The 288,358-nt window shown below is 41.0% G+C and overlaps 2 protein-coding genes, 1 long non-coding RNA gene and 1 pseudogene across 7 annotated transcripts; 2 read left to right on the top strand and 2 right to left on the bottom strand.

The window, feature by feature from the left end:
- Nucleotides 1-17,661: 17,661 nt before the first annotated feature.
- On the bottom strand, nucleotides 17,662-148,763 carry LRRC8C (leucine rich repeat containing 8 VRAC subunit C). Of its 3 annotated transcripts, XM_045584363.1 has the most exons (4): nucleotides 97,031-97,241; nucleotides 71,719-71,815; nucleotides 51,922-52,063; nucleotides 17,662-20,117 (listed from the first exon to the last, which is right to left on the bottom strand). In XM_045584363.1, the coding sequence occupies exons 3-4, from the start codon at nucleotides 52,057-52,059 to the stop codon at nucleotides 17,844-17,846; spliced, it is 2,412 nt and encodes an 803-aa protein (XP_045440319.1). In that variant the 5' UTR covers nucleotides 52,060-52,063; nucleotides 71,719-71,815; nucleotides 97,031-97,241; the 3' UTR covers nucleotides 17,662-17,843. The 3 variants fall into 3 exon arrangements, with proteins under 3 accessions (XP_045440319.1, XP_045440320.1, XP_036301208.1); XM_045584364.1 differs by lacking the exons at nucleotides 71,719-71,815; nucleotides 97,031-97,241 and adding an exon at nucleotides 148,643-148,763; XM_036445315.2 differs by lacking the exons at nucleotides 51,922-52,063; nucleotides 71,719-71,815; nucleotides 97,031-97,241 and adding an exon at nucleotides 51,745-51,915.
- On the top strand, nucleotides 54,862-68,935 carry LOC123652697. The gene is made up of 3 exons (XR_006742164.1): nucleotides 54,862-54,871; nucleotides 55,660-55,663; nucleotides 68,851-68,935. It is a non-coding gene; the product is annotated as an uncharacterized LOC123652697 (long non-coding RNA).
- Nucleotides 138,209-215,297, bottom strand: LRRC8B (leucine rich repeat containing 8 VRAC subunit B). Of its 3 annotated transcripts, XM_045584361.1 has the most exons (6): nucleotides 215,121-215,297; nucleotides 191,219-191,278; nucleotides 172,667-172,721; nucleotides 161,184-161,284; nucleotides 148,643-150,810; nucleotides 138,209-141,722 (listed from the first exon to the last, which is right to left on the bottom strand). In XM_045584361.1, exons 5-6 carry the CDS (start codon nucleotides 150,779-150,781, stop codon nucleotides 141,450-141,452), a joined length of 2,412 nt encoding a protein of 803 aa, XP_045440317.1. In that variant the 5' UTR covers nucleotides 150,782-150,810; nucleotides 161,184-161,284; nucleotides 172,667-172,721; nucleotides 191,219-191,278; nucleotides 215,121-215,297; the 3' UTR covers nucleotides 138,209-141,449. The 3 variants fall into 3 exon arrangements, with proteins under 3 accessions (XP_045440317.1, XP_036304224.1, XP_045440318.1); XM_036448331.2 differs by lacking the exon at nucleotides 191,219-191,278; XM_045584362.1 differs by lacking the exons at nucleotides 161,184-161,284; nucleotides 191,219-191,278; nucleotides 215,121-215,297 and having other exon boundaries at nucleotides 172,667-172,727.
- Nucleotides 215,298-271,944: 56,647 nt separating this feature from the next.
- On the top strand, nucleotides 271,945-282,613 carry LOC118724012 (annotated as a pseudogene).
- Nucleotides 282,614-288,358: the final 5,745 nt, after the last annotated feature.

Genomic DNA, 288,358 nt, shown 5'->3' on the forward strand with positions numbered 1-288,358 from the left:
CAAGAACTGAAAGCATATCAAAATAAGTATTTAAGGGCCAACATATTTATTTTAGGAATAGTACAGTTATTAACTGCAATAAAGTAATGGAATATATGGGCATGCTGGATGAGCTGCCTCCCAGAAGTTAGTTACAACTACAATGCTATAAACTCTTTCTTGTTAGAGATATAGACACACTCCCTGTTCCTTCAACAAATATAATAATTTGTTGAACAATTACCAACCAGATCTTCTTAATAATTCTCACCCCAAATAAAAGCCTATAAAAGTTTATGTTGTCCTTAGTCTTCCAGAATCTCCCTGAGGAGAGACAGCATGTTGCTAGCAGAAAGAGCATTTGTGAGCACCAGGTCCAGGATACTTTTACCTTTTAAATTAAAAAAAAAAAATCACAGTATATATATTTTTTATAGAAGAATAAAGTTAAACACTAATATGTATAAAGAATTATGGATTCAGTCCCTGGTCAAGGTGTGTGAGGGAGGTGGGGTTGATATATGTTTCTTACATCAATGTTTCTCTCTCTCTTAAAAAAAAAAAACAATAAAAAAAGAATAAAGGAGAATGCACTCATAACCCTATCACCAAATGACAACCTCTGTTGCATTTGGTGTGTAACTCTCCCATTTTTCTATACAAATATATCCTATATAATAAAGATGTAGTATGCAATGGTTGTTATACCGTGAAGCAGAATGACCGAATGCATAACAACCGAATCACAGATCAGCAGGAGGGTGTGGCAGTGAGCTACAAGTGGGTGGCAGAAAGCTACAGGAGGGGGCAGAGCAGCAAGCTATGGGAGGTGTGGGGGGAGCTACAAGAGGGTGGGGCAGCAGGTGAAGAGCTACTGGAGGGCTGCAGTGAGCCAATGGTGAGCTACTGGTGCACAGATTTGTGCACAGGGAGATATATATATATTCTATCTATTAAAAGAGTAATATGCAAATTGGCCATCACTCCAAACACACAAGATGGCTGCACCATGTGGTCAAAGATGGCTGCCCCCTTGTGGAAACAAGATGGCCACCACAAGATGGCCAGCAGTGGAGGGCAGTTGGGAGAGCCAGGCCTGCAAGGGAGGGCAGTTCGGGGTGACCAGGCAAGCAGGAGAGGGAAGTTGGGGGCAACTGGACTTGCAGGAAAGGGTAGTTGGGGGAGGGGGCCCAGGCCTGCAGGAAAAGGCAGTTAGGGGCAATCAGTATGGCAGGGAAGCAGTTAGGCACCAATTAGTCTGGCAGGGGAGTGGTTAGGGTGTGATAAGGCTGGCAGGCAGAAGCGATTAGGGGCAATCAGGAATGCAGGCAGGTGAGCAGTTAGGAGCCAGCAGTCTTGGACTGTGAGAGGAATGTCCAACTGCCCATTTAGGCCCGATCCTACTGGGACATGAACTTCACTTCCAGGTTGTGTTACCTGGTCCCTCTTGACAGCCAATGTGAGGGCAGTCTCAAGCTCAGAGGGGCAGTGCTTGCTTGATGTCTGAAGGTGGTTGGAAGAGTGAGGGGGTCCTTGGGTCTAGTCAGGGTGAACTCGGGGGACAGAAATGCTCTCACCATATTGAGCTCGCTGAGGTCCTGCCAGAATCTGAGCCTCACCCTGGGGGAGGCTGGGAGTGCAAAATGCATTAAGAAATGGTACCATCAGGGGGAGGGTTGGTCCTGGCTTTTCAGACTGTGCTTTTCCCAGCAGGCCCATCAAAGCCCTTGGCTTTGAGATCAAAGGGGTCCTGTTGAGTGCTGTTCATAGGAAACACCGAGTGCCATTCTCCCCGCAGGCAGGACAGGGCTCCGTGCTATAAAAAAAAAGGAAAGGGGAAGGGAAGTTCTGTGACAGGAAAGCCCCACCTTTCCTACAGGGACAGAAAAAGAGCAAGAGGTCAGACAGGGACACTTGGCTGAGCCAAGCGACATCCTCCTCCACACCTTCTGGTCTGAACCAAGCGGCCCCGTGACTCAAGCAGGCAGCCTGGGCCCACCCAGGAGCAGGCTTCAGAGAGGAGGCAGATACACACCACGGACATCCTCCTGGGCCCAGAGACCCTGGCTCCTCCAAATGAGCACCCCGGCCCCACAAGGGGCAGGGCCAGAGGGAGGAGGGGAGGTTGGCCCTGAGGAGAACACTCAGAACTCTGTTTAATTGAGTGGTTTCTTTTATGACTTTTCAGACTCTGCACGGGGCAAATTTCCCACAATCAGCTGGACTATTAAAAAAAAAAAAATGGCAGCAAAGCAAAGAAAGAAACCAGGGTGTTTAAAAAAGAGGGAGAGGCAGGCACAAAGGAGAAAGAGCCTGCTGGATGGCTGCCCCGGACCTCCTCACGCCAAGGACAAGTTAAAGCAGCACCCTCATGTCTGTGAGTCCCTTTCTGCGTGGCCAAGGCTGCTCTGGGCATTGCCAACCCGCCTACTCTGGCCTTCTCTCTGCAGCCTTTGGTTTTCTGGCAAGACCGGATGCGGGTTTGTGTGTGTGTGTGTGTGTGTGTGTGTGTGTGTGTGTGTGTTCTCCTTTCTTTTTACAAGGATTTGAAAACAGAAAGGAAGGTCATAAACAAGCTCTTTAAGATGATCTGGGCTTTGCATGTAACTGAGGATGGGTTTGAATTCCCTCCCGTCCCCATGGCCTGAAGGATAAACGAAAGAGCTCTCTGGGGTGGGTGGCACGTACAGGACACCCTCAAGCTGACCCAAGATGCCTTTCCATCTTCACTCCCATTAAAGGGCCCCTGCTTCTTCCCTGACCCAAGCCCTCCAATGACACTACGTGGTCACTCGGGCCTCGGTGCTCATTCCCCACAGCCCCTTCGTTTCGGCCTGGGGTTCACCTGCACCAGGACTCAGCTCAGGTTCACCTCCTGAAACCCTGCCCACCGCCAGGTGAATCCAACCAAAGCTTCCCTTGTGCTCCTGTGTGGACAGGCCTCTGGGTGTACCTACTGAATAAACACATGGCTGTCTTTTCCTGTTAGATGATGAGCGGTTCAAACACACAGACCCTATTCATTTTAGTTCCTCAACACCTGGAACCGCGTCTGCTACCTGGAATGTGCTCAGAAAACGCTGGCTGGTGGAGAAAGCACTTGCCATCCCACTCATCCCGCTTCCCAACGGTAAATGCTCCCCGCGACTCCCTCGGGATGCTGCCCCTCCTCCTGGCAAAGGGATACGCTTACTGCCTGTAAAGCAATGCCAAGCACATTCTCAGTGTTCCATAAACGCTGTCTTCAGAAACATGTGCAATATACTGTGGGCTGCATTTTAAATGATCCAGAGCTCACTCACAGTCATCATGATACTAACAAATTACTTTTTCTTCGTTTTTATGCTTCAATTATGATTGACATTCAATATCCTGTCCGTTTCAGGTGTACAGCACAGTGGCTACACATTTACATAACTCATAAAGTGATCCGCTGGGTAAGTCTTGCACCCACCTGGCACCCTGTACACATAACTATTGCAGTGTTATTGACTTATTCCCTAAGTTGTACTTTACATCCCTGTGACTATTTTGTAATTGCAATTTGTATTTCTCCATCCCTTCACCTTGTTCACCCAGCTCCCTCCTCTCCTCTGGTCTGTCAGCCATCGGTTTGTTCTCTGTGTCCATGAGTTTACTGGTAAACTTCTTGAGTGCAAGCACTGAGCGAGGCACTGTCATGTACATCACACCACCGCCCCTCACAGCAGCCTGTTGGATGGGCATTCCCAGACATTTTATAGACAAGGAGACTCTGACTGAAGGAGCTAAGTGACTCATTACACAACGCACATCTGGCCAGTGGCAGAGTGGGGACACACACGCTGGTTTGAATGCAGATGCTCTGAGGCAGCCGGAGCTTGGGCACTGGCCCTGGGTGCCTGTATCTCCAGAGACCATGCGGCAGCATTTGAAGTTTGAGGGAAAGGGAACAAGCCATCCTTCCTTAACCCCACCCCCTTCTCCTCACAGCCCCACTGACGGCTTCCCAACATAGCTAAGCGTCTACTTGGCTGACTGAATGTATTATTCCATTGTCACTTTATTTTACTTTCTTGCTGTCAACTCATAGGTTATATCCTCGAGACCTTGCAAATAGCTCTGACTGTGGAGAGGATGCAGGCAAACTTTGCCTTGATCAGAACCAGGACTGCTGATAAACAAGAAACTTAGAGTTTAGTGAGGACAGAATTGGGGTGGTGCCAGCATTAGAATACTTAATGCTTTAGTACTTCCTGGGAAGTTGCCAAAATCTGGATGTCTTTAACATAAGCAGAGACCGGAGAGTTTACATTAACCTTCCCCAGGTTGTACATCAGGTGTGTGGAAAGTGAGGATCTGAATTCACTCTGGATTCCATGCCTGGGCTGGACACGCAGGTCAGGCCTGGGTTGTGGTGGGTCTTGAAAGGCAGGCAGAGGTGCACAGGCTATGTTGAAAAGACAAGGGCAGGTTTCTGAGCACAGGCACAATAAAATCCAAGGTATACAAGTTACCCGTTGGAGAACTGGCCTAGCAATGGAAAGAGGCAGAAGTGACGGTGGAAAGATGAGGCTTGTGGGGAGACCATGTAAGCTAGGCGGCTGTTGCCTTTATAGTACCATTTCCCCGAAAATAAGACAGTGTCTTATATTAATTTTTGCTTCCAAAGATGCGCTAGGTCTTATTTTCAGGGGATATCTTATTTTTCTATGAAGAAGAATACAGTATACATTTATTGTTAAATGAAAATAAAGGAAATTTATTACCTGTATACGGTACGGTAGTACAGTAGTTGTCAACACAAACCAGACAAACTGTGAATCCTACAGTATCAAGAATATTTATTCAATGACAATCATGTCATCATCTTCTGGAACATCATCATAACAATCCAATTCCTGAATTTCCTGGTGAATTTCTTGTGACTCCATTTCTTTTAGAATCAGTGGACCAAACCTCTCATGTTTAGCCTAGGGGGGCCTTATTTTCGGGGGGATGCCTTATATTTCACTCAGAAGGAAACCTGTAAGTAGGTCTTATTTTCGGAGGATGTCTTATTTTTGGGGAAACACAGTAGCTATGCTTAGATGAAGTTTCCTCTCAGCACATTAAACTTGACATGACAGAAAAGTGGGCCTGGCCAGAAGACAGCTGGCGGTGAGAGGTAGAGGAGTGTAATTAGAGGTAGAGACCCGGGGGTTACTATAGAAAGGCTGCAGACTTCGCTCTGAAAATAAACGAGTCACCAAGGCTGGAGTGGGGACAAGGGAGGACAGAGGGCTGAGGAGGACACGTGCAGATTTGGCATTTGCCGAGGGGAAAGGTGGGGAATTTGGAAGAAGACAGGAGGAATAGGCAGAGAAATGCAGCTCAGAGCGACAGACAGCTTGCAACGAACAGGCTGATGAAACAACAGCAGACACCAGCATTCCTCTCAGGGATGGAAATGTGTTGAGAAAAACTTTGATAAGCTGCCAGGGGGAAAGAGTGAGAGTGAGGAGGCGGAGAGCAGAGCCCAGGAGATGAGAGAGGGAGTTACACTGCCCTGCACTGGGAGTGAGGAATTGGAGATGGAGGCTTGGAACAGGGCTGGGAGAGGCAAGGGGGTGGGTGGCTGGGCAACTCTGGGGCTGAAGGGCTTGTACTATCATATATGGGTTCTTAAAAAGGCCTGCATGGAAATCGTGAATGCTTGGCTGTCTCTCCAAACCTTCCTTAAGGCTCTAACAGGCACAAAAGCCTGGTGTGAGTGTTGGGGAAATCAAGGAACAGAGTGGAATCGCCTTTCAGCTATAGACAGGTACTGAATAGTGAGGTGATGAGTGGAAGATGTTTCTTAGAAACAGAATTTCAGAACCAACAGCCTGCCGCCTGAAATCATGAGCACACCAGAAGTCAGGAAAGCTTGGGGAGGGTACTGGACTCCCAAAGGGCATGGGATGGGGGTGTGGCCAATGCCACTTACATCTTAAGAGACACCCAGACTCCAGCTGACATCTGTGGTAAAACCTTCTGACGAAAGACGTGCTATTAAATCCTTACTCTTTCTGAATGAGCTTAATATGTGGGTGGATTTTGTAAGAGTAAACACGGGGGAGGGGAGCCCTCAATAAATGGGTTTGAAGATTTATGAGGCTGGAGGGAGAACCCCAATCCTAATGCAGCATTACACAGATTCAGTTCATATGAGCCTCCCTAGGGCAGGCTGCCCAGCTGCAAGTCATTCATTTAAACCTTTCTGGTCCCTTTGTTTGTGAGTAATTGTTTCCTAGAAAACTTTTCCCAACCCCACAACGTTCCTCCTGAGCTAGAAGGATGGGACCTACCAGAGAGGCTGCCGCAAAGCCAGGGGTTGGAGGCTTCTGAGACCTGCTCTTGCTGTCTCTCTTCCAGTCACAGAGGGTGGTGAGGCTGGGGAGGGGGCAGGGAGCTGTGGTCTGGGCAGACCCTGAGCCTGGATTAGAACAGAAGCCGAGAGACCTGGCTAAGGGCCCCCCCCCCCCCCCCCCCCGCAACTCCCCAGGTCTCTTGACTTTCCACCTCAGACACGGATGAGACCTTTTCTCTTATTAGTTTACTAGAGGCCTGATGCACGAAATACGTGCAAGGGAGCTCAGCCCTCCCAGTCCCTTGCAGCCAGGCTGGCCCTCGCAATCCCGGCTTCGTCTGGACGGTCGTTCTGCTGTTCGGTCTAATTAGCACATTAGCTCTTTATTTTTTAGGATGTGAGTCACAGACCAAGTTGTGTGCAGGAATGTGTCCACATGCGTCTCTGAGCAACTCGGGAAATTTTGGCTGACATCGGGAGAAGCATAACACAGGCGAATAAAATCTGTGAAAGCACTAGTTTGAACCCTGTCAAAAAGTTGATGATTTTGCAAAGGCGATTCAGTAAAACAAAACGATGGCTTTCTTCCAGTTATTTCATAATAGAAGTTCTGCAAAACTCTCCAAGCTTGTCCAAGGAAATTAAAAACAAAAAAAAATTTAAAACATAGGTGGAAAAAAACACACAAACTACTAGCTTTTTCAATTTTTTAGCTTTCTACAATAATTATTGGATATGCTAACAGATTGTGTGAAATTTATGTATTACTTGGCCTCCGTGAATCCAGTCTATCTTTTTAAAAAAAATTAAATCTTTATTGTTGAAAGTATTACATGTGTCCTCTTCTTCACCCCCCGTTAGCCCTTTCTAGCCCATCCCTGCCGCCCACCACAGGCCTTCACCACCCTATTGTCTGTGTCCATATATGCATACAAGTTCTTTGGTTGCTCTCCAGCCACCCACCTCCACCTCTCCTCCGAGAATCCACAGGGATCCTGTGTTTCTCACCTACAATTGCTAGTAAATATTAAAGAATCAGAGAGAGATGCTGCCCAATGGTTGAAGAGGTTGGTGTGGATTGTGTGACAGATTGTCCTTTCCACAGATGACTGCAACAATATTTGTTCCACAGGTTTTTCTTACGAGGCAGCATTGGCCCTCCTCCCATTACAAGGTGAGGTCTGTGTCCTCTCTCCTCCAGCCCTGAACTGCATAAGATTTATGACTGCTTCAACAAATTGAGTGTGATGTATGTGACTTTCAAAGCTAGGTCAAAAGGTCTCCGTATGCAGGAATAGTTGCTTTGAAACTGTAAATTACCGTGTAAAACCTCTGACTCTGGAAACCGCCCTGCTGTCAGAAAGCCGGGGCTGTACAGAGACGTCCAGCTGAGGATCCAGCCGACAGCTGGGAACAAACGCCGACACAGGAGTAAAGATGCCTGCAGATGGTTTGAGCTCCCAGCCATGGAGTCTTCCCCACTGAGGTTCTCAGACTTTGTGCAGCAGACATAGATGATGAGCTGTCTGTGTGGTGTCCTGTCTAATTCCTTACCCACCGATGCTGAGAGTATAATGAAAGAGCTTCACCTTACTAAGTTTTGGGATCGTTTGTCACATGGCAATTGTCATTGGAACAGATAGGAGCCCTATGCAGTCCCTGAGTCCGCCTGAGATACTTCATTGGAGAGGTAGAGCTCCCTGGACTCTATTTGAAAACCTCTGGACTAGCCAATATTCCAGGGCTAAAAAGTCTGCGTTTCTAATTAACCTGGAATGCAATAGTTCATCAAAAAAGAGAAGTACCTTACCTAGTGTTATGGATTGAATTGTATCCCCCCACAAAAATGTTGAAGTACTAACCCCAATGTCTGTGCATCCTTATTTGGAAACTGGAGGCCCGGTGCACAAAACTTGTGAATTTGATGGTGGGGAAGCCTAGGTCCCAGGTGCAGGAGGGAAGCTGGTGTTGGCAGCAAGAAGGAAGGCCTACTCTTCCATGAATTTTCGTCCATTGGGCCTCTAGTATAGGATAAGGTCTTTGCAATTATCAAGTTAAGATGAGGTCATTAGGGTGGGCCCTAGTCCGATATGACTATGTACTTATAAAATGGGGAAGTTTGGACTCAGAGATAGACACACACAGGAAGAATGCCATATGAACATGAAGACAGAGATCTGGGGTGATGCACCTACAAGCCAAGAATCACCTAGGATTGCCAACAAGCCGACAAAAGACAGGAGAGTGTCCTGGAACAGATTCTCCCCCAGCCCTCAGAAGAAATGAATCCCACTGACATCTTGCTCTAGAACCGAGACAATACATTTGTTTGTTCTGTTTGTAAGTCAGCATTGTGTGGTACATTGCTATAGAAGCCCCAGGAGAATAATATATCCAGAAACCAATTTGGACAGGAACAATGGTCCTTCACAGTTTCAAGACCCTCAGTGAATAGTGTTAGATCTCCTGACTGATCAGCGGTATTGTTTCAGGGATCATTTTGTATGTGTAACAAGAGGAAGCACTTTAGTGAAATATAAACTAGAGGCCTGGTGCACAAAAATTCGTGCATTCGGGGGTGAGGGAGATGGTTCCTCAGTCCGGCCTGCACCCTCTCACAAACTGAAATCCCTCAGTTAGGGTCCCTAGGCCTGGCCTGAGATTAGGGCCTATCGGGGCTTTCCTTCCCCAGGCTGCAGGCAGCTGGCCCCACTCCTGCCGCTGCCACTGCTTATCATCTGTGCAGTGCTATCCCCACTCCCCTGCCACTGATGGCCTCCCTCAGCAAATGACAGTCTGGGTGCAATGGCTTGGGCCTCCTTCTTTCTTTGATTGGGGGTGGGGCCAGCCCAGCGTTGGCTGTCTGCCTATCTGATCTCCCCTAACCACTTGCCTGCCTACCACCTGATCACCCCTAACCCCTCTGCCTGCCTGCCTGATTGTGTAGGAGTAGGGCCAGCACTGACTTCCAGTTGGTCAGCCTCCAGTCGTTACTGGTCGTTACAACCCAGGGTTTTAATATATATTAGCATATGGGTTGGTTTCTGCATTTATTAGGTCTCCAACTCTGAGAGATATGGTAAGCCTAAAATAACCATAGTACCCTAAACACATAGGCAAGTAGACAGTTTTAGAGAAATTCTAAAGAAGTCTTAAAATTCTTTAAAAAGTCTTATGGATCTTAATGTAAGAGCCAAAATTGTGTTTGGATGGGCAGAACTAAATATAGAAGGAGCATTTCTATGAATATCCAATACTGTATGGTTCCTGTTTTAATCAATTCAAATAAAACAGATAAACTGTAAATCCTTTATTGCTTGGCTTATTTAAAGCATTATATAGTTCCAGATAAAATTTTATGTAATTCCCCCTCCCCCCCGTCCAATATACGTAAAAAAATGTTTATGAGCCTAAGGATTTTGAAACAACCCAGAATGCCACTCTGTCTTACCATTGTTTACTATGGTAAAGTCAGTGCTATTAAGAATGGCATTATCAGCCCTAGCTGGTTTGGCTCAGTGGATAGAGTGTTGGCCTGCAGACTGGAGTGTCCCAGGTTTGATTCCAGTCAAGGGCACATACCTCGGTTGCAGACTCCTCCCTGGCCCGGGCCCTGGTTGGGGCATGTATAGGAGGCAAACAATCCATGTGTTTCTCTCACATTGATATTTCTGTCTTTCCCTCTCTCTTCCACTCTCTCTAAAAATCAATGGAAAAAAATATCTTCGGGTGAGGATTAAAAAAAAGTATGCCGTTAACCTAAGGTTTTGAGATCAACTTTCAGACATTTTTAAAAAATATATATTTATTGATTTTGTACAGAGAGGAAGGGAGAGAGAGATAGAGAGTTAGAAACATCGATGAGAGAGAGTCATCGATCAGCTGCCTCCTGCACACCTCCTACTGGAGATATGCCCGCAACCAAGGTACATGCCCTTGACCGGAATCGAACCCGGGACCCTTCAGTCCCCAAGCTGACGCTTTATCCATTGAGCCAAACCAGTCTTGGCAACTTTCAGACATTTTTGATGCAACTTCTAGATCAGATTTATAATTAAAGCCCTCAAAAGTCACTAGAAGTTTCTTTTTAAGAAAACTTTTATTTTTCTATTTATATATTTTAGCAGTTTTATATTCAGTGATTTAGGGAAAGCTATCTAAAAACAGTTGTCTAGCCAAACCGGTTTGGCTCAATGGATAGAGCGTCAGCTTGGGGACTGAAAGGTTCCAGGTTTGATTCCGGTCAAGGGCATGTACCTTGGTTGCGGGCATATCCCCAGTAGGGGGTGTGCAAGAGGCAGCTGATCAATGACTCTCTCTCATCGATGTTTCTAACTCTCTATCTCTCTCCCTTCCTCTCTGTACAAAATCAATAAAATATATTTAAAAAAATAAATAAAAAATAAAAAATAAAAACAGTTGTCTAGCTGATTTGCCATACTGTGATTTGTTTGTTTTAACATTGTTGTTGGTAGAATCCGAAGGGCAAAGCAGCCTGAATTTTAGGAAGTGTACTGAGCATCTTTTTCCAGGAGGCTCCCAGGTCAGTGCAGGGTCCAGAACTAGTTTCTCCAGAAAGTGCCACCATGGCGTGTAGATCATTTCAAGTTAAAAACAATGAAAGCCTAACAAACGGAAGAAGTTCTCTGTTTTGTCTTTACCCCCACCCCTCCTTGCCTGCCTAAAAAATCCAAATAGGAAAAGCTGCTTCAGGAAGGGAGCCTTGGCTATTCCCCTCAGCGAGTACGAGTTTAACGTGGAGGGTAGAGAGGACCCAGCAAGGTCGGTGTGCTAGACTCCCCTTGGCGTCCCATTGTCTTCAGTTGGCCAAATAAAAAAATGTCCACTTGTTTGCTCTTTCTCATCTACCTGTGAATCGCCTGGCTCCTTTTGAAATTCCAGACTCCTCCCTCCCTCTCATTAGTCCAGAATGGCATGCCAGCCTCAACTCTCCACTAAGTCCTTGGGTCTCACAGTCTTATGGAACCCCTGTATGTACATACATAATTAATTTGGTCATTTTCTTGTTAATCTGTCTCATGTCAATTTGATTATTAGTCCAGCCAGAGGGTTTAGAAGGGTAGAAGGAAAATTACTTTTCTGTCCCCACACTTCCATTTCCTCCTCCTCTCAATAAACAAGTCTCATGTAATGTAAATCAGGTATGTAATTCCGCGGCATTCTTTGTATTTCCCATTTGACACAGGTGATCTGGACTTGACAAAATATTTATGTAGCTAAATGGTTAGACTGAGTAGTTCGGGTTGAAGCTAAATCTCCAGCTTTCAGTTACATAAGCATGAACTTATTTTAAACATTTTCTTATTAAACAAAGGCTGTCAACATCCTGTCTTTGTTTCTGGGTGCATAGAACAACTAAATCTGTTAGCGTGCTGACCTTGTTAAGGCTCTTAAGGCTTGGAAAGTGACTACCCAGAAAGTCTGAGTCACACCACCAAAAGCTGGGACCTGGGGAGAGTTAAGAAAAAAAATCTTGAATAAATAGTAAGTCCTGAATAAAGTCTCCCTTAACATTTTAACAAATGTCAGGATGATTTTTTCTTTAACACCACTTAGAGATCATTGATGTACATGCGCTTTCAGGTTTTTGCTGATTGGCTATGCTACAAAGTATTTTTCATAAAGCAATTTCAATCACTAAGAATTGTAATTTATACATATAACTCAATAGGCACAAACAGAACTCAACAGCTATTGCATAAATTTGTGGACATTTAGTATTCAAACCTATAATGAGTATGCCTTAATGTTTTGCATTGGTTTTAATTATTATTTGATTAAACTAACATGATATGTTTAAAGCTGTCCAAATGTTACTTGGAGTATTATTTTAACAAAATTATTCCACATAGTTTATGTAAAATTATAAGGGAACCCCAAGAATCTTTGCATATCAAATAGAAGAAATGTTATGTTTTCTTAATCAAAATCACTGCTGGGAAGTTGATTTTTAAGAACAACTATGGAAGAGAGATAAAATGAAAAACTTACATGTTGCCTCTTTGTGTCACTTTTCCTAAGAATTTGCCTGAGACCACTAAGAAGATTGAACAAAAACACTTTTTAAAAAATGATGGTCTAGATGTAACTTTGAAATGAAATTAATTCCTTAAAGAATTAAAGAAACTGAGGAGAAAGTCCACCTTCCACTTATTCCCAAACTTTATAATTATTATAGAAGAATCCATGAATCACAGTAATGAGAAAGGCCAATTTGTTTAGATGTTTGGTGTGAACATCTTTGCTTAATGCTGTCTTTTATGCAAAATATTCAAACTCTGAAAACATTCTATCTCTAAGGCATACTGATCATTTTTTGCACCTTGCTTTGTTCAAATGTGTTCACATATGAAATCTAAAGTGTAACCTGTATTCAAAGATTTACATATATTGTATTTCTCAGTTCTTGTCCAAAATTTCTCTAGAACTCTCACCACCATGCCTTCCAACTGTCTGATGCACACATTCAAGGTCCCTTTTGCCACACTCAGTCATTCATCTTAGTAGTCCTTTTTCAAAGGACTATCAATTGCTTATCAGTAAAATAACCAAGTCACAAGTGACTATAGAAAAATATGCACTTTTAGTTTCAAAAGTTACCAATCAAACTTTTTTGTATAAGTGGCACAAGTGTTCTTATAAAAGGCTTTCCTACCCCTGGAGCTTATGCGGCTAATCAGGGGAGTCCTCCTAGCTGTGCAGAACCATTCTGATCCCTTTAATTAACCACAATCATTACCAAGTATTTACAGAAAGCTGGGCTGGCTGGATAGCAATTGTACAATCTGATCTGGCAAATGTACAGAAATTGCACTCCAGATTACATATTATGGCACTAATTACCCAAACGAAACTCCAGGGGCACCTTGGTTAGATGCAGTACAGTGAATTAAGGAAGGAAATAATTAGTCACAATTGCAGAAACTGGCTAAACACAAAGTGAAAGAATGCATGCAGCCCATTTCCTGCAGAGTACAGGGAGCCTTAGTAACAGAATATGCAAAAACACAACAGCAATGCAAAAGGTAAACAGGAGTTCTTCAAACGAGTAAGAAAGGGACAAATCCCAATTTTAAATTACAAAAATGACTTTATTTAAGTTATTTTCTGTTCCTATGTACTACATAGCCAAATAACATTAAGACATTTTACCATGAAATTTGCACGATGACAAATCAACTTTCAAGCATTTTCTTGACAGTTTTAGAGGTTTTGCCAGCATTTGACACAATCTGAACACAGATAGACAGTGAGAGAAAACATAAGGCAAAGGGAAAACTGAGTGAGCACGTAAGGCGTTGGATTTCAAACCTAGTAAAATAGTCATTAAAGAGACAGAATCAGGTGAGGGGGAGAGAGGGGAAATGGTAATTAGCAGAAAGCAAATTTATATCACATTAAAAAACCATGCATGATAACCGTTTTTAATATGGTCAAGAAATTAAGTTCAAATGTATATATCCTTTCTCAAGGTCTTCTAATTTAAAAAAATTTCCTTGGGGGTGGGAGATCCTTTTCCTTCTACCCCAAATAAACTTAGGGATTGACCTATGTCAGTGACTGGCTTGGGAAAATGAAGTTAAGAATGGACCCCTAATTTGAAATCGTATTAGCAGTGTTTCACTGAAGCGTAAACCTGAAAAACCAGTGGCAGGTCTGGTTGAGACAGTCCATATTTTCTTACAACGTGTTTGAACAAACAAGGAAAGGTGAGAAAAGCATAGAGCTTCGAGACATCTCCTTCACTAACAACTGTGTTGTTTTGCTAATTTAGGGTTAGTGTGGAACCTTGCCCTGAGTTATTGAGATCCTACCCAAATGTGAATTGTCTGAATAACATGATCACATTTAGTATTGATAGGAGAATGTGAACTGAATCTTAACTTAGTCTCTAAACACAAATTGAAATTATATTAAAATTTATTTATTCATTACTAAGTACTACTGACAGTTTGCATAAAGATGGATCATAAATGCTATTTAAGTAAACATGTCATTACTCTTGATCAGTTATGAAATTAGAGAGTAAAATAAACTACTTAAAAATGAACTTTGATTACAGTAGAATGAGAAAAATAAGAGCAAAACTCCTCTTGGGGGAAATGGCACTAAGAGATGTGAAGATTTTGTCTTCTCTTCCTTAATATCAGAGATCATATTGCAGGAACTTAAACTTTCCTCATCCCAAGTAACTCAAGGCCTTGAGAGACAGATGAGTCACCTCTAAATGGACAAAATACTGCCGAAACCAGTTTGGCTCAATAGATAGAGCGTCGGCCTGTGGACTGAAAGGTCCCGGGTTCGATTCCGGTCAAGGGCATGTACCTTGGTTGCAGGCACATCCCCAGTGGGGGGGGTGCAAGCAGCAGCTGATCGACGATTCTCTCTCATCGATGTTTCTAACTCTCTGTCCCTCTCACTTCCTCTCTGTAAAAAATCAATTAAAAATATATTTAAAAAAATGAACAAAATACTGACAGCAGGCATATTTCCCATACCTTTATGAAAAAGCAGGATGCCATGTTAACTGTTAGAACTCACTACAGCTAGTTAGCTATATGGGGAATGTGTGACAGGGAAAAAGGTAGGTGGACAATAAAAAATTGTAAATAACTGATTTTACTGTATCAAGAATCTTAATATTAAAGGTGTGGTTAAAAACAAATGAAATGAAAACCCAACACATTAGTTTCTGAGGTGAGAGCTTAGGGGAGTTTCATTGGGATATACTTAATAAGCTTAGTTTCAACCAGCTTAACCATTAAAACAGACCAAAAAGAGTAGCTGTTATGGGCTTCAAGCACCCAAAGGAGTTATGAGTATATATGGTGCTTTTATATTTATATAAGCAGTTTCCCATGGATCCTATAGAAGTTCTCTATTTATTTATTTTTAGCAAGAACACTTATAAAATATGGGAAAAGATTAGGTAAACATCCCCTTTATATGAAGTTGATCTGTTAAAGGACTTTAGAAAAGTGAGCAGTTCAGTTACCTGAGTTTCTCATTTAAAGGCTAAATAGTAATTGAATGCTTTTTCACTTAAGAATGTGAACAAAAATCTATAATATTAAAATGAGCCAGTGTTAGAAAATTTCGATTCAAGATAAGAGTTTGAGAATTTTGAATTTTTATAAAAGCTAATAGAAACATCTGTGAATTCTCCTTTTTAGTGAAAACAGAAAGACATGGAACTATGCTGATTTATTGGATGTTATTTAGAACTTAGGTGTAGGGTCAGCCTGCAGACTCATTAAGAAAGCAAATCAAGTTCTTTTGGAATTCTGAGCAAATTGTTACAAGTGATAAAATAATTACTATTGACTTACTTCAGTTATGAACCCATGTGAGATTATGAGTTAACACCAGATAAAGACTTGAGCATAAATATGATTTTGAACCTGAATAGATCCCTTTTGAAGATATAGAAAATAACCATAAGTTTTATACAGAAAAATAGTGCACCCAGTGTTTTAACAGTAGCTCTTGAAGTTTACCTTTCAAGGGGGTATTTTTGTCATGCTCAGCTGTGGACAATCTTCCAGATTTTTGTTTTGTTTGTCTTGTTGTTTAAAACAGGCCTATGTTTCTAAATACAGCACATTAATATGAGAGATTATGTGGATTATTTTGTGCAGCAGCACATTGTTCATAATCAGGATCCTAACAATATCCTGGAATTGAGTATTTTACCCTACAAGAAATATAGCCATGTTACTATTTTAAGCCTATTGTTTCAATTACAGGTCGAAACAAATCTGATGTATAAATCACCATTCTAACCCTTTGACATAGAGCAGAGATGTGAAGCACTTTGGTCTGCAGGATTAGATTATTAAGTAAATGGGAAGCATCTTTCCCCAATTCTTCACCCCATGCTATACTGCAACATTAAAAACATGACTGAGGCACACGTGTCTCTCGAGTAGTACCCAAGGTTGTGTTTCTCATGACTCAAAGCAGCACTGAGCAAAGTCACCAGGATCCAGGGGCAAATTTTAAAAGCAGCATTTTGAAACCCCAACGCATTTTCCCACTTTCTCTCATTGTTAAGCCACAGAACTTGTGTAGAGGAGACGAGGGCTTGGCAAATAGTCCAGGTGATTTGGTAAATAGAACAAAATTCCATCATCGGTAGTACTGTCCTGGATTGTGGGCACGGATAGTGTTTTCATTTTCTGTTCCATACAGTTTTACAGCGAAAAATTTTGCCCAAGACTTAGAAAATGTTGGGTTTTTAAGTACAAAGACATGAAAGCTCTACTTGGTCATCAGGCAAAACTGCTAAGTGATATCCACTTAGCAATTTCAGAAAAATGTAACAGAACCATTCTACAGGGTATACTTATTTTAAGCCAAAGAGAACATAGAGGTTCCTGTGCTCGAATCACTAGCATCACAGCAAGAGCAGCCTTGAGGGGAATTGATTATATATATAAATATGTGGGTTATTTTGTGCAGCAGGCAGAATTTGAATAGATTCCACCGCCACGCTGCCCGGAGGAACCAGTGGGCTTGACTGGCGTGCACCAGTTCTTTAACAGAATGCGTTAGTAGTGAAATATTTTTCCATCTGATGTGTCTACATATCAAGATATCAAAGATGATTTAATTACTCAAAAAACCAGGCTTCTAATTCTATGATTTTTAAATTTAATTACCTGTTTTAATGAAAATAAATTAAGGTTGCTCACCAGTACTACTTAGCTATATTGAGATTAATGGGAGGCGGGGGTGGGGGTGGGTGGGAGGGGGGGGGGAAAGGAGCCTCTGTATTTAGCTTTTCAATATTTTTAAATGTCGGTAAAAATGGAAATTGATTAAATTATAAATGATGAATTCAAGCATGCCAACTATGGGAAATTATTGTATTTACTCACTTAAAAAAAATCCTTGTCTAAGGATAACTTTAATTGTCAGGTATATGAAATAACGCAATTTAGGGTTCTCTTGGAGGTGGGGGGCAAATTGAAAGATAATGTGTCAATGCACTTATGTGAATTTAAATTCCAGAAAAGAGTGTTTTATAGAATGAAGGGCTCGGTCAATGGAGAAGGCAGCTGGTATGAAAATAACTAGCACAGATTCCTTGGTGTACACACAATGACAGCAAGAGCAAGGAATCGTACAGGTGTAAACAAGCTAACAATGACCTTGGCAAAATATCTTCATCTATTTAAAAAAACACCCCAAAGCATGCAACTTAAAAATTCTTTCCCTTTCACAAGAATTAACTGAACAACAACAACAACAACAAAACAAAAACAAAAAACAGATGGAACCATCAGTTTCTGTTAGTAAAAAACAATAATAGGTACATTAGGTTCCAAGACAAATAAAACTTTAAAATATTAATATTGAAAAAATACAATTACATTTTTATTAAAAAATACACACTCCTGACTTGATCTTTGTGTACATTTTGTTTTGTGTGAAAAAAAAAAAAAAACCTGGAAAAGCATTAACACTACCTAATTATTTATACTGTTATTTGGTAGAAGCATGTTTCAGTCAAACTTTAAACAAAAATAAGTTATTCTGTTTTCATTTGCTCCCGGACATCAGAAGGCAGGGTTTCAAACAGGGCATCTTCCACAACTAAACCAGCTCTCTTCAGAGCCCGGCAGTCCCCTAGCTCGGGAGGGAGGGTTTCAAAGTGATTGCCTTTAAGATCTAAGTAGGAAAGGAACAGTAAATTCCCAATTTTTGGTGAGAGTACTGATAGGCTGTTTTTCCCGATCTTCAGAGTCTTAAGTTTCTTGCAGAAGTAGAGTTCGTCGGGAAGGTTCTCCACTTTGTTACAAGTGATGGAAAAATACTGTAAACTTTGCAGGACCCCGATCTCAGGGGGGATGAAACGAATGTCGTTGTAGGACAAGTCCAAGTATCGGATCTTGTTGCATAGGAAGAGGTGGGAAGGCAGCACCTCGATTTTGTTGTGGCTGAAGGACAGACGCTCCAGGCTGGTGAGTTTCTTTATATGCTCCGGGATGTAGGTGATGCTGTTATGCCACAGTTTTAGCACCGTCAGCTTCCTCAGGTGCTGGAAGCTGACGATCTCCTCGATGGATTTCAGATTATTCTCCTTGAGGTCCAGCTCCTGGAGGCTGAGCAGGCTGAACACAGCATGGGGAATGCGCTCCAGGTCACAGTGCACCAGCTCCAGCTCCGTCAGGTTGGTCATCTTCTTCAGATTGTTGAGCATCACCAGCTTGGTGCCGTCGTTATGGATGCACATCTTCTGGAGATGGCTGGACACGTCGACCACTGCCTGAGGGATTTTGGAAAGGTTGCTTTTGATAGAGAGGATTTTAAGGCTTTTGAGGTCCCTCAGGGACTCCAGGGCGACATTTTTGGAAATATCGTGACTTAGGGAGCCGACCAGGTAGAGTTCTTCCAGGTTCCGGAGTCCGTACATCCAGGGGGGCAGCTCCCTCATGTCATCAAACTTGACGCTCAGGACCTTGATGTTTTCCCGCAAGAAGGACAGCGCCGCGCAGTGGATTTTGACCGAGCACTGGTGGAGGGAGAGCTCTTGGAGATTTTCCAGCTGAGCCACGGTGGCCGGTATCATCACGTTCTTGATGATCTCGAGCTTCAGCGACTGCAGCTCTGTGATCTCAAACACGGTGTCTGGGAGGCCGGAGAGCATGATGAGAGGCAACTCCAGGCGGTTATGGGCGTTCGTCTGCAGCTTCTGCCTCAGCTTGTCGGGAGTCCACTCGTTATTCAAGTTCAGCTGCTTTAACTTGTTTTCACTCACTTCGGACAGGAACACTGCGAATCGCTTGGAATACAGAGGGTCATACTGATCTATCATATGAAGCATAAAGGCAAAGTCGTTTTTCACGTCCGGGATATCATCGATTCCAGTCTCCTGCCGGACATACTCAAAGGAGTACTCCTTCAGGGAGCGGTAGAACAGCCAGTACAAGGTGTAAAGGCACGTCAGCCCGTAGATGCTTACGAAGCACAGGTAGCAAAAGGAGAGTTTTGAGAACAAGTGTGCCATGGTATGGTTGCAAGAGAAGTTCCTATACCCAGTCATGTCCTGGATGTCAACATTACAGTCCACGGTAAACTGGACCTTGGACACCAGGGCGCTGTTGTAGGCAATGATGATCAGGAATTTTATAACCTTAAGTACAGTCTGGCGAACATACATGGCATATAGTATATCACCTTCTTCCACGTGCAGCCTGAACTTCTTCACCTTCTCAAACAAGGCCTTCGCCTGCTCCCCTTCCTTCTTATCCAGGGCCCCCGCAGTGGATTTGTCAACCACAAACTTCTCAGGAATTGACTTTAACGACTGAGAGTTGACCAGGGTGCCTTCCGGGCCAGCCTGGACGGTGTTGGACCTGCTCACGTTGTTCTTCCTGTTATCCTTCTCTTCCGAGTCCTCCCCGGACACTTCCGATAGAGCCCGTGTGGTCCAGGGAGAGTCGAAACACTTCCCCAGGATGGAGATGAAATGCTCTATTTTGGAGCTGGAACCAGGGAACTTGAACCAAAAGTTGCTGCACAGCATGAAGATAAGGGTGTGGATGAGGACGAGGTAAGGGAAGTACTTGGCATACCAGTGGAGGGCTCGCTCATAGCACATCTGGTTTATGAAGCTGTACTGCTGGAGGTCCAGGTCTGTCTTCAGGCCTTTCATTTCCACAGTGACTGGGCTAGTCGAAGATGGGTTAGGTGGAGGCAGGGGGGTGGTTCCGGCAACTGCTTGAGAGACATTCAAAACGGAAGAGTGGTTCTCAGACGGCTGAACTCTTTTCGGCAGGCAAATGATCTTGTCTTGCATGACCTGAAACACAGAAATAATATTTTCAAATTATATTATTCAAAGAGCTTTCATAATATCATTAGTGCAAGGAAAGCAGCAATAACATCCAATAAATGTCCATTTCCTTTGTCTGGAGAATACAATGTCCAATTCCAGCACAACATTTTATTCTTAACCCACATGTTGGAAAAATGAAAATTTATGACTTTGTTAATCACGTCTAAGTTATGACATAAAACACCGCAGTTTTGTTGACACAGAATGATTCACAACAAAATAAATCTTTAAATAACTGTCATGTATTTTTAAAATGTTGCATTTTCTCTCTCTCGTTGGAGCCTGGGAGAACCAATCATTGGTCTGGGAAGTACATCCCTTTATCAGGCTCTGTCTTGAGCTGGATGGCTCCCAAAATTTAGATTCGCTTGGGTATGAGAAGTGAAAGGACTGAAAGGAAAAATATGGAAGAAATGTCTTTCTCATTTCCTCTTCTCTTTCTAACCATATCTTGGACGACATGCATAGATGAAAGTGAATGGCCTTAATGGAATGGGAATTTCCCAAGCTTTTATAAAAACCATATCTTCAAAGAGAGGAGAAAGAATATACAGGTGTTCAAGAGTGAAATAAGTATGTTTAATCTTGCTCGCTTTTCAGACAAAGTATTACATTGAGAACGTCTCTCCCTCTAAAAATACTGCGATTTGTTGAAAAGAATATTAAGCCAGCCTAAAAATGTCTAGCAGTCTCATAAGATTGCACTTTGGGTAAAAGAGAATGTATCCTTTGTGAAGATTAGGTAGTATGAGGCAGAACACAGTTGGAATCAATCTGGAGGAGTCATCTCCAGAGAGAAACACATGGAACTTGGACTGAACAATAAACAAACAGTTCAGAGGAGTAATAACCAAGGAACTGACAGCAATAATATATGGAATTAATAATGCAAGGAAAGTCTATTTGTACCTTAAAATATCAAATGACTAGAAATCCACAGTGTTCAGTAATTCTGCAACAGCAAATGTTTAGTAATTTGGCAACAGCTAAGTCCTTTATATCGACGAGAGAAGTAGAAGCTGAATCCACTGCAAAGCGGACTGCTATGGCCACAAACTGGTGACATGGGAGATACGGCCCACCAGACAGAATTATAAGGTTTGACAATGCGGTGCGGCATCCAGCACGGTAGAGTGCCTGGCACACAGAAGACCAGTTTAATTTGCTGAGAAAGTGAATGGACCCAGAACTGACACCAGCCCTTCCAGTTCAGAGCTGCCATGGGTCTGTGTGTGGACCACATCTCTTCTAGATAAGGGTGGTGATTATAGTAAGGCAGCAGCAAGCTTATATTGTAGTTCACATGCAACTGACTTACTTTAAAAATGTCATGGGTATTAATTCTTTTAATTGTCACTGTAACCTGACGAGGCAGGCACTCTTATTATTCCCATTTCACAGGAGACCAAAACGCAGCAAGGTTAAGTCACTTGCTCATGTCATCTAGCCCAGGCCACCAGGACCCAAAGCCTACATTTTTATTTTAAAGAATTTCTAGGATTAAACCAAAGGATCCCAATCTGATAGTGACTTACAAATTACCTTATATGAATTATTCCTGTTTTTTTGTTTTTGTTTTTTTTTGAAAAGCTTAAATTTTCTCATATCCTAAGCATGTAACAATGTAAAAAGAGAGGTTAGAGGAAGGGGGTGGGCAAGTTTCACCACTGGATTTATAAAAGCTCTGTCCTAGAATGTAAAGCAGGGGCCAATACTTACATAAATCAAAAGAACAACAAAGGTAATGGCATTCAGAGGATTCAGTGGCTACAGATGTGTGAGGATTGAACAGAGGTCTTCATAGAATATCATCACTTGCCCATGTTAGAGAAAAAAATGCCCATTCAGTATACCTATGTCTATTCATAGGTATATCCCTAAAGTACTGCCAATCTCTATGTCAAATATTAGAAAAGCTTAATTCTTTTCCCTTTAAGGTAAATATAAATAAAACTTTTAATTTTTATCTGATATCTCAATGGAGTATCCTTCACTTATCTTGGGGTCAAGCACTATGCCATGGAATCCCAGGGACAGGAAACAGTAGGAGAAAGCCTAAACAAATGCCAGATGATCTTGGAGGAATATAAAAGAGAACGAGTAAGAAAGTCGGTGTTTGTGTCATGTTCTGAATGTTTTCCTATTCGTGGTCTCAGTAATCACGTCGACAATCTGTGGAGTGGGCAGAGGTGGGGGCCTGAGACCAGCAGGGAAAAGGGATTGTTTCCCTGCGCTCCTTCTCCGAGGGGGACACCTTTGAGCTAGCAGGCTGTTATGTCATTGCTAGTGGTGTGATGAAAATACAGAAGAATCGGTGTGAAGCAGTTAGAAGGTAAAAAGGCAGGCACCTTCCCAAGGTGCTAAATCCCTGCCAGGCAACCAGGCAGACCCATTACTGACCCCCGCCCAGCCCTTTCCCAGGCTGCTCCTAATGACGGGAGGTGATAAACCTCTGCACCTTGGTTGGGTAGGTTTCAGGTTATGCACTGCACCAGAGTGCCCAGCTAAGGGGCACCTCACGTGGCTATGGCCACACAATAGGGGTCCTTTTATTTATTCTGAACAAAGCACCTGAGCAGTGCCTCTGCCATGCTAGGGAGGCAGGTCACATCCTCCCCTTTCTGCAGAAGAAATCGACCGAGGTGCAGAGAACTTGGGTAACATACTTGCCCAAGTTCACACAGCTAGAAAATTATAAAGCAGGAATTTAAACCCACCTTTTCCACAACCTACTGTCTTTCTACCACTCCACAAAATCTCCCCAACTCACCAAGCTTCTGCTAGGACTGTGGTCAGCAAACTACGGCTTGCGAGTGACATGAGGCTCTTTGGCCCCTAGAGTGTGGCTCTTCCACAAAATATCATGGCCTGGGCGAGTCTATTTTGAAGAAGTGTTGTTAGAAGTAGTTTAGGTTTTAAAAATTTGGCTCTCAAGAGAAATTTTAATCATGTACTGTTGATATTTGGCTCTGTTGACTAATGAGTTTGCCGACCACTGTGCTAGGATGCCTTTATAGAGAATGGCCTAGGGTAGGAGGGTAATTAATACATAGACAGTCTCCAGAAACTCCTTTCAGCCTCTGACATCTATTTATCTTTCAATCTTCTCAAAGATATAAATTTTAAAATGTGTCTACTTAAATCCCAGAAGGGTAAAGACAATGGCCTATTTTCCAGAAGCTGTTAAATTCCGAGAACTTAGAACAGAGTAGAAAAATATACTGGGCTTGAGTCAGGAAGAACAATAACTGCTTGTGCTGCAATAGGAGAATTCAGCAGAGACACAGCTCAGAGTAGACTTTGCAAGGAAGGTGGTGGCAAGCTGTCTAAACCAAAACTATGACAAGGAACAGGGCAGGTTATAGAGCTCATCAATAAAGAGTGTGGAGATCTAAATGGTAATAATTAAAAAAGAGAGAAACTTATCCTGCATGATTAATGGAAACTGTATTTCTGAACACTACAACTTTGAGAACTGGGAGAAGGATCAGCATTTTCAAAATCATGAGTAAAAAGAAGGACGATTAAAAAAAAAAAAAAAAAAAAAGTAAGCCAGACAGGATTCTTAAAAAAAAGAAAAAGAAAAAGAAAAAGCACCAGCTGGTGTGGCTCGGTAGTTGAGTGTCAACCCATGAACCAGGAGGTCAAGGTTTGATTCCTAGCCGAGGCACATGCCTGGGTTGCAGGCTCAATCTCCAGGGGGGGACATGCAGGAGGCAGCTGATCCACGTTTCTCTCTCTCATTGATGTTTTGCTCTCTCCCTCTTCTTTTCTCTCTAAAAAATCAGTTAAAAATATATTAAAAAAAAAAAAAAAAAAGAGGACACTTTGGTTATTAGCAGCTTCCATCTCACCTCCATGGACAGAATCCCTGCTGATTTTCATACCAGATGTTATGAGGGCTCCTGTTCTTGGCACTGTTGCTCCAGGGGGGGCAGCCTGGTATAGATGTCTGAACTGGGGTTGAGATCCCTTGCTCCTTGGGGGGTGGGGGGAGGGGACCTCTGAAGCTGAGATAACTCTCCAGACTCTCAACCACCACATGTGGGAGTGAGGCCAGCCAGTTTAACATCTCTGTCCCTCCTAACAGTCTTAATGTGGCTTCTTCGTTGCAACCTTAGTTATAGGACTTCTGCTCATCTAGTCTTCAGATGGTCATCCAGATTGATAGTCTTGTATTAATAATTTAGTTGTAATGTTGATGTGATGAAAGGAGGAGGGGAAGGCAGCTTCCTCTGACTCCTCCATCTTGGATCAAATCTCAGTGTCTTGTTTTGTTCAATGTCATTTCGTTATAACACTGATGAGATACTCTAGACTAAGAAAAAACAAGACAAAAATACTACACCTCATTGATGTTATTTTTTATAGAGATTAGACTACATTTGTAAATTAATTTATGAATAACATCTTTATGGTGTTGATTCTTCCTCTCCATGGTGTGGGTTTCCATTGGTTCACATCTAATTTTGTGTTTTTCAGGAGTGTTTTTATAACTTTCCTCACATAGATTTTTGGATATTTATTAAGTTATACTTAAATATATCTTTGCTATCATAAATCTATTTTTCTGAAAAAACATTTTAACAAAAGGTAGAGTCCTCTCTTCACCTTTCTGTACCCCCAACCTGATTCTTAGTAAGCCTTGATGAGTCTGTTGCATGTTCTTACAGATCTACACCTGTGCATTCACATGTGTATGATATAGAGATACATGGGACCTCACTATGTGTATTGTTCCTGCACCACAGAATGACAGCGTGGAGGCACTATGTAATTTATTAATCACATTCCCATGATGATGCGCATTTAGGCAATTTTTGTTCTGAAAGAAGTACGAGTCTCAAAAAATTACATGCTGATTTTACATGGCATCCAATAAAGTAGGACAGAAACCAGATCAGCGGTTGCCAGAGATTCACTGCAAAGGCTCAGCATCAAGGAATTCCTTGTGGTGCTGAGATTCTTTTTTTTTATGTTTATTTTTATTTTTATTTTATTTATTTATTTATTTATTTATTTATTTATTTATTTATTTAGTGGTGGTGGTTACAAGAATTGGCATGTTTTAAAACTCAAATATATATCTTGATTTGATAGAGTGCATTCTTATTTATTTTTTACTAATCCTCATCTGAGGATATTTTTTCCCCATTGTTTTTTAGAGAGAGTGGAAAGAGGGAAGGGGAAAGTGAGAGAGAGAAAGAGAACGAGAGAGAGAGAGAGAGAGAGAGAGAGAGAGAGAGAGAGAGAGAGAGAGAGAGAGAGACACAGACATATGAATTGGTTACCTCCTGCATGTGCCCTGACTGGTTCTGGGGATCAAACCTACAATCCAGATACATGCCCTTGACTGGAAATTGAACACATAACCCTTCAGTGCAAGGGCCAATGTTCTAACCACTGAGATCACTGGCCTGGATGATAAAGAGCACAGCATTCTTCTTTTTTAAATACATTTTTATTGATTTCAGAGAGAAAAGGAGAGGGAGAAAGAAATATCAATGACAAGAGAGAATCATTGGTCAAATACCTCCTGCATGCCTCCCACTAGAGATTGAGCCTGCAATCTTAGCATGTGCCCTGAGTAGAAATGGAACTATGACCTCTTAGTTCATAGGTCAATGCTCAACCACTGAGCCATGCTAGTCCTGCAGGAGAGCATTCTTAATGAGGGGAGAGCTAAATGCTAATATTAACAGTGATCCACCAGCTACTTTTTTGTTTTTTCATATTGTTCTTTAACTTTTTAGCTATTTTATTTTTAAAATTTCAAGTTAATCACCTCTTCCTCTTCACAAGTGAATTTAATCAATCACATTATTTTGCTCACTCATACTTATTTACTAATATTCAAATTTATTTCTGTATTTTTTATTTTTTCTAAATATCCTTTCTTCCTTCCTTATTCCTGCATTCTATTGCATTGATAACACTTTCTATATAAAATTTTTCACCTCAACTGGTTAGGAAAGTATAAACTGTCATTACTATAGTGTAGATTGTATTTCTATTAGTACATGCACGCTTAAAGGTTTTCTCTACAGCATCCCAAGCATGATTTAATTACACACTGAACTATCCAGAGTTTCTTTTAGCTTCTTTTGAAATACACTTTTTTTTGTATGATCATATTTGATTGTGATCATCTATATATTTATTAAATCATGTGCTCACCAGTTTTCTTAGGTCCTCATATTATTTCCCTGGGCTCATTTTCTTTTGGTTGAAATATATCCCTTGGTAATTCTTTTAATAAGGATTTGTGGGTAGAAAACTCACTTATGTTTGAACATGTCTATATAGTTTTCAATCTTAAATAATAGTTTAGTAAGTTATAAAATTCTCTGTTGATAGTAATTTGCCTTCAGCACTTTAAAACAGTTTTATTCAATTTTCTTCTGGCCTATATTTTTATCAAGGAGAAGCCTATCTGAGTTTCTTCTTTCGTGGGCAATCTATTTTTCTTGAAAGTAGCTTTAAATATCTTACTGTTAATCTCACATCTTTTACAGTTTCACTTTATTTTATGTGTATGTGAATTAACACTGCTCGATATCTGTAGTTAAGGACTTTGTACAATTTGGGAAAATTTTAGCAACGTCTCTTTAAATATTGCTTTATTTTTCTTTCATTGCCTGGCTTATTTCACTTAACATAATGCTCTCCAGGTCCATCCATGCTGCTTCAAATGGTAAAAGTTCCTTCTTTTTTTTATAGTAGTGTAAAACTTGTTTCATCATTTCTTCCATTTTTTTTCCTGCAATTCCTGTAAGACGCAGGCTAGAGCCTGTGATTGTCTTCCATGGGTGTGTGTGGTTTTAAATCCCTGTCATGTCTTATCTACCTCCTTTTTTATGTTATGTCTTCATCTCTTTGGCCATTGTAAATACACTGAGTGGCCAGATTATTATGATCTCTGAATGCATAATAATCTGGCCACTCAGTGTGTGTGTGTGTGTGTGTGTGTGTGTGTGTGTGTGTGTAGTAGAGGCCCAGTGCATGAATTCGTGCACGTGTGGTTCTGGCCAGCCTGGCCAGGGGGAGGGGACATGGGCAGTTGACTGGCCTGCCTGCTGGTTGAACTCCTGGTCGAGGGGACAATGTGCATATTAGCCTTTTATTATATAGGATATACACTGAGTGGCCAGACTATTATGTGTTCAGAGATCATAATAACCTGGCAACTCAGTGTATATCTATTTTAACTTCAATGTTTGTTTGAAAGCTTAGTTTCATTGTAAGGGAATCAAAGTTTCAAGTGCTAATTTTGTTGAGAGCCTTTCCTAGAATAGTTTTCTTCATGTGTTCTGGGCGTTGGGTTTGTTCTGAGAAGGAAACTGTTTTCCACCACCTCTCGCACATTCTTTTGTGGTTTCCTGCAACCAACCCCCAGTCCCCGAATCCACCAGTAGGTCTTATCATGGTATTTTGATGTTTCACTGTAATGTGAGGATCTCACGAATCCATTCCGAGAGTCCATGGCAGGCTGACTCAGTTCCTGGTTGGGAGGCACCCAGAGGCACAGCTTCCTCCAAGGCACCAGATCCAGCATCCAGTCAATCACCATTCTTCTCCACTTCCTTTTGGGAACGGGGCCTCTGGCTTCCAACAGTGACCAGGCTCCAGGCTCTTATCAAGCCCGAGCATTTTTAGTTCCCTTCACTGGCAGGAGCTAAGCCCTGGCTGCTACTGCCTCCTTTTGGATCAGAGCCCAGCAGTTGTTTAGCCCCACTCAGTATCTCACTTGTACTCGACAGAAATGTGCATCTTGTTTTTGAATCCATGCATGAATTTTTGTTCTCTCTCTATCCTTTTATCTATCATGGCTACATTCATTGAATGGAGGGAGTATTCTGAAGTATAACACTTGCTTTATCTGTCTTTCCTGGAAGACAGACTGTGGGTGTAGGTGTTTTCAATAAAAATTAGTCTCCGGACTCACATGGAAAGCCAGCATTCTGCGCTCTGTGGGTAGTGCCAAACAAGGTACACCTGCACTGCCCAAGGCCCCTCCCCACGAATGAGAGGCCCAAAGTCTTTACACATTCCCACTAGCAGCAGATGAAGTGCTACAACCTCCACAATGAAGTCCATTTCTGTTTCTCTATGGACAATCCCCCAACCATTATTTCCCCAGTTTAGACTTGAAATCATAATTATGACTATGTTACCACTGACAGAAGTGGGACAGTTTGCTGAGCATGATAACACAACTGGTGTTGTGATATGTTAACTTGTCATCTGGCGGTATTTTTCACATGGCGGCTTATTCTTTAGACAGTGCTTTCCTATTGTTATGGAGAGTGTGATAAAAACAGGAAGACTGGAGCCACAGAAAGGGCCGTTGGTCAATATAAAGGTGATTAATTTTATCATTTATCCCCTCTCCACTCCACAGACTCAAATACAGCTGGTGCCTGGTGGTTCTGCCCTATAGCTGACCATCCAGATTTGACCCCATTCTGATAACAAAACAAGTTATCTCCGCTGACCAAAGATTGACCTAGCAAAACAGATCGCAGAGCCCCGCTCCTCTGGATCTGTTCATCCTTACCAAGGACAGACTGTCCTTTATCAGCTAACACTTGGTGAATATCTACTATTTGCTAAGCATCACAAGAAAATCAAGGAGTCAGAACCAATGTTCACTATTCTGAAAGCACTTAAAATCTTGCTGGAGAGACATAAATGGCCACATGAAAAGTCCAACAGGACCGGTAACAAGGCAATACCTACACGACGTGAATAGTGTGGTCAGCACAGTAAGTGCTTGGGCTTGGGTGAGCAGGGAGGGCTTGGTGGAATAGGAGCAGCTTCCTTGGCCCCTCAAAACTACTGGGCTTGGACAGGTCACTGGGGAAGCGTAAGGTCAGAACCTTGTTGTTCCACAGACACAGCAAAGGTCTGCATGTAGGAAGAGCAAGGGAAACGATAAAAAAGGTGGGCTGTTGCTCTTCCTGTCTAAGGTAGACCCATTTTTCCTGGCAAAAGGGGTGGAGATATAAGGGAAGATAATTAATTTTCATGTCACTAGGTTACCAGTTAATGTACAATCTTAATCATGTATTCCCACAAATGAGGTGCTGGAGGACAAAGCCTCTATCCTCCAGAGGCGTGAGAGTTACCCTTATCAGTGCAAAATTAACCCTGAAGATGCAAAGGCCAACTATGTTCTGAAAATATTTTAAGAGCCGGCCGCCGGCTGCCCCAGGCGGCTGCGTGGCACAGCTCCCAGCCCCGTGTGCCGTGTGGGTGCTATGGCCCCCCCCACTCCGGCTGGCCGGGGTGTAAGAGAGGCCCAGGGCCCAGGGACTCGATGGGAGGCTCTGCCAAACCCCCAACGTGTTTGTGTGACAGGAGCGGAGACTCCGCCTGGAAGTGGCCACATACCAAATTCCTTCTAACCGCTCGGCTGGGGGATGCTGTTCCTGCAGAAGAAAGGGCCTGAGCAGGAGGGGCCACTGGAGAGCAGCCCTTCCCTGTCCCCCTCCTGTGACCGAGGAGGAGCGGGTGCCCTTTCCCCATGCCCAGTTCTGAGGACCTGCAGAGCTCACTTACAAGTGCCAGAAGCCAGGCCTCTCGGAGCCCTACAAGCAAGAGGCCAAGCTCACGCTCTGAGCCACTAGCAACGTCCGTAACCTCCCCAGATGCTGTTCTTTCCCCTGGAACAGTGCAAACTCCCCCTCCCCACCTCCCCAATTACTCCAACTCATAGTTTCATCTGTGAGTGGCAGTAACACTAGCTGACCCCAGGCCGCTGTGAGAGCCACGCGGCCCACAGGTGAGATGATGCTAACGAGACAGAGGGAGGAGGCCGGCTGTGTACCTGCCTTCTGGCATTCCCAGACCCTCACTTCATGAACATGGACATGGCGGCCAGGCAGGAGGGAGGGGCAGGCAGGAGGAGGGGATCCAGCAAGGACAACCTCGAGGCTCAGCAGGTGCAGGAGCTCCCCACACCAGGCTCCCTGCTCAGCCACCCCGGAATGCTCAGCTGGCCTTCCCCAGTCACCCCCGAAACAGGCACCGGTTACTGAGGGAGTTAACTCCATGGAGACCTGAAGGCTGATGGCAGAACCTGCCCACGGGGCACTGGGCAGAGCACCATGTTCGGACTTGGTACACTCCAGGAACACAGCCCCGAAGAACGGGCCCCACCGGCTCCAGCGTGGCTCCCTGCTCAGTCTTCTCCCGCTTCGGGGCCTCTGCCAGTTCCAGAGCCTTCCCCAGCCCCCCTTCTCCCCGATCCCCCTGCAGCAGTGAGGCTGGAGGCAGGGACTGGGGAGAGGCCAGGGTCTCGGAGGCCAAAGCCGGGTCCGGAGTCTGGGGTACCAAGGAGGAGGAAGGGATTTCAAAGTCCAGGGCTTCTGAGCCTTGGGGAGGAGCTGGAGGCTGCGAGTCTGAAGGGGAGGCTGGGGTGCTGGCCAGGGGTTGAGGATCCAGCAGGGGTGCGAGGGCCAAGTCTCAGGATGGAGACTCTGGAGCCTTTGGGACTGACTGGCTGTGGATGGGAAAGAGCTAAGGGAATTGCTCTCCTGCTGTCCCCTCCTCGAGGAACATTCTGTCCCCAAAACACACTCTGACTTACTGCTTGTCGTGTGCCAGGCCCTATTCCAAGGACTTTATACCTATAACTCACTAAGTCGTCACAATAATTTTCTTTTCACTAAAAATAACCTCCCAATGACATAAAACAATGGCCTATATCCTACAGGAATGTCATTGTCAAAAAGGGCCAAAAAGGCAGAGAAACTGTTCCAGGAGAAAGAAGACCAAAGCGACAACTCAGCCGTGAGGGTGCTGACAGGGCGCGGGGAGGTTCTGCCCGTCACAGTCTTGTGAGCTTGTGACACGGGTTCAGTGTAACATTCCCCCAACGTCATAACTGCACCGTGTGCTGCACACGCCACGGCCCCCCGGCTCTGAGGCAGTGCACACTGGGATAGTGAGGGGTAAAGGCGTGGTGTGTGCAACCTGCTCACAAATGATTCGGACAGTACAGTGTGGTGTGTGTGTGTGTGTGTGTGTGTGTGTGTGTGTGTGTGGAGAAACAATGATAGAGGAAATTTTCCTTTAAAAGTAACCCTTTTTATCCCAAGTCAAATTTATAAAAAGTATTCCTTTACTAACTTTTGGTCGAGAATATGTTTGTATATTTTCAGAAAACAACTCCAAGACCATGTGGATTCCTGCAACAGAGAGGAATTGACAGGAGTGCTCCGGCCATGAAGACAGAAGAGAATCAGTCCAGAGATGGAAGGTGCTGACATCACCTTGCCATACTAGCAGACAGCAGCTGTGCGGCGCTGAAGGATGCCCAGGACCAAACCAGAGATGGTCGTACTTGCATCACCACCATTTGTCTACCATCCAGAACTGAAATATCATTGCTGACATGTACAGATAAGGAACTTTGTTTGACATTGAAATTGGGACTCAAAATAACTGTTGGTTGGCCCAGAAAGAAACTCACTACAGACTAATTCATTTGCCTCTCAGCATAACCATTATGGCTTGTCTCATTTTCGGTTCTTATAAGTGTATTTCTAGTATCACATGATCTCATGCATCTAGGGGAAATAATGAACAACACAAACTGATTAACAAAAACAGACCCAGCGACAGGGAAGCATCGATCAGACTGTCAAAACTCAGAGGGAAGGTAGGGGAGTGTGGAGAAAAGAGGGAGAGATCAACCAAAGGATTTGTATGCATGCATATAAGCCTAACCAGTGGTTATGAACAACAGGGAGATGGGGGAATACGTGGGGAGGGGTATGGACTGGGGGATAAGGACAATTATGTGATACCATAATCAATAAAGAAATTTAAAAAAATAAAAGTAACCCTCTTTGAGGAACTGGAGGTAGATGGGAACTTTATACTTTTTGCTTAATTTTACTGTGAACTTACAACTCTGAAAAAAAGTAATAACCCTTTCCTATTCCAAAAGCAGAATCTGTACATTAGATGGTAAAACAAACAAACAAACAAACAAACCCCCAAAAAACAGAAAAGCAAAAAAAAAAAACCAAAACTTAAAAATGACCTTATTATATGTCCCATTATATATATATATGTTTTTGGTTTCTTTATTTCCCCCAAAATAAAATATCCTACATGCCATTTTGAAAAAAAAAGAAAAAGAAAAAGTAAGTCCAAAAAATATCTTGGTGAGCAAGAAAAGGAACTGAGAAGGCAGAGAAGATGGTTCCAGAGGAGAGAACATCTTCATGCTTTCATTTCCAGTAAGTGTCTTATCCTTAGTCTTACTCTTCTCCAATCCAATCCCTGGATACTGGAGGGCCATCGCCACTGGGGCACAAAAACACTTCCATGGGCAACACAGACACTGCCTCACTCTCTCCAGCACAGCCAGGTCCTTGTCGAGATGGCAAAGCATAACTACAAGGGCGTGGCCCTGTCATTTCCTGCCCACTGTGCACATGTTCTCTTCCTTGTTAATGACATTTAAAACGTATACAATCAACAGGAAGCAACACTCTGTGTATGGACAAAGATTAGGTCCAGATAGTAAAGAGAGAGAGAAAAAAAAGGTCTAAAGCAAATTTGAAAGTGTTTATTAATAGATCCAAGGGCTGCCGTTTTTATTGGTTGCTCATTTCTCCAAGAGCAACAGAAAAAGGAGAAGAAAAATCATAGCCTGCAGCTCTGAGGCATGGAGTTGATGTTCTTAAAAAAATATCTAAGGGATTGGAGGGATGAGCTGATTAAAACTTGAATTTCTGAAGTTATGCATTCTCTCCGCGGTAAGATATAACAGCAGTACACTTGCTATAGGGTTCATCTGTACATGATTAAACACCAAACATGAAGCACATCTTTTCGAGTTAAGCATTGGCAGAAATTTCCGTGCTTGAGGACCATTAAATGCCACATGATCACATAATTTCTTGAGTCATTACTATACAGAACAAGAATATATAGTTAAAACTGGACCAGATTCTTTCCCTCTATCAGAGCACCTAAGAAAACATAGTGTAAAGTTACTTGTTTTTCTTATCATTTTACTTCCTAGACCTTTAAACTTCTTAAAAGTAGGCTTCATTCTTCTTGACATTGCCTAGCACAAACTATGTACAATAAATGAATACTGTGCCCCACCAACTCAAAGGAAACAAAGCACAACAATAGCCAGTACACACATTTTAAAATCAGGTGCCAGGGGACATCTGGAAATATTTGCCTGCTAGCTACTTTCCTCTGAGATGAAACAATTCATTTCACACATCCTCCAAATGGGCAAGTGATGTCAGCTTTAGTGATTCCTAAAGCCAGAGGAAAGTGCTGACTCATTTAAGGAACACAAATGGTGCCAGATTTCGGAGGCACTGCCCATTTATTCCTAAGTAAAAAACCATCACATCTACATTAGGATAATGCCTACATTTTGATATTTCCATAAAGGCAATTCTGCTATCTCTGTAAATATAGAAAATCTGAGTTTTCCATGGGTAAAGATCACTATACATATTCTGTATGTTAATTAAAAAAATAAACATATATTTTTATTGATTTCAGAGAGGAAGGGAGAGGAGTGAGAGATAGAAACATCACTGATGAGAGAGAATCATTGATTGGCTGCCTCCTGCCCGACTCTCACTGGAGATCCAGCCTGCAACCTGGGCCTGTGCCCTGATAGGGAATTAAACTATGATCTCCTACTTCATAGGTTGATGTTCAACCACTGAGCCACAACTGAGTTAATTTTTTAAACCTCTGAGAGCCCGAGACTTTCCAGCCATCAAAGATGCTTTCATGCCCTGGCAGGTTTTGCTCAGTGGATGGAGCGAGCCTGAGAACTGAAAGGTTCCAGGTTCGATTCTGGTCAAGGGCATATACCTTGGTGTTTCTCTCTCATCGATGTTTCTGACTCTCTATCTCCCTCCCTTCCTGTCTGTAAAAAAAAAAAATCAATAAAATATATATTTTTAAAAGACTGCTTTCATTTCTGTAGTTGCATCATAGTTGTATTTGCTTCCTTTATTTTATTTATTTATTTTTTAGAAAAGCTGCTCCATAACACAAAAGCAATTAGGAAAAAAAATGAGGGAGTGAATCCAATTCAAAACTGCATTTATTTTGCTTCATAGCAGTTTTCCATAAGCCAAGTAGACTAGTGAATTACCTGACCCATGACAATCTAAGATTTAAGTGCAAAGCACTCATTTCAAAATCAATATCATGTGAGAAAATTCAGTGGACATAAAAGAACTATGGATAAACATTAGGAACATACAATTTATGATTCATGAGACAACTTGTTTCAGTTGTTTGAAAATTTTGAAGTATTTATAATTATGCTCTTGAGATAATGAAGGAAAAACTCTTTTGGAATAAATTATCAGGAATTGAACTCTTAGTTCTGTACTCAACTGACTAAAATTGGGATACCTGCAGTTCACTGACAGATTAGTAGTGAGTAGGAGGAAGATTAAAAAAAAAAATTGGGAGAGTCTAAACAGAAACATAAATCCTTTGGACTATCCACACACAATGCCAAAAGCACAAAGTTAGAGAATTCTAAACATTGAAAGAATCCAAATAACAACAACAACAATACATGACTGGACTGAAAGGATATTTAAAAAAATGATTATTTATTTTAGCAATTTACTATAAAAATCAAGAGTAATTTGCTATAGTACTCAGAAATGAATCATGTCAACTTCCAGGCTGTGGTCCAATCTATGTGAAGGAATAGATGGTATCATTTATGAGAGAGAATGAGCTGTACCTTGTGACATCATGGAAGGAGTGCAGGTAAGACAAGAGTCATTACAATTCTTAGTCAATTAGATGTGTTGGATGGTAGGACAGTTTAATTTTTCAGTCATTGTGGAAGTTAAGCTATCTGGACTCCAGAAATACCATTAATTGGATTGAAAAAGGTCCCACACATTCCAGGCAAATAGATCTTTTACCATATAGAGTGAATTTCAGATATGGATTTTTCCTTTTACCTGACTCACCTCTGGTTAGAACTCAACACTATTCTTTGTTCCTCCTTCTTTCTTTCTAGAAGAAGGTGGGCCGGTAGAAATGGTAATGTCAAAGGAAAAGTACTGAACCTTGGTGTTCACAGAGGTTAAAGTTTAGAGTTCAAGTGGCTGAGGCTTTCTGTTGAACTCTCTCTTTAGAGTTTCTCTTGGGAGTCATCAATGTGAAGTTCCTCTTATTCCTGGAAGCTGGTGTGATATGTTGGGTCTGAAGCTGCCTCTTAGAAGTGGATCATGCCCTGTAAGAACAGCTCAGACAAGCTCTACTCTTGAACTTAGGGACAGTCAATAATCAATCTCCTCCTCTCCTGTCTTTTCTCTTTCCCCTCCTCCCTCTGACTCTTCCTTGGCAGAGATTCAAGTGTGAGGGGGGTTAGTGGGGGAAGGATGAGGAGGAGGCTCCTTCTGGTCCAGGTCACACAGGCCTTCAGTGCTTACCTGAGGTCTGGCTGAGTCACCAGAAGACTGATAGCAAACTCTGGGGCCAGAGCTTAGCTGTCATTAAATGTTCTTTTGCCTGGTCTTGTCCTCTGTCTATACAGCTCCTACAGATTCCTCTGGGAGAAGGAAGCAGGTAGCGATGGAAAAACTGGGGCATCTGGTCCTTTATCTTAGGCTTCTCTCAATCTGTTTGCCAGAGAAGCAACTAATCAAAATTAGGCCAATACTGGGAATGCCCCAAATGAGGACAAGACATTTGAAGTCTATATAGTTAAAGAGACTCAAAGTCATACTTTGCCATCATATTTTTCACAATAAATCTGTAAATGGAAATCCCTATCCTGCTCATTTAATGAAACTGAAGCTCAGGAGAAATTCATGTGTTTTACCTAGAATCATATCAGAGAGTCCATGTTTTCTGTGTGAAGTTTTGTAGAAAAAAATTTAGCTTTTCACTTTAAACTTATTTGATCTAACTGAATTTATAAAAAACAAATTTTGTATTTCCATATGAGGTCTTTTACAAGGTAAAATGATGATGTACTTGATGGTGCATTAGTTAGACAAAAAAATTGTGGCTTATAGTGCAGAAGTTTTAAAAATCTAAAATTAAGTGACTAATCAATATAATCATGCACAAAGTAATCTAGAAGGGCATGTTTTTTGATCATGCATTATGTATTTTCTGAGTTCAGTATTTAACACTTATATTTTAAAAGTTAATATCAATATCCCAAAACATAAGCTAACATACTTGAATTTAAGGTTACATACCCCTAGTTTTAGATATCAATGCGAAGAATCTCACCAGCTCTGAAGGACTGCCTTACCTTGAGTATGGAGATGTCAGCTCAATTTATAAAATAGCTTACCCTAACACTGCCAATAAGCATAGTTTACTTCTTAGGAAAGCTAATGTTTTGAATTTGCTATTACATGATGAAAAGTCACTGGGTACATTGAAAAGCTTTTGTTCCTTTATTCCTAGAAATAGCAAGTGCTATTACAGCAAAGAAATTGAAAGTCTTTATTTAATAGAAACTTCCAAATGGACATCTATTAAATTTTACTTTGCCTCATTGGTCTTATTATTTTAAAAAATAAGTTTTTATTCTTTATAATACACCATATTATTACCCCTCGCCCCCCCCCCCCCTTGAGGAATATAATTTAAGCCACCCTATACAGAATATAGAGAAAATTGATTTCCCCAGATAGACTTAACTGTTCTTCCTCCTTTGCAGCCATTACAATATCTGGTCATTACAATATGATCACACACACACACACACACACACACACACACACACACACACTGCAGCAATTATCTTATGTTTTAGAAGAATATACCCAGTGACTTTTCATCATTTTGCTCCTCCAACTATTTCTTAAGCTCCTTTGAAACATAGATGAAACCTTAAGTTATTTTGTATTCCCCATATTGCCTAACACAGTGCTGGGAACCTAGTCAAATTCAAAAAATATGCACTGATTAATTCACAGTTAAGCATAACACCTCTCCCTAACGCAGATATATACAAAAGAAGCTAGAGAGTAATCTCTTAAAAATGTTATAAAAGAATTTTTCACATTAAATGGGAACTTCATTCAATGTAAATTCTAAATTCTCTTCCACTTTTGAAATTATTATTTTTATATTTTAAAAGAAATGTAACTAGCACAGGACTACAACCTTTATGGATTAGAATAAACGAATATCATGTAAATATCAAGATTACTAAAAAAACCACTAAACTTAAATACATTTTTTAAAATCCCTTAAAGACTGAAGTATATGAAATAGTTGATAAACATAACCAAGCCCTCAAAAGTTCACTTGAAAGTTTGTTTAGAATGAAGGAAGCATTTTCCCCACAAAAACAACATGGAGGTTTTCAGATTGTCAGGGCAGCTCATAGAGGCCAATCCCAGGTACAAAGTCAAGCACTAATGCTGTTATAGGACATTTTTCACCATTCCTGACGTGGTTTGCTTTAGGATGCTGGCGATATGCTTCACACAGCATCCCTGTGAAAGGGCAGTCAGCGGGTAAGGGCAACTTGCTTCTCATCACGGCAGTCAACTAAAATTTTATTATAAAACAACTACATATGGCCAAAACATAACAAATTCTCAGTTCTGTAACATATAGGATGGGGCAACAGTAGGTTTGTAGTTGTGAGTACACAAAACAGAGTTTATTCTTGTGTTATTAATTATAAATTATTGTATTATTTGCCATATGAACAACTGTAAACCTACTTTTGCTTCACCCCGTATACTCTCATGGGTTTTACTGAGAAAACTCTATGACTTGATTTATGAGGTGCCTCAATTTTAAGTTTCTTTGTTAAAACAGCATGATTTCTTTTTCTATACTAATTCTAGCTATTATTTCCCAACATATAAGGACATATAACCATCTATAAATCTGAATTTATCTCTTATTAACACATTATGACAGTACACCCTCAAAGGGTTTTTCCTCCAAGTTTACTGCACAAACATAAGGCCCTGTCTCATTTCTTTGGCACTGGATTTATGCTAATTATTCTAAGGATGATGATCTGCAGAAGGCCACGGTTAATCAAAGAAAAATCATTTTGCTACTGGCTGCTTTTTAGAACTTCGTAATTACCTCACATAAAACTTTCCTCCATCCGTTTATAATGCACTTTTAAACTGCTGGAGCACATTAATTCACTCAACACATTTGTTGGGTGCATGTTTGGTCTAAGACAAGCAGACAAATAGAGATGAACCAGACATAAATCCTGCCTCTTGGCAGCTTAAAGTCCTGTAGTGGCAATGATATATGCTCTTAACATTTTCTGCCACACTGCGGCCAATTAAGTGTCAACAAAGAGGTAATGCTAATTGCTTTGGCAGTCCACAGGTCCCAGGTTCCAAACACTGTAGGATTAAGTCTTTTGTCCTAACTCTGTCAAGTCATAATATTGAAAGCTGGAAGCTTAACTCTAAGACGCCTGGCATTTGTGGAAGCACGAATGGCTCCAAAGCATTAGTGGTGATACTCCATTTGGGTCAATGATGCTGTCAAGCCTAACAAAGTAGACTCAAGCAAGAAAACACTGAAAGGGGCCACTCTCCCCGTGTTCCTTCTGTACCTGCCACACTGGCCTCTTCTGTTTCCTTTGGCTGGAATGTTGTTTCTCCAGGTACCCACAGACCCACCCCCACTCAAGTCCTTTAGTTCTGCTCAAATATCACCTCTTCCAAGAGAACTTCCTTAACCACCCTATTTAAAGTAGGACCTCTGTCACTCTCTCCCTTACGTGACTTTATTTTTCTCAGAGCACTTATATCTGACACTAGAGGCCCTCAACGGGGTGTCCCTCAGCTCAGCCTTTACCCTCTCCAATCTGGGACTCCTTGAGGGATGTCTAACCACCCGTTTAGGCCTGATCCCGATGGGACATCCTTCTCACATTCCAAGACTGCTAGCTCCCAACTGCTCGCCTGTCTGCCTTCCTGATTGCCCCTAACCACTTCTGCCTCCCAGCCTGATCATCCTCTAACCACTCCCCTGCCAACCTGATTGATGTCTAACTACTTCCCTGGCAGCCTGTTTGCCCCCAACTTCCCTCCTCTGCCAGCCTGGTCACCCTTAACTGCCCTCCCTTGCAGACCTGGTCCCTCTCAACTGCCCTCCCCTGAAGATCTGGTCCCTCTCAACTGCCCTCCCTTGCAGGCCTTCCAACTGCCCTCCCCTGCTGGCCATCTTGTGGTGGCCATCTTGTGTCCACAAAGGGACATTATCTTTGACCACATGGAGGCAGCCATATTGTTTGTCGGAATGATGGTCAATCTGCATATTACTCTTTTATTAGATAGGATAGAGGTCTGATGCATGGGTGGGGGCCAGCTGGTTTGCCCTTAAGTGTGTCCTGGATCAGGGTGGGGGTTCACTTGGGGCATGGGGCAGCCTGAACGAGGGGCCTGTGGTGGTTTGTAGGCCAGCCACTCCCCCTGTTGACCCAAGCAGAGGCCCTGGTATCTGGAATTTATTTACCTTCTACAATTGAAACTTTGTAGCCTGGAGCGAAGCCAAGCCTTCTGCTTGTTCCATAGCTGCCACCATTTCTGTTTGGATTCACTTACCTTCTATAATTAAAACTTTGTAGCCTTGAGTGGAGGCCTGGGCCTGCCAGGGTGTGTGGACAGCTTGGCTTCCTCTGTTGCTGGGGAAACCCAAGCCTCCCTCCTGCTCTCTGTGGCTATAGCCATCTTGGTTGGGTTTATTTGCATACTCACTCTGATTGGCTGGTGGGTGTGGCTGGTGGACATGGCTTATGAGTGCAGCGGAGTAATGCATATTACTCTTTTATTAGGTGGGATTGTAGTTGGTTATTTTTTTGGCAGGATCTTGCCGTTTTTATCATGGCTTAACTGCACTGCCAAGAACTAGCTTATCTAATAAAAGAGTAATATGCAAATTGACTATTACTCCATGTGGCCAAAGATGTCTGCCTCCATGTGGACACAAGATGGCCACAACAGTGGCTGGCAAAGGAGAGCAGTTGTGGGCAGTTGTGGGTGACCAGGCTGGCAAAGGAGGGCAGTTGGGGGAGACCAGGCCAGCAAGGGAGGGAAGTTGGGGGAGACTAGGCCTGCAGGGAAGGGCAGTTGGTGGGGGGGCAGGCCTGTAGGGGAGAGCAGTTGGGGGGGGACCAGGCCTGCAGGGAAGGACAGTTGGGGAGGGGGGATCCAGGCCTGCAAGAGAGGGCAGTTAGGGATGACCAGGCCTGCAGGGGAGGGCAATTGGGGGGGGGCAGGCCTGAAAGGGAGGGCAGTTAGGGGCAACCAGACTAGCAGGGGAGGGCAGTTAGGGCAATTGGCCTGGCTGGGGAGCAGTTAGGCATCGATCAAATTGGCAGGGGAGTGGTTTGGAGGTGATCAGGCTAGCAGGCAGAAGCAATTAGGGGCAATCAGGCAGAGGCAGGTAAGGGGCTGGGAGCCAGCAGTCCTGGATTGTGAGAGGGATGTCCAACTGCCCACCAGGATGGGGCCTAAATGCATGGTCAAACATCCCTCAAGACTGAAGAGGGTGCAGGCTCGGCTGAGGGACCCCCCCCCCCTCCCTGTGCATGAATTTTGTGCACTGGGCCTCTAGTTTATTACATGTAAAGAACAAATAAATATGGTTCTCATGACACATGAATTCTCCTTGCAGCCTCCCCTTCATCAGGGTCTTCGGTCTCTGAAAGGGCATCTCCAGTAACAGCCCTTTAGATACCTGTTGTCTGTTCTCATGTTCTCAACTTTAGGCTAAGAATACCTTCACCCAGGCCTCATATAAGGGTCTTTGGTCTCTTTTCTACTGCTCACAATGACTTTGGTTATGGTGTAAAATACTCAAAAATGCACACAGTAATTCAAAGGTATCAGCCCCCTTCTAAGGCCATTAGATGGTTACTGTACATTAGCACATGGCAAAAATGTCTCATCTACACTTCCCTCTCACTTTATCCCACAGAACAAATTCTGGTGAGCTCCTATATGTGCCTGATATTGTTCTTGTTTCTAGGGATACAGGAGTAAATCCTATTGATAAAAGCTTGGTCTTATGGAGTTTATATCAATTAGAGGTAATTTGCCAACAAATTTTGGTTTTTGAAACAAAAGGATGAGATACCTTAAAGCTAATGATTTTCCACAATTATGAAATTTAGAGTTAAGTTTCTCTCTTATGAAACACAAAAGTAGAAATTTAGAAGTTTATAGTTGAAGAAATGAATAGGATTTAGATGGAACATCTGACTCAGAGTCTGTAAACAAAACTTGAAGAAATTAGTTTATATAGTCAGGGTGGTGTGTGTGTGTGTGTGTGTGTGTGTGTGTGTGTGTGTGTGGTAGAGACAGGAGAGCTCAGGGATGGAGGGTTGAATTATCCATGTTACTCAATGTATAGTATAATATCAGTTCCTTTCTCCCTCTCCTTTTTTCCTCCCCTTCCCTCCTTTCTTGTCTCCTCCCCTTTCATTTCATCCAACTCCTTATGCCATTCCCTACCACCACAAGTGAGCACTCTTCAGATAAATTTTGATATGATTATAAGATTACTCAAAAAATAAAATCTGAATTTAGTAAACATTGCTTTTAATTCATAATATAATTTATGGGGATTGAACATCTTTATAATATGAAGTCTGTGCCAACCAAGGATATAAAATATCTTTCCACTTATCCAAATTGTTTTGTATGTCACTTATTAGATATTTTAAAAGTTTTCTATGGAGTTCTTATGTATTCTTGGTTAGCTTAATATCTAGATACTTAATAGTTTTTATTGCTATTTTGAATGGTATCTTATTTTTTGTTACATATCTCTTAGTTGTTATGTATTTTTCTCATTGGGAGTATTTTATTTCATATTTTGAAAAGTGGATACAAAACAAAAACACTGAATTAATTTTGTTTTTGTTATATAAAAAACTAGGTATTCCAAACAGTAGGCATTACAAAATAAACAGAAAAATGCAGGCGTTTATAAAGGAAAGCAGTAGTGTAGGGGAAGAAGGAACAGCACTCTTTATGTTAAAGAGAAGACTCAAGACATAACCTAGAAACTTCTCTGCTTTGCAATAAAAATGTTGTCCTGATATTGGCCGAGTCCTTACCACAGGGCCCTTTGTATGGTGGCTGAGAGGAGCCAGATGTTCTCAGTGAAAAGAGAAAGAGAGGACTGTGAGAGGAACTGCGTGAGGGCAGAGGAGGAAGAGTGGATCTGTTTGCCTGATAAGGTTAGGCGGTTGGGGAGCACCACCAAGTCCAGAGCCCAGATTTGAAATACAAGATCATCTCGTCCATATCACAGCAAACCCACTTAACAGAGACCTTTAAACACAGGTTTCGGTGATTTACACCCACGGATCAACAACAGAGAGTAAATATATGGTAAATCTCACTTGCTTCTTACAGGAAAAACCCAGGACTCTGTCAGTCATTTGTTGAGGGCAAAGATGTATTATTCATCAATAGGCAATATGATCAGTACCATCCATATCAGTGAGATCAAAGGAAATGCTCCTCATCCACTGACTGGCATTGGGTGGCATCAGCTGATCTAAGAAAGGCATTTAGATTCATGCCCTGTGTTAAACCCAAGAGGGTGAGGTGGAAGGCACTCGTATATTATCCTTGCGGCCAGGCATGCACTGCACATTAAATTGTCACGGTGATAGATGACAAGAGGTAAAGTTCCGGGGAAGATGAAAAGTGTCAGTTTGAATAAACCTCCAAAGACTTCCTAACTAAGGCATATTTTTGTTTCTAGATGTAACAGGGATTTTGAGACTGTTTTTCTCTTAAAATATCCACCACTATCCCTACAGATGTGAGCGAGGCTGTTCTTTAAAATTACTTTTACCAACAAATGACTTTTGTTCATATTCTTCAAAGACCCAAGGAGAATGGTGGGTGACATGGTGGGTACGCAGATAGTCTAAAATAGAGGTGGTCTTCATTGTAAGGTTACCCATTAGTGCTATCAGCGATTTTATCCATATTCCGAATTTTACCTTTAACAATAGGCGAATCTAAGTAAGAATTTCTGAGCTTCGATCTCTAAATTGAGCTTGGGCAAAAGAGAAATATCTGCTAGAAATCCAGACAGTATGGGATAGAGAACGGGGAGGGAGACAGAAGCAAAAATTCAGGGCACATTATCAAAGTGAACTCCTCTGAAATCACTCTGGCGTCTCTCTTATTTACCAACTATACTTTCCAGTGAACTGTTTGTAAGCATTTTCTCCTGAAGGCCAATGCCATGGAGTTGGCGCTATTGGCTCTAAGTCAGAGAAGCAGAAGTTAACTTTAGCCAGTTGCTCCTGGTGACTGGGTTAAGTCTGCAGGGACTTTTTTAGGTGGTTTCAAGCCATTGAAATCATTCTCTCTACCTCCCTTCAACACACACACACACACACACACACACACACACACAGACACACACACAATTCAGAAAGCAGGAAATGTCTTTCCTGTGTAATAGTCACTGAGCAGTCCCCTAGGGCTTCCAGGGGGCTTGTATCTTCCAGTTCCTGTTTCTGGTTTCTAACTGCTAACTCTATATTTGGTAATGGCCTGTCTGTGGGCTGTTTTGGATTTGGTATTAATGAGATAACCTGAGTCACTAAGCAGAGATCTAAAGCAATCTTATTTTTCCAGGAGGCAACATGTTGACCTTTGAGGACTGGTCTATTTTATTAAGTGTGTTGAGTTTTTGAATAGTGTTGTTTATAGCACAGAGTTGGGTGTTTACACGATTGGTCCTTGAGGGTGTATGACTGTACGGGAATGGGATACTACACGCACTCTCCTGCTTTACAATGAGTTTATATTTGTTTCTCATGTGGGCAGATGTAATTTAAGCAGTGCTCTTTATAGAATCTGCTCTTATTCCATGGCAGCCTTGAAAACAGCTACTTGCTCAGAAATGAACAAATACTTGTCAGATGAGTGAGACAAGAGTGTGGATTCTAATTCTTTTACATCAGCGCAAGAAAAAAATCAACACTCTATTGGCAAATAATAACTTCCTCTTTCCCCCAGCATTTTCAAAGCTGAGTAGAGTTAAATCTTTATGAACATAATCTTTTAGGAGTAGACAGAGAGAATCAACTATTATTGCCATTGGAAGAAGTCATTTAGAATAGTGGTCGCCAGCCTTTCGGACCTCACACACCACCAGTGGTCCTCACAATCCATCAGTTGGTGATAACTTTAGAAAACAATCAAAAAGTTATCGGATTACTATTTTATCACCAACCTATGCTCTTCTTACCCTACCTTACATTTGATTTGTCTTCTTTTCAAACCCTAAGAATTGTTTTATAAATAAGATCAGAAACAATGATTGCATTTTTATTTTATGAAGGGAAAATCAAGTCATGAAAGCATATATTAACCACTAGAGGCCCACTGCACAGTGGTGTCCCCCAGCCTGGCCTGTACCCTCTCGTAATCCAGGAACCCTCAGGGGATGTTGGACTGCCAGTTTTGGCTCGATCCCCAAGGGATGTAGCAGTGCCCAAAGAGACAGGCTGCCAGGGAGGAGCCCAAGCCTAGCTGCTCCCGTGAACCTGGCCCCATTACACCTCCCATTGCCTTCTGGCTGAGCGGTGCTCCTGCTGTGGGAGCACACTGACCACCAGATGCACTGAGCGTCTGCCCTCTGGTGGTCAGTGTGCATCATAGCAACTGGTTGAGCGGTCAACTGGTCGTAATGGTCACTTAGGCTTTTATATAAATAGATTGTATTTATCACCTTGTAAACAGGAAAAGAATTTGAGCATCACAGAGAACCTTTATTTATGAAGTTATCAGTCATAAGTCAATTATCACAGTAGGGCTAAAATAAGAACTTAAATTTTCCAAGGGAACATTGATTTGTTAAATGGATACTGGTGGTTTTACTTCCTTTAGTAATTTGCAACATATTTCCTTTAAAAATATATATTTATATAGTTTGAAGTGAATAATCTTTTTTAAAAAATCTAGACTATCAAACAGAAAATTCACTTTTTATAACTTTCTATTTTCCATTTTAGTCATTTGCATTTGTTTTTATATTTAAAATCCTGTTTTACAAGCCCACAGTTGGCCACACAATCATTACAACTGTAGTAGTTCCATAATATTCCATAGTAGTGCACACAGGGGTGAAAGACATATGTGCTACAAAATCCTGAGATCTGAACCCTTGCTGCTTCCCTGTTGGCTCTGGGGCAAGTTATAGAACCTTTTATGCTTCAGAACTTTCTTCTACTTCCACAGGTTCATTCTGAGAACTAAAGCACACACAGGTTCTAGCACAGGTTCTTTACCAATGTCACTCAATGCAAGTGCTATCAGCACTCTGGATAGGACAGGATGTGTGAGGACATGCCTCTTAAATGCCATCTGTGCCAATTAAGGAGGGCTTTGTGACATGATCACACTACAGGGCTTTGAGACATGATTAAATGGACTTTTTCCTTCCATTCCTCTTTCTAAAATATATATTTAAGTCCGGCCAGCGTGGCTCAGTGGTGGAGTGTCAACCTATGAACCAGGAGGTCACGGTTCAATTTCTGGTCAGGGTTCATGCCCTGGCTGTGGGCTCAATCCTCAATGTGCGGTGTGCAGGAGAAAGTCAATCAGTGATTATCTCTCATCATCGATGCTTCTATCTCTCCCTCTTCCTCTCTGAAATCAATAAAAATATTTAAAAATAATAAACTCAAAATGGATACAGGACTTAAACATAAGAAGGGAAACCATAAAAATACTAGAGGCATCCACAGGCAGCAAAATCTCAGACATATGCCAAAAGAACTTCTTCACTGATACTGCCCCTAGGGCAATGGAAGCTAAAGAGAAAATAAACAAATGGGACTACATCAAAATAAAAAGCTTTTTTACAGCAAAAGAAACCATCCACAAAACAACCAGAAAGCCCACTGTTTGGGAGAACATATTTGCAAATGTTATCACTGATAAAGGTTTAATTTCCAACATCTATAGACAGCTTATACAACTAAGTAAAAGGAAAATGAACAATCCAATTAAAAAATAGGCAATGGACCTAAATAGAATATTTTCAAAAGAAGACAGAAGGAAAACCAGGAGGCACATGAAAACATGCTCAAAGTCACTAATTATCTTAGAGATGCAAATCAAAACAACAATGCGGTACCATCTCACACCTGTCAGAATGGCCAACATCAACAAATCAACAAATGACAAGTGTCGGCGAGGTTGCGGAGAAAAAGGAACCCTCATGCACTGCTGGTAGGAATGCAGACTGGTGCAACCACTGTGGAAGTCAGTATGGAGTTTCCTCAAAAAACTGAAAATGGAACTCCCATTTGACCCAGTAATCCCACTCCTAGGAATATATCCCAAGAAACTAGAAACACCAATCAGAAAGGATATATGCACCCCTATGTTCATAGCAGCACAATCTACAATAGCCAGGATTTGGAAACAGCCTAGGTGCCTGTCAGCAGAGGATTGGATCAAAAAACTTTGGTACATCTGCACAATGGAATACTATGCTGCCATAAAAAAGAAGGAATTCTCATCATTTGCAGCAACCTGGATAGAATTAGAGAACATCATGCTGAGTGAAATAAGCCAGTCAATGAAAGAGAAACACCACATGACCTCACTCATTTATGGATATTAAAGAACATTATAAACTGATGATCCAAAAGACAGATATAAAGACAATAAGCAGACTGTCAAATTATAGCGGGGAGGGTAGGGAGATCTGGGGAAGATAAGAGATCAACCGAAGGACTTATATACATGAATATAAGTACAACCAATGGACACAAAACTCTGGGGAGGGAGGGTATGTATGGGGGGGGCAATGTTAAAATATGTACACAGATAATAATTTAATAAAAAATATTTTTTAAAAAAAGAAATATGATTTGTAAAATATATATAATTAATTTTGTATACTCATTCTTTGAGACTAAGCTCTATTTTTACTTCTTCAAGTCTCTAACTCCCAGTAGCTGAGATGATAGCATCATTTAAAGTTCTAAAGGTGCTCATACACTGAATTACATTGCTTATGTATGTCTACGCTCTTTAGACTATTAGTAACCTCATGGCAGGGGCTATACGGTATTTCTCTGTCAGTGTCTACAGCCCCCACACAATGCTTGCTGTATCACTGGTGCCCAGAGATATGTTGAATAAATGGTCCACTCCATGAATTTGCTGAGCCTGGTAGTGTTCATATTCTGATGCAACATTCCTTTGGGGCATCTCACTCTCTTTTTTGAACCCTGGCATCTCAGGCTACATTTCCTGTACGCAGCCTGTACGTAGATCCAGGAAAGATGCTGAAATTGTGCTCAAATCCCCTTCTGCAGTCACATCTCCCAAACGAAGTTCATTACAGATATTTTCATAGATACATGCTCCCCTCTGTTTGTGCTCATTTCCCCCAAGTTCTCTTCTAGCTCTTAAAAGATTTCCTGTGAGGTTTCTCTTCTCTGCATTTCCTCCTGCCGTGGACTATGTACACAGAGAAGTGAACCTCGTGCTTATGGCAGTGCTGGGTGCTGGGCACAGTGACAAAGGAAGGGCAATGTGCAGTCTTCCTGCTGCTGTGTCACCTCCCTCTGTTTCCCGAACTGGCCATTCCAAATATTTGCCCCTTTCCTTGAGGATCCTACTCTACTCCCTTCATTGTTGCCATGTCCTGTCTTCCTTACCCTCAACCTCTCAGCACATGTGCCACTTTCTACTCCACAGAAGCCGTGAGGCATATACGTCCATCTCTCTCTGCCTCTCTCCTCCCTCTGCCCCAATAAAATGCACCTATACCCACCATCCCCATGTTGGTGGAAGATGCTCCCTCGAACAAGTCAAGGATGATCCTCCCACCTGGTTCCATCACCTCCTTCCTCCTGAGATAATCGCTCTTCACTTCCCTGATCTCCTGAGTCTTGTATCCAACTGCCTATTTAACATTTCTACTTGGGGAGCTAACACATTATCTCCAACTTAACATGCTTAGAACTTTTTCCAGTTGCTCAAGACCTAACCGCTGTTAAGAGTCATTTTTTATTTCTCTTTTTCTCTGATACCTCACATTCCATCTTTCAACAAATCCTAGTGACTTTCCTTTAAAATATGTCCAGATCCACTACTTTAATCCTGGTCCAAGCCATTTGCTTCATGTCTTGCCTGGTTTACTGTGGTGGCCTTCTAAATAATCCCCTGCTTCTGTCCTCTTCCCGCACTGTACTCTCAGCACTGAGAGGGATCTTGTTCAAACCTAAGTCACATACTCACATACCCTCTGCTCAGAATCCTCTAAACATGTCCCACCTCACTCAGGGCAAAGCCAAAAACTTTACCAAGACTCCAAGGCTTCTCCGGACTTCATTCTTCTGCTCCTCCACTCACGCACTCTTCCCTAGCACACTGGCCTCCTGGCTTTGCCCTCAAACGTCAGGGATGCCCCTGCTTCAGGCCTATAACACCACCTGGGGTCTTTCAGGTTCATCTCCACATCCAGACTTACAAGACAATCACAAACCTCCCTCAGCACCAGAATCACTTAGAAAGGATGGACTCACAACTTGCCGGCAAGGTGACGTCAGGCTTTCCCATTTGGGGGATCTCCTCACTGTCTGTACAATGGTCCATCCTGCTGCCCAGGAGCTAGGCTCTCTCCGAGCCTCTCCTTCCCAGATCATCCGAGGTGCAAAGAAAAGAGAACCACTGTAGGAAGAGTCTGGACTGATCCTCGCTTAAAAGCTTTATGTTCCAAAGGTTCTCATCTCTCTCATAACTCAATATATACCTCTCCCAGGTGTCAAAGGACATGCCTAGTTACTGGTGTCACTGCAATCACGTAAGTTCTATGCTATGGCTTTCTTTCTTTCTTTTTTTTTTTTTTAAATATATTTTATTGATTTTGTACAGAGAGGAAGGGAGAGAGATAGAAAGCCAGAAACATCGATGAGAGAGAGTCATCGATCAGCTGCCTCTTGCACACCCCCTACTGGGGATATGCCCGCAACCAAGGTACATGCCCTTGACCGGAATCGAACCCAGGTCCCTTCAGTCCCCAAGCTGACGCTCTATCCATTGAGCCAAACCGGTCTCGGCTATGCTATGGCTTTCTATCAGCCCAGATGCCATTGACCAATCAGCAGTCACTTACATCATAAACAATGTTGCCTAGTAACACTAACATTCTACCTTTCTCAGGTCTCCAGAGACACAGAGTTAGAAAGTTGAGAAAGTAAATGTCAAATTCTCTTGCGGAAGGGTCCTGTGTGAGCCCTCTGCCTATGTGTTCCTTGCTCTTGCTGTTCGCTCTGCCTGGAAGGCTCCTCCCCGGATATCTACCAGACCTGCGCCTGCACCTCCTGCAATTCCTTGGTCTAAGTCCCCTGCAGGCCAGCCTATTTGAGAATCTCTACTGCTGGGACCTCCTACAGTCAATGTATGTCCATTGCCCTTATTACCTTCTAACATATGTAATCTACTAATTGATTTTTCTTCTGTCCCCCCACTCCCCCATAGAATGTAAGCTCCCTAAGGTTGGGACATTAATTCTCCCCCCCCCCCACCTGTATTGATAATTCTTGGCTCCTAGAACAGTGCCTGGCACACAGTAGGTTCTTCAGCAACTATTTGTTTTATTTAGAGATGAATTTATGTCTTTCCTCTCTTTCAAATCTAGGTTTTCATTGCTCTTTTTTTTTTTTTTTTTTTTTTTGGAGAAAGAACAAATTTTTTCAGCTAACAAGTAAAAGGTAGCATAGTGTTAGGGATTAAGAACAGGGAATTTGGGCCCAAACTGTTTGGGTTTGAATAAGAGCTTTGCCACCCACCTTGGGAGGATGCCCAAAACTCTCTGTCCTTAGCTGTCTCATTTCTAAAAGGGGATAACAACGTCTTAGGATTGCCATGATGGATGGATGAGTTAAAATATATGTAGCATGTTCAGAATAATGCCTGACACAAAGGAAGCACTATGTGTTAACTAGAGTTAAAATCAGCTTTAAAAAGGCGCTTATTTTTTAAATAAAAGCACCACTTATACTTATTTTTCTCTCTTTCAAGCTCCTCTTCCTCTCAGCTGTTTTACCTGAAAGTCACATCTACCCCACAGCCTTTTTTTTTCTTTCAATTACAGTTTACATTCAATATTATTTTGTACTGGTTTCAGGTGTACAGCAGAGGGATTAGGCAACTGACAAAGTGTTCCTCCTGATATTTCAAGTACTCAACTGGCACTGTACATGGTTATTACAATATTATTGACAATATTTCCTATGCTGTAATCTACTTCCCCGTGACTATTCTGTAACTACCAAGTTGTATTTCTGGGTGAAAACGGTGAAGGGATTCTGAAGTACCTAGCCCACAGCCTTTAACTTCCACCCACCCATTCAAACTAAGATTTCTAATGGCCTAGTTGCTACTTTTCTCTCCATAGTCCATGAGCTAGTTGTATTGTCTGCCATCATTAACCACACCTGCCTTTGACTTCTGAGTCCCTCCTTTTGTTTCCACCCCTTCTTACAGCTGCTCCCTCTTAGTCTTCTTCAGATGCACCCTTTTAATGTTATTCCTAACATCTCACTTGCCAGTTTCCCTTGGGTGATTCTATTCGTGGGCATGGCTTCAATTCTCACACTGATGACACCCACTGAATTTCCCCAAGATGTTCCGTTCTTCTTCACATCCATGACTTAGAACTTCCCTTCCTCTTCCTGGCACCCTGTCCCACCTTCATCTCCCTCTCCCTAACTTCAGCTGGTTCTCCAAATTTTAATACAACCATCCCCCTTTCTCTTGATCCCAAGCCAAGCACTTCTCCTCTGCACTTCTTATTGCTTATGGATACATCTATTGTAGTATAACACAACCTTTTCTGATTGCCGGTTTATTTATTCAGTTTAACCCCCCAAATAAACACTCTCTCTCCCTCTCTCCCTCCCTCCCTCCCTCCCTCTTTGTGTGTGTGTGTGTGTGTGTGTGTGTGTGTGTGTGTATGTTACATACTAGAGGCCCAGTGCACAAAATTTGTGCACAGGTAAGGTACCTAGGCTTGGCTGGCAATCAGGGCCAATCGGAGCTTTCCGGCTGCTGTCAGGGGCCTTCCTTCATTCTATGCCAGCCCCTGGTGGTCAGCGCACGTCATAGTGAGCAATAGAACTGGTGTCCCAGTTGAACTCCCACAGAAACACTGCATGTTAGCCTTTTATATGCATAGATATTTCCTCACAGTAGGTATTTCCTGGCACATAGTAGGTATATAAAAACTACCTGGGTTCAATATATGAATACATAGCATCTATATAAAATAAATTTTGATTGGGCTATCTTTATTTAAAACATAAACAATGGGTAAAATTGGTAATATCCCATCAAAATGTTCTTCCAGAAAATATTATCAGGAGTTAGTGGAAGAGGTGAAGAAAAGCGTTTCATTTTGGCAATATAAATGGTGCTGTGACTATACATGCTGTATTTTACTATAAAGCCAAATTTAAAGATAAGGGACTTCCTTTAATGTTAGTGTCATCAAATACTCCCCTTACTTCTGTTTGGGCCCAGAGAAACCTTACTAGTAGCATATTTACCTTATTAGGAAAGTCCAGTAAATCAGGGATTCAGGCTCCCTGCCATGATTATGAACATCTTTTATAAGGATTGAAGAGCAACTCACATTTACTTGGTTAAAATCACACAACCAGCTCTTGTAAGGTTTCAATGACCATCTTGATGTGGCTCCATCTGACATGAGTCTGGGCACCTACCTGTAAAGTACATCCGAACACCCCAATCATCAGCATGGCCACGGAGAGGTAATCGGTGAACACATCCCACCACGGCTTCAGCACTCGGAAGGCAGGCTGCTGCTCAGAGAACTGCCGGAACTCTGTCACAGGAATCATGTTTCTGAGAAAGAAGAGAGTACTGGTGAATGCATTGATCTCCATGCACAACATACTCCATTGTTAACCACCTTCGATATGCTGCTTCAACCCTCCAGAAACAGTGACCGGAGTTACAATAGTAGTGATCGCAGCACATGGGTGTTTTCATAAGTCACTAACTAAAGTAAGGGGCCACACAGGAAAGAGACAAGTACCTTCACTCACTCCTGTCCAATTAGCTGGTTCCCTTTGGCTCCACATGGACCAGCCGGTCCATGGCCAGAGCAGTCTCAGAATCCATTATTTCCTGGATTCTCTCTTAAACAGAACAAAAGGGCACCAGGGGAAGCAGAGCCTAACCTTAGAGATATTTTTGCTATTAATCTTACTATTTTGGGTTGTTGTTTTAAACTATTTTGTAAGTATCATCTCAGCATTGGTTTGTGTTCATTCTCTACCGCACCCTATATGTATGTGAAGAATTTTGCTTGCTCCTTGGGGAAGGCAAACAATTTTGCCACATGGTCCTTGTAAGAGGGAAGATTTTCATTGACAGTGATGTTTGGGGTGGGGGGTGGGGAACTGGGGTGACCTTCATTTTGTTCAAAACCTCCCCCCCCCCTTTTTTTTTGGTCCTTGTTCTTTGACTTGATTTTTTTTCTATTTCTTTATATTTTACTGTGACTCAAATTTATCATTTATCTCTTCTGAGCAATCAGTTGATCCTGAAAACACTTATCTCTATCTAAATGACAGAAGATAAATGAATAGAAGGGCCTTGGCCACTCTGGGACAAGGGAAATCAGCTGCATCCTTTTCTCAATCTGTATTCCCTTTTCTCAGTCTGTATTCCCTTTTCTCAGCGCTCAGGCCCACTGCTTTTATTAAGATCCAGGACTTGAGGCTACTCATTCTGCTACTATGAGAAGGAATATTCTTTCCTTATCTTATGGCAATGAGAATGAATGGCCAAGGAGGACTAAAAAGGAAATTGCTCACCCTTTCGCCATCGTTGGATCCAATAATCTAGCTCACTACTACATCTTACCTGGTTGTTAAAGAGTCTAATTAAAAGCAGGGGAAAGGCTACATTTAGTGCTTATTCTCCCAAGCCTTCTTTGTTTCCCGGATCTCTCTTCCCTAATGCCGAATTAAAGGCTGTACAATAAACAGCTCAAAGAAAAGCCGCTGTTCTTTGAATTTACAGGTGGTTATCTTTGGAAACCATCACAATGTTATCCATTCTGTCTGGCTGCTTTATCTGACCTTTTCTTAAGCAGTAACATGTCTTCCTTTTGAATTTGTTTTTTAATACAGTGTTGAAAATCCAGCAGCTCTCACCCCTGACCTATCTATTTGGCTTCTGTGCAGCATTTGATATGACTTCCTTATTTTACCAAAACACAACTTTCTTAACTCCATTTTGTTACTAAACCTAGGCTGCAAACTATTTGAAGATAGAACCTATGTTATGCACATGCATTCTCAAAAACATGTTGTTGGAAAGCCAGACAAGCTAAATAAATGTATATGCTTAGGCCATTAAAATTCCATAATAGCTCAAAGTTTCATTTTTCTGACACTTCAAGACCTCTTTTCTCAATGAATCATTGCCATCTCACTGCCCCAAATGTTTTCAAGACATGGTTGCTCCAGCAGTAATCACAGACAGGCACTAACTCATCTTTATTTCCAAGCTTGCTTGAGAAGCTATTGTCTTCCACTTCACAACCCCATCACTCACTGCAACATCTGACGAACAAGAGGCCCTGAATACCGTCTGTTGAGTAAACAAATGAGTGAATTTGGATCCTTGTTCACGGAGCAATGCTTGTCCAAATCAGATCTGGGGTGGCCCTACTCTGCTGCAGTGACAGGTTCAGTACCTGTGCTGTAGTCTACCTTCTTTGATAGATTCAGTTGTTGTGTCCTTCATGATAGGTTCCTGACCATCTTGGAAGGATTTGGGTTTGTTCTTTGAAGTGGGGAGCAATTTCAGGAATAAAATGCATCTATTTAAAGGACACCAAGGGTCCTGAGTTCAATTCCTGGATCAGGGCATGCACCTGGGTTCCAGGTTCGATTCCCAGCCTGGTTGGGACTTTTGCGGGAGGCAATCAATCAATGTTTCTCTCACTTTCCCCCTCCACTCCTCCCTTCCACTCTTTCAAAAAATCAGTGGAAAAAATATCATTGGGTGAGAAATAACAAAAACAAAACAAAAAAAAACACAGAAACTTTTTGATCTCAGGATTCCTTCACATTCTAAAATAGACAGGATGCTCAAAGAGCATTTTCTAAAATATGGGCTGTACTTATCAACATTTGCCATATTAGAAGTTAAAACCAAGAAATTAAAAAAATATGTTAACTCATTTAAAAATAATAAAACCCATTTCATGTTAACATAAAATATATTATAAAATAATTATATCCTATAAAGCAAAAAATAAGAATGGGATTGCTTTACATTTTTGCAAATATCTAACAACTGGCTTACTAGAAGATCTAGTATCTGCTTCTGCATTCAATCTGTTGAAATATGTTGTCTTGATTAAAATTTATGAATCAGATACGTGTTTGGAGAACGGAGAAGTACCTTCATAGCCTTTTCATATAATTGTGGATATTCATTTTTTATAATATATTAAACTGATTTGATTAGCTGCAATATGGAATCTGAAAATTATCTACTTTTCAAGCTCCTGATATTAAAATTGATTCATCTATCTTGTACTTTGAATAGATCTTTTACCTACGCATGGTTTTATAACAATATGCATTGATCAACTGGAAAATATTAGATCACTGAGTTATGTAGCTCTTCCAAGTGTTGACAAATTATATTAAAAAATCACATTCATGCCCTGGCAGGTTTTGATCAATAGTTAGAATATCGGCCCATGGACCAAAGGGTTTGCAGGTTTGATTCCTGGTTAAGGGAACGTATCCTAGTTGTAGGTATGATCCCTGTTCCTGGTCAGGAGACAACCAATCGATGTTTCTCTCTCACATAGATGTTTTTCTCTTTCTTTTCCCTTACTGCCTCGACTCCACTCTCTTAGAAAAAAAATCAATAGAAAAAATATCATTGGATGAGGATTAAAAAAAAATCACATTCATTAATATCACCATTACTTTCATCAGAAACACTTTTAAGTAATGCAAAGCTGTCAAACTTATGGTGGTGAGTACAAGATTTCCAAAATTGTAATCACTTGAAAGTCTGAATTTCATTTTTGGCAGCAAATACAACCAATATATCAGTTGTTCTTTTTGAAGTGTCACTTTGTTCATTTTGAAAAAATGTCTTCCACATACTGAAGTCTGAATGATCATTTGTTTTATTCAAGTAAAAATGGTATAATATGATAAAGAAGCTAATTCAACTTTCAACTAAAATAAGGACTTTCTCTTGAGACACCCATTGTACTTTAAAAGGTAGCAGAAGTATTTTATATGTTCTTCTCCTTCACCACAGTGTATTAATACAATATGCAGCCAAGGCTTGAGAGATATTAAAATAATAAGTTTACTGCTTTAATGAGGACATTACATAAAACTGGCAATTTTTTTAAGTAGTGTGTGCAAATGAAGAATATAATCTCTATAGTACAGTCTGGTGCCTCTATTTTGATTCATCCTAAGATACCTCACCCACCATTGCTTTTGTACCACAGGTGAAAAAGGCAAAAGGCATCTTAGCATTAAAAAATAATTATGGCCCTTCCAGGGTGGTTTAGTTGGTTAGAGCATCATCCCATATACCAAAAAAAGTTGTGAGTTTGATTCCCAATCAGGGCACATACTTAGGTTGAGGGGAAAGAACTGATCGATGTTTCTTTCTCACATCAATCTTTCTTTCTCACATCAATCTTTCTTTCTCTCCCTTCCTCTCTAAAAATAAATATATCCTTAGATGAGTTTTAAAAATAATAATTATGACCTTGTGGACCCCCTAAAAAGGTTTAGGCTACTAGGGTTAGAGAACCACTAAGATAGAGGCTCATGTTCCTTTATCACTCTCCTTAAAAAATCCTGGGTACTCATTATAGTTGAGGTGCCTCAAGGTTTTGGCTGAATTGTCTTCACAGGCATCATTCTCTTAATATGGAAAATATTCTAAGAATCTAAGAAACTTAAGTGTTATCTATAGCTTCCAAATACTGGCACAACCTAGTTAAGGTAGACTATAAGATTTGTTAGAGAAACAGATGGTCAAAATGACATACTTTTAGTGTTATCAACTCAACTCTTAATGTATGTAACCTCTTTTGTGTGTGTGTGTGTGTGTGTTTATGGGCACCTTGTATGTACATGCTCATATATATATGTATGTATATATATATATATACACTACATATAAATGCAGTTAGATGTATAATATACACACAGATGTATAATGTACATACAGATTTTATTGTTTTAACATATCATAAAACTCAAAGTCAGTATCTAGCACAACAGCAGTAATCTTTGGAATAAGTTTTAATGCAAAAAAAAGGGGGGGTTTGAAATAAAAAATCAATAAAAAAATAAAAAACTGAAAAGAGGATGACAGACCTTTTGCTTTCTTAACTGAAAAATGTTTAGTATTCTTCTTACACAAATGTCAGCACCTCTGAAAGTCATACATTATAGTTATAGTTTTCTTTCATTATTGTTATAGTTTTCATGTGATTTGTACCATTTCAAGAACTAACATCTTAATCTGTAGCAGTCATTTCTGAATAAACTGCTGGGTTTAAATAGCTTTCCCCCCCCAGAAGCTCAATCAGCATAATTTTATTTTTACTAATTTTTTTTTGTTTTAGAAATGCAAATTATATATATATATATATATGTCTCCAACTTGTTATGTAAGATTTTAGTTTGTCTAAGTAAGTAATGTCTTTGGAAATATAGCATTTCAAGTTCAATCAAGAGATTCTGGTATTTTTTAATTAAAACATATAAAGTTTTAAATTTTTCTGCTCTGTGTCTTATTGCAGAAATCAATGTGCACTTCTTTTATTAAAAACATTTATTATCAAAAATCATTTTAATGGCTTTATTAGCCAAAAATCGTCCCCTCTCAAATTTATCATGTCATACAATCCTTTGTTAAAGAATATTGGTAAAGTAGTTGCAAACCCAGAGTTTCTTATTGTTCTCATCTATTTGGCTCTTCCTAAAACTATCTTCATTCCTCTCAGGAAAATTTTAGTATTATATTTTCCTGAACTAATGACACAGAACAAATTCTACTCTATTAACCCATGACTTGAAGAATATCAAACTTATTCTACTTTGATTCAAACTTGATTGTTACCATTGTTCCTCTACGGCTAGCAGGTGGATACAACTAACACAGGCTTTGCTCCAGATTTTTTCTGGCAACACCTTTGGAGAGTACAATCATACACGGTTCAAGGAAACAAGGGCCCATTCTTCATATCAGTAACATGATAAGTGGCTCCTTGAAAGCTAAATTAAACAATTCAGTAATTCCTGAGCATGTAAAATATGAATTCTACAGAATCCCTCCCCCTGACTACATATATTATTCATCTATGTGGATAAATCTAACACTCAATTTTCAGCCCTCACTTTTTTGCTCTGTCAGCAGCATTGGAACAATATGACCATATTTTTCTTTTTAAAAATTTTTTGGTTAATCCTTACCCAAAGGTATTTTTCTTTCTTTCTCTCTTTTAATTTTTTAATTAAATTATTGTCTTTGTACATATACCATTGGCCCCCACCACCCCTTCCCTCCCCCATACATGCCCTCTCTTCCCCGAAGATAATTTTCTATTGATTTTTAGGAGAGTGGAAGAGAGAGGGAAAGACAGAAACATGGACGTGGGGAAAACATATCAATTGGTTGCCTCCTGCACAAGCCCTGACCAGGACCTGGGCCAGGGAGGAGCCTGCAACCAAGGTACGAGCCCTTGACCAGAATCAAACCTGGACCCTTTGGTCTCCAAACTGATGCTCTAGCTACTGAGCCAAATTGGCTAGGGCATGACCATTTTTTACTTGATTTGCAGGACACCAGAGCCATTAAATTTTTCTTCTTCCTTGGCTGTTCCTTCTTTAACTTCTTTGCTGTTTCCTTTTCTTCTCCCTGACCTGTCTGTGGAGTGCCCAGTGCTTAGTCTTTGGGGTTTTCTTTTTCCTAACTCACTCATTCTCCTGGAGATACATCTAGTAACAATGCTTTAATTAGCATCTGTACTAAACACAAATTTATGCCAGTATTGACTCATGGAACCAGCTACCTACTTGACACCTCCATCGGAGAGCCACTAGACACATGAAATTAATTATGTCCCAAACCAACTCTAGTTCCATTCCCTTCTCCCCACCTCCCGTATGTCCACCAAAGCTCTCCTCTCAGAACTTTCCTATCACAGTTGATGGCAACTCTATCTTTCCAGTTGCCGAGGCCATATATCTTGGAGTCATCCCTGGCTCCGCTTTGTCTCTTACACCCCCAATCCAATCTGTCAACAAATACTTATTATATATTCCTTAATATGTTGTCTGTCTCCTCCGACAAGAATGTAAGTTTCATGAAGGCAAGGACTTTGTCAGTTGTGTTTTGTACAGCAATGTATCCCAACTACCTAGAAAATACTGCTTGGCATATGGTAGGCACTCAATATTTGCTGAATAAATTAGTTAGGATATAGTAATTATAATGAAGAAAAGGGGTGTAATTGCCTTTCATTTTAGAAATAATGACTGGAAAGGCAAAGTGTGCATCTGAGTAATGGCAGGGGAGGACAATCCTGCAGCACAGGGCCAGATTTTTTGCACATCTGAGGCCAGTATGGACAAAGAGTGCAAAAAAAGGAACAGGCCAGAAACGCCACGATTTATTTATGGTTCTTCTCTGTTGTACCCAAAGGCTCCATAAATCAAAATAAAGTCATCAGGATACACTCAATTATGAAACAACTGCTTTTCCTTTAGCTTGCACAGATGTAAATAAAAATCAGGAGGAAAAAGCTAAGTTTTCCAATTACATAAAAAAATGATATCTTTCTCTCTTGGGAGAGCATGACTATAGATTGCATTTTAACTCTGCAGCTGTGGTACAGGAGACAAACTATTTCTAGAAAAATCCACTGAAGAAGACATAATTATATGGCTCTATAGAAATATATTTAATTTAAAAGTTACAAGTGGGTTATAAAATTATAAAACCTGAAGGCACTTCAGAGATCATCCAGTCCACAGCTCTCATTTTAGGAGTGAGAAACCTGAGTCAAGAGAGATTAGGTGACTTGCCTAAGAGTCACAGGTAATGGTGAGTCCTGACTTCTAACCAAATCTTACTCTTCACTCTATTGTTCTTAGTTAATACAACATCACGCTGATCCAGATGTAACGAATCTATCATATACTAAGAAACAAATAGTTTAAATAGAATATCTCCCATACTCAATTTCACTTTTCATGTTCCTATTTGACAATATAAAAATTTTTTAAATAAAATGTTATAAATACATTTAAATGATTCTTGAGCTACAGTGCTCTTAGTAGTCCCATAAATGAGAACTTTAGACTCAGAAGGAATAGAATGAGGCAGGTTCAACTTGCAACCCAGTATATTTCTGTATTATCATCCCCTTCAATATTTCTATGATGTCATACATTACATTAGTGGCCCCGTCACATAATTTGGAAAATATTCAAATTGAGTTTATTTTCCTAAGGGGATTGGTGGTTGGGAGCCACATGACTCCTCTAGCAATTCTTATTCTCTCTCATAACAGGAAGGTATTATAATTCTTCCTCCTTATACTTTACACATATTTAAAGAAAAATCCTTTTAATCACTCTACTTCAAACCATCCATCTCAAGGGTTCTAGTTTGCATGATAGTTTCCACAGTTTTGTTTATCGTATTCATAAGCCTTTGAATCCACTAAAAATTTGGTACATATGATCAGCAGCCGATTATTCTCTCACAAGCATAGATTACCCTCATTTATTTATGCATGTGCTATAACTAATTATGAGTATAAGATATGTCAGGTACTGTGCTAGATTCTGGGAAAATGAAAGTGAACACAGCAGACAAAGTGCCTACCTCACTCACATGTATCCTCATAGGAGAATGTGCATTAAAGAGATTTCTATAAAAGCATTTTTTAAAATTTAAATTCTTATTGTTGTGACTGATCTTTGTAATGTGATTATTGTTTCCTGTGCCAATGGTGCACTTAAAGAGGTGTTTGTTTTTGTTTCACTGAGAACAGGGTTTATATCTTATTTATCTCTGCATTTTCTAGAATATGGCATAATGCTTTTGAATAGACCCTCAATAAATATTTGCTAAACTAAATTAGACCTAAACATGTACAGACACTCACAGATACACACACGCTATCATGCATTTTGTAGTAAAGGCCAGACTCTTCTGTTATGTCATTACTAGAGGTCTGGTGCACAGATTTGTGCACTGGTGGGGTCCCTCGGTCTGGCCTGCGGAGATCAAGCCAAAACTGGCTCTCCAACATCCCACGAGGGGTCCTGATATGCGAGGCTGAGGGACCCCAGGGGTGCACAATCGGGGCTGGGAGGAGGGACTGCAGAAGGGCTCCAGGGCATGTCTGGTCCATCTCATCCAGTCCCAATAAGCTGAACCCCAGCAGCAAGCTAACCTACCGGTCGGAGCGTCTTCCCCTGCTGGTCAGTGTGCGTCATAGTGACTGGCCGAACGACTGAACAGTCAGACAATTAGCATATGAAGCTTTTATTATATAGGATCCTGTTATAAACTTTGACACTATGATAAATAAAAGAGTGACTATTATTATATAGCTTCACATTATAAATAATGATTATTCAAAGAACATCCTCTACCAAAGAGAATGTTGGAGAAGAGAAACAGAGTCAGAAATAATTTATAATTTCAAAGTTAAGGTTCACTGGAATTTTAATGCACAATGTTCTGTCATTTGTTATAAACAGGATGTGTCAACCAATGACTTCTTAGTTCTCAGCTTGTACCCAATGGCTGATTTTTTTTACTCCCTTATCAGAGTAAAAAAATATTCTGTCACTTGTTTCTTACCCTATTAAGAAACAAGTGACAGAAAATAAGTACAAACATTAAAGTTTTGTCTGTAATATAATGGTTTGGAATACTTCATTTATACATCAGTATGACAATGATAATTGTTTAATACTTATTCCATATATTTTAAGTAAATTTAAATTCAGAAATCTTTTCTTTTCTGAAGTGAGGCTAACATGTAATCTAATAGTCTTTAAAAAACTGACCAGAAAAGATTATCACTAGTTACTCATTCCCTCCCTTATCTCTGTTATTCTGAATATACCTACAGCCTTTCTGAGAAATATGGCTTCAGGTCTCTCTGCATCCCACTGGTCTTCTCAGTCACCTCTTCATTCCACGTCGTCTCTATCTCCTTTAAATCAGGTACAGTTTTCCAGAAGGCAGAGTGTATACTTACCCACCCCTCCCCCATAGGATCCCAAATCCTTGAAAAGACTGTGTTTCCCCTCAAACTCTCAATATCAGCCAAATGTGATTTTGACAAGGTTTCAGTTCTTTTTATCAGTCTCAACATTAAAAAATGAAGCCTAGAATTTGTTTTTGTAGTTTGAAATGATTGTTTTTAAAGACTATGTCTTCTTCCAAAGGAAAAGAAGAGACTGAGGTTTATCTCCAATCCACTTTTCCCCTTGAGCAAAGAAAGCCCAATAGCTCTAAGCAGCAGGCACGTATGCATAGGACAGAAAATGCAAACCAAACAAGTTTGGAGAGTATGAGGAGGGCTCCTTTTTTCCTGATGCTGTAAGATCCAAAGAGAGAAAGGTGGAGAACACAGGAAAAGTCCTGCCCTTCAGGACATTCAAACTAATGTTTTTTGTTTATTTTTCACCCTGTGGAATGCAGAATAATCTGAAAAGGCAAGGGTCACCTTTTCGATCATATTGCTAGCTCCATGGCCTAAAATGCTCAATAGTTTGTTGAGTTAAATTCCAAATGATTCTATAGAGGGGAAGGGGGAGGAGTTGTCTTTTTTGGTTCCAACAGGAAGTTTGGTGTGTTTTATAAGTACCTTTTCACAAATACTGACAGACTGGTACTTAAAACACAGTCAACCAAACGTGTGTCAGGGAATTAAAGCAACTTGTTATCAAAACTTTCCCACTAAGCTGCTTGTTTTTAATGGGGTAAAAATTTTTAAATTTCCAACTACGCTAAATACAACAAGTAGGAAACAGTAAACATTGCTCAGGAAATAAGAGATTGGTGTTTAAAGTGAGAGATTCAAAGAGGAATGGATTTATAGTCTGATCGTTTTTATTGTCCTTTTTATCATTAAACTCATCTTTACTGGAACCTCCCATCTAAAATTTCCTTTTTAAGATCAGGGATCTTAAAAGGGTTCCTAATAGCAGAAAAACTAACTTCTGAGTAATTCTGTTTGGGGCTTTTCAAGAAGGTTCTCAGGAAGTCAGCTCATTGTCTTTCCCCCTGGATGTGCTCCGTCAAGTGATAGAAGAAAGATGTTTGGGTCTCAAGCCTCTAGGGAAGAAATAAAAACCCAGCTCTGCAGGAGGAAATCAGCAAGTCCCAAACTTTCACTGTCAGGATATTAAAACTGCTGCGAATGTACATGAGCATTAGAATATTTGGTTTCTGTCCATCCAACCAATAAATATTTAATTCAAGACTTTGTGCCTACAAGAAAAATATTTTTTTTGAGTTTGGCTCTAAATTAAACATATTGATTTAAAGGCCATCTTTTCCAAGTAAGACATTTTATGAGTTCCCTCTTCCAACTCTTATTTCTTACAGCAAAGCTAAATAAAATCTAATATGATGATATTCGATAGTTCTAGAGTCTCAGATCCTAGGATCTGAGGGAGGCATACAAGGCTCTAGGAGAGTAGGTCAAAGGCCACTTGCCTCTCCGACCTAGACTTTGACAAAAATCTAAACAGAAGAAATGCTTGGAATATATGAATCATTCATGAAAATACATCTGTTCTTGAAGTGATATATTTAGTGAAAAACAAAGGCAAAAACGATAGCAAAACAAAATAAAACATGAAACTAGGTGATAGACATTATATAATTGCAAAGATCAAGTGACGTGTGTGGCTCTCAAAGGTCACTAAAAGGAGATACAAGCAATAAATAGCAGGAACTTGTGGTGCTAGTACTGTAACTGGAATATTCTTTTAAACCCCACTTGCTTTGCTGATTCTGATACAACCTGCAGAGCTCAGCTTTACCACCACCTGCTCACCTGACCTCCATCCCTGACCTCCCTGACCAGGTCAAGTCCAACACCAAAGGCCCCCAAGTGGACTTCCCTTGATGGCTGGCCCCTGTCACAGACACCATTCTCCATTCATCTGTGTGGTGTTTGGGTTAATGTTAGTCTCCACTATTTTCCCAGCACCAAACAATCTTTGGCACATAATAGGTGCTTAATATTTATTCATCAAATAAATAAATAATGAATTAAAAACAAAGTTATGAGAACAGTGTAAGTGTGAGATCTCAGACTATTCATTTGAATACTTTGTCAGCAATTTGGAACAAGACCAAACTCAATACCATCTTTATAGACAAACTGCATAGTATTTTGAAACTATTTACTTGCCGTTGCTATTGTTAATCTTGGGGCCAGATAAAGTCTTCCTGAGAAAACGATCTCAAAGATATTGAGAACCCTGCCATATTTATGTTTAAAGTGGTTGAGAGGCCTAGAAAACAAGATACTGAAGCTGACCAATATACCAACTTGCATGGTGGCACTTGGTTATCTTAAGACAGTTTCAGAAGTGGTTTTGTCCAGTAACTTCATCAATTGGATGAAAAAGTGGATATTGGGATGCATAAAAGGAGCAAAACTAGTTCATGAATTGTTAAATTGGGAGGTTTTAAGTATTGATCACAAATCCTAAAAAGTAAAAAAAAAAAATTGTGTAGCCAAGATCACAGAAATTTACTTAAAATGTTAGCTTTAGTAGAAAAAACTAAGAAAGAAGCAAAAAGAAACTTATTTTTAAAAGTCAAACATTTCAAAACATTTGTTGGAAGTTCGGAAGTGGGATTTCGGAATGAGTGGATGATCTTTTGGGTGGCACAGGGTCGAGGGAAGAGAGAAGGTTTATGGAACAACTGTGGGATTTGTTTGTTTTTGGTTGTTGTTTAATGTTGATACTATTTTTCAGATGACCCATGTCAAAAACTTTTTTTTCCATGTTAAAAACTTAACAGACCAATGTTTTAGGGGCCTAAAAGATGGTTACACAGACATAAATTAAAATTGTTTAAGAACAAAATATATTTCCACTCAACAGAGAAATAGAAATTGGGAAGACATGTCGGTTCACTTCTACTCAAGTGTCCTTCGTTACAAACGGGGTCAGTGTCAGGATTCTTGTGGGAAAGAAGTGAGGTTTGGGGAAATGAGATGGAGAGAGCCATTCGACCTTAATTCACCCAGGGCTACTTCTGGAGGCTGAGAGAGGGATGAAGTATCATTGGAAATTTGCTACTCCAGGAGCACAATGTTTCCCAAGGATAAAAGCAGTGAATGACTGTGAAAATCCTTATCTCCCTAGCACCTACTGCAGTGCCGGGAAGCATTATCCATTCTTTCTCTGAGTACCAGAGTAGCTTTCATCTGCAAGGTATTAAGCTCAGTAATGTGGATATACAGTGAGTAAGAGAGACATAACCACTGTCCTATGGACCTCACATTCCGTTGGAAAGACAGGTAGTAAATGCTTACACAAAACCGTTTAATCAAAATTGTGTGATAGGTGTGAGGAAGCGGGAGTTTAGGATACTCTGGTAGTTAGTACTCTGAGGCGCCTGAGCTACTGGGGGTTAGAAGTGATGCTGCAGGGAAACATGAAGTACAGGTGGGAATGGCTACCTAGGGGCGGAGGCCAGGGCCAGGAGAACATTCCGGGCAAGGATGAAAGGTCTGCAGTGAAATGGTTTTTTTGTCCCCCTTCTGAGATGTATCATTTTGCCCTCCATCGCTCACTATAAATATTTTGTTTTTGTTTATTTTGAATGAGGGTGGACCTTGTATTTTCTGTCTCTGGAGACACAGGGTAGCCTGAGCTGGTCCCGATTCCGTGAGACCAAGGGAGCAGCAAGTTACATGTTCTCAGACTAAAATGGCAAAAAGCCACCAAGACTCCCCAAGAGTCTTTATCTAAGACATTTATGCAAATTTACCCTTAAGCAATCTTGTAGAAGCCTGTAGACCGAAACAGTTTTTCCTGCTGGTCTTAGGAAAAAAACAGTTTTCCGATGGTCTTAGGCTCTACAGCAGCAGTTCTCACCGGCTAGCAGGGTCGCCTAAGACCATCGGAAAACACAGATATTTACATGACGGTTCATAACAGTAGCAAAATTACAGTTATGAAAGTAGCAACGAAAATAATTTTATGGTTGGGGTCACCACAACATGAGGAACTGTATTAAAGTTCCTCAGCATTAGAAAGGTTGAGAACCACTGCTCTAGAACCTCAGTGGGCCAGTCACACCAGGGAGGGGGCTGCTCAGTAATTTCCTGGGATTGAACACAAGTGGCAACGATGAGGGCCAGACACTGCCGCTCTCCCTGCATCCGCCCAAAAGAAATCCCGCCTGCAGGGCAGATAGCACACTTATGTTCCAGTTCCTGCTTAGGAACAGACTTCTGAGGATAGTCAGTCTCTGGTTGGAGGATCGTCTCCTTTGGGCTATTTTTAACTTTTCTTCTTTGTTCCCTTTGATACATCCTTTTTTCTTCCTTTTATTTCTTCCTTCTGTCCTCCCCCTTTCCTTCCTCCCTCCTTTCATCATTTGTTATCCAATTACTACTATGCGTCAAGTATTAGAGATAAAATATAAATAAGAAGCTGTAGTCAAATATGTGGGGAACAGATCTGTAAACAAGGAGACTCAAAACCTGTTATCCCTTTTCTTTGCTCCTCAGCTCTTTGTACGGATTCAAACCCCAAGGGTTTGTGTGAGCCAGACCAGCATTAAAAAAGACACACGTCAAATGGCCATTTAACCCCTACAGGAAGTTTGTCAGAGATATAAAACCTAGCTGGAGATTGCATGGGATGAAATAAAAATGAAAACAAACAGCTATATTAACTTTTACAGTTTGAACTTAGAAACAGAATAGTTTGGGGTAAGATATTTTTTTATATAAATCCTCTGCTATATAAATTCTAATAACTTGCTATTCAAACCTTATTGGATAATAACAGGTACTATTAGCCTGGCCAGCGTGGCTCAGTGGATGAGTGTCGACCTATGAACCAGGAGGTCATACCCCACTGGAGCACATGTCTGGAGTGAGGGCTTGATCCTGAGCAGGGGCCATGCAGGAGACAGCATGGTCAATGATTCTTCCTCATCACTGATGTTTCTCTCTCTCTCTCTCCCTCTCCCATCCTCTCTGAAATCAATAAAAATATTTTTTTAAAAGACGTACTATTAGATATGCTATTTATTAAATTTTCCATCCATTATTTATTTATTTATTTATTTATTTATTTATTTATTTATTTTTTAAATATATTTTTATTGATTTTGTACAGAGAGGAAGGGAGAGAGATAGAGAGTTAGAAACATCGATGAGAGACAGTCATGGATCAGTTGCCTCTTGCACACCCCCTACTGTGGATATGCCCGCAACCAAGGCACATGCCCTTGATCGGAATCGAACCTGGGACCCTTCAGTCCCCAAGCCGACGCTCTATCCATTGAGCCAAACCGGTCTTGGCCCATTATTTATTTTTTAATTGACATACAATACTGCATTAGTTTTAGGTATATACTAATAATAATGATTTGATATATATGTATATATTGTGAAGTGATTACCACAATAAGTTTAGTTAACATCCATCACAATACATAGTTAAATCTGTTTTTCTTATGATCATGAGAACTTTTAAAATCTACTCTCTTAGCAACTTTGAAATATAGTACATTTAACTATAGTCACCATGCTGAACATTATATCTCTGGGATTTATTTATCTTAAAAATGGAAACTTGTACCTTTTGATCACTTTACCCATTTCACACCTGCTTCCTGCCTCTGGTAACTACCAGTCTGATCTCTATATCTATGAATTCAGTTTTTAAAAGAATTATTCTTAGGGTCCACATATACATGAAATCACATAGTATTTATCTTTCTTTGTCTCACTTATTTCGCTTACCACAAAGTTTCCATTTTGCATAAGGTCGATCCATGTTGTTGCAAATAGTAGGATTTCTGTCCTTTTATGGCTAAATTATATATATATATATATATATATATATATATATATATATATATATATAGTATGTATACATATTTATACATTTGTGTTATCTATTGATAAACACTCAGGTTGTTTCCATGTCTTGGCTACTGTAATAAAGCTGCAATGAACAAGGGGGTGCATGTATCTTTTTAAGTTAATGTTTTCGTTTCCTTTGGATAAATACACAGAAGCAGAATTTCTGGATCATATGGTAGTTTTAGTCTTTTGAGGAACCTCCATGCTGTTTTCCATAGTGGCTGAACCAACATACACACCCACCAACCTTTTCTCCACATCCTCCCCAACACTTACTATTTCTTTTATATATATATAATAAATATTCTAACAGGTATAAGGTGGTATTTCCTTGTGGTTTTGATTTGCATTTCCCTCATTAGCGATGCTGAGCACCTCTTCATGCACTTGTTGTCTATTTGTATGTCTTCTTTTGAAAAATGTCTATGTAGGTCCTCTGCCTGTTTTTGAAAGCAGATTAGTTTTTTTTTTCTATTAAGTTATATGAGTTCTTTATATTTTTTTGAATATTAACCCCTTAGCAGATATATTATTTATAGATATTTTCCCCATTCCATAGGTTGCCTTTTCTTCTTGCTAATGGCTTTGCTGCACAGAAGCTTTTCAGTTTGCTGTAGTCCCACTTATTTCTTTTTGGTCTTGTAAGCCTTTGATTTGGTGTTAAATGCAAAAAATACTGTTAAGACTGATGTCAAGAATCTGACACCTTATGTTTTCTTCTAGGAGTTTTATGAAAACTTCTAGGAGTTTTCAGGTCTTCAATTCCTCTTTAACTCATTTTGACTTAATTTTTGTGTATGGTAAGATAGTGGTCCCATTTCATTCTTTTGCATGTGGCTGTCCAGTTTTCCCAACACCATTTATTGAAAAGACAATCTCTTCCCCCATTGTTTGTTTATCCATTACTTCTTAAACTTTTTCCCCCCCCTGGTGAGAAGGTCCACAGCACTTTTTAAATCCTCAGTGGGATTTATAATCTCCCCAAATATGTAAATATATACCAACAGTACATCAGCTATTATGACTATAGAAAAGCAGAAAGCATCTGTGTAAAGTAGTTACTGGAATTAAATGAGAAAAAAAATCATAAGAACATGAGTGAGTCAGCAGGAGGGTATAAGAGCTTTAAAGGTATCGACTTCAAAGAAAAAATGAAATTATTTGGGTTGCCCTAGTAACACCAAGATAAAATGTGGAAATGAAAATGTGAGACTTGACATTTTAAAAAAACTTCTTTCAGCATAAGGTCTCTCACACCATGGAATGAGCTTTACCATGGTGACAGGAAAAACACACACATATAAACGGATTAAAGAAAAAAAATATCCAAGAGTGGAGAAGCACAGTAATAAGGATTAAGCTGAACTAATAAATACCCTGTATCTTTCTTTTCCTTAACTCACATTATTAAGTAGGGGGGAACAAAGTGTCTGCAGTGATCAAATTAGACTTTCTTCAGGGACATGTGATCATAAATGATTTAAAATGTTCAGTTCTTGTATTATTTCTACCCACTCACTTTCCCCCAAATGGTACAGAACTTCCACTCATTCTAGAGCTCTGGCTTTAGTAACAAGAAAAGGCAAAAGAAAAACAAATAAACATAAGGAATAGGTTATAATGTCTATGCTCAATCTCTACTTTTTTTGGAGGTGATAATCTCTCGTAATTAAGACCAAACCAGATATTCATATGAATGTAGCATTATAGCGGTTGAGGGCACAGCACTGAAGGCCAAGTGTCTCATTCTGAATCCTGGCTCTGCCATTTGTACGCTGGGTGACCATGAGCAGGTCCCTAAATCCTTCTCTTTCTTCATATTTAAAAGGGGGGAAAGGGTATAGCTTTTTTCACAGGGTTGTAAACTATGTAAGAGATAATTGTGGTAATCACTTATTACAGTACTGGGTAGGAAAGTAGCACTCAATATACTATCAATAAAGCTAATAATGAAACCTGATAAGTGTGGAATAGAGTTTACTATTAAGAGTAAGAATTCCTTGGTGTTTGCAGCCTCTAGTTCTAACTTGAGGCATCACACTAAAAAATAATCTTAACTAATAATAGACAAACATGTAAATTGGCCATACTTCCGCTATGCCCACAGCCAATCAGGAGTATGCAAATTAACCTGACAAAGATGATGGGTTAATTTACATATGCAGGCATGGAGCAGCCTGGAGGGACAGGACCCCTGCTATGAGAGGGGAGAGGGAGCAGAGGAGGAGCTCCAGGAGTGGTGCTCCAGCCAGGAGCGAGGACTTACAGGCTCCCGGGCGGCCTGGAGTGAAGCCAGAGGAAGGAAGCCCTATTCTTGCATGAATATCGTGCAATGGGACTCTAGTTATTTATAAAAACACAAGAAACAAACTTTGAAAGAAACATTTGTGTTAAATGGGAAAGGAAAAGTATAACCATGGACATTTAATATTATTGTGCCTCTTAAATGCCCGGCATTAAACATGTTATCTGTTGAGCTTTCTTTTTAACTTCCATGATAAAACCATGAGGTAGGTATTATCTTGGCTCTACAGTGAAGGGAAGGTGCAAAGAGAGACTAAGTAACTTCTCCAAGGTTACAAAGTCTGTGAATGACGCAGCAAAACTTCCCACTCAGGTATGACAGGTGCCAATGCCCAAGCCCATTCGACTTCATGAGATAAATTTATCATCTCTAACAACTTCCTTTGTTGGAAATTCAGCCTATCATCCATTGGTAAAAACATCTATTTGTGCAGCTTGCTATCTGAGGACTGAATTCAGGGCATATTTGCGATTTGCACAATCTAGCCTAAAATCTGGTGCTGGGAGAGAAGTCCAGTCTGAGGAAAGATTTCTTTAAAGGTTAGAAAGGACTCCGCCCTCTCTGTAAAGGAATTACTAGTATGGGACTTACTCTTCTAGAAAAACGGAATTTTACCGCAGCCACAGGGGGCCTTTATGCTGTACTCTTGATTACACCAATTTTTATTTTTATTTTTTTTGGTCTGGTGCTAATCCCTTGGGTGGAGAATGCAATCCCCAAATTCCACACAGTTCCAATCCTTCAGTGGGATAAGTGTGTGATTTCTAGGAACTCAGTGCAGCAAAGCAACAAGCACCCTCTGTACCGGGAATTTGAATACTGGGAAATGTACACCAAATTAAAATAGAAGGACAGCAACTACTCACTTCCTTTTCATTGTTCTTGTTCCAATTAATTTGGTCAAGACAATTATTAACCACCTCTTGTCCCTAGAAAATGACCAGAATCTCCCTTTCCTGGTGTTTCAGTGAAGTATTTTTGCTTTATCACAGATGGGCCCACAGAGAGGATGAGTTTTCCTTTAAAAACGATGGTTCAAATGTTCACTGCTTCCTAAAAATTATGACTCTGCATTTTGCTGTTCCCACTCAGGCCCCACAATGTTTCCAGAGGCAGGGAGTAGAAAATGCTCTAGATGAACTTATGGAAAAAATTCCCAAGGGTACCTAATGTCTCTGTCCAATCCATGGTGCCACAGCCTTCGTGCTACCAACTCATTTTTAAGACATATCCAAATGTATCGGACAACTCCGAAGTGCAGCTCTGTTAGAGGAATCTGACTTTGATGTGATTTCAACTGAGTTCCCCAGCCTCAGCTTTCTTCATATCATCAGAGACCACCTTGCAGATACTTCTGCTTCTGCCCTGCTTTCTATTTTACCTCAATTTCTTCATCCAAGTTTCCCAAATTCTTCCTTCTCCAGTCTTCCCCGATTTAAGGAACACATGATCTACCTGATGGATCGATGTGGAGTTTGAGACAGGGAGATGACACCAAGATTTCTGACTTAAAAATCAGAAAGGATGGAACTGCATTTCCTAAAGGGAAAGGGAAGCTACAGAGGAGCAGCTGTGGGGAGGGAGTGGGGAAGAGTTTCTCCAGAGACATGTTAATCCTGAGATGTCAGCCGTCCAGGTGGAAGGGCTCCATTAACAGCTGGATGTATTAGGCCAGCGTTGAAAGGTCTGGCCTGAAGACATACATTTGGGAATGATTATGGTATAGGAAGTAGTTAAAGCCACAGGACAGAATGGAGTCCCTTAGGAAGTATATGTATAGAGAAGAAAACTACCTAAGGACTAACAGCAAGCAAGGGTCATTTTCCAACCAGATGTGGGATTGGGTCACACTCTTGCTTCCTGCATTTTTCTGCACAAATGTGTTATCAGAAACACACTCTCTGATCATCATTTTTACAATATTAATACTAACTTGCTACCATCCCAGTGTTACCTTTTTCATCCTCCAAGTTATTTTTCTCAACAGCATTATCTTAACCGATATATTACACATGTGCTTACTTGTGTTTTGTTCTGTCTCCCGCCTTATAAGTTGAATTCCATTAGAAAAGGGGGCTTTGTTTTGTTCACTCTTATCTCCCGGTATGCAGAACAGTGCCTGGAACATAAGCAAACAAAAACAAAAAAAATACTCAATAGTTGCTGAATAAATGAATGAAAAATGAGTGCATAACTATTCTTAAATCCCCCACTGTGAAACATATATAACAGAAACATTTCTGTGGATACCAGAATTTAGAGTTAGGTGCATTTGGTTTTGGGGGAAAGAACCACTAGATTTCTTTTGCAACTCTGCACTTTTTCATAACACCTGCATGATGCTTAGGGATATAGTTGAGGCAAAGAAGGCGTAAAATGCCTCTTAGGAGATTTATGTGGAGGTTGAAAAGGGAAATTTTCCTTTGCCTTGTTCAGGGAGTTGGAAGAGGAAAGACAAGAATCAAAAGAGGAGTTCTCAGCCTGACTGATTTTGAACCTTGGGCTCCTTTGTAACATTAGCAATATCATGTTTTTACCTCCACTCTCACTGGCTGCCGCAGTGATGTTCTCCCGGCTATGGAATAAAAGAGAAGAACAAGCGTTTTCTAAGCAACAGCAGTGCAGTAGTGACCACTGATGATTGGGGTCAAGATACTCAATGGCAAATGATCAGCAACACACAAGTGCAGAAAAATGGGAAAGTGAAGACTGTGGGAAGTTATGGTGACTCAGAAGTGGAACAAATGAACAATATCGTCATTCTTAAAAAAAAAAATACACTGAACTTGTAGTATTCAAGAGCCAGAAAGGTAATCGTTTGCTGTAACAAGCATCATTTGGGCCCCTTACTAGACTCTGAGGCTCTATCTTTTAAGAGGAATAGGGAAAATCTAGGATACACATTTATTTAAAAGCAACAAATTATCTAAAATGTATCCAGATGGTAATCATTTCTGACTCATCTCCATTGCTATCCACCCTGGTCCATGTCATTATCTTTCAACTAATTATTATTGCAGTAGCCTCATAATTGGTCTCCTTGCTTCTACCATTGACTCATACAGTAAGTCTCAACTGAGCAGCCAGAATTATAAATTACCGAGTTTCTCTTTTGCTCAAAACCATTTCTCATTTAGAGGAAAAGTCAAAATCTGTACAAAAACCTCACAAGGCCCTTCAGACTTGGCACGCCCCCCACAACTCCAGTAACAGCGGCATAGCCTTCTTCACTCTTGCTTTGCTCCAGCCATGCTGGAACTTCTCGAACAATGGGCTCATCCCTTCCTCAGGGCTTTGCATTTCTAGTTCCTTGTCTGGAATTCCCCTCTTATTGATATCCATGTGGCCCAACCCCTGACCTTCTTCAGGACTTGCTGAAACTTACTCCAGATTCCAACTACCTTTTACCATCTCGGTCACTGTTACTCTGGTCCAAGCCTTCACCAGCCCTTGCTTGGATATTCCTGCAAAGCCGATGTAATATTACAACCCCACCCACAGATCCAGCACTCCATTTTTCCTGCCCTGCCTCATTTTTCTCTAGAGCAATTAGTATCTTTGAACATATTACATTTTTTAAAAACTGATCTTTATTGTTTAAAGTACTGCAGATGTCCTCTTTCCCTCCACTGAGCCCCTCCTCCCTGCGTCCATCCCTTTACCAGGCTTTTGCCCCATTATTATAGACAAGTGCTTTGGTTGATCTTTTCTTGCCTTCACCCCTTCCCTCTAAGAATCCTGTCTGTTGCATCCTTCTGTGTCCCTGGATCTTCTTCCCCTCTCCCTCGCCCTCCCCCCCCCCCCCCCCCCCCCCCCAGTTTATTCTGTTCTTTAGATTCCACATAAAAGTGAGATCATATGGTACTTGTCTTTCTGTGACTGGCTTGTTTCACTTAGCATAATACTCTCCAGGTACTTTCATGCTGTCTCAAAGGGTTAGATATCCCTTTTCACAGCTGCATAGTATTCTATTGTGTAAATGCATCACAGTGTGTATTTTTGTTTGTCTGTTTTTTGTTTTATCCATTCATCTACTGATGGGCACTCGGGCTTTTTCCAGATCTTAGCTATTATAAATAACACTGCTATGAATACAGGGGTGCATATATTCTTTCGGATTGGTGTTTTACAATAGGATTCTTAAGATATATTCCTAGAAGTGGGTCAAATGGCAGTTCTATTTTTAATTTTTTTGAGGCAACTCCACACTGTTTACAATAGTGGCTGTACCAATCTGCATTTCCACCAAGAGTTGTAAGGTTCCTTTCTTTCCACATCCTTACTGGCACTTGTCATTTGTTGACTTAAGTGATAATAGCCAATCTGGAAGGTGTGAGGTGATACCTCATTGTTGTTTTAATTTGCATCTCTCTGATGAATAGTGACATTGAGCATTTTTTCAGATGTCTCTTGGCCATTTCTATGAGCACTTTGGAGAAATGTCTAGGTACACTGACCATCTTTTTATTGGTTTGCTTATCTTCCTTTTGTTGTCTGAGTACTTTATATCTTTTGGAAATGAACCCCTTATCAGATGTATCATTTGCAAATACATTCTCCCATACAGTGGGTTCCCTTTTCATTTTGCTGATTTCTTTTGCTGTGCATAAGCTTTTTCTTTTTATGTAGTCCCGTTTTTTACTTTTTTCATAGTTAGTCTTGCCATAGGCATTTATCAGTAAAAATTTTGCTATGTGAGATGTCTGATATTTTGCTGGCTACATTTTCTTCAAGGATTTTTATAGTTTCATGATTTACATTTAGACTTTTATCAATTTTGAGTTTATTCTCATGTATAACATTAGTGGTTTAATTTCATTTTTTTAAACATGTATTTTCCAATTAACCCAACATTTATTGAAGAAACTACCTTTATGCTCTTACCTCTAATGTAAAATATTAATTATGAAGATAATGGCTTGGGTCAATTTTTGGGTTCTCTGTTCTGTTTCATTGATCTACATGCCTGTTCTTATGCCAGTACCAGGCTGTTCTGATTATGATGGCTTTGGAGTATAACTTGATATCTGGTATTGTGATCCCTCCAACTTTGTTTTTCTGTCTCAAGATTGCTGCAGCTATGTGGGGTACTTTTTTGGTTTCATATAAACTTTTGGAGTGTTTGTTCTAGATCTGCGAAATATGCTATTAATATATTAATGGGATTGTTTTAGGTAGTATGAACATTTTAATGATATAACAACAAATATTTTCAATGAAATTTTTAGTCAGAATCTTTATCATTATTTTTTTAAAATATGCTGGGTATTCTGGAAAATTTATATCATTTGGACAAACTTTGCCTTTGCTACAACATCGAGTAAATTTTCCATCATATGGTTTTTCATCAGAGAAATTTAGGGAAAGGCAAAATTGACATGCCAGTCATTCCACCACAACTGTGTTTGATAATTGCATCCTCATTTACCTCTTTTTCGCTATGAACTATAATGTAAATATCTGTGTTTTCCAATGGTTTTAGGCTCTATAGCAGCAGTTCTCCACCTGTGGGTTGTAACCCACAGGTGGAGAACTGCTAGCAGGGTCACCTAAGACCATCGGAAAACACAGATATTTACATTATGATTCATAACAGTAGCAAAATTACACTTATGAAGTAGCAACGAAAATAATTTTATGGTCGGGGGACACCACAACATGAGGAACAGTATTAAAGGGTGGCAGCATTAGAAAGGTTGAGAACCACTGGCCTAGAGGCTTCAGCTCCTAGCAGTGTGGTCATGGGCATCCACCTGTGGCCTAGGAGCACTGGGGCAGGGTCACTCCCCACAGCCTCCTCCTGTAGAGGACCTTGCAACTCCATCCTAATAGATATTTTAATTAGTATGCATAATACAGGTAACATTTCCGTGTAGAAACACAATCTATACAGAAATGTCACATAAATTGAGATAAGCAAAGGACACGTGTACGTCTAAGTGATGAATCGAGAGCATGGGAGTATATGGGCAGACTGACATACCAAGTATAGAATGCTACAAATTCCTATATAAAAATAGGCTTCAAACCGCTGCATGAGAGATTCAGGGTATACAGGAAGAACCTGATAAATGACTGAATAGAAGATTCTAAAACAAAACCTGTGGATTGGTCATGCTATAGTGATATGATAAAATAGGACAGTGAATTATGTTTTGAGGGTGAGAATTGCTCTCTGAAGGCATACTGCTAGGGAAGCAAGCTTCCTGCCCTCCAACAGAGTCTCTGCACAGAGTGTCAGTTTTAAATTACTTACTGAAATGGCAAAAAGTGACATGTGTTTCCAAAGGGAGAACACATGGGCTGATATTAAACTAGGAAATGCCAATTGGAAAACCAGTTGACAGAATCTGGGCTGAGCCAGTCTCTTGAAATGTATTAGAACAACTTGGAGGAAACAAAATGTGTGTAGGTAGAACGGAGATTCTCAATACTGGTTGCACGTTCGAATCAGCTGAAAATGCTTGGGTCCAGTTAAGTCAGACTGCCTGGGGTGAGGTTTGTTTTTAAAAGATTCCCAAGTAATTCCAACATGCAGGTGGGATTGACACATTTCCTTAGAAACATCTTATTTCCTCTTATTGTTATAAAAAACACATCAGATGAGGTCTTGAAGAAGAGTTTTATCTGGACCTCCCAATGTAGGGTTCACAAACTTAAAATGATTTTAGTATTGTACTTGATGGACTTATAGTTACAAAGTATAAGGAATAGGCTAATCATATCTTTAGTTAATATGTACCTCAGACCCCACCTCTCGTCTCCCCAGATCCACAGGCTCCCCCATGGGAAGAACACGCTACTAGGATAACATCTGAAAGGGTCTTAGACCATAACTCCAGTGTTCTATTTTGGAAGCCTGTGGCTGTGTACTTTCATATGCAGTCCAAGATCAACACTTTCCCTACCTGCTCTGTTCACTTCTTCACTCCCCTGCGTTATTTATATACTCATCGGTCTCCCCGCCCCGACCCTGAACTCTGCAGGGGCAGAGGCTGCCCTGCTCCTTCGAGCACTCCCAGCCTCTGGCCTAGCTGTCTGAATAGTAATGGTTTTATGTGACAAGGAGCTCCATAGGTATAGCAACGACTTACCCCTCCAGAATTTTCTGAATGTAGAAAATGCTCTGAACATTACAAGAGTAGTTCTGGAGGGGGTCCATTTTTATTTTTATAGGTGCTTTTCTGTAGTATAGCAATATTAATCTCACCTAGCAAAGATCTCCTTACAGATAAAGGGAAACCTCATCTCCATCACAAAGGGAGCTAAGGTTTACTCTCTACTTAGATGGTGTCAGTCACTTCACATGTATCCTATTATTTAACTTCTAAGCACCGACACCTAGGTTCTAGGCACTATTAACTTACTCTTACAAAAGAAATGGAAGCTTCAGAAGGTTAAATCTCCCACCTGGGGTTACACAGTGGCAAGCAGGTAATCTGTTTTAGAGCCAATTATTAGAAATCACTAAACCTAACATTTCATGGACAATAGTAAGAACAAAATTGAAAACTGAATTCTTGATTTAATTTAGGAATTAATGGGAAAGAGTATTTTTCCTTTACAGAGGATTTTTTAGGAATTGAGAGTGATATTATTCAAAATTTCCTATTAACTAATAATATCAAAGATGCTTTCTTTTAAATTTATATTATACTGAGAGTGTAATTACATTAGAGTTGTTTCCTTTTAAGTTTCTATACCGCCTCTTAACTGAAAGGGTCTTAGACCATAATTCCAGTGTTCTATTTTGGAAGCCTGCGGCTGTGTATTTTCATATGCAGTCTAAGATCAACACTTTCCCTACCTGCTCTGTTCACTTGGGTTTAAATATATTAGCTCTTCTCTTTGTCAATAACTTTAAAGAATTTAAAGGGGGAAAATCTCCTTCATCCAAGAGCTAAGTGAGAGTACAGAAACTCCATTTTCTTATTGGAAAAGTGCCCATTTTCAGCATACTATACATTCAAATTTTTAATTTATATTTTATAGTTTTTTACTTTATGATACATAGGTTCAACTTTTTATATCAAATAGTTTTAATTTTAGAAAAGTAATAAGGATTTCTGGTTCACAGGTGATTCCAATATAAAAACAGTGATGGTACTTTGGTATAATCTTTCTAAAAATGAGGACATAGCTGTCTATTTTTAAAATACTGTGTTTAAAATACTGCAGGCTTTTCCACTTCCATTAAATAAATGCCTTAGTTGGAGTACGAGATGTTAAGAGATGTGGAATGACTATTTTAAAATGTTATGGAGGTTAAATATTTTCTAACTCATTTTCAGATTGTATTCTAAAACAGGTTTCATTCCAGGTTTCCAAGCAAACACACCCAAATAAATTAATTAATATATCAGAGCCTTAGACTGGTTTCAAGTACTATACTTACACTGCTTATGATGTCACACAAGTAATTTTTATTCATTTTGAATATGTCAACAGGAAGAGGTCTGGCAGAAACATAAAAATTCTAAGCAAACTAATTCTGAGACTCAAGCAATTCCATCACCAGAAGCGTTAGTTAAACCAAACAGTAGCGCGGCCAAAGAACACCAAGGAACACCACTGTTTTCAAGATCTGCGGTTTCCTCTTATAAGGGACCTATTCTGCTCTGATTTGGACTTGGCACAAGGGGGCTTTTTGAAAGCATGGGGTATTTCAATTTAAAGACGCATCTCATTACAGCTGAGTAAATGTAGCGATGCTCTTGGTCACACACTTACATCCCCGGATCCTCTATAAATGCGTCTGCCGCTCAACATTAGCAACGCTCTTTACTGCCTCCCCTAAAACATTTTTGTCATTGTGTATAAAATTCTCAAAATGTGATATGGTCCTAGTGCATAGCTCCAGTTTGCGTCTGAAACAGTTTTCACTTCTGTTGAAGAACAGGTCCCCTGAACATTCTGCAGAAACAGATAATATCATCTTACTAAGCACCTTTCTGCTAAACCACAATGTCCACTGCTTACTGAGGCCACTATCACACATAACGACGGGATATGCTCCTACTTAGAGCATGGACATAATATTAATTGCTTAAAATTTTTTTTAAAGCCTTGGCCAGTTTGGCTCAGTGGATGGAGCGTTGAACTACAGACTGAAGGGTCCCGGGTTCGATTGTGGCTAAGGGCACATGCCTGGATTGTGGGCTCAATCCCCAGTGAGGGGTGTGCAGGAGGCAGCTGATCAATGATTCTCCCTCATCATTGATGTTTCTATCTCTCTCTCTCCCTTTCCCCTAATCTCTGAAATCAATAAAAATATATTTAATTTTTTTAAAGAATCCTCACCTAAGGATATGCATGTTGATTCTTTTAGAGAGGGAAAGGATGGATGGAGGGAGAGAGAGGGAGGGAGGTAGAAAGAGAGAGAAAGATCAATATGAGAGAGACATCAACTGGTTGCTTTCCATACATGCCCCAACCAGAGATCAAACCCTTACAGGGAATCGAACTGGCAATCTTTCAGTATATGGAATAACACTCCAATCAACTGAGCCACACTAGTCAGGGCTCATTGCATTTTATTACAAACTTCAAAAGTAATTTGTGCAAATTACCTTCTTTATGAAGTAATTACAGTTGTTTTGTACATCTGGAGTGATATGAAGTCCTTAGTCTAAAACACTATATGCCAAGTAAAATAAAAATACTCCTGTTATTACCTTATACCAATATGTATATATTACCTCATTGAACATCTAAACTCTTAAGTGTAGTCATAAGCAGCAACAGTAATCTAAAAAATAAAACTAGCACTAGCCAGTTTGCTCAGTGGATAGAGCATCGGCCTTGTGGACTAATGAGTCCTCCTAGGTTTGATTCCAGTCAAGGGCTCGTACCTCGGTTGTCGGCTCCTCCCTGGCCTGGGTCCTGTTTGGAATGTGTGCAGGAGGCAACCAATCAATGTATTTCTCTTTCTTTCCCTCTCTCTTCCACTCTCTCTAAAACATCAATGGAAAAATATCCTCAGGTGAGGATTAAATGTTTTTTTTTAAAAAAAAGTAAAAGTCATTTCTGCTCAGCATTTTGTTCAACATAAAGTGGTGGTTATAGTGCAAATTTTACAGCTGGAAAGACCTAGGTTTGAAATCCAGCTCTGTGCCAACCTCTTTGAATGATACACACTTAGAAAAGTGCCTGGCAATATATGACAATTGTCAAGTTCATTATGTATTTAAGAAAATATGAGCGAGGCTTCCCTTCTAGGAAGCTTCTGCATTCTGAAAAAAAAACACCATTTATTGTATGTTCTCTATATCTACTATTCTTGGAAAATGCCTAAAAGTACTCCCACATAAAGCTGTTTGGGGTCTTCAATAATTTCTGAAGACCCTGCCCTGGCCAGATAGCTCAGCTGGTTAGAATATTACCCCAATACACCAAGGTAGTGGGTTCAATCCCCAGTGAGCACACAGACCAGAAGTAACCAATGAATGCATAAATAAGTGGAACAACAAATTGATATTTTTCCTTTCTCTCTCTCTCAAATCAATAACTAGAAATTAAATAAAATAAAAAAGATTGCAAAAGTCCTGAAGCCTAAAATTTGGCCAATGGCTTCTCTACACTGCAGACAGAGTGATCCTTTGAAAACTCAAGTTAGATTATGAATCTCCCTTATTCAGAACCCTCTAACGGCTCCTCCTCTCTCAGAATAGAGGTGGACAAAACTCTTAATGAGCCTACAACACTGTCTAAATAATTCCTCCTCCTCCCCTAGGAACCTCCCCCCACACTGGCCTTCTTGCTGTTCCTCCACCACGCCAGGAGCATGCCTTTTTATTTGCTGTTCCCTCTGCCTGGCTCTCTTTTTCCTCAGATATAAATGGCTCCCTCTCCTTCTCCAGGTCTTTGCCTTATGAGCCATAGTTTTGTTTCCCTCTGCAGATAGTTAAATACGTGCACATATTTTTTCTGTTCTCCTCCTTATCTGTGTCACCTGTCTGTTTACCCTAACCCCTCTGTCACAGAGTCAGTCCCAGGGACCGCGGTTGGATTCTAATCTCAGAGGACAGCCCCTCTGGTGTGCACGGCATCCGGTTTGGTTTTGAGGGTTATCTGGCGAAACCTTTAGGTAAGATCAAACTTCATCCATGGCAGAGAGTAGGAACTCAATTGTAGCTTTAAAATCTGCCTGAGACCCAGCCTCTAGAAAAATTTGTAGAAAGGCTGATGGCTTGATGACAGAAAATTCTTCTTTTTAAATCCTTAGGCTATAGGTGAAACTTTTATCTCTTTCAGAAGAGATGTACAACCATTCTCCACATTCAGTTGGAGATCCCTTCATACCCCTGAAAGTAATTATGAAATCTCTCCTTGTCATCATCTGAACTGGAACATGCCAATGTGCTTTTCATTTGTCCCACACAGATTCAACTTTTCAGTGCTCTGATTCTCTTGGTGGTGGTCTTCTCTCTCTCCCCCAAGGTTTTCATCTCCCCGTTAGCTATGTAGCCTTAAAGTGTAAGAGTTAGTGTGGCATCAACAGATCCCTAGAGTCTGCTTTTCTGTTCTCACAATCCAGTGTACGCTTTTAAAATATACTAACAGGCTGCCTTACAAAAGAAAAACTGTCTCATATCTGTTTGTATAACTTTCAACTTCCTCCGAGAAAGAAATCAGTGTTCCTGATATAATCCTTAAATAATTGATTCTCATGAACCTTAATGACATTAACTGGGAAATTGGTTACCGCCCACACAGTTGACCAGCTGTCAAACAACCAAATGTTATTTTCTTTTGATGTCAAATCTAACATCTTTCTAACCAGTTTCTTTTCCTATGAAATGTTCTTACCAAGAGCAAATCGTTGAATTAGTCCACTAGAGAGTGTTTGCCTTACAGGAAATTTGTTATAAAACTTGGATACAGCACTGCTGTCAATGTTGTTTTATAATGCAGGATCAGTGAGCTTGTTCTATACAGGGAGAGAGAGTAAATATTTAGGCCTTACAGGTCACATCTGGTCTATGTGGCATAGTCTTTTACAAATATCTCAAACCCTTCAAAAAATGTGAAAGCCAATTTCAGCAAGTGGGCTCTACAAAAACAGGCTGCAGACCCAAACTACCTGGACCACATTTGGTCAATTGTAGTGTTTCTTGGAGGTCCAGTGGGGCTCACTCATCTCAAAAGGAACCGAGCTGTTCGGAGCCTCTGGGTCATGGAAGTTCAAGGCAGTTAGCTACTGAGATCCTTTGTGTATCTCTTCTAATCATGAATACTTTGTGATCTACGGTTATTTGAGTGTCAAAGTCTAATGGCCACCTGACAGGACTCTTGTTCTGTGAGGCTTACGATAACGATGACTTACCATCTAAGTTGAGAGCTTGGAGAGCAGTCTGGGCCCTAAAATTGAATAAACTTGGGGTTGGAGTTAAAACAGAACTCCTTTCCAGGAGGAGATTAAAGAGGTATTTTGATAATTGTGTGACATAAGGGATGCTCAGAAAGGAAAGTCAAGCACAGAACCCAAAGTTTCTGTCCCGTGTCTTATGTTTGAGAACTTCCATGGCCAGTGTTTTGTATTTGACACATTCCATGCGAAACGTTTGCTATATTACTGAGAAACAACCAAAGCCCTTAAAAGGAAAGTCAGGAATGAGAAAGTATGCATTGTTAAGAAAAAAAGGATCTAAATCTTGGAAATGAGGCCAAGGGAGGGCAGACTATTCTTTCATTGTAATACTGAAAAACTGTTTAGGGAAATATAACTTTCATTGACTTGTTAATTACTACTGGTTAAAGTTCAGACTTGTAGATTTTTGTCCAGTGTGTAAGAAAACCCAAAACATTATTTTTTTTTTCATTGTCCTGAAGGACATTGCTTAGTTTTGTATCTAAGCTCCCAATGTTATTCTAAGTCTCCCCCCCCGCCCCCAAATAATTCCTGGATGCTCTTTGAATCCACTCTGCCATTCTGCCAGCTCCTTCATCAAGGAGTTGAGTAAGTCTTTGACATGTTTATTTTGTATTTAAGAGTCATGCTTAACTTTCTGAAAATTATCCTTTTATAACGTTCACTAAAGTCTCTTTATTTTGTGCTTGCTTGCATTGAGTTTGTGTATATATTTGTATTTACATTACCCCAACAGTTAAAATAGCGTGTAGAAATTGGTTCAGAGGTTTTCTATTTACCTGTGTCTGACAGCGGTTATTTTTAGTGTTGTGCTTTTGTGGTGAGTGAGTTCTTGGGGCACCTATTAGACCTTCAGCTTCCTAGTGGCTTAGACACCTTTAATAACAAAGACTAAGTGGTCACAGGAATTTGTCCCTTGTGTGCTAGGAAAACACCTCCTTAAACAAATAGGCCTGGGTGTGAAAAGAAAAAGAGTTAAGAGAAATTTCTGCCAGGACTTGGCCTGACAGTGAATGAAAAGAGTAGTTCTAAGTAGACCAAAAACACATAGAGATCTACCATTTATCAAGATAATCCCTCCATCACCATCCCAAACAACAGAATAGTGTAAGAATGTTAATCAATTAAAAGTGTTTTACTTTTAAAGTTGCCTTTGCCTCTTTCCAGAGAGAAATTAATAAGACTCTAAATCCTCAAATAAATGGAGGTCACATATTCCAGGCAGAAGCTAATAAACACAAATATCTAGAATAAAAGAATATGAAAAAGTTATTGCCCCAGTGCTCATAACAAAAAGAGGGGGGAAATTTCACAAGAGCGGAATTTAAACTTAATGGGTGGTAGTCAGATCATTAAGGATAAGGAACCAAAAAATTTCTACCTGATCAGCCTTCATCTGCCCTTTCTAGAGTTCTTAACCAGAACTTTTAATCTAAAGTAATTTAATAGTGCTTTGATAGTACTTTGCAAACTACGGTTGAATTATATAAATCAATGTTCAATTGATATTTCTGATAATGAGGAATACTTAGACAAATTAAACTATTTTGTTCAATGTCTTAGCCTTGACTTTATTCTAGTTGTGGAGATGATATAAAAATTATACCTCATTTACATAAAAATGATAAAATCATAGATGCCATATGATCCAGCAATTTCACTTCTATACATACTTACCCAAAATAAATGAAAAAAATATATATCCACACAAAAATTTGTATCTGAATATTATTAGGGGCACTATTCCTCATAGCCCCAAAGTGGAAACAACCTAAATATCCACCAATTGATGAATGGATACAGAAAACATGTTATATCTACATAATGGAATTATTATCTAGCAGTGAAAAGGAATAGCATATTGACACATGGTATAACTTGATACATGGATGAACACTGAATATGTGTTAAGTAAAAGCAGCAAGTTACAAAAGTCACATATAATACCATTATGTGAAATGTCCAGAATAGACCATCTGTAGATTCAGAATATAGATTAGGGGCTGTCCAAAGTTTGAGCAAACTGGGAGATATGGTGAAGAGTGACAGCTAAGGGTACAGCCTTCTTTTTAAGGTGATAAAAATGTTTCAAAATTGGATTATGGTAATGATTATACAATTCTGTAATTACACTAAAAAGCATTTAATTGTATAATTTAAATAAATCAGTGTTATAGTATGTAAATTATATCTCAATAAAGCTGTTCATGCAAGACTAATCTGTTCTTTAATAGAATGTTATTTAATGGGAAGATACTAAATTCCTTATATTTGTCTAAGTCAGTACATTACTTTACACTAAAAATTTAAGTCTATAAGAGTTATAACTAGCCTGTTTCGTTAATGGTTATAAATTTTAGGCATTGCTGCAGTAATGTGAAACCATAAATGTCATAGCTATCTGATAAGTTTTTAATATGAACTGTAATACATTATTTTTAAGTGGTAATGTGCATTGTAATTCAAAATAATTAATTTTAAGACCTGGGACTAACATTAAAACTAAACAATTATAAGTAATCTTTGTCTAAATATGACCAAGTGATAGTTTAAAGCTATGTATCATATCTCTATACATAATTTTTTCTTTTTACTACTCAAATAATAAGACTAATTATTGTCACATCTGGGACAATATTAAAATTAAGTAATTATGAATAATCTTTGGCAAAATAATATCATGAGTTAAAGCTATGTATCATTTCTTTATAGATAAGTATATTCTTCAAATATTAAGACTATAATCATTATTTTATAACATACTTTATAAAATTAATGTTATCTTAAAAACTAAACTTTAACACTATTGTCACCCACCATTTTTAGCTTATGTGATTTATATAAAAAGTAACACATGCTGAGATAAAATTAAAACTTAAAGAGCTTATTAGAATAGATAACTTGGTCACTCAAAAATAATAGTTATTTCTGAGATGACCTTTTCTCAATATGAGGCTATAAAATTATTTTCCAGATGACACCCAGATATTCTACCCAGATGACAAAAGTTATTTTTCCTCAATCCAAATGTGTTCTTTCAGAAGGGACAATGAGCGTATTTCTTTTTGTGCTATTTTTTTGATATTTCAAATTTATATATAGCTGAAAGCAAAAAAACAAACAAACAAAAAAAACAGAATGAGATTCTTGGTCACTAGAAAAATTAAATTCTGATATTTCATCTGATTTATCTGTTACTAGTTACTATTTCAGCCACCAGTATGACCTTTCCTTATTACTGGGCATCTACATTGCTATGCAACAATATTTTAAATATTTTAAAATGTTGCTTTCTGTTCCAGATTTGGAGCATTAACAAAAGGAGCAGTTGTTTTTAAAAAATACATTTTATTGATTTTTTTACAGAGAGGAAGAGAGAGGGATAGAGAGCTGGAAACATCGATCAGAGAGAAACATTGATCAGCTGTCTCCTGCACACCTCCTACTGGTTATGTGCCTGCAACCACAAGGTACATGCCCTTGACTGGAATCGAACCTGGAACCTTTCAGTCCACAGACCGATGCTCTATCCACTGAGCCAAACCAGTTTCAGCAGGAGCAGTTTTTTTTAATATTAAAAACATGTTTAATACATACTAAATAGCCTCTAGGTAGCATCATATGTCTGCTCCCCTTACTATAAGCCAGGATGTGGCACTATCAAGTAAAAGGAATAAAGGAAATAATTAGTTTTAATTGACTTGCTCCTAGTAATTCCTTAAGTAGATCAACAGTAGGCTGTTCTGTTTATTGCAATCCATTTATGGGGAAAGATGTCAAGTTAAAAAACAGGTAAAATGTTAGTTATGTGATTATAGTATTAGATACTATAATCCAAGAGAAGTAAAATCATCTTTGCATTTGTGTACCAGGGCAGACTGAAATAGACTTACTTCTAAGATTTTGCTCGTAAATTTTAAGTAGCTGCATGCCAGTCAAAGATGATGGTGACACCTATTTTTAGTGGTGGTTTTGTAGATTCCTTAGGATGTGTGGGGTGTGTCGTTGTGTTGGCTCCAACTCCCAGTGACTCAATCAATGAATGATGTCCACACAGCCCTGCACAGCTCCTGTAGACAAATGCTTATAGCTTCTTTAATGGGAGTCAATCCATCTCCTATTTGGTTTTCCTCTTTGCTTGTTGCCTTCTATTTTTCCCAGCATTATTGCTTTTTCTAAAGAACACTGCCTTCTCATAATGTGCCCTAAGTAGCACAGCTTCAGTTTTGTCATGTTTGCCTCCAGAGAAGTTTCAGGCTTAATTTACTCTATGACGCACTTGTTTATTTTCCTGGTGGTCAATGGTTGAGGTCTCTTTCACCAGCATATTTCAAATGAATCAGTTCATTTTTCCTGTCAGCCTTCTCCACTGTCCTTAGGATGAGGAGTCCTAATTTCTAATCACAAGTTTGTAAAAAGAGATTTTTTTTTTTTTTTACTTCTTCCTTTCCAACATTTATGACTTTATCATTATTACTAGAGGCCGGCTGCATGAAATTCCTACACAGGTAGGGTCCCTAGGCTGGGCTGGCAATCAGGGCCAATCTGTGGGGTGACCTGCAGGTTGATCAGGGCCTCCACTAGCACCTGCCATGGCTTGCCTGGCAGCATCACAGCTGATTGGGGCCTGAGGGCTGGGACAACTCCTATGTTGAACATCTGCTCCCTGGTGGTAGCAACCAGTCATCCTGTAAGTCGTTCCATCATTTAGTCAATTTGCATATTAGGGTTTTATATAGATTTTTTTTCATCCTTACTGTACTGGCTAGCCTCATGTATAAGACTTGTCCATGGAAACCAGCTAAAGAGCCACCTAGTTAGCTGAAACAGTCGAGTTTAACTGTTGACCTTGAACCCACATTTTTATCTAGTCTGACAATACCTAACTATCCATTACTCTAATAAAATGCTCATAGTAAGAAAGAATTTTTAAACTGACCTATGAGAAACTTTTCTCTTTTATGTAAGGCTGGAATAAAACTTTAACATATGCTCTCCCAAAGTTTTTTCTAACAGTCAATTCAGTCTACTAGTTTTTACCATCATCTCCTTAGGAATTTTATTTTTGCCTTCATGGCATATAGTTAGCCTTTCTCTATCTTGTGTTTCATTTATTTATTCATTAAATAAATATTCACTGAGTCTTTCTTACATACTAGGTATTAATATAAATATTAGTGGTATGGAAATGAATATAACACCACAAACAAAAATCTAATATATTTGTATGGTTGGTTTACTCATTTTTCTTTAAATTATAACCCTCTACTTTCCTTAAATGAATTTCACTGCTTAGTTTTTACTTTCCTATAATTAATTTCATTTCATTTTTCCAAGCTCATTTCTAATCCTTGCTTCAACACCATGCTGCTCTCTCCACTACAGAGCCAGGATAGAAATACAAAATACATATTTTCTATTCTGCCACCAGATCCTTAGATAAAATGCTGAAAACTCAACTGAGATCCAAACTCTATACACACCTCGAGTTGCTAGCTCCTCAACTTTAACTACTTTCTGGTTATAGGGATCCATATAATTGTGCATTAACTAGAAAGTTGTGTGTGTAGGACAGTATTCCCTAACTTTGCTGGTAAGAACATTAAGGATAATGACCTTGCTAATGTCAGGGGAGATAATACAAATTAGCTTAACAGTGTTTTCCTAATGAAACTAACTACATATATATATATATATATATATATATATATATATATATATAGTATATATACAAGATGTTATTAGCTAAATAACGTTCTATAGCATTTTTCCACAAATGGGATTTATAGGTTATGTCTTTCCCATTTTTTCAAAAAGATATTTGAACCCGTTTCTAATTTTCATACATCTCTAAAGTATTTGAAAGAGACTAGATAGTAATTTTTATTGATTTTACAAGTTCTTTGTGTACATAAGGAGAGCTCAAAGGACCCATGAGTTTTCATATATTTAGCTTACTTAGTGACTTTTCCATAGGGTTTATTTTGATGTTCTGACTTCATCTTTCATATAATACTTGTTCCTCATTTCCAATCACATGTAGAAATATTTTTTGTTAGTCCTCACCCGAAGATATTTTTTCCACTAATTTTTTGAGAGAGTTGAGGAAAAGGAGAGGGAGGGAGGGAGGGAGGGAGGGAGGGAGGGAGGGAGGGAGGGAGGGAGGAAGAGAGAGAAAGAGAGAGAGATCAATATGAAAGAGACATATTGATTGATTGCCTCCTGCATTCATGCCCCGACCAGGTCTGGGAAGCAAGCCTGAAGCCCAGGTGTTTGTCCTTGACTAGAAATCAAACTCACAACACTTCTGGCAGGGCCAGCACTCTAACCACTGAGGACACTGGCCAGGGCTAGAAATATTTTTGTGTACATATTTCATGACTCTGTTGAGAAGGATAACTTCTAAATTACACTATCAAATTTCATTACCAGAATTAAAAACAATAGGAATGGAAAAGGATACAATCCAAGATGGTATGTTAGAAACATTACTGTAAAATATATCATTAATACTTAATCCAGGACTATTTCTTGAGTAGCAGTGTCCCAGGCACCATGAAGGTGCTGTGGATACAGACGTAAATAAACAGATATGGCCTATATGGCCTCTGCCCTCATGGATGTTCACTGAAGCTCTAAAAATCATACAGACAAAAGTGCTGAAAAACAAAGATACTTCTGAAGTTTGGGGGTAAAGGAAAGGGAAAAAGTCAATTTGGTTAAAATAAGACCTGGAGCACATGTGTCAAACACAAGGCCCGAGGGCCAAATCCGTCCCGCCAGGCCTTGCAATGTGGCCCGCACCGCGCTGTCATCACTGCACTCTGCTGCGTTTCCATCACAATGACAGTTTATGACTGTTCAGTAAACCATTCGGCCCGCGATTTAGGCTGGATTTTAGATTTTGGCCCCTTCTCTGATTGAGTTCGACACCCCTAACCTGGAGGATAAGAAGATGACTTGTTTTGGGTTAAGGGCAGAAGCAAGAGCCAATAGGTTCCACATGCTGAGAGAAGCCAGTATAGTATAAAGAAACCAAGCTCCCCTAACCCTACAGCACCCAGATTAGACATCTCCCCAGGGAACGGAAGCATGAACTGAAAATGAGAAAGTTAAGAATGACTTCTCTAAATAACTACTTGTTGCAAGCTGAAATCCCTTTGATAGGAGACATAGTGTTTCACGTTTATAAATAAGTAGCTTAAAATACAAATGCTCTAATAAGGACAAACTCATTTATATTTATATAATTGACCAGTCACATGAATGGCTAATATCAGAGTCTTCCCAGCATAACAAAAGTAAATAAAGGATGTTGAGCATTTAAAGTTTGGGAAAGGCTTTCCCATCCTGGAAAAATAAGAATGTGGGTAGACGAGGCTTGGGAAGATAACTTTGTGAATTTAATAATTTTGCCAAAGTGCAATCCAGACAACAAAAAGCCTTATATTTTTCTTTTACATAGGTATTTCAGTTTAAAAGTCAATAAATAGTGCATGGTTTTTTATAAGGCAAAGAAAAAGCAACCTAATTCCAGAGAATTTGTTCATTAATGTATTAAATGCATTCATACAAATATATGTGCGTGCATGTGTGTGTGTGTGTATTCTATTCTTCATGTATTTTAGTTCCATATGGCTCTTGCGTGAGTTTCTAACATAATACAGAATCATGCCACATCATGTCTTCTCAATAGGGGTGCAATCTTGCCCGTGTTGAAAATTGGTTCTGGGGAGCAGGGTAAAAAAGTCTTAAATAATGTTTGTAGTTACTAACATTAAAGGTGCAAAAAGGCCACATTACATAAGGAGATATATAGTGTACCTGTGACATAATTTATCTGAAATAGGCGTGGGGAGGGAGAGTAACGAGGAAAGGAAAGGGTGAGGAACGCTTTTCTAGGAGTGTCATTGTATTTTCTCTAAGTTTGCAAACCCTTGAAGCAGTTGTTTTGGTTTGGCCCCACGAACTTTCCTCTTGGCTCCACCTACCCACCCTTCTGGAGTGTGGGAATGGCTCTGCTTCTTCTGAGGCCTCAGAGGGGCTCTTTAAAGCACACAGAGTTCTCCTGGGTTCCTTTGATTCAAAATACTTCAGTCATCTGATCCGCGTCAGTTACTTCCCTAAGCTTTCAAACATGTTCCTTAAAATTAGTGTTTGAATTTTTTCAATTCTCCCTTTTCTTTTCTGAACTCCATTCAGTTTCTAAACCCACATTATCATTTCTCTACCAACTGCCATTCATAGTTAGATACACTGCAGACTACAGAACCATATTTTATTTATTTACATTTTTATTCATTTCAGAGAGGACAGGAGAGGGAGAGAGAGAAACATCAATGATGAGAGAGAATCATTGATTGGCTGCCTCTTGCAGGCCCCACACTGGGGACTGAGCCCGTAACCCAGGCATGTGTCCTTGACTGGAATCGAACCCGGGACCCTTCAGTCTACAGGCTGATGCTCTAGCCTAGGGGTGTCAAACTCAATCAGAGAAGGGGCCAAAATCTAAAATCCAGCCTAAATCGCGGGCCGAATGGTTTGCTGAACAGTCATAAACTGTCATTGTAATGGAAACGCAGCGGAGTGCAGTGATGACAGCGCGGTGCGGGCCACATTGCAAGGCCTGGCGGGACGGATTTGGCCCGCGGGCCTTGTGTTTGACACATGTGCTCTAGCCACTGATCCAAACAAGCTAGGGCCAGAACCGTATTTTATTTTTAAATATATTTTATTAATTTTTTATAGAGCGGAAGGGAGAGAGATAGAACGTCGATGAGAGAGAAACATTGACCAGCTGCCTCCTATACACCCCTACCGGGGATGTGCCCGCAACCAATGTACATGCCCCTGACCGGAATCGAACCTGGGACCTTTCAGTCCACAGACAGACGCTCTACCACTGAGCCAAACCGGTTTCAGCCAGAACCGTATTTTAAAAGGACACCCATCCAACACCAAAAATGATCTTAAATTCACTCCTAAAATTTATGATAGTGTGTTATACTTCTATGTAGATAGCTTGGGTTATTTGTTTAATACCTGATATTAGGAAAGACTTCAGTTATTCTTTTCCTCTTTAATGCTTAGAAATATTTCAATGTTTTTACCAAACTATTTTAACCAAAGTTCTGAAATTACCCTCTTGCCCTCCTGTGCCAGCCCTGGAATCAATGGGAGTATATTCATGTACTAGAAGTTCAAAGCCACACTAGTTTCTCTTGCTCACATTGACCGCATAGTCTCTTTCCTAATTCTATAGTCCAGCATTTAGTGATATCTAGCAGGCCACAGTCATATGTTAGTATAGTCATGCTTTGCTTTTACCTCTTCCTTTTTATTTTTTCTACCTCTCATATTTGGGGTGAGACTGTCTGGGTCTTTGTGCTAATTATCTCATGAAGGTCACTTTTGGCAGTAGCCAATACACGGCCATGATGAGTCTTATTTCCAAGCTAAGGGGTTTGAAATCCTCCTCTTAAGGCAAGTGTTCCTTTCCCTCAGATAAACCCAATTCCTAATGAAAGAAATCCGTCTGGACTGTTACCCCATCTAAAATGGCCAAACTACTCAAACACTGTGGGCATGCTAAATATCCCTGCAACTAAGGAGTTAATCATACCACCACAGGAATAATTTGTTAATGAAAACACACCCTCTTACATGGTACCTGGTGACCAAGGCTTTGTGTGAGGTGTGTGGTGGGGAGATCCCGGGTTTGTCATGGTGCTTTCCTATATATGCCTTCCCAGTTAATGGAATGCCAGCTAAACTGGTGGAGAAGGCTGGGATGAACAAATCTCAAAATAAAGAGGAAGGTGCTACTAACAATCATGTAATGGAGACAAATAATTTGGGTGTCTTTCCTAATTACTGTAAGAATCTGTCAGAATTTCTGACTCATCTTTCATTCAGGAAATAAAAAGCATGTAAGCTTTATATAAAGCAAACATTGCTAAGACACAGAAAAAATGGCCTGTCCGGTGTGGTTCAGTGGTTGACCTATGAACTGGTCAAGGTTTATCCTGGGTTGCAGGCTAGGTCCCCAGTAGGGGGTGAGCAGAAAGCAGCTGATGGATGATTCTCTCTCATAATTTTGTTGATGTTAATCTTCACTCAAGGATAATTTTTCCATTGAATTTTAGAGAGAGAGGAAGGAGTGGGAGAGACACAAAGAGAGAAACATTGATGTGAGAGAGACACATCAATTGGTTGCCTCCCACACATGCTCTGACCATGATTGGGGATCAAGGCTGCAATGGAGTTACCTGTCCTTGACTGGAATCAAACCTGGCACCCTTCAGTCTGTGGGCTGATGCTCTATCCACTGAGCCAAATCAGCTAAGGTTCTCTCTTATCATTGATGTTTCTCTCTCTCTCTTTCCTCCTTCCTCTCTCTGAAATCAATAAAAAAATTTAGTAAGAAAAAGAAATAGAAAAACATCCCTGACCTCAGAGAGATTACAATCTTCCATAGGATATTATTTGGACAAATAACTAAGAAAGTAAAAATAATATTATTTACAGCATCAGGGTACATGTCTGAATTATAAGTGAATGGACAAAAGATTTAAAATACGAGGTACATGAGCTCAGCTAGATGTAGCATTCAGGCTGAGCCTTGAATGAGATGCAGAATTTTAGTGGTCGAGGCTCAGTTAAGGTAAGGTGTGTGGTGGGGAGATCCTGGGTTTGTCATGGTGCCTTCTGTGAGTGATAAGCAAGGCTGAGAAATCAGGAGAGGCAGAAAACAGGAAAGTGTTTTTGCCAAAAAATACATTCCAACCAAAATGTGGCTGGTAAAGTTTTTAAAAATGTGCAGAGTGGAACAAAGGGAAAACTATGTGAGGTGAGTAAATACGTGTAAGTAAGGACTACAAAAAAAGGATGTGACTCAAAAGTTGAAGATGCTAAACACTGGATTAGAATTTTGTGTAGCCATATGAAAAATGAGTCACAGACGGCAGTGACTAATCACTATGTACATGCAAAATATACAAAAAGTGAAATATGGCAGAAATTTCAATTAGTGCTAGCCAGGATACAGAGTATTCATCCATCCTATTTACTAAGCACCTTCTAGGTGACAGCACCTGTCCTTTGTATGAATTGCTACATCTAATCAGAACAATGATCTCTCCAGGTAGGCTTTATGAACTCCATTACATACGAGGAAACCAGCTCAGAGAAACTGAATAATGTGAATCAGTTGGCACTCCTACTGTGCAGAGCCAGAGTTTGATACAGCTTTTCCTATCTTTTAAAAAATATATATATCTTTGTTGATTTCAGACAGAAAGGGAGGAGAGAGATAGAAATATCAATGATGAGAGAGAATAATTGATCAACTGCCTCCTGCATGCCCCCTACTGGGGATCAAGCCTGCAATTTGGGCATGTGCCCTGACCAGGAATCTAACCGTGACCTCCTGGTTCATAGATAACACTCAACCACACTGACCAGGCTCAGCTTTTCCTATAATGAGGTAGGCTCTTTACCCCATGCCAATCTAGGGTGATTTATATTTTAAGATAACTTAAATGAATTCAAGGATGCCTCTAGAGTAATTTTTACCCTTGTTGGCTGCAATATGCTTTCTTAAGTGATCCAGGGCTGGAGATACAGCCAGTCTTTGAAAGTGTGATATACGTAGCCCATGGCCACCACATTCCGTGAATGAGAATAGCTGATGAGCGGAAGTAAAATGTCCATTAGGTTCAGCTCTTTATTAGTCATTTACTAGAGATCAGTGGCAAGAACAGGAGTTTGGGAAACATGTGGCCCTGATTCCAAGTTTCAATTCTGCTACACACTAGTTACACAAAAAACTCTGGACAGGAGACTTTACTTCCTTGACCTCAGTTTTTTTCATACAGTCACAATACATTTATGTAGGGAGAAAAAGAGGGAGCTTTGGATGGTGGAAAAGTCCATTATTATGGCTAAAAGGGCTTGGCCTTCTTCAAGCATTAATGGTCTTGGGCAAGTCACAAACTCTAAGCCTTTTCCTCTGTGAAATGTGGATGGCATCATTTACCTAAAGGGTTTGCTGTAAGAGTCTGAGATAATGTATGTCATGTACTTAGAGCAGCTGACTATATTACAGTACTATATGACATCATTAACACAATATTTGGCAAAATACTTATAAGTTTCCACCCCCTTTATTTTAACTTGGGCTTCATTATAATGCTACTAGTGGCCAGGTGCATGTATTTGTGCACATTGAAACAAAATTAATTAGAAGAAATATTTTAATATCATTATTCACCCTTTCTCTATAATAGAAGTGTCAACCAAATTCACAATTGTCAATGACAGATGGAAACTCACATGTGCAATGGGTACCTGAGAGAGCTTTATATGTATCAAGCATATGCAAGTCAACTTAGCCTTTTATAGATATAGATTAAACTTGCTTAATTAAACCTACTTTCTAATTTAGCTAAACTTTTTGGAGCCCATTGAAGCACCCCAACTTCTCTTTCAGGTAACTGTCAGCAACATAGCAATAAATATCAACATGAAGTAAATTATTATTGTAGATCATGCAGGGAGAACAAAGGGTAAAATATTTAACTGCAGCAGTGTTTGACTATATTCTGCACAGTGAGAAAACCTGAAGTCATTTTCAAGGTCCACCACTTCTTCTTTTCAGTTGGGTCAAGTTTCTAAGCTTTCTAAATCTGTTTTCTGGCTAATGAAAATAAAATAGGATTCCACTAGTCTCCAATCTACATACTCCAGGACTTCTGTGGGGATCAAATGAGATGAGGCAGGGGAAAATGCTTCATAGACATTTGGTTACAGTGTAAAATGTTTCCACCTGGCTATAAAGCAACTCTTGTTCCTGGGTTGAAGAAACTGCAAGGAGGCTAGTCGCTAGGGAGAGGAAGCTGGGTGTTGCTATGTGACATCATTACCCAGACTGTCACTTGGCATACTAGCCATTTATATATATAGATTGGTAAGTATAACTGAAAAATACTATAGACTATTAAAAATCATAATTACAATTTGGTAAAAACTGGATACCGTAAAACTTAAAATATTGCTAACTTTGTATTCTTTTTAAACGATAAACTGATAAGCTTCATTTAAGTGGAAAATGATTCATTCTTTTCTCTTAAATTGTCTCTTACATTTTCTTCACTAAAAGCATTCCCTTCCTAAAAACACATTAAGTAAATTGAAGTGCTTAGTTGAGAAATAAGAAATTAGTACCATTAACAAAGGCTCGGAAAACTCTATTAATAAGGAAACTGTTACACATGCTGATATGATTGTTGTGTTCATGGGCCCCATCTGTGGTCAACATCTCTTCTGTGAACCTAAAAAAATATCCATCCTTGCAGCTACTGCCCACTTTCTCCCCAAAAGCAAGCCAACAACCTCTCCTAGAGAGTGTTTAAGTTAATGACTCCAAAGTAAAGCAAATCAGTTACACCCTTGCCCTTCCCTATTTAACCGAGTTACAGGAATGCAAACATCACAGATTCGTGGTATACATCTGTTATCTATGTCTATACATCCGACACAAGGCTTATGAATCTGAGCAAATTTTGTGCAGTTCAGCTTTCATTTTGGTTTTACACAAATAATTTTTAAAAGACAGAGAATGTATACACCGATAAAGCTCATTGATGCTGGCGATTTCAGTGCTGTGCTCATCGAGAGGGTGACCACCACGCTTCCTCCTCTAGCATCTAGTAGATGGCATTTGGAATGGCTTGTGTATGAAGCCTCGGTGCATACCTTAGGAAACTACTACAGCACGCCAGTCCCGAATGTGCATTTCCTACATCACAGGGGCCTTGTGAGGCGTGCGTGCGTGTGTGTGTGTGTGTGTGTGTGGGGTGTGTGTGTGTGTGTGTGTGTGTGTGTGTGTGTGTGTTTAAAAAACAGGGCTGCCATTTTCTTTACCTATTCCTCCCCCACCAGGCTTCGTTAAATGGGGTCATTCAAGCCTCCCTCTGCCAAATGCCAGCACTCCCATAAAGATGGATTTATTTTTTATTTTTTTATTTTTTACTTTAAAGGAAATAGGGACTTGAAAGTGTCTCCTAACTGGTTTGCTGGGAGTTTTAAGAATTTGAAACCAAGTGAAGTTTGGTCCTCACACTGAACTATCGGTCCTCGGACGTGGGCTGGGTGTCTGCGACCTGGAGGAACTGGGATGTGATGTACACGGGCCGGCGCGGGGTGGGGGAGGGAAGAACTAACGGGCCGAGGGAGACAAGAGAGAAATTAGCGTCTCCAGAGCACATCCTACAGTTCCTGAGTTGCTCCCTCCATCCCTCACTACCTCGTTTTTGGGAACCGGCTGGAAAGGGGAAGACCAACGAGCATGAGTTGGGTTCCAGGCAGCCGCCCTGGCCTCCACCGCGGGCCTAGGCAGACACCTGGCTGGTGGGGCCTGGGGCCGGCTCGGTCCTCCCTCCCCTCGGGTCCCCAGGGGGGCGGCGGCGTCACGCTCTCGGCCCCTTCGGAGCCCTTCGCATTCCTCTGCGCCCCGCGTGTTCACTTCGGGGGCGCGGGGGTGGCCAGGGGACAGCGGACCAGAAGTGGCAAGCCCTGGGGTCTCCGGGATTTTTAAGGTAGCCAAGCACCTCGACCGCCCCCCGGCCGTGGCCCCGTTCCCTGCGGTCCACCCCCACCCCACCCCCCAAGTCCGCAGAACCTGCCGCGGCCGCGCCGCGCTTGGCGCCAGGCTGGGGGCCCGCGCCCGGAAGCGGGGATGGGTGGGGTGGCTGGGCTGGCGGGTCCCTGAGCCCCAGCGGCGCAGGGAGGGCTCCGGGGACCACCAGGGGCCAGCGGCCGCGCTCTGCCTGCCCCGGGGCCGGGGGCCGGAGCCGGGGACAGGCAGGCAGGGAGCGGGGCGGTGAGCGCCGGCGCCGCGCACCTAGCGGACCGAGCGCGCTCCTCCGCGGCCGCCCCTCTCCATCCTCCGCGTCCCGCCCTTACCTCCGCGCGGTGTCCCCGGGGCCGGGCTCAGCGGCGGCCGGCGGCGGCGGCGGCGGGGTCGCCCTGGAGGCCGCAGCTCATGGCTCGTAGCGCCCGGAGCACTGCGGCCGCGGCCACGGCGGCGCCTTCTTCCTCGTCCTCTTCGCGGGCTCCGAGCCGGGACGCAGCGGACGCCCCTGCCCCGCGGTCCTCTTCTCCGCCCGCCTCCTCCTCAACCTCCTCCTCCTCCTCCGCCCGCCTCCCGCCTCCTCGGCGCGGACCGAGCCGCCCCCAGCGCCGCCCCGCGCGCAGCCCGGCCCGCGGCAGCCAGCGCCGCCCAGCGCCTGGCCCCGGGGCCGCCGCCGCCGCCCCCCCCCCCCCCCCCGCCCCGGTGCCGGCCCCCCTGTGACGCAGGCCTCCTGCCGCCCGGGGACTTCCTCCCCCGGGAGACCACCCCGCGCCCGCGGCCGGCCCCCGGAGAGGGTGCCCCCCGCTGCCGGCACCTCCTTCAGACCGCGGGGACCCACCCCTCCCCCGCGTCCCCCAGCCCGGCCGCGCGGGCCCCTGGTCCGCCCACCTGGCGGCTCTCCCCAGGGACTCCCCGCTTACACCCCCCCCCCCCCCCCAATCCCTAACAAAGCGCGGAAACCCCCGGCCTTCTCTGCGCGCAGCCTCCGCGCCGCACCGCAGCTCCTCTCCGGGTGGTTAGAGGTGGCACCACCCCTGAGAAGAGCCCTGATGGGAGCTCCCGGGAAGGACCCGGGCACTCGGTCACGGTAGAGCTAATTTTTTATTATTATTTCTCCCCCCACCCATCGGAACCCACGGGTGGACGTGGTCGTGGAACGCATAGAGGCAGACGCCAAAGAGGAGGGCGAAAGCTCATTTGCCTGGACCAGGAAGCCCATCAGCCCTTTGACACTCGAGTCTCCTCTCTGGCAGGAACCCCCTTGTTGTGGGACACTGACAGCCCCCCTTCCCACCCCCCATCTCCCAGCAGCAGGTTCCCGGGACGCTGACATGGAATGTGCCGCCTACGATTTTCGTGGGGTGCATCAAGGGGTGGGCCGTGCTGGTCCAAACCACCTGTTGTTTAAGAGTATGGGGGGGAGGGGGAGGGGTTTTTTTCTTATTGATCGGCACCATTTTTATTTTTTTCTCCACCCTCCCTTACCCAATTTCAGGATGAAAACGCAAACTCTTGTCTTCTGTACGGAATATCTGTCCAATGAAAAAAATGCACAGACAAGATTACTAAGGAATACAGTCTTCTGGGATGCTTGATCAATACCAGCTATTCTACAAGCACCTCAAGTTAAACCATTGCTCTGTCCAGCAGCCAGGAAAAGACCGATGTATGTGAATAGAACAATTAATAGACAACTAACAGTCTTCCGCTGGTTGGTTTCTTCTTTCGTAGCAAACCTTAAGAAAGCAGGCACCTCCTCTTACCCCATTTCTATTTCCAAGGCAGAATGGACATTTGCCCAAAATTGTTCTCATGGGCTTTATTTGCTTCCCCCAGCTAACCTGGCAAACTCCTACACGTTTGCAATTCCAGTACTGTGTTGGGGTTTCCCCTCTCAGAAGACTCCCTTACGCCCTTTTAGCCCTTAAGAGAGGGCTCCAACGCCAGCCTTAATGAACCTAGATCAAGACAAAAATCTAGAGTGGGAACTTCTTTCTAAATAAGCAGGTGGAAAAGTTCCTGGAGAGTTCCTAAGGAAAAGGCAGAGGCTGACTCTAGACATTTGCTAAAAAAAATTTTGAATACGTTGGAAGCCATCAGGTACTCTCAGAGGTAGGATCAGCTCTTAAATGTATTTAAGTGCTCCGTGAGGCAAGTACTAAGGGCTCGGACCTCGTGGGGTGGGCCTTATCCTGCAAGTGCTTCCAAAGCGCACCTCTCCTTCTTTACCACAGGCACCCAGACCTCAAGCGTAAGCATCCCTCAATTGTTGCATCTCTACCCAGTTTCAAGGAACCTTTCAGCCTGAGACTTTGGACTCAGATGAACCAGGAATACTACTCTTCCTGTGTAAACATAAAGAACTAACTACTTTTTTTTTTTAAATTATCCGTTAGATACTATCGATACGTAGGCTCTATGGCATAGGGTATTATGAGAATTAGATAACATACTTAAAGCAGCAAGAACAGTGCCAAACACTTTATAAATACTCACCTAATAGACAACTAATTAGTTTATAAGACACTTTGTAAATACTCATAACATCACCTAAGGTAGCTGTTATGTACCATTACTACTCTTGATGGCCGTGGAAGCAAAGGGGCTGGGTACAGCAACAAGGTTTGGAAATGGCATATGAACCCCACAACTTTGAGTCTCCCTACTTCCCCCCTTCACTTGCTTAATGGTAACACTTTTGTCTACTCTGTGCCTGCTTTCTAATAGGGTGAACTGGATAGTTCTACGTGAGGTCAAGTGATGCACATACACACTGAAGTCTGAGAGGCACTAGACTGAAAACTACTATGTGATACTGCTTAGGTCACGTTAAAAAGCAATTTTAGCATGTAAACCTCAAGTCTAGTCACCTTACCTCAGTCAACCTAACGCAAGTCAACATTCACACATATCAAGCCCCCAGTAAGGTGCCAGGCGAATCATCAATCATTAGCCAACTTCTATGAATGCTGGACCCTGAGAGTCTCAAAGCATAAAGCTTATTCCCTGGTTTCAAGGTGTTCAAGAGCATGGCAGAGGGGACCCAGCAGGTACATGAGCCACATAAGCCATTTCAAACTAAATGTAATTGAAATTTAGAGAAATGAGAGTGCACTTGAGTTAGGTGTCTGTATACGGTAGAGCCACCATCTTGACCTTTCACTGGTTACTAAACTCTTCAGTCCCAAGTTTGACATTCTAGATGGGCTTCCAGAATGAGTTCCCACACTTAGACTCCACATAGTTACAAGTTAGCCACGTCCTGGCTGGCAATGGGAATAAGCAGATTTTTCTGGGCAGTGCAGGGCCATAGTAAGGGATTTAGAACAATACACAGTGATCAGCTGGAATCCTGGGTCTACAACTCACTAGGCAGATGACACTGAGCTTCCTAATCTTTGAATCCCAGTTCTCCATCTGTCTATGGGGACATCCATACCTACTTTTTAAGATTCTAGAAAACATATTTGCAACCCTTCTAGAGGGTCCTGGGGAAATGGTAATTGTATTACATTGTTTGTTAGCTACAATGCGGGCTGGGTTGTATCATTCCTTGAAGGCATATTTCAAAAGTAGTCTTTGCTGAAACCAGTTTGGCTCAGTGGATAGAGCATTGACCTGTGGACTGAGAGGTCCCAGGTTTGATTCCAGTCAAGGGCATGTACATTGGTTGTTGGCACATCCCCAGTAGGGGGTGTGCAGGAGGCAGCTGCTTGATGTTTCTAGCTCTCTATCCCTCTTCCGTCCTGTCTGTAAAAATCAATAAAAAATATATATTTTTTAAAAAGTAGTTTTTTCTGTGACGCCTCTGCAGGCTCCAGACCAGTGTAATTTCCCTTCCTTGTGCGCCCACAGCACTTGCTTTTGAACCTCTATTTTGACAGTTAACCATGGTGTGCTGCCCTTTACCGCTAGGTTTTTGCTTTACTGCTTTATTTTTATTCACTTCAGTGTCCATGCCTCACATAGAGCCTGGTTAAATGTAGGAAGAGTGAGTTTTAAAGTGTATTGATTCTGATTTCAGTAAAACTTGTATTGAACTAAAACTCTAGAACCCTCATGAATGAAACCTTTAGCTCATAGAGAGTTTATATTAAAATGAATTATTATGTACATGTCTGCGTAAGCCTTGCTTTCTCGGTGCTGGGCTTTTTCTTTAAGACCGCTGCCTTCTTTGTTTTGCATTTGATTTCAGTTGATCTTGCCTAGTAATAGTGAAAGTAAAGTCTAAATTCTAAACCAAAACCACCAGCATTCTCTGACTACCCTATGCATATCTGCTCCGCAGACCATTTCTGAGCTTTGTGGGAAGGATTCCTAGCTAACAGAAAGTATTGTTGTGTTAAGTTTCAATTGTTAACACTGTTGCAGCCACTAGTACTTTCTGAATTAAGAGCTGCAAGATAAAACCACCTTTGGCAATAATTTTGAAATCCTTAACTCTATGCCATCAAAAATGCTAGGGCAAGGAGAATTCAACCTCCCTTAGAAAATTATCCTGTGAGACAGTTGCCCAAGAGGTGATGTGCTGAGAACCTAAAAATAGAATACCACAAAACTTTAGGTCAAATTCTGCTAAAATCAGACCTTGATATTACATAATCCCCCCTTCAACACACACACACACACACACACTAGAAGTGGTTGGTCCCACTAACTTGTGAGATATTATTTGGAAATAATAATAATGAGTAAGCACTTATTAGGTACACATATGTGCTAAGTATGTTCTAGCTTTATATATCTTGTTTATTCACCATAGGCAGTGTTATTTTCTCCTATCCACAGAGCAGAAAACCTAGGCACATAATAATCAAGTAACTAGCCAAAAGTCAGGTTACCAAGGAATGAAAGAGTTAGGATTTGGAACCAGGTAAATCTAATTTTAGAGTTCTCATGCTTACCTCCTACTCAATCACATAGCAAAGGTATATATATTTTTAAATCGAATCCATCAAGTATATTCAGTAAGGTGAGTGATTTTTTTCCTGTAGTTTTTAAAATTGCATTTATTCATACTTTTCCCAATAGAGTGGTTACACCCTACGTGTGCTTTCATAAGGTGATTTTACAGCTCAGCGTTAACTGAAAAGCATTTTATGATTAAAAACAAACTTCTTAATGAAAGATCATGAACAGTCTGTGGCTCTGACTTTAGGTAACATGAAGTATACCAGGCAGAAAGCTTCATTCTTAGAATTATTGTTTAGATGGGCTAATGATAAATAAGTCACCTTGTAGATATATGCAGTATAAGTTTAAAATAAAAAATGAGTTTGACATTCTCAGCAAATACCACTGCTATCACTAATATTTGCTTGCAGCCATTAAGCATGAACAGTTGCTGAATTAAGAACTTTCATATATTATTAAACTCATTAATTAAATCTACAAATGACTGACTCTAGCCATGAACTGAATTATTCTAATGATAATGAAATGCTCTTAAGGGACTTAGCACTTGCTTATTTATTAAAAAATAAATTAAAATACATCTCCCAAGGAAGGTAACTCATTTTTCACAGGACTCAAAATTTCCAGCCATTTCTTAATACCATATCCTATTGTGCATAATGTATCATAGAACATTCAGATCCAATTTAGCATCGACTTGCTTCAAATTTCAGTGACATCAGTCCTGACAAAGCACATAATTTCAAGTCTAAGGAATTGTACTTTTCCTTTGACTGAGAAACTTCTCTTTTTCCGAGGCATACAGATCAACGATGGCTCAAGAAACCTTATCATAGTAGTGAAATTGAAGATGCTATTGTTACTCACATGACTCGCTTTGGAAAAGTATCATGGACGCTGCTTTGTATACTTAGAAAATGCTATCACCATGCCCAGAGGCTCTCTTCTTAAAGATACCACCCCATAGTGACACAAGATGCATTTTCTGGAGTTCATTTATTAATTTCTTAAATTTACTCTGGGGGGTGTGGGGCAACCAAGAAGGAAGGCCTGGTTTGCCTTTTCAGTATCAATGACAATGATCCGTGATAGTCACTTTTATTGCTATTTGTGAAAAGATCATACACTGGGATTAATGAAACCTGGGTTCCAGGTGTGGCTCTGCCGCTGACTACCTTTGGGACTTTAGGACAGTTTCTTAAGATCTTTGGATGCTCAGTCTCCTTATCTAAAATGAAGGGGTTTAAATGGGCGATTTCTTAGGACTTGTTCAGTGCTAAGACTTTTCACATCAATCTTAAAATGATCCATTTTGATCTTTCCCAGATTTCAATCAGTAATGGATAAAGTCACCTAGAAGCAGGAAGACGCCCATTCCTGCTATCTTTGGGAAATCTGTCTCACGCAGAACAGACTAGGCAGGCAACATCCTCCTAAAGCACCTCGGTCTTCCACCTTCCAGGGAGATAGAGCCATTCCTCCGCGGAGACCTTTCTAAGCAGCTCTCCATAGAGCTCTGCCTTTTAAACACCCCAAGAAATAGGGGTCCTGTGGTCAAATTCATTTGGGAATTGCTATACCTTCTTAGAGATCCACAGTGCTTAGTAACATGCTTTGTGCTCTGAGAAGTCCTGCATTAAAAACACTCGTTCACTTGGCTGAACGTAGCATTTTTCTAACTTCATTTGGTGATAGAACTCAGAAAAGAATACCTGAATTGTTATTCTAGAGTTAAAAACCACAAAAACTTCATAAGACATTTTTTTTCATAAAGAGAAGGAGATGATATGCCCTATTAACTCACTTAATGAATGCCTACCAAGATAAGCCTTGTGGAAGATGTTTTCTGCAGCTATTTTCCTTACATCAGCAATAATGGAGTGCCTGTCATTTCTAATAGGACAAGAGCATCCATTCTCACTGTATTAGTGTAGCACTATTTTTTTTTTTACACTAGGGTATATTCCTTTGCATTTACATATTCTTATTAGTCTCTGGGTCCTTTGACATCCTTTTAGAAATAGTTAAAGTTAATGTAAGACAAACATACCTGAGCACTCAAAGGGCTGGCATAGCATAGTTTATTTATTAGTGACTGCCGGGAGACACCACTCCACAAAGTCTAGTATTTCCACACATCTCTCTCACACACAGTGAGCGAGGCACTGCAGGGCTTGAGAGCAAAGGGCAAGCATACTTACTGTCCAGTATGATAATGTTTCTAAGGCAAAGCACAGCATATTTACACTGATAAAAACTTCACATTCCCTAATCTCATGGTTCCTCTAACTCAGCCTATGGCTACTGTGTGGAGGCTCCAGGAACCCACACAAAAAAATGCTGATACTCTGGCTACTGCTATTTCTGTGAGCAACACACTTTCTTTCATCTCTGATTCAGGGGTTTTATGTCTTCTGCCAGTATCCAGGAAACTGTAACAGGCTAGTCTTTTAGCTTGCAAGGAATAAAGCTGTAGACCTTTCACAGTTTTTGGTAGTAACTTGCCTTTTCCTCCCTGTGAATTGAACGTTGGTGGAATAACTTTTTATCTTCAGGGTTTCTCCTTCCCTGGATCATTCCTGGTCTTGTGAGTATTCCCTCCTACAAGTGCTTCTCTGGACTTGTTCAAGTGCTTAGAGCCACCCATCCCTGTTTCTGAGGAACATTTAATAGAGGCGTAGTCTTAGTGATGCACTTTGATTATGGAATATCAAAGAAAGGCACTATGAATTTCTTTCCAGCATGATAGCATTTCATTAAAATGATGACAAAATAACCCAGCGAGTATGGCTCAGTGGTTGAGTGTTAACCCATGAACCAAGAGGTCACGGTTCAATCCCCAGTCAAGGCACATGCTCAGGTTTCATCTCAGTCCCCAGTGGGGGTGGGGAATGTGTGCAGGAGGCAGCCAATAAATGATTCTCTCTCATCATTGATGTTTCCTTCTCTCTAAAATCAATAAAAAATATTTTTAAAAAATGATTACAAAATATTTTATAATTATCATTTTTCCCCAAAGAAATTTAAACATTAGTTCTCAAGGGAAATGAAGTAACATCTTACAGTAAAAAATCGATATGTGGGAGTGGGGGAAGTACTTCTGAGTTAATGATAATGATTGCTTCCAAAAACAATGTAGGAAGAGGAAAAGACTAGAGTTCAGATAAGATAAATTGCTTCATGTGACCAAAGGGAGAATGATTTTACCACAAAATGAAAACAACTGTGGTTACATTTAGAAGAAAGAAAACATCCAGACTTCTTGAATGTCAACAATATTCTTCAGCTTGTAAAATGCTCCAGACAGCAGTCTATTTACTTCTGATCTGATGTCATTTCATATTAACCGATTTCATGGGCAAATCCCAAACTCAGAATTATGCTTTCTATAATTATGCTATGGATCCATTGCTTTGAAACAGACATTTTCTGCTTGAAAGGATTTCAGGGACTTTTGAATATAGCAGTAAGCAGGTTGGGAGCTTCCTGGTCTGGAGATTTGAAGAGGTAGGCTGCTAACTTGCAACAGTGATTTGGATGTCATAATAGAGTAGTAAATTAACATTTGTTGAGTGCTCTATGCAAGGTGTGGTTGAAAGCATGTTACTTGTATTATGTTGTTAAACCTTTGTAACAGCACTATGAAGTAAATAGATCACTGCTTCCACTTCACAGGTGAGGAGTTTGAGGCACAGGTTGATAACTTACCCAAGGTCATGCTGCTAGGAAGTGGCAGAGCCATGAATGGAATGCAGGCGATCTGGCTCCAAAGCCCACACTCTTACCACTATCTGTCTGCCGTATAACATCAGAATTTTTTAAACTGCTAGAAAATGTGTCTCTCTCCCCCCCGCCCCCTCCCCCATGGAATGTTTAAGGGAAATAAACTTCAATTTTCTTGCTTCTTTGGAATTTTATCTCTAGACTATTATCTTCTAAGATATAATGTTCTGTTCTTCACTTCCTTATAAGGAATCTATTGCAGGACCATTAAGTATGAATTATGTTGATCAGAAACTCATGTTGACTGAGAAGATGAATATTGTGCTGCTCATTTTGAGTAGTGAGACACTCCAGTGGAATGACCCATCATTATGACGTGCACTGACTACCAGGGTCCAGATGCTCAATGCAGGAGCTGCCCCCTGGTGGTTAGTGTGCTCCCACAGGGAGAGTGCTACTCAGCCAGAAGCTGGGCTCACAGCTGGTGAGTGCAGCAGCAGTGGTGGGACCCTCTCCCGCCTCCTGCAGGGAGACGGTAAGGAGCAAAGGGTCCTGGACTGCAAGAGCCCCAGACTGAAAGAGGCATGTCTGACTGCCAGCTGACAGGCCTAAGCCAGCAGGCAGACATCCCCTAAGGCACATGTGTCAAACACAAGGCCCGCGGGCCAAATCCGTCCCGCCAGGCCTTGCAATGTGGCCCGCACCGCGCTGTCATCACTGCACTCCGCCGCGTTTCCATCACAATGACAGTTTATGACTGTTCAGTAAACCATTCAGCCAGCGATTTAGGCTGGATTTTGGATTTTGGCCCCTTCTCTGATTGAGTTCGACACCCCTACCCTAAGGGATCCCGTACTGAGTACTGAGAGGGGGCAGGTCAGGCTGAGGGACCCTCCCCTCCAGTGCACGAATTTCATGCACCGGGCCTCTAGTCTAAAATAAACGATGATGCTTGGTGTTTATCTTTAAGTCTATATCCAGAGAAGGAAAAAGCAACAATTTTTTAATGTTATCAGTTCTTTCCTTGGGCAAACTAAGTAAGTTTTCATGCTCAGGAATGGTATTATTACCTACAATTGCCTACAAATCACCTACAATTGCCAGTCCTCAAATGGCCACATTGTGACCATGTCTAGACTAACAATCACATCACAATGCCTTTCCTATGATCAGACTGACAGCTTATACAAGCCAATCTCCCAAGAAGCATGCAGGTGGGAAAGAGTGGGCGGGACTTCTGAGGGCTTTCATGGGAAAGGAACGTGAAAATCTTGGCTTGACTATTACTTAGAATGATGAGGAAATCATTTACTATGCAGAATTGGTAGATTGCTGCCCAGCCTCTGAAACTCCAAAATGATTTCTGAAAACTAGTGATAGGAAGGTTTCATGTAACACTATGTAATGCTAGATCTGTTCAGTGTTCTGGCCACTGAAGACAAATGGATGGGACTAGTTTGGGATGCAAGGGCAAGGTGCACTTCTACATCTGCTGCCACCATTCATAAGAAAATGAAGGGATCGGCATGGTCTTTGCTGAGCAATTTTTTGTGGAGATTGGTGGGTATTTTTTTTTCTTCCTGTCAAGGCCTTGAAGAACTAAGGAACATATTGAGTGGAATGTTTTGCTTCTCTACATCTCAAATCTAGAGGTTTAAGAGAAGTAAGTATGAATCTGTCTCCTACTCTTCATGAGACCTCAAGTAGCTGTACAGAAATATCATAATTCTTAGTTAAAAGGATTTTCATTTATCTGGATTTTAACCTTATTGCATGTTTTTATAACTTATATGATAACTGAATGCCTATGTATTCAAAGTTTTTGTGGGCTTCTTTCCCCTCCCCTCCCCACTTTTCTAAATGTTGGACTTGTTTACTGAGGGGACACTCTAATCAAATTCTCACCTGCCTTTGGTGGCTTGTTGCTCTTTCCTACCTCCTTAATTTTGTGCATACTTTCATGTCACTGTCCAATTTCTCTTATTTCCCTTTTCTTATCTCTCCTCTCTCCTCTAACTTGCTTCAGTCTTTAAATGTCCCATGCAAAGCTTATCTCCATGAAATTTTTCTGATACTTTCATTACTGTAAACTCTTACAGTAATTAATCATCTTTTTAACTTCAATAACTGTGAGAACTTACTTAAGTTACTAACCTCTATGAGCCTCTGTTTATCCACAAGTAAATGAGGATATTATAGTACCTACTTTATAGTATGGTCTTGAGAATTAGATCATTTAATACATGTACCTTAGTACAGTTCCTGATATGTCATAAACATGCAATAACTTTTTAAAAATATATTTTTTATAATAAATCTTTATTGTTCAGATTATTACAGGTGTTCCTCTTGTTTTCCCCCATAGCTCCTCTCCACCTGATTCCCCACCCTACCCCATACCCTTACCCCCTACCACTATCTTCATCCATAGGTGTACTATTTTTGTCCAATCTCTTCCTGCACCCTCAGATCTCCTTCCCTTTGAGAATTGTCAGTCCAATTCCTTTCGATGTCCCTGATTCTATTATATTCACCAGTCCATTCTGTTATTCAGATTTTTTATTCACTTGATTTTTAGATTCACTTGTTGGTAGGTATGTATTTGATATATTTATGTTGTTCATAATTTTTACCTTTACCTTTTTCTTCTTTGTCCTCTTCTTTGTCCCCTTCAGCATTTCATGTAATCCTGGTTTGGTGGTGATGAACTTCTTTTGCTTTTTCTTGTCTGTGAAGCTCTTTATCTGCCTTTAAATTCTGAATGATAGCTTTGCTGGATAGAGTAATCTTGGTTGTAGGTTGTTGCTGTTCATCACTTTGAATATTTCTTGCCATTCCCTTCTGGCCTGCATAGTTTCTGTTGAGAAATCAGCTGACAGTCCTATGGGTACTCCCTTGTAGGAAACTAACTGTTTTTCCTCTTTCTGCTTTCAAGATTCTCTCTTTGTCTTTTGCCCTTGGCATTTTAATTATGATGTGTCTTGGTGTGGTTCTCTTTGGCTTCCTCTTGTTTGGGGTTCTGTGCACTTCCTGTACTTTTAAGTATATTTCTTTCACCAGGTAGGGAAAGTTTTCTGTCATTATTTCTTCCAATAAGCCTTCAATATCCTGCTCTCTCTCTTCTTCTGGCACCCCCCCAAATCCAGATGTTGGTACGATTAAAACCATTCCAGAGGCTCCTTACACTATCCTCACACTTTTGGATTCTTCTTTCTGCCTCTCTGGTTGGGTGTTTTTTGCTTTCTCATATTCCAGATATTTGGTTTGACTCTTGGGGTACATTGATCTACAATTGAGTTTCTGTAATTCTTTATTTCAGACAGTGTATGCTTAATTTCTAACTGGTCCTTTCCCATTTTTTTTTTTTTTTTGCATTCTCATTAAGGTCCTTGAAGGTCTCTTCAAGTTTCTCAGTGGTTTTTAGAAGATTCTTGAGTAATCTTATAAATGTGATTCTAAACTCTATGTCGTTCAGTAGTTTACTTTCCTCCATCTCTCCCATTTGTGACATGCTTCTGTGTCTCTGCATTTTGGCTGCCTCCCTGTGTTGACAGAGTGGCTTTGTGTGGTAGGTGACCTATATGGGCCAGTAGCTCAGCTTCTCCAATCACCCGAGGTGGTCGCTCTTGGTACACCCCTTTGTGGGCTGAGTCCTTTGTGGGCTGAGTGCAAAGCCTTGGTGTAGTTAAGTCTTAATTGCTGTTGGTACATTGGGAGGAATTGACCTCCAGGCCAATTGGCTGTGAGGACCCGCTGTGTTTATAATGGAAGAACTGCTATACTGGAGACACGCTTATGGGGGCAGAACTTGTTTCCAGTGAGGCTTCAGTGCTCACTAAGTCGGCCTCCCAAAAGTGTTCTTATGGATGTGAGGAGTTGAAATCTGGTGTCACACACTGACCACTAGATACAGTGGCTTCTGGATCTCCAATTGGGTGCAATTCTGAGGCCACCCTGCGGGAGCTACAGTGATAACCATAGTCCTCTCCTCCCTGCTTGGAGCTTGACGGCTTTGGAGCTGTCTGCACCAGATTACAAGTTTGCTAGGTTATACTGCAATAGAGAAGGCCATTCATTTGCAAAAGCCACTGCTTAAAGCTTGGGTGTGCTGTACGGGGTGAAATCTCAAGGGCATGGCAAACAGCGATGGCTGCCAGTCAGCTGATTCTGTCTCTTTGACCATGTCCCCATGTCTCACACTCCAACACAGCAAACAATTATTCTTGCATGCAGTTGTGCAAGCAAGCCACCCTCACTTTCCAACCTGATGGCAGACAGTCCAGCTTCTCCCCAGAAACTGGATTTCAGAGAGACTGGGAGCTTGTCTCTCTTCGGCTTGAAGAAAGCAACACCCTCTGCCAGCCAGGATCTGCCACCAGCCCGTATTGCATGAGCGTACCAGTACCTCAGTTTTCCAGCTATTGTGCCCTGAATGCTCTTTTCGCTTTCAGTCTAGTTGTAGAACTTCCACTCAGCAGCTCTCCTGTGGTTCTGGAAATTGTTGTGCACGGCAACAGTTTAGTTGTTTACCTACGCCACCATCTTGGATCTTGTCCGCAATAAATTTAATTAATATTAAATAGCTACTTGTATCTCCTTTTTTTCAGTTGTTATCTTATTTATTTTAAAAAATCTTTATTGTTGAGCGTATTAAAGATGCACCTTCTTCCCCCCCCTTGCCCCCCCCCCCCCCCCCCGTAGCTCTCCTTCACCCTGTTCTTGCCCCACCCCAGGCTTTTATCACCCTATTGTCTGTGTCTATAGGTAATGCATATATGAATATAAGATCTTTGGTTAATCTCTTTCCCTCCCCCCTTCCCTCTGAGATTTGTTATTTTGGTCCATGTTTCCAAGCCTCTGATTCATTTTATTCACCAGTTTATTTTGTTCATTGAATTTTGTTTTTTAGATTCAGTTGTTGATATATATTGATTTATTGCCATTTTATTGTTCATTCTTTTTATCTTTTTTTTTCTTTTCTTTGTCTTCTTCCTCTTCTTAAAGAATTTCCTTCAACATTTCATGTAATACTGGTTTGGTGTTGATTACCTCCTTCAGTTTTTTCTTATCTGTGAAGCACTTTATCTGACCTTCAATTCTGAATGATAGCTTTGTTGGGCAGAGTAATCTTGGTTGTAGGTCCTTGCTATTCATCACTTTAACTATTTCTAGCCACTCCCATTTGGCCTGCAAAGTTTCTGTTGAGAAATCAGCTGACAGTTGTATGAACTCTCCCTTGTAGGTAACTAATTGCTTTCCTCTTGTTGCTTTTAAGGTTCTCTCTTTGTCTTTAATCCGTGGCATTTTAATTATGATTTGTCTTGGTGTGGGCCTTTTTAGGTTCCTTTTATGTGGGACTCTCTGTGCTTTCTGGACTTGTAAGTCTATTTCTTTCACCAGGTAGGGAAAGTTATCTGTCATTATTTCTCTCTTTAAAAAAAAAAAAAATACTTTATTGATTTTTTTACAGAGAGGAAGGGAGAAGGATAGAGAGTTAGAAACATCGATGAGAGAGAATCATCGATCAGCTACCTACTGCACACCCCCTACTGGGGATGTGCCCGCAACCCAGTTACATGCCCTTGACTGGAATTGAACCCAGGACCCTTCAGTCCACAGGCTGATGCTGTATCCACTGAGCCAAACCAGTTTCAGCTGTCATTATTTCTTCAAATAGGTTTTCAACATCTTACTCTCTCTCTATTCTTCTTCTGGCACCCTCATAAGGTGAATGTTTGTCCCAGAGCCTCCTTACACTATCTTCATAGTTTTGGATTATTTTTTTATTTTTGTTCCTCTGATTGGGTGTTTTTTGCTTCCTCATATCCCAAGTCATTGATTTGTTTCTCAGAATCCTCTACTCTACTGTTTAATCCATGTAAATGATTCTTTATTTCAGTTAGTGTATGCTTAATTTCTGACTTGTCCTTTTTCATGTCTTTGAAATTCTCACTAAGATCCTTGAAAGTCTCACTAAGACTCTTAAAGCTCTCATTAAGACCCCTGAGCAATCTTATATCCATTGTTTTGAACTCTATATCCAGTAGTTTGTTTGCTTCTATTTCTTTCATTTGTGACATGTTTCTTTGTCTCCATATTTTGGCTGCTTCCTTGTGTTTGTTTCTATGTATTAAGTAGAGCTGCTATGTCTCCCAGAATTGGTAGAGTGCCACTGTGTAGTAGGTATCCTATAGGGCCCAATGGCTCAGTCTCCTCAATTACCTGAGCTGGGCAATCTAGGTGTACCCCTGTGTGGGCTGTGTGCACAGTCTCGTTGTAGTTGAGCTTTGATTGCTGTTGGCATCACTGGGAGGAATTGACCTCCAGGCCAATTGGCTGTGATGACCAGCTTTGACTATCATGGGAGAGCAGGAGACACCCTATGGAATAGGACTTGCTTTAGTGGGACTTTGGTGCTCACTGAGTCTGTCCCTTGAGTGTGTCACTTGTGGATGTGTAGAGTTGTAATCTGGTATTGTCACTGGCTTTGGGGGCTCCCAGGAGGTGCAAAGTTAGTCACAGCCTAGGGCCACCTGGCAGGGGCCACAGAGAGATCTGAAGATGGCTGCTACTTGTATTTGGCTTGCAAGTGCCCAGGCAGGCCCAGCTGTAAAACAAGGCAGGCTGGTGCCAGTGCTGGATCTTGGGCCTCTTTTTGGCAGCTATGGAACACACTGATGTCAGCTGCTACTTGTTTAAGATATTTTAGGAGAGGCTGAAGCCTGAACCATTCATATGGAAAAACTGCTACAAACAACTTGGGTGGGACTGCAAATTGGGTGACTCTCAGAGTCATCAGGGTGGAGCAAACAGTGTGGGCTGTTGGAAACTTAAGATATGGCTGCCAGTCAGCCCTTGAATAGGGGAAGTCCCAGCAAAGGAACAATGACCCCTGCAAGCACCCTGTGTGGGGGAAAGCTGCCCCCAAGTTCCTGTCCCAATGCCAGACAATCCAGTTCCTCCCCAAATGTCCCAAGTTCCTTTCAAGCCGCCACCCCAGCATTGGAGCCCAGAGGGATTGAGTCAGAGTAAGTCCATGTACTGGCCCTTTAAGAGGAATTCCCTGGGTCTCCAGCAGCCTCTGGAGACTTAGCCACAATCTCTACTGGTTTTTACGAAGTTATGGGAAATTATCTTCTCAGTACTGGAACCCTGGGCTGGGGGTCTAGGGTGGGACTTGGACCTCTTGCTCCTCACGGGAGGCCTCCACAGCTGAGATATACCTTCTTATTAAAAACACACCGCATGTGGGTGTTGGACAAGCCCGTTTGTGCCTCTGCCCTCCCTACAGTCTCCATGTACTTTGGTCTTTACTTCTCTAGTTGTAGTACTTCCATTCAGCCAGATTGCAGGCACTTCTGAATGATGGTTCTCTATTTTAGTAGTTTTGATGTGGCTGTGGGAGGCAGCAAGTACTGGTGTTTACCTACACTGCCATCTTCAGCTCTATCTACTTCTTAACACTTTACATTTTTTTCTTATTTTTCACATACTTAAGGTTAAAAAAATATTTATTGATTTATTTATTTTAATATAATGTCAAAAGAGGAGACCATTCTTCAAGATTTTTAAAAGGATATTGACAAACATGAAGGGTTGCCAATTTTTTTAAAAACCAATCCAATTATACAAAAACCCTGGGTCCATCACATCCACAACAACCAGGAGGCTTGACCAATTGGAGGTCAGTCCTGCAGTTAGTGCTGGGTTGCCATGGCGACCCAGTGCTGACTGCTATGGCTGCAGGCACAGTGACCCAACTGACTGTTGAAGGGGCTGCAAATCAGGCCCAGAGAGAGGCCTAAAGAGAGAAGCAGGGTCTGATCCATAGCCTCTGTGGCAGCAGTTGATCAATACTTGGCCTGGTCAGCAGCCGCACCTCCATTTCTCTCCAGGCCTCCACTGGGGCAACCAGGCCAGCAGGGGAGAGAAGTTGGGGGCCATCAGGCCAGTAGGGGAGGGCAGTTGTGGGTGAAATCAGGCTGGCAGGGGAGGGACATTGGGGGTGAGATCAGGCTGGCAGGGTAGGGCAGTTGGGGGCAAGATCAGGCTGGTGGGGAGGATAGTTGGCGGGGGGGACCAGGCCTGCAGGAGAGGGCATTTGGGGGGGGGGGTGCAAGCCTGAAGGGGATGGCAGTTGGGGGCCATCAGGCTGTCAGGGTAGGGAAGTTGAGGGTGAGATCAGGCCAGTGGGGTGGGTAAATGGGGGCATCCAGGCTGCCAGGGAAGGGCAGTTGGGGGTGATCAGGCTGGCAGGTGAGCAGTTAGGTGTTAATCAGACTGGCAGGGAAGCAGTTAGGGGATGATCAGGCTGGCAGGCAGAAGCATTTAGGGGCAATTAGACAGGCGAGTGGTTAGGAAGTAGTAGTCCCAGGTTGTGAGAGGGATGTCCGACTGCTGGTTTAGGCTGGATCCCTTCAGGCTTGGCTGAGGGACCCCCCTCCCCAGGTGCATGAATTTCATGCACTTAGCCTCTAGTATCTTATAACTTGATATATAACAATTTTAAGTAAACATATTGAGTTCTTATTGCCTGAATAAACTGTATATAATTTTTTACTATTTCATTTCTATTTCTATTTAACATATACATAATACATTAAAATAATCTTAATTTATCTCCCCCACCAGAAAAATTTAAACCTATGAAATTATTTTTGAAAAGGGTACACATTGAGAATTCTGAAATTACTTTTATTAACTGAAATCTGCTTGCTGGAAGAAATAGCCAGTTTTAACACTGCAGTATTACAAGTTGTCTTTTACACAGGACTTACATTGCCCAGCCCCTTCACCAATCTGTGCTCTACAAGGGGAGAAAGGAACTTGTACTCAAAAGTGAACAAATTTCAAAAGGCTGTTTGAAAGGTACAAAAACAAAAGAGAATATTTTCAAACAGAATTAGGTCTTTCATTTGAACAGGGGAGCCAACATTTTTGTTCAGAAGTACCAATGGGAATATGGCATTACCATAGGACAGGAATCCCAGAGTTTGTTCAAGAGATAAAATATTAAGAACTTTAATGTTAGTTGAGTTTTTATTTTTTTAAATGCAAGTTCTATTCATCACAGAGGAGCCACTTTATCAATATTTCTTGGATGTTTTTAGAAAGGAGCTGAACTCTTCAAGTAGTTTTAACTTCTTTTTTTTAAAATATATTTTATTGATATTTTACAGAGAGGAAGGGAGAGAGATAGAGAGCTAGAAACGTCGATGAGAAAGAAACATCGACCAGCTGCCTCTTGCACACCCCCAACCGGGGATGTGCCCGCAACCAAGGTACATGCCCTTGACCAGAATCGAACCTGGGACCTTTCAGTCCGCAGACCAACGCTCTACCACTGAGCCAAACCGGTTTCGGCTAGTTTTAACTTCTTGACCCATTGTGTAGTAGTTTGTAATTGACACAACACTTTAAATAAGTTGAATTCTTCCTTTAAAATCTCTCTCAAATCCTCCTTTTCCATTTCCACTTATGCTCCCCTGGTCTAGCTCTCACTTTGTGGTTACATAGTGTTACTGCTTCTTCCCAATCTTCCTCTGGCTTAGCTTCATCCAGACCACCCTCTAATTCATCCCCCAAAAGTACTGCTGTCAGCACATACATTATAAATGGCTGGCTCACAGCAGCTGCTCAATAAACAATCATTTCAGCTTGCTTTAAGTGACAATTCCCCCCCACCCCCCAACACACACACACACACAAAATAAAGCATAAAGTTAAGATCCATGATGATTTTTTAAAATATATTTTATTGATTTTTTACAGAGAGGAGGGGAGAGGGATAGAGAGCTAGAAACATCGTTGAGAGAGAAACATGGACCAGCTGCCTCTTGCACACCCCCTACCGGGGATGTGCCCGCAACCAATGTACATGCCCTTGACCGGAATCGAACCTGAGATCTTTCAGTCTGCAGACCAATGCTTTACCACTGAGCCAAACCGGTTTCGGCCCATGATGATTTTTAAATGATAATAGGAGACCATGGTGTGGTAAAATATATCTTTGTCCTGATTTCTGGTACAGAGCTCTTATGTTTGGAATTTTCCGACTGATGGTGGTGTCTTTGTTAAGTTAATGAGGTGACTCAAGTGGACCTCCGGATAACTTCAGGAGTGGGGGATGGACATCAGAAAGACCAACCATGTGAGTAGAGTGTTGGAACTTTGGGTCAACCTGACTCTGTAGGGAAGAAGGGTTGGGGACTGGAGATTGAGTTCAATCATGTGGCCAACGATTTGATCAACCATGTCTGTGTAATGAAACACCAATGAAAACTCTGGATACTGAGGCTCAGTGGAGCTTCTTGGTTGGTGAACTCATAAATGTGCCCATAGTGCAATATGCCCTGACTCCATTGGGAGAGGGTGCAGAGCTCTGTGTTCCTTTTAGACCTGGCCCTAGGCATCCCATTTGGCTGCTCTTGAGTTGCATCATTTATAATAAAGCAATGATCACAAATATAGCATTGTCTTGAGCTCTGTAAGTCATTCTAGTAAATTATTAAGTCTGAGGGCACTGTGGAACCCTCAAATTTATAGCCAGTTGGCCAGAAATGTGAGTGGCCTGGGGACCTCCCAAGATGTGTGGCTGGCATCTGAAGCAGGGCAGTCCTGTGGAGCTCTTCACCCTTAACCTATGGAGTCTGCACCAACCCTAGATAATCAGTGTCAGAAATGGGTTGGGGTAAAAACAGAGCAGAGACATACTGAGTAGTTATTACTGGAATCTACAGAAATAGATCAAATCACAAAAGCATGATTTCATATATTATAACAAATAGACTGATTTACTATAAGTCTCCCAAGCACCATCCTATATAATAAAAGGCTAATATGCAAATTGTCCCAATGGTGGGTGTTTGACCGACCAGGAGTTAGATGTGTGCCGACCACCAAGGGGTGGGCAGCCTGGGGGAAGGGAGGCCCCAGCTGGCAGCCACTAGGGACCCTAGCTGTGAATGAATTTTGTGTGCTGGGCCTCTAGTAAAATGATAATACCACTTCCTCTAATTTGGCTTATATGCAACCTGTCAGAATGGCCTCATGCCAATGAATGATGCCTGTGTGTCATCTGAAGACAAGAGTAGTCTAAATATTTTGATTAGCCTAGGGCAGTGGTCAGCAAACTCATCAGTCAACAGAGCCAAATATCAACAGTACCAAGATTGAAATTTCTTTTGAGAGCCACATTTTTTAAACTTAAACTTCTTCTAATGCCACTTCTTCAAAATAGACTCTACCAGGCCGTGGTATTTGGTGGAAGAGCCACACTCAAAGGACCAAAGAGCTGCATGTGGCTCGTGAGCTGCAGTTTGCTGATCACAGGCCTAGGGCAAAGCATTTGGGGTGCGTTGTGACCCATGGTCTTAATTTCAGAAGGCTCTACCAATAGTTTATTTTGGCAAAAGATAATATGTGTCCTTCTCCACTTAGTTTCTTTGAAAAACATTCCACCTAAGCAAGGCAACTAATTCTAAATAAAGAGTTACAAGTTGTGTGCAAAGATTTGGAATCTTCTGCACTGTCTGCATCCTTGGTAGCAATTCTGAGAAGAATTGAGCTGCTAGCACTGGTCATACTGGTTATGGGAGGGAAGAGGGCTTTGTCTATTGCTCACCAAGCTGTCTGTTTTCCAATGTTGTCAGTAAAACATAGCAGCAGAGAGAAAGAAAAGAGAGTCCACAAGGATTTGAGTACTTATTGTCCACCAGGCTTGGTGTGAGAGCTTTAACTTGTTAGCTTATTTCATTCTCATAACCTTCCTGAGGAGAAGGTTGTCTTCATTCCCAACAGACACTCAAACCATGGTTCTGAGGCCTCAGAACTAGTAAGCTAGAGAACAAGCAGTAGCACTGAGGGCCATATCATTCCAAATGGAAACTCTACGCTCAACTTTACTGCTGCATGTCTAGGTCTGGGCCTCGTGTTGGCATGCCCTAATCACGGTCTGGGTTCAGAAAGCAGAAAAAAGTTCTCTTTCCTCTTAATTTTTTTTTGGGGGGTGGCCTATGTTGGGTACTCAACGTAGGGTAGAGTAAGCTACTGAACCCATTTTCCCAAGACAAGTCAGAGATTGCCACTGTCAAGGCAACCCTGACATCTTTCCCCCTGGCATTCTCTCTGTTAGGCAAATTGGTGTTAATTATGGGGCAAATGGGAATAAGTAATCATCACAACCTCCTGGAGACATCCTTGGGACAGCCGCCCAGGACACATTTGGCTGTGTTTACAGAACATCCCTCACTCCTCTGAATGAACTCTGTCTAGTTTTTAGTAGCCCGCAGAGACTTCCAGTGGGAGTCCTTTATTGTGCATCTCTATGTCCACCAGGAGATCGCCTTGAAGTTTCAGAATGTGCTGGAAGCATGCTGGGTGGGTGAGGCTGAACCCCACAGTACTAAGTATCTATTTGCCATGAGTAAAGGGCTTTTCCTCACACCTAACCTCCCAGGGCCCGTGGTATGGAGCCCAGATCCCTGGGGGTGGACACTGAAAGGAGCTGGATAAGACATGCTGACCTTGGCAGTGTTTCTTGCCACTAGCAGGGTGGGCACCCTGGCATTTTGAACAGCTGTGGGCAGGAGCCTGGGCAGCAGAGTGCCTCCATTCGCCAGAGAACACCTCGATCCGAACTCTTCTCCCCCCCCCCCCCCCCCCCCCCAATTGCCTGAGGTTTCATGGCCCTTGACTTCCCATGGAAACAAGCAGAAATCTGTTTTCATCATCCGGCAGTTTTAGTTTCCTAATTTGTATGGGAACCTGGAGATACAGACATGTGGTACATTCATTATCCCAGAAAGCTACAGCTGCAAGGAAAATAGTTAAAGCCAGGCTTAAAACTGGAAAGCATCATCATATGCCTTCAAATTACTTTCTGTAATCCGGAGACTGTCATCAATGCTGTCAAAAGAGCAGGTTCTGTTTCAGATCAGGACTTACATCTGAACCTGGTATGCCTCCCCCACAGCACAGCCCTGCCGGCCCGCTCCCGTGGTTGGATAAGGAGCCCCTCTTATCTCCTGAAGCAACAGAGGGAGGGAAATGAGCACAGGCTGAGTTCTAATTCTGACCCTTGTATTTCCTAGTCCTGTGACCTCAGCCCAAAACTGAGCTTCTCTGTGCCTCATTATCCTCATCTGGAAACTTTTTTGAATCATTAACACCATTCGTTGGACATGTATTTTGTGGCAGGCCCTGTCCTAAAAACTGGGATGCTAGCAGTGAATAAAATAGGTCTCCACCTTCATGGAGTTTAGGTCCTATTTTTAGGGAAATTAATAAAACAGATGAGTTGGAGGCATAATATGTTCAGTGGTGATAAAGATTATGGAGAAAAGTAAAAATAAAGCAGGGGAAGGGAGTATTTGGGCAGGGCAATGACAAATTTAAAATATACTGGCCACCCAGCCAGTGTTGCTCAGTGGTTAAGCATTGACCTATGAACCAGAAGGTCACAGCTCTATTCCTGGTCAGGGCACATGCCCAGGTGTGGGCTCGATCCCCAGTAGGGAGTGTGTCATTGATGTTTCTCTCTCTCTCTCTCTCTCCCTTCCTCTCTGAAATCAATACAAATATTTAAAAATATATTTTATTGATTTTTTTACAGAGGGGAAAGGAGGATTGAGAACTAGAAACATCAATGAGAGAGAGACATCATTTCAGCTGCCTCCTGCACACTCCCCACTGGGGACATGCCCACAACCAAGGCACATGCCCTTGACCGGAATCGAACCTTGAGTCCGCAGGCTGACGCTCCATCTACTTAGCCAAACCAGCCAGGGCCAATAAAAATACTTTTAAAAAATAAAATAAAGTACACTGGCCAAGGAATTCTTGCTGAAGAGGAGGCAGGTGAGATAAGGCCTGAAAGAGGGATAAGAGAGAGCTGAGCCGAGCAGATTGTGGAAGAAGAGCATTTTGGATGGAGGCCCTGAAGTTGGAGAGAACTTGCTGTTTTGAAGAATAGCAAGAAGTCCAGCATGACTGAAGTCCATGACTATGGGGCTTTGGGAACGACCAGAGGGAATTTGATTGGGGCCGTCCTCATACTGGAGGGTTTTGAGCAGAGGAGACATGATCAAAGTTGTGTTAGGGTTACTCTGGCTGCTGCTAAGAGTACAGTGAAGGGGTAGGGGGGACACAGTTACACAGTTAGACGTCTGTGGTCTTTGAAGGGAAGCATTTGACGGCAAGAGGTGATTACATGCTAGCTTATCACATTATTCTGAAGGTAGAGCTGCCAGGCTGCCAGGTTGGATGGAAGGATAAAAGGAGTGATAGATTACTCCAAGGCTTTTAGTCTGATTGCCAGGAAGAATGAGTGTCCATTTTCTGAGCTGGGGAATAGTGGAAGAGGAACTGGGAACGTGGGGCATGGAGGGGCAGAGGAATGGCAAATCTGGAATTCAGTTTTCAACATGCTAACTTTAAGATGCCACTTAGTATGCAAATGGATAAGATGAAAACATACTACTTTATCAAATAATAATACTCACCGAATGAAATGAATCTAAAAGAACAATTGCTTTTTTTCTTCAAGAAAAATAAGAGTAATCGCTGCTGATGCTATGTGATGAGAAGCCGAGGTGATTGAAAGGAACTGTGGGCCGAGAGGCTGTGGTGAGCATCCTCTGTGCTTAGGCCTGGTCCCTCCCCCCTTCCCCTCCCCGTTCTCTCTCTACCAGTAGCCCCACTCCTGCCACTGGCCTCACAATTGCTGAGAGTGCGGAGCAATTGGAGACAGCACCATTAGCGGGTGCCAGCGGCAGCTGCTGCCCCGTTTGCCCCTCAGGTTCAGGGGAGGTGAAGAAGCCCTGAGGGGTGATAGGGGCTGGCAGCTGCTGCTCACACCTGCTGACAGCACCGAGTGATCAGGGATGGCGCTGAGTGCCAGCAGTGGGTGTGGCAGTGGCGGCAGCTCTGACACTGGTAGTGGGTACGAGAACCAGGCAGGACTGCTGCACACAGGAGCCTCAGTAACTAACAGAGGCTCGCCCCAGTGACAGCAATCATCTTGGTCTGGTGCCCCTGCTCACCTGCTCTGCCATCCAGCTGCAACTGACACCTGCCATGTTCCACACACGTGCCCCCTGGTGGTCAGTGCACATCATAGTGACCAGTTCAGTTGTTCAGTTCCGCTGTTCAGTCTATTCGGATATTAAGGTTTTACATAATAGATTGTTTTTAAGGTAGTAGAGACTTACATGTCAGATCAAGGTAGAGTTAAGACTTTAATCTAGAGCAGTGCTACCAAGTGGAAATATAAAGCAAGCCACATGGGTAATTTTATTAATAATTTTTCTAGTATCCACATTTTAAAAAATAAAAAGAAGGCAATGAAATTGATTGTAATTATATAACTTAACCCAATGTAACCAAAGTTTTATCCTTTCAACATGTAATCAATATAAAATTATTGATACATCTTATAATTTTTAAATAATTCTTTGTACTATACAACAATAGAATAAAGGATCCCCATTTCAAGACCTTAATAGTCACACGTGGGTAGTGCTATCATACTGGGCAGTGCATTTTGGTGTCAATCAGGAGGTATTTTCTTCTCTTGCTTTATGGTTTTGTGAACGTGACAATCCCCTTTAGAAACATGATGTATTTTCAGTCAGTCAAGCTCAGGTATTACTTGTTTCTGTGCTTTATATAGCAAGGAGGTGTGTGGTTGCTATTCCTGTACACGCTGGGAACAAAGGATCTCAAACTGTCTTTGTGCACTGAGCACTTGGAATGATAAATTGCCCTGCAAGTCTCCGGCTTCACCTGCTCTCACCTGCCACAGGTAGAAACACAACCCAGTAAAAATGAAGGAAAGATCCAATAACAAAACTTCAGCTTGGGTGGGTGGTCAAGCCCAATGACTACATTTTAAGATGTTACTTTTCTCTGATTTTATGTCAAAAATCTCTGTGATGAATAAGCACAAAAGTGGTGGGTGGAGCGGGGAAGGCACAACTTAGAATTGGTGGCAGGAGGTCTTTGAGGAAATGGCACACAAGGAAAGACAAAGGGAAAACTATCTGCAAAAACAGAGCTCTTAGGCACAGAATAAGTGGGGCCTTACTTTACATTTCAGTTTATTAAAACAAATTCCATGCTTTTGCTGACTGATCATGTTTCTAACTTACAAAATTCCTCTCTGACTCCAGAATATTAATGTTGGCCCTTCCAGGGGCGGGTTACTCCAAACAATACTGGTTCTAAGCCCTTTGAATGTATTAATGTATTTTAGCCTTGCGACAGTTCCATGATCCTTATAATAAACCTATAACAGGTTTGGCCTGAGAATAAAATTAGATAAAATATAAAATGAATAAAATCTATAAAAAAATAAAATCTATATATATAAAACCCGAACATGCAAGTAGACCAAATGGCAGAAAAACTGAACAATCTGTTGGTATGATGTGTGTTGACCACTAGGGGCTGTGCACAGAACATGGTGGGTGTCAGCACCAGGTGGGATGGTGGAGCAGGTGAGTGGGGGTCACCAGACCAAGGCAGGGCATGGTAACTATCATCTGGGAGAGCCTCTGGTAGTCACTGAAAATTCTTTGCTCCCACATGCCATGGTCCTGCCCAGCACTCACCCATTACTGGTGCCCAGCACTGGCCCTGACCTCTCAGTGCCCTCAGCGGGTGGGAGCAGTGGCTGCCAGCCCAGATCACCCCTCAGGACTTCTCCACTTTCCCCTGCTCCTGAAGGGCAATTAGGGCTGGCAGCCACCACTCCCACCCACTGCCGGTGCCCTGCATGCACCCAGTCCCGATTGCTTAGCACTATGGCAACTGTTGGCCCCAAACCCTGCTCTTGAGGGGCGATCAGGGCAGCAGCCACCACTCACAACCACTGATGGCACCGGCCCCGCTTGCACCCACTACTGGCACTGGTCCAATTGCTCTGCCCCATCAGTGGGTGTGAGCAGGGGTGAGGGGGGGGGCATGGCAGGAGGGACCAGGTAGGGATATTGAGGATGGGCTGAGACCTGCTCCTGTGCCCACCGCACTTGCGGCCCACAGTTCCTTTCAAGGTGCTCAAATTCATGCGTTGGGCCACTAGTAAAATAATAAAATGAAGAACTAAGATTAAAATAATAATCAAACAAAAAACAGTTCTATGATCCTTGTAACAAACCTATAACAAGTTTGGGCTGAAAATAAAACAAAAAAACCCCAACCTACCAAAGAGTAAAATGGTGGTTACCAGGAGATGGGGTGGAGAGATAAGATTAATGGCATTTAAGGGTACAGATTTGTAACAAGTAGTAAATAAGCTACAGAGATCTAATGTACAGTATAACGAATACAGACAGTTTTATACTATGACTGTGACATGATAAATATCACTGCAAGGCAATCATATAACCATATATAAATGCATCAAAGTGACATGCTGTACACCTTAAATTTACACAATGTTCCATGCCAGATTTTTAAAAATATTTTTAATTATTCAATAAGTAAAAAAGAATCCAAAGAGTATAACAGGTTTTAATCTCAGCTCTCACTTGCTAGTTAGGACACTCTGTGAGGCCCAATTTTATAATATGTAAATTTTTAAAAACAGCGACTCACTTCGTAAGATCATTGTGAAAACTAACCTGAGTTGATGTGTGAAATGTACATTGAACAGTGCTTGGCTACTTTGCAAATATTGAGGAGAGAGGTTCTAGGATATTCTATGGCAAGGAGACCACAGGATTAGACTCTTTTCTTCTGGGTAGTAATAGTGGTTTTCTTCAAGAGCCACAATTTCCTTTGCCTATCTATTAGAAAGTTGTGGGGGCTATCCTAACTTTCAAGGCATTGGAGAACTTTCTAGAGTATTTAAGTCAAGAACTTATTCCAACCTCACTGAAATTTTCAAGTAAAATTTTAATAGGTAATATGTGCACATGCTGAAAACTTAAAAAAAAATATACAAAAAGAAATGAGGAGAAAAGAGTATACATACAGTTACCAGTTTCTGTTCATACACCAGAGATGTTCTGTGATACCCAAGGGCTCACCCTCTCTCCTCCTCCACCAGCAAGTATATTCAACTGATATGTATTGTTTATACTGAGACACTCCAAAGCCCCACATGTTTGTAAACACTTCAAGCAAGAGTTTCAGTTTAGGAGTATTGATTAAAGCTTCCCCAGGAACACTTTCTAACAGACTCACAACAGCTATTGGCTGTTAGGGATCATCTTGCCCAAGGCCCCAGAGGGATGTTGATAATCAGGTATAATGAGCAAGAAATGGTAAGAAGAGTGTGTGGAAAAGGAAGGTGAAGCTGATAAGTGCCTACTGGGTGTCAGATATGACTCTAAAATTTTAAATGTACTGTCTTAATTTTCTCAACCATCTTGGAGATGTTATTATCCTTTCCCATTTTGCAAATAAGAAAACAGGTTATAGAAGAGGTAAGTGACTTGCCCAAGCTAACACAGCTGGAAAGTTGAGGAGGCAGGATATACTCAGACCTTAGGGGGCTTGCATGTCAACTGCCTTTGTCTAGTCCATTCCCCCATCAATCAGAAGGGAACAGACTTGGAGAATGTTAAATGCAGCTTTTTGGCAAAGCTGTATACATGGCCTGTCTATATTATCTGGTCTCCCTTTTCACTCTTTTCCTGTTAAATAATAAGTGGGTTATTACAACTGCATCAAGATCTGAAAAACTAACAAAACATCAAAAGTAATAACCAGTAGGCAGAGACCAGAGTTGACAATCCTTCTCGCTTTCAGTTTCTCTTCAGACATATGGACCATTGGCCAGGACACATTGAAATTGTTCATGGAGGTCGACCTAAGACAGGCATAAAGAGATGTTCATTTTTTGTTGTTGTTGGGGAAGGCAGATACTTTACCCCTGTGCTGCCTTAGTGGGGCCCCAAAATCTTCATTTCTATGGTTAAGAAAAAAGCAGTTATAATCACTGAACACATAAGATTTTTGTAAACAAACATTCCTGAATAAAAGAAATAGATTCTGTGTTGATGGTAGTCGTTGTCTTTATCAGTCTGGGCTGCTGTAACAAAATGCCACAGACTGGGCGGCTTAAACAACAAACATTTATTTCTCACAATTCTGGAGGCTGGACGCCCAGGATCTTAGTTCCGCCTGATTTCATGGGGCCTCCGCCCTTATGACCTCATCTAAACTCAATCACCTCCCAAGGCCCCAGCTCCTGAGAGCATCACATCAGGGTTGAGGGTTAAGCGTTTTGTGGGAATAAACATTCTGTCCATAACGCTGACAATAACAAAATAATGTGTGCATACCAACTGCGGCAAGGTTCACACCAGCCACCTCATGCGCCTCTCTGGGTTGTCACCGGTAAGTTGGCTGTGCTTGTTTACCCTGTTTCACAGATGAGGAAGCTCAGCGGAGAAGGCGCCAGTGATTTCCCCAAGGTCACACAGCTAGGAAGTGGCAGGGTGTGGAGTGCAAATTCTGGGTTTCTTATTAAAATCCCTGTTCTTTCAGCCGCATCAGGAATCAGGCCGTGCTGCCTCCAGTGTTAACAGCAGCGTTCCACAAACAGGAAGAGCAACAGAAATTTATTTAGTGCTTTGCTATGTGCCAGTCTCCTTGAGCTCATTATCTCCTGGGGTGGGTACTGTTACTCTCTCTTGTGAGTCTCTGAGAGAACCTAAAATCATCAGGGTTAAGACACTTTTCAAGATCACACAGCTAGTCCATGATAGAACGAGTCCCGGAACCGGGTCTAGCTGATCCCCGAGATTATGTTATTAAATGCTGTGCTCAAGTGGCCTTTGAAATCCTCTTTGAAAGCAGTGTAAGACGTAGAGGGGCTACTTAAAGATGGAAAAAATAAAACAACAAAAAAAGAAAGGCGGCGTGGAAGATGATAATATTTTGTTACAGATATTTATTGAGATTTTTAGCCAGAAATGCACTTCTTGCCCTTTAAAAGCATCAGTGTCCTACAATGTACTCCATTGAAAGTCCTATTTTCGGGGCACGCAGATGGAGGACAGATGTTTCTTTATGCTCTGAAAGGTCCACTCTATGTAGCTGACCATAATGAGATTGTATCTTGTTCTGAATGTTTCAGAAAAATGGCAACCGACAGATCATTCCAATTCAAAGCCAAATCAGAGCAGTGACTGCATGGATTTGCTGAAAACAACAACAGGATGTTACTCAGTGGTTTGGGTGGGAACTTTTCATGTCAGACTTCATTCTGAGCCATGCGGACATTTTCAGAGAGGCAAGCGTTCTACCCTAAATTCAGCCTGAAGTCAGAGAACTGCATGATTGAGACTGACATGATGGGGGTGGGGGGTGGGGGCGGCTATAGGCGCCAGAGCCATGGAGAGTGGGTGGGAACTTTGCTGTGGCCTGAGCATGACTTCAGATAAAAGACACTCTCTGTGGGTGCAGCAGCTGAACTTCAGTGACGCAGCATATTTTAAATGGCCATTTGGGAAGAAGGCTTAGAACTCAGAGAGTATTTCACAGCCTTCCTTGTGTTTTGGAGTCATGATTACAACCTGCGAAAAAGTTCTTAGGGTCAATGCACAAGTGCATGTATGTTTTGACTGAGCTGATTTCCGGGTCAGGGAGTCTGTATTCTGCAGAGAACCATAGCACTGCTGAGCCTGGCATTGACCTTGCCGTTACCTGGCTCACTGTTCATTTTGTTGAGGAGGAAACAGAGGTAGGCCCAGGGAGGGTGAGTGACATTCTGGAGGAACTCAGCCTGGTGGGGAGAGCATTCCTGCAGACCTAAAGGGCCCTAGTTCTAAGCAGTGTTTGCAAATTCAGTTGTTTTTCACAGTATCTAAGAACACACTCTCTGAGATATGATCTGGATTCTAAACCAGCTTTCTTTGCTTATTAGCTGTGTTTTGGTAAGACACTTAACTTCGTAATGCTTCAGTTTTCTCATCTGTAGAATGGACACAAGATTTTCATCCTTCACCCTCATTACACCCATTAAACCCTGATAAGGTACCCGAATTCCTATTCCTCATGCTGTTTCCTGCGCACAAGTCCCTAATAACTTCTCATTGTTTTAACAGTTTGCTCACAAAGGGTACCCTCTAGTAGTTCCTGGCACATGCATTGCCCCTTAGGCATTCTGGCTGACCCACTGTCCCACTGCACCATTTGCCAATGCCTGGTTTCCTGCTTTTTATTGGTTCTGCTCCTACAATGTGCTGGTCACTATGCTAGTTGAAGGGGATTAAAGCGATGGAAGATATGGTTTCTGTCATCCATTTAGTGAGGAGGAAATTTATAAATAACCTCATTACATTATTGTAAGGGCTGGAATGAAAGCACCTAACTCCTATTTGGGAGAAAGTAGGTGATCAGAGGTATTAGAAACAACTATTGATATTTCATCTTAGTCTTAAAGAATAAAGAGAGGATAGATAGATAGATAGATAGATAGATAGATGATAGATCTTCCATATTTAAGCGGAAGGAAAGGACTTCTGACTGAGATCAGCATGGGCAGAGGCTGCCAGCCAGTTCCGTATGGTGGGCCTGCAGGAATGCACATGGAAGTCCAGCCCCGCCCAGAGATTGGATTCTGGCCAACAGAAAACCAATGGGGTCAGGTCCTATTGCTGCTTTGTTAAATCCCATGGGGACAAAAGAGCAAGAACATTTAACATTCCCAGTGACTCACAAGTAAATGACTGTGTTTGATGAGGTTTCTTTTCTCAAGGTACGGAGGCACTTAGAGGCAGGGACATCTTTTATAGCAGGCGACAGAGTGAGAAATCAATGTGGTGACATTTCTGCTGCTGGCATCATCTCAGTTATGTGGCACTGCATTTAATCTTCTTGAGCTTCTTCTCTGTACTGTTTCAAGAACAACTCCTTTTCCTTTAAGTCCTGCTCTCTGCCTCAGGGAGAAGAGACAAGGGTGTGACTGTGGCATGTGTTCTCTAAGAGACTCTTCCTGCCCTGCTCTCAGCAGTGCCCTGAGTGGGGATGGATAAATGCTTATCAGTGTGGAACAATCTGCCATCCCTGGTACCCTGACTAGGCTACCTGATTGCTTCCAGGGAGATGTGGGGCTGCCCAGGGCATGGCCAGTTTCTTCAATCATCTCTTGGTTGTCCCTTCTTTTTGTATTAGGAAAGGGGAAAGAGGAAGGAAATAAAGGGCCATGTGCTCCTGCTGGGCCTGATATTCTCTCTCTCTCTCTCTCTCTCTCTCTCTCTCTCTCTCTCTCTCTCTCTCTCGTCCAGTGCTCTTTTCTCATTCAGAAGGTAATATCCCCTTCACATGTCAGCCAGTTGGATGGTCAAATATTCAGGGAGAATCAAAAAGCCAGGTGCTGAGACATCAGGTAGACGTGGATGGTGTCTGCACTGGGTTTACAGTCTAGTCAGGAACACAGATGTTAAACAAGCAGTAATTACCAAAGTGATGGAGGAGTCAGAGTAGAGTGCTGATTGCCACGAGAACGTCCAACAGAGGAACCTAAATATGGACCTGGTCAGGGAGGTGCTGTCCTGAGGAAGCGACCTTGAACCTGAGAACTCTGACGCACAGGAGTTAGCTAAGCAAAGGGAGCAAGGAAGAGTCTCCCAGACAGAGAAATACATGTGCGAAGACTGGGGTGGGAAAGGGCATGTGTTAAGAGATTTTCTACCAACTTTGGAGGGAAAGTCATTAGAGCTAACATGCGGTGAGCACACACCAGGGTCAGACGAGATGCCAAGCATCTTACATTATATCATGGAGTCCTCTTAAGATCCTGAGATGTTTGTTTCTATGAAGGCAGGGTCCTGTTTGTCTTGTTCCCATTGACTCCATTGTGTCAGTATCAAAGATACAGTGGAATCAATAAGGGACAAGCACCTGTGTAGAAGCTGGAACCTGTATAGGAGCAGACAGTCGATTTTCGTAGAATAGTTCACGTTTCACTGAAGAGAACACTGAGGCTCAGAGACATAAGGTTACTCACGTGTTACTCCAGGAGATAGGACTCCAACCCACAGTGAAGATGAGTGCCTCCCCCGCCACCAAGCTGACAGTTCAGCTCTGTCTAGGACCGTGGTCGGCAAACGGCGGCTCTCGAGCCACATCCGGCTCTTTGGCCTCTTAAGTGTGGCTCTGCCACAAGAGCACACACGTACAGTGCCATTGAAACTTTGTGATCCATGCACAGAAGTTGATTTTTGCTCTCAAAAGAAATTTCAATCTTTGTACTGTTGATATTTGACTCTGTTGACTAATGAGTCCGACCAAGGGTCTAGAACAATGCCATTTCTTTCTCTTGTAGACATAGCAGAGCCCAGGTCTAGGCCTAGAGCAGTCCCGGGCTGCGCACCAGAACACAGAGTTGGTGCCCAGCACACAGCTCTAAGACAGCCCCCTGTGGGTCAGCTGAGCCTCATGGTGCATGGTCAGCCCTGAGAGCTGGCTCCCAGGTGGGGCTGTACCCTCAGTGCAGGGAGGAGCTGACATCTCTCAATGTATCTGAGCTGGAGATGTGTCTCTCCCACTGGGAGCCTGTTAGCTGACTGGACAGTTAGGCCCAGAGGCCCATGGACCAGAAACCTGAGAACTGAGGACTTGGAGGCATTGGGTGGCCCAGGTCAGACTCTGGGCTGCATGTCAGTGGTGATGGATCAGCCTCGGATTTCAAGCTTTGGTGTTAAAGCTCAAGAGGGCCGAGCACCTCACCGGTCACCTCTTTACCTGTGTAACCTCAGGACAGTTCTCCGTACTGGGAACTGTAATCTGAGCACGACGAAGGCTCTCCTGGGAATGCTCCTCTCTGCCCTGCCCTAGTTACTCCTCCCCGCCTCTGAGGCCGAGGTGCTGCAGCACAGACCTTAAGATCATTCCATCCTCCTCCTCGTGTTTGTATGCTTTAGGTGTTTTAATGAATAAAAAGGTCATGTTCACATGTCATAAAAGTGAGTCATTTCAAAAACGGAAAAATGAATGTATGACATGCTCAAGCTCTTAGGAACATTACTCAATATTAACCCTGATCAACACTTCCCACTCGCTGAGCATTCCATGTAGATCAGAATAATGGTGTTGGAAGGCACCTTAGGGCACATCTAGGCTCTTATGAGGCTCAGGCCGGCGGGGCCCTGGGCACGCTGACATACACAGATCACATTGGAAATGGCAGCATCAGGAGTGCCAGTGCAGAGTCCCAGAAGTCACATGAATTTAGCCTGAACTGGGATTGGTAGTCATTTTGCAAGTCTAAACATCTGTCAGCATTCCCCTATAATAAATCTGGATTCTTGCCGAAACCGGTTTGGCTCAGTGGATAGAGCGGCGGTCTGCGGGCTGAAAGGTCCCAGGTTCGATTCCAGTCAAGGGCACGTACATTGGTTGTGGGCACATCCCCGGTAGGGAATGTGCAAGAGGCAGCTGGTCAATGTTTCTCTCTCATAGATGTTTCTAGTTCTCTATCTCTCTCCTTTCCTCTGTAAGAAAATCAATAAAATATATTTTTTTAAAAAAATCTGGATTCTCCGGGAGCTAAGCTGGACAATAACACCCGAGCTGACTCCAAGCCTCCTCTGGACTTTCAAACCAAAACCATGTTAATGACACAAGTTAATGACAAATGTTCATCTCAGAAGTCACAAGGACCCCTCATTCTCTCCTCCTCTGAGCTGGCGTCTCCAGCACCCTCAACACCACAGATCCCACTGAGAAGCCTGTTCACTTCCCGCAGGCCCCTCTAGAACTGGGCTCAGCCGGGCCTTGGCTGGGGGTCTGAGGCAGCACCAAAGCCATTTGGCTCATTTCCAGCCTTGCATGACATCATGCTGGCAGGCACTCTTTTCTAGGCTGGAAGAATTAGACTCACCACCAGAAAGAAAAAGGGAAGGCCAGTTGTTTTCCTCTTCTAGAAGAATATAAAAAGCAGCGAGTGTGATGGTGCAAAGTCAGTTGGTAAGTCATCTTTCCTTCATTTGCAGTTTAGTAGGGGCAGGAGGGGAGGACACGTGAGAGCCGCAGTCCCATGGTGTGAGCCGGACTTGGCAACCACCGATCAGGATCACTCGCAGCGGGCCTGACATGCCCTGGGCTTGAATGGCGGGCATTTTGAAGCATCCAAGGGGAAATGCCACGTGAACCAGTGCTTCGGAAGGGGGCCCTTAGACCCTGGGGAGGCTTCCTCTAATCTCAGCCGTGTGTGTTCAGCCCAAAGGCAACGCCAGGGAGAAACACTCGTCAGCTTGGGGTGAGGAAGGCAGCTTCTCATTCTCCAGAGCATGGCGTGAATTCCATAAGGGCAACTAAACCCGCCCCTCCTCACTCTGCAAACGTCTAAATCAGCAGAATGAATTTAGAATGCATTTAGCCTGAACTGGGATTTTGCAAGTCTAAAACGACGGCCAGCATTTCCCTATAATAAATCCACTCTCGGGGAGCTGAGCTAGCTGCACAATAACACCCAAGCTGACTGCAAGCCTCCTCCGTACTTTAAAACCAAAATCAAGAGTGCTAATGACTCTCTTTACCAGGATGTGGTCTTTATTCAGCATCTCCCATAGAGTCTGAAATTCTAAACAGCACTCCATTCTTCTAATGAGAGCGCATGTGCTCACAGATTAGGCTACAGTATTAAAATTAGAACTATATTTTCAATAAATAACCATGAAGTTTAAAAGTACATTGGTCCTTTGAATGAAATGACTTATTTATACTAAAGGGTGTTTAAAACTGTTTGTGTATATGTGTGTCTGAATGTATATCAATCCTTTTTTTGCTTCTATAGTGTCTCCCATTATAAAGGACAGAATACTGAATTCGATGTTGGAATCCTAAGCTGTGATCACAACCCGTCACTTTCTTGCCATATGATCTTGGCAGCGTGCACGGTACAAAAACAGAGAGTCAGTGCTACAGTCTGTAGTTCCAAACCTGACTCTGCCATTTACTGGAAATGTCATCTCATACATAACCCAATATGCTATTTAACCTGCCCAGACCTATTTCTTTTTCTATGAAATAGAGATAATGCCTACACTAATATGTTTTAAGCATTGGTGATGTTTATAAAGTATATGACAGAAACTTTAGTCGGTTTTCAATAATGGTAATTATTGAAGATGGCTCTTTCAGATTCTACTTTCCTTTTATTTAAAAAGTTTAAAAAAAATTGATTTCAGAGAGAGGCTGGAAGAGAGCAAAACATCAATGCGAGAGAGACACATCAGTCGGCTGCCTCCTACATGTGCCCCAGCCAGAGATTAAACCTGCAGCCTGGGGATGTGCCTTCTGACTGAGAACTCGAACCCACCGCCTCTTGGTGTACGGGATGAGGCTCCACCTGATAACTGTGGCAATTTAACCTGGTTATGAATAACTGGAAAGAAACAAAGGGAATGCCAGGTAGTCTAGGCATGCCATTTTGCAGGTTTGCCAGTAAGCCTCAGTTTAACACTCCCCAGAAAGTCTGGGCGACATAGGGAAGGCACTTGTCTGTTGGTCACACCTGGGAACAGATCATTGGCCAGAGTAGGTATGGTCACTGCAAGTGTGGGAAGATATGAGATATATAATCCCCTAAACAAAGAAGTTCGCTCTCTTGCCTCTTGCTTTCTTGTTCGAGCTTAACTCCTGGTCTGTGGGGCGCCACGTGCCTGCATTTTCCCACATACATGAACTACTGGACTGCAATGAGGTGTTTTTTTTTTTCTTCTTCTTTTTTTTGTGTGTGTGTGTGTGTGTGTGTGTGTGTGTGTGTGTTTTATTTTATTTTATTTTTTAAAATATATTTTATTGATTTTTAACAGAGAAGAAGGGAGAGAGATAGAGAGTTAGAAACATCGATGAGAGAAACATCGACCAGCTGCCTCTTGCACACCCCCTACCAAGGATGTGCCCGCAACCAATGTACATGCCCTTGACCGGAATCGAACCTGGGACCCTTCAGTCCGCAGACCGATGCTCTACCACTGAGCCAAACCGGCTTCGGCAGTGTGTGTGTGTGTTTTTTTTAATAAATATATTTTATTGATTTTTTTACAGAGAGGAAGAGAGAGGGATAGAGAGTTAGAAACATCGATGAGAGAAACATCGACCAGCTGCCTCTTGCACACCCCCTACTGGGGATGTGCCCGCAACCAAGGCACATGCCCTTGACTGGAATCGAACCCGGGACCTTTCAGTCGGCAGGATGACGCTCCATCCGCTGAGCCAAACCTTGTTCGGAATGGACTGCAACTAGTTTAATGCTAAACCAGGCCCAGCTACAATATGGAATGGAAACTGGACACTGGATTTGTTTCTAGTGCTACTGAAGCCCCAGCTGCACATCTTCCAGGACCGGATTAAGGGAAATGGGACTGAGGAAACTGGGGGATGTAATTCCACGCAAATAAAACTTTCTTACCCCATCTCATCCTCTCATGGGGATCTCTGGAAATGCTTATCCCATCGGTGTTCCAAGAACCTCTCTCCCATGCATTTCTCTGATAACACAATGAACTCAGCCACACTGGCCAGGTGCTAGTTTTCTTATAAGTGAAGTGGAGACAGGAGCTTGCAGTGCTCTGGGCCCAGCAATGCACTGTGCACAGGCAGGGGTCATTATCAGGTGCAGGACGGAATTAAAAGGAACCAGCTTGCTAGAGAATGCACAGGATGAGGAGTTAGGAAGAGGTCGTGGCTCCCCCACCAGGCTTCGGCTGCATGTAGGTGATCTGTCCTCCCGAGACCAGCCCAGAAGAATGAAAGTGATCTCCCTGGGGCTGTGCAGACTTGCATGCCATCTCCCTCAGACATGGGTTTTCGGTTGTCAACTAGTCACTTAGGCTTTCCCCTTCAGAAAAGTCCACGGTTCCTTCCGCTTGGAAAGCTCTGCAATTCTAGAATGACAATAGGGGATGTGGGGAAGGCTGTGTGTGGGATGGATGGAGAGTGACTCACTGGCTCAGGAGATGACGATGTGGACAGACACGGGGCAGGAGGAAGCACTGGGCTTACAGCTGACAGGAAGAGACCAATGAACAGTGTGTCACCTGTGAGTCTTCAGCGCCAGGCGGGTGAGAGAGAAGGAAGGGCTGATGTTGTTTCCCCAAACCTCTGCAGAAACAAACTTTGCAGACCTGTAGGTTGACTTCGATGCCACTTCTGAACAGTCACAAGGCCTTGGGAAAGCTAACTTTTTTAAATGTCTGTAAAACGGGAATAGCACATCAAACGAAGTTGTCGGTGGGCTGAGATGCAAACGGAGAACTCAGTAGAGTGCCCAGCATGCAGCAGGCGCTAAATAAATACATTATTGCTGTATTTGGCTCCACTGTGCTCTTTTCCCTGTGGTGACAGACTCCATGCCGAAGGAGCATGGACAAGCAATGATTAGATGTTTTATCTTTTTTCAGGTTAAAGCCATTAATGAGGCTCTGCTGAGCTATCACAAGCCCAGCAAATTTTCCTCAGGCCTCTTAATGGAGACGATTCGTTTTCCTTCCCTTAGTGAATTCTTCAGCCTTTCCCTTCCACTGAGCAATTGCCTGCGACTGGCTCAGTCTATTGTTAAAAAGATGATGGAACTGCTCTTTTCTCCCCATATGATCTGAGTAGTCCCTCTATGAAGTTCCCACAGAGGCAACAGGCAAGGATGGGAATACAAACCCAGTTCAGGGAAAGACTAGTTGGAAACCCCCTTCACTCAGTTGGCATTTGTTTAAACATTTGCATTTGCCGGGGTGGGTACTAATTTACAAGCAACACCCTATGTCACTGGAATAATTGGAAATAGGGAACCATTTAACTCAGGTTCCCACATGAATGCAAATTGGTCCTGCTCCCAGTCAGTGCATTGGAAATTGTGAAAAGAAACCACCTTGTAGGAAAGAAGAATCTTGGTAACTGAAAGACATTTTTGTGAGGAAAGCTAAAATCTCACCCTCAGTATGATGGATACTTAATACTCTCAAAGATGGGATTTAGTAATGGGCGAGGACATGTAAGCTTGAAGTATGTGGTTAGAACAGCAATAAACGAGAGAGAGAGAGAGAGAGAGAGAGAGAGAGAGAGAGAGAGAGAGAGAGAGAGAGAGAGAGAGGGAGGGAGAGGGAGGGAGGGAGGGAGAGTGGGGGGGGGAGGGAGGGAGATCCTAGGAAGGGAGTGGGAAGGGACCAGGAGAATAGGGTGCATTTAGGGGAAAGGGGGGAGATCCAGCAGCTGACAGGCCTGCTCTTGATGCCTGGAGAAGAGATGGTCAGTTGTGATGTTTGAAGAAAGGCTCTGAGCCATAGTAACTTTCATTTGCCCTACAGCTTCCACTTACCTCTGCTCAGTCATCTCTAAACTCACACTCTTGTGGGAGTTTTTATATTGGAGAAGGAAATAACTAGACAGCTTATATCAAGGTTCATGGTTTTCAGCAATAGAAAACCAGTTCCCTCATCTCTAACAAATACACATTGAATAAATCAAAGAATGTTTTTTTAAGGGGTGCTAAATTCTTGCCCGCCCACCTCCTGTCCGGCCCTGCTGCCAGGCACTGCAGGAGGCTTCCTAAGGCATCTCATTTGAGATGGAGCCACTAGGATTGAGGTCCATTGAATTCTCAAGATCTTCCCTTGGAGGCTGCATTTGATAAAGGCAAGGCAAAGAGACACTGAATAAAAGGGAGGGGAAGGAAGCTTCTATTTGATTTGTTCTTATCTCAGCAGCAGAGGGAGACAGAGAGTAAAAAATAACGTGCTGAGCTTTATACCAACAAATGCCTGTACCAAAAGGCGAACAAACTTGAAGGTGTTTATTGTAAGTGTTGACGAAAAGGGGCCACATACTGACCTAACTCAGGGAATGCCTGCTTGGTGGCCTTGCAAACTCAGATACCTAAAGTAACCACGAAGGATGGTCTGAAATGAAAACTTTTAAAATTAAAAGCAGTTTATGGAGGTAGTAATGTCCTAGGCATATCTTCCCTGACAAAGGTAAATCCTTACTTATCTGAGCCTATTGTCTTTGTGTATGTATGATAACATATCGTTGGAATGTCAAAGTAATTTTCCTTTTTTTCTGGACCCTCTCAAAGCACAGGCTCTGCTCTGTGGAGACCACAAATCCTCACTGAGTTAATTGACTGTTAACTATCTTGTACCCACTTAAGTAACAGAAAGGTATGTCACTTTATTTTTTACCCAATCCCAGAGGTTTCCCTGCTTTGCTTCCTCCCACCTCCCTAATCTATCACTAATGGAGTTCATATAACTCACATCTCCTCCTTTGACTGTAATGTATAAAACAAGGTGAAAAACTGCCATTCTCTGGACTATTAATTCATTAAGATTCTGCTTCCCAGCAATTGTCGACAGTTTGGCTCAAATAAACTCACAAATTATTTTTATTTTTTATAGTTTGAATATTTCTTACGTTAACATAAATCATTTGAAAAGCTCTTAGTAACACACAGTCCTATAGAATCATTGGTATTTATGAGGCAGGCCTTATAATAACTCTAGAGGATGATGAGATAACACAAGGTGAGAAGAGATTTGAATTTTAAAAAGAACTGAGTACTTTTTCCTGATCTCCTTCTTTGGCCTATAGTTATATATTCCTCTGTAAACATGTGGCTTGAGTACCTTTGCACTTTTGGGTGAACAGCTGGCCTCCAGACCTCAGAGATGAGGGGGACAGAGTTGACAAGCTAGGATTTCAGATAATCCAGAGGAGAAAGAGGCAGAAGCCCCACAGAAGCTGAAGCTCCAGGCTCACACTGTGCCCTCGACCACATCACGACCCCCCCCTCCCCTCCCCCCGCCCCGTACAGGCAGCTCCTTCACGTTTTTGATAAGCCATTTTGCAATGTGGAAGTGAATGCTGAAGAGCATACAAAGCCACACTTAATATGGTGCTCGTGGGGCATGTTGCCGCCCTGCAGGCCGTTAGTACAGGACCAGCATCCCCAAAAGCCCAGCAGTCCCTGGGTGGCTGCGAATGTCTTGGGTCTGGTGCAGGGTTCATTTTCTCTACATATAGGGAGGTAAAGGAAAGTCGTCTTGAAGAACCACTTTTCCAGGAAAAAATATGTCCATCTGGTTTCAGAAGTTAATTTCCTTCATAATCTGGCTCAGTACGTATCAAGTTCTGTCCTTCAGCAGAGAAAAGATCTGAGTATCAGCTTTCTGATGTGTTCCTGACTGTGTGTGTGTGTGTGTGTGTGTGTGTAATCTAAATAGAGGGGTGGTGGTGGGGAGAAATATATCAAAATAATGATTTAAAAATAAAACAAACATAAAGGTCAAATGACTATGTGTCTATTTTTCCCAATAATTCTGTTTTTACTCCCTTTACAAAACCTTCTGAAAATGTCATCTTGCAGCTCTGTGTTTTTCTGAGAGGCAGAGATGGGCTGGCTGGTGACCTCAGGTCCTCCAGGAGGCAGCTGTTGGAAAGATGAACCTTTTAGGAGAGTGACAAGTTCCACCTTCCCCTCCCACTCTGGCATTCATGGATCAATCCAGCTCTTTTAGGGGCTTGCTATTTTGTGACAATTGTAGCTTATTTTGAACACTCATGCGACTGTTATGAGATTCATGTGTAAACCTAAAATTATCATTTGGTGAGTTATGTAACCGTACAGCTGGCTGCACGGGGAGGTGAGGAAGGAGGGAGGGAATCACTTTGGGAACCTGGGCACTGACGGGCAGACATTGGTAAGAAACAGTACAGTCAACTTCTTTCAACTTTTAATCTGTTTTTATTTGCCATTTGTTATAAAAGTTGAATCTTCCTTTTACACAAAACATACTTTAAAAACAGTAAAGTGTACCAAAACTAATGGATCTCAGGCAAAGGGATTTACCACCAAAATGCAGGTTTTCATGGCAAACCTGAGGGCTGAAAACATTCAATTCAAGCCAAAGTCTTACATTTTCTAATAATTTATTGCCAGAGGCAAAAGATGATTATGTATGTTCCAAAATATGGGACGAAGATAAAATAAGCAATGCTACCCTTCACTGGGACGCTAACAAGAAAATGGCTCTACTTCAGATTGGCCCAGTACTTTTCTGAAAGTGAAACATTTGATAAACATATTTAGTATTATACACAACACATATATGCACAGAGACATCCATTCTAATTTTATGCTCCTTTGTATTTTTTAAATTGCACCATCTCTGTTGATAATATATGACATGCAGGAGGCACTCATAATTGTTTTTCTCAGCAGTAGTGTATTATACAAGTCAAATGCAAAACTTGAGTATAATTAAGTTCAACTGGAAACCATCTCAATTCAGTGCTTTGGCTTACATTTTCTATGTTAATGCTTTTATGGTGATGAAATTGTTCATGTAAAAAAAAAAAGTTTAAGAGAATGTAGTACATTACCAACAAAGGAATTTAATAGGTAGTTCCAAGTGGATAGAGAGGTGATGGACCAGAAACAGGAAGAAAGCAATTAAATAGGACTGCTGTTTTTTCACTGCTTCGGCTTTCATATCCGGCTGAAGATGAGAACTATATTTAGGGCATTTTGCAAGTTTCATGTCTGTGTCATCATAATTCAAACAAGGGTACAAAATAACTCCTCCCCTCTCCCATCAGCCTTCCTCTTGTTTCCAGAAAAAATAAACACAGATTCTGATGCATTATACAGCTTCTGAAAACGGACTTACAGTTATATTCTCATGCTTTTGGGAGAGATGGGGAACCATTAGATTAGCTCTAATTACTGCAGGATTGGGAAAAGTAGAACTACTCAACTGGGCATGATTCTAGGCTCTGGCTTCTCACCAGGTTTCACTGCAAGCTCCCTAGCACAAATATATTGTTACTGTACAAGTGCTGATCAAATTTAAGGAGTTGAGTGTGAGTGGAGGGAGATAACAAAATACCTTATGTATATAGGACAATGATAAGAGAACAAAGATGGAAAGAGCATTTTATTGAAAATACAAGGAAATAAAGCTATAAAGCCACAGAATTGTTTATTATAATAGTTTCTGAACCCATCAATATTATGCAGTTTTAATTAAACATATAAAATTTGAATCATGAAGCACTTGAAGAACAAAAACAAGTATTTTCATCATCAAACAAAGGTCTGCAAATAGCTCACTGCAGTTCACCACAGCACACACATGCTGTGTATGCCACAGTGCTGAGATTATGAGGATCTCTACCCTGTTTCACACAACCATGCGTTAAGGAACAGTGAAATATGGTGACATCCAGGGGGAAATTAAGACTGAGGGTGAAGAATGAAAACACACTATCTATGTGTCACACACAGGTACCCTGATGTAGGTTAGGAAAAGAACACAAATGTCTATAAATGCTTAAAACTGCTTAGGTTCTCAGGCTAAGGTTGAACAGTCAGTTTTTAAAAAAAAAAATATAACTAAGAGAAAAAACGCTCCATAACTACGAGAAATAAAAAATATCCTCTTGCAATTTTGGGAACAAATACTAAACGTATCCAAGACTAATGTTACATTTTGCATATATAGGTAGCTGTGTGTGTCTATGTGTGTGCATGCAAATAAAATGAACCAATGCCATTAACTAACTTTGTTCTGAATAACATCCATGTTTATTTTTTGGAAAATGTACTGCACAGTTTTGGAAATCAAATGCCAACTAAAGTCTCAAAATTTAAGTGAACCAACTTCGTTTTCTCCACTTAAATCCCCCCTAAGTGAATATGAACACATGTAAAATGATCTGTTCCAACCACGCAGGAAAAGTGGCGTTAAACCCCTTTTGTACGTCAGGTGGTGGTCTCAGAGTTCATTGCACTGGTGCAACATCATTTCAAAAGCTACCTAAACACTGGTGTGTAAAGATGAAAAAAGAAATCTGAGAACTTTTTAATGGCATCAAGAACAGAGTTTGCACCAGTTACTATACCCTTATGTTTGGAAAGAGGCTTACAATATTCACTCTTAATCCTGAGAGTAACTCACTTCCAGAAATTGAGAGTGGTGATAAGGAAGATTCAGCCAATGCCTTTTGCATGTGAATACAACCAGTGACAAGCCAGGGAGAACTAGTTTGTCAGGAAAATAACAATTTAAAATTCGTTTTGAAAACTCTTTAGAAAAGAGGATGAAAATTTTCATACAAATTATGGCTAATTATTTGTCCCCAATCATTTAAGATTCTGAGAACATTTAAACACCTCTTCATGTATCTCGTTCACATCCAAAACTTAAGATAATCCTAACCTAACACGACAAAAACACACATGACAATTCTATTGTGAAATATGAAAATGACCATCAACTCACATTAAAAATAAGAAAATGACAAAAAGAACTCTAGATATAGTCAGAATCTGTTTTCTGAAGTCCTAGAGGAAAGTTTCATCAGTTATGCCTGGGTCCCTGAGAACTTGAATGTTCTGACTAAAGGCAAGTTTTGGTAAGAATTACATTTTTACACCATTCCTTCTCATTCAGAATAAACCATAAGGTTTAGGCAGCCTTTGGTGTTTTATAATTTTTATAGCTAATATTATTCAAATTCACTTGACGCAAACAATTCTTTCTCTGAGATTCAGTCCAGGTGTGTGTGGCAGGAGAGGGAAGCTACATTTTGTTATAAAGACGCACTTTAACCTTTTTGGAATGGGCAAAGCAAAAAAAAACCAGCAAACATCCCAACTCCATGTTTACGGTACTCTTTACCCATAGTGTTTTCCAGTTTTGTCTAGGTGCGGTTAATCAATTACTTCATAGTCACACCAAAAATTGGATGACATCGTAATGCCTAGAGAAAAACACATTAAAAATCTAACATTTACCCAAAATAAGTCCGTTGATTTTCATGTTAACCATATGCACGGTAAAAGGCCAAACACAAAGGCTCTTTATATAAAAAGAGCAAACTGTATTCCAGAAAAGTTAACCAGAGGCATGAGATGAATTCCAGTTAAATGGGTTTATTTCTTTGTGAGCTCTGAGCACTCATTTTAAACAATGAATAGAGGCTGAGTGTTTTACATTATAATCATATCTACAGATCATGCAGATGGAGAAGAAAGTAAAGTGTTTTGGTTTAACTCTTAATTTCTACAAGATATTTTGTTGAAGTCAGTTTTAAAGATTTGAAATCTCTACCTCTCCCCTCCATCACAGTTTCTGAAGTTAGTAAGAATTGTACCCGTACGATAATAGCACAGCAACAAGGGAAGAGAGAGGTAGATGATGTGGCCATCCTTTTATAAGGAAACCCTTACATATTTTAGGGCATGAAACACAAGGCTTTTTGTTACCCAAAAGTAATTAGTTGCAGAGTACAAAAACATTTTGGAGAATGCACACAAACATGAGAATCATAAGCAGGCAAAAAACCCCCAAGCATGTTAATAGTAAATTCTTAGAGAAATGCATGTGTTCTCTGTACCTTACAAAAATGATTCCCACAGATTTTTGAATCCAAGATTATGCAATAAAAATATTTAAGTTTTACATTTAATATAAACACGAGCAAATAAAAAAAAAAAAGCTTTGATGATGCACAAGAATAAATCTTGGAGAATACATGGATTTTCAGGATGTCCCAAGGGTGACATGTCCTAAGTACCCTGCTCCTGTCCTATGCAGAGGCCCAAAGCAGGCACTTTCTCAGGTTCATCATTGTTAAGAGAAAACCAGATGAAGGAAGGAAGACTCAATCAAGCTGACACAGGAAGTAAAAAAACAAGAAAAAATTCTGCCAAGCACCAGACACCCTGCCTAAAAATAATTAAGAACATAAATCAAAGACAGTGTTAAGTGTACATCAAGGACATTTATATTGATGAGTTTATGGTCTAGCTGATAAATAGCCAAACAAGATGTCAGTTAAAACAAGTGTGCAAATAAGTAATGGGGCTGGGGAGGGAGAGGAAAGAATCATCTTCAAGGTAATAACTGCAGGGTGGACACTCAATAATTTCATGTCCCCCATTCCACCCTTACAAGTCAATAAGTAAAAGATCGATTATTCACAAAACTCATTTCAGTGTTAACACCTTTTACCTGTTTACTTAGACACTGAGAGGCTTTAATAAAACATCTGATTAAAGTTAGTCATAATTATTACCCATTAAAAAAATCTTTATAAGTTAGGAAATTTCAGTTCTCATTTAAAGCCCTGGGGCACACTTTTAGTTTTCTCTTTAGGTCAACATTTATCTAAGCACGTCTGCAAGCGTTCTGTGACGGGGGGAGGAAGAGTATTGAGCAAGTTCTCCTCGACAATCAGGCAGCTCCGTTTTAGGGACTGACACCCTTCCAGTTCAGGAGGAAGTGTTTCCAGGTAATTACCAATGAGCTCCAGATGAGTAAGGTTCGACAGCTCACCCACGAGAGGGGACAAACTCATCAGGCTGTTTTTCCCCAAAAGTAAACACTGCAGCTTTTTGCACTGAAACAGCCCATCTGGTAGCATCTCAATCTGGAAACGGAAAGAAAGAAGCCAGTAAGACCAGTTTTGGATGGCCTGTTAGAATACAATTACTTATGTATACCTTTACCCTTTTCCAAAAACATTTCTGATGTTTACATGTAACATTGATGATAAATTTGAAGCAGATGGAAAATATAAAGGAAAAACAAGGACATCTCAACATGGAGGCAGAATTGAGGCTACCATAAACTTTTAAACCCTTGTTACACGTGGGTGGGCAACACATTTGGCTCCGAACATTCTAATAAGCAATTCTCAGAGAAAACCTAACCAGTTACATACTCATTGTCCCAAAGGGGTGGAGGTGGGGTGGGGGGGAGAGACAAGCTAGTAACTCAGGAAAATCATAATTTTTCTTGAGTCCTAGATCAGAAATAAATTGCTCTCAAGAGTTCTTGTGAAGAGTTTACTGTCTTATATAACAAGCAACATCCTCAAAAACATCCTGAGAACAGACATGAGGCTATTTCCTTAGGGTTTCACAGTACAGACTGAAAACATTATTCTGTTAAAAAAAAAAAAAAAAGCGACAGAAGCAGAGACAAGAAGATACGTATGATAACATATTTCATTGCCCTCTATTGATACATATGCACGAGTATATTCTTTACCCCTCTTCCTGTTTTCTGGATGGTTCGATTAAATAATGTAGCACAGAGAAATAATTTAAAATATGATAAATAGCCTGCAATTAAGTGAACTCATGGAGCCACTCAAAGGAACCGCTCCCCTACCTGGTGGATAGGCTGCGTGTGAATTTCTACGAGAGCCACCAGGTGTATATGAGGCAGGGTTTGATGGGGAAAGAGGTCCACAGGAGAGTGGAGCATGCCCAGTGCCTTCACTCTCACTCTGCCACTGAGGGTGAGTTTGGGCCAAGCAGAGCTGGGCTGCACACACCTCACTAATCTACAACACTCCACGTATTGATACAAGGTGGGGTCAGGGCATATTTGCTACCATGAAACATGGCTCTTGGTCCCGGAAGTGGCTGTGTTAGAAAGAAGGAGGATAGGAGCAGTCTGGAGGAGGACAGCCGCAAAAGATAAACATGTTCTATACAAACTAAAGAATTACCATACTATATTCATAAATGCTCATTATGCTGGCACCTGCCCTCCATCCCCCACATGTACACTCAGTAATGAAGAGTGCTGATAATAAACCTAACGGCCACCGTCACTAAAACCAGCTCTCACTGTAGCTCATCACTGTCCATCAAAATACTAGGTGCAAGCGATGAAAAAAAATCTACCCTTTTATTTCCACCTCTTCTCAAGAATGCAAATGCATCACCGTGCATATGTAGATTTCAACACAGAGATATGACAGAGAGACGAGACAGAAGAAATGTCACCCCTTCAGAGACACTGGCAGCTGGAAGTGGAGTCAGTGAGACATGGGTAGAGGAAACATTAAGTCCTGTGCAATATGCTCCGGATAGCGCCTGCCGGTGCCTAAGCAATACGTAGGTTGTAAATGGGTGCTGAAAGCCTCCTTTTGTGCTTAGGTGTTGGGGATAAAGTGCTGAGTATGACAGATGTGTCTTTAAGAATCTTAGTCTAACGCAGGGTTTCTTAACCTTGCACTGTTGACATTTGGATAGGATAATACTTTGTGTGGTGGGTGCCCTAAACAGTATAAGATGTTTAGCAGCATCCCTGGCTTCCACCTGCTAGATGCTGGTGCCACTCCCCTCCCCAGATGTGACAACCAACCATGTCTCCAGGCAAATGTCTCTTGGGGGACAAAGTTGTCCCCATTTGAGAAAGAGTAGTCTAATGGGAGAGAAAGATATTAAACAATTACATAAATAATTAGCCTGTAATGGATGGTATGAAGAAGAGAGCTCTAACCAGATGTGCATCTGGGGACCCACATCTCACTTCTTTGGTCTGCTTTCAGATGCCATTAAGAACCTTGCTCATTGGAACTGACTGCCTAGTGGGTGGATACCCTGAAGCCATGGCCCCCCACTCTCCTGTTGGGCTGTCAGCACTATCAGGTTTTCACCAATCTTCTTCCAAATCTCAGACGCTGTGATTTTAGCGACTTCCAGCAGAGGGATTTCACAAGGCAAAGGAAGTGAGCCTCTGAGGCCCGGCTGTCAACATGTCTGTGCTGCTGCCGTGACAGTGAGTCAGAGCAGTGGTTATGGAACCACTTCCCCAGAGCCAGTGTCCATCTCAGGCCTTTTCTCAGCATCAGCACCCGTGAAGGCACAAGCCCTAACTCATCTACTGGGATTCGATTTTGCTAAAGGAGGCTGGGCAGCTATGTTAGAGACCCAAGACCTCCTTTTAACTCTGCAATCTCATCCTGAAAAATCTACTTATATCTTTAAATAATAGTCTGCACGAAGCTTACAAGAACACCAAACATTTTTTTGACTGGGCCATCGAATTTTATTTATAAAAATTTTGTATAGCATTTACTTATACTGAATTCATTCAGCATATTCTTTCTTAGACTATATAATATGTGAACTAGAAAGAAAAGAATTACCTTGGTGGACCAGTGATTTCTTTTCAAAAAGAGTGGTAATAAAGTTCATAAACAGGAAGGTTTTATAGACTAAACTATAATATACACATATAATAAACTACAAAATGAACAACAAAACCAATGACTACAATATCACTCTATATCCTAGAATTCTCTAGCAACCAAATATTTTCAACAAAATTGTACTGATATCCCCAGGACATCCGAAGGAGGGTGATTCTATATCTATGGCTGACGTAGATAATGAAATACTCCACTGTTTCCCAGAGGCCGGGCCTTACTTCAGAATTCTAATCATTTCAAGAAACAAAGCTGAAGATTTCGTTTCTAAGCAGTGATGGTAAAAACAATAAGCCCTGCCCCATAAGTGACCTTCTGCATCCTATCGCATTACTGTGTGAAATAAGGAGAGATTTCCACATTGTTCACCTTTTGGCTAGATGTCTTTAAGTTAATACAAGAAATGCTTTAAATGCAGAAGACCTATGTTTACAAGATTTGAGTGAAGCTATTAATCCCCCCTGGCTCCCTTCCTTGTGCTTGTCCATCACGTTGCTTATGGATGAGCATCCGATGACACTTTAGCACAGGGACAGAGATGGCTGCTGCTCTTCCTCTCCTGTCTTCCACACACACCCTCTTCGTAGTAACGCCAGTTTGACTGATGTATCTAAGATGCACTAGAAAGAGCTCTAGAATAGGGGTTGAATCGCTTGGGTTCCATCTTCAGGTAGCTTCAGACCTCAGTTCAAATTACTAGAAGCCTAAGGTTTAGTATCAGGAAAAGGAGGGCAGTGGACTAGAGCAGGGGCTGGATAGCAAATATCTTAGGTTTTGTGGGTGCTTATATAACCAGAGAGAAAAAAATTCATATAGATTTAAGTGATGAAAGTCAAAATATAGTAATAACAATTGAACATAAGTTTTTTTGTAATATAGGCCCACAAATGAGAACAATGAAATTTATTAATGAACTACTGAAATTTGAATTTCATATAATTTTTATGTGTGATAAATATCATTATTCTTTTGAGTTTTACTCCCAACTGTTTAAAAAATTGAACCATTCTTAGCTCAGGCTGTGGGTAGATTTGGCTCCCATATCTTTCAGATATGAGTCTATGTCTCTTCGTTTAGATCTGTATTCCTAATTGTAAATCATAACTGATTAAACTTTTTCATGGGGTCTTGTTTTTTGACTGTCCTTTCCCAACTCCTCGGTTTTTAAAAAGTTTTATTTATTGATTAGAGAGAGAGAGAGAGAGAGAGAGAGAGAGAGAGAGAGAGGAAGAGAGAGAGAGAGAGAGAGAGAGAGAGAGAGAGAGAGAAACACTGATTTGTTTCACTTATTTATGAATTCATAAATGGGATCAAATTCACAATCTTTTATGTTCTCTGACCTGGGGTCAAATTTACAACCTTTGTATATTGTGACAACACTCTAACCATCTGAGCTTTCTGGCCAGGGTCCAATCTTCTATGCACTATAATCAGAGTCATCTTTGAAACTACCAGTACAAGCTAACTAGAACTTCCAAGCTCAAGTCTCACCACAGCTACTTTCCAATGAATCAAATATGAACTTGGCTTGCAGACCTCAAGGCACTCTCCATTCTGCCCACTTCGTTAAATGTCCTCACTTCTTATTACATCTGGGCATGTCTGTTGCAGTCCTTTGTGTGTGATCTCTAACTTCTTTAGATTTCCCGCCTCCAGCGTTCTCAGGATATGTTCCATGAAACTCAGCGTTACTATGAAAAAAGTGTCTTGCTCAAGTAAGTTTGACAAACATTGCACACTATACCTCCCTCTTAGAGAAGCATAATGCATACTCATATTTTAAAAGCTCTGAAGTATCCTGCTGCAAAAACATGATAAAAAGAAATTATGAATACTTTGTGATAACCCCCATTACTATCCTGTGGAAGAAACTCTGGAGTGCCCTCCGGTTGAATGTCTATCATTTGGGGAACTGCCCGATAGCTTTGCTTATCTAGAGAATTCCCTATCTTATCTTGGTGCTCAAGTACGAGCATTCATAACTCTATCAGTCAATGCTCAGACTTGGACTTTGAATTGGGGTAGTGTCACCAAGAAGCAGAACTCACTAAGAACCTACTTGGTGGAAGGGCAAGGGCTGCAGTGGCAGCAGAATCGAGTTTTCAGGGGCAGCCCTGTGCCCAGGGTTGGTCGGTGGCACAGTATCTCTACCATTTTGCTTTTGTACTATGATGTTGGCTGTGGTGCTTTTTGCTAGCTAACTAACTTGGTGCTTGTTTTCCAAGTTTAATTCTTTTTCAGTGATAATATTAGCTACCCAATGTTCTTTCAAAAAAGAGGTCTTAACACCAGAGTTAGTATTTATTGCCTCATTTATGAATGTGATACATTTTTTAAGTCCTTAGAAGAATCTTTAAAACTTCTCTCAGGAATCTTTACCAACTTTTATTCCAAATACATGAATCAACTCACATTTCTGAGTATATGCATATGTAAATACTTAAGCATTGAATTTGATACATTATTTTATTTTTAAAAAATACATATTTTTTATTGATTTTAGAGAGGAAGGGAGGAAAGAGAAAGATAGGAACATCAATGATGAGAGAGAATCATTGATTGGCTGCCTCTTGCATGCCCCCCACTGGGGATCAACCCAGCAACCCAGGCATGTGCCCTTAATTGGAATCGAACCCCGGACTCTTTGGTCTGCAGGCCAATGCTCTATCCACTGAGCCAAATTGGCTAAAGCTATTTTCTAATTTTTATATATATTTTGGTCTACTTCATAGAATCATGAGGATATCAAGATTAGAAGGAACCTTAAAATTAAATTCCACATGAAATCTGAATCTCTAATTCCCTTTAACAACCTTCCTACCAAGAGACTGATAATCTATATCTAGACAGTTTTATTAATAAGAAAATCACCTCTCCCTTCTTAATTGTTCATTCAATCTTTGGACAGCTTTTTCGGGAAAGATGAGAAGTCTTTTGCTTGTTCTATTAATATTAATACTAGTTAACTGCATAATTTAACAACACTAATGATAAATCTCTAGAGCCACAGACTTCAAAGTATGGTCATAAAATTAACAGTATCAGCTTCACCTGGGACATTTTAAAACGGCCAATGCTTGGATCCTACACCAGACCTACTGAAATGGGAACCCGGAGTGGGGCACAAACCCTTCAGGCAATCCTGAAGTGAAGCACTATTAATCTAAGTGAAGCCTAGAGTTTTAAAATCTCCTTATCCTTTAAGACCTGAAGATTTCTTATCTAAGAATGGGCTCTAGCCTTTTACATACGTGTAAAGTCTTAAGAGCTCTAAAAATCAGAGCCCTCATTAAACTGTGAATGAATTTTGTGCCATGAATTTTGCCCTCACTCCCTGACTTTCTGGTATTCCTCTGGCAATCCATGGCTTTTAAATATAATACCAGGTGATTAATATGTTTATTAGCCAACACCATGATCACGGCTATATTTAGCATGAGCTATGAATGATAAAAGGTCTAAGAGATAACGCATTTGTGAGTGGGATACAAGAAAACAGCTCCCATTTCCCACTAGAGGAAGACCTCTTTCCTCTCCTGGCAGACCTGAGTTCCAGGTTTCCCCACCTCCCTCTTTTGGACATGACCATCACTTTCTTGCCGCGTTTGGCTAGAATAGATTTTTTTTTTCTTTTTCCTCCTCCTTCACATTTTAACCTAGGAAACTAGTCATTTATTTTGTTTTTTCTTGTTTCAGAGATGTTAAGTTTTCCTTAACTTGGCTTTACTGTTGCAAATTATGGTTCATTTGTAAAGCATGGGTGCTGGAAAAAGCTTCCAAGAAGCCCTAGTGTTGCATTATGGAACCAGGCCTTTCATTTCGCTCTGCCTTTCTAGACATGCACATAGATTTCAAATCTGCCTTACCGCATCACAAAAAAAGATTTATGAATAACTCATGCTCACAGCATATTTACCAAAAACTTCTGCTCCTATGACAGAGCGCCGAAAAGCTTTATGAAACTTTTCTAAGTAGTTAAGACCTTTCCAAAACGAAAAGTAAGTTCTGTTATACCTAATTAGTTTAACATACTCAACTGTGGTGTTTATGTAAAATATAGGAAAAGAGAATAAGGAAAACATGTTGAGCAACTACTACATATAAGGAACTGTGCTGAGTGCTTATACAGTTTTTCATAAAAATCTCCCTGACACCTGCAAGTTAGCGTAAAAACTGCTGCTCAGTGTTTTGGTAATTTGTCCATGGCCACATGTCTAGTAAGTGCTGGTCAGGCTGTTCTCAGAGGATGCTTAGTGTGATTTAATGTCCATTTTCTCTATCTGCATTACACACTGCAACAGCAGACACTCAAATGACTAAATAAAGAGAAGAAATTTACTTACATTGTTGTTGGTCACAGCAAAGTACTGCAAATTACTCAAATATTGGATTTCTTCTGGAATGAAGGTCAGGTGGTTATAGCTTAGATCCAAATAATGTAGTTTAGTGCATAGAAAAAGCTGCAGGGGTAGATTCTCAATATTATTATGGTCCAAAGACAGCTGTTCTAGATTAGATAATGCCCCAATTTGGGCAGGAATATAAGCAATGTTATTGTGCCACAATTTTAAGCAAGAAAGGTTCTGGAGATGCTGAAAGCTGATGATCTCCTCCACAGTTTTAAGGTTGTTTTCTTTTAGGTCTAACTCATGCAGATTGTTCAGGCTGAAAATGGAGTGTGGAATGCGTTCAAGGTCACAGCTGAGCAGCTCTAGGCTTTTCAGATTGACCATTTTTTTCAGGTTGTTCAGCACAACCAGTTTGCTTCCCTCGTTATTGAGGGACAGTTTCTGCAGGAAAGGCAGGAGGTCTGTGATGACTTGTGGGATCCGGGGCAGGTTGCTCTTCAAGTAGAGGGTCCTCAGGTTTTTTAAGTCCTGAAAGCCCTCCAATTGCATGGTGCTCAGCTGCTCAGGGAGGACACAGCCCGACAGATAAAGTTCCTTGAGATTCTTCAGGTGAAATACCCAGCGTGGAATTTTCCCCATTTCAGTAAACTTCAGGCGGAGAACTTTTAAATTCTCCTCTAGGAAGGCCAGGGCGGGATGGTCTACCACCAGAGACGAATGGTACACATGGAGCTCCTTGAGGTTGACCAGCTGGGACACGGTGGAGGGCAGCTTGACCTCAGGAATCAGCTCCAGGCTGAGCACTTCGATTTCAGTCAGCTCAAACACATTGTCTGGAAGACCGTTCAGCATGAAGAGATGCAGTTCTACCTTGTCCTGGGCGTTCTTCACCAGCTTACTTTTCAGTTTCTCCACCGTCCACTCGTTATTGAGGTTGATCTGCTTCAGTTTGTTCTCGCTGACTTCCGACAGGAATATGGAGAAGCGTTTGGAATAAAGAGGATCGTACTGGTCAGCCAGATGGAGGATGAAGGCAAAGTCATTCTTGACATCTGGTATGTCGCTGTAGTTGCTTTTCTCTCTCAACGCCTCAAAGGAATATTGCTTGAGGGAGCTCCTCAGCATCCACCACAAGCTGTAGGAGGAGGTGAAGCCATAAAGTATAACCAGAATGACATAGAAGGAAGCCAGGACCTTAAATATTTCTGCCAAGGAGTAGACACACTGGTAACGCTTATATCCCGTGAAAGCCTGCACGTCAACCGAACAGTCGATTTCAAGAGTGATGTAGGTTAAAAAATATGGAACATAGCTAATGATGAAGACAAACAAGATGACTTTGACTATTATCTGCTTCAGATACACTCTGTAAATGATATCCTTCTGCTCCACGTGCATGCGGAACCTTTTCACCTTTTCAAAGATGGCTTTGGCCTGCTCGCCCTCCTTCTTGTCCAGGACGCTGGAGGTCGGGCTTTCTATGCCAGCTGACTCCATGCCGGGCTGCGGGTAGGGCAGTGACTGCTTATTGGTATCCACGTCGGCCGAACACCCTGAGGACGAAAGCAGAACCTTGGACTTGGAGTGCGTCAGCGGCCTCACCGACTGCTCGGCCACCGTTTCCGACAGGGCGCGGGTGGTCCACGGGGAGTCGAAGCACTTGTGCAGGATGGCCACAAAGTGCTCGAGCCTGGAGCTCGTGCTGGGGTAGTGAAGCCAAAAGTTGCTGCAGGCTGCGAAGATGAGCGTGTGCAAGAGCACCAGGTAGGGGAAGAACTTGGCGAACCAGTGGAGCTGCTTCTCGTAGCAGACGGCGTCGATGTAGGAGTACTGCTGGCGGTGGAGGTCGTTCTGGATTCGGAGGGGGAGCGGAAGCGGCGGCCCGAGGTCGGAGGACGCGTTCGCGCTGGCTCTCAGGAGGTGCCAGGGCACGGTGCAGTGATTGTCGAATTCCACCTTACACGGAAGACAGCAGAGAACCCGGCTCTGCGTCAGCTGCAGCGCGCCCGCCAGCACGGCCACCAGCAGCATGACCAGGGTGATGTAATACCAGAAGACGTCCCACCAGGGTTTTAGGATGTGATAAGATGACTGGGCGTCTGCTAAACATTTTAGCTCCGTTAGTGTGATCATGACTTTCCCTTGGAGGAGGAATAAAGAAACTGGAAGAGAAAAATAAAAAGGGCTGAGCTAAAAGTATCCAAAATGAGCATTTAATTGCTAACGTTCATATGCACATATCCTGCGTAGGATTCAGTTCAGGGGCAAACCCTTGAAGGCAGGGAATACAGAAGTCACCTGGTTTCATTAGATCATGTCCACTTTAAAGCGCCGTAGGTGAGATACTGTTTGGTGATAACCGAACGGGGGCAGGATGTGAAGCAACAGTCTCATTTCCTCCTGCATTTTGACTCCATGCTGAGCTATTAAAAACCGGATTTTCTTCAATCAACACTGGGACAACTTGTTCTTATGCTACTTGTTCCTAGCTACACTTTACAACCTCCCAAAAACGGTTTGAGTAAGCTTTGTTCCATGCCCTGTCCCCCACGCCTGGAGCATTGGCTTTAGCCTAAAAGTTGTGTTTCAGTTACTAAGAAGAACCTCTTTTGAGCAAGCACTGTCTTATAAAATTATCCCTTTTGAAAATCCTAGAGGGATCTGCCAATTTTATGTTCAAAACAAAATGTAATTTAATGCATTCGTTCCTCTCCTCCCTTCAGTCCCCCGCCCCCCCCCCCGCCCCCCAGCTCTTGTGATGTAACTAAAATTCATGTCCAACTCAGAGGACTTAAAAGCTGACAAACAATAGTAATGGCTTAAAAAAGGATTGGGAATAAAAATCCAGTTAGAGCAATATTCTACTACAGAGACTCTCATGTTTAACATTTCCATGCCAAAATACAATAGGATAAACGATGAAGGGCATAATCTATTCTTAAATTATCTTTGCCATCAGAAAAACAAGATGGATTTTTCAGTTTCTTTAAAAGTACTCAATGTTCCTTATATAAATGGTTTATGTAAAGTTCAGGAGGAGGCATTACATAAAACATTAAGTCATTTAAAAATATTTTTAAATCACTTTTAAAAATTGTTAATTAGTAAAATCCAGACCTTCTATAAGAGGGCACAGAGCAAGAGAGATAAAAGGACATTTTGAACCTAACAGTGCATTTGGCAAGAAAAAAGAAGAAAAACCATAGTAGGCATGGTTATCTCTTGCTGGTGGTTCAGTTCTAACCTATGTTCATGGGCTTCTCTTGTAGTTTCTTGAATCTGAAGTCTTAGCATCTTTCCTAGGTCTGAGTTTCTCTTTCTAGATATCCTAGTACTGGTAGCACCCCCAAGGAAGCCTTTTTTTGAGCGCATGTGTCCCCCTTCTAGAGACCGGCATCCTGCCCTGTACCCCAGAATTCCTTACAAATGCTGTTATCTGTTAATCAGTGTGCTCTCTTTTGCTGGTCAGCTCCAACATACCGTATTTTTCGGACCATAAGACGCACTTTTTCCCCACAGAAGTGGGGGAAAAAGTCCCTGCGTCTTATGGTCCAAATATAGCCTACACATATACTTTAAAAAAAAAGTTTTTTTACTTGCCTGGCTCTGTGTGGTCTCTGTGTGCTTGCCCGGCTCTAAAATGGTTCTAAATGCTGCTGTTTACTTTACAGGGTTGATTACATGTGTTTATGACTGTGATGTTGGGTTTTAATGCACATAAAATATTTTAGGACACTATTTGTTTCAGAATCTTTTTTTCTTCATTTCCCTTCTCTAAAAACTGGTGCGTCTTATGGTCCGGAGTGTCTTACGGTCCGAAAAATACGGTACTCCTTATTGTCTGATCCTCAGCCCCATACCTTCTTGCTCTCCCACTTGTTAGGGCATCCATGACACTGATTTTAACTGCCGGACTGGAGCACCACTTTCTCCCTGCATCCTCGCTGAACATCATATTATATGGATGCGACTTCCTCTTAGGATGTGGGTCTTGATTATACAACTCGTCAGCCCTTCCCTCCTTTTGTTTAGTGGGTCTAATTCTAACTCTCAGTTCCTCTCATTCTGCCTCATCCAACTGCAGTCAGCCATAATTGTTTGTCAAGACAAGACAAAAACCAAAACCATGAGGAGTATATGAGACAAACAGAAAGTCCTGCACGTAGACCCCAAAATGCCATAAATGTGGTAGAAGGCTGGATGGTAGAACATATTAATGGATGATCATGAGAAAAATACTTAAGGTTTTTATTTGGCATAAATATATACTTTTAGCTAATAGTGTGATAGCTATTATGATGAATATAGCTATGTGCTATATTAGTGCCAACTACAGTTACAATATTACTATAATCTGGGGCCAGATAAAGGGACAACAGTCATTCTGTACCTGCCTGGTGAGATCACACCTGGAATTCAATACTGAGTCATAGGTTAAAAATTAAGTGGGCAACAAAAAAAATCAGGAGCTACTTGTCTGCAAACCATTATCTACAGAGAAACACAGGTAACTGACGATATTCAGCTGAAATAAGGGCAGTGAAGTAGATGGAAATTACTCACCTTCTCACAGGACTGAATCGGAATTACAACAAATCACAGAACAATCATCCTGAAAAACCCACTGAAGACCAGTGGAAGATAAGCCTTATAATCAAGGATTTGCAGAAGAGACTGGTAGGAAGGGCCGAGATGTGAAAAGGGCTACAGGTGGCAGATAGAAGTCTGGAGGGATCTCTTAGTTGCAAAGATCCTTCCTTAAGAGCAAGGGTTCTCAACCCCGTATTGGGATCCCCAGCCCAGAGCACCTGAGCCAGGAAGACGAGCCCAAATAAGATGTGGCTGTGAAAATCAGTGGCGATTCGGACCACCAGGGAGAGACAGCAGTTTGCTAGAAACCCGGGCACCCTCTTAAAGAGCCAGAGGAAAAAAAAATCTCATTCATGGCCACTCACTGTGGGTTCCGGTAGAAGGAAGGCAGATCAGAGAGGACTGGAGTCATCCAGGGGGACACTGGGTTGTGTGCCTTAGGAAAGAGAGCTAAAGGGACAGCTGTACTAAATCCCTCCTGACACCATCCACAGGCACCGTCTTTCCTGGTTCCACTGTTCTCCATGCTGTCAGCCTGGGGAGTGCACTAGCCTCACCCACCTGACTTCCTGTGGCTCTACACGGCTGAGCTGGCTGTCTGTGGTCAGTCTGGCAGCAGCACAGACTTCTTTGGGAAACTCTCAAGAAGATCTGAGCACATTCGAGGGGTGGAGAAGACAACAGAGAAGGATGGAGCTGTGTGACTCTAGGGCAAGGGCTATGTTTCCCTCACACGCTGACCAGAGTCACCACCGACCCTGTGCAAAGCCCTCCCTCCACACACCCATATCTTGGTCTGTGTTCATCTGATGAATTCTGCTGTCGTCACCCTCGCGACTCCCTGAGACTCCACCCACCACACAGATCTGCTGCTCCCAGGCAGGTGGTGGTTGGCCTTGGTGTACACTGAGGTTTTTGTTGAATGGCCTCAAACCTAGAAACTCGATGAATCCTACTTGCCCCTACCTGGTGATTCACTAAGAACCTACCTGACACAATTCGAATACTACCAGAGGCATTTTCAGTGACTGAACCTGGTAGGTAACCAGGAGGCAGAGGTGTGTCTTGAGCCTTTTACTCACCTGCCCCTAGGCTTGGTGCTGGTAGAAGCCAGGCTTAAAACACAGCTTGGCCCCTACCGTGTATCCAGGCCCCACAGAGGCAGCCACAAACTGAATTGCTTTGGAGCTCCAAACTGGTAATGCAGGGCTGGTCACAGGAGCGCCTGACATTGACCTGCACTAGAGTCCCTCACAAGAAGCCCCAGAACTAGCACACCAGGTGACAGGCTTTAGGCCCCATCAGAGCATGACCAAATTAGTCCATTAAGTGGCACAACCGAAGGGAGAGGTCAGCAGGCACCATACCCAGCTGGGGTGAATTGTGTGCTATGTGGGGTTAGCCCCCAGACAGAAACTCGTACACTATGGTCAAGATTGATTCTTATAGTCAGCTAGACTGAGAATCAACACCATCAAGACAGGCCAATAGCACTCAGGACTCAAATACAACAAGAAGGCTCACTTAAGCCAAACAAGAGACATGCCTGAAGCACCTTAGCTCAGGTGACAAGGGAGAGTGTGTCACCAAGCCCCACAGAATACCTACTGAAAAAGGCCACCATACCAAGACTGGGAGGCACAGCAGATCTACGTAATACACAGAAACAAATACAGAGAGACAGCCAAAATGGGGAGCCAAAGAAACATGCCCCAAATGAAAGAACATGAGGAAAAAAAAAACTAAAAGAAATGGAGGCAAGTGATCTACCACATATAGAATTCAAAACAATGGCTGTAAGGATGCTCAAGAAAGCTAGGAGAAAATGAATGAGCTCAGAGAGAACCACAATAAAGAGATAGTAAACACACAAAAGGACCTTGAAATCATAAAAAAAAAAAAAAAAAAAAAAAAGAACCAGTCAGAGAAAGAGAGGTACCATATGATTTCACTCATATGTGGAAACTGATGAACAAAATGAACTAACAAAGACAGAGACAGATTAATATAGAGAGAGAAGGAGAGTAAGCTGAATGAGGGTCGGGTGTTGGGGCAGGGGTGGAGGGGGGGGAGGAGGTGGGAAAGACTGAGAAAAAAACAAGGAGAAAAAAACTCATGGATATGGACAAAAGTGTGGTGATGCCAGGGGGATAAATGGTATTGGAAGGAGACTTGACTTGGGGTGGTGAACAGACAATACAATGTACAGATTATGTGTTGTGGAATTGTGCCACTAAAGCCTATATAATTTTGTTAATAAATTCAATAAAAAGGAAAAACAAACAGGAGTGACATATGTTATCTATATATATAAAAGCCTAATATGCTAGTGTCTGACTATTCGACCGGTTGCTATGACAGGGGCAGATACTCTGACCAGTAGGTTAGCCTGCTGCTGGGATCCGGTGATCAGGACTGGGTGAGACAGGCCAGACATGCCCTGGAGCCAACCTCCCGCAGTCCCTCCCTGGCCTCTAAAATATTTCTTCTAATTAATCTCCTTTCAGTTGCATGAATCTGTATACGGGGCCTCTAGTAATAAATAAAACAACAACAACAACAACAACAAAAACAACTAAAAAATACCTAAAATTTTCACATATTTCTCCAAAACATTTTAAATCCACAAAGCTTTTTTTTTTTTTTTTTTTTTTTTAAATCCTAACAGTAATGCTCTTTGTTATTGTTAATTCTCACCCAAGGATATTCTTCCATTGATATTTAGAGAGTGGAATGGAGGAGGAGAGTTAGAGAGACATGTTGGTTGCCTCTCGCACACGCCCTAACCAGGGCCAAGGATCAAGCTTGCAACCAAGGTACATACCCTTGACTGGGACCCTTCAGGCTGCAGGCCAACACTTTATCCCCTGAGCCAAACCAACTAGGGCTCAGATCCACAAAGCTTTTGGACTAGTATCTGATTTTGCATTTTATTGATACAATGTTGTAAAAATGCTTTGGCTTTTTCTTCAGTGAAATGAAACAAAAGTCATAATTGAAGCATTCATGGCTTCAATAAAACTGTTATATATACAGCTGCAGTGATATTTAAATATGAAAGCATTTTAGTTGGATATGAAAAACACAAAGGATCAACAGGAAGCTGATTTTAATAGATGTGATGAATAATTTATAGAGGGCATGATTCCCAGGTTCATACTCCAAGTCACAGCAGTAAATGGTTTCAGCAGTTGTCTAAGTTATGGTGTGTTCCAAAACTAACAGTAAGATAATTTTATCTTGAAAATGTAAAGGCTATTTTCTACATTTGGGATGCAGTTATAAAAATGTTTTTGCTATCACTATTAAGTTGGCCTGGAAGACTGCAAATTAGACCACAGTCCTGAAAAGCTGCCTTTTTAGGCAGCTTAATCAGTTTGGTTATTCTTTTAAACTAAGAGCTTGTTTACATTGAAAACTTGCAGTAGATTGATAAAAATAATAAAAGCACACATATAGACATCGAAACTTACACTCTTAAAAAAAAAAAGAAAAGAAAAGAAAATCAGTAACTAAAACTGGCCGATTTTCCTGTATAGCTTGCCTTTGATTTATATATTTCTATTTCCTGTCTCAGGGAGGATATGAAGGCTAGGTTATGGTGCTTTAGGTGCAAACTGTCTTCCGGATTATGCTAGGTGCTCAAGACCGTTTATTCAGCACAAACTATTCGTTTTTTTGCTACAAAAGTTCAAAGATTTACAGAAGGCTGCTCTCTGGATATCTGTGGTTGTGATCACTTTAGTTCTTTTATTCAAAACCTTCCCTATTCTTGATCAATGTTGAGAAATGGCATGTTCACAAACATGGTGAATTTATAATCTACTTCATAAAAAAAAATCATTACTAATATTGATGAAATCAGTCTTTCTCTAACACTTTGTTGGGTCAGCCGGAAAACCTTTCCTTTTTTTCCTGTCCCCCGGGACTGGAAGACCAGGTGAGGGGACGATTCCATCTGACGGGAACACCTCACGTTGGGATTGGGATTGGCTCCCGTCACTGCTCACGTGAAACTGCTGCCCAATCCACAGATCCCACAGTCATGGCTCTCAGCGAGGTGATCAGGAACTCCTGTCCCTCAAAGTCCTCTCAAAGTGGAGAAGCAACAGTTAATGCTGATTGTTTGTCTACGGCTTTGTCCCAGTGAAAACTGAATTTCAGTGAAGTGCTATGATATAATCCTAGAGGAATGATCATTTGTTTGCTAGATCTTTGGATGCTGGAAAGAGGGAGGGAAGCAGGGAAGTCAACAGAGAAAAAGAAAGGGTAAAAAAGAGAACAAGACCTTACTGAGCACCTAATGTATTCCATTTACTGTGTTAAATCAGGTTGTTTAGTTTTATAGCTGCATTAATAAATAAATATTTCACCCTGTTCTGACAGCTCAGTTGGTTAGAGCATTATCTCAAAATGCCAAGGTTGACGGTTCAATCCCCAGTCAGGGCAGATACAAGGAGCACCCAATGAATGTTTCAATAAGTGGAACAATAACTCTCTCTCTCTCTCTCTCTCTCTCTCTCTCTCTCTCTCTCTCTCTCTCTCTCTCTCTCTCTCTCTCACGTCCAATCAATAAATAAAAAGTTAAAAAGAAAATAGAGATCTCCATTTTATTGGTGAGGACATCAAGGCAAATAGTGGTTACTTGCCAAAACCACCCAGTTAATGGTTATCTTTCTGTGGCCTGAAGCCCCCCACCAATCCAAACTCCATGCCTTCCATTGCATTTTGCAGAAACATCTAAGTGCAGCTGGAATAGAGGAAGAAGAGAGGGAAGAGAGAAAGGGGAAAAATAAAAAAACAAAAACAAAAAGAATGTGAGAAAGCTCTGAAATCTGCCAATAGTTTTTTAAGATTAGTCCTGTCTGTGGTGAGGGTAATCCTAAGCAGATAGTAAGGTAGGCAAACCTTGACCCATCATCTTCCAGTTTCTGGGTCACATGGCTCCATCTTTGTCATTTCTTAAGAAGCTATTTGGTAAATTCTCAACTTAATGCTCATCCCTCCCAGAGACATTGCCATGTAATAAAACATTTTGCTGCCTTGGATGGTGTGCTCAGTTGGTTACCAGGAGGTTGCCAGTTCAATTCTCAGTCCAGGGCACATGCTGGGGTTCTGGGCTCAACCCCCAGTACAGGGCATGCAAGAGGCAGCTAATCAATGTTGTGCTTTCACACTGATGTTTCTTTCTCTGTGTCACTCCCTCTCCCTTCTAGTCTCTCTAAAAATCAATGAAAAAAATATCCTCGGGAGAAGATTAACACCAAAAATAATTGCCAAAAGTATAATGACAATTTTATGCAAAATACATTTGAAAAGAGGACATTTATTTGCTTAGTAGTGTGATCCAGCTTCCAGGTTAGCTTTATAAGCAGGAGGTCTGGGTTTTATTTTGCAGAGAAAACTAACAGTGGCAAGACCAGATGCTATGATACACACTGACCGCCAGGAGGCAGATGCTCAATGCAGGAGTTGCCCGTGGTGGTCAGTGTGCTCCACAGGGGGAGCACTGCTCAGTGAGAAGCCAGGTTCATGGCTGAGGAGCATAGTGGCAGTGGCAGGAGCCTCTCCTGCCTCCGCAGTAGCACTAAGTCTGACTGCCAGCTTAGGCCTATGGTGAGAGGGCCTAAGCTGACAGTTGGACATCCCTCCAAGGGCTCCCAGACTGTAGGAGGGCACAGGCCGGGCTGAGGGACACCCCCTCACAAGTACACGAATGTAGTGCACCAAGCCTCTAGTGTTGTCTATAAGAGACTCACCTCAGAACAAAAGACACTCACAGCCTGAAGGTAAAGAGATGGGGAAAAAATATCATGCAAATGGAAACCAAAAAAGGTGGGCTAGGACATTACATAATGATTAAGGGATCAATTCAACAAGAGATATAACCCTTATAAACATTTATATACCCAACATAAAAGGACCTAAATATATAAAGTAAATATTGATGGACATATAAAATAAATATTGATTGCTGATGTTCCCAGTGGTTAGAGAATCGGCCAGTGCACCGAAGGGTTGTGGGTTTCGGTTGCAGGTTTGATTCCTAGCCCTAAGCACGTGTGGGAGGCAACTAATCTGTCTGTCTCTCCTCTCTCCCCCTTTCTCTCTTTTTCTTTCCTCCCTTCCTCCTTTAAACTCTCTCTAAAAGTCAAAGGAAAAAATATCCTCAGTTGAGGAATAACAAAATAAGTAATTTTTTAAAATTAAAAAGATACTTACCAATGTTACACCCGATAAAGGATTAATATCCAAAATTTGTAAAGAACTCATATAACTCAACATAAAAAAAAAAAAACAATCTGGTTAAAAAATGGGCAGCAGACCTGAACAGATACTTATCCAAAGAGGACATACACATGGCTAATAAACATATGAAAAGATACTCAATATTTCTAATCATCAGAGTATTGAAAATAAAAACCACATTGAGATACCATCTCACACCTGTCAGAATGGCTAGCATCAATAAAACAACAAATAACAAGTGTTGGTGAGGATGTGGAGCAAAAGGAACCCTTGTGCACTGTTGGTAGGAATGCACATCGGTGCAGCCATTATGAGAAATAGTATGAGGTTTCCCTAAAACTTAAATATGGAATTGCCTTATGACCCAGTGATTCCACTTCTGGGTATATATTTAAAGAAACCTCAAACACTAATTCGGAAGAATATATGCAACACTATGTTCACTGCAGCATTATTTACCAAAGCTAGCATATGTAATCACCCCAAGTGCCCAACTATAGATGAGTAGATACAAAAGCAGTAGTATATATAAGGGATGGAATATTACTCAATCATAAAGCATGACATCTTATCTTTTCAGAGAAAATGGATGGGCCCAGACAGTCTTATGTTAAGTAAAATGAGTGAGTCAGAGAAAGACAAATACCATATGATTTCATTTACGCTGGAATGTAAAAACAGAATAAACAAACAAACAAAACAGAAACAGGCTTATAGATACAGAGAACAGACTGATGGCTGCCAGACAGGAAGGGGACTGGGGAACTGGGTAAAAAAAGGTAAAGGGATTAAGAAGTACAAATTGGTAGTTACAAAATAGTCTTGGGGATGTAAAATACAGCACAGGAAATATGGTCAATAATATTGTAATAACTAAATATGTTTCCAGGTAGGTACTGGAAATATCAGGGGGATCACTTTATAAAGTACATGGCTAACCACTATGCTGTACACCTGAAACCAAAGTAATATTGAATGTAAACTGTAATTGAAAAATAAAACAACAAAAATGAGTAGGGGAACTGATAATTTCTTCACATTTTTGCATGACTATTTGATGAAAGAATAAGTGGATATCCTCTAGAGTCAGAACTCGGTGGGTGCCGTTTCAGAAAGTCATATTTTGATTCAATTTGTGATGGAATAGCCATAGAACTGGGAATTGTGTGAAACAGTTCAGCCCTTCTCCCTACCAGGATCTCTAGATCAGGGTTGGAGAACCTATTTCCTGCCGAAGGCTATTTTGATATTTATAACATTATTCGTGAGCCATATAAAATTATCATCTTAAAAAGTAGCCTGTTGTATTTGGTCAAATAGTTAATTAACTCAAATAGTTAACATAGGGGTGACTAAATGATTTTGTGGGATTTACGTGGCCTGTGGGCTGGACATTCCCCACGTCTGGACTAGATGAGTAAGATGATCATCTGCTAGAGATATCGCAAAGGAATTCCTTGTAATGGATGCACAGTATGAACCAGAGCATGTCTAAGGGCTCTTCTAGCTCACGTGTAATGACTTTGTTTTCTCAAGGGTCCTGAGTTAAATTAATTCAAGTATGTAACTGAAGTTGCAGGGGAAGATAAACAACTCTAACAATGAGAATGGTATCTGACAGAGAATGAATATTTATTCAACAAAGAACACAAGCCAACATTGACCAAAATAACATATTTCAAATATTTATACTTACAACAATAAAAAAATGATTCCAATAATTTGACAAAGCTTCAATCAGGAGGCCTACACCTTTTAAAATTTCTTAGAAACACCATCTCTGTGTGTGTCTTCATTCTATGAGAAAGCATAGATATCTTGAAATAGCTGCAATTACTTTAAAAAATTGAGATACTGTATTCACAGAACTTCTCCATCAAAAGATATAATATTAGAAGTAAATTTTCATATATCAGTTCACTTCCCACACTGTGGCACATCTTGGCAAAGCTATATATGCAGAACCTCACTCACAGATCAGATCATACTCACTCCCCAAACTTCCTTAAATGACAAAATTTTCTACAAAATTTTAGACATAGATTTTAAAATCCCAAGACTACAGTAAATTGATGAACACTTAGCTTTTCCCAAGCAATCTACAAATGTTTGTTTCCCTCACTCAGTCCTCATACAGTTGGTCTTGCTTGCATTTATCAGATGTCCTGTCAGACCTTGTAATTTCTGCATTCTGATTTAAAACCACACATCTGTCCAAATGAGAAGACTCAACACTCTTAAAACTTAGCCTACTGATTTCATTACAAAATAGTCACAAGTAAATAACTTTTTAAGACACAGCTCAGAAATAGGGCTGAAGTTCTCTGAAATTATGGTATTTATTAAATATATTCTTTTTTTTTAATCTTTGAGGATTAATAAAAACCATTTTTAATATATTCTTCAAATAATAATTTGCTATAGTTTAAATTACATATGCATTAATGAATTTGAAATATGACAGCTTTCTAAAACAAAAATTTTTTTAAACTGAGCGTGAAAAATTTTAGTGCCTATGTAACCTCTGAATATTACTGGGAAGGTTAGTATGCATTTGATATTTGCCCTGAAGATATGATCCTCATTTAATATGGTTTATTAAGTACCTGAAATCCATTTACTGACCCCAAACTGTATTGCAGATATTTTTAGCAATAATCTTGCTTCCTTATCATTTTTCAAAGATAAAAAAAAATTGGGCATATCTGAAAGTTACTTTGGATTTACCAGTGTGTATGTGTAAAGCCTCCTTACTAATTACTAACCAGCATCAAATTATTTTGCAGGCCAGAGAGCACAGTTAGTGTGTATGACAAACGAGCTGTATACTCATTCATGTGTAGCACCACCGAGCCATGAGTTTCTCATTCACATTTTCCAAAGGCTTACGCATGCAATATACACCTGCATTTATGTGCAGCAAGCATGATAAAGACATTTGGTGTGTGAAACATTTTACATATTCTCCCATTGTGCTGCATCTGTAATGTGCCAGAAAAGAAATTAGTGCATCGTTCCAAAATGCTATTCAGCCATGAGGAGATTTCTGGCATACAGTAAAGCTTTTAAAAAATATTGCAAATACATTTTCTACTTTAAACATAATATTTCTATGAAGCAGAGAAATGCAAATCTCCACCTATGGTAACATTTTTAAATAATCATAGTGGGAAACTACTGTAACTAGTCTGTCAGAGAATGATAACTCACTTCAGGTTCACCATATTTTATTCTAACTGAAAATTATCTGTAAAGAACTTCTGTCTTTTTAAGAATTAGAAACTTCTCCTCGAATGCATATTTCCTTTGATGAGTCCCTTGTCAATAAAAGAGCAAATAAAAATCTATTATTAATAATAATCTATTATCTAGTTTCAAATAACTTTCATTTATATTAATTCGTGTCATGCTTACAAGCCATTGAGATACATATTATTTTAATATTGAGATAAATATTATTTTTCATATTTTATAAAAATAGAAAAAAAAAGGCAGGCCCAAAAAAGTTACCATGTCCCAGTTGAGAAAACCAGAAAGAAATAGATATAACAAGAACCTAGGTCCTCAGACTCAAATCTCAAGTCTTGTCCACTAGACCATACTGTCTCATTCAGTCCCTTTACTATGCCAGACTTGGTTCTCTCAAATGCTAAGGGAAAAGCTGAATATTTAATTGCCTTCTTCAACTGTAATGGACTGAATGCATGTAGGAAACCTAGCCCCCAATGTGACAGTGGTAGGAGGTGATGCCTCTGGGAGGTAGTTAGGTCCTGCGGGGAAGCCCTCCTGAGTGGGAGTATATGCCTATAAAAGGAACCCTAGTGAGCTCTCTTGGCCTTCTACCATCTGAGGACAGAGCGAGAAGGTGGCTGTCTATGAACTAGGACGTGAGCTCTCATCAGACACAATGCACTTTGAACTTGGACTTTCTAGCCTCCAGAACTGTGAGAAATACATGTTTGTAAGTCACCCAGTTCATATAGTAGTTTGTCACAGCAGCCCCAACTGATGAAGATATCTGTTTAACCCCACATCTGCACTGTAACTGGGTTCTATTACAATCTTTTGAAAAACAAGGATGCAAATGTACAGTTTTCTGCAATGTCTCCAATCACAGATTATATAATCTACTTTCTCAGCTAACATTCTCCCCTACTAAACATTTTCCATTGATCTAAGAGTAAATATATAAACATATAACATCTGAATGTAATGATGCATGGAAAGTCTCAAGCCTTTCGATATATTAACTGATGTTAATTTTTCTCATTGAAGAGTTTAACTGGAGAGCTGGAGGATAGCAGTCCTTTGTCATTACAGAATGCAATACCATTTCTGTGTCTAGGAAATTTTTTCCAGACCATATTATTACAAACAATGAGGGTTCAATCCAAATCAGATCTCTATTTCTCATACACAAATGCACTAAATCAGTTCAAAGAAACAATGTTAAGAGTAAAAGATTTTATGGTCCTAATCCCATTCCTTTAGCTTTTAAACTTCATTAAAAAATCATAAAAGCTTTTCAAAGCACGTGAATTTCATTTGACAATCTCACCCCAAAGTCTCCCAGACTGGAACAACAACACTCAAGTTAGGCATCTTTACTTTCCACCAGTCCTTACTTTACTTTGAAAGCATTTCCAAAATAACCAGTGACAAAATAAACAAATGATGATCAGATGGTAGTTAGAGTCATTGTATGCTTAGAACTGGCAGGTACTTCAAAGATCCCTGTTCTCTGGCCCCAGGCAGGGATATAGCTAAACAATCCAAAATGGGGTTTTTGTCTTCTTACTCACTGAAAATTGATTTAAAAGACATTTTATACCCCTTCAAAATGTTTAGTACTACTTCAAGATGTTTCTTGGGCCGATCCTACAGCTAACTGATATTTAAATTCACCTATTTGAGTTCTCTCTCTGGGAAACAAAGCATCAGTATCCCTGAGAAGTTTGCTCCTTTATTTTAAATAACCCCTTGAGAGGGGGTTTAGGGGATAAGGGGAAAAAAAGGTGATGCGATTTAAGAAGCACTAATTGATAGTTACTGTTAGGTCTATCAACTGATGAAATCGATACCCCCTTTCCCTAGGAAACTGACCTTTAGATCATTTTGCAATCGACTTTCCCTTTCACTTAGACCACATTCCATTTATTAAGACCAGTAACTTTCCCCTTTGCACTTGCCCAGGATCTGGATGTGCCCGGAGAATTCCCTACTGAAAAAGCTCGCCTAGGATCCTTTAACATCTCTGACTCACCGTCCTTGGGTGCTGGCACCATTTGGGGGCTTAGCCCATCTGATTTTCAGATGACCTAATAAACTCATAATTCTTTATGCATTTTGGCCTCATGCACACCTCCTTTGGAGACCCTAACAGTTACAAAATAGTACTGGGGATTTAAGGTTAAGCATAGGGAATGTATTCAACGATACTGTAAAAGCTATCTATGGTGCCTGGTGAGCACTTGAATTATTGAAGGAAACGCATTATAACCAAATGAATGTCTCTCTGCTCTGCGGTACACTTGAAAGTAATACAAAATACTGTTAAATCAAAACTGTAATCGAAAACTAAATAATAGCCGAAACCGGTTTGGCTCAGTGGTAGAGCGCTGGTCTGTGGACTGAAAGGTCCCAGGTTCGATTCCGGTCAAGGGCATGTACATTGGTTGTGGGCACATCCCCGGTAGGGGGTGTGCAAGAGGCAGCTGGTCGATGTTTCTCTCTCATAGATGTTTCTAGCTCTCTATCTCTCTCCCTTCCTCTCTGTAAAAAATCAATAAAATATATTAAAAAAAAACAAAACTAAATAATAAAGAGAGAATACCTTGAACTACTCTTTAGAGATTTGAGAAGTACCAAATGATCACTAGCAAGACACTTAGTATACCAGTTTATCTCTCTTACCAATTGTTTCAGGTCTGGTCAATATAGCAACTTTCAAATAACAAACACCCTTCCCAAATTTAGTTGTGGTTTTGAGACCTGGAATGGAACTAAGACTTATCTAATAAAGTGTTTCTCTTTTATTAATATCCACAAAAGGCACTGGAGAGCTTATTAAGACACAAAGTGAGTAGCCCTTCTCTCAGAGTTTCTGATTCATTAAGTCTGAAGCAGGACCCACGAATGTCCATGTCTAACAAATACCTAGCGAATGTGGCGGCTGCTGGTGCGGAGACCATTTATAAGAATCACAAATCGATGACAGCAGTTCTCAATTTTGGCTTCACATCAGAATCACCTGGAGCACAATAAAATGAAACCTAAACCTAGGCTCCACTTCCACAGAGCAATTCAAGTGGTCCAGGTAAGGCCAAATTATTATTACCATTTCTAAATCTCTGCAGGAGGAGAAAGCCCACAAGAAAGATTAGTAATAAAATATCTGGGAAAATGCCTGCCTTTTTAAGTCTTCTGGGTGTTTCCTGTTTCCCTAGATGTCTAGGGTACCTCTCCTAATCCCCACAGACTGTAACGGCACAGCTACCATCTCCTCCATGAGCCTCAGAGGCTCAGCTACGAGAGGCCGGGGAACATGAGTCACTGAGTCAAGATTTGCAGGACGGATTGGAGGGGGAGGGATTAGAAGCAAGGGGGCAGCTGAAAGGCTATTTCAACCATGTGGGCCAGAAATAATAAGGGAAATGTTTAATGCATTTGAAAAGAAAGCAAAGAATGAAATAGTCACTGCAAGTGAAAACTCACGCCACTGGCCAACACCAGAGAGAGAAGCAGAAGTCAAATAGATTCAGATTTTGATCTTATGCTATTGTAGTGCCTTCCACAGTTTCGAGCACACAGTGCACCATAAATATTGGTACAGTAAAGAGCTGACCCTGCAAAAATGCAGAAGGAAGGAAACAGTATGTTCCAAGATGTTTAGGAAGCCTTTGCCAGACAGAGGCTGCCACTCATCGCATACAGATGGCAAGGATGTTGGCTGGCTACTTTGCATATTCCAAACCATAAGGCTTAAAAAAACACACAACAGTTTTATTTCTCCTGATTCTGTGGGTGGTTCTCTGCTTCATGGTGTTGGCTGGCACAAAGGTAGCTGGAAGATGCAAATGTCCTCATTCATCAGGCGGGGAGCTGGTGCTGACTGCTGGCTGGCAGTTCCCTCATGTGAGACTTCACGTGGCCGTTCGCATGACCTCACACAGCCAGGCAGCTGGGGTCTAAGATGGTGCACTCCGAGCACAGAGGTGAAAGCTGCAGATCTGTTATGGCAGAGCCCTGGAAGCTAGTGTCACATTCAACACATTCTAGTGGCCAGAGGAGTCACACAGCCAGCCCAGGTTCAAGGAGAGAGGAAGCGAACACCTTTCAATGGGAAGAGTGCCAAGGAATTGCAGCCATGTTTAACCACCAGAGCCCATTCTTTGTCCCCAAATTTACATTCCCATGAATACCAGGTCTGCTCACCCTCTCCCAAGTCCCTGCCCCCCAAAGTTTTAGCCCACTATGGCCTCAAGTTCAGGCTTCAAATCCAGGACTGTGCCACCTAAATCAGTTCCTCAGTCCTCAATGCTATGAAACAATGTCCTTAAGTTTCTTAGAGACTCTTACATCTAGCTGAGATGATCTAGGAGGTTCTGCCTTAAATCTTTTTGAAATCTTAATATAAGGTCTTATAGCTATGCCCCAGGTTTTATTTTTAGCCCGAGACCAAGTTTTATGGCAGCAGTGTTCTGGACCTAATCTTTAGACCTGAGGACATTTCTTACTTGAAGTACCTTTTGCTGGGTAAGGAAGCTGGCCATGAGAAACAGTTTTATTTATGACCCTAGAAAATCATCATCCAGAAATATTTCCTCTAAAGTTGACTTAAAATCGGAATAGTCTCTTTTTAAATTCATCTCTGCAATACTTTGATTATAGGTGGTTAAAAAAAAAAAAAAAAAAAAAAAAGCTAATTAGCACTTCAATATTCTGCCGGAAAATCTCCCAAGTTAGACCCACAAATTCATTAGGTTCATTTTCAATCTTCCATGTAGGGGACAGTTTTGCTGATTTTTCTGCCATGATAAAAAACAAAACAAAACACAACAGTACCATTTTATGTTTTCCAGTAGCAGTTTCCTCACTGTTTTTCCGGGCAACAAATATTTTTTTTAATCCTTACCAGAGGATATGTTTTTATTGACCTTTAGAGAAAAGAGGAGGGGAGGGAGAAAGCGAAACATTGATGTGAGAGAGACACATTGATCCGTTGCCTCCTGCACACACCTCGACAGGGGATGGAACCCACAACCTAGGTATATGCCCTGATCAGGAATCAAACCCGAAAGCTTTGGTGTGTGGGGCCATGCGCCAACCAACCGAGTCACCCACTGAGGACCCAGCCAACATTTAATAGCCTTCTCACTGCCCTTCAGGTCTTCACTGCCATCTGGCCTCAAAGCTCATGCCAGATGTTTTGTTATGACAGCACCGCACTTCTAGGTACAGTCAGTTGTTAATTTGGCTCTTAATTGCTATGTAACAAACCATCCCAAAACTCAGCAGCTAAAATAGCAAAATCATTCTCATGATTCTGTGGGATGATGAGGCAATCTGTTTCACATGGTGCTGGCTTCAATCCTGGGATGGCTGGAAGGTCCAAAACGCCTCAATCACAGAGCTGGCACTTGGGCTGGCTGCTGGCCTGGAGCTCAGCTCGGGCTGATGACCAGAGGCCTGGCTGCTCCTCCACACGGCCGTGCAGGCTTCCTCACAGCAAGGTGGCTCAGTTCTAAGAAGGAACCTTTCAAGGACACGAATGCAGAAGCTACAATTCTCTTTAGTCCAGCCTTAGAAATAACCCCACACCATTTCTGTCCCATGGGTTGCTTCAAAAAGGAAACGGGGCCAGCTCAGATCCAAAGGGAGGGGAAATAGAGAGTCTATCTCTTGATGGGAGAATCACAAAATATTCGCCGCCATCTGTGACCCCCCTCCCCCCAATAGGACGTGGTGAGTATTTAAGTAGTAGATAGTGTCATAGAAATGAATAACCCTTCCAGAGAGTAAATTTAGTGAGTGAATAACAGACCTTTTCTCCCCGAGATAATACATCGGATGAAGGACTGCCAGACACAGAGCAATAAAGGGGGATACAGAAGCAGGGTCAATGAAATAAAGGAGAAGCACGGTATTTCTAGAACACTAAAACCAAATAGTTTCAAGGAGAGAAGCTGACATGATAGTCCAATGACACAGAGGAACTAAAGGAGAATAGAGACGTGTGATACCATTCTACAACCTCTTCCCCAAAGCAGGCGAGTGGTCTAAAAAACAATCATAAAACTATTCTAATATTAAGAAAATGACCCTAATCATTTTAAAGCCCCAGGAGAAAGTTACTGAACTTGGCAATTAAAACCATGAGAACAACCCTAGATATCCCAATAAAAGCTGTCGCTCTCAGTTTTAAGGAACATTCTTTTTAAAAATTATTTTACTGTTTAAAGTACTCCATATGTCTCCTTTTCTCCTGATTGACCACCTCTGACCCCTCCCAGCCCCCAGCACAAGCCCTTACTGCCCCAGTGCCCATGTCCATTGGTTATGCTAATATGCCTGCATACAAATCCTTTGGTTGAACTCTTACTCCCCACCCCCGCCTTCTCTTTGAGGTTAGATGGTCTATTCAGGGTTTCTTTGTCTCTGGATCTATTTTTCATCAAAATGTGTTCATTATATCCCACATATGAGTGAGATCATGTGTGACTTATTTTACTTAGCATAATGTTCTCCAGGCCCATCCATGTTGTTACATATGGTAAGAGATCCTTCTTTTTTACAGTAGCATAGTATTCCATTGTGTAGGTATAGCACAGTTTTTTTAATCCATTCGTCTGCTGATGGGCACTTAGGCTGTTTCCAGAACATTCTTTATTTATCCTGGTTTTTCACAGACATGGAATACATCATGTATTAATTAATTAATTAATTAATTAAAAAAAATTTAAAGGCAGACTGACTTCTGCATGCAGTGCCTCATTTATATGTCTGGAGTCTTGAAAGCTTGACTACCCTCTGTTCTCCTACAAATGGACTTTGGAAGCTTGTTTGGAGGTTCTAGCAGCTACTCATATACCCTTGACTGAAGACCGGTCCTCTCCTCTGGGAGGAAAGTCATCTACTTTGGGAGGAATGCATGTGGACTAGCCAGCCAGATCAGCTGAATCAACCCTGGCGATCAATGGGGCAACAGACGTCAAAGCTAGATTGTCCTCCCATCCCATCATGCATTTAATTTAGATGGTGATCATCTTAGAGAAAAGACCTCTTAGTTCTTGGATACTTTTAGTGAACTACCAAATTAACTAGAACACATTTAAAGAAGTTGCAGCCACATTATTATAATACTAGTGGCCCAGTGCACAAAATCCGTGCACATTCAAAGGGAAGGGACCCAGACCCAGCTGACCCCACCCCCGTCATGCTCTGCCAGTGGGGGACGCAGCATCACGTCCCTGGCCGGCACCAGGTGGGGATGCAGCGTCAAGTCCCCACCCACTCGCGCCTGCTGTGCATGCAGCCTCCTGCTGATCTGTCCTTAAGGCGTGAGGGCAAAATGACCATTAGCATATTAGCTCTTTATTATATAGGATTATTTGTTGAGCATAAGCCACCAGTGGCTGCATAATTCTTAGAGAGAATGTGTAACTTTAAGCCCTTCTCCATTACCTTCATTGATACAAAAATGTCTCCCTGACACCCACCCCCACCTCACAGTAAGAAAGCCATAAAATAGAGCCAAACTCAGTGCCTCTGCAGTTTCCTGTGAATCATACATGCTCTCCTTTCAAATGACTGGTTAAAAGCAGAGATCATCATTCCAGCCGATTCTCCTAATTCTTCCATAGGTGACCTACCTTCACAAGAGCAGAAGCATATGGACTATATACTCAAGGAAGAAACCAGAGAGATCAAAGTCCAAGTCTTTACAAATAAGGAAATGAAAGTTCAGAGATGTTCAAGTGGCTTCTCGAGGGTCAAAGGGTAAAACATGGGCTTATGGCCAAGTTTCTTAATTTGAAAAGAATTGGATGGTTAGAGTACTGATTCTGGCCATGTAGCCTAATTAATAAGCTTCAAATATAGTCCAGAATAATGCTGTGTTACAATTTTTCAATTATAATTCAAAATGAGATTTTTGTTTTTAAACTTTGGAGCAGACAAAGCAGTGTATTATTGAAATCCTTAAAAATATGAGTAAACGACTCATCTTAAACCTTTCTCTAAAGTTAACATTTATGTGCACTCAATTATGGAGGCTAGAACTCCAAAGGGATACCAAGGAGATATGAGGCCTTGTTCTGCTTTCATAGGATTTATATTCCTACTAGAGGCCTGGCACACAAAATTTGTGCATGGGTATAGTCCTTAGGCCTGGCCTGTGATCAGGGCCATCTTTCCTGGCTACCGGCCTCACCCCCCACTGCCACCTACCCCTGGTTCCCCCTTTACCATCGGATGATTGGAGCCAGCCAGCTGTGGGGAGAAACCAAGTGGTTGGCCAGCAGGCCCCAATGAGGCCCCAATCAGCTCCTGCATTGACTGTCTGCCCCCTGGCGGTCAGTGTGTGTCATAGTGACTGGCCATTCTGCTGTTCGGTTGTCTTGCATATTTCCCTTTTATTATATAGGATTATGGAGGGGAAATATGCATAGCTGAAAGCATCCCATCTTATAGCGTCACTTCTGTGCCAAAATGGGTGCAATGAAGGCTAAACCTAAACAGTACTTCATTTGGTTCCATACAAACCAAATAACCCAAGAAAATGGCTGAAACATAAGTGAGCAACAGCACTTGTCAGAGAGGGATCAGAACATTAATCTGTTCATGCGACGAATATTTACAATGCCTTCTATGTGCCAGGGGGAGTTCTAAGTGGTCGGGGAAATACAGGTATGTAAGATAGACAAGAACCCTGCTCTGAGTGACCTTACTGGGTAGTAAGGAAAGAGAGACGATAACCAAGTAGATAACACAATAAAGTCAGAAACACTATGAAGACCATAAAGCTACTTTAGATTGGAGGGTTGGGGAAGGCCTCTTTAGAGGGACTGCCATTAAAGCACAGATCTAAATGGAGTCAGACATGTGATGCTGCTGTGGAGGGTCATTCCATGAAGGAGTAAGAAGCTCAGGGTGTATGAGGATCAGAAAGGAGGCTTCTCGGCTGGAACGTCAGGAGCCTGCAGAAAGAAGATGAGTGACAGAGGGCTTGCTGCCACAGTAAAGAGTTTGGAAAATACACAGTTCAGGAGTGATGGAAAAGCCACCAAAGAGTCATAAGTGCAGGAAGAGTTGATGATATTAGCTTTTAAAAATTTATAGTCAAATCAATGAATCAGCAGGGAAATGTGGCTATACTCAAGAAGTCAAAAGATCTGCATCTTCATCTATAAAAAGAAGGGTGTTCAGAATGCCAGGGAATAGGCCCACTGTGCTCACCACTGCTCCGCCTCAATTCCACGTTCAGGGTGACACACTTTTAAGACATATGTTGTGCTCACGCTAGAAAGTCATGCTATTTCATACAGTGCATAAATCAAACTCAAAAGTTCTGCCACAGAGCTAATCTAAGATTAATCTTCTACAACTATAAAAGAAGAATGATGTTTGTAGGAAGCAACAGAACATAGGACTTATTTATTTCTGACTTACCTACTCTAGGAAAGCATGGCCATCTATTACTTATGAAAACCAGGCAAACTAATGCTATGCATCAAAAATACCACCTTAAACAAAAATCAGAAAAATACAGGCATGGAGTCATGCAGTCTAAGTCTGTTGGAGACATTTATTATATTCTTTAAATTTTAATGTTAAAAATGAAAAATCTCTCTCTCTCTCTCTCTCTCTCTCTCTCTCTCTCTCTCTCTCTCTCTCTCTCTTATACACACACACACACACACACACACACACACATATACACACACACACTTTCCTATATACAAAACTGACAAAGCACAGTAAGGTAACATTTTACCAAAATGTATATAGATTTAATTTTCTGTTTAGCTTGTTTAAAACCATCAGGCTTTTACTCATGCCATCTATAAAAAATATACTTTTTTTTTGCATATTAAGTATTCATTATTTGTTTGCCCCAAGCTACCAATGTAACAGTAATTATCTTTACCATGTGTTCACAATTCAGAATGTTAATCTTACCCTATGAATGCTGGTCAACCGGAAACTTTGCCATTAGTTTCTATTTGAAAAATTCCTAAAGATAAATCATAAACATATTGTTATATTTTGTGCATCACAGGACTCCAACACAATTTGTCAATTTATATGGTACTAAAATTGTCAACATACAAAAAAGTAACTTTAAAAATAACTGAGTGTTGCCCTGGTCGGTTCAGCCCACAGCCTGAGGGTTGAGGGTTTGATTCTGTAACTCTGTTGCAGGCTCAATCTCTGGCCCTGGTCGGGGCATGTGCGGAGGCAACCAATCTATGTGTCTCTCTCATTTCGATGTTTTTCTCTCTCTCTGTCTCTCTCTAAAAGTCAATGGAAAAGATCTCTTCAGGTGAGGATTAACAAAAAATAAATAAATTAATTAAAAAGTGAGTGCTGTTAAAGAGATCACCTTCTGACCTCTCATAAAAGGTGTTAACTAACACCCAGGGAAAGAAACAAATCATTACCAGAAATTACAGATTCAATCTCATCACCATGGAAATTTACAAAGTGTAAAATATGAACATTAAATTTTTAGTGAAAAATGAGATAAGCATTCTATCTAAGGCACCACTCATTTCATAAATAAAAGATAGAAACACCAATTGAAAATATTTACGCTTCTTACAGAAAGAAGAAAAACATGGGGGAAGGAAGAAAGATTTAATATTTGAGATTGTTTTCTCATTCCAGGTTTTTTTGTTTTATTTTTGCTGGACTGCTAATTACTATACACAATTGTGCCATTGTAAAATTCAATGGCAAAACACAGATCTCCTTTGCCTCATCATTTATCACAGGCTTTCTCAATGTTGTTAATAGTTTCTCCAAACATAATTCATACGTGGGTATGTCATAGTTTACAAAACCATTTCACTACAGAATATTAGATTTTTTTTCTTTTTATTACTAATAATGTTGTAAACATTTCTGTACTCTGTTCGTATGATTTCTTTTGCATAGACTTTGAAAGTGAGAGTAATGAGTCAAAGAGCTTGAATATTTTAAGGCCTCTGATATGTAACATCAAATTATTTCCCAAGAAGATTATGCTAATTTTCTTTCCTATAAACAATATATCAGTAGAACTCTCACCAGATGTTAGAATCACCATTTTAAAAAAGGCAAAAAACAAACCAACCCCAACAACAACAAATAAAATACACTTCACTAATTCCATTAAAAAAATGATCTTATTGCTTTATTTTGCATTGTTTTGATTAAGTGGGGTTGAATGCTTGCCAATGTTTTATTAATGAGTTTCATTCTTTTTTCTACTTATCTACCTAAACCAGAAGAATATATTGCTGAGAAGATATAAACGTAGAAGTTCAAAAAAGCTTTCTCAGAATGACAATTTGTCATCTCAGAGTGCAACCATTGATGTCAGTTAAACACACACACACACCACCACCACCACCACCACCACCACCACTACCACAGCCACCAACAACAACAAGACGATGTACTTCAGTTTCTTTATCCAGGCTAAAGCCAAATCACTCTAATTTTAGGAACCATAGCAGAAGTTATTGGCTTTCTTCCTCTCCAGCAACAAACAAAAGTACAAGTGGGAAGGATGAGCATGCAAAAATACTGAATGGCAATGCTTCTCAGAGCAGAATAAATAGTCCATGTTAGGCAGGATAAAAACAAGCCTGGGACTCTCAGTAATTCTGCAGACCCAGCTGCCCAGAGACAGCATCTGTGGCTCCTCCAGTTTGCTATGCTAATGAATGTTACAAAGCTAGCATGCCCTCCTCCCTCAAAAACATTTTCTTTCCCCAGCAGCAGGACACAAAGTCAATTCCAGAAAGTCATCTCCGAATCTGGAAGACAAGCAAAACACCGAGACTTCCTTTCTCAAGTAAGAGCTCTAAGGGAATACTCCCCAGTGACTATGGCTTAAGGAACAATAGGGGCAACCAGCCTTCTGATAAAAAACAAAGGCCCAAGGTTTTTACTGTGAAAACCGAGAAGCCTGAATGCTCTTATTTCTTGCTTGTCACTAGAAAGAATGGAGATTATAAAACAAACTTGTTTGTAGCAAATCGAACTACTGTAACGTTTTGGAATCTGAGAAGGGCTTCCCATTTGGGTGAGTTTGTCTTGTAGTGAAAAGTTAAATAAAATTCTACAATTAACCATTTAGCAAGAAGTCAAAAATCTCCTCATAGTCACTTGATGTCATTTTGCAGGCCATCAAATACGGCAAAATCACTGTAATATCCTAGTCACTTTGCTTTGTGCAATTCCAAAAGTTTAAGGCTTTCCGTGATATGAAATGAAAATATGCAATTTCATCAATTTGAAAGGAACACGTCGCTTTACCTTCTGTCCCACCCTGGGATCACGTCCATGAATCACTTCCCTGAGCCACCCTGACCTCCACAGGCTGTCTCCACTGCACTTCCATCTCTGTCCCTAGGACACTTCACTAATAGTTCTCTCATACTGTGTGATAGTCTACCATAAGCTATTGCCTTAAGTTCCCGGAGGACTGGGCCAGGACTCCTGGTACCTACCCCAGAGTCTCTTCCCAGCGCTAGATTGAGGGCCTGGCTATCACAGTGGCTTCCATGCACCGATTCATCGAAGGGGTGTTGAAAACAACTCTGGAAACTGAATTAGGTTGAACAAAAATAGTATCTACCAGAACCTCTCACAAGGATTGCTCAGAATATGGTTGGAAGGGAAGATGAGGAATCTGCTGTTTTACCTCTGGTCTGTTGAGATCCTGAGAACAGGCAGAGGGGGAACCAGAGGGCCTCTTTGGCTGTGCTCTTCCCTGTCACAGAATGCTTGCTTTCTGTGACATCTTAACAGTGTCATGAACCAGGATTTAAAGAATAACAGTCTGAAGTGACATCAAATCATTAGCCTGCCCAGGGTAACCCATTACTAGCTCCCCTAGAGTGACCCCATGTCTAGTACTGTCCCCACCATCAAGAAATTAGTAAGTAATTACTGAGTGAACAAATAACACCAGATCAGGATCAAACCCCATTAGGAACCAGGGTTCTGAAAGATCTATGAACGCACTCGCACGATGGGCCTGGAACGGGGCAAACACGGTGGAAGGGACAGAGCCTCACGCATTTCCATCACCCCGGGGCAAAAGCATATGCCAAGCTTTCACCCTAGAGAAAGAAAGGAGAAAAATTCATAGCTGACAACTTCCCCACCACATGTGACACCTAACAAATCAGAATGGAGAAGTGCTGTCAAACTCAGCATGACTGGCTGCTTTAGGATGATGGCCATTTTGAATTACAGATGGGTCACTGAATAAAATGCCACAGCATTCCTGGGTGACCTTAAAATCTTACCCAATAACTTCACAGTACATATAACTTCTTCTGTACAAGTTAACAGTATAATGCCATAGGAATAACGCCAGAACCAATGGAGTTATCAAGCTCTCACCCAAGCAAGGATGGTGTGCATCCTGCCCTGTTCACCTTCCCCCAAGGCCAGGGTGCCAGGACGGCAAAGACATTTTTTGTTTCCCCAGAGCCTGCCATGAAGCAGGTGCTCTGCATGTATGTAATTCCCCAACCCTGGGAGCTATGATCAAACTGACAGCTCTGCAGGTCCTTGGATGGTATCAGTCTTGTAAAACCAATAACTTCTCACAGCGATCACTGTAAAGATTGCTACATCTGGCGTAACATATTCTTTTTTTTTTATAATATATATTTTATTGATTTTCCACAAAAAGGAAGGGAGAGGAATAGAGAGTGAGAAACATTGATTAGAGAGAAACCGACCAGCTGCCTCCTGCACACTCCCTACTAGAGATGTGCCTGCAACCAAGGTACATACCCTTGACCGGAATCGAACCTGGGACCCTTCAGTCCACAAGCTGACGCTCTATCCACTGAGCCAAACTGGTTTTGGCTGGCATAACATATTCTTAACCCAATGACAAAACTCAAATTGCCATGCATTGCAAATCAGCCTATTGTTTACATTGAACTCATTTCTGACCACGAAATACAAAGGTTTAATGTTCACCAAGTAGTAAATGACCATTAAATACAAAAGATGTTTCAAATGGACACTGCTGTCCACGGACCACCAGAACATGTAATTGCTCCGTACCTCGGGCTTCTTCCACATCTAGGGAGTGTAGATAGTTCTAAGCACTTCCACTAAACTGCAGCGCAAAGAGCTGGTTAGGTGCCTTCCTGCCTCTCACTTTGAGCTCTCAGAAGAGCTCCATGTATGGGACAGAACACAAGACACAAGAGATTCTCAATAATTACTTGTTGAATGGAAAAAGGTGGCAGGAGGTGGAAAGGGGAAGGCTTTCAATTTACTGTGTACTTAGTGAGGTAGGTATTATGATCTCAACCCTGAAGGTGAGAAAGCTGAGGACTGGAATTTGCTCAAGCTCACAAAACAAACCCAGAATTCACACAGGCTCTAAGAGCCATCTGCTATAGCCGCCTCTCCAAGGAGCTATACAAAATGGAGTTTTATATAGAACATGACATCCCTCTTTTAAAAATCTGCAATCCATCTTATAGAGAAACCACAAGGCACAATCTAAAAAAAACCACTCAGATCTATATAGTTTTTCCTTGCTCATTACTCAGTATTCCACTTAGTGGAACAAAATCAACAAGTGTTCCCTCTATCCTGCCTGCCTCTATTATGTAATTAAAATCAGCATGATAGATATCCAGAGCGAGGGTGCATCCTGCCCACACAACCTCTTACAGAGAAACAATTACCCACCAATTGAATGACAGGAGGAATAGCTGTCTTACGTTTAATCTGTACTTAAATAATGTTTTACCTGGCTTTTCTTCTTGCCTTTCTATTAAAATGTGGTTCAAAAAACTTAATACCACATCATGGAAATATGACCTTCTTTCTGAATGACTTAATAAAGGAGTACTACATGACCTCCATTTGTTTTTACTTTCAACATGCTACTTTGTTAGGCCTAGTTCTTTTCCTCAAATTGTTATGATATTTGAGAGACCTGGAAGGGAATGAGGCAGAATAGTTGAGATCAAATTCTGACTTTGTCATTTACCATCTGCTAGACCTTAGATTAGTAGCAATAAGTATCAAATTTCTCATCTGTAAAATAGATATTAATGAAGTTGTTTCAAGAATTAAATGAGGTAACTATAAATCAAATGCTTAGCACAGCAGCAGGTACAAAATAAGTGCTCAAAATGGTAAGTTATTAACAGAGTAGTAGCTATCTAAAATTAATTCTTAAAAGTGGGCTTTAAAGTTCTTCTTAGGAGAAACTAGATGGGATGTTATGGGGTTTGGTTCTCTATCTAAATTAGTACTTTCCACACCAAATTTTGCAATATGTCACATGACTCCAGTTACTACTCCAGTGTCATTAATTACAAATGCAAATTACCTCAATTATTTAATATATGGCCTCTAGGAAAGACAAAAAGTATTATGAAGCCAAAATAATACACAAGGATGCCCCCTTTTAAAAGATAAACCTGTGCAAATAACCTCCAGTTTTTGGTGCAATGCCTATCTCCCCAATCTAGAGCCATGCTGCAGACAAGACAGAGAGCCAATGTCACCCAAGCAAAGGTCATGTTTTAAGTCTATAAACCTGTATGTTTAAATATGTAAATCTATATAATGAAACAATAATCATAGCTGCATGAGACTGTACATGATGCTACAGAATTGTACACTTTTATGATTAAAATGATAAATTTTGTTACATATATTTTACCACCAAAAATATCTATAATCATGTAAAACAGGAAAACTGTGTTCTAACTGCTTTAAAATGAACATAATAAAAAACATAAATTAAATATATAATAAGCCCCATTATACTAAAAACATGCCAACACACCAAAATATAATTTTCAGGTGTCAAATTTGCTTTGTTTATAATTTATAGGTTATTATATAAAAACTAAATATTTAATTACCAATTTTGTTTGTTACCTTGAATTAGAAGGATTTGGATGGGAGACATACAATCATACTAATTTTTCCCAAAAGGGCATAGATTTTTTTTTTTACACTAGAAGAAATAGCCATATATGAAATTAACACATTTAAAAATCTTCTAGTAACTACTAGGTAAACACATGAGATCTTTCCCTCCCCCCCGCAAAAAAACATGGAAGTACCTACCTGTTTACAAAAATCACAAATAAATTTAGATGGATTTGGAAACTATTTGATCCTCTTATTAATCTTATTAAGAGGTAAATCTATTAAGTCCATCAACCTCCACAAGGTTTTCTACTCTCTGCATCTAATGGACAGTATAATGTTGGACAAGTCATTTCACCTCACTTGACCTGACTTTCCTCACTTGTGGTATTAGAGAGCCAGATGATGGATTGATCCTCTGCTTCCTGCATTCCACTGGGCTATGAGTTGATTGATTGCAGCTGGAGTGAGGGAACACCTAATCTGAAAAGACTCCTCTGGAGTGGTGAGAATTGCACAGGGCTTTAGAGGGGAAAAGTGACAGCCCAGGAAAAGCATTAACTCCAAGAAGAATGGTGTTGGTTTTCTTAGAAAGAGCACTGTATAGTCTTCAGTTGGCAACTAAGAAATCAGTCTTGCTAAAAAGAGACTAAAGTGGGTCATAGCAAGAAAAGAAGGTCATCAGGTCAAGCATATAATTAATGAAAGCAATGATTTTAGTTGACGGTAAAACGGTAAGTGGGCCTCGCCAGTGTGGCTCAGTGGTTGAGTATTGACCCATGAAATAGGTCACAGTTCAATTCCCAGTCAGGGCACATGCCTAGGTTGTGGGCACAATCCCCAGTAGGGGGTGTGCAGGAGGCAGCTGATCAATGATTCTCTCTCATCATTGATGTTTCTCTCTTTCTCCCCCTCTCCCTTTCTCTCTCTGAAATCACTAAAAGCATACTTAAAAATAAAAGGTAACTGGGAACCATGGAAGGATCCTAATTTAAACCCACCCACTGAGAAACGGGGTTCACCACATTCGCTTCTTGGACAGTAGATGCATATGCTCTTCTGGGGTGATATCCTCTATGGTTCAAGATCACCCACCACCTCTGTGTAGATGACTCCCAAACTATAAGGTGAGCCCAGCTCCCTAAGCCTAAGCTTCCAAATCACCTCTTCCTGGCTATCTACTGAGGTGGGCGGAGGCAGCTCAAATGTGGCATGTCCCAAACTGAATCCGCCATTTCTGCTCTCATCCACGTCAAACCTGCAACATCAAGACCGAGAGCTCAATGATGCTGAAGAGAGAGAGCAGTATCAAGTGCACAGGCACCCAACCGCTAAAAAACCTTCTTATCCTCAAATCCCTCAAATCAGTCAGGTCTGTCTTTTCTTAAACTAGCCCCTTCTTCTGCATCCCTGATTCCACTGCCGTGGGTGGGGCCTGGCCCCGCTGTGAGGAGGACAACTGAAATACCCTCCCCTCTTGCCCTTCTTAGTCCTGTTTCCAAATGGCAGCCAGAGAGCTCTTTCTAAATCACAGCACATCCCCATGTACTCTTTGTTATTATAAAGACAAAATGATGTCTCCTGGGGGCGTGGGAGAGGCCTGGCAATGGAACTCCAGGGAAACGCGTGCTATCCAGCTCCTCTGGTTTTATTGGGTCTTGCTATTTCCTGCCCAGGAATGCTAGTCTGACCCCAAAGGGCTGGGCAGGCTGAATAACATATTCCATGATCACTGTGATGATCACTCACGTGAGAGGAGCTGGGAGAGAAAGAAAGGATGCTTCACCAGGTGACTCACCGGGGCACACCCTGAACCTCCCACGTTTGAATGGCTACCTCTGACCTCAGCAGCTCTCGCCGCCTAGGCCTTGGTTTCTGATAGTTTCAACCACAAGGGAAGCGGTTTTTCAAGCCTCTTGCTCTGTTTCTATCTACAAGTTACCAGTGTCTGTGTTCCCAGATACTGGCCTTTTCACAGACGTTTTCTTCTACTTCCTGGTCAGCAGCAGTCTATTCTGGGAATCCAGGGTGACTGCTCTTCCTGCTGGCGCGTTACCCAGGAAATGTTCTGTGCTGCTTTAGGCAAGTACAAACTGCCTGATTTTATTTTATGTAAATGTCTTTTGTTCCCCCTGAACCTAGGGGCCTCACTGTTGACTAAGTGAAGCCTCAGCTTCTCCACCATCACTCCCTACCCCCACGTTCGAGTGAGAGACAGAGGCTGGCTGCCCATGGTGGCAGTGTGAGAAAGGTGCCCTGCAGGAGTCCCAGGCCTGCCTCCACCACTGTCTGCATGGGCTCCGGCAAACCACTTGCCCGATCCAGGCCTTCCTGTCCTCCGCTTTACAAAATGGGACAGTCATACTGGCCCCAAGAGCTGTTATTAGTGGTAAGATAAATATTGTAGAAGTACTTTGGAATCATTAAAGTGGCACATTAAACGTAAAGGGGAACTCACAAAGAAAGCCAATTCTTTTGCTGGTAAAAATAATTTTAAAAGGGGACGGGCCTTGGAACATTATCTTAAATTGAAACAAAATAACCCATGAAGTGAGCTCTCTTTACCCAAGGAGACAAAACCAGCAAGTGTTACAAGGTCACTGGCACCTCCTAGCATTTAAATCTCACTGCAAAGTCAAAAGAAACTTGGCAAAGAACTCCCTGGCCCAAACTCAGAACTACAGGCTAAGGAAAAAAAAAAAAAAATGACTCGTCAAATCAACCTGGCAATAATGGATTGATAATGGACCATTTACATTCCATCAATTGGGTGTTTAAAAAGGAAACACACTAACAAAAACACCTAAGACCTGTGGCTCACAGTGCCAAGGAAGTGAAGCCTGATAAGCCCAACCCAGAGAAGATCTCTTAAAACATTCCAGGCAGCCAGCACTGCTATCTCTTCAGGATTCTGTTTTCCCTGGAAAGAACGGGAGGGCGGGGAGTGAAGCACTGGGCAAGAATGCTAAAAGAGAAAGCCAGTTTTGAAAGAACGGGTTCTTATGTCACCTATTATTTCAGGTAAAAAGTCCACTTTCACCTTGTGAAAGTTAAATCAATCCTGCAAATTTGCAACTTGGTTAATGGCTGCTGGCCAGACTCACTGGTTTCCATTTGCTCCTCTGCTGGAGCAGAACAAAGTTTGGTTTACATTTAGGATAAACACAGTGAGAGGTCTTTTTTTCTGACACAATTTTCTCTCCCATGAACTGGGGTGTCGTATAGTGTGACCCTATTCTGGCATGAGTTAGTATCGGACTCCACAGGTTTAAGGATTCAGTCCCATAAGACTGTGCCCACTTCAGACACCAGTCACAAGTCCCTGTACTCCGACTACCAACCCTTCTGTACGACTTGATGACAAATTCAGGGGTTCCCACAACCCCCTCCTTAAGTTTAATAATTCACTAGAGCATAGCATGGCTCACAGAACTCAGGACAACAATCTAGCATTACTGTTTCACTGTAAAGCATACAACTCAGGAAAAGCCAAATGGAAGAGATGCATACATAGGGCAACATAGTTTGGGGAGGGGGAGGGGTGGAGCTTCCAAGCTTTCTCCAAGTACCGTGTATCCTGGAAAATAAGACATCCTCCAAAAATAAGACCTACTTACAAGTTTCCTTCTGAGTGAAATATAAGGCATCCCCCAAAAATAAGCCCCCCCCCCAGGCTAAACATGAGAGATTTGGTCCACTGATTCTAAAAGAAATGGAGTCACAAGAAATTCACCAGGAAATTCAGGAATTGGATTGTTATGATGATGTTCCAGAAGATGATGACATGATTGTCATTGAATAAATGAGTAAATTCTTGATACTGTAGGATTCACAGTTTGTCTGGTTTGTGTTGACAAGTACCGTACTACCGTACCGTATACAGGTAATAAATTTCCTTTATTTTCATTTAACAATAAATATGTCCTGTATTCTTCTTCATGGAAAAATAAGACATCCCCTGAAAATAAGACCTAGTGATTCTTTGGGAGCAAAAATTAATATAAGACACTGTCTTATTTTCGGGGAAACAGGGTACTACACTCTTCCCACACCTCAATCTGTTCACCAACCTAGAAACTCCCCAACTCTGTTATTTAGGGGTGTTTTTGGAAGTTTAATTACATAGGTATGATAGATCAAATTGCTGGCCATTGGTTATTGAAAATCTCCAGCCCCTCTCCACTTCTCAAAGGTCAGAGGTAGCCTAAAAGTTCTAATCCTCTAACCACTTGATTGGTTCCTCTGGAGACCAGCTGCCATTCTGCAGCTATCTAGAGGCCCACCAAACATCAGCCTGTGGACTGAGGGGTCCCATGTTCGATTCCGGTCAAGGGCATGCACCTTGGTTGCGGGCACATCCCCAGTAGGGGGCATGCAGGAGGCAGCTGGTGGATGTTTCTCTCTCATCAATGTTTCTAGCTCTCTATCCCTCTCTCTTCCTCTCTGTAAAAAATCAATAAAATATATATTTTTAAAAAAATTAGATCCCCTTGTTTGGAGTAAGCACCACAACACCTTCCAGTATAGCTACATAAACTTGTCTTCAATGCACCAAATTCTACATAACATGGAAAGGTCCCCGAATCCTTTAGCAAGTAAAGACTTTATCTGAGCCCTATCAGCAGAGAAGGGGAATTAACTCAGCATTAAGAATACCTAGAGGCAGCTTGGGGCATACTGAAGTGACAGAGGAAGGTCAGGCTTCTAAAAGAACCCACAAGTAACTGGTAAGAACCAGGAAGAACGCCCACATTCCAGAGAAGGTGACAGGTAGGATCTCTGCACATTGGGCTTCAGAACTCAGCAGGGTCCTGCAGCTTCCCTTGGTGTTAGCAACAGAGAGACACCAGGTTCTTCCTGGGAATTTTAGAGTTCTGATTGCTTCTCAAAAGACAGAAGCCACATTCCCCTCTGGAAGCTTAACACATGACTTCTAAATCAGGGTGGGGCTTTGTCTGGCTTGGCGACACATTCAGCTACACGACACGCATGATCTCTAGTCAAACTCAAGTTTCCCCTTTGTGCACAGCACATAAACCTAGTCATTTCTCAGCAACCCAACTTGAAAGGCAGAAAGATCGTGCCAAGACAGCTAATGCGTGTGTGTTTTTTTCTGTATCTATTTTTTCCTTACCCATCACAAGAAATAATATTTTTCTATTTATATTTGACAACACCATCTGTTTTCACTGCGGAAAGTTTTATCTATTAGGAAGGCAACAACGTAGTCATGTGAGCTGAACAGAGTTAGAAATGAAGAGGACTCCAGGTACTATCCATGTGTGTCATGGCCAGAGATGTAGTTTCCAAGAGGAAGTATAAGAGAAATGTCTTATCCATCCATCCACTCTGACACTAGGTGTAATTCAACAATCACGGCCTAGCTTCTGCTCAATGCAAGGCATTGCCCAAGACACTATAGGGGGTAGAAAGGTATCAAACACAGACAGGACCCTCAAAAGAAGCATATGCTTTGGTGGTTTAGAGCACATGTGTCAAACACAAGGCCTGCGGGCCAAATCCGTCCCGCCAGGCCTTGCAATGTGGCCCTCACCGCACTGTCATCACTGCACTCCGCTGCGTTTCCATCACAATGACAGTTTATGACTGTTCAGTAAACCATTCGGCCCGCGATTTAGGCTGGATTTTAGATTTTGGCCCCTTCTCTGATTGAGTTCGACACCCCTAGTTTAGAGCATGAATATAAGAAAGATCAAACAAATGGATTACACAGTTGTGTCTTATGGCAATCATGCCAAAGAAATAATAGTTGCAGCTTAGAATTTACGAGTTGGGCCAAGAAAGATGTATAGAATTTATATAGTTGGGAGGTGAAGGAATAAGGGGTTAATAAAGCACATAATATTTTAATGTAGAGGAATGGAGAAACAAATAATGAAGGTAGGAGGAAGCCAAGATTAATTTAAGAAGTTAATGATGAGACATATATTTGGAATGGTATTTTTGATACAGAAATAATTAAGACAAGATCAGGAAGTTGACTAGGGTAAAATGTTAAAGAAAGTTTGGAATGTTAGGCTATGAACTTTTTTTTTTATAAATATAGGAGAGGAAGAGAGTGAGAGAGAGAGCTAGAAACATCAATCAGCTCCCTACTGCACACCCCCTACTGGGGATGTGCCCACAACCAAGGTACATGCCCTTGACCGGAATCGAACCCGGGACCCTTCAGTCCACAGCCAATTCTCTATCCACTGAGCCAAACCAGTTTTGGCTAGGCTATGAACTTTTCAATAGATAACCCACAAGTTAGCATACAACAGGCATCTGAGAAATGATTGTTTTGGAGTAAAAATATCACTTTTGGAATTAATAGACAAATATTCTAATGAGAGAAGAAAAGAATTTAGATTTGATCATATAAGCAGCAGGGAATCACTACATGGAAAAAAATATATTTAAGGGTATATTAGGGAAATTAATTTGAAAGTGTCAGGGAGGGGGTTAGAGAATAATAGCAGGAAGCCTAATTCTACATTAGGATATGTATCAGATCACCTTGTAAAATAAAACATAAATAAAATTCACAATTAAAGTAGAAATTTTGCTGAAACCGGTTTGGCTCAGTGGTAGAGAGTCGGTCTGCGGACTGAAAGGTCCCAGGTTCGATTCCGGTCAGGGGCATATACGTTAGTTGCGGGCACATCCCCGATAGGGGGTGTGCAAGAGGCAGCTGGTTTGTGTTTCTCTCTCATCGACGTTTCTAGCTCTCTATCTCTCTCCCTTCCTCTCTGTAAAAAATCAATAAAAATATATTTTTAAAAAATAAAGTAGAAATTTTCAAGTAGAAAAATAGTTATGCTTAAAATATTGAACTATTAGACTAGCCGGTAAAATGATGCAGCTAGACAAAACAGATTTTGAGAGAGCAGATTTTCCCAGAAAGTCTTTATTGATGTTTTTGAGAGAGAAATGGATTTCAGTAGGTGTTTTTGTTTGTTTGGTTGGTTGTTTTGGTTTGGTTTACACAGGATGGTACCTGAAGACTTAGGTAAAATTAGGTGCTTTGAGGTAGAAATATGACATTTAGAATTAATAGCCAAATATTTCACGCATTGCAATATCACACAAAAACAGTCTTTAAAACACATACACAGCCGAAACGGGTTTGGCTCAATGGATAGAGCATCGGCTTGGGGACTGAAAGGTCCCGGGTTCGATTCCGGTCAAGGGCATGTACCTTGGTTGCGGGCATGTCCCCAAGTAGGGGTGTGCAAGAAGCAGCTGATCGATGACTCTCTCATCGATGTTTCTAACTCTCTACCTCTCACCCTTCCTCTCTGTACAAAATCAATAAAATATATTTTTAAAAAATAAAAATAAAAATAAATAAAACACATACACAAAGGGGTTCCAGATACTCTAGTGGCCGTGTGAAACACACCATTAACATGTCGTCATCTTAAGAATATACTGGCCCTTCCTCTGGAAAAATCATTAGGCACTGTCACGCACCAGGCAATCAAACCTTTGTTTAGAATTAAGTTACAATTACTCTAAACATGGGCCAACATTTCATGTTTCATCACGGGTGCCTATTCAAACAGTTCTGTAGATGACTTCACCCCAAGGTAACTTAATCGAGTTCAGTGCCAAAGAGCTTTCTTTTCTTTTTTTTTCTTCTTCTTTTTTTAAGAGTTTTCTTTAAGCAACTGATTACAAGTTTAGGTATCAGAAATCTTACTTCTATAAAAATTATTATCTGAACTATATCTAAATCAAACCAAATTATCTCACCCATTATAAAATAATATTCTTCTCTTATAAATAAATAATTTTATTTAAATATTTCCCAGCAACAGGCTTGTGAGAACAAACCAGGAAGTGAAACCAAATATGATCCCGCTGTGAAAGCCGAGTAAAATGAAAGAACACATTTGGAATCAGCTGAGGCACTATTAAAATTTCATTTAAAAACACATTCCTTTTAAAAACGTCAATTTAACGAAAGCAGTGATGTGAGGAATTCCAAAAGCACACGTCTTCATTGTGTTGCTTGGAATGTCCCCAATCGCCTGTGCACTAGCTTTTCATATCCAGGCTGATTCATCTGAAATGCGAGCACTCTCCCAGCCTGCCTGATGAGTGGAGAACAGAGGTAAGCTATCATTTTTATGCTGGCAAATTTACGCTTCAACAAAGCAATCGGAATCTTTAGTGATTTGCTTTGGAGAAATGTACCCTTTGCTTCCACGGTAACAAGCAAATGTCTCTTAGTTGTTTTTGCTGGGGTTTCCATTACTCCCTTCATTCTACGGTAAATTGAAAACTCCCTGAAAACAGAAACCAATTTTTCTGTTTGATTAATTTGTTTTTTAATGGAGTAGGAAGACTCAGTGACCAGAGATAGGAAGAGTTATGCAAAGCATCAAATGATTATTTTTATTGTCCAAGGATAGTTTATCAACCAAGACTTGTCACAATTGATATTTCCCTTCTAAGATGGATACTGTGCAGAATTGCTAGCATAGGTAGCTAGATATTAATAAAGGAAGAGAGCAAAGGGAATTGGACATTGTTGAATCTAATGGGCTGGGAGCTGAATCAGACGATAAACTTGCTTCACCAGGAAGTTACAGCTTCACACACTCTCTAGGGTAGGGGTGTCGAACTCAATCAGAGAAGGGGCCAAAATCTAAAATCCAGCCTAAATCGCGGGCCGAATGGTTTACTGAACAGTCATAAACTGTCATTGTGATGGAAACGCAGCGGAGTGCGGTGATGACAGCGTGGTGCGGGCCACATTGCAAGGCCTGGCGGGACGGATTTGGCCCGTGGGCCTTGTGTTTGACACTTGTGCTCTAGGGCATCCTCTCCTCTCAGGACCTATTCCTCCCCCACACCCAACTCCCCCTTCCCACCCCCACCTCCGGCAAGGGGGCAGGAAGGATTGTTACCGGTCATTACCAGGGGAGGAATAAAAACAGCAAAAGAAATTCCTCTGCTGGGAGTTTGCCTAGATGGTTCAGGTAGAGGTGCCTCTATGATGAGGCATGTGCAACAGGAACTAAGATGGTGACCTAGAAGGGGAGGTACCTAGCCTTGGATTGGATAAGGGACACAACTCCAGAAAATCTTGGAAATAGATTGGTTAGGGGTTGGGCCCCTCAGAAGCCCATGAAAGATTGGGAAGTTGACTAATTATTTTGAAAGGGTGCCTGACCCTTCCCAAGCCTGAGGTAATATATTCCAAGTTTAACAAAGCTCCGTTATCTCTGGTGCCCATGACACTCCCTTCCCCATTCGCTCACACTTTCTCTCTTCATAGCAGCCATGCCACCCTAACAGCCATCTGGGTCCAGCAACCTCATGGGCTCCCAGCCTGGGCTCGTGCACGGTGCTAGCCAGAGCGTGCAGCTGGGGATAGACTATGCCTGCCAGATGGTGACAGACATGGACCAGAACCAACGGCACAGAATTTCTGGTCCCCGGCCTTTGTATGGGGGTTTAATGAAAACAAGGTTGGACTTTTTTCACAGTGGGATGGTTGAAGATAAGACATTGGGAACCTGGGGGCAGCCTTCTGTTTCCACCCAAATAAATCTTACCACCTCATCCTCCCATATGGGTCCTTGAAAAATGCTTTTCTCCTGACACTGCAAAAACCCCATTTCCACCAGCAGCAGAATCATAAATTCCTGCATTTCACCACCATATCCTTTATTCCAAGTGGGTTGTGAGAGAGGCTAGAAGATACCCATGCAAAATTAAAATAAATTCTCACTTAATTATTATTATTCTTTATTTTTATTCCTTAATTATAAGCAGAATTTGAGTAAGTTTAATATTGTATACAATATTTTAATAATTTCTTAGCAATCTATTGTAATAAATATAGTAGACCCTGTACTACCTAAGACTTCAGGAAATGATTAGGTGCCCCCATCAAACACTGCGCAAACACAATGCAAATCTGAATATCAGTGCCATTCTGCAGACAGAGCAGACACACTGCTGCTCCACATAAGAATGAGATTTAAAAGGAAAAAAGTAACTATGAATAAATATCAGCAGTGACGGACAAATCCATTGGCACATACATGCGTGTATACACATTATGAGTATGTGCACACATAACGGTATAAAAATTAGGTGGACAGTGAATTCAACAAACATTTGAGAGTCTTCTCTGTCTAAGAACTGTGTTACTCCTAAGAAACGGAGTCAGTTCTATTACCATTGTCTAAAAAGGTTGAAGAATGTGGCTAGGTCTAAATCCGGAGTTTGTCTTTGGACACATTAAAGAAGTCAGTATTGAGACAGGCTAGACCCCTAATCAATCTACTTCTTTCTGGCTGCTTCTTTTTCTTCCTGTTACTCTCTCACTCCCTGTACCAAATGCTATCCTCTCACTATAGCACCTGATACTTTGTATGTGCATTTGATTCTCCAGACAGAACATTGGTTATGGTATGGGCTGAATAGGACAGAAAAAATAATAATAAATAAAAGAGATTTTTTTTTTAATTTCACCTTATATCTACTTTTAAAACACTCATAAAAGATGGGAGATATACACAAAATTAATAGGGAACAGGAAAATATATAACTGAAGATTACATGGCATAGTTGCGATAACAAGATACAGCTGCATAATGCTTCTTTAAAGTTTATGGAGCATTTTTTCCCTCCCGTAACTCATTTGAACCATGCACTTGACTTTATGACAGGGATACCAACTTAGAGGGGAAAAAATAAGCTGCCTAAGTCACATGTCTAGCAATCAAGAGCTTGCTCTCATAACTGACATGAAACGTTGCATTCTTCCCACCACACGAAGCTGCTCTCACAAAGGTCCACAGCTGTCGTTCAGGGAATGAGGAAAGCAGCGTGGGTGATGCGCACCCTGAGCCTCTGGGGAGATGCAAGAACTGGATCAGAAAGAAGAACTCCAGGTGAGGGTGAGCAAGAGCAGAGAGGTCTTGAGTGAGGAAGAGCCATGAGGCAGCAGGTCCTGCTGAGGAGAGAATCTTTATAACCAGAGAAAGATGTCTTCATAATAAGTGAGGACATTCAGAGTTCAGAATGAAGTGCATGACTTGATTTGACTCACCAAAGGAAACAATGATTGACTCTAAAACAGAATGAAAGCAATGTTTTGGGGAAATTAACCTGGTAGGGCATGAGAGATTCACTGGGGCAGCAGAAGGGAGTGGGGCAGAATGAAGGCCGGGGAACCAGGTAAGACCCAACAGCAGTCATTTAGTAAGAAAGCAGTGAGCACTTGCAGCAGTGAGGGGAGTGTCAGTGAAAATGGCCAGGAATGAAGGAAGTTGAGGAGTGCTAACAGGTGAAGGGGACCAAAATTTTGCCACCCTGAAGCTGCCTTTTTGAGATATTGACGTTAAGTTGTTTATTAAGAAACAAGATTCAGAAAGAACCTTAGACATCCTCCCCCCTTTCCTACTCAAGAGATTCAGATAGACAAAAACTTGCTTCAGGAAGATCTTAGGATGTTAGCTTTAGCCTCATTTAAATTAAGTATGGTAAATAAGAGGGCTTCTGGGTATTGTTAGTTACAATGTGTTTCATTGTTTCTCAGTCTCCTAGCATGAACTTGCCTGCCATGTATGTTAACTGCCTGTAAATCACTCATTCTCAATTGTGAAATCTAATACTCCATTCCCACCCCCTTCTCCTTTATCCAAAAATGTCATATATATCCATTGTTGCCTCCAAATGAAAATTTGGAATTTTCATGCTTATGTGAATTCCCCATGCATGTCTTAAAAATTAATTTTGTCCAGTTAAATTTTTCTGCTCATTTGATTATTAATCCAAGTAGAAAACATTCTAATGTGGCAGGAGAAGAATTAATATTTAGTCCCCACATAAGGAAAATATGAAATGTATTGGCCAATGGGAAAGATGGAGAGAGGAGAGAGGAACTAAGTTGGGCTGGTAAAAGGCTCTATCATAAGGTACTAGTTAATATTCCAATATTCACTGGCAGACCAATGATCAATCTGGTTAATTCTGCTCTTTCACTTTGAATCAAGGATGACTTACTAACATAATTAAGATTCCATACCCTTATTAGGGATTTGGGCATAACTAAGTTCTGACTGAATATTACTCTTGAGAGTAAACCCAGTGGGAAAGCTGAAGATGGGATGAATAGATAATTTAGGTTCAGATCACACAGACACATGGGTACTGTACTATAGAATCAGTGAAGGTTTTGATGCAAGGGAGTGACATGAGTTGGTCAGTGTGAAATTTAAAATTCAGAAGTTTAGAATTTGTCCCTTTGGGATAAAACAAGAAAGAAAGCTTGAACTAAGAAGTGACTGGGCGTGAGAAGAGAGGGAATAAAAGCAAATACTTTTAAGCACCTGGAATTACTATACTTTTAAGAAATTTTAAGCAGGTACTCTGCTAAGTAGCGTATGGGCACCAATTCTAGAGTTACTCAGGTATTAATCAGAAGGTTGAAGAATGTGCCTAAAAGGTATAGATGTTAATAAGAAGGAGAGCAAGGGACCACCCTATTTTGGCCACAGGGTAAGGGTGAATACTGGTCAGTGGAGGAGGGTGATGAGCGTGGTGTTTTAAATGCTGCATTTGCAGTACCTTTGGGCCATTTAGGTGGTGAGATCTAGTAGGCAGCTGGAAATACTACAAACTGGAGCCCTGGGGAGAGGAGAACATGTGAATGAGTTTTTTTGCTGCCGACCTTCGCCAATGCTACATTTAAAGGCTTGGTAATTTGGGGAAAAACAAGTTATTTCAAATGAAGAACTAAATATAGCATGAGTCTATCTCCTGTGTAAAGGAATTCACGTAATCCCTTCATTTTCCAAAATTTCCTTTTAAAGATGAGACAAGTTATTTATTTTTGCAATGGCAATCCAGTTGCCTAAGATAAAAAGTCTTATGTTATATAACACATACACACTTTTTTGAGTGGCTTCTACCTGTCTTGCCCAACTGGAGGTGAACAGCATTGGAAGCAAAGATGCATTTACATAACTTCCAGCCTCCTTGTGGTAGGTGTTCACGGCCTTCCTGATCATGGCCAATTCTCTAACCAAACTGTGGGGCATATTTTTAAAATTTTACTTCAGTGTAATAAAGCTGCTCCCTCTCCCACACTGCTTCAACTTTCATTTGTGCTCTAAACTTAGCAATTGTAGAAACAGTGACTATATTTAGTTTAACAGAGTTAATAGATACACAAAGGAATTTCAGATGTGGTATGTTTTGCAGTTTTATAAATATCAATCTTTCCTTTGCTAGCTTTGATGAAGCTGGAAAATGAACCCTCGGGGAATCTAACAGGAAGGATACTTCCTGTTTTGTTTTTCTCTATGGAATTTATCTCCACTTAACGTACTATGTAATGATTATGCCTACATTCTGCGTCTCCCCATTAGGCAGTAAGCTTGAAGAACACAGGGCTTTTATCTGTAGGGTTCACTGATGTATCCCCAGCACTCAGCCTAGAGAGTAGGGTCTCAATAAATAACTGAGAGCGAATAAATCAGGGTCTTGTGATTATTATATCTCAAGAAATTATCATGTGTTTTTCCTTAGCAATCATGACTCAGTCTCCATGCTCCAACTCAGTCCTGAGCCATGATTTCTATTTATATACCCGAAGGAAATTCTTTCAGGACCCATGTTATGGTGGGACCCTGCAGGGCCTTGAAGGTTATCAATACAAAGAAATTATCATGGGAAAAACTACAGCCAAGTGTCAAAACCTCCCAGGTTCTCCAGGTGATTCCTCTGCCTAGCTCTGTCCTGTGAGGAGGAGTTATGATTTCTCACCTACCCATCCTTCTCTGACTTCTGGTTTCATGATCTCACTTCCTGTTTCAGCATATGTTTCAGCCTAGGCTTCCTTTCAGTGTTCTGACCCAGGGTTACTTGAGTGTGGCATCTGTTGTTTTCATTGTTGACAGTTTGACTTGTGTATGCGTGTGCACGTGTGTGTGTGTGTGTGTGTGTGTGTGTGTGTGTGTGTGTGGTTAAACCTAGAGAATGGTCCCAGCCCAAATTTTCTAGACAGATTTCACAAAGTTTAGAATTATAAGACAGATATTATGGACTACTTTTCCCCTTAAATTTCTTAATGTCCTTTGCTCTCCCTATTGTAAAACCTAGTAATTTCCTCATCACCCTACTTGATGAGATAATCACTGTGACCATTTGTGCTCCTTACTCAACATGAAGTTTTTTCTCTGGTCAACTGGATTTAGTATGAATTATTATGCAATCAAAGACAAGAATAAATTATCATACTACAAATTCATGTTAAGAATGAAATTAAAAGGACTTTAAAATGAGAAAAGAGATGTTTTCTAAGTAATTTATGTGGCAACCTTTCCATTAGATATCTAGATATGGTAGGGGAAAAACTGGTTTGTGTACTCCTTGTGAAAATGTAGCCATTGTATAACATAGGTTCTGGCTGTCTAAGTCATTGGATTGGTCTAATTTAATTCACAGAGCAACAATTCCAAACACATCAACTGTATCAGTGAGGCACTATTTCAAACGGCTCTCATCACCTGCACAGAAGACAATTCATTTGACAGCACTCTTTTCTTGGGCAATGACTCAAATCAGCTAGGCTGAAAAATAAATCTAAAGGGCACACAGCTGTCATATAGCCTGAAGTAGCCCTCTGAGCAATAACTTGATTCATTTCCCCTGGTTCTGCAAACAGGACTGCAATCCAAGAATCTATTTCCCCCTCAACGTGAAGAGAGCTGCTTAGGATCCTAGCGAGGGCTCTCTTTAAGTGAATTCCTTTGCCCTTTTGAGTATGGTAAACTGCACATAGTGATTTCTTGATTTTATTTAACAGGAAATAGGCATTTTACTTAATGAATGATGTGAATCAGTCACAAATAAGGGCTCTAAAATTAGAAAACAATATTTTATTAAAGTAATGTTAGCATCAGAGTCCAAGGAACAGACAGGTACCAAATTGAATTTCTATGTAGACTGGGAATAAGTGACTTATTTTCCTTGTAACAGTCCCTAATTATTTTTTTTAAACTTTTGGTTATGGAAAATTTTAAATATACACAACAGTAGAAGAGAGTGGTGTAATGAAGCCCATGTGCCCTTCTCTTGGATATAACAATCATGCCGAAACTGGTTTGGCTCAGTGGATAGAGCATCAGCCTGCGGACTGAAGGGTCCCGGGTTCGATTCCGGTCAAGGGCATGTACCTTGGTTGCGGGCACATCCCTGGTAGGGGATGTGCAGCTGGTCGATGATTCTCTCTCATCGATATTTCTGGCTATCTATCCCTCTCCCTACCTCTCTGTGAAAAATCAATATATATATATATATATTTAAAAAAAAGATTTAAAAAAATAATAATCATGAGACCCACCTCCCCTAGATTATTTGAAACACATTCTATTGTCATTTTACCTGTCTTATCTCTAAAAGGTAAAGAGAGTCCTTAAAAAAATACAGCCACAAAATCATACCCATACCAAGAAGTGTGCTGGCAGTTTTAACAACCAGTTCTCCTGGGGGGAGGAGAGAAGGGGAAGAGAGGCCCTGATATGCAGCTTTTGCCCTTTCCATCTCATGGTGTAAGTATTCCCACCAAGGCCAATTCCAAGGTGCCAACATGCTGCGCCTGCATGTGGCACTGAGCAGAAAGGTGCAGCACACCGTTTTACAGGACTTCCGCTAGGCAGATACATTAGACATAAATAACCCTGAGAACATACATAACAGCAAATTAGAGTAAAATAATTAGGAAGTGATCCATTTGGAGCATTGATTTTATTTTAACACTTTAATTTTGAGTATGTATAATTTAATTTTTTAAATGGCTATGTTTAACGACTGGCTTGCAAAATTCCTGAAACAGAACAATCAGCTCTCGTCAGCTCTGGCATACCACTGAATCACATCCAAATATTTAACAATTCCTTAAAATTCCCAACCATCCAAAATCCCCTGACACACCTCTCGTCCCTCTTTTTCCTCACAGCAGAGAAGCCTCTCAAGCAGGGTGAAGAGGGAACTCAGCTTCAGGAAGCTACACCAAAGTGTTAGGCTTTCCAAATGGCTGCTCCACCGTGAAAGTCTGCTTCCAGGCAGTTAAATTAGATGTGGCGTGCACACATTCCTGTAGATTACTGGGAATCACAGGCATGTTTTTATTTCACTTTTACTGCCCATGCTCAAGCTCCTAATGAAAGAGTTTGAAAAGGGATAGGACAGGGACTTTTCAGAAGGAAAAATAAGTCCTTCCCAGGTAGACCACCTCGAGTTGATGGAGAGTTCCAAAAGGAAGATTGCTAAGAAGATGCGAGATACCCTTCCGTGCCTGATCTGTCCCACCACTGACACGCTAGGTTAAAAAGCCCTCTTTAGCCAAAACCGGTTTGGCTCAGTGAATAGAGCGTCGGCCTGCAGACTGAAGGGTCCCAGGTTCAATTCCGGTCAAGGACATGTACCTTGGTTGCGGGCACATCCCCGGTGGGGGGTGTGCAGGAGGCAGCTAATCGGTTTCTCTCTCATTGATGTTTCTAACTTTCTATCCCTCTCCCTTCCTCTCTGTAAAAAATCAATAAAAATATATTGGGGGGGGGGGAGCCCTCTTTAAATGAGCCTTCCAGCACTGACTATAACAAGTGGGATGTGGCAGGGCCCAAGGTGACGTTCAGTGGGGTAGCTGCCATCCTCAATAGGTGCCCGGCTACACCGCAACTCCTCCTTGAGCTCAGAGTCTAGTAAAACTCGAGTCCAGTTAATGAACCAGTGTTTACCACCACTCAGCCCGACTCCACAGTGTGCGCTCAGGAACCCACTCCCACCACCAAATCAGTCCCCAAACTGCCTTTCCAACATCATTTCCCACTATGCCTTCGAACAAACCCTTTATTCCAGACAGGTCAGCCTACCCACCACCCAAAAAACACATACCGTCTTTATATTCCAAACTTTATCTTATGAAAAATTCCAAATACATATAAAAGTATAAACAATAGTCTACGGAAACCTCGTGTACCCTTCACCCAGCTTCAGCAATTATCAACTTGTATTACACCAGCCTGAATGTACCATTTCACCCACAATTATTTCAGTACTACATACTTTCCTGCACACCTCAGCTCAGACATTTCCCTGAGATCCCTTCATCTTTCTTTTTTAATATATTTTATTGATTTTCCACAAAGAGGAAGGAAGAGGGATAGAGAGCTAGAAACATCGATGAGAGAGAAACATCGACCAGTTGCCTCCTGCACACCCCCTGCCAGGGATGTGCCCACAACCAACATACATGCCCTTGACTGGAATCGAACCTGGGACCTTTCAGTCTGCAGGCCGACGCTCTATCCACTGAGCCAAACCGGTTTAGGCTAGCCCCTTCATCTTTCCATATTCTATCGCATCCTGCAAGGCCAAGCTCATGTCTTATTTCCCACATAATTTCCATTGAACTTGTTCCTCAATCATAAGTCTCCTTGAAAGGAGTTTATGCTTCCTAGGACATTTTCAAAGCCTTTGGCTTCTCAACTTTGCATTCTGTTTTGCCAAAGAACAATCATTTGCAAACATATATTATATCAAACACTACTTAAAATGGAATTGAGATCTCTTTCTTCTCCAGTAGAAAAGGAGACAGAGCCCGGCAAATGTGGCTCAGTGGTTGAGTGTCGACCTACGAACCAGGAGGTCATGGTTCGATTCCCGGTCAGGGTTGTGGCTCGGTCCCCGGAATGGGGCATCCGTCAGTGATTCTCTCCTATCACTGATTTTCTGTCTCTCTCTTCCTTTCCGTACCAATGAAATATATATGTGGGATAGATGGCTTTCCTGAATAAAATACTGTTCTACAAACCGCACTATAATCTCTGAGAAGCAGGTTTAGCCTTTTTAAACCGTCTACTGCAATATTAATAATACAATTATATTTTTCTTACAAGTCAATGAAAATTACAAGGGTTGGGGAAAGGCTTAAATTTTATAAAACTCTGGGTTGGAGTGGCCCAGTTGGTTGGATGTCATTCCATGCACCAGGCGGGGAATGGAATGGGCAAACACTTGGTGGGGGACGTGCAGGAGGCACACAATCAATGTTTCACACTCACATTGATCTCTCTCTGTCTCTCTCTCTCTCTCTCTCTCTCTCTCTCTCTCTCTCTCTCTCTAAAAATCAATAAAAAAAAAACCTGTTAAAACATTCTAAATAAAACTGAATAATTTAGAGCAACATAGAAAAGAGGGTTTTTCAACTTTGGACATTAATACAATTTAGCAATAGCAACTGGTAAAAACAACAGATGCCTGCCTGGTAAATCCAAATAAGATTACTGGGTCAAAATCACAGAAATATACAGAAAACACTTCAAAATTCCCAGCACACTAACAATAAAGCACCACAGCGGAATTTCATTAGGAAAGGAAATACTTTGTTTAGAAAGAATTTTTTTATAAGATTTCATCATGTGTGGTATCTCTGAGGACTTCACTAGAGAGGAAAAACACAAGAATCAAAGGGTAAACTTCAAAACAATTGTTTCCTTCCCCTCTCATAAACCCCCATTGCACACACCAGGCAATTCTTCATATCCTTACATCTTGTTCTCTGTACACACATAGATACAGAGATTTTAGTTTTTCAAAAATGAGATATTAGAATATCCTTGGTTTCTATAGATCACTTTAAGATTAAGAGAGAGCCAGTCACTGGTTCAGTTACTTTCATGACAACAGGAAAAGAAATAAAGAAGCTGTGAGACTTCTAACAAATAAAAATGAGGATTTTGTACCATCTAGACATATTACTTTGAGTATTAGTACTTATGATGATCAATGATCATGAGAGACTTTTCAAGGATAAAAGTCTACATATTGCAATAAACTTTAAAAATGTGAAGGACAATTAAAAAAATTTTTTTTGCTTGTCCATTTGCTAAATAATTCAAGGTTGAATGTCAGTAGATGTAAAGAATGAACAAATTTTAGGCTATAACAGAAACTTAGAGATCTTTCTGGTCTGGTCCTGGGACAGCTATAAATTCTTTTAATTTGTCTGCAGTGTTCCTTTTCCATCAATAATTATACAAGCCTAATTTGTCAGAATTAAGTAACCGGGCTATGCTTTAAAAATTAACCAAGAAAACGTCCATTTAGGCCTAGTTAACTGAAACGACAAATTATAAATCATCAAAAGACAAATCAAGTGGTGCTTTTCCTAATCATTTCTCCTCAGTGGATGACACAAAGAGCCTAGTGTGAGGACACAAAGACGGACCCTAATAAGTAGTTGATGTGAGGCTGACGTAGTTGAATATGCTCATTGTATTGCAACAGTCATGGGAGTGGATGTTCATCACAAGATAACTGTATTCAATCTTCTTCTAACCCCTTAATGCCAGTTAATTAATGCTCCCACAACTCCATGAAGTTATTGCCACTTTACAGTTGAGGCAAATGAAACAGTTATGTCATTTACCTAAGCCTGCACAACCTCTAACAGTAAAACTAGCATGATATGAATCATCATCAAAGTAAGGAGAATAAAAAGTAGCTTAGCCCATTGGAATGAACAGAGTAAATAGGCAGTCATTCATTCACCCATTCACCCAGTAACAAGTGGAGAAGCCAGCAAAACGCTGGAGGAGAGTGAACTCCCATCCTGCCTACTATCTGCCTAAACTTTAGCCAAGCTATGCAGTCTCTCAGAATGCCAGCTTCTTAATTGTACTAAAAATGAGAGCTAATTCTACCTGGCCTACTTTCTACCTTCACATGGATGATAACATCAAGTGCAATGGAAACTCCCTCCTCCCGGGAGGTATCAGAGAACAACTGCCCACGAAGGAGGGATCTCCTCACAAACACAAGCTCTGTTCTCCCCACAAAACCTACCCAACATGCCCACAGTTTCAAGCCTTCTGGAAGATAAGAAACTGTCCTACATGGTTTCAGTGGACCTCTCCGGTGCAAAACGAGTCATTCTTCCCATTGAACAAACACGACCTTTTCCTGTCTTTTCTCATTTCCGGTCAGAAGACATTCATGTTTAGAAGCTGCCTGAATCCATCCTAGCTTCTATAACAAACTGCCATCGCCAGGGTGACTTCACCAACAAACATTTATTTCTCACAGTCCTAGAGGCTGAGAAGTTGAAAATCAAAATGCCAGAAGGTTGAGTGTCTGGTGAGAGCTCGCTTCCCAATTCATAGAGCTGTTCTCCCTGTGTCCTCCTATGGTTGCAGGGGCAAGGAAGCTCTCTAGATTCTATTTACAAAGGACACTAATCCCCCTGAAGAGGGCTCTATCCTCATGTCCTAATCACTTCCCAAACGCCCCACTTCCCAAGACCATAACTTTGGGGATTAGGCTTCAACATAAGAACCTGGGAGGTGGGGGAGACAAAAACATTCAGTTTATAGCAGAAGTTATCATTTTTAAAGTTGTGCTAATACAATTTATATTCACGAAAATTAGAGAATTTAGGGGGGCCACTAAATAATCAGGAGGAGTTTAATCCATTCCTTCTATGAAAAACAACTGAAGTTATAAAGCAAGCAAAGTTCAACTTAAAGCAATTACCAGGGGATTATTGTGATAAAAGTTAATGGGACCCTAGCCAGTTTGCTCAGTGGAGAAAGCGTTGGCCTGCAGACTGAAGGGTCCCAGGTTTGATTCCGGCCAAGGGCACATGCCCAGATTGCAGGCTTGATCCCCAATGGGGAGCTTGCAGGAGGCAGCTAATCAATGATTCTCTCATCATTGATGTTTCTATTTCTCTCTCTCTCTCCCTTCCTCTCTGAAAACAATAAAAAAAAAATATTTTTTAAAGTTAATGAAACTATTTAATTCTATGACCTTTTCCTAAATTCTTTTTATATTAGTCTCTTCTGTTCTATCCCCACTGCCTTATTTGGTCTCCCAATATAATCTCTGTCACCTCCAGCATGTCCTCCGTACAGATGCTAGCGTTACTTTCCAAAACAAATCGGATGTCGTCTTCTGCTTCAAAACCTTCCTGTGGCACCTCGGCTCCTCCTGATGAAGTTATGTGCTATTTGCGAGGTTAAAAATGCATCTCCAAGCTCACCCCAGGCAGCAGCTGAGCCAGAGTCAGCACTGGACGGTCCAGCTTCCACTCCAGAGCTCTCATTCTTTCATTCATGCCACAACTGGAAAAGCTGACTTTGCTCGGGAGGGTTACACTGTATCTAAAAAACTCGAAGTATGAGGTTGGTTTCAAGCATTTTTTATATCATAGTAAAAGCCATTATAGCAGATAACAAAACTGGCAAAATATGGGTCATTGAGCAAAGAGAAAGGAGCTACATGACCAAAAGAATAAAGAATGTAGAGCTAGAAGGAACTTCTGGCCCTCATGTCATGTCACAATGCAACAGGCAGCTAGAACATTCAGTTTCTTAAGCTCCAAAAAATTGGATTCATGTCCCATGATTTTATGTTCTAAAACACTGTGCTAAATTATTTTATCCTGTATCTGCTCCTTAAACATAAAAATACAAGCAATGAAAACTTAAAATATAAGAAATTTAAAAATAATTGTCCAAAAGATGGAATTGATTAGCTGGAATATTTCATTTAATCTTTGGGTATGTCATTAGAGCTGTCAAAAAATATGATACATGAAGATGTAATCTATGAAAGCATGAGTAAGCATGTAACAAGGTTAAAAACTACTAGAGGAACCTTCTCCCAGGTCTTATGGAAAAAACACACATTAATTTCCACAATACCTAAAGCATATTTAATTGTAATTCTATAACAACCACAAAATAAGCATGCCATTAACAGTTTAATCACTTATTTAAAACAATTCACAGGAGCAAATCTATCAATCAAGATAGATTTCATTTTAATTTTCACATAATACAGACTAAGTACCTTGAAGGGAGGAAAACCGATTGGCAAATCTTCTCTATTGAGAGCTTAAGTTAAACAAGGTGAAATTCATGATGGGCAAACCTAAAAACTAGCCCAATATCCCCTCCCATGACTATGCTTCAGGAGATCTGTCTTTTGCAGTGGGTTGACTGTGGCACTAATTTTTGTACTCCATCCCCTCCACAGGCTCCCATGGCTCTTCCCCGGCTTCATGACTCTGAGTGAGAAAGGTCTGAGGAGTGCAGAACAATGGGAATCAGCCTGCAACCCCAGGGCCCGCTCCCAGCTGGGCTGGTCCATTTCTACCACCAATAAAGAACAAGCCATGCCTGGAAAACCTCGATTCCCCTGTTAGCATTGGAAACCATGTAAGGAGATGCTCATTACATCCACTTTGTTCTCTATTTCTCTGGTGCCCATCACCATAGTAACAAGGCACACAGATGGAAAAGTAGGCTAGAAATATCCCAAAATGGGGGGTGGAGATGGGGAGCACGGAGGAAAGGGCCTTTCAACTGACTTAGAGAGAAAAGCCTGGAATTTCTTCTCTTGAAGGTATCACAATATTGAGGGGCAATTCCAATGGGAAAAGTAGGTTTTCTTTGTCTTTAAGAGCAACAATAGAAAGCAGCTTAAAATTCAATAAATATTAATGTTTATTGGAGGCAGATTGGCTCTGCTTTGGAGGTTTTAAAGCCAAATGTACTTTATTAGAAAATCTTGTATGCAAATAGAAATGCTTACATAGCATCCAATTTCAGGAATCAGGTACTCATTCCATGGTATGGGTTACTGCTACTTACACTTTTTGGTTAGTAAAGTACAGCACAGGAAATATAGTCAATAGGATTATAATAACTATGTATGGTGCCATGTGGACACTGAAAATATTGGGGAAACACTCTGTAAAGTATACATGATTGTCTAATCAGAAACTATACAAAATGTTGAATATTAACTGTAATTGAAAAACAATTTAAAAATGTTTTAAAACAATGGAGTATAAAATTTTACCAAATGATTTTTGGCCATGGTGAGAATTTAAATTTTTTTGTTTTTTGTCATGGCGAAAAATTTTAAAAAAATGTTTTTTGGTTATTTTTTAACGTTAAAAGTTGAAATATCTGTCAAGGAAGTGTGGCTAGAAAGATAAGTTGATATAATGAATATTTTCCTGAAAGTGACAAGTTTATCTTCCAAGTTTTTGTATAAAATGTCCCGAGAGGAAGTTACTGGGTGGGGTGATGAGGTGACTGCCTTTTCACCCTAGGGAGTCACTGCCCCTGTGGGATCTAGAACAAAGCCCTTCACATCTCCAGCCCCTCTACTGCCCGCACATTTAGAGACCTTTACAGGCACTGTCAGTCCCTCTCCGCTCTTCAAAGCCATGATGTCCCAAGTCTCACTGTAAGAACAGAGAGATCTTCCCACACTCCAAGGTCTACATTCTTTGTTTTTATATTTTGTCCTTTCCTGCCATCAGCCTGAGTCCTCCTTGCTCAGAATTTTCTAGGACATTTGGAATCCTTGGGGTATTATTTATGCTGTTGCTGGTCAGGAAATAGGAAAAGGAACCACACTGGCCATATTTAGCTACTTGGGGGAGTTTTAGTCTATGCAAATAAAAATGGCACATATACAAAAAGAAAAAGCAGGAGATGCTTTATGGATGGATGGTTGCTTTAGAAAATGTATCACTCTAGTGATGTAGATTTTAGTGGGAAAAGCAACAGACAACTTTGTGGGGATCTTTAGGTCCTTGGCTCAGCCACAAGCTAGTTGTGAAACTGTGGATCATTTTTACTTTGCCTTTCTCCACCTTAATGTCTTATCAGCGAAAAGAAAGGACTAGAATAGAACAAGGATATGAACTTGAGGTGATCCAAGGATGATTTCTAGGCATGTTTAAATGTTATGCATGACACAAAAAAAGTTAAAATCAATAGATAACCTGGAAGGTCCTTTCTAAACAACTATAGAATACCATGACTTGAATCAAGTTAGCCAAATAAACTCAAGGTTTTGAACTCTGACTCAGGTGACCATAATATTCAGGTCTTCTCAAAAGCCACAAACCCAAGGAATGTTGTCCCCAGTCATCTCCTCTAATCCCCATCACCATCCATTCTCTAACCCTTTATCTGCACTATGACATTTTATCATGCATTTGCTTATTGTCGAATTTCCCTCTTCCAGGTTGTATGTGCCATGCAAAACACATTTTCTCTTTTCTGTCAACCCCCCCGCCCCCAAATATTGGATTTATTCCAAGAGTCTGGCATAATAGCTGGCAAGTATTAAGTGCTCAAAAAAAAAAAAAAAATCTCTTGAATATATTAGTTTTTTAAAAATCCATAAAAGTCAGTACAAAAACTCAACTATGTTGTTTTTCTTTTTAAAAAGTCTTTTAAAAAGCATTTTATATCTATCTTACTTAATCTTCACATGGTCACTTTAAGTCGAATTTTCCAATCCTTAGAGCCATTTATAAAAGAGCACATCTGGGAAAAGGAGCCAGGCAGTACATATACTGTAGAAAACAGTTGCTTTATCAAATGCCAGATGTACCATTAACTTGGGGAGTTTGCCTGGATAAGCCACATATCCCACTGCAAACTTAGTTTCCACATTTGTATCATGGGGATCATACTTGCCTCATCTACTGCAGGTCATCAATAGAAGTGAATATAAATGCTTCTGAAGTTAGAAGTGAAGTACAAATGTATAAGAGACCAAGTAATGTGGGGGCACCTACAAAGTATTTCAGGAGAGATTTGCCATAAGCTGTTGGGAGAAGGCATGAAAGCAGGGGGCATCTGTAAAGTGTCCCTTCACACACGGCTACAGCACCTAGGAGCCAGGAGGGCTCCGTAAAGGCTCCTCTCAGCAGGACGAGGGCTAGGCTAACTCCCCTCCCTCAGACTGCGACATCCATACAGAAAAAAGTCCAAAATCCAGCCTTTCCGCATGCTGAAATTCATAACCACTTCCTGGGGAGGAATTAGCATTTTTAAATAAAACATGAAATGACTCTTCTCCAATGTGATTGAGACTTATTTAGAAACCACTCACCCACTGACTTAGCTGACTATCAGTCAAGCATCTGGTGATTTTTTTTTAACCAGGGTTTTTTTGTGTGTGTGGGTGTTTTTTTTGTGTGTTTTTTTTGTTTGTATCTAACAGTGGATATAAAAATTATGTAACTGTTCTAGGAGAGCTTGTTCATGTATTCTTAAAATGGATGATGATTAAATTGCATTGCTATCAAGTTAGCTTCTGTTGGATACATATAGAAAAGGGTGGTATGCATTAGCCAGGCTCTTTCCCTTTTGAATGTGACTACCCACCAAGAGGGAATCTTTAAATTGGTCTCATGGGAGGCTTTTGCTTTAAAGTCGACAGCTAATTTGATTGAAAAGTTTTCTTTGGCTGAAACCGGTTTGGCTCAGTGGATAGAGCGTTGACCTGTGGACTGAAAGGTCCCAGGTTGGATTCCGGGCAAGAGCATGTACCTTGGTTGTGGGCACATCCCCAATAGGGGGTGTGCAGGAGGCAACTGGTTGATGTTTCTCTCTCATCGACATTTCTAGCTCTCTATCTCTCTCCCTTCCTCTCTGTAAAAAATCAATAAAATATATATTTTTTAAAATTAGCTTGGTATATTAAAAAAGAAAAGAAAAGAAAAAAAGAGAACAGTTTCTTTGGCAGTCAAACCAACTCATCTTTAAGCAGGGCACTGAGGGTTAGGGACCCTTTTTGTGTTGGTTTGTTTTTGTGGTGGTGGTGGTGGTTGTTTGGAGGAAGACGTATTCTGAAATCATTTATTTCCAGATCGTCAATTAACCTATGTCTATTTGCTTCAAAACAACTGATGTCCTTTTGGTTCTTTCTAGCCATCCCCTTTCCTGCCTTTTCACATTTATTACTTTCCCACATTCAAAAAGAGAGGCCTGCATATCACTGGTTATAAGTCTGCTTATAGCACTCGGTCACCGTCATGGGGAGTAAAAACCCCCAGGGCCCACGCAGAGGGCCATTTTGAGGTACCTGTAGGGTTATACATGTTAAGGAAGTGAGTGACTTACATGACTGAGAAACAAATCCTTTGGGGAGTAACGGGAAAGTTTATTTGTTTGGATAAACACTGGAGAAAGAGCTAATTAAGTTGTTAGTAAAAAACAAAATCACTTTTATGATCAATCACTACATAACTTTTGGCATAGAACTCAGGAGTTTAAAACATAGGGTTGGAATTATACTGCCTTTGTGAAAGTATTTCATCGGCAACTTATATTTTTAAAGCAGCATATGATTTAATATGAAGCCAAGCTTACCTGAGCAATAAGTAATATTTAGTTCTGCATACATAAACTATTTTTAACTACCAGGTACCTCACTGAGAGCTAATTTTCCAATAAAATTTTACCTATGCCTAATAATGATTCATCAAAATTCTGATGTAATTAATTGTTCTAGTCAATTGTACACTAAAAACAAACCATAATTTAATCTAAAAATTTTTATTTAACAGGGACATCTTGTCACAAGAACTTAAAAAAGTAAAAATGTAGTACGTGTAGTGCGTGTGTCACAAGAGAAGGATAAGATAATCAATGAAAGATTTTCAAACATTATAATGTTACTTTGGGATTAAGTTTAATAGGAGTATGATGAGAGTCCCATGAGGGAAACAAATATGTAAAATTCCCAACTTTTCTAGAAGAGCTTATTCATGTACTTTTAAAATAGATAATATGGTAAATAGGAGGTCATCTTGGTATTAATTTAGCTTCTACTGGGTACATTAACAAGAATTTTTTAAATCAATATTTATAATATCCGAAATGTCATCTTTAACAACTATTTAAAAATCATGATAAAAATTTAGACATTAAATTTTAAAATGTATGGGTAGAGCACATAGTTTTTCTAAATACTCTTAGTGGGTCCTGAGGGGAAAACAACAACAACAAAAAAAAAACATTAGGAGACACTGTTCTAAACTGTCTGAAAGCCAAGAACGTGTGCTGACCATCTAACATTTTTACTTCCTATAGAAAAACAAAGCAAGGATTATTTCAGAAAAGAGCAAAAGCAGTCTAAAGCATTCCCTGTAAACTGGCAAATGCAGAACTCTGGACACAGTATATGTTCAATAAACTCTAGCTCATTAACAAAATATTTTGGCCATTCAACCGTTATCTATTAACGGCATAAATACAATATGCCTTTCAGCTTCTAAACTTCCAGGACAGCTTTCAAATTTTAGACAAATACCAGTCAAAGGTATGTTATTGAGACAAAGCCCTGGATTAAGTAATAAGTATGCTGAATTGTACTCCCTAATTCTTTCCCAGCTCTCCATTTACATGACAAGTATTATGGCTGGCCCAGGAAGCGCTGGTGATGAAGAAAATAATCTTTATCATGAAGGAAGACCTAGGAGGAAGCAAAGCTGTTCTCAGGCACAGGTATTATAGTAGGAACCCAGGCCCAGAGGCAGCAGAGGAGGGAAAGAGCTCTTGGAGTTGGTAGGCAGAAGGAAAGTGTCTCAGATGACCTTTGAGAATAGGTGGGCATGCTTGAACTGATTCTTGAAAGGCGGGCAGGTGTGTGAAGCGGGGATACGAGCCTCCCAGATGGAGGGAAGGAAGAAAACCGAGGAGAGCAGCCGCCTTCCTCCCTGCACTGTAAATAGTTTAGGCTGGTGTACGAGGCCACGACTGTGCATGCTGCGTCCGTGGCACATGCTCTGCTGATTAAGAAATGACAGGGTGGCAAGAGGTGAAGCTGGAGAGCTACAGAAGCCAACAAAGGGAGACTTTATTATATGGCTCACCAAGGAGTTTTGACTTGATCCTGTGGCAAAGCAAGTCATTAAAGGTTATTAAACTGGGCAGTTATGGTATAAGATTTGCCTTTCTGAAATGTTACATTGGTGTGGACAACAAATGGGAGGAGGGATAGAAGACAGGAAAGACTACAAACTGAACTATGGGTTGGAAGACAATTAGCAGTGATCCTGGAAAAGACAGCAAAGGGGGAAGTTGCTGATGGGAGGATCCTTAAGAATATTGCCTCTGGGCAAGTTGCTTAGCAACTGAAGGAGGAGCAGTTTAAGGGGGAATTGGACAGGGACAAGCCTAGGATGAGTTCTACATTCCTCTGGGTCATGTAATTGGGTAAAAAACATTGTTATTTAAAAGTATGGAATCTAAAGATGAACAGCCTGTTAGGGGAAAAGAAAGAATCTGCAGTCTACTAACTTCAGGCCTTCATTATTTGTTCTACGTGGCAGGTACCATAGGTTTTACTGGCCCCATTTTATTCTCAAAGGGATAAAATTATTTGCCAACATCACAGGTAGCAGTTTGAGAAGCTTACTGAAAACCAGGCTTAAGAGTAGGTACACAGGGAGACAGGGTCACGCTTTCACAGAACTTATATTTTAATTAATGGGGGGTATAGGGAATAGAAGACAAACCAGCAAGCTAACAAAAAGCCAAGGTCTGAGAGACAATGGGGGCAGGTATGAGGTAGTCAGGGAAGGTATCTCAGAGGTGACATCTGAGTTGACTCCTCACAGAGGAGAAGGAAGCAGTCATGCAAATTCCTAAGGAAAAAGCATTCTGTGTAGAGAACAGCAATGAGAAGTCCCCAAGGTAGGAGCAAGCCTGGTGTGCCACTGAGCGAGGAATTCCAAATGCATGGCAAGTGGGGAGCAAGAGCGAGTCCCAGGTGCAAGGGCGTTTCTGAGAGGGGGAAGGAGCAAGGCTGGGGGCACCCTTAGGGGGGGGTGCAGGCACAGCACAGACTCTCTCTTGGGCAAGCCCGGGAACCTGAGCCCATGCACAACACTGCGTCTGAGAACCTGCATCATGACTCACAAGGCTTTTGGAAGACAGATCACTGCTCGGTTGAGGACTGCCTATTTCGGCACTTGAAACAGGGCCAGGAACAAACTCATTTAGTTTTGCCTTGAGAGATGAACTTTAAAATCTTCAGATGCACAGGATTTATTCGTCTTAAATTTATCTGCTCTGAGCAAGAAGCAGCCTGCCGTCCAATGGCAGGCAGCTCTGGCCCTGAGGCTCATCATGCCCCACCACCTCCACGGCTCTCACAGGGATTAAAGAGACAACACTGCTCCCACTTAGCTCAGCCGGACAGGGCAAGGAGAAAGGGTGGCCTGCTGTCCATGCGTGGAGCTGGGCTCCTGCACGCAAACCTGAGAGCCTAGAGGGGACTGGATGCTGGAGCTGCCCGCTGGCCCTGAGAGGCCATCCCAGCACAGCAGTCCAGCCAGTTCTCTGGAGCACACTGCCCCTACCTCCCATCCTCCGGTCATTTTCTCACTACTGCTTTAGATAAAGAGCTGCCAATTCCGCCAACCATCTTTCTCACAGCCCCTATCGAGCCAAATGGCTTCAAACTCCATGTGCGAAGGGCGAAGCAGATCAAGCCTCTGACCTCCTCTGAACAGATCTTACTTTACTGCCAACTCTCTCCGATTCATCTGCCTGTTGTATCTAAAGTATCTATATTTAAAGTTTGCCAAGGTAGCCCCTTTCATTAGAGTATCACACCGAGAAGATACATATTATATACACTTATTTCAAAGAAGGCTCCAAACATTATGAAATGCCTTCTTTGTAATGGTGTTGGAAACCCGTGGCACATTCTGGTTCTTGCCTAAGGGCAGGCTCAGGTCATGTCTGAGCTCATTTCAAACCACACGCCTGAGCTTTGCAGCTCACTGGCCAATGTTTTGTTCCTACAGACTCTATTCAACCTCCAACCATAAGGCATTTGCATGTGCTTTCACAGTAGCTGTATGTTTCTTTCCTGACAACTGTCATAGTGGCACTTTATATATATATATATATATATATATATATATATATATATATATATATATATATGTGTGTGTGTGTGTGTGTGTGTGTGTGTGTGTGTGTGTGTGTGTGTTGATTTTAGAGAAGGAGAGGGAGAGAGGGATAGAAACATCAATGATAAAAATAATTAATCAGTTGCCTCCTGCACCAACCTCCCATCCACCCCATCCCCACTGGGGATGAGCCACAACCTGGGCATGTGTCCTTAGCGGGAATCTAACAGTAACCTCCTGGTTCATAGGTAAATGTTTAACCACTGAATCATGCCAGTCAGGATATAGTGGCATTTTAAAAATTTATTTGCTGACTCCTCCAGTAATCTGCAACTTGCCTGATGGCAGGGAATACATTTGTGCTTGCCACTATTGTTCCAGAACCTAGCATAGTGTCTGGCACACAGTAGGCAGGTAATAAATAGCTGCTGAAAAGAATACTATGAAATATATGCAATCATGGAAATGTTTTAGCTTCTGAGAGTGAAACAGCCCCAAATTGTCAAATCAAGGCTGATAAAGCTTAAGGCTGAGCCATTCTGTTATTTATTTTTAAAATGTAGGAAAGATTTTGCTGTTATTTAGGTTTAAACTGGTTATGGAGACAATTCTCAAAAAAGTTTGACTAATAATTTAATAACACTCATTTGGATATATATGGAAATGACCACTATTAATATATATTTTTTTAATGGAATGAGTTCATTTTCAAAAAGCTTCACCCAGATTAAGCCAAATTAAAATAAAATTTAAAAAAGCTCCTGCTTACTTTGTCAGGTACAGTATTAAGCATTCTATATGCATGTCCTTCATTTAATTCTCATATCTGATTATCACTCCCAGGTCACAGATGAGGAAATTGAGGGTGTGGAGAGGCTGAGGTTACATACTAAGTGGCAGAGCCAGGATTCACATCTGGGTCTATTTGATTCCAAGAGCTATGTTTTTCATCTAAGCTAGGGGTGTCGAACTCAATCAGAGAAGGGGCCAAAATCTAAAATCCAGCCTAAATTGCGGGCCGAATGGTTTACTGAACAGTCATAAACTGTCATTGTGATGGAAACGCAGCGGAGTGCAGTGATGACAGCGCGGTGCGGGCCACATTGCAAGGCCTGGCGGTATGGATTTGGCCCGCGGGCCTTGTGTTTGACACATGTGATCTAAGCCATGTTTTAAGCTAAGAAATAAATGCTGACATTGAGTAATAATGTGTTGCTCTCTCCTATGAAAAGGTACAAGCATACAATCTGATACCACCGACTGGGCAGATGCCTAACTACTTAAAATAGGGTTTGGATGCCAATGATGTTGCAACAGGGAAAAGAGGCAATTCCTGAAAGAGGAATAAGGAGGAATAAGAACTAAGGCTGACTGAAAACTTGTGTTAGGCCAGACTTGTATTAGATGGTTTCATGTATAAATATTTCTTTTAATTGTAAGAATCCTGTGTGATGGGTAATAAAGAGTTATAGAGGAAATGTGGTGTTTGGCTGCCCAATGTTCATTCTCTCCTTTTTCCTAAGAGGTTGAACCTCCCACATTTTAGCTGGGCAGAAGGCTCTCTAAAATAAGGACAATACTAGTATTATAACATCTCTATTCCCGCTAGGTGAGGCCACATCACTAAGTTCTGGCCAATGAGATGTAACAAGAATGACAGCCTTGGAAATTTTCCTTAAGAGACCTTCCTGAAGAAAGGTTTTTGCCTTTCCTCTGTCCCCTTCCCTGACTTCTTTCTACTACTTGGAACCTGGACGTGATGGCTGAAGTTCCACCTAGGGTGGTGAAGTTGAGGGCTTCACCTGAGGTATATGGATAGATCTAAAAGGTGGAACTGCCTAGGTCTCAGAAGACTGTAAAACCATCGTGCCAGCCATGGATTGTTCCTCTGTAAACTATTTTTTTTCTTTTTTAGTGTGAAAGAGAAACACAGGTCACTTTGTTTAAGCCATTGTTCTCTGCAGTCTCTGTAATTGGTAGCTAATCTTAACTAATCCAGCCACTTATCCAAACTCAGACCTGCAAAGTCCGTGCTCTTAGGCAGAAACTTGAAGAACTCCTCCTTACAATTTGCAATAGACTGGGGGTGGGGGTGGTATGAAAATGCTGCAGGGGAGTTTGACCCAAGAAGGGAAGTTTGAATATGCTCTCAAATTGGCACACTCGAGAAACGGTCAGAAGGAATATGCTACTTGACAGTGAAGAATTTAGCCTCCCTCAGAGATGGGCAGGGGAAGAGCTCAGGTACCTGCACGGAGCTGCAACCAGAAGGGAAACAGAAGCTGTGCAACTGGTAGCTTCTGGGAAAGATGCTGCTGGCTGAGGAGTAGGCATGGTAGAATGGAGCTCTGGAAATGGCCACAGGATAAGAGAGGCAAGGAGAGTTGTAAGAAACTCTGAGGTTGAAGAAGTAGGAGATGAAGTTCAAAGTCTGGAAAAGCACAAGCAGAATGGCCCATATCAAAGGCAGTGTAAAAGTCAAAAGGCAAAAGGAAAGATCAAGGTTGAAACTCTGACAACTTGTTCATTTCCTTTACACAATTCACAACACTGACGTGAATTTAAATTATGTTGGAGTTGAGTAGAATCCTGAATGAAAGGCAGGTGTAGAACAGGGGGTTTATTATTACCCTTTGTTAAATTTCTAAATCAACAGCAGTATGAAGATCTTAGAAGAGAGATTCAGTGACTGCAGTTAGGCCTACTTTTATTTAAAATCTTATTAACCCAGAAAAGAAAAAGAGAGAGAGAAAAGAAAAAAGGAAAAAAAAAAAGCTATGTCTGCCAAAGACAGTATTTTAATTACTAGAAAAAAAGGTCATAAAGGTATGTAGGAAATTTAGAAGATATAGATGGGAAAGAAAATGGAAATAGTCAATGGCAATGAAAGAAAAAAGCAGCAATATGAAAACAGACAGGGCACAAATTAGAAGGCATTTTATAATTGGTTAAATAAATTCTGTGCTATAATTGGGCCTCTCAAATTCGTTCTGGTTGGACACAGGTCTAAACTGCTGCAGGATCCTGTGCTCTGGAGGCAGGACAACAGGGAGAGATATGGAAAGCAACGCAAATCATTCCACCAAGTCAGGAGTAACACCTCAGATTCAGCACACATTAGTTACTGAAATATATCAGTGTAGGCTAGAAGCATGTTGAAAAGGAGAACAAAAATAAAATCCAGGCCCTAGCTGGTTTGGCTCAGTGGATAGAGCATCGGCCTATGGACTGAAGGGTCTCAAGTTCGGTTTCGGTCAAGGGGTTGCGGCCTGGATCCCCAGTAGGGAGTGCAGGAGGCAGCTGCTCAATGATTCTCTCTTATCATTGATGTTTCTTTCTCTCTCTCCCTCTCCCTTCCTCTCTGAAATCAATAAAAATGTACTAAAGAAAAAAAATAAAATAAAAGTCAGGCCCTGGCTGGGTGGCTCAGTTGGTTGGAGCATGGTCGCATAAACCAAAAGATTGTTGGTTCAATTTCCAGCCAGGAACATTTGGAGTTTGAGGGTTTGATCCTTGGTCAGGGCACATTTGGGAGGCAGCTAATCCATGTTTCTCTCATCTCTCTCCCTCATGCCTTCCCTCCTACCTTCCCTCCCTCTCATGCTAAGGAAACAAAAAAATCAATAATGAACATAATGTCAGATGAGATATAAAAAAAAATCATACAGGCAATGGTTAGGGATCCTCCCATCTTCCCTCAGAGGGCTTTCAGAGGAAACACACTTTTAAATGGCATAATAATAAATAAAATTCAGAAATTCAATCTTCGAGAGACAATAAATGGAAATCTGGGATTAGATCGAATAGATATTTTTATATGGACAGCAAAATCAAAAAGAAACATAAAAATACTCATATGCCATCAAAAAGGGATTGAAAATTAAAAAAATAAAAACTTGTTTACAAATAAAAACTTTGGTTAAAGCAAGAATCTTCTAAATATTATAATATTTGCTCCTCTCAATCTCAGAAAACGAAACCAAAAAATTACAAATTTCAGACCAATGCAGGAAAATACCCACACAGTATAAAAAAAATCTTGGCGGGAAAATGGAATATTATTCAGTACTCAAAAGAAATGAGTTATCAAACCACAAAAAGGCATAGAGGAAACTTAAATGCATATTACTGAGTAGAAGAAGGCAACAGACTCTAATGATTTCAGCTATATGACATTCTGGAAAAGGCAGCACTGTGGCTATGGTAAAAATATCAGTGATTGCTAGAGGTTGGAGAGAGTAAGGGATGATTAGTGGAAAATGGGATTTTTTCCCCCCAGAGAAGTGATACTATCATACCCTGATGATACTACAATGGTAAATACATGTTATTACACATTTATCCAAACTCATTAAGTGTATAACGTCAAAAGCGAACCCTAATGTGCAGCATGGACTCTGGGTAATGAAAATGTTGTCAGTATAGGTTCATCCACTGTAACAAATGAACCACTCCAGTGGGGCATGTTGATATTGGGAATTGGAGGACTATAAATGAGTAGCGGCAGGGAGTATATGTGAGATCTCTGCACTTTACTCTCTTTTTTTATTTTTTAAAATATATTTTATTGATTTTTTACAGAGAGGAAGAGAGAGGGATAGAGAGTTAGAAACATCGACGAGAGAGAAACATCGATCAGCTGCCTCTTGCACACCCCCCACTGGGGATGTGCCCGCAACCAAGGTACATGCCCTTGACTGGAATCGAACCTGGGACCTTTCAGTCCGAAGGTTGACGCTCTATCCACTGAGCCAAACCAGTTTCGGCTGCACTTTACTTTCAATTTTGCTGTGAATCTAAAACTACCCTAAAGAATAAAGTCTATTAAATAACAACCTTGGACAACCTGGTACCTTTTCATTTTAATGAATGTTGCTTTCATTATAAGGATTCTGAATAATACTGCCAACAATAAAATCAAATTAAAGAATATAAATGAGAAAATATCAAAGGGGATTGTCTTCAAAAAGCAGTTTTAACTAGTCAAATGAAATCACTCCAGATGTGAAAATATGCCTGTTGGGCTGGACATGATAGAATACCTTTCCAATATAAGAAACACAGTAAGTTTCAAAGAACAGCAAATTTAATTCTAACATTTCAATTTTTTTAAAATATATTTTTATTGATTTTTTTTACAGAGAGGAAGGGAGAGAGATAGAGAGCTAGAAACGTCGATGAGAGAGAAACATCGACCAGTTGCTTCTTGCACACCCCCTACCGGGGATGTGCCCACAACCAATGTACATGCCCTTGACCGGAATTGAACCCGACCTTTCAGTCCGCAGGCGATGCTCTACCACTGAGCTAAACCGGTTTCGGCTCTTTTTTTTTTTTTTTTCTATAAGAAAAACATTTTGTGGGGATAGTAGGTATAAGATAAGTGCACGATTCAACTGTGGACTCAGTGATACCTTGGCCCACTTTATTGCCTGAACTAAGAGAACAGCAGACTGTTAGGGCTTTCATTCTCCCATCTCACCGGCCCAATTACATCAGAGATTAGCTGTCATTTGCCTTCAAGAGTGAAGTTTCGGATTAGGAATGCCAGGGGCAAAAGAAAGTCACCTTGCCCCCCTCAACTCAAAGAGCATTGGGGGTTCTCAGGGAGAAGTAACCTGAACACACCCAGGGCACAGGAACTGTTAGATAATTATCCTGCCGTTTGGATTCTTCTGTGCGCTTCAACCCTACACTTGCGTATGGGAGAGGGACAGTCTGATAAAGACACATGCCATTTAACTTCTTAGAAAGAGGTGAGCAAAGTTCCCATTTTAAGTTGGCTGCGCGTTCGCACACTTAGAAGTTCCATAGCGGTATCTTCTTACAAAGTTTTTTTTTTTTTTTTTTTTTTAGTGTTTTTTAAAAAAGATTTTAGGCAAGGCAAATGTACTGAAGGAAGTCCACGTATAAGTTGCTTTTACATTTAATTTTGCTCTTGGGGTGGGGGGGGGGGAGAGGGGGAAATGGGAAGGGGTGCTCACAGGGTGTCTTTCTGACCCCAAAGAAAGGTCTTCCACAGAAGTCGTTTAAGGGCAACCTATGGACTTTGGGAAGTCGGCTGAGTACACAGAGTCATGAAGAAACCCCGTGCCTCCTCCCTTCTGATCTCTGGCACCTGCTCAACTGCCCCTCCCTCCCCCCCAGCCCCTCCATCCCATCCACACCCCCGGGAGGAGGAAACTCTTAGCTTCTCTCTTAGGTTGCCCCCTTCTCCAGCCAACAATCGAATGCCACCACCACCATCAAACTGCAGGGAAACAATGAGTAGCCATCCAGTGAGCACCAAATGTCTGTCAACAGCGCCAGGGCAGGGGGCAGAGGAGAGCGACCCACCGCGTCCTCCCCGGGGAGATGTCTCAGCTCCGCGAGGCCAGACCCCCGCCTGCAGCGCCAGCACCTCCTTCCCGCTCCGCCCCGGGGCTCCCGTTCAGGTGCAGCGGCAGGACGCCCGGGCGGGGAGCGGACCGCCGCGCTGCGGACGGGGACCGGGACGGGGACGGGGGACCGGGGACCGGGACGGGGGAGCAGCGAGGCCGGGACTCTCCTCTCCTGCGCCGCCCGCCGCCCGCACGCCCAGCCCGCAGGTGAGGCTGGACAGGTGACCGCACCTGCGCGGCCACCCCACCTGCTGCGCCCCCCGCACCCCGTCCCCCGCCTCCGCCACCCGGGTCCGAGCGGCACCTCTTCCCAGAGCAGGGGCGCCCGCCCCGACCTCCTTACCTGCGCGAATCCAGCCGCCCGCGCCCGCGCCCCGCGGCGAACCCTGCGCCTCCCGGGCGCGCAGGCGGCGCCGGCCCGCTCTCCGGGCTGCGGGGCCCGGGCTCAGCGGGAAGCCCCAGCGCCGGCCGGCCCGCCGCCTCCCGCCGGCTCCATTGTGACGCGGCGCCCGCCGCCGGCCAATCGCGGCGCCGCGGCGCGAACCGCTGACTAAGTTCGCGGCGGAGGAGGAGGGACTGGGCGGGGCGGGGCGGGGGCGCGGCGCGGCGCGGCGCCGCGGGCGGCGGGTCAGCGTCCGAGGAGGAGCCGGAGGAGCTGGAGGAGGAGGAGGAGGAGGAGGAAGGAGAGGGGAGAGAGCTAGCGGCTGCTCCGGTGGCTGCTCCTGCCGTTTAGTGTACGGTCGCCTCGGCCCCGGGCTGCGGGCGCCGGTGGAGACAAAGCGCAGCTGCCGCCGCCGGGGAGCGCGCCATGTGGCCTCCCGCCGGCTGGCTCTCTGGTTGGCACCGGCCACACATCGCCTGGTGGGAGAGAGGGGGTACCTACAAAGAGCTGTTTTCTAAAGCCGGGAGGGAGAGGCACCCCGTGTGGGGGACTTGGGAAGTACCGTCTGTAGGTGTGGGCCCCGCCTTCTCCCGGGTGCACCCCGAGTCACTTGGGATTTACGTAACGCGCTGTGGGCCCCAAGGGCAGGCTCGGGTGGAGCGCGCGGGAACCTACCTCTGACACCCACGAGGCAAGTTCCTTTGCCTTTGCCTTGGCCCTGCGTGCTTGGCGAGGCTGCAGGGCTGAGCGTGTGCGGGAGAGTTTACAGCTGTAGCAAAAGGAACGGCTTAAGTTGGGATTCTGGGCCTCCAGGACCATCCGCCTCTCAAATGCTCATCTTGGGCATGGAGAGGGAACAACGTGGTTAGAGGGGCCACCCTAGACTCCTCACCGGCGTTGAATGGCTAACAGACTGCAGGACCGCCCCATCTACTGTCCCGCCCCCTTCCCCCTGCAGTTGTGGCCCTGCATTTATATAACAGCAAAACCAGGAGTTTGGGAGACTTAATATTTTATCCACATTCAACCCCCACTCTCATCGCCACCCCCAGTTTAAGTCAGAGTTTTTGCAGAGACTTGTTTCAACAGTGATTGAGTTCAGACTACATTTGTATCTCTGAGTTGCTATGGCGACCACATCCCCATTTATTTAAAAAAATAAATAAATGTTTGTACAGGGACCTCCTGAGAGTAAATGAAGAATGATATAAAAACGCTCAGCATTTTGGGACCTCTCTGATCAGTTTGTGTAAATGGGAGTGCGGAGAGTGGCACAGCTGAGCTTTGTGAGACTGAGTTGTGTCCCAGGAAGAATGTTCAGATTAGGACCACAATTTGAATTACCCTGAAAGGGAAGAAGGCTGTCTGCTTGACCTTGCTCCATTCTTTTCTCGCCTCTGCCATTCTGGGTTGGCAGCTGTCTTTTTACTGAAACTTAGAGGAAGGGCTGAAAGAACCTTCTTTGATTTGGTCATTCACAGAGTTTTTATCATGTTTATGTGTGAGAAGCACTGTATATGAACAGATCTATTAAGCTAATTTAGAATTGGTTTTGGTCCTCAAACAGCTTATCACTCGGAGAGGAAGATTTAAAAAAACACACACACAGAATCAAATAGGAAACAAGGAAAAAAGTGAATGCCTAGTTTTCTATATCTATTATGTGTCCATCAATATACTAGACATCAGGCATGATACCAAAGAAGCATCAAAGTTGGTCCCAGTCCCTGAGCTCAGTCACTCACAACTTAGACAAGCACACAGAAAACAATCAAGTATAACTTAATGCTCAGATGAAGAGATTGAACAATGCAGGTGGTTGTAGAAAAAAGCCTCATAAAAAAGGGGAAGTTCAACAAATAATGAAAAAGAAGACTAAGGAAATTAAATTCTATAGTTTTGCTTTATCTAACCCAAATATTGTCTTAAAATGATCAACCCATCCTCAGGGTTCAATCTCTTTCTTGTGAGCTGAGAAGCTCTAGAAGAATCAGAAGTAAAAATATTCTACTTTCTACGTATCCCATTAAGTAGAAAAAGAGCTACTTGTAGGGCCTTCACATTCATGTGACAAAGGGATAACTGAAGAGCAAATGTGGCCAGTTTCTCTACCCAAGAAACAAGCCAAGTCACAAATAATAGAAATGAAAGGATCACTGCAATTCCATGACTCTCATGAAGTAATCAACTAACACTGGGGTTTGGCAGATCCCTTCTGTGTTGATTCCCTGGGGAAAAAGCAAAAAGCCCTCTGAGTGACATGAGCATTAATCTATGCTTCATGTGGTTGCCTTACTAAGAGTTTAGTTTTCTCTGAGTCTTAAGAAAATTTTTATGATTAATGGAGGACAATATGATTTAATATTAACAAATTCTTTCCCAATTCATTATCCTAAAATTATGATAATGAAAAATCCTCTCTTTTAATTAATTCAACATTTCATGTCTACAGTGTATAACAAAAAGCCCTGGGATCTGACAGTTCAAAGGGCATATGTCAAAATAAGTAATTTTGTTACTTAAAAATATAGTATGCTCTAGTGGGGAAAGTATATCCAGCAAACATACATCATCTTAAAGGGGAGAGGAAGATGAGGTTGGTGGGTCGTGTAGTGTTGAAAAAGAATCATACTGAACATGGGTCTGAGGAAGTTTGGCTAGCTTTAAGGTTCTAAATTAAAATATGTCTCAGAGTCATGCATAATTAACCCTAGATGTCATTTCAGAAGAAAACTAGAGTCTTGATGCACAAAATTCATGCACAAGTAGGCCTTCCTTCTCCCAGCTGCCAGCACCGGCTTCCCTCTAGCACTTGGGTTTCCCTTGAAGAAAGAGGCCCCACCCAACCACTGCAGCCCACTGGTCCGCTATGGGGCAATCATGGGGTGATGCCTGGGCCCCCAACCAATCGCATCACACCAGCCTTGGCTGGCCTGGCACCAGTGGGTATCATAGTGTGGTCCCAGATGGTCATCCGGATGGTCATTCCGCTGTTTGGCCATTCAGTTGATTTGCATATCATGCTTTTATTGTATAGGATAACAAATTTTAGAAACCAGTCACAATTTTGCATTCTCAGAAAGTTTGTCAGAATCCCCCTGGCTCAGCTGTGTATGATTGAGCATATTGTCACTGATAAAGAATTCTATTTATTTTTGACCACTTGACCATGTTTTTCTAACCTTTTCAATCTCTTAATTACAGATGTTTAACATAGGCCTGGGGAAAATTCTGAGAATGATCCCTGAGCGTGAGCTCAGTGGTGAGAATTCTGAGAACAGGATGATTGGGACATTTCACATGTGTTTGGAATAATGTATTTGACCTAGAAATCCAAACTGTAATCGTGCAAGGCCGCCTGTGCCTTTATGTGTGAGTTGATCCCTTCTCATGGGTCCAGTCTGAAATATTCATGACTGGTTACTCTATATCCTCATCTCCCACTCTGCTTTAACTGTCCACTGCTCCTTTCTCATGGGACAGGTGCTAAAGAGATGACCTTCAGCTTCTTTTCTGAAGGAAAAACACCAATTCCTGGGGCAGGGTGCTTGACATCCCCAGTTGATTTGTCTTCTGGGAAGTTGTCCAAATATTTCTTTGAAAGTTTCCCATGAATCTCATTAGAAGAATATATATTGCCATCAGGGTCACATATTGGAATCCACCACACAGCAGCCAGCCATTATTGACTCATGTCCATAAAAAGGCAGTGACTTCTAAGAAAATATCTGTGAGTGAAGCCAGGCTGAAAGCCTAGAATAAAGCAGAGCTGGTATTCCTCAGCTTCTGCAAAGTGGTCTGATGAGTTCTGCTAGTGACTGAGAAATGCTTGCTGGGGTCCCTATGAGGATTCAATCTGTGTTCCCCAAACCATGTTGAAATCTGGGTAAGAGGTTTTGCAGAGCTGTAAAAGCAGCTGGTTTCTGAGGCTTCTCATAGTTAACCCTTCCATTTCTTTGGCTTTGAATAACCCAGATCCAGCAGCAGCCAGATCTTGATTTCCCTCTCAAAACGTGTGTGTGTGTGTGTGTGTGTGTGTGTGTGTGTTTCTTGGCCTATTATAAGGCCATCTGTTCATTATAATTACACACTGAATACTGGACTTCAGTTCTTATCTAACCTGATTTGCTAAGAGCAGGAGCTAATACATCAGTGGTTTATTTTGGATTTTTAAAAATCAAAATGCTTTAAAAGAATAAGACCTAGAATATGTTAGGGCTGGAGAAGAAGGAGATATGTTCCAGAAAGAGCATTGGACTTGCAGTCTTGAGTTCTACTGATGGCTCCTTTGACCATGAGACTCAGGGCAAGCCACTAACAATATAAGCAGGAGTTTCTATTTTTCAGTGTTTTTATTATATCGATCCTGGACTAGATAAGGAAAGAAGATGGGTATAGTTCATGTTTCAGAAGTCTCAGACTTCATTTTATTTCATTCATTCACTTATCATCGGAAAATATTTATCCTGTGTATACCATGTGCAAAACACTAGTTTTTGGGAATACACTGGCCCCTGTGATGGATGTGGCATTTGCCCTTCTGAGGCCCACAGTTGGTCAGCATGCCTCCAGAAGATGTTAGGCTGGATGTGATAAATCACTGAGGACTAACTAACCAAATTTCAGTGTGTAGCACAACACCGTCCTCTTTGGCTTTGTCTCCTGAACCCTGCAAACTCAAATGCAGACACTCCTTCCAATTACCTTCTTAATCTTCTGCTAACTTATTAATATCTCTGCAAACTTCCTTACATTCCAACTCACTAGCCACCAAATTGTGGTTTAGGGAGATTTAAAACTTGCCGTCAAGAAGCTTAAAGTTTTTGAAACTCAAAACAATAGAGGCAAATATGTAGCCAGATATGTGAGTGAATATTGAGCCCAGTAGAATCTTCAAACACATGATATTTACATGGCTCAGAACCCATGACTGGAATTTGCTTTATGATAGCTGAATATAACCTGATTATTTTATGAAAAGGAGCAGTAAAATAATGAATCTGATGTTCCTTATCTCATTACAAAATTGAGGGCAAAGGTAGTCGGGTCTTTTATTGATAGAGGAGAGAGTGGGTTCAAGTGGCTAAGATTCCTCAGAGAAATTGAGACCTGATGAGTGAATTAAAGAATTTAGGGCCTGAAAGAAAGCCTGTTGTTACAGTGAGTAGAATAGCTTTTGGTGGCTGACAAAGGCCTCCATGTATGTGGGGGAGTTACAGAGAGTCTGGTTTTAAATAAAGATAAGAGAGGAAGTATACTGAAGGATGAAAACAGACATATAGGTGGGTGGAAATTTTACAATTTTATCTTTATTTTGAGTGAACTCAATTGTCAAATAAAATTCCTGGATGTATTTAATTGACTTAGCAATTCAATAAGGAGATAGAATGTTTTGCTCTTCCGAGTCCCCAAGGACAAAAAGGATGTATGCATTCTGACAAAATGCATTGATAATACAAATGATTTTTCTTTGTAAACTACAGTTCACAGAACTCATTCAAATGACATATTATAGTCATTTATAAACAATGTGCTTACCTCTATAGTATGTGTATCAAAGAGTGATGTCATCTGTTGGCAGTTCCTAGCCTTATGGGAGTTACTCTGTTAAACTTCCTGCAGCTCAGCCATCATTCAGAGGCCTAATAGGTTGCAAGAAGGTAATTGGTTAACTGCAGATCCCTAACATCCTCGGAGGAATGCTGTGAGAGTGTGGATTTAGGAGGGCAAAAGTCACGTCCATCACACGGACTAGTGCATCTCCAGAAAGCAGGCAGTATGTTGCACATAGTAGCATGGAATAAATGTTTATCAAATGATGAATGAAGAAATGAAATAAAACAAAATCTCTGAGCCTTTTGAAACACACATCTTCTCCATGTTGTATATTCTGGTATCATCTCAGGATAGAAACTGTAGTTCTGTTGACTTAAGGTCTCACAGTTTAACATGTTCTACTTGATTGAAGAATTAACAAATTTAAAAGACTAGGATTTGCAAGTGGGAAGGAGTACATGGTGGTGATTAGAGAAGACAAGAGGAATATATTCAAGTGGCAACATATGTTAACATTAGCTAAAAAATTTATTACAAGGTTACTTACTGTATTTCTCATGGCTGTGGATGTCTTAATCTCTTCCTTCTGGTAACATATACATCCACATGGAAATTGGGCCTTTCCCCCCAAGTGGAGTGTCTTGTGACTGAAGTATTCTAATATCTTGAGATTTCTTTAATAATTATTAATTTTAATTTAATTTTTAATTACAGATTATGTTTAATAGTAATTTTCATTAGTTTCAGGTATATAGCTTAGTGGTCACATACTTTACAAAGTGTCGCTCCACTCTGCTATTTCAAGTACCCACTTGGCACCACACATAGTTAATACAATATTATTGACTTTATTCCCTATATCATACTTTACATTCACATGACTATTTTGTAATTACCAATCTGTACTTTTTAATCACTTCACATTTTTCTACCAATCCCTCAAGCTCTCTCCCTTCTGGCTAACATCAGTCTATTCTCTATATCTATGAATCTGTTTCAATTTTCTTTATTTATTTTGTTCTTTAAATTCCATATATAAGTAAAATAATATGTGTTTGTGTTTCTCTGACTTAATTATTTCACTTAGCATAATACCTTTTAGGCTGTCATAAATGCTAAAATTTAATTCATTTTAAGGTCGAGTAATTATTTTATTGTATATATGTAATACCTCTTCTTTATCCACTCATCTATTAATGGGCACTTGCTTGCTTCTATATCTTGGTTATACAGCAAATAAGGCTGTAGTGTGAACCACATCCAGCACGGCCAAGGGTGAACCTGAGGAGTGGCAGTTAAGGATTAAAGAAGACAGACAAGAGAATACAGTTGGGGCCAGGTAGGACACTGTTCTCAGATGGAGAGACAGTGCCACAGCCTGTAAGCGAGTCTTTATTTTATAGTCAGATCCCCCGAGGCAAAACAAGGGCATGGTCAAGATGTTTAAAATGTTTTCATGTGTTTCAAATCTACTTAATTACATGCACCTGAGAACTCTATCAAGCCTACATCACTCAGCCAACTGGGACCACAGGTCGAACCATAGGTCAAGTTTATAACCATAGCTTTTGTCTATAATTGTGCTGGGAGGGGTTTTTCCTCCAAGCAGGGACCTGCACATGGCTTTGCCACGAGAGGATCATGCCCTCTCATTAGTCTGAGGCTTGAACCTGTCCAAACGCTATAGCCGCTCTCCATAGTAGTGAAAATAGGAGTGCATATATTCTTTTGAGTTAATGTTTCTTTAAATATATACCCAGAGTGAAATTTTGGGTTGTAAGGCAGTTCCATTTTATTTTATTTTTTAAATCTCCATACTGTTTTTCACAGTAGCTGCACCAATCTGCATGCCCACCAAATTGCACAAGGGTTCCTTTTATTCCACATTCTCACCACACTTTTTATTTGTTGATTTATTGGTGCTAGCCATTCTGACAAGTGTGAGGTGATTTCTCATTGTGGTTCTAATTTGCATTTCTCTGAGGATTAGTGATGTTGAGCATTTTTTTCAAGTCAATTTGTTATCTGTATGTCCTCATTAGAGAATTGTCTATTCAGGTCCTCTGCCTATTTATTAATTGGATTGTTTGTTTGTTTTTAGAGTTGAGCTGTATGTGTTATTCATAAATTTTGGATATTAACCTCCTATTGGATGTATCATTGGTGAATATGCTCTCTCATTCAGTGGGTTGCATTTTCATTTTCTTGATAACTTTTTATTTTTGCTGTGCAAAAACTTATAGTTTAATGTAGTTCCATTAGTTTAATTTTCTTTTGCTTCTCTTGCCTGAGGAGATATATCAGAAAGAAAATATTACTAAAAGAAATGTAAGCGATGTTCTGCTTATGTTTTTTCTAGGAGCTTTATGACTTTTGAGTCTTACATTTAAATCTTTAATCAATTTTAAAAATATTTTAAATTGATTTTTAGAGAGAAAAGAAGGGAGAATGGGAGAGAGAAATATTAATGTGAGAGCAAAACATCCATCTGCTGCCTCTTGCATGCCCCTTCTGGGGACTGAGCCCACAAACTTTCATTGCATGGGAGGATGCCCAACCAATTGAGCTACTCTGCAAATAAACCCAACCAAGATGGCTGGGGCCACAGAGAGCAAGAGGGAGGCTTGGGTTTCTTTTGCAATGGAGAAAAACAAGCTTTCCACTTGCCCTTGCCAGCCCAGGCCTTCACTCAATGCTACAAAGTTTCAATGATAGAAGATAAATAAATCCCAACAAAAATGATGGCAGCCACAGAGCTGGAGAGAGCAGGAGGCCTGACTTGCCCCCAGAGATAGAGGAAGTCTGCCTGCCCTGGACAGCCGAGGCCTCTACACCAGGCTACAAACTTTCAATTGTAGAAGATAAATAAATCCCAGATACCAGGGCCTCCACTTGGGTCCCGTGTATGTGTGTGTGTGTGTGTGTGTGTGTGTGTGTGGCCAGCCTGCAAACCATCACAGGCTCCTCACCCAGGCCACCCCATGCCCCAAGAGAACCCCCACCCTGATCCAGGACACCCTTCAGAGAAAACCAGCCAGCTCCCACCCTTGTACCAGGCTTCTATCCTATCTAATAAAAGAGTCTAGGATCGAACCTTAATGGGCAGTCGAACATCCCTCTCACAATCCAGGACTGCTGGCTCCCAACTGCTCGCCTGCCTCCTTTGCAGGGCATGAGCTCAACAGGATGGGATGACAGAGAGTTGGGAGGAGTGCACTGGGGAAAAAATGGCTCTCCCTCTAGACTCTAGAGTCTAGAGTCCTACAATGCAATTTTATCTGTGCAACTCTGATAGTCCCTGAGTCTGACTGGCCCTTCTCAAGAGTCTTCCAATAAGAATGCACTGGGTTCCCAGGCTGGTGATAACCAGCAGATTCCTCTGTAGCGTGACTTAGGAGGACAGGGCCACAGAAAGTCTGGAGGGTGGGGCTAGTGCATTCCTACATGAGTGGGAGTGCTGGACCCAGGACAGATGATGTCTGTGGGTGGTGTGGGAGAGGGACTCAGCACGGAAACATTGGTGACTGTTCATCTAGCCCTCTCCCAGAAGTCACACTACTCAGTCTCTCCCTGTATGACTTCCGTCTATTCTGAGCTCCTTCCCTCTGCTGGAGCTCAGGGTGATTGGCTACAAACAAGATTTTGCGCACTGGCTTTTTAAGAGGGCAATTGAGTATCCAGCAGTCTTCTGTCTCACCCTGGCAGATGGAATTCATGCTGACTTTCACAGCCTGTTGGTATGCTGGCTCCTTTCCCTGGCACTGCTGTGTCTAGCTGATGAGCCAGTGTGGGGTTAAGACCCCTCACACTTCAGGGTCTGCAGCTGAGATAGTTCTCTGGTTTCTTAACTAGTGCATGTGGGTTCGGGGTGAGCCCTTTTCATGTCTCCACTCTTTTCATGTCTCCACTGAAATTGAACCTGGGATGTTTCAGTCTGCAGGCAGGTGCTCTATCTACTGAGTCAAACCAGTTAGGGGTCTTTGATGATTTTTGACCAGAGCATTCTCTTTGGAGATGCTAGAAACCGTGATGATTAGCATAAAATAACAAGAAAGAATAAAGACAAGAGTTCAAAAATTATGACTACCTTTATTAATAGTTACATAAATAGTATAGCATAGTTCTACAAGCATGGATTGTAGAACAAGACTACTTGAGTTTAAATCTTGGCTTTACCCTTATGTGGAATCCTTTTGTTTTATTTTTGTTAATTTCTCTGTGCCTTAGTTTTCTATTGAAAAATGGGTGTAGTGAGAATTAAATGAATAATATGGTTAGAACCCAGCCAGTGTGTCTCAGTTGGTTAAGCATCATCCTGTGCACCAAGAGGTCACGGTTTTGATTCCTCATCAGGACACATGCCCAGGTTGTGGGCTTGATCCCCAGTAGAGGGTGTGCAGGCGGTACCTAATAGATGTTTCTCATTGATGTTTCTCTCTCTCTCTCTCTCTCTCTCTCTCTCTCTCTCTCTCTCTCTCTCTCTAAATATCAATTAAATCTATCTATTATCTATCTATCTATCATCTATCATCTGTATATATTTAAAAAATATATGCTTAGAGCAATTCCTGGCATATAGTAAGTCCCATATTAATCTTAATTCTTATTATAATCTTGGGTAAATTACTTGCCCAGTCTGGGTTTAGAGTTTCCATGTATAAAATGAGAGGCTTTGACTAGATTATGTCTAAATCACTCCTGAATTTACTATTTCCAACCAAGGGCAGTTACTCCCTGTGTGTGTGTGTGTTGTGTGTGTGTGTGTGTGTGTGTGTGTGTGTGATAGAGATAAGGAAGTGGATGATTAGTTATTAAATGCTTTCCTTGATTAATGGAAGATTAGGCTATTGGGAGATGGAGGTAAACATCTTTATTAAACACTAAATTTCTTGAGGGTAAGAAGTATATATGTCTTTTCTTTTTCAGCTCACCAAGGATTAACATGGTACCTGTAATAGTGTGTGCTCAATAAACTATTAGTTGATTTGGAATAAATGCCCTTGTGTCTTATGTTCCCAGATGTGTGGGAATGAGATAGGGTGGTACCTGGTCCTTAAGCCCTTTCTAGCTACTTATGCTAAATATTCAAAAGACATTAGTGCTCTCTGCTGGAGATATTCATAGTGCAAGAACTTATAGTTGATTGGGTTTTTCATGACAGACTCTGATTTGAGTTTGGAAGTCCTGGATTTTAGAAATAAGATATGGCAGATATACTTTTCTGTGTTGAAAGTACAGATTTGGTGTTATGGCATTGAGAATGATGTGATTCACACTCGAGTGCTAAGTCTCATCTCTTTCTTTTTCTTATTGTTTATTGTTGAAAGTATTACAGATGTCTCTCCTTTTCCCCCCCCACTGACCATTTTTTTTCCAACTCCTGCCTCTTCTCAGGCACTAATTGTTTGTGCCCATGGGATATGCATATGTATTTAATTTCTGTGGTTAATCTCTTTCCCGTTTCCCTACCTCCATCCCCCTGCATTTCTTCAGTCTTTCTTCTATTTCAGCCCTTCCTTCAGAGCACTTATATTTGTTCTCTTGCTCAAAGTTTATATTCTTTTTTATTCATTGTAAATAAAAAGAGAGGAACAGCATTAATTAAGATATCGATGTTCAGAAAGTGAAAAGACAAATCACAGAATGGTAGAAAATACTTGTAAATCATAAAACTGATAAGGGACTTGCATCTTAATGTATAAAAATATTACTTAACAACGAAAAGGAAATAACCCAATTTTAAAATGGACAAAATATTTGAATTGGCAGTTCACACACACACACACACACACACACACACACACACCACATGAAAAGATGCTCGATGGCAGTCATTAAAGAAATGCAAATCAAAACTGCAGGAGATACTACTTCAAATGCATTAGGATGATTAAAATAAAAAGACAATGATAAGGCTCAGTGAGGCCATGGAGATGTTGGAAGTCTTACCACATTGTTGATGGGGTTGTAAAATGGTATATTCACTTTCAAAAACAGACTAGCAGTTTCCTAAAGTGTTGAACATAGAATTACTATATAACCGTTAATTCTACTTCTAAGTATGTATTCAAGATAATTAACACGGTGTATGCACAAAAAATCCCTGTACACAAATGTTCATGGAAGTATTACTCATTATAACCAAAGGTAAAAGACTAAATGTCCATCAACTGACAAGTGGGTAAACAAATTGTGATCTGTACAATGGAACATATTTATGTAATGTAATGTAATGTAATGTAATGTAATGTAATGTAATGTAATGTAATGTAATGTAATGAAGTATGTAGTGAAGTATGGATCAGTGCTACTATTAGGGGCAAAATAGAATTTTGGGAACTAGCTATGGTTATAGGAAATATAATCATGCTCTGTTAATTGTGATTGCCTTATTCTTGTTAAAGAAAGGACATTCTAACCTGGCTGGGAGTTGAATGCACCCTTCTCTCCCAACTGAGAGTCAACTTTGGACCTGAGAGTACACCTTGGAACAAGGTCCATTTTCATTCAAGAACTGCTTATTATCATGGAAATTTCAGTACGCCCAAATCAAGTCCCACCCCTGTCTACATTGCCTACCTCCCCATACAGGTAATCCCTATTTCCCCAAGTAATCTTTGTCCTACTCCATATAAGCAGCTGGCTTTATGGGTGGCTGCAGAGCTCAGATTTCTGTGGATGACCTGCTGCTCTCCCATATTGCCCGCATTACTGGAATAAATGCTCACATATGATTCAACCCTGTCTCTGGTGAGTTGGCTCAAGTAGTGATGGGCAGCCCAGACTCCTTGGTTGTCCAGTTTCACTACAACATAGATGAACCTTGCAAATATGCTGAGAGAAACCAGTCACAAAAGGTCACATATTATGTAATCCTATTTATGTGAAATATCCAGAATAGGAAAATTTACACACAAAAACACAAATAGGGGCTTCTGCAGTTGGAAATGAAAGGGCAGAGAGGAACTGCTAATGGATACAGTTTTCTTTTCTGGTGATAAACATATTTTAATATTAGATAATGATTCTAATTGCATAACTCTGAATATATTTTTGGGGAAAAACCCCCACTGAGTTGTACACTTTAAAAGGGTGAATATTGTTCATCTTAGTGTAGCTGCTATTAAACAAAATCAAACCTCTAAAAACAATCAATTTCAATAGTCATAGGACAAAATTCAGGCTTTGGTAAATCTTTTGAACCTGGATTTTCCCAAGTAAATATTTCTGGATTTTTTTTTTTTTTTTTTGAACTGAAGAAGTAATGAGTTTGTATTTGTATAACATCAAAAGAACTAAGAAGTGAATGAGCAGTCTTGTTATTTTGGTTTTATTGAGTTTATATATTTTTTGCCTTTTATTAGACAAACTATTAAGTATATTAATTTTTAAAAAATAAAAATATGAAAGAATAAATCTTGCCTCAAATATTTTTCATTTAGGTTCTTATACTAAATGCTGTCCAGGGCTTCAGGATGATATGGGAGGGAGAACGTTTATATTTTTTTCTCTTCATTCTGTCAGTTTTTGTGTCATATTTTTGGTGCTCTGTCGGTAGGTGCACATATGTTTATTTGTTATAGCTTCCTGATGGATTGATAGTTTCATCATTGTAAAATGTCCCTCTGATGCAGGTGTTCTGGCAGTCTGGGGAACCGAGTGTCTGAGACTCACTGTGGTTTCTTGGCTTCTTACAGCAGAGTTCAAATGCCAGCCGGCATAGACTTTAAAGTGAAAGAGTTTATCAGTGAAACAGTGGACAGAGAGAAGGTACTCCACAGGCAGAGCTTATCAGCTGCCTCCTGCACAACCCCTATTAAGGAGCCAGCCCACAACCTGGGTGCGCGCTCTGACCAGGAATGGAATTGTGACCTCCTGGTTCATGGGCTGATGCTCAGCCACTGTGCCACATCAGCTGGGCAAGATTTACTTCTTTTATTGAGGCTCTTTTAATGGAGGAATATGGTATTCAATAAGGGGGAGGAATATTCAGGATCTTTCAGGGGAGGAGGGGAACAGCAGAGACTTCTGGGAAGAGCTCCATTGGCCATTTTGAGTCCTTATATGGGCTTTTTGTTTCTCATCAGGCAGCTCAGGGTATGTCATTTAGTATGCTAATTATTATAATGAGTGTATAATGAGGATTCAGGATTATATTAACAATTCCAGTGAGATTATAGAAACATCACTCCCAATAGCTCTGTTCTTTTCCCCCCTCTTATTTCAGCTTTATTGTTACATGTATTATTATCTCTGTACATGTTATAAACTCAGTAATACATTGTTAACATTATTATTTTACACAATTTTATGTCTTTTAAGAAAGCTGAGAGAAGAGAGGAGACCGGGTGTCTATTTGTAGCTTTTGTTATATTAGCCACCTTAGTTATTGTTTCAGGTTCTCTGCACCTGTTCCTATATATTCAGTCAACATCTGAAGTCAATTCTTAGCCCACTGCAGCTTTGTTCCCACCAGCCTCCTTTGCTATTATGATAAATATATTTTAGTGAAGTCTCTTTCTCCCCCAATCCCCCATTGTCCCAAACACACTCACAGTGAAGAAGCCTCTGACATTGCTCCTCAGGAATGCATCCTTAGAGATACAGGAAGCCTAGGTCACTGGGGAGGACAGTGATTTTGATAAGGTTCTAGGTCTTTCTGGTTACCTGACCACACCCGCCTGTGAAATTCCATTAATTGCTGGTTGATTGCTCTATTGCTTGTAAAAACGCCTTGGAAAACAAATTGCTGCACACGCTTATCTAATCGAATTCAGGTTCTTTTGAAGGGATCATCCTTGAATTTTTTTTTTGGGGGGGGGGATTATTCAGACCCTAGAAAAGCTCTTTCAATTGCACATTTTTCTACAGCAACTAGTTGGCTTATTGTTTGGGTTATATCTTCAATGAATCTATTAATCTCCTCCCAATTGCCTTTTACCAAAACTTCCTTTGGTTTTGAAAGCATCTGTAGGCTTGAACTTTATACTCTGGGTCCATTTCCCACTCAATATGCTTAAATTGTTTGGTTTAGCTATTTCTCTAAATGAGAATCCTGTATGGAAAATATTTCTTTCAACTTAATTGGCCATTGAGAGACTTCAAGTGGTGTTACATACCCCCTAAACCTCATTGTGGGTCAAGTGCTAACTATTAAGGTGCCAACGATTAAGGTGCTAAGAATATCTTTTTAAGCACCACTCTGAAGCAATTTCTTCAGAAGTATAATAGCTATATTTTTGTAAATAGCGTATGTATGCACCTGGTTGCTCTTTAATAGGTGACAATGTGATATTTCTTCATAAGAATAGAGTGAAAGAGGACATTCAGACAGATATATATTAAATACTTGTTATGTATGTTTTCTTCTGTCATTGAAGATGTTTCGTGAAGTAGATCATAGACACCATTTCAAAATTTTTAGGTTAAAGAGAAATTTCCATTCATTAAAAATAAGATTCCACTAAATGATAAGTTAGGCGACTAATAAATAGTTTGATATCACTTTCTCACTCTGTCTTGCTAATTTAAAATATATTAGCAGATTAATAACTCTCCCAAATAGCACCTGTGTCTCCAAATGGCATGCTATTGGGATACCATCGAAATATTTGAAAGTGCTGATTTTAATCACAGTAGTAACTTGTATTCTCCTAACACAAAAGTTATGATTTTAGATGCAAAGAAGCAGTGCAGTCTGACAAATTAATAATTCCAAAAATAAAACCACAAAGATCTCATTGGCATATGAATAGTGTGAGAGTTATAACAAAGACATTTGAGAAAATTTTAGAGCTATTATATTCAAATAGAATACTTTCTATAGTTTCCTCTAACATCTGCTTTTTCAATGCCAGCCAAGATTGGTGATATGGTTGTACCATATTTTTAATCTCTCGGGTTGCACATTGTTTAAATTTGTCATGCCAGAATATTTTTTAGCAGATGGCATTTCAATATTTTTAAAAAGGTTCCTTATAGCAGTGTCAAGGAGACCTTACAGCTGGGTTAAGCAGAATGTGTGAAGCAATGGTACTAATGATTGGTATCTGTTGACAGTTGATCACTTTTGGTATTTAGTTCCTTACAAAATTAGACTGATCTGTAATTCACCATTATTTTATTAATATTTTGATTATATGGTACAGCTAGAATAATAGACAGTTCTTTAGGACAATAACAATATAATAGGACAATAACCTCTACTTTGCATACACCAATTTTTAACATTTCTATGTGTTTTCCCTCCTATATATTCTATTTGCAATGTATTTTTTATCTCCAGTAGCCCTATGTTTCCCCTTCAATACCCCACAATCCAGACAAAGTCAATTCTTGATGGAGAGGCTCATACTTTCTCCATACTTTTAAAAATTTTATTTATTGATTGATATTTTTATTTAAAATATATTTAAATATATTTTTATTGATTTCAGAGAGGAAGGGAGAGATAGATAGAAATATCAATGATGAGGGAGAACCATTGATCTGCCACCTCCTGCACACTCCCTAACAGGGACAGAGCTGCAACCCAGGCATGTGTCCTGACTGGGCGTCGAATTGCAATGTCCTGGTTCATAGGTCAGTGCTCAATCACTGAGCCATGCTGGCCAGGCTTAAATATATATTTTTTATTGTTGATAATATTACAGATTTCTCCCATTTTCTCCTCTCCTCTCCTCTACTCCATCCTCCCAGTCCCCCCCCCTCCCCGCCCCCCCGCAACCTCTAAGTCTTCATTCCTCTATTGCCTGTGTCCCTGGGCTATACATAACTAACCTAATAATAGAGTAATATGCAAATTAGCCATCACTCCACCACACAAAACACGCCCACCAGCCAATCAGAGCAAGTATGTAAATTAACCCAACAAAGATGTTGGTTAAATTGCATAAGTGGAAGGATGGTGGTTAATTTGCATAAGTGGAGTGGAGTGAAGACTGAAGACAGCATAGAAGGAAGAGGGAGACAAAGTGGAAAGTAAGGTGGCTTTGGCTGCTGGAGGGAAAGCACTGGCAGCACGTGTGGGGTGGGGCAGGGTGCACAGCAGTGGCCCCAGAGGCGGTGACAGCAAGCATGGCTGTGGAAACGGTGAGAGAGGTGGCCATGGGCATGGCCAGCTCCCTGCCCTGCTCACCACAGTGGGAGAGGTGGGGGTGGCGGGAGGGATTAAGCTTGGGAAGGGGTCCAACCTGTGATCAGAGGGGGCAGGGGTCCCCTTCCCAAGCCTAAACCTGGGCAGAGGCTTTAGGCTTGGGAAGGGGCTGAGCCTTTAATAAGGAGGTGCGGGGGGGGGGGGGGGGGGAACGACTCCTTCCCAAGCCTAAAGCCTTGGGTGGAGACTTTGGCTTGGGAAGGGGCTGAGCTTGGGATTGGAGGGAAGGGGAAAATATCAATGGAAGCATATCCTTAGGTGAGGATAAAAAGAAAAAGAAGGAAAGAAATGTCATATCTGCTTTAACTGGTTTGGTTCATTGGATAGAGTATCGGCCTGCAGACTCAAGGGTCCCAGGTTCGATTCTGATCAAGGGCATGTACCTTGGTTGTGGGCACTTACCCAGTAGGGTGTGTGCAGGAGGCAGCTGATCGATGTTTCTTCTTTCATTGATGTTTCTTACTCTCTATCCCTCTCCCTTCCTCTCTGTAAAAAAAAAATCAATAAAATATATTTTTATAAAAGAAAAAGAAATGTCATATCCTATGAAAGACACATCTTGAAAATGCTTAAAGAAAGTTTTCATTTTTTCATGGTGAAGAGACTGGAGTCCATGTTGATGAAAATATCTTGGCTGCTGTGGTGACTGGCAGTGGCTGCAGCAGTGGGGTGATGGGACTGGTGCCTTCCTCTGATCAGCCCTGTCACCTCAAGCAAAGGGAGGCCAGACTGCGGCTTAGGTCCATTCCCAATGGGTAGAGGGCTTAAGCCACCTGTAGGACATCCCCTGAGGGCTTTCAGTATGTGAGAGGGGGCCGGCTGGGCTGAGGGACCTCTCCCCAGTGCACGAATTTTGTGCACCTGGCCCCTAGTATATGTAATAAAAGCCTAACCGACCTTCATGGCAGAACAACCGGAATGAGCAGTGGCTATGATATGCACTGACTGCCAGGAGGCAGACACTCAACACAGAAGCTGCCCCCTGGTGGTCAGTGCATTCCCACAGAGGGAGTGCCATTTAACCAGAAGCCATGCTTATGGCTGGCAAGTGCAGAGGCAGTGGCAGGAATGCTAAGGAGGATCAAGCCCAGCAGTAAGGAACCTGCTGCTAAGGAGCAGCAAGCCAAGTGGTAAGGAGTGAGCAGGCAGGCGGTAAGGAATGAGGGGTCCCAGATTGCAAGAGGGATGCCCAGGAAGCTGGAGGGGTTGGGGGGGGGGGATAGGGCCTAAGCCAGCAGTCGGACATCCCCCGAGGGGTCCCAGACTATGAGAGGGCACAGGCTGGGCTGAGGGACCCCTCTCCAGATCGTGTATTTTGTGCACCGGGCCTCTAGTAAACATATAACTTCTCTGGTTTATCTCTTCTTGCCCCTCCCAATCCTCACTCTGGGAAATGTCAGTCTGCTCCACGCCTCCATGCTTTGGGCCTTATTTTGTTGGTCAATTCATTTTGTTCATTAGATTCCACAGATAAGTGAGATCATGTGGTATTTTAATTTCTCTTACTGACTTACTTTGCTTAACATAATATTCTCCAGGTTGTTCCATGCTGTATCAAAGGGTAAAAGACTATTTTGTTTTATATCCAGTGTAGTATTCCAGCGTGTAAATGTACCACATCTGTTTTATCCACTCATCTGCTGATGGGCACTTAGGCTGTTTCCAAATCTTAGCTATTGTAAATTGTGCTGCTATGAACATAGAGGTGCGTATATTCTTTCTGATTGGAGTTTTGGGGTTTTTATGATATGTCCCCAGAAGTGAGATTGCTAGGTCAAATGGAAGTTCCATTTTTAATTTTTTGAGAAACCCCCATACAGCTTTCCTTAGTGGCTGCATCAGTTTGCATTCCCACAAGCAGTGAACTAGTGTTTCTCCTCTTGCTAACCTTTGGGACTGTGTCCTACATCAATTCAAGAAGTGTCTGCCAGTGGCTGATAATACCCAATATTTGCTAAAATCCTCAAACTGCCACAATAAGTCGTTAAGCTTATACTATGTACTAGACATAGTATATGTCTATATTTCATGTTATAACATGCACTAACACACACACACATACACTAACACACCAATCTTACCACAGATCAAAGTGTAGCAATGGTTTCATGATTCTAAATAAATCAAATATTATAATCTTTCTGACAGTAGTATGTTTTCAGATATGAAATATAATCAACATTATACAATACTTTTTTCAAAGTCCACTATTGAATAAATATGTAATTGTTGGCTGACAAAGAACTAAGAATACATCCCATTTTAGGCAAAGTATTCATATAGTATTCAAAGAATTAATTTTGCAAAACATTAATTAGGGTTGGTTACTTATTTTAAGCTAGGGTACATCACATGATTTTTAAAAGTGAACTCTGATTTAACTACCATTATTACTAATTAGATATTAACAATTCAATTTGTACACTGACTTTCAGGGCATACTTGTTATAGCTGCATAGATTTACCTACCTGAGCTATTTTCTGAAAAATACATTCATTTGGGCAGATGGATAAATTTAGGTCAAATTACTTTTCAAAGTCTTAAAAACATTGTGTTTAATTATCTTGTAACATTGAGGATAGAGAAGAAAGAAGCAGAGGTAACTGATAATTATTTAACATTTAATTTTCCAGACTCTTTTCTAGGTATTCTCTGTGTGTTCCATTTAGCATCAGAACAATTTTTGGAGTATTCCTGCCCTTAGTTTGTAGATTAGGAAGAGAGGACCACAAATAACTGTGGTTAAACAGCTAGTAAGTACTGGAAAGAAGTTTAGAATTCAGGTCTTTAAAATATGTGCCTTAAACATAAACACATACACAAAAGCACAATTTATCAACCATAAAAAAAGCAACTAAAAAAGAACCCTTGCTTTTAAAATGAAATAATAAATACATATTTTTGAGTACAAAGGGCCAGATTGTTACCCTTCAACTATATGTAAAATAACTTTTCTAGTTAGCTAGCTTTAAGATAAAACCCTGTAAATTGTGGGTTTAGCCTCTTGAACAACACTGGAAATTTACCAAGAATGAGGGAAACAATTCAATGGACCAATTATAGCTTCCTGGCCTATTAAGTGCTCAGCTTTTATGAGTAAGCCATGCCAAATATAAAGTCATTTTGGCCGTTGGAGTCTGCCTTTATGTAAATAGATGTTTGCTCTCATTGGTGCCATCCCCAGCAATACAGATGAGCTATTTGCTGCATGCTGCCAGGCTTAGAAAGATCTGAGAATACCACACATTGGTCTGCTGTTTGAGCTGGAACTGAACCAACGACCATATGGCTCCAGTCACCCATTTGGTTAGTCAGTACTCTGCATTAGTGTTCATTTTTGCTCTGGGGAGACCATCCCACATAAAGGGCAATGGGTCCCTAAAAGCATCTGGTTTCCCCCTTCCATATCACTGGCCTTGGATATTTTATTAATTGCAGTACGAGTTGGCATCGTTTACTAGTTTCAACTACTCTTCAAATGCCATTAGTATAAATACATCTTTGTTCTCTCTTTATGAATAGATCATGAGGCTAAACATCCCTGGGCCGTTGTGATGCTGTATTTTATTTCACTCTCAATATGGAGTAAGCATAGCTCGTCTCAGAGTGTACTGAAAGATTTTTGCGGCATCACGAGGCATTTTTCTTATAACATTTCATTCTATAGTGACTTCCCTTTAATTTACTCTGCCTACTCCTGGAACTCCCCCATTCCTTCTCTTCAGCATTCAATTCTTTTTCAATGTAATGATGTTATCAGAGAATCACATTCCTCTGCTGCTCGTGGGAGTGAGGTTCTTGGGTACTGCTGAAATGAGAATTTTCAGAAGCCCCCATGGGAGAATGAGATGTGGTAAAAGGCTTCCTTTGTGTGGAGTTTCATTTCCTGGGTTTCAAAGTCCCATGTGTGACCCTGAAACCAGTCCTGAAAGAGGTGCAGCTGGGGTTCCAGTAGAACCAAAAGCAAGGCCAGTGTCCAGAGTTCTGTTCCATGTTGCAGCCGGGAGTAGTTCAGCATCCAAGCTAATTCAAGTTCATTAGGCCATCATGAAGTTCCACATGGCCATGTGGGCACAGGGAAGCATGCCCCCTGCAACAGAAGAGCCAGGAGCTGGGGAGAGAGTGTGCTTCTTTGTTTAGAAATTTAAATACTGAGCTTTCATACACTTGTAGTGGCCACGCCTATTCTGGCCACTACTTTGTTCCCCGGTGTGACAGTCAGACAAGCACCTTTCCACATCACTCAGGCCATTCTGGGCATGTGTCTAAACTGCCTCTGTCCAGTCCCTTCCCCCATCAGTCATCGGGGAACAGACTTAGAGAATGTTAAATGCAGCTTTTTGGCAAAGCTGTATAAATGGCATGTCTGTGTTTTCTTGTCTCTGCTTTATTCCTTTTCTGTTAAATACTAACTAGTCTATTACAACAGCATCATTAGATGTCACATCTATGCCACTTGAGAATTTTCTTATGTCCACATTCAATTAATACCTTTTCCCCCCACCCTTTTACCACTCAGTGAATATGGACCAAGAGGTTACTCAGGCAACCAAGTCATGTAGGCTATAAAGTGATCTTTTTCTTGACCCACTCCTTCTTTAGGGTAGAGCCTGGAAAAATGCTCATTAGATACATGAACTTTCTGAAATGGCAGATGTGACATCTATTACTGTGAATGAATCCTATATGCTAAAGAAAGGCATTAAAGCATCCTGCAACATCCCAGTGTGGCAGCAGTCCCAGACCCATGCTTCAGAGCTTGCAAGACCTAGAGGCCCCTCGAAACATAGAGAATGACACATATGGGTGACACATCAGATGTCAGTACAGATGCTGCTCGCTCTAAGCAAGCAACTACCAGTATATGCTAAGCCTTGGAATGGCATCTCTAGGATACACTCATTCCCTGTTTTAGTCCTCCATTTACTCAACAAATGTTTATTGATTGCCTGCTATGTGCCAGGAACTTGACTAGAAGCTAAGAGCATAGCTCACAATCATTTCTTGGCATCTGGTGGTCTTTCCATTCCCCCCCAAATCATAATGGTACCATAAAGCATTTGCCAAGCATTTGTACTGGGCTAAGCACCATGGTGGTTAGGTACATAAGAATCTCTCATCAACATTGTAATGCTGCATGGTAGATACTAATATTCCCATTTTATAACTGAGAAAATGGAAAGTCAGAAAACCTAATTGATTATTTCAAAGTATTTGTCAAGAGATATGAAGGCTTAGTCGACTAGGCCTCCATATTTCTAAGATAGGCCTCCAATAATTTGGAAATGACTTTGGAAGATGTCCTAGGAAGGAACAAGAATATAGGCAAGTTATTAAAGACTTGAGGATGGGCAGAAACCAACTGTAAGCCAGGAAGGTTGATGCCAAAACTTGGACATTCAGTGAAGGCCCAGATACCAGGAGTGGAGGCTAGTGCCAGAGTCAGAATGAGAATATGAGGAGCAACATAGAACCTTAGGATGTGGGGCTGGGGCAGTCCCAGCCCAGCCTAGCAACCCAGCCAGCTGGGGAGGACCTGGATCCAGATCCAGTGATTCCGGGTGGTAGAAATATATAGAGAGATGAGGAACCAGGTCAGTGGGGTGCTTAATTAACATATGCTGCAACTACTGTGGAGGGTTGTAAATATAATAACACATAGATTTATGTATTTAAAAAGCTTTTTAATTATACAGTATTGTGGCTATTGTTTATCATCATACTTTTCATGATAGCAATGCAACTTTCCATTTAAATTCTTGTGTTTCTTCATAATTTAGCCTGAATAACATTTCCATTATAATAAATACAATGGGCATATTGAATAAGCATGGGTTGAGAGACTTAATAAGAGAAGCAATTTCATTTTCACCTCCTGCTGTCACTTTAAAGTGTATTCAGTAAGAGAAATGTTTTTCTTGCTGCTGAAAAAGTTCAAGGGGACTTAATGACAAAGTCCCACTGTGGCTTTAACTTGCAAAACAGAACTTGATTAAAAATTAGCATGTCCAGCCTAAATTTTGAGTTTTAGTTAAAGGTAAGATCTTCTTATCTCCTATCCCCTCCCTATCTCATGCTGCTTCCTATCAACTTTGGCAGGGAGGGTCTGTGGGGTGCTTCTCCTACCTAATCAACCTCAGGTCTCTCCTGAATATCATACTATTAAGTGTAGAGCTCAGGGAGGGACAGAGGGAAAAGAACCAGGAAGTTCTTACTTGACTGATGATACTTTGGTTCTGTGTTTTTACTCTCTGGGATGGCTGATGTTTAAAGCTTACTTTTTTTTTTTTCCTCTAGGACCATCTTGGATTCTTTGATAGCTCACCTGCAGGGCCCCTCTGACCTAAACTCCCACAAGGTGAGCAGTGCCCCCCATTCTGCTGACTATGAGTATCCTTAGCTCTTAGATTTCTACCAGTCCAGCCCAGGCCCAGACTCTGTTGGACCTCTTGCCTTCTGGCCAAGCCCCTGGTTGAGCAGGTGGGATTTCTTGTAAAATGAGTCCAGGATAAGATCCTAGCAGCTCTCATTCTCTGTTGAGGAGCCAAATCAGCAAATCTTTTACGTATCTCTCTCTGTTCCTATCCTCAGATCAATGGTACAGAATCCTGCTGAAGTCCTCAAACCCTACGCCAGTTGTAGGTCTGAAAGATGGGCTTGGCAGATAGCTATGGTTGTTGGAAGGAAGCTTAGTTCCTGTCTATATGGAACACTCTATGGGAATGCTCATGTCATTCCTCCTTCCAGAGTGAAAGAGGGAAAAAGAAAGTGATGAGAAGAGTGGGCAGGGGTTTCTCCAAATAGAAGCATTAACCTTTTATAATCTAACTAGAGGCCCAGTGCACAAAATTCTTGCACAGGAATTGGGGGGGGGGGTATCCCTCAGCCCAGCCTGCACCTTCTCCAATCTGGGACCCCTCAAGGGATGTCTAACTACCTGTTTAGGCCCCATCCTGGTGGGATCAGGCCTAAACGGGCAGTTGGACATCCCTCTCACAATCCAGGACTGCTAGTTCCAAACTGCTCACTTGCTTGCCTTCCTGATTGCCCCTAACCACTTCTGCCTGCCAGCATGATCACCCCTAACTACTCCCATGCCCGGCTGATTGATGTCTAACTGCTCTCCTGCCAGCCTGTTTGTCCCCAACTTCCATCCTCTATCAGCTACCCATAACTGCCCTCCCTTGCAGGGCTGATCGGCTCCAACTGCCCTGCCTGGCAGGCCTGGTGCCTCCCAACTGCCCTCCCCTGCTGGACATCTTGTGGTGACGATCTTGTGTCCACATGGGGGCAGTTATCTTGTGTGTTGGAATGATGGTCAATCTGCATATTACTCTTTTATTAGATAGGATAGAGGCCTGGTGCATGGGTGGGGGCCAGCTGGTTTGCTCTGAAGGGTGTCCCGGATCAGGATGGGGGTTCCCTTGGGGTGTGGGGTGGCCTGAGTGAAGGGTCTGTGGTGTTTTGCAGGCCAGCCATGCCCCCTGGAGACCCAAGCAGAGGCCCTGGCATCTGGAATTTATTTACCTTCTACAATGGAAACTTTGTGGCCTGGAGCAGAGCCAAGCTCCCTGCTTCCTCTGTGGTGACAGCCATTTCTGTTGGGGTTCATTCATCTTCTATAATTGAAACTTTGTAGCCTGGATTTGAGGCCTAAGCCAGCAAGGGCAGGTGGAAAGCTTGGCTTCCTTGGTCACTAGGGGCAACCCTAGCCTGCTCTCTCCAGCTCCATGGCTGCTGCCATTTTTTGGGGGATTTATCTTCTATCATTGAAACTTTGTATCCTTGAGTGGAGGCCTAGGCCCGATAGGGTGTGTGGAAAGCTTGGCTTCCTCTATTGCTGGGGAAACCCAAGCCTCCCTCCTGCTCTCTGTGGCTGCAGCCATTTTGGTGGGGTTAATTTGCATACCTGTTGTGATGGACTGGTGGGCGTGACTAATGGGTGTGGCTTGTGGATGTAGTGGAGTGATGGTTAATTTGGATATTACTTTTTTATTAGGTAGGATTCGTCTAATTTTGGAGAGAATACACCATGACTTTTGTCATATGCTTTTGGTGACAGACCTACCCTGGTACATAATGGGATGAGACTACAAAAGATCTGAGTGCCATGAGATAGAGATGGTCACTGGGGATTCTAGGAAGTGAATTCCCTTCTCTCCTACTCTTAGATCCTCTTATAACCCCATTCCAGTATCAGAACAAAGTCCAGAATCCCATTGTATAAGTCAAGTCCAGGCTCCTAGGGTGTATTTCCTTAGGTACGGCAGCTTAGTTATAGTGCTCTTGATCTGTACATTTGAGAACAAAAGGGAGAGGTACCTGTCCTTCTTAAAAAACACATAAGTAATGGTGAAAAGGGCACAGGATGTTCTGTCGACATTCCAGTACAAAAAGTGGGAAAGGTGACTAAGTGTTCAGAGCAGTTATGCAATTCGGGCAGACATGTTTTGGAAAGTCCTTTAGTACATCTCTAGACCTAGGATAATTCTTCATGGTTCTCAGAGACTTCTGGGATATTGGCATTGTTTTGAGTAATCCTTCCTTTTAATGGATGATAGCATGTGTTACAGCTGAACAGGTTTGTCAGCTTGCTTCATTCTAGTGGAATTTGCTAGTACAAAGGCCACTTTTCTTTAAGCAAATTCTTATATTAACAGCAAAAAAAAAAAAAAATGGGCAACTCCTACTGATGGCTTTATCTTGTGGTTTTTCTCTCTCTGATTTTGGTTAAATACTATGTGGTCAAAGGGTTTACATCACCTACCTTGTATTATAAATACTTATTCTTTGTTGATTTATAGATAACTGAACAATCAGTCTAACAAGTCTTATATAGAGAAAATTCATGAATTTGAAAATATACATAAAAATGACAAAAAGCTACAATCTATACTAATAAAAGGCTAATATGCTAATTATTATAGACTGGGTCAACTGGACATCTTCAGATCCTCTGGTTCACCTCTGGACAAAGACACATTGGGGGGAATGGGGGAGGGCAGAGGCAGTTAGGGGCAATCAGACTGGCAGGTAAGTAGCAGGGGAGGCTGGCTAGAGGTGATTAGGCTGGCAGGCAGAGTGGTTAGGGATGATCAGGCATGCAGGCAGGTGAGTGGTTAGGAGCCAGAGGTCCCTGATTGTGAGAGGGATGTCTGACTTCCAGTTTAGGCCCTATGCCACAGGGCCCATCCCCTGAGGGGTCCTGATTAGAGAGGGTGCAGGCCAGGCTGAGGGGACCCCCCCCCCACACACACACACCCTCCCCTGTACAAATTTTATGTACCAGGCCTCTAGTTAAATATTATTACAGACATGGCATAGACATAGAACAGTTAGTTGTATCTCTAAGAGAGGTATAGCATTATTATAGAATCTTGTCAATTTTGTAATTTTTGTTCACATCTACATTTTTAAAATAAATGCAGAGCAAGGTAGTGTCAGTTCAATAAATACAGATGACATTCAATGATCATAAAAGTTTGGAGTGATTCTAGAGCAGTTCTGTTGCTATATTGTTCTGGTAGGAACTGGAGTTCACTAGGAGAACTGAGGATAAAAGAAAGAAGCTTATTCCATTCTTCCCTAACAGCCACAGGAGCTGTTTGAACTGAGTTTTCAAAATCAGGTCCTCTAAGAGGCCTATTTACTAGTAGAGTTAACAAACAGGAAACATACTGCTATTGATTGACTTTTAAAAATTAATTTACCATTCTTGGTCCTGGCCAAATATTATTCAAGGTTTGTAATGCAGAAAGCCAGTGATGTAAGTGATTTCTCTTTCAGCACTTGGTGGCCATGGATCTCCCAGCCTTGGACTCAGCTATTCTGCATCTCTCACAACGCCCTCTTGTGGCCAGAGTTCAGTCTTCTTATAGAACTGCTCCCTGATTTCTCACAGATCCCTCTTCCTGAGTTACATAAAAATAAAGGATTATTTCTCAGTCCTTACTTACTCATTAGAAGTGGGAACCTAATTATTATGAATTCGAATACTCTATGTGTTTAACAATTGTAGGAATGAAGACATCCTGGCAACACTGACTAGTTGGACTGTTCTGTTGCTCTCTTGTACCTGGAGTCCACACAAGATTTCAGGACTTGCTTTCTTTTGTTTTCTTCAATGAATGATAATTATAAGCAGCAATGTAAGAAATTGAAATATATGTATGTTGACAAAATCATAATCTCATAGGAGGTTTTAAAATTAACATAATCTCTAACTTTTACAAATCATTCAATCATCATGATATTGGGATATATGAAACAACCTACAGCCAGCAGGAATAAATAATGTCATTAGATAGGTAAAAATATTTGATGGTGATTTGTAATGATAATGAAAGAGAGACTTACTAAACATCACATTTAAAAGTCTTTTATGTGTTCATTTGCTAATAGGGTCCTATGATTGTCAGAGAAATAGCATTGTGAATTCATACTTTCCACAGGGGACTGTAATAAACAAAAGCAAAGGAATGCCTTTTTTTCTGTATTTTATCCACATTTAAATTTATTTAAATTTAAAATATTAGGATTAAGTATTTTGAGTAAATTATTTGTTCAGCTCAGTAAACCATTACAAAGTAAACTGACCTATGTAATCACCACACAGGCTAAGAAGACAAATTATCTTCATTCATCTCTCAACAGATGCCTCTGCCCTTCTTTCCCAGTAGTATACATTAGTCTGATTTCTAGCATCATTTTGACTCATTTAAAACTTTACATGAAAGGAATCACACGGAATATACTCTTTAGTGTTTGACTTACTTTGCTCAACATTATATTTGTGAGAGTAATCTGTGCTGTAGTGAGCTATAGTGAGAGAGGTTCACATTTTATTCCCATGAAAAATTCTTTATTTACTTAACTAAATGCTTCTGCTATGCTTGCAATACTTTGTAAATAAATGTATTTTAATTGTACTGATGTGTTTAAGTTGTTCCTATTGTACTTGTAGTTCAAGGCTTGACACAAAGACCATTTCTACCATAAAACCTTGTTTGATATTTCAAAGCAAAAATAGTTGCATTGTTTTTTGGACCTTCATAGTAACTTGCATAGCTGTAAAATCATACTGGAACATTCTATTTTATATAAATCTTTTTTATCTCCACTATACAATTTAAGTTCTTGGGAAGAAGAAATTGTTTCTCACTAAAATATATGGACTGCAAGACACCTAACATAATATTTTGCATGGAATAGGAGCTTATTATATATTTGCAAAACAAATGAAGTGATGAATGAATAAATAAGGATATTGAAGTACAGTAAAAGGAATGTTGATTGAAATAAAAAGAGCAAGGTTATGTGCTATCTCTGCCTTGGGCAAGTTTTTTTTTTTTTTTTTTAATGTTTTCTCAGTGTCCTCATTTGTAAAATCAAAATAAATGCCCATGGAATTTTGAGGCCTAAGAGCTTAATTTTTTTTTTTACTTGACCTGCGATGGTGAACATACAATACAATATACAGATGATATATTATAAAATTATATACATGAAACCTATATAATTTTATTAACCAATGTCACCCTCCAAATTCAATAAAATAAAAGATATTTTGAAGAACCTCCCTCCCAAAGAAACATAAGTTATTTTTATGTGCATTGTAGAAAATGTACAAATATAAGGTAGCCATTTTTATTTTGAAAACATGTGGGAAGGAGAAAGATATGTCTATAATATCATAAAATATCTTTTGATGAATATACAAGAGACTCTAGGTAGGGGAACTGGATGGTGGGGGTGACAGAATAGGAATGTGACTTTTAATATTATACTCATTTGAATTTTGAACCATATGAATATTTAACTATTAAAAATAAAAGTAACATAATTTAAGGAAAAAGATAATGTATTGTTATTTTATTTTGTATTGGAGAACTTGGTTCAGCAAAAACACTTTTTGTGCTGATAGTAATGCTCAAGGTTGAGAGCCTTATCTGAACAACTTTATAGAGGTTTAAATAATTTGTGAGTTAATTACTTTGCTTTTATTTACTTATTAGAAAGTTCTTACTTTTATTATTTATTTTCTAGCTCAGAGCCTGGAGCATAAATTGATTACTTCTGAGATTTATTATATACTTTGAGTTGGTTAGGTTGTTACATGAGTAGATTTAGAAGGTTCAAATGATAGAACTTTCAGAAATGTGAGGTTCCTTGCCATCCTATCTAATAAAAGGGTGATATGCAAATTAACTGTCACTCCATTCCAAAGATGGCGGCACCTATAACCACAAGATGGCGGCACCCAGTCTTCTCAGCTCCGCTGGAGTTCCCAGTCCCTGGGGGGTGCAGCCACTGAGAGCAGGCAGTGTGAGCGGTCTGGCAGAATGCTTGCTTTGTTGCTGTGTTAACGAGGTAAGCATTCCACACCCAGCTGTGGATGGGCCTCTGGCCAGGCTGGGACACAGATGGGCTTCTGGGCCATGGAGAGCCTCTGGGCATCGGGTGCAGAGAGACCAGGCCCTGCAGAAAGCTACTGGTGCACAAATTCGTGTGCAGGGCTACTAGTTTAATATAATTTAGAAAGGTTTCTTGAATATTCTGTTACCAATAGAATTTTTAAGGTCATCTGGCAGGGAGGCACAGGTATCTAGGTGAGTAGGTGAGGAATACTGTCTTCATGGAGTGACCTTGAAGCATTGGTCTGGAAACAGGTGACTTAATGAAAAGGACTGGGACCCTTAATCACCTCACTCAGCTGTCAACCTTGGTGATAAATGTGGCAGCCATGTGGCCTGTACCTCCATAATTTTCTAAGTCAACTTTTCAGTCATGTAAAATATTTATTAATTATCTAGAAACCTTTCATAGCCTTTGGTTTTGTTTACGTTCTGGTCATTTCCAATTCCAATAGATGACCAGGGAAGGCAGACTGGGATTCAAAATTCAATCCCAGGAAATTCAGTTCTCTTTAAAGTGTTCTTGTTGAACCTGAGCAGGGGCGGCATTTGAACCTAAACGCCTTGTGTGAGGATAGTGGTGGCTCTGCATCTCATTTATCTTTGTCTTTCCCAGGTTGGCAGGAATGAAAACACATATATATTAACTTCTCTCTGTTTCCAGCCATTTTAAAATGATTTCTGCCTTTTAAAAAATCTTCATTTTCATTTAAAACTCTCCAGGTTCAATAAATTTAATTTATGATGTTTTTATTTTTATTTATTTATTTATTTATTTATTTTCAATTTAAGATGTTTTTAAACAAAATAAACTGAAAAAGTCCTTGGGAGGAATATTTTTTATTTATAATTTGCTTAAGGTATCCCAGTTTCTTAATCATATCTTTCAAAAGACTTGGGTTTTTAAGATTAACCTTTCAAAATCTGTTATATTACCCTTGAGAGGTAAGTGGGATGTTTGCCCAGAGCTCTGCAATTTCTAAATTTGAACAACAAAAATAAGTCATTACTGGCATTATATTTACAAAAGATTTATAGCTACCACTAAGCTTCAAGTAATAAAAACTTACTTGCCTTCAGCTTGATTAAAAACCCTAGCAAGTCATTACATATTCATGACTTTTGGGTCTGTTGCTCAGTGTAGAATATAATATAAACCATTTTAAAGATGTTTCAGTTGCATATTGCATATTATTTGGGGTAGCTTATTATAGAGCTATAGGTAACTTAACAGGCAATGACAACTATTCATTTCTCATGATTCTGCAACTTGGGGATGGGTTGTCTTCGCTCCTTGTTAGCTGTGATGGTTCAATTGGAGCTGGAAGATCTATAAGCTTCACTTACATGTCCAGTGCTTCACCTGGGGTGGCTGGACTAACTGGGGGTTGACCAGTTTTCTCTCTTTTCCTGCAAAGTCTTTTATTATCCAGGGCTTCTCTCTATACAAATGGTTATCTATCTATCTATCTATCTATCTATCTATCTATCTATCTATCTATCTACCTACCTACCTATCTATCTATCTATCTATCTATCTATCTATCTACCTATCTATCTATCTATCTATCTAGTAGCTTCCCTCTCTCTAAATGATGTTTAGACAGTAAAGCAACAAGCAGACTGTAAAATTACAGCAAGGAGAGTAGGGAGATCTGGGGGAGATAAGAGATCAACCTAAGGACTTGTATACATGCATATAAGTACAACCAATGGACACAAAACTCTGGGGAGGGAGGGTATATATGGGAGGGGGAAGGGTAATGTTAAAATATGTACACAGATAATATTGTAATTTAATAAAAAAAATAAAAAAAATAAATGATGTTTACATGGCTTCTACCTTCCAACAGAATGAAAATGGGAACCACCATTTAAGGGATAAGCCTGTAACTGTCAGAGAGTCACTTCTGCCATGTACTTTTAGACAAAACAAGTCACAAAAACATCCTAGATTCAAAAGTAGGAGAAATGGACCCCAGCTTTCAGAATGAAGTGGCCTGAGAATCCAGAAGTGAGAAGATGGTGGCCATCTTTGGAAACAACTTACCAACATAGTAAAATCAGTCCATTAAATTATCTCTTTGATGAGATCCTTTATTTCTGAAAAGGAATTAGTTCATTTCCCCTGAGGTGTGCCCTTTTATGTAATCTGTCCTTTTAATATTTATTTAATTACTGGTGGCCCAGTGCATGGATTCATGCATATTGAAAGGAAATTAATTAGAAAGTGGCTGGCCAGGGGCTCCAGTGGCGCAATCAGTTAGTGCGCGGTACTTATAAGAAAGTGGCTGGCCAGGCAGAACTGGGCAAGATAGGCTGGACACATCCTGGAACCAACCTCCCATGGACCATCCCCAGCTAGCCACACTTGAGGCTGCACTATAGCTTGAAGGGCATCTGAGGTCACTGCAGCTCAGCAGTAAACCAGATTCAGGACGAACAGTGACACAGCAATAACATAAACCATAGCTGAAGGTGGAATCACATGATCCTGGGTGGAATCAGGCTCCCCTCCTCTCTTGTTCCAGGGTACATCATTCAAGAATCACTGCACCACGGCCAAGTCACTGCAACTTGGCAGCTCCTGCATTGAGTGTCTGCCCCCTTAAGGTCAGTGCACGTAATACCTACTGGCCGGTCAGATGGTCACTTAGCCTTTTATATATATAGATCATCATATGCACAGAAGGTTTCTTGTACTTTTCACATTACAAATTAGATCTTTATGTGTGTCTTCCTTATTATATTTTTGTAATAATTATACATACTTTCATGAACACCATACACACACGCATATATAGTAGTATACACACACACCTGCAAAAATAGTTTCTACAATAAGAGAAATGTAGGTTTTAATTCCAGGTTTCATCACACATAACCTGTATGTTCTTGGGCAATCTACTAAAACTACAATTCTCAGTTTTCTCATCTGCAAATTGGATTGACAGAAATATCTATTTTATAGCATAGTTCTGAGATTTAAATGAGATGGGCAGTATTTGATAGATAAGCCTTCAATCATTATTAACTGTTATCATATCTCCTCTTATGATTTTAAAGTCATTTGTAAAATAGTATTTATTTTCACTAATTTTTCAAGGCTCCCTATAATTTGAGCAAGCATGTGAATGGTGGGAAAGAATGAGATAATGTTAGGGATAAGTAATTCTGTGGGTAAAAAATGATCCTAGAGGCTATTAACATGATATATGAATATAAGTTCAATTGTGCACATACAAATACATATGTTTAAATGTATATAGACACATAGCAAGATGGAAAAGAGGAGGAGGCAGAGGGGGAGGGGGCCAGAGAGGAAGAGAGTGAGTGAACTGTGGGGGGAATAATTTTGGAATAATTATCCCAACTGATGACTAAGGACTATTCATTATTCTTTGCTCTTGAAGGCAGAGTTTCACCTTATTTATCTTTCTAGTCCCCATAACAAACACAGCTATATATCATCTTCATGTAGTATTCTTATAATTTTTTTGGGGTTGTATTAATACTTTCTCTGTAGAGTGAGTTTGAGAAAAAGCCTGAAGACAACTCTTAGAGTTTCTCAGTATCCCACAGATTCAGTTATACCTTTGTCAAATCATGCCTTTTATTTGCTGAGTGTTTTAAATACCTTTCTTTGCTTTCTCAATATTGTAATAGAACTAAGGAGTACTTAATATATCAGTATTCTCTTCTAAGGACAATAACTTCTATTAGAAATTGAACAAATATGTTTTGTTATTTATTAATATTCAATACTAGTTAATATTTATGATTTGTAAAACATTTTCATAGTCATTACAGGATTTGACAAAGATAAACCCTTGAAGTATCATCATTATGCCCACATGACAGACAAAGAAACGCACACAGAAAGTCTAAGCATGCAGCTAGTGTGGGGCAGTGCTAGGACTTGAGTACCTTCGACCTTCAGAATTTATGTAATGATAAAAGGATTGATGGAAAAAGCAGCTTTTGGGATGTACATGAATTTAAATTGTTCCTGTTTTCTATTACCATGAATAATTTGAAATGGCTTTACATACATATTTTGAAATTTCTTTTTAAATATTTAATGTTTATACTGATTTCAGAGAGAGAAAGAGAGAGGAAGAGAGAGATAGAAGCATCAATGGTGATAGAAAATCATGGATCAGCGGTCTCCTGCATGTCCTGCATTGAATATTGAGCCTGCAACAAGGGCATGTACCCTGATCTCCTGGTTCATGGGTTGATGCTCAACCATTGAACAACACCAGCCAGGCCAACATTTCTAATTAAAATATTTTGGAAACATTCTTTTCAAAAGTTGCTGTAATTCTTCAGCAACTTTTCACAGTGGATCTGTGGTTTATTTTAAATATGTCACTAATTCATAAAGTGAACTACAATGCCAGTCAAAGAAGTTCATCACCAGATAACCTATTATTACAAAAGAATTTTTAAAAGTTGTTCTTTGGATAGTTCTTGATCAGACTTTCGAAAATAAAATGGATACCCACAGAAGCAAGCTGGTAGTTAATATGTCAGGTTGAGCTTATTTTGACTATCATATTGTCTTTACTCGTGAACTGACATATTTAAGGTGTACAGAAAATCACATTGAGGAGACCTTTTTCCCTTCAGCAACTTGACACCCACGGTACAAAGCTAGAATAAAGTAATTGGATCTATATGTTCTTCCATTGTTATTTAAAAATATAAACCTTGCTTCTAGCCAAGGAGAACTAACTTGAGACAGAGTGGGAGGTTACTAACGTCAAGCAAATAGAGATTCAGTCCTGAGCCTCAGAATGTGTTTCCACAAAGCAAGGAGTTACATCTAGTGTGAAAGCACCATGCTGGGTTTCCCCAGCTGAGTGTAAACATGCCCTGTGTTTCACATGGTCGAAAACAGATCCGGAGACCGTCACTCTCAGCAAGAAAGCATATACCATTTGTCATTACAAAGAAGGGCTCAAAATACATTCTAATTCTCACTGTCGCTTCTTTTTGACCTATGCATTATTTAAATATATGAATATTTTTCTAATTACTTTTTATTTTTGATCATTAGCTTAAAGTATTGAGGCCAAAGATGTAGCCTATAGTGGTTTCAACCCTTTGAAATGTGTCGGGAACTGAGTCTGAGGCTCTGTTATTATATGTATAAAGTCTAAGAAATATTTTTCTCCATGAACTAAAATGTTTCTCTTTGTGAATAGATCTCCCCTGATCTCCTCTCTTTTCTCCTTCCTTATGTCTTTCCCTCCTTCTCCTCCTTTCCTTCCCTTTCTTCCTTCTTCCACACACTAGACATACATTGCTTAAGACAAAGCAAAAGAAGTTGCCTCTTTACTTACAGAAAAGTAATGCAATTGCTCTGAAAGATAATATATAAAGATTCACAAGAACCAGGTCAATGTCATAAAAACCAAATGCTGGGTTATATCTCTCGTGGGTCCCTATGAGGGTGCGTACACATAGGAACTGGCTGATAGGGATGGTCTGCAAGACATACAGCTCACTCTTTGTGACTGACAATACACAATATCTACTAACCACATAGTATCTTCATTTATCAACCTGGCAGGAGAAACCACTTTGTATGACCTGTCCTAATATAACTTTTTTATGTTAATTTGGTTTAGTATTTTCCATCCACAGCAAGCTCAGTATTATACTTGTGAGAGTGAACCAGCAATCTCCAGCAATCTTTAAAAAAAATATATTTTATTGATTTTTTCACAGAGAGGAAGAGAGTTAGAAACATCAATGAGAATCATCAATCAGCTGCCTCTTGCACACCCCCTACTGGGGATGTGCCTGCAACCAAGGTACATGCCCTTGACCGGAATCGAACCCGGGACCCTTCAGTTCGCAGGCCGATGCTCTATTCACTGAGCCAAACCGGTTTTGGCAAGTGAACCAGCAATCTTTTCTGTCAAAGAAAGGAGCTCGCTGCCTTCTTAGGCTCCGCCATACCCCTCTCCTTCCTCTGAATTAGCCAATTGTGCAATAATGTGAATCTGAGCTCTGACCAGTCAGAGTCAGAGTGAGGGGTGGGGCAGACCGCATCAGGGAATAAAATCCAGAGGACTTCCCCTTCCCATATGCTTTGCCTGTGATTTTCAGCTGGCTCTACAGCACCCATCTGCACAGGAGTAAACTTACCTTGCCCATCCAGTTTTGAGTGTTTGTCTCATTCCCAAGACACTATTGGTGAGCATGTCTACTAGTTACATACTGAAGTTCATTCTTGGCAAATGGATTCTTTCCTAGCACTGAAGGGAAGCACACATAGCTGAGCCAATTTCCTCATCTGCCTTGGCTTTGTCACAGAGCCCTTGATAGCATTGAATGAGCAAATGGGTGTGGAAGTGTCTGTAACCTGAAGGGTGTGAGTGTTAGTGACAACATTTAACCTTTGGGGAGGAGATCGAAGGTGGCCCAGGGTTGTAAACCACAACATTTCAAGTCAGACGGAAGTGGTTCTAACTATAGCGTGTTACGTGAACTCCACTGTGTCACTTGAGCTCCCTGGGTCTCTGCTCTTCTGCTGTAAATTGTGGATCATAACATGACCTTGTGAGCACAGCACCTGGCTCTCAGAAGGCATGCATTGAACCTCAGGGCTCCTTGCTTAGCTCTTGAGCCACATGCCCATGTCAGGACGGAGCTGTCTCCTTAGAGAGCACTGAATGACTTAGTCCAGTGGTCAGCAAACTCATTAGTCAACAGAGCCAAATATCAACAGTACAATGATTAAAATTTCTTTTGAGAACCAAAAATTGACTTCTGTGCATGGGCCATGAAGTTTCAATCGCACTATATGTGCGCACCTGCATGTGGTATTTTGTAGAAGAGCCGCACTCAAAGGGCCAAAGAGCCACATGTGGCTCGTGAGCTGAGGTTTGCTGACTACTGACTTGTCTAGTGTAGAAGAGCATTAATGGCCCATGCAGGTCATTTCATGGAGGAGAAAGCTGAGACCCAAAGAGGCAGCTGACTTACCCAAGGGACAGAGCTAAGGGCAGAATTGGAAGTGAAATCCAACTCTGATTTCAACTCCTGCAGTATTGGTTTTTTTTAAAAAAAACAATATTATAGTAACCTTCATACCTGTCCTCACCTTGTGAAGTGATCTTTATTAAGAACCTATCGTATGTGTAGGTAGCATTGCTAGCACAGTTCAGTCAAGCCTGAGTTGTTCTATTTCTAAGCACAAGACGTTAGGCAAAGAAAGGTTTCCCTGTGTATCTTGGGCTGTTTTCTGTAACAAAACCACAGGGTGTTATTTGATCTCTGTGTCTGGATTTAAACCTGTGCTCCCTTGTCTACATTAAAAAAAATAATAATATATATATATATATATTTCAGAGAGGAATGGAGAGGGAGAGAGAGATAGAAACATCAATGATGAGAGATAGTCATTGATCAGTTACTTCCTGTACCCCCATGCTCTCCCACCCCTCAAGGGGATCAGGCCTACAACCCAGGCATGTGCAGGACTGGAATCGAACCTGGGACCCTTCAGTCCACAGGCCAATGCTCTGTCTACTGAACAAAACTAGCTAGGGACCTTGTCTACATTTTATTTGACTTCAAATTCCCTCTTGTTATTACTCCAGAGACATCTGCGTGTCTACTGAACCATGTAGTGGGAAGAGCCTAGCACTAAGGCCTCAAGAGACTCAGATTCCAGTTCCACAATGTGGTATTAACTAGTTGTCAGACCTTGTGGGAAACATACCTACTACCTCTCTAACAGCTCAGAAGATCTTGATGTGAGTCTGAAATAATTCTAACGGTATTGGTTTCCTATGTTGACTGTAACAAATTACCACAAACTTCATGGCTTTAAACAGCACACATTTCTGTTCTTATGGTTCTGGAGGTCAAAAGTCAGAAGTGGGTTTCATACAACTTAAATCAAGATGTGGGCTCCTTCTGGAGGGTCCCAGGAAACTCTACTTCCTTGTCCTTTTCAGCTTCCAGAGGCTCTCAGCCTCTCCCCAACACCACTTCCATCCCACTCTCACCAACCCATATCCTACCCCTCTCTCTGATTCCTTCAGTGCCCCTCTTGTAAGTACCCTTGCAAGTACATGGGACCCACCCAAATAATAAGCACAAGCTTCCCATCTCCAGATCCTTGATGAGATCACATCTGCACACTCCTCTTTTCCCAAATTCAGGAAATATTCAGAGGTTTGAGGGATTAGGACACGGACCTAGCTGGGGGGATGGAGTTTGTTTAGCCTACCATGGTAACCAAAGTGGTCATTGACACAGGACTGGGGAATGAAGTAGAAAAGAATAAACTTATTTTTGGTAATTTTGCTTATATCTTCAAATTGTGAGCAGATGGCAAGGAATATAGTGCATGAACTCCAGAATCATGTAGACCTAGATTCAAATCCCAGCGGCACCACTTACTAGCTGTAAAGCCTCAGGCAAGTAACATAGTCTCTCTGAGTTGTTGCTTCCTCATCCATAAAATGGAAATAATAATATGGACTTTATTTTTCATTTGAGGATTAAATTAGATAATGTATGCCACGCTATTAGCTTGACTATTTCAGGTCAAGGTCTCAGTGAATGAATGAGACTATCAACACTGCTAATACCCAGGTCTTTGCAAGTTTCCCTATTTATTTATTTTAAAATATCTTTTTATTGATTAGAGAGAGAGGAAAGGAGAGGGGAAAAAAGACAGGAACATTGATGGGAGAGAAACATTGATTGGCTGCCTTCTAAACACCCCTACTGGGGATCAAGTCTGCAACCCAGGCAGGTTCCCTGACTGGGATTTGAACCAGTGATCTTCTGGTGTGTGGGACAATGCTCAACCAGCTGAGCCACATCAACCAGAGTAACATGTAATCTTTGATTCTTGGCACTGGATGAGGCATGAGGAACAATGTCTGTTTATACTAGAGAGCTATTCCCAGCATTTACTAGTAATTATTGAGAGATAAATAGTGCATTTACATATAGGAACTGGGAAATACTTTTGAAATATAAACTGAGGCTTTTTGCCTACCCTACAATTACAGCAAAAGGTGAAAGGTTATAATACTGTTTTGATAGTTATAAAATTATAGCACTCAAACAGCACTTCATAAAGTCCTTTCACACACAGACACAATTCCAGAGTCTCCGAACTGCAGGGATTTTATGGCTATGATTCTTTCTACACAATGTGGGCTATTAGGTTCTTTCTTATGTGTTTTCAGTCCTAAGCCTTTATTCTTCAGCAAGGGATTGCATGTACACGTTTGGGCTGTGTACCTACAGTCATCTAAACATTGACTTTACTCTGGTGGCACAGCTCTTCAACTATTACCAGGCTGCACAGGGGTCCTGACTCTCCCACAAAGCAGGTCTCTGTCTCTAGGAGCACTCATTCTGAAAATCAGTACTGCCTTTGTACATATCTGCGTCCATTTCCCTTTTAGGTGCTCACTCTCCCAACTCCTCCAACTCTTAGTCTTTCTGGCCCTTATCAGTAGCTCTCAGGAAGAATCTGAAACTCATTCATTCAGATCAAGGGGTAAATAATCCATAAGGCTTAATGGCCAGCCCTCCCAGGTATCTATCTAATAAGGAGGGAATATGCTAACTGACTGCCCCACCCTCAAAGATGAAAATGCCCACAACTAATAAGGAGGAAATATTCTAATTAACTGCCATAACCTCAAAGATGGCAGTGCCTAAAACCAATAAGGAGGGAATATGCTATTTGATTGCCAAGCTCTCAAAGATGGAGGCACCACCTCAGCTTCCCAGCTGCCCAGGGCTGCCTGAGGCTCAGATAACCAAGGCTTGCACTGCTGGCAGTGGCAGCAGCAGAGATGTGATGGGGTGTCGCTTTCCCCTATCACCAGGTAGCCTCCCGCCCCTGAGGCTTCCAGACTGTGAGAGGGGGCAGGCCGAGCTGAGGGATGCCCCCCTCCAGTGCATGAATTTTCATGCACTGTGCCTCTTGTACCTACATAAAGTCTCAGTCTTAAACTAAAGTTATAGATTTTCAAGGGGGGCAGTGATTCCTTCTGAGGCCCCTAAAATTGTAATTGCATCCCACATTCCATTTAGGCACAATAACAGCTTTAAAACTACAGAAAGAATGCCAGCAACAAACAAACAAACTAAAACCTGGCTCTACTTGCTATTACTTTAAATATATATATATATTTCTTTATTGATTTCAGAGAGGAAGGGAGAAGGAGAGAGAGATACATCAATGATGAGAGAGAATCATTGATCGGCTGCCTCCTGCACACCCCCTATTGGGGATTGAGCCCAAAACCTAGGCATGTGCCCTTGGCCAGATCAAACCCAGGACCCTTCAGTCCTCAGGCTGACACTTTATCTACTGAGCCAAGCCGGCCAGGGTGCTATTACTAAATGTACTGTTACCAGGTTGCCTCTAGTGACTACAAAATTCAGTGCCATCCCTGTCCTGTTCCTCCAGCCCCAACAAGCTAACTTGGCTGTGGGACTCCCGGCAAATGGTGTGGAGGTTGTCACCCCTCTCCAATCTCGTATCCTCCGGGCCTTCTGCATGAGAGTGGGGTGGGGTCCAAGCACAGAGGAGAGTCCGGGAAGGCTGTGTGACCCACCGTAGCACATCCTGGCCTTGCCAGCCAAAAGCCCTTCTAAGACATAAGAATTCTGAAGGTCATGTCCTTGCATTTGTCCTAGATAATTACAATTGCCTATAAAAAGACAAGGAAAATATGGTTTTAGTCAGCCTTTCTGAAAAGTAACCAGTCATGGCAGAGGTTCCTTCCAGCTAAGCAGTAAGTTCAGAAGAAATATCCCTTGATCACTACAGCAGTCCAAGTGTAAGGAAATGATGGTGGTTTTGGTTAAATTTTACTCAAAATGATTCAACTTAAGCTTTGAAGAAAGCTTTGGCCAACAATTAGTCAGCACCTAGTTTCTGCCAAGTGTGAACTGAACTTTCCAAAGCCATGTTGGGGTTAGAAAGAGCCAGTGGGAAAATAGGAAGCAAGAGGTCACGTTGAGTTCAGCTCAGGATTGGGGGTGTGCGTTCCAAAACTCTGCCATTCCAGGCTGCCCACGGATTAAGCAGTGCAAAATGATTAACAAAGCTGCATGTATCTGTGTGTACTGAGGGCACAGTCAACCATTTAAAAAATGCCCTGACCGACAAGAATGCACTCCTCAACCATGGCTCAAGAGAAAAATGATCTCACTCGTAGCCGATTTTGGACATGCACTCTTTGCTTATGGTGAAAATCTCAGAAATTTAACTGTGTAGCGAAATAACTTCCACTCTGTTCCTTCCTGGTTACCTGGAAACCCTCAAAGATAGAGACAACAGCTTAGTTGTTTTGACTCCCTATCATTCAACACACTGTACGATACACAATAAATGCTTGATTACTATTTGTTAAATGACAGGATCACATCAGCAGATTAATACAAGGGAACAACGTCATAATCTGGCTGTGTGGTGAGGCCTCAGCCAGGTGTAAGCATGTGCAGAGGTAAGTTCACTGGGAAAATATCCTAACTCAGAGCCAGTCACTTCCGTGTGGTGAAAACTAGGAAGTGCAAAACACACAGAGCCATGGATTAGTGCAGTGTTTCCCAACCTTCTCTCATGATGAGAATCACCTGGTGGAGTTGTTAAAACACAGATTCCTGAATCCCAACTAAGAAGTGCTAAACTAGAATTTTTGGGAACATATAGGTAAAATTGTATACCTAACTAGTGCTCTAAGACAGATTTTATATACAGAGCACTAAGTTAGGTATGCAATTTTACCTATATGTTCTCAAAAATTCTAGTTTAGCACTTCTTAGTTGGGATTCAGGAATCTGTGTTTTAACAACTCCACCAGGTGATTCTCATCATGAGAGAAGGTTGGGAAACACTGGATTAGTGGATCAGGCAAGGTAGCTGTCACTTGGCATTGGGTCCACAGGAATGTCCATATGTAAAACGGAGTAGGGAATGAAAGTGCTGGGGAGGGGGCCTGAGGGCAGAGAAAGAAAAGGAGACACTTTAAAGGAAAAAAGGAATTGGGATTCTTAAGAGATTAAAAGAGAAGGGATCTATTCCGGTGGATATTCAGACTTCCGTGCCGGCTAGACATCCTAAGCTTCTAACAGTACAGAAAGCAGTAGCAGATGTCTTGTTTTGAACCAAATGCTTAATAAGATGCAGGCAGATCTCCATCCTTCCTTGTCATTAAGCAATAAGAACAGTACAGGAAAAATGAAACCTACTGGCAACACACCAAATTTCCTTTCCTCAGGATAATACTTCACCCCTGTTTCCATTAAGCATTGACAAGAGCTTTGTCACACCTTGACTGTTCCTGCCTCCTTTTCGGCCACCTCTGCTCCTGTGGTGAGAGAAATGGGGTGAAAGGGGCTTGAAGTAAAAAGCCAAGAGCCTGGCTGGCTCATACCTGGTAATATAGCTCAGGGCGGAAAAATCAGAATCAGACAGCAACAGGGAGGGGGCGGGATGGGATTCTTGAGCTCCTGCAGACCTCTGCCCTTCCCACCCTGCCTCTGGTGAGGGTGTCTGATTGTGCCCACTCTGTAGCTGTGCAATAAGAGGTGCCCATCACTACTGGGGAAATTGTGTTGGGGATGAGTCCCACTGAACACCATAATGACACACCGTTGCCTTTGAACATTTCAGCCAGGAATGGTTGTCCTGAGCAGAACACCGACCTTTCTGGGCTTCTCCTATGCCAGCGCTACAACTCTGGCTTTGATCTCATTTGTCTAAAAAAGGCACAACCTCTGCTTTCTGGTGTCTTGGTGCTTCTCTGGTCCTGAGGCTCCAGGGACCCACATCTTTTCTTGTCCTTCCCAGACCCTGCCTCCTAGGGGAAGTCCTTTTTCCGAACTGGGAAAAGCCCCTCTGTCTTGTTTGTTTCTTCCGAGACACTCTGCTTATAATTTCCCTTTTCCTTTTTTACGAATCTTCTAAATTCTCCCATGGGTTTGGACCTTGTGAAATGAAACCCGTAACTGTTGCTTTTGGCCTTGCTACTACCCTCTCTGAAAGCCATGATATGCAGAGCCAGCTACTGGTTGGACAGAGGGCAAGAAAAGGAGAAGATAATAGGGGAGAAAAAAAGAAACTCATAAATGAAAAGCTTACAAATATTTTTCAAGTATACATGTATTTGTAGGTGCTCCAATCCCAAATAATCACAATAACATGAAGAAATAAAACTTTGGGCACTTCAAGGAGAGATATTTATAGACAGATACAACTTATGGGGCCCTTCAGATGCCACTATGTTTGCAACTGTCCCCAAGTGAATATAAAACTACCCCTGAACACAGTATCTTGGAATATTTGGTTTGTTTACTAATATTTCCTGCCATTTCCCAAAAACTTGAGTTCTGTTTTTTTCTTAACTTTTTCTCATTCCAGTTTTGCTTTACTAATTGCAGGTCCTGGTGGATCAGATTTCCTTACCTCTTCCTCCTATCATCATTGGTTTATTTGCCCTGATTTTCTTCTTGCAAACTTTTACAAACATTACAAAAAGTTTGAAAATTTATTATAAACTTGCCTCTTTATATTATTTATTTATAAATATTTTTATTGGTTTTAGAGAGGAAGGGAGAGGGAGAAAGGATAGAAACATCAATGATGAGAGAGAATCATTGATCAGCTGCCTTCCGCACACTAGGGATTGAGCCCGCAACCCAAGCTTGTGTTCTTGACCAGAATCAAACACGGGACTCCCTGGTTCAGTCGACACTCAACCACTGAGCTACGTAGGCCGGGTTAAAATTTATTTTTAAATCTTCTTCCTCCCCTGCTCCCTTTCTTCTGCCCTCTGACTCTCTCTCCCTGTCTTTTGTCCCTTTCAAGTGCTGTAGAGTGCTGCAGCCCTAAAAAAACAAAACAAAAACAAAACAAATGACCCTCTGCTGCCCTCTTGTGGATACCCGTTGATTAGCAGGCATGCTTCTCAAAACTAATGAAACTGGCTGGTAAAATGGTTAAGAGAATTGGGATTCCCACCTGCCTCCCACCAGTTTGCTTTGCTCTCTGTTAGGGACAAGGGTTATTTGATTTAATGTGAGACTCAGCTAGTTTTCTGTTGCTGGTAGCATACAAGTAAGTTCTCCTATTTTTCTGTCTCTGTCCCGATTCTTATCTTGGATGGGACAGCTTGACTTGCTGGATTTTTACCAGGCAGAATCTGCAAAGTCCTTCCCTGGTGTCCAGGCTGACCATTCTGGCCACCAGGAAGTTACCAGCAGCTTTTTCTGCTGCTGCTTCTTTTATCCCCCTTCCCAAGGGTGAGGCATAATTTATTTTACTATAAATGTAACATGTTTATTTATTCAGTGTTTAGGAAAAGCAGGTAGTGAAACAAGTAATAAATGTCACCTGTGAAAGTCGACATACTGTCATGCTGACAGCTTCCACTGTATCCTATTTGTAGATGTATCTCTGAAAATGTGCATCCAACTGTTGAATGAATACAAGTGTGCTTTTTAAAGCTTTGTACTACTTTACTTTTTAAAATTAATTTCTTTATTGATTAAGGTATCACATATTTGTCCTCAACCCCCCATTCCAATCCCCCTCCCCCTCATGCCTTTACTCCCATATCGTCCTTGACCACTGGTTAGGCTCATATGTGTGCACCTAAGTCCTTTGGTTGATCTCTCCTTTACTTTCATTTAAAATGTGTTTTTATTGATTTTTAGAGAGAATAAGGGAGGGGGAGAGAGAGACAGATACATCAATAAGGGAGAAACATCAACACCGATCAGCTGCCTCCTGCACGTCCTCTGCCAGGATTGAACCCACAAGCCTGGAATCAAACCTGTGACCTTTTGGTGCATGGGTTGATGCTCAACCATTGAGCCACATCACCTGGGCTAGACGTGGTTTTATATCACTCTTTTCACTAACAACATAGCGCTAGCATTTGCTATGTAAGTTGCCATCTTTTCATGCTGTGTAGCCTGTCATGCTTGCCTTGCGGCCTTTTCTCTGGGCTTGCCTTTGTGAGGACAGGAAGATTTAGGAGGTATTCCTTGGTTGGCTCCTTGTCATTCGAGCTTCAGATTAACTACTGCCACCCCAATGTAGCCTTCTATGACCCCTCAATCTAGGGGGCTCCTTGGTCATTTGCCATTTCCTCCATGCCCTGTGTCACTCCTATCTGACATGAACTTGTTCATTGCTTGATTTGGGGTTTTCCCATAGTAGAATGTAGTCTGTCTGTAAGCCAAAATCTTCTTTGCCTTCTTTATCACTCTATCCTCAGGCTTAGAGTAGTATGTGATAAACATAATTTATTCAGATGGTATAGCTGAGTAAATTTAAATACATTTTAAAGATTTTTATTTATACATTTTCATTATATTTTAAATATATTTTTATTGATTTAAGAGAGGAAGAGAGAGGGAAAGAGATAGACACATCAGTGATGAGAGAGAATCACCAATCGGCTGCCTCCTGCATGTGCCCTACTGGGGATCAAGTCCGCAACTCAGGCATATGCCCTTGACTGGAATCAAACCGAGGACCCTTCTGTCTATAGGCTGACACTCTTATCCACTGAGCCTATCCAGATAGGGCTCAGGTAATATTTTTGACTGACTGAATCCATTCTCTGGCTGGACTGACTGTACCAATGCTTTTAAACCATTTCTTATTGCAGAATATTTAGATTGTACTTTGTCTTTTACTTTTTTTTTTTTTTACAGCATTATAAAAAGTCTTGTGCATATGAACAGTTTTTTTTTCCTTTTCAATGTCAAATTGAAGCATTTTAAAGATATAGAAAAGTAGAAAGAATAGTGTAATGAATACCCATATACCTTCCATCAAAATAAAAAATTTGTTAATATTTTGCCACATTTATTTTCTCTCCTTCTCTCTTTACAGATCTTTTCTTGAACCATTTAAAAATAAGACTTCAAAATTCTTCACCCCTAAGAATCTCAGCATGCATCCTCTAAGAATAATAACTCCTAAATAAACAGATTGCAAGCAGCATACCAAGGAAAGTTAATAATAGTTAATAATTGTCTAATAGAACCTGATAGCCTATATTTAAATGGTCCCAATTACCTCTAAAAGTAGTTTCATGACTGTTTTATTTATTTCAATTTTGGGGCCATATTTCATGCCTTGTATGTTTTTGAATATCTTTTCAGATTCAGTCTCTAAGAGGCATCCTGTGTTTTGTTTTTTTGTTCATTTTTAATGACCTTGACTTTTTGAACAAACTGGATTAGTTTTCTTATAGAATACCCCATAGGATCTGCCTACTCATTTCCTCATGATGTCATTTACCTTGTTTTCCTTTCCCTCATGTTTCCTAACACTTAAAGTTAGATCTACATACTTGCCTAGATTATCTATACATATAAAAGCCTAATGGGCTACATGTCTGACCATTCCATTGACTGTTTGGTCGACCGCTCAACCAGTCACTATGACGTGCTCTGACCACCAGGGGCAGACACTCTGACTGATAGATTAGCTGGCTGCTGGAGTTCAGATGATTGGGACTGGGCAAGATGGGCTGGACATACCCTGGAGCCCTCCGCAGTCCCTCTCGGCCTCTAAAGTATTTCTTCTAATTAATTTCCTTTCAATGTGCATGAATTCTTACACTGAGCCTCTAGTATTATTATAACCACTTCCCATCATAACTAAAGGCCCAGTGCACAAAAATTCATGCACTTGGGGGATCCCTCAGCCTGGCCTGCGTCCTCTCGCAGTCCAGGAATCCTCGGGGGATGTCCATCTGTCCACTTAGGCCTGTTCCCCTGAGGATTGGGCCTAAGCTGGCAGTCAGACATCCCTCTGGGAGCCCTCAGGGGATGTGTGACTAACAGCTTAGGATGTTCCCTCTGGAGACATCCTTAGCATTGCTGCAGAGGTGGGAGAGGCTCCTGCCACCACCGCTGTCCTGGCCAGCCATGAGCCGGCTTCTGGAGGAGCGGCACTCTCCCCGTGGAAGTGCACTGACCATGAGGGGGCAGCTTCTGCTTTGAGCGTCTGCCCTCTGGTGGTCAGCATGCATCATAGCGACCAGTCATTCTTGATTGTTCTGCCAATAGGATTAATTTGCATATAACCCTTTTTGATATTAAAATTGTCCCAAATTTGTCTATGGGATGTCCCATTAAGCTAGCTTCTGTTTCCTTTTTGATACAATCCCATTCATCTTTAGGCATGCTCTTGGTTTTTGGCACCAAATCATCCTTGAGCATAATCCCCTGAGAGTGAGGGGTGCAGATTCCCTTCTAGTTCACACTTTCTTTGAAATTTTATTCCATTGTCTGCCTCCTTGACTGCAATTAGAATCACCTGGTGAAGCATCTTTGAAAAACTCTCCTGCTCAGCTCCAAGTCCAGACCTATTAAATTGGTCTCTGGGATGAATCCAGAATTCAGGTATGAGTATTTTGTAAAAGAAGCTCAGTTGATGTTTATGTGTAGCAAATATTAAAAGTAACTGTTTTGTCTTTTAACATCCAAAGGAATTTTTCTACTAGATTTGTTGTTATTGTTTGTTAGTTGGTTGGGTTTTTGGCTCCCAACATCCTCTACTGACACAGCTCAACCTTTGAACACTTATCAAAAGAAAAATAGTCAGAGTGTTAAACTGTTCCTCTCTCTATTTTTTCTTTTTTCTTTTATGGACAGGGAATGAAGGCAGAGTTAGAGTTCAGAGGCAATGAATTGATAAATAGAAATATCACACTGAGAATCACAGGAGGTATGGTAGCGAACATACATAATATGTTAACAGTGAACATGTTTAGTGCAGTGCCTGGAATATAGTAGGTGATTAATATATATAATAGTACTAATGTATTTTCTATACATCACATTCTATTTTTATTATCAAACGAGGCTGAGATTCTAATTACTAGTAATGACTCTCTCTCTTTCTTTTAAATCTCCGTCCAAGGATATTTTTCCATTGATTTTAGAGAGAGTGGAAGAAAAAGGGAAAGACAGAAAGAAACATCACTGTGAGAGAAATATATCAATTGGTTGCCTCCTGCATGAATCCCGACCAGGGCCTGGACAGGGAGGAGCCTGCAACCAAGGTACATACCCTCGACTGGAATTGAATCCAGTTCTTTCCACAGGCTGACACTCTATCCACTGAACCAAACTGGTAATTAATGACTCTTAAGAGATGTGAGATGGTGAATAATAATCATAGGGTTGAGATAATATCTATTCTCTGTAAAGCTAAGAAAAGGGGGAGCAATTACTTATTTACCTCATATGCATTAAGGAGCATACTGACCAATTATTACTATTATTTAAGACTTTAGAATGCATTATTTACTTACTTGCATATTTATGTATATTTATTTTTAAATTTATCTTTATTGTTGGAAGTATTAAAGATGTCCCCCTTCTCCCCTATTGATCACCTTCACTCCCCTCCTGCCCCCCTCCCTAAGCCTTCACTGCACTATTGTCTGTGCCCATGGGTTATCCATATATGCATATAAGTTCTCTGGTTAATTTCTTCCCACCCCACCCCCCACTCTTTTTCCTCTGAAATACATCAGTTTGTTGCATACTTCAATGTTGCTGGACCTATTTTGTTTGTCAGTTTATTTTGTTCATTAGATTCCACATATAAGTGAGATCATGTGATACTTCTCCTTCTGTGACTGGCTTATTTCACTTAGCATAGTACTCTCCAGGTCCCTCCATGTGTCTCAGAATGTGAGAGACCCTTCTTTTTTACTGCTGCAAAGTATTCGATGGTATAAATGTATCACAGCTTCTATATCCACTCATCTACTGGTGGATACTGTGCTGTTTCCAGATCTTAGCTGGTATAAATCGTGCTGCTATGATAATTAATGGTGCATATATTCTTACTGATTGTTGTTTCAGGCTTCTTGGGATATATTCCTAGAGGTGGGATCACTGGGTCAAATTGAAGATCCATTTTCAATTTTTTTGAGGGAATGTCACATTGTTTTCCGTAGTGGTTATATCAGACTGTGTTATGCCCAGATTTCAAGATCCCCCAAGGACCACCAGGGAGCCAAGTCTGATGCAAAAGCAAAGAGCCTTTGTTAGCTAGCTCTGCGAACGACTAGCCAGGTGACTGCTCCACACAGGGAGACCAGAGAGCAGCTGCAACACTTTTAAGCACATTAACCACATCCTGTTTTTGCAGAACAAGTAACCCAAGAGAAAACAGTTTTTCCCAAGCAATGTCAGAGTCATGCCATTGATGACCATGTTGTTCAGAGGGTCATCCTTTCTTCAGAAAGCTGACAGTGATCTATGAAAGAAGACCTATGTGCTGGAAAGGGGCCATGAGACTGTATCTCAAGGCCTGGCCTGATGTCAGCACTGACAACTCTATCTGGTGCATAGTCCATGGCCTCTCTGGACACATGCTCAAAAATTCCACTTTCCAACAACTGCAACAATGCACTGGGGATCCTTTTTCTTCACATTCTTGCCAGCACTTGTTATTTGTTGATTTGTTGATGGTAGCTATTCTGGCAGAGGTAGAATGATACCTCATTGTCATTTTAATTTGCATCTCTCTGATATTAGTGATATTAGGCATTTTTTTATAGTCTCTTGGCTATTTGTATGTCTTCTTTGGAGAAGTGTCTATTCAGGTCCTCTGCCTCCTTTTTTAAATTGGATTGTTTGTCTTCTTTTTATTGAATTGTTTGAGACTTTATATTTGGGAAATTAACCCCTTATCAGATGTATCATTGGCAAATATGTTCTCCCATAGGTGGGTTCCCTTTTCATTTTGATGCTGTTTTTTTGTTTGTTTGTTTGTTTGTTTTTTGTTTTTTTTGCTGTGCAAAAGTTTTTTAGTTTGATGTAGTCACATTTGTTTATGGTTTCCTTGGTATCTCTTGCTCTGAGTGATGTATCTGTGAAAATTCTGCTACATAAAATGACTGATACTTTGCTGTTGTTTGTTTTTTTTTTTTTAAAGGATTTTTATGGTTTTCAAACTTACATTTAAGTCTTTTATCCAGTATGAGTTTATTTTTGTGTATGATGTAAGTTGGCGGTTTAGTTTCATTTTTTTGCATGTACTTGTCCAATGTTCCCAGCACCGTTGTTTGAAGAGACTATCTTTACTCCATTGTATACTCTTGCTGCATTGTCAAATATTAATAGAGTGTAATGTCTTGGGTCAATTTCTGAATTCTCTGTTATGTCCCATTGATATATATGCCTGTTCTTGTGCCAGTACCAAGCTGTTTTGATTATGGTGGCTTCATAATATAACTTGATATCTAATATAGTGACCCCTCCAACTTTTTTCTTCTTTCTCAAGATTGCTGCAGTTATTTGGGGTCTTTTTTGGTTCCTCATGAATTTTTGGAGTATTTTTTCTAGCTTTGTTGAAAATGACATTGGTATTTTAATAGGAACTGCATTGAATCAATAGATTGCTTTGGGTAATATGAACATTTTAATGATTTTGATTATACCAATTCATGAACACTGAATATTTTGCTAATAATGCCACCCTTTCCCCACTCATTGATCTCCTCTACTTCCTTCTGATACTGTCTGCTCATTCTGTCTTTTGCCTCTGTAGCAGTGAAGTCATGGGTCATGGTATCAGTCAGCATAATGCTATCTCAAGTGTTTCTTCTATTCTCTCAGGCTTTTCTTTAAGGTTTCAAAGACAGTCCAGTTTATACAAGCAAAGCCTATGAGTTTAGGGGGTGTGTTGAAGACTTCTGTGGCAACTCTCCATCAATGGGAAACATGGGTTGTTGGATAAATCCTCACACTGCTCTTCTAGATTGTTCTTCACAGAATCTGCATTAATATTGATCTTCACTTTCTCACAAGTTTAACTCAATAATTCACATTTTTTACTTTTTAATTTTCTCTGTCATATTATCCCTTTTTCTCTTCCTTCTTCTGGCTTCCTGTCATCACTTCCCAAATAAATTATGTGCATCCAAATCTCTTCTTCTAGGAGGGGGAAACCAAGTTAAAACACATTCTCTCCAGAAGAGCTTAAAAGCTTACTACTTCTCTCATAATTTTAATTAATCTCTAAAGAACCTACAATTATTGCCAATGTTTATGTCAGGAGACATACAGAGGCAAAATTATCTTTATATATACATGATATATTTGCAAATGTGAATTTTATTTTTATTTTAACCATATTTCTGTGAAATCTATACTGATATCTATAAAGCACTCTTCACAGGAAGATTTATGATATTGAATTACCACATGATGGCAGTGCCTGCAAGCCTTTGTATCTTTGGTATGGCCTTGTGCTGCATCCGCAGTAACTGTGCTGTTTCCTAATCTGTGCTTGGGATGGATGGACTATATCTAGAGAGTGCAGATGGAAATACCCCCACTACCTTGACATGTTCCCAATGTTACGCTTCTGTGCTCTCTCACAAAGGCCTGCAGACCTGGGAAGGTGTTCCCTTACTCCCTTCCAAATCAGGCTCTTCCTTGTTATCATTAGCCATATTCCGTCACCGCTTGTTTCTCTTTGGCCTATCTAGGGGCTACTGGCAGTGCTAGGTGGGTGGGAGTTAGACAGTTAGTTGTGCAGATCTGAGAATGCATGGCCCAGGCACACAGGGAGAGACTCACTTGGATAATGCTCAGACAAATGGAGTAAATAATTTCTTTCCCACATCTGTGCTCCAAAACATCAATCATGTTTATATGCTATTTGATCCAAATGTCCTTAGAAGCAGGCACAGATGGAGATTCTGGAATTGGACCATTGACTTGTAAGACCATGATATATGTGGGGATTACCCCATGTTAAGTTCTAGCATGTGGCAGTATCACAGTGACCTAAATCAGGGGTGAGCAAACTATGGCCCATAGGCCAAATCTGTCTCATTGTCTACTTTTGTAAATACAGTCTTATTGGAACACAGCCACACTCAGTTGTTTATGATCATCTATGATGCTGTTGCTCAATAGTTGTGACAGAGACCCTAAAATATTTATTCGCGGTGTGGCCTGTTACGAAAAGAATGGGCAGGAAGGACAGCTTAGTGTCTGACCTGCAAGGGTCTGGGGCTGGCTTTAGTTCTGGGGAAGCCAAGACTCTTTGCAAAATAACAGTCAGATGCAAGGTGCTCCATTCTTTTCTCATAAACAAACGTACACACCCAATCACTTTCTTATCTGACTGAATCAGTTCCATTGGACCTGGGCCAGCAGGCTAAATTTCTGTAGACAGGAGGTGCCTCTGTTGGGAGAGGGTTCATGTATTTGGATGAAGTATAAGAATAGATGCTGCTCCGAAACCAGTTTGGCTCAGTGGTAGAGCGTCAGTCTGTGGACTGAAAGGTCCCGGGTTCGATTCCAGTCAAGGGCATGTACCTTGGTTGCGGGCATATCCCTGGTAGGGAGTGTGCAAGAAGCAGCTGGCCGATGTTTCTCTCTCATCGACGTTTCTAGCTCTCTATCTCTCTCTCTCTTCCTCTCTGTAAAATATCAATAAAATATATTAAAAAAAAAAAAAGAATAGATGCTGAGCAAAATGTCAATCTCTGGATATTGCAATGAGTGGTTATTCATTTTTATGTTACTTATCTTTATATTCTAATGATTGTATTATAAAGGATACTTGTTAAATTAGCTATGTAGATTAGAGACATATTCAAAATGTTAATAGCTCTTCACTAACCATAGGCTCAGGAATCCCACCAAGAAAAAAATGCTTGAAATATACTTGGTTTTGCACCTTTGCTTAAATTCCTGCCATGAATTTTCTGTTTTCCTTGTGTGCCAAGGAAAATTAACCAAGTGGGAGAGATGTATTGAGAAGAGAGGCCGTGAAAGCCTTTCAAGATGGAAGGACATATGATAGCTGGTGGAGTGTGTTTACTAAGGTGCAAGTGAGTTGAGTAAGTGAATTTTTGTAACCTCCTCTCAGCCTGCACCAAACAGCCATACTCATGCCTTTTCCAGATGGTTCAAATGCCTCTGTTAACTATAAAAATATCATGAATTGCTTTTACTTTAGGTTCCATCGGTCCACCATTTTCCTGGAACGACGACTAAGTACCTCAGTCTTTTTAAATCCCTGTAAAGGAGGGACAAAGGGGTGGGAGGAGCAACCAATAGCTGAGCAAGCGGCTAAGACCATTCTTGGATCTGTGCTCAGGGATGTCCATGTTTAAATGTCACTTCATCTGAAACTGAGGACTTGATTTCAGATTCAGAGTGACCACTGAACAATGGGTAGGGAGGACAGCTTGCCTGTTGTCTGACAGACAAGGCTCTGTGACTGGCTTTAGTTTTGGGGAAGCCAAGCCTCTATTCAAAGTGACAGGTACCAGGTGCCCCCCTGGATGTGCTGATCCTGAATCCGAACTAAGGACACCAGCAACTAGAGAGGAAAAGGCCCCCTTGGGAGCCTATCTGCCTTCCTGTATCAGTCTCGTGGGCAGGCATTCAAACGCACAGAACAAGAGTGTCCCTGTCAAGAAGCTTATAGGCAATTATACTCTAAAGAAATAGTTTTTAAATTTATTTTTTATTCATTAGAGGACATTTATTAAACCTTGGGTCATGAAACAAGAAAGGGCCGAGGAAACGAGCCTAGGCTGGGCTGCTTTGGCTCACTAAGAAGTCAGAGAAAGAAGACCTTGGGGACAGGTCCAGGTGCTTTGCCTGGGTGAGCTGCCACTGCCTCTTGCTCTCCTGTTTGCAGGCCTAGTGGGGCCCCTTAGAGTTTAGGAAATGCATGCCTGTGGGGGAAGAAAGTGGGGGGAAGGCAAGGGTGTGCTCCTGGGAGGGAGGGAGACCGGACACAGTCTCCTTTCTTTTAATCGTTCTATTCCTTGTATGTAAGGAAGTTTCAGAGTGACTTTACATACATTCTGTAATGTCTAATGTCTATGTAGAAGTAATTTTAGTCTTCACATTGCTAACTTTTTTTCTTTATTGATTAAGGTATTACATATGTGTCCTTGTTCCCCCATCGCCCTTCCACCTTCCCCACATTGCTGATCTTTATTAGTTCAAAACAATAAATCAAAATTCTCCCTCTTTATCTCTCTCTCTCTCTCTCTCTCCCCCCCCCCTCTTGTGTTTGTTGAGTTGTTTTTCATAGGAACACTGACGTTACCTGTAGCATTTGTTAAACATCTCAAATATGGGTTTACCAGGCCCTTCAGATGTTTATGTAGATGAAATCTTGAAAGCCATTCCTGAACAAGATGGAACAGCTGCACTTTCTTTCTTTGAAGTTAAAACTTTTGTGGCTCATTTACATCTGAGAAACCAGAGACCTCGTTTTTTGTTTTTTTGTTTTAATATATTTTATTGATTTTTTACAGAGAGGAAGGAAGAGGGATAGAGAGCTAGAAACATCAATGAGAGAGAAACATCGATCAGCTGCCTCCTGCACCCCCCCCACTGGGGATGTGCTGGCAACCAAGGTACATGCCCTTGACCAGAATCGAACCTGGGACCTTTCAGTCCGCAGGCAGACGCTCTATCCACTGAGCCAAACTGGTTTCGGCAGAGACCTCATTTTTATAAAGGTGTTTGCAGTCATCTCCTTTCAGCTCCTTTAATCTCCTCTCTAAAGAGGGGAGCATATAATTCTGGTCCTTATAAGGCAGCTGTAAGAGCCTCATGTCCTACCCTATATTCTTTGCTCTTCACAGTGAAGAATCAAACTGAAGTAGGTGATATAGAAGCAGTGTATTCGAACTAGCTTACTATTTTGCTCTGAAAAAATTTTTATTGTACACTTTGTTTCCTAGTGATCTACAGTTTGTAGGTCATGCTGAAATGCATAACCAATGAAACTTTTTGCTTAATGCAATGATTGTAGCTTAATCTCCATCTAATTCAACACACAGATACTGAACTATTGTTTTGTACTGCATGCTATGCTAAGATATAAGCTTATATATCTGATTTTATTATCACAGCATCCTCCAGGCTGGACCTATAATTTTATTTACATGTATCTTCCTCAAGTTCAATAATTTAATAAAATGGATGATAGGAGTCAGGAAAAAATTTACTTACAAGATTACTGGTTTATTTAAGAAAAAAAAATAATTCAGAACAGCCAGACGCCAAGATGCAGAAGGCCAGGTGTCAGGGGAGGGGCGTGAACGTCCATGCTCTCTCTGGGTGCCCTCTGAGCACCTCCATGTGCTTACAAAGCTCGCTGGACACATGTAGACAGAGCTTCTAATGGGGGCTTCATTAAAAAGGCACACTTGATTAAATCATTGGCCACTGGCTATTAACTCAACGTCCGGAGCCTCTCCTCTCCCCAGAGGTTCCGGGAAGTGTGCGGCTGAAAGTTCAACTGTCTAAGCCAGGTGTCGGCAACCCACAGCTCCAGAGCCGCATGCGGCTCTTTTGAAGCTTTACCGCAGCTCTGACAACTTGCAAGCCTGTGTGAAAATGAAGGTAACATCTTACAGCCCTGATGTGCTGACACTGTGCACTGAGGTTCAGAAGCAAAAATCCCATTAACCAGGTAAATTAAATATTTTAATTAGCTATTAATTTGCAAAAATATATTTTACTATTGTTAAGTGAAAAAGTCCTTTTTTTCTTCAGATTGACAGCTAACTGCCCGATCCGGTATATAGCATTAAGGTAAGAAACAATATATGCAGTGTTATATTTGTTTTAAATGTCGCAATGGTTTTGCGGCTCCCAGGTTTTTTTTCCCTTCGGAAATGGGTCCAAGTGGCTCTCTATGTCTTAAAGGTTGCAGACCCCTGGTCTAAGCAGTGGTTGGCCTGCACTCTGTGGTTATCTAGGGGCTTTCCAAAAATCACCTTATTAGCATATGTTTAGGTGTGATTGGAAGGGGGTTGTTGTAAGAAACAAAAGAACCTCCTTTCACCTTTAATTCCCTGGAGCTCTTTCATGATCTGACGACAAAAGGCCAAATATTATAACAAAATATACCCTCATCGCTATCATCACTCAGAAAATTACAAGGGTTTTAGGAACTGGGTGCCAGCAGTAAGAAAAAAGATATATGTCACAACATCTTACATCTATAACATCTTGCTGCAGGTGTCTGCAGGTCAGTTTTTCCATGCAGTGCCCACTGTTTCTCCTTGGCTGAGATCCAAATTAGGCAAAAGAGGCAAGTCTTTTAGGCAGCCCCAGTCAGGTTAGAGCATTGTAAGCAAATTCTTCTCTGCTCTGTTCAGTTTGAAGGAGGGAATCGGAAACTGAGCTGTTGCCTTAGACAGTCTATTTTATGTCTTCACTCATAATATCTTGGCCTAGACTTCTGAGGGTTAGTTTAGCTGCAGCTTTTCTCAGCAATGCCCTCTGCTCCTTTCCAACTGAGATGCAAGTTATGCCACCACCTCCTCCTCCCTGGCCCATTTGAAATCCATGTGAGGTGAATGAAATAAAGACTTGAAGAAAAGACTTGAATAGCTCTAAACTAAAATAGAACATTGTAAATAAAGCCTGCACTGTTTCCTCTGGATAAAGGGAGGGCACTGGGTAGTCACCTCCCATAGACAAAGACCTGGGAAGTATGGGGTTGGGGGTAGGACAAGCATAAACATCACAGAATTTCCTACCATTTTGAATGTGGCTTTTTAAAGTTTTTATTGGGTGTTTGCTAGGTTACTTTAGGCCTTTGACTATTTTGTGGAACTGCTATAAAGTTATTTTAGCTAACTTAGGGTTGCTTTTTTATGTCACCATGGAAGACAAGGACTTAAAGCTTTCTAGTCTGCCATTTTGCTTGATTGTCTAGGTTTTTTTTCTTTTTAATATATTTTATTGATTTTTTGCAGATAGTAAAGAAGGATAGAGAATTAGAAACATAGTTGAGAGAGAAACATTAATCAGCTGCCTCCTGTACACACCCTACTGGGGATGTGCCTACAACCAAGGTACATGCCCTTGACCGGAATTGAACCTGGGACCTTCAGTCTGCAGGCCAATGCTCTATCCACATCCACTGAGCCAATCCGGTTAGGGCTGATTGTTTAAGTTTTTAATCCTGACCCTATAACTTATTCACTCAGCCTTTGTGAGACTCATTTTTTTTGTTGTTGTTGTTAATCCTTATTTGAGGATATTTTTCCATTGATTTTTAGGGAGAGTGGAAGAGAGAGGAAAAGACAGAGAGAAACATTGATGTGAGAGAAACACATTGATTGGTTGCCTCCAACCAGGGCCAGGGCCCAAGGACCCTGCAACCAAGGCTTGTGCCCTTTACCAGAATCAAACCTGGAATCCTTTGGTTTGCAGGCAGACACTCCATTATTGAGCCAAAAATACATCTCATTGTAAAATGGGTATAATAATTTTGAACTTGCAGGTTCTCGAAAGTACAAATGAGGCCAGGTATGGAAGGTATGTATCACAGAGTTTGGAATATTGTAGTTCTTCAGTGTATGATAATAATTGTTTTAATTTTATGATAAATACAACTTTATTATAAATAAAACTAACCTTATATATCATCACTAACATAAGCAGAGATTTGGAGGAATGATGGAGCCAGCTGTCTGCAGTCTGCTATTCAAAGTTACATTTGGTCCCATAGAAAGTACAGAAGTCTCAGTTAGTCCTAAGTTGATGGGTGCTTTGGATAACTCTGTGACAGAGAATAAATTTGCAATCTTATCTCTACTAAGCGTCTCTCCTAGGTTGGCAGGTTGCCATGGCACCTAGACCCAACATGATGGCCCCCATTTGCCTGATGGAAAAAAAAATGAGCATCTGTCAGTGAATCAGAAAGCTCTAAAGATTCTTGACCAGATTTCTCAGCCAGTGGTGGTCGTGGCCATTGCAGGACTGCAGGACTGTATCGTCCTACAATGTTTGAATATCTATTATCTTAAAAATCCTTTGTGAGCTCACATTTCATTTTGGCTACTAGCCATTTGATCACTTTGCTTGGCAAAAGGATATTTTCTCAGTTTTCTTTTTCTACTTTTCCCTTCCCATGTCTCTCTTTAATCCACTTCCTGCCTTTGAACTTCACTTTTCTTTCAAAATGTCCTTGTCATGATTATCAATGACTTCTATGTTGTCTGGTTTATGGATATCTGTTTGTCTCATTCTGGAGTTCTAGCCTCACTGGTATTCTCACAGTTAATATAGTCTTCTCCTTGAAATAGATGACACACAAAGTAGGAAATCCTTAAGAAATGGAGAAAGCAATGCCTTGTATGCTGGGATACTTACATTTTAACAAGTCTGATATTGTAGCATCTTAAGTGCTTAGGTTATCTGCTGTCATTGTATGTTGCTTTTCCATGTCCCTTGCAGGCTTCCCTCTGGGCTCTATGGTGCAGTCTAAAACCAAGGGCATCTGGATGTGGTGTGTGCCTCACCCCTCTAAGCCTGATTACACCCTGGTCCTTCTAGACACCAACGGTCTGGGTGATGTGGAAAAGGTAGTCAGAGAGTCACAGATACATCCTTTTCAATCTGTATTTTCTCCTTATTTCTTCATGATATTTGGTGGTTTAACTGCTGTGACCTATTTGTGAAATCTAGAAATCCAACTCTAGTAAATGAAGCAAATTTTCACTTCTAGGTAAGGTATCATGGTATATTTAACCGATTTTTCATTATTGCTTAGCACTGGGTGAATGATTTGACTCAATTTAATAAATGATTATTGAACATCTGATTTCTAGTTCTCTGGGATTAGCAATGTAAAAATTAACGACCAAAGTAAAGGTCTTACCCTCAAAGAATCTGCTGTCTTCTGGTGAAGTTCATGAAGTGCTCCCAGAGCCTTCTATAAAAGCATGTTTGTTGTACAACAAATATTTTAAAATGAATTTTTGATATTATAGCTTTAGGCCCAAAGAGGAGTTACAAATTCTGTGTTAATTTTTAAAATCATATATCAAACAATGATATAGTCTTACTGTCTAAATACTTTGTCATGAGTGCCATTTCTTATTTTAATTGAGTACTTCTAAAAAATTGTGGTCAGAAAAATAAATAAATTAATAGGCTATTTTTCCCCCTCCAAACTCTTGTACTGAGTCTTTTCAGTATAAATCTCAGTGTTTACATTTGCTCTACAGAACAGCTTTTAATGCTGTTTAGAATAGAAATAATTTATGGTTTATGCCATTATTTAGACAAAGTTATAATTTATACAAACAAATTAGCTTGGCTTTTAAGGCCCTTTGGCTATACTAGGCTCACTATCCAGCCCTAATTTCTGCATCTAACCTCTGGTCCAGTCAAGTCAAATAACTCAAATACTATCTATTTGGCCATCTTCTGTCTTTCACCTGTGGGATTATTTTCATTTCTTCTCTTCCTCCTCCTCCTCCTCCTCCTCCTCCTCCTCCTCCTTCTTCTTCTTCTACTTCTTCTTCTTCTTCTTCTTCTTCTTTTTTTTTTTTTTTACATATTAAAGGAAGGTTTATTCCCCAGTAATGAATGGGACTCATTACAGAGGTAGAGAAATCAGAATTAAAGGAGAGGGGAGAGGAGAAAGGAGGGACCCACCCAGGCTGACTCCACAGACAGAGAGAGAACAGCTACCTTCATTTCTTCAAGTCCACATTCTAACAATTCTTTAAAATTTAGTTTAGGACTTTGACATATCATGTGCTCTTTTCTTACTTTCTGAGCTCTGCTCTTCCTTGATGGACTTCTAACTTGTACTTTAATGTCATAGCTATAGATTCCACTGCTTATATACACTACATATAGATATCATCATTTTTGTTGGATTTATTGCTGTGGATAATTGCCACTCTTTTGAATAGTCATCTTAAAAGAAATAATTGTCATTTAAAACTTTGAGTTTTAAACTTAAGAAGAGAAGTAAATATTGATTAACTTTCCATAAACATTTGTTGAATTTAATTGAACATAGTTTGAAAGACTAGTTATGTCAACCACAGTATAATATATATGGCCTAAGACCAATACATAAGTATAGACTGAATACATGCTAATACCTACCACTGAATACCTAATTGCACTCCAGGTGCTCCATTAATTTTTCTATATATGTTATTTTATTTAATCCAACTGAATTGAAAAAAGATTTGTAAAAATGAGAATTCTTTTACCTACGAAAAAGTCACAGTCACAAGAAATGTCTTTCTAATTGTCAAAGCTGATATTTATGTCTGTCTTCAAACTTACTAATTTGCATGGTGAGTACATTACCTGAAATAAAGTGAAGGACTGCTAGACTTAGTGTCTGAATGAATTTCTATAGGGTAAACCCCTGAATGTCTTGCCCTAATGTACTTTCAGGGTGAATCTAAGAATGACTCATGGGTCTTTGCCCTGGCCATGCTTCTGTGTAGCAGCTTCGTCTACAACAGCCTGAGCACCATCAACCACAAGGCCCTGGAGCAGCTGCAGTATCCTTCCAGGAACCCAACCTCCATGTGCCATGGAGTCTTTGGGAATGGAGATTTCTCCTTGCTTGTCTTTGGTGCAGCAGAAGGACCCATAATAAAAGAGAATGTTTATAGTATATCATGTTTATTAGAGAAATGTGGGAATTGTGGGTAGAAAGTTTATTTTCCTTAGCCAGGTCCTAGTTATGTGACAGAGCTGACAGAACTCATGAGGGCAAAGTCCTACCCTAGACACTTTAGAATAGAAGATTTAACAGAGTTTCTGAGTTTCTTTCCAGACTATCTGGGCCGTACAAGATTTCACCCTGGAGCTGAAATTAAATGGCCACCCTATCACAGCAGATGAGTACCTGGAGAATGCCTTAATGCTGATTTCAGGTATCAGTGCATGACTTGGGCTATGGACACCAACCATGTTAAACTCAAATGCTAACACAGACCAAATAAACAAGGTTTAAGTTTCTGTGGACTGCAAAAAAACGAAAAGCTTCAATTTTCAATGTATAACTTTGGTACACTAATAGCATCATTACATAACAAGCAAATTATTTTATTTTTTACTTCACAGCAAAAATACTCAAATTCCCACTTTTCTTGGAAATTTCAATGTTTGTCAGCAATTTTTTGTTTATTTTTACTACCACTGGATTATGATAGAGACATGCTGAATACTAAGGGCAGAAATAAATAAATAATCATTAACATAAAATAATAGACATTTTAATAAAAATTAACATTTTTTTCTTAAACATTAACTTATCAGACACTGAATAACTGCACAAATTAATAAGTATAATGCAAATAAATCTATTTTTGTTGTTCTCCAAAAGCAAAATATTTCCTTTTGCACACATCAAATAAGTCAGTACAAGACTAATGACATGGTGATCAGCTGCTAAAATATTCGCTGCTAGTATTAGTGGAGAGAAATGGTGCTTCTGCACATAAGGCCTGCGAGGAAAATCAATGCAACATGATTATAGTAATCAGTCATTAGTGAACATTATAGTTTGTTGTTATTAATAATTTTATATAACAAGATATTGTAAAAATCAAGTTATGAAATTTTTATTAAAATGTTTCTTACATACTGTTATGTTAGATGGGCTTCAAAAATATTCTTTGTGGGCTGTGAGTTTGATATTCTTGCAATACAAGGTGGGAGGTACTAAATGCTGTCCATGATCTCTGGAATTGTATTTGTGTTTTAGACTAGATGAAGTCTGTAGAAGTGGTGATTGGAAGATGGGTTGAAAAGCTCTATGGACTGGAGTTTAAGTTCACTTAAGAAAAGTAGAGTATAATTACTCAAACCAATTTGTTCTTTACACATAGTAATTTAGAATCCAGTTGTAACTTTGAATACAGTGGTGCTAAAACTTTCTAAAGATCAGACAGTTGTATTCTTTATTATGGTTTCTGCTTTTTTGTTTTGAGAAAAACAACTGACCAGAGATTTGTTACACATGGAATTACAATTAAAACCATATATAATGAAATTTTTTTCACATAATTAGATTCTTACTCTTCTGACACAAGGATATAACTTTCTATTGACTGTATAGATACATCATATAAAAATAATTTTATGTTCCAAAAACCTGAAGCATGCATCTTTTCAATCTATGCTGCTCTCATATCTCTGATAAATACCAGAGCATTCATTTTTATCTTCTATAGCATAGCTTTTAAAAAATTCCCACATTTACCTGTGCTATAATTTTAAAACAATAAATTATTTTAATAGGATACATTTATGTGGGTAAATGTATTTATGTGTCTGATAAAACCTCAAGAGAAGTATTAATTTTGAGTTATTTATTCCTGTCTTCGTATTTCTATTTATGCTTTCTCAAAACACTTAATGAGAAATTGGCTAGGCAGAAGAGCAACACTGTCAAATCAAATATACTTTTTATATTAAAGAGTTTATAGTTTAGGTGTATAACATCATAAAATAACACTTTAAGTTTTTGCTACAAAAAGAACTAACACTATACACATTATTTTTAATATTAAAATAGTTTTCTTTAAATAATCAAGGTGTCATTCTTAATATTGCTTCATAATCCCTTGTTTGTTATTCTTCTTTTTTATTCCATAACTGAATTTCTACATGGAATAAAATAGATAGAAAATTTAAAATTTTTATTTCAATAGTCATTTATTTAGTAAACCTTTACCCTGGGTAGGTCTGGAGATGCCAGCAATAGGTTTTTATTTTTTGCTTAAATTAGATGTCTCCCCTAGGTTTGTATCATTGGTAAGTTTCAGGTTTAAAGAAGCATTGGATGTCAAGGCTAAAGGAGTTAAAAACAGAAGTCACAAACATATGGCTTGGCAAAGATACAAAAATCCTTGTCATAAAAATCTTTAGATCTCTTGTCCTCAGACAGTTCCTACTTCATCTTTTTTCTTTTTTCTTTTTAATCTTTCAGGCAGGAATCCCAAAGCCCAAATATCCAATCTCCCTAGAGAGTGCACCCGTCATTTCTTTCCAAAAGGAAGTGTTTTGTCTTTGGCCAATAAATGACAAAGAACTCCTAACCTGTAAAGAGAATGTTCCAGAAAAACAACTGGATCCTAAATTTCAGGAACAAACAAAGAACTTCTGTTCTTACATCCTCACCCAGGCGAGGACCAAGACCCTCAGAGAGGGAATCACTGTCACTGGGAAATGTATCTCCTTTTTATATTCTGAAAGGCTCAGTATAAGTTAAATTATGTGGTATGTTTCCTAATATTTTTGTTGGGTTCTATATATATAACTTTGGGTTTAAAGATATTCATATTCTGTGAACAAATCTTTATGTTTTATAATTATCACTTTTTTGGCATTTACAAATTCTTATAGAAATCACAAATTTTATCAGTAACATCTGTGGCTTACAATATTTGAAAAAATATTGATAATAAAATCTCTAACTAGGTATAAAAGCAGAACATATGCCCTGCCAGTGTTCCTCAGTGGTTGATCATTAGCCCATGAACCAGTATGTCATGATTTGATTCCCTGTCAGGGCACATGCCTGTGTTGTGGTATTGATCCCAATGTGCAAGAGGAAATCTGATCAATATTTCTCTCTCATCAGTGTTTCCATCTCTCTATCCCTCTCCCTTTCTCTCTAAAATCAGTAAAACTATATATATATTAAAGAACATACCGGTACTATTTTCTCAAGATAAACCCTATATAATAAGTGTAATTTGCATGAAGAATACAAAAGATAGCTTAGGAGTTGAAAGCTCTCCAAGAATAACTATCAACCCATAAATCCCTGAAAATCCATTGGAAACTTCAGAATTAGGAGTGAAAATATCTCACTTATCTGCCTCAATTATCTACCTATGTAAACAAAGTTACTTTTAAATTTTTAATGGGTAATTGTTTCCAGTATCCTTTGATATGGTAGATGAAGGTAGATATGGGATTATTTTTTTAACCCTTGTGACCTGAAGAACCATAAAAATAAGGAGTCAGTAGGAAAATGAAGGTGATGATAGTAGGAGGAGGTAGGTAGGGTTGTGTGTGTGTGATTCATAAATGTGGTCTCATATTCTTTGATTTGTTGAGTGATAACTTGATATTTTCTCCTTAAATTTCCTGAGCTCAGTGTGCCAGGATTGGTGGGCTCTTGGTAAGAGCCCTATTTCTGCTTTGCCAGGGGATGCTTTCTTGATGTGTCTTCACATGGTGGAAAGGGTGGGGGGAGCTTCTATGATTCTTTGTTATAAGGGCCCCACCCTCATTACCTAATTGCCTTCCAAAGGACCTACTTCCAAATACCATCACATTGGAACATTGGGGGTTAGGGTTTCATCAAATAAAATTTAAAAGAACACAACATTCACTTCAAAATATGGTTGGAGTCATAGCCAGCTGGGCCTGATTCTGAAGATGGTGAATACAACAGGGCATCTATAGGGTTATAAGGGTTGGGGAAAACAACCAAATGAAATCTAGATGTCACCAGGAGGCTTAGAGGTAGTCAGGATAACATGTCACAACCTGCAGCCTGAGGTTGAGACCCTGAACCTGTCTCTTGGAGGAATGGGACAAGATCACAAGACAAAAGATCTTGCAACCTTGGGACAGGAAATACAATGTTAATACTTTCCCCAGCCTTTCTTTAGGGTACACCTCTGCCCATTTACTTGGTACCTGTGTCCTAGGGAAATTGGAATGACAAAACAGTTTGAGCACTGTTGGAATCAGGATCCAAGTTGGCAGTGATACCAGATACGGGAAAGATATCACAGTCTCCCCATTAAATAGGGGCACATAGTGTTAAATAGGGGCACATAATACTGTCCTGGTGCAGGTGCAACGACTTGGTATCTCGTATTTGTTTTCAAATAAAAGTGAGTTTCATTTGAGGATAGGAACCATTATACCTTCTGCACATCTCTGGGGAGTGTATTTAGGCACAGACTCTCAAATATCTTTTGGAAAAAGAAAAGGTTGACACTTACATGATGTTTTTAATTGCCAGAATGCCATGAAAACATCAAATATTTGAGGCAATGGATAGTTTGGATTTTTGCTATCTGATGAAGATCTCTAAGGTGATTTAAAGGTAGCAGAACAACGACAACAACAACAACAACAACAACAACAACAAACCCTTTTCTGGTAAAGCCTATGTGACTTCATGTGTCATAATCTCTGTGAAGAAGTAAACACATTTGCAATGGAGATTTTCCAGTTGTGACTTCAAGTGTTCAGAGCAAAGAATGGCTTTGTCTTGTTAAGAAGAAATCATACAGTAATGAATATGTGGCCAATAAGTAAAGGGGTCAATGGAAAAGCAAACTATTCTATGGAAATATCTGTTCCTACTGAGAGTGTGAATTGATCTTCTAATCCTTTAGAAACACCCTGGATTAAAAAACAAAAAGAGAAAATCTTAACTATTTTAGATGCCACATGTAAGTGATATCACACAGTACTTGTTTTATTCTGTCTGACTTATCTCACTTAGTATAATGTGCTTAAGGTCCACCCATGTCCTCTCTCCTGGCTGAGTAACGTTCCATTGTGTATACATATATACCATATATATTTTATCCATTCATTTGCTGACAGGCATTTAACTTGTTTCAGTATCTTTGCTATTGTGATTAATATTGGGATAAACATCAGAGTGCATATATCTCTTTGAAATATTCTCTTCACTAAAACATTTAAAAAATGAACATGTATTAATCACTTAAAATATATAAAAATGCTTTGAAAAATAGTTAATTTATTCAGACATCTATTATTCACTAAAGAATAATGTCAATTATTTGCAATGTTTGCTAAATTCTCATTTTTGACCTGCTTTTGTTTCTGTATTCAGTGAAGAGAGAAAGGCAAAGATTGTGTCCTCATGTAGCTTGTAATCTATAAGTAAAAATAAATAACATTTTTTTAGAGATCAATAAATACTGCAAATACATATTTGTGCTGTGGATAGTGATTAAAGCTCAGAATAAAAACCAATAGTCTTCCTTTAAGTTTAGCTTCAATCTAATTCTAATTGTGTAGAAATATAATTTCTTGTTTCTTGAGGAAATATTCATTATTGAGTTGTAAGGACCAAATGCTATAATATTAAAGCACTAGAGGCCCAGTGCACATCTTTGACCACATGGGAGTAGCCATCTTCTGTGTTGGAGTGATAATCGATTTTCATATTATTCTTTTATTAGATAGAATTAGATAAATTAAAGGCCTGGTGCACAGGTGGGGGATGGCTGGTTTGCCCTGAAGAATGTCCTGGATCAGGGTGGAGGTTCCCTTGGGGTGTAGAGTGGCCTGGATGAGGGGCCTGTGGTGGTTTTCAGGCCAGCCATGCTCCTGAGTGACCCAAGTGGAGGCCCTGGTATTTGGGATTTATTTATTTTCTATAATTGAAACTTTGGAGCCTTGAGAGAAGGCCAGAACTGTGGGAGCTTGGCTTCCTTCATCACTGTGGCAACTCAAGCCTCCTGCTCTCTCCAGCTCCGTGGCTGCTGCCACTTTTTTTGTGTGTGTGGGGGGGGATTTATTTATCTCCTATAATTGAAATTTTGTAACTTTGAGTGCAGGTCTGGGCCGGCCAGGGTGTGTGGGAAGCTTGGTTTCATCCATTGCAGGGAAAACCCAAGTCAGATATAGAGTTCAAAGTAATTGTTATAAGTATACTCAGATGTTATATGAACACCCCTTTCTGGCTCTGGAACTCCTGGCTGTGGAGCCCAGTCTGGGGTTTTGGCCCTGCACTTATCAGGGGGAACCCCCATAGCTGATATATCCCTCCAGAACCTCAGCCTTCCCCTCTGGTAGTGGGGCCAGGACTTTTTGCATCCTACCAGTTGGTTATAAGACTTCTCTTCAGCTAGTCTTTGGTGGAAATTCAGTATGCTCTTTAATTTAGTTGCAGTTCCAGTTTGGTCCTGGCAGGAGATGATTGCAGCTTCCACCTACTCTGCTGCCATCTTAGAAAACTGTGCATGACCATCTCTTTGTGGGCATTTGTCCCATGCTGGACTGAATATGGTGCCAACTCCTTGTCCAATTGATTGGTCCAGGAAAAGACCCTGAAAGATAGAAATTAATTATTTCCCCTGATATATTTTGGCTAGGAGATGCTCCAATTCCTCTTGTGTCTATTGAATTCAAATCTATAATAATAAAAGTGTAATATGCTAATTAGACCGAATGCCCTTCCAGATGAAGCTATGGTGGTGGGGGCCAAGGCAGCTGCCGCCACAGAGGGAGACAAGTGCCTTGCATGAATGTTGTGTATCAGGCCCCTATCTATCATCTATCTGTCTATCTATCTATCTATCTATCTATCTATCTATCTATCTATCATCTATCTATCTAAAACCCTAATGTGCAGGTAGACTAAACTGCGGAACAACCGAACAACCAGTTGCTATGATGTGTGCTGACCACCAGGGGGCACATGCGGAACATGGTGAGTGTTGGCAGCAGGGGGCAGAGCACAGAACATGGCAGGTATTGGCCACAGTGGGATGGTGGAGCAGTTGAGCTGGGGCACCAGACCAGGGCAAGGCACCAGTCACTGTCATCAGGGTGAACCTCTGGTGTTTACTGAAAATTCTTTGCTCCCATCTGCCACAGTCCCACCCGGCACTCACACCCACTGCCAGTGCAGGCCTCACTCGCACCCATAGCCAGTGCCAGAGCCTCTGCTCGCACCCACTGCTAGCACTCAGCACAGGTCCCGATCACTTGGTGCCATCAGTGGGTGTGAGCATTGGCTGCCAGCCCAGATTGCCCCTGAGGGTTTTTCCACCTCTTCCTGCTTTTGAGGGGTGATGATGCCAGCCCTGCTTGCATCTGCTGCTGGCACCAGCCCCAATTACTTGGTGCTGTCAGCAGGTGCAAGAGGGGCCGATGCCATCAGTGCATGGGAGCAGTGGTGGTGGGAGCGAGGCTGCCAGAAGACAGGATTCTGTGGGTCAGTTAGGGGAGTGGAGGACGGGCTGAGACCTGCTCCTGTGCCTACTGCAGCTTTGCGGCCCACAGTTCCTTTCAAGGTGCACATATTCCTGCACTGGGCCCCTAGTTAATATATAAAATGCAGAAATGACCACATTCTGTTTTCCTTTAATTAAAGCACTTAAAAAGTGTTTGTTTGTTTTTTATTATAGTGACATATACACAAAACAAAATTTACTATTTTAGCTATTTTAAAGCATACAATTTAGTGGAATTAAATGTATTTTTAATTGTTATGCAACTATCACCACCATCCATCTCCAGATTTTTTTATCATCCCAGAAGGAAACTTTGTATCCATGAAATAATAAGCCTCTATTTCCTTTCCCCAAGTTTCTGCTAATCGCTAGTCAGTTTTATGCTTCTATGAATTTAACTCTGGATAACAAGAACTTCTCCTCCTGGCACTGAAACCTGAGCTGGAGGGCCTGCTGCAGGGCTGGGACTCCTCATTCCTCAGTGGGGACCTTCATAGCTGAGATATCCCTCCTCATTTTTAACCACCACATGTGGCTGTGGTACCAGCCATTTTGTGTATCCGCCCCTCCTACCAGTCTCAATGTGGCTTCTTCTTTACATTCTTAGTTATAGGACTTCTGTTCTGCTAGATTTCAGGTGGTTCTGAATAATTCCTGTTATAAAGTTTAGTTGTAACTTAGATGTAGTTGTGGGAGGATGCATGTACTAAATTTACGTATACTGCCATCTTGACCGAAGCCAGTTCTTTTATAAAAATAAAATATTCAGAATAATATGATATGAAGAATTGAACTCAGAACAAAATTTAAAATTCTCATTATTAGCAAAATCCCTAAACATTCTTGGTTTTGTATTACTTGTTTATTTTTTAGAGACAATGTTTTTTTAAAAATCACAGAAGCATCAAAGGCAAACAAAACGCACAGGATGATGGTGATGATGGCAGCAACAAATACAACACTACAAGAGCACACCTTCATCAATTAATGTTTTGTTAAAGACAGTTGATTCTCCATAATTTTTTCAAGGTTCTAATGCAGAGAGCAAAACTCATATGTTCCTGTCTGACATCAAAGTATGCACTTTTAAATGTGACTGCATTTCATCACTCAATAAATATGTATTGGCCACTGACCATGGGCTGGACACTGGCATTGAGGACTGTGTGGTTAGCATATTAGGCATGGTCCCTGTGCTCATGCATTTTTCAGCTCAGAAGTAAGACAGTAAAATAAGTTATACGAACAAATGTAACATTGAGATTCAGATAAAACATTGTAAAGGAATAGCACAGGGTACATTGTTGGAGACAGGGTGTAAGCTGATAAGGCCCTTGCATTCGAGGGGGCTAGCAAGGCTGACCCCCTACCCACACAGTTTTCCCAGACTTGTTTGGATAGCTACTATCAGTAGAATGAGAGCAACCTTTCAGAGCTTGCCAAGAAGTCTGTAACTATTTACTGAGATTTGCTGTACCAAGAATTTGTCCTTCTGCTCTGTCTCTCCCTTAGAGATTAAGAGGAACAAAGAGTACATTCCTCTCGACAGATTTCCTATTCAAGTGTTTGTGTATAAAAGGCATTACACAGTTAGTAAAGCTGCTACAGTCGGTCAATGGCTACCTGAAGTCCTCCCGACCCCGTTTTCCTGTCTTTCTTTTCTCAGTTCCCACCTCCCTACCTCAGCCCGGTTCAACCGTCAGGCTGGCCCTGGCAGTACATGAGTTAAGTAAAAAGAAGACTCAATTTAGAATAGTCAGCTGGAGCCTCCCCTGATGAAATGAGATTTAAGGTGAATTTTTAGTATGAGCACAATTTGCAAAGAAATGAGAGAAGTGAATTATATGCAGAAGGGGAGTTGGTGTATAAAAGTCCAGATTAGTGAAGAGAAGGGTGTGTTTGGTATCTGAATGAAGGTCCATGTGCTGAAGCTAAGATAACATGTGATGAGGAGAGGGGCAAGCAGAAGCCTGATTGTTCAGGATCTTGCAGTCATAATATGGAGAAAGAAAGCTTATAATGCTTTTGTGTAGAAAAAAAAATGACTTAATTTTTGTTTTAAAAAATTCACCATCACTTCTGTGTGAATATGAATTAATACTGCCAAAACTGATTATTTCTGGCCATGCTTTTAACTCTAAAAACAGGCCAACCAGCACCTTTTTAAAATTACTAGCCTGTTAGTTAAAGACTTAAATAAGTGCCACATATTTGTTCTTGCAATTGACAATGAGAGGTGCTGGAACGCTTAAATAAGATGTTTCCCCCCTTTCCTTCCAGATTGCACACACTTGCAGTCATTACTTTTTCTTTCCAGCTTTAGTGATACATATAAGATCAATGATACACACACAATATTCTGTAAGTTTCAGTTGAATAATAATTAGGTTTAAAAATAACCTAGTATGAAGATTTTTCAGCCAGCAAAACAATCTGTTAGGTCATTCAAGGCCACGGGAAATGGCGTTTCCTGGAAATGCTCTTTCTGAAACTGAAAGCAATGAAGAGCTACTTTCACAACGGGCCCGTTTCTATGAAATCAGCTTCTTTTCTGTAGAAGGAATCCAGGAGCCTGGTTTTGATAATCTAAATCCATAGCAGAATGTGTAAAAAGTATTCATACAATTAAACAATTGTCCCTAATGTGCTTTTGCACACTCTCTTTACCTTACCCCCCCCCCCCCCACACACACACATACCCATTGGGGTCCACTTGTATTTCACAGGCAATAATAATAATAATTAATAATAAGAATAATGTGCACCTGCTGCTCCAGAAAGCTATAATTAAACCTTTGGAATTAAGTTTAAGATGCATGCTTCTGTCCTTCTCTGGTACATTTTACTACAGAATTTCCAAAGCAAAGGTATCTGGGCACTATTTGATCTCAGAATTCTTCATGCACAGCCTCCTTCTTTCTTATAGCAGAATAGATAGGCATTGACATATTATATTATAAAAAGATAACATATAAAAAGATGAAACAAAAGTTGATTATTTTAATATCTGACCCCCAAGCTGTTAATAGAGAAGAAGATATGTGCATTTGTAAAAATTCATTCATTTAATCCTATGCTTTACACAATCTAGTGTTTATTCCTTTTAGTGTATTTTGAATTTCAGATATTGCATTCTTCATTTATTACTGTTTTTTTTATGTTTTCTGTGTCCCTTTTCACATTGTTATAGTTCTCACTAAGTTTTTGAGCATCCATGTAATCATTCTTTTAATTCTATATCTGGGAAATTGCTTACCTCCATTTCATTTAGTAGTTTTCTAGAGATTTCTTCTCTCTCTCTTCTTTTTTTATTTGGGGCATCTTTCTTTGTCTCCCCATTTTGGCTGTTCTTTGTGTTTATTTCTATATATTATGTAGATTTGCTGTGACTCCCTATCTTGGCATGTTGGCCTTATATATTAGGTGTTTTGTGGGACCCTATGGTGCATTTTTCATGATCACCTGTGCTGGGTGGTCCAGGAATGACCCTTGTGCGGGTTATATGGGCCCTCTTTCTGTAATTTGGTCTTGATTGCTATTGGCTTTTTTGTGCGTGGGGTTAATACTCAGGATGGCTGACTTGTGAAGATCAATCCCCATCACAGTGTGAAGGTCAATCCCCATCACAGTGTACAAGGTTCTGAATTTGCCTCAGCAGTCTTGTGCCTGCTGAGATCTCTCTTTGGACATGCCACTTGTGAAGCTAATTGGATCTCATGCAAGTCAGTTCACTGAAGCTGGACATTGTGTTCATTGGTTGTGTTCAATCCCTCTTGTAAGAGATTCTGGTACAGATCAATGTCATACACTGATTGTGACTGGCCCTGGGCACTTATTTGGAACTTTAAAACTATGGCTACCTTTGCTGAGACCGATTGTACACGAGAATTATCAAACTGTTCACCAATGCTGGCTTTTTCCAGCACCAAGCCCAGAAAAAGGTCAGCAAAAGTCCCAAGGAATTTTGAGAGCCACTTCCATCTGCCTTTGACTGACTGCTGAAATAACCGCTGTAAGTACTTGAGTTGTATGAAATAGGATCTCTGTGAGTCAACAGGAAGGGGTGATTGGTGTTCACCAGATTGATGTAGTTTCAAAATTGGTGATAGTCCTGGGATTGAGCAAATGTCCCAAAGTATAACAAATCTAGCTGCCACCTGCAGATTGCTCATATGACTTTGTAGTGGGGCAGGGTCTCAATGAGCCACCAGAGTGAGGCCAGTAGAGTTTATTAGGCCCTAATAGACCTAGATTTGGCATGTGAAGGGAAGGCTCAGCACTGGTAGGGTGTGCACAAAAAAAATTTTCCTTGTCTTAGAGCCACCCAACTTAGTCTGTCCCAAAGTCTTCCAGGATCCTGATCTCAGCAAAGTGGACCCCCTGGGAGAGGGGGAGGTACAGGTAAGGTTTGTGGAAAGGTAGGGAATGTTACCCCTGCCTCAGAGCCACACAGCTCTGTATTTCCCAGATTTTTCTCAGACCTTATCAGGGCGGAGTCACCAAGAGTCAAGAGAGTGGGCCTCTGGGAGCTAGGAGGTGTGGTTAGTGGATCTTCCCTGAGTGGAGGGAGCAAGTCAGATTCATGGTAATGTGGGGGGATGTCCCTCTCCCTAAAGCCATGCAATAGGTCACTGACATTCCCTGAGTCTGTCTAGACCTTTGCACCATGGTCTAAATAACAGTCTCCTCAGCTGAGTATGAGCTCTACAGTGTGGGGTGAAAGAGATTTCAGAAGGTGGCACTCTTGCATTCACCCATGCTAATTCTGTAAGGTGGGCCATGCTCTCACCAAGAAAGATGGCATCTTCAGTATGGTAGAGTGATTGAGGACTGGGGGTCTATCCCCTCAATTCTCCTCCAAGAACCACAGACCAGATTCTCCTCATACAACTTTAGTGCATTCCATGCTTTCTCTGCCATAACCCAAGGTGAGTGATTGCAAAAAAAGATTTTATTTGTTGGCCCTTTGAAAGTGTGTCTATGTCTCTAGTAAATGCCTGTCTCTTCTTTTTTTATTTTATTTATTTTATTTTATTATTTTATTTTTTTAAATAAATCTTTATTGTTCAGATTATTACAAATGTGATCCTCTTCCCCCCCTTCACCAGGTTCCCACCCCACCCTCTGTCCTTTCCCCATCCCCCATTGTCCTCATCCATAGGTGCACAGTTTTTGTTCAGTCTCTTCCCACACCCCCACTCCCCTTTTCCCCGAGAATCTTCAGTCCACTCCCCTTTCATACCTCTGATTCTATTATATTCACCAGTTAATATTGTTCATCAGATTTTTTAATTCCCTTGGTTTTTAGATTCACTTGTTGATAGCTACGTATTTGTTGATCATAATTTTTATCTTTATCTTCTTCCTCTTCCTAAATAAGCCCCTTCAGCAATTCATATAATTCTGGTTTGGTGGTGATGAACTCTTTTAGCTTTTTTTTATTTGTGAAGCCCTTTATCTGTCCTTTGATTCTGAGTGATAGCTTTGCTGGGTAGATTATTTTTGGCTGTAGGTTCTTGCGATTCATCCCTTGAATATTTCTTGCCATTCCCGTCTGGCCTGCATGGTTTCTCTTGAGAAATCAACTGACAATCTTATGGGTGATCCTTTATAGGTCACTACCTGCTTTTCTCTTGCTGCTTTTAATATTCTCTCTTTGTCTTTTGCTGTTGGAATTTTAATTATGATGTGTCTTGGTGTGGTCCTCCTTGGATTCCTTTTGTTTGAGGTTCTGCGGGCTTCCTGGACTTGTAAGTCTGTTTCTTTCCCCAGGTGGGGGAAGTTTTCTGTCACTATTTCTTCTAGTATTCTTTTGGTATCTTGCTCTCTCTCTTCTTCTGGAATCCCCATAATTCTGATGTTGGTTTGCTTGAAATTGTCCCAGAGGTTTCTTACACTATCTTCAACTTTCTGGATTCTCTTATCTTCTCCCTTCTGCAGAGGAGTGTCCTCTGGCTCTTTGTGTTCTAAATCTTTGTCTTGATTCTTGCTATCTTCCAATCTGTTTTTAGCACTTTGTATAATATTTTTTATTTCAGACAATGTTTTCTTCATTTCTAGTTGATCCTTTATTATTTCTAGTTGCTCCCATTCCATATCCTCATAGGTCTCATTTATTTTATAGGCCTTTTTTTAGGATATTGTTGAATAACCTTATAACTATAGTTTTGAACTCAATGTCCAATCTTTTCTTTTCCTCCATCTCCTTCCTTTGTGTCCTTCTTCTTGTCTGCATTTTAGTT

Source organism: Pipistrellus kuhlii, unplaced genomic scaffold, assembly GCF_014108245.1.
Source record: "Pipistrellus kuhlii isolate mPipKuh1 unplaced genomic scaffold, mPipKuh1.p scaffold_m20_p_2, whole genome shotgun sequence".
Classification (NCBI taxonomy): domain Eukaryota; kingdom Metazoa; phylum Chordata; class Mammalia; order Chiroptera; family Vespertilionidae; genus Pipistrellus; species Pipistrellus kuhlii.

Excerpts from the sequence above, each read along its gene's own strand:
- LRRC8B (XM_036448331.2), bottom strand. The coding sequence starts at position 150,781 with ATGATCACACTAACGGAGCTAAAATGTTTAGCAGACGCCCAGTCATCT. Across the intron at positions 141,723-148,642 it reads TTGCTGTGACCAACAACAAT|ATTGAGATGCTACCAGATGG; the intron begins GTAAGTAAATTT and ends TTCCGTTTCCAG.
- LRRC8C (XM_045584364.1), bottom strand. The coding sequence starts at position 52,059 with ATGATTCCTGTGACAGAGTTCCGGCAGTTCTCTGAGCAGCAGCCTGCC. Across the intron at positions 20,118-51,921 it reads TGTTCGGATGTACTTTACAG|GTCATGCAAGACAAGATCAT; the intron begins GTAGGTGCCCAG and ends TCTGTGTTTCAG.